The following is a 248177-nucleotide window of genomic DNA, read 5'->3' on the forward strand; positions in this document are numbered from 1 at the left end:
GTAACACATCTTGGGCATGTAATGTGAAATCAAGTAGGATCAAAGGAGATCAGAGGATGAAAGGAAGAATTGCTGAGATATTTTTATAATTTTTTGTCTAAATTCTCACAATGTACTAAGGATAACTGGTAAAGTAATGTCCTACCTTGTCCTTTGATTGTAAGTCTTGTTGCTCCATTCAAGCTGCCATAATTTGGCGAAATCTGGAAGACCTTGACTTGTCCATCTGCAAAGAAAGTCAAAGATATGGGACAAAGTTTAGTATGTTAACAACAATGTCAACATGTTTTACGTGTTTTGTGTGGGAGTTTTTTCAGTTTTTTTGTCTCAGTTGAAAATAATTCTACATTTTATTTGTTTTCTCTTTTTCTGGCAATTGGTTTATGGATGAATTGTGTTTGTACCTAAAAGTTGTTGGAAATAGTCAACGCATTTTATGCTAATTGTAGTCATTAAGGATTTAAGGTTTATAAGGTTCTTGAACAGGTGTAAGGCAAATGCATATAACATTGGGGGTTGCACAGAACTATCTGCTAAATACAATGATGTATGTAAGGAGAGCATATTACAGATATAAAAGGATGTTGGTTCCCATGCTCTGACAGCATTGGCCATATTATGGCCTGATGAAGACACCTGATTGGTGTCGAAACGCGTAGCCTTTAATTGTCCAAACTGCTATTTGTAACCAATAAACACAACACTCCAACCTCAAGAATATTACCTCGTTGTGCGGTATCCTTACAGTAGCGCTCCGTACTATTGTCCCGGTTTTTATTATTATTTTTTACTCATATTATAGATCTAGTTCTGTACTGCTATTAGTCAAAATGCATAAAAAAATATTGAACCATTTAGCTAACAGGATGAATTAATAGCTATAAATCTGTCATATTGCTGGATTATTATTGAGATAGAGCCTGGGACCACTGCAGCATCCTCTGCTACTTTGGTGGGCTAGTGCAACACTTGGAATGAACCTTAAAATGGGTAAGCCAGTGCTGCGTTAACCTTCCAATACATATTCAATAGCAGTCAATTAGATTTTTCGTCACTAGCTATATTTTCCAATGATCTGACATACATGCACTCTTGGACAATGTGTGTATTTATTTCAATAGAGACAGGTGATAAGCGACTGCCAGGCAAAGCTAATGCTGCTTATCTCCCGCCATCTATTCGAAACAGATCCTGGGGTAGGGGAGATGCACTGAGAAATTTTTTTTTAAAAAAATTTGATAATTTTTGCAAAATGGAATTATCTGTGTTTTCCCAAAAAATCCTGTTATGTAAGATAAATGTATTTTATATTTGTATATAACTACTTACATGTCATGTGAATGGAGACACACAGAAGAAGAATCACCGCCGGAGACATGGTGTCACACTCGGTGTCTGGCTCCAGCCGTAGCTACAGATATAACAGATGGAAACATGGCAGTGTTACTTACACATTTACTTTGCATTTACATTTACATTTAATTTGATGACGTACCCTTAGAATAGAATTAGAGATGAGATAATTAAAGATCAGACACCCAGGCCTCTGGCCGGTCAGTAGGGTTGAGCCGATCTTGACTTTTCAGGATCGATTTTGAAATCTGATTTCCGATCATTTTTCATTCGAACCCGATCTCGATCCCAATTCCGATCCCAATGCAAGTCAATGGGATTTTTTTTACTAATCTTAGATCAGATTTTAAAAACAATCCTATTCACTATAAAGCATGGAATCTAACAATTGAACGCTTTAATTGTTAGACTCCACGATGTGTAGTGATTTTTTTTTTTTAATCAGTAAGTAGCGAGAGGATTTTTTTAAAATCCTCTGGCTACTTAGTCCCCCCTGGTGTAAGTACCTGCAGAGATGGCTGGTCCGGCACTCAGTGTTCTCGTTCTTCTAAGCCTCACTGCTCCCTGCCTCCCAGGTTAGGAGAGTGTGGGCTGGTTAGGAGAGTGTGGGTGGGTACTGGGAGGGGAGATGTCACGTCTCCCCACCCTGTACCCGCCCACACGCTCCTAAGTCACAAGCCCCGCCTTCTTCCTAGCTCTTTAACACTAACCTGGGAGGCGGGGGCAGCGAGGCAAAGAAGAACGAGAACACCGGGCACCAGACCAGCCATCTCTGCAGGTAAGTAACTACTAGAGGTGTTAGCTAGTCTCCCATTAGAATAAATGGACACTTCCATTCATTCCTATGGAACCACAGCGCACCTTCACACTGAGTATACACTCCACTCAGAATGAGCGGAGCGTATACTCAGTATAAAGGCTAACATTGTTAGCTTTTCCCACAATGCTTGGCCTGTAGCAAAGCATTGTGGGAAATAATCACTGATCTCGATCCCACCTAAAAAGATCGTGCTCGGATTTCTGATCGCGATCGTGAAATTTTCTGAATCGCCGATCGGAATCCGATCTTTTCCAAACATGATCGCTCAACCCTACCGGTCAGCCATTTGAAGAGGCAGTATTGTTCAGGTGAGCACTGTCACCTCTACGGTACTTTTCAGACACAGGGTTGCACATTTATATAGCGGCTGTGCTTCACACCATGATGATTGATGAATGTGGCATCACATGTTATGTAATCCACATCCCACGATACATGAGATTCCCAGGTGTTTGGACCCTCACGGATCTTCAATTGTTGACTTATCAGTTTACAAGTCCTGGAAAAACCCCTTAAACATTGAGATGTGACAGCAGTCATCCCCATTATATAACATCTCACTATCCTATAATAAGTATATTATTAATACTTGTATTTCCAATATCTACAATGTAAATGTACAGAAGATTAAATGAATTAGGTTCCTGGTAACAATACAATTTTAGGTTAAGCCCCCACTTTGCGGAAACAGCTTTTTTTTTGTTGCAGATTTTTTTGCGGTTTTTTGAGCCAAAATGGCTACAAAAGGAATGGGAAATATATAGGAAGCTATTATACTTCTTCCTTCTATGCAATCCACTCCTGCTTTGGCTCAAAAAACCGCAACAAAATCTGCAACAAAAAAGCAGCATTTCCGCCACATGGGGCTTTTTAGGCTAACTTGGTTTCTTGGACAGCCCATATTTTTTTCTTACAAAATAGAAAACCATAATAATTTATGAAGATTACTAGCAAGTCTGTGCATAGGTGAGAAAAAAAAACATAAGAACACATTTTCCACATTTACAAAATTACGGTACGTACAATCACAACAACCTGTACAAGTTCCTTCAGCCCTACAGACAATCCTGCTCCGGAGTATAATGCAACTCACTAAGGGTAAGGCTGCACAGGACGGGCTCACTGCAGGATGTGCGTAGCAAAAATCTCATAGCGGACACAGCTGCCAGTCTTGATAACCCCTGTGCAAGCAGAAAATATACCGCACCTAATTTATAACAAGGCCATGTCTCCTTTTCGGAGTATGGTAAGGGAAGTGTAGAAACATCACTTGCAACAATTTAATTTTTTTTTTTAAAGTTGTAAAACTGAGGTTTGGAACTTTTTACACCAGAGAAATTGACCGGGTACTTAATAAAAGTGTCCTTAGTATATTAGAAAGTTCTAGAACTTTTCATTTGTAAAAGAAATTACATTTATCTATATATTGCATTCATCTATCTGTATCTATCCATCTATAATATTATGTAATAATTTGCATTACATTTACATTATGTATATTGTCTTAGCTGTCACTTCATGTTCTTATCCACTTACCTGGATGCTATGTCAGTGAGCAGACTTTGATGTTTTTGGAGATGACAGGTGTACGTCTTGCTCTGCAGACAGACTGGTTTATTCTTTTACCTCTCTGTATTTATATTGCATATCTTTGTGTCAACTGTGTTCAACATCTTCACATTACTTGAGGAATTTGTCATTGTCATAGTGTGACGTATTTTTGTCAGAACAACTTACAGTTAGGCTAAAGCCCCACTGGGCGTAAACGCAGTTTAAATGCCATTGATAAATTAAAGATCCCGAACTCTAATCGACACTACAAGATCCCAGGTAACTTCACCTGCAGCACACCTAATGTAGTGTATTTGATATTGTGTACTAAGTGTCCTGGGGGCCTGTATGTAGGTGAGACAGGACAGTCACTTAGGATGAGGATGAACTCACACAGACATACGATTAGAGAGCAAAGAATGGACCTCCCGGTGCCAAAACACTTCTGCAATGAAAATCATAATATGACCCAGGATATGAAGATCCTGGTACTGAGAGGGAATTTTATAAACAAAAAAGATCGCCGCTTATGGGAGATTAAACTTATGATGACCTTCAACACTCTCCAAAGGGGGTTAAATCAGGCACAGGGTTTTATGACCTTTTACAACCACTAGACAACACATCACTGATCAAAGAAGCCATAAACCCAGAGAACTTTCCTGTGAACTGATATATATATGTTTTTTTTAAACTGTTTATTTACATGTTCTGTTTTCCATCTATTTTGCATCTAACACTCCACTCCTCTGTATATATATATATATATATATATATATATATATATATATATATATATATATATGCCTACCTTCAGAAATTGTGTTATACCATCCCGATGAAGAGACCTCTATAGAGTCCCGAAAGCTCGATATGTCATCAAAAAAATTTTTAATTTAGCCAGGGGTAGGCAACGTTCGATCAAATTATACTTACCAAGTCCACGAGTGAGGGTCGGGCTGGATCCTCCAAGCAGTCTTCTCCGTGCAGCGTCCCCGCAGTGTCTTCCGGCTCTTCATTCACTCTGCCAGTCATCGGGCCTGGGCAGAGCCGACTGCGCATGCCTGCACCACAAGCGGACATGCGCAGTCAGCTCTGCCCAGACCCGATGCCTGGCAGAGTGAATGAAGAGCCGGAAGACGCCGCAGGGAAGCTGCACGGAGAAGACTTCTAAAGGTAGGACAAGAACCAGCGTTGATTGGCCGACTGTATAGCATTCGGCCAATCAATGCTGGTTCTGCATTGAACTTTTCCATTCGAATAGCGAGTGGTACTCGATCGAGTACGAGTATTTCGAATACCGTAGTATTCGATCGAATACCTACTCGATCGAGTACTACTCACTCACTAGTTACTCTACATAAAAGTCTAACAGGACATAACAAATGGAGGATGAGCTTTAGAACCTGAGGGGAACAAAAAGCCCCCTCTGCCCGATAAGAGGTTCTATAAATTATGTGCAATAATTAAGGGGCCATGTTTTGCATTGTGGCATAGGCTACTGTTTTTTAGGGCTGCTATACAGATATACAGCATAGTAGCCTTAATAAGAGTGGGCATCGGGGCCCACCCATCCCCACACTGTGCCCAACAGTGCCCCAACTCTAACCCCCACTGTGCCCAAGGAGATGTAGAGAGCAGTATTAACTGTTGGCTCCCTGGATCTCTTTTACTGCAATCAGCAATTCCATTTACACTATGTGATCAAAAGTATCCGGACACCTGGCTGAAAATGACTTACAAGTTCATGGCGCCCTCCATCAGTAATGCTGGTAATGCTGGCCCACCCTTAGCCTTGATGACAGCTTCCACTCTCGCAGGCATACGTTCAGTCAGGTGCTGGAAGGTTTCTTGGGGAATGGCAGCCCATTCTTCACGGAGTGCTGCACTGAGGAGAGGTATCCATGTAGGTCGGTGAGGCATCCATGTAGGTCGGTGAGGCCTGGCACCAAGTCAGCGTTCCAAAACATCCCAAAGGTGTTCTATAGGATTCAAGTCAGGACTCTGTGCAGGCCAGTCCATTACAGAGATGTTATTGTCATGTAACCACTCCGCCACAGGCCGTGCAGTATGAACAGGTGCTCCATCGTGTTGAAAGATGCAATCGCCATCCCTGAATTGCTCTTCAACAGTGGGAAGCAAGAAGGTGTTTAAAACATCTATGTAGGCCTGTGCTGTGATAGTGCCACGCAAAACAACAAGGGGTGCAAGCCCCCTCCATTACCGATGGAGGGCGCCACAAACTTGTAAGTCATTTTCAGCCAGGTGTCTGGATACTTTTGATTACAGTAGTGTAAGTGGTAGAATCACTGATTGCCCAAAAAGAAGTTACTCACAGTCTTCATATGACTGTGTTAGGACTATAGATGGTCAAATCGGTTTGTAACTAACTGGATTCAATTTGAATATTCCAAATTGTTTGTTTTTTTTATTCAAACCGAACAAATGGCGATTCGATTCAGATGAATAAAAATGGCCATGCTACGAGAAAATGGCCACCGCCAAGTGTTTGACCAGGAAATAAGATAAGATAAGATAAGATAATCCTTTAATAGTCCCACCTTGGGGAAATTTCAGCGTGTTACAGCAGCATAGTAATACAGATACAGGATAATACAGAGTAATATGTTACAGACGTAGACACAGATAAGCTGAGAAGAGAAGATATACTAGGAGTCCATGGCAGCTAAGGAAAAACAGAAGAGAAAGAGGAAGACCTCATGGTCATCCTCATAATCATTAGTTCTCTGTGCGGAGAGCTCTTCGTTTGGTCTGATGTAGATTATACAGCCTGGTCGCGGTTGGAAGGAAGGACCTGCGATAGCGCTCCTTCTCACACTTGGGGTGAAGCAGACGGTCGCTTACAGTGCTGCCAAGTCCCATCAGGGTCCCATACATGGGGTGGGATTTGTTCTCCCGCATGGAGGTCACCACAGACAGTATCCTTCTGTCACCCACCACCTGTACTGGGTCCAAGGGGCTCCCCAGGACAGAGCTGGCCCTCCTGATCAGCCTGTCAAGTCTATTTCTGTCCCTGGTTGATATACTGCTTCCCCAGCAGGCCACACCGAAAAAGATGGCTGAGGCAACCACAGAGTTGAAGAAGGCCCTAAGAAGTGTCCCCCGGACTCCGAAGGCCCTCAGCCTCCTGAGCAGGTAGAGTCTGCTGTGGCCCTTTCTGTGCAGCGCCTCCAGGTGATCAGCCCAGTCTAGTTTATTATTGAGGAGCACGCCCAGGTACTTATAGGTCCTGACTATCTCAATACATGTTCCTTGGATCTCCACCGGGGTCGGAGCACCTCTCCGTTTACTAAAGTCCACCACCATCTCCTTGGTCTTCCCAGCATTAATCCTGAGCTGGTTCTGCTGGCACCATTCAACAAAATCCCGGTTTAAGTCTCTGTATTCCCTATCATCGCCATCAGTGATAAGGCCGACTATAGCAGAGTCATCGGAGTACTTCTGTAAGTAACAGCTGGATGAGTTGTGCCTGAAGTCAGCAGTGTACAGTGTGAAGAGGAATGGGGCAAGAACTGTACCTTGAGGTGCCCCCGTACTACAGATCACAGTGTCAGACACACAGTCCTGGGCTCTCACATACTGAGGGCGGTTTGTCAGGTAGTCTAGGATCCAGTTGGACAGGTGATGGTCCACACCACCAAGGTTCAGCTTCTCCCTCAGTAGCCCTGGCTGAATGGTGTTGAACGCACTGGAGAAATCAAAGAACATTATTCTCACAGTGTTCCCGGGTTTCTCCAGGTGAGAGAGAGCTCTATGAAGAAGGTGGATGATGGCATCATCTACCCCAATGCCTGGCCGGTAGGCAAACTGGAGGGGGTCCAGAGCGAAGCTCACTAGGGGGCGTAGGTGTGTCAGGACCAGTCTCTCTAGGACCTTCATCAGGTGGGATGTCAGTGCTACAGGTCGGTAGTCATTGTAGCCCATCGGATTGGGTTTCTTTGGGACTGGTACCACGCAAGATGTTTTCCACAGTTGAGGTACCACCCCCAGCTTCAGGCTCATATTGTACATGTGCGTTATAATACCACACAGCTGGTCACTGCACATTTTAAGAACTCTTGCGCTTATACCATCTGGTCCCCCCGCTTTGTTCGCTCTAATGTTCTTCATTTCCTTACACACCTGAGACTCCTGCAGGATCAGATAGTCAGATTGCAGTTGACCGCAGGTCGGTGGGGGTTGGGTCTTGGTGTGTGAGGGGAGGGTGGTTGGCTGACATGCTGGTGGAGGGAGCATTTGCTTGGAGTCGAATCTATTGAAGAATAGATTAAGCTCGTTAAGCCACTTCCTGCCACTTACTGTTCGGTGCCCTGTCTTTTCCTTGTGTCCTGAAATTGCCTTAAGGCTGTCCCACACCTCAGAGATTCTACCCTCCCCCATCTGTAGCTCCATCTTCCGTCTGTAGTTGGCTTTCCCTTCTCTGATCAACTGTCTCAGCTGTTTCTGAACCGCCCCCAGGCCATCTTTGTCCCCAGACCTAAAAATTCTCTTTTTTTGCTTGAGGAGAGTTTTAATCTCAGAGTTAATCCATGGTTTGTTATTGGAGAAACACCTCACCTTCCTAGTTGGTACCGTGCTGTCCACACAGAAATTAATGTAGTCTGTTATGCAGTGTGTGAGTCCCTCAATGTCCTCTGGAAATGAGTCTTGAAACACTTCCCATAAAGTTATATCAAAGCAGTCCCTTAGAGACTCGACAATGCCTCACACACTGTCTGTGATGTTTTAGCAACATCTGATAGCCTCTCAGTCAGATAGTGATAGGTGCACCTTACAGTGCTGATGTCATATCGAGTATAAAAAGCTTGTGAATTTGTTTTCAGCCTTCTGTTGCTGTCAATGGTGGACATACAAAAAGTGATCCATCTCACTGAATCATAGGCTATAGCACAACTCTATAAAAATAATAAGAATTCCAGCAATAGTTGGAATAGAAGGAAAACTTAGAGTAAGAGTAAGATTAGTAGAGATGAGCGAACGGCGTTCGATCAAATTGGTATTCGATCAAATATCAGGCCGTTCGAAGTGTTCGATTCCAATCAAACACCACGTGGTAAAACTCACTAAAAATTCGATTCCCCTCCCACCTTCCCTGGCGTGTTTTTTGCACCAATAACTGCGCAGGGGAGGTGGGACAGGAAATACAACAAGGTAGTCAGTGAAAAATAATTGGATAAAAGGAATTGGCAGCCGGAAACAGATAACCTCCAATTTAGACGAATGGTGGATTTACCATTCGACTAATTTGGGACTGTGAACTATATGAATGTGAGACAGGGACAGATGTACAGGCAGGGTTAGCTAGAGATTACCTTTATTTAGGGGGGAATGTCACTCACCCAGCTCTTTGGGGCTCTATCTTGTTGGGATCCCTGTCAGCTTGCGATATGCACGAGCTGACTTTTTCCCATAGGGATGCATTGACCAGCATTGATTGGCCGAATGCCCGTACAGTGGCCAATCAATGCTGGTCAATGCATTCCTATGGCTCGGAACTACTAAAGGAATAGCTGAGCTGAGCGTGTTAGTACTACTAAGGAATAGCCAGCTGAGTGTGCAGTGTGGGAGATTGTCCTATTCACTACACAGCATGTACCCCACGCTGTGTAGTGATTAACCCCCTCCCCCCGGTGTCCGCTTACCTGCAGCTCTTTGCTCTTGGTCCACTTCGGTCCATGGTCCCGGTTTAGAGCACCATGCCCTCGGGGAGACTCCCACACTCTCCTAAGACCCTCCTTCTCTATAATACTAGTCAGGAGAGAAGCGGGGCTTAGGAGAGTGTGGCCGGGGAGCAGGGGTAAACCTGCCCCTCTCGCCGCCCGAAGCGAACGACAGAAAGCCGCCCCGGGAGGGACGGGGCTTAGCGGAGGGGCGGGGCTTAACGAAGGGGCGGGGCTTAGTACCGTTCACAGGCAGAGAGCAGGCCTGCTCTCTGCTTGAGTGTGAGGGGAGGCTGCCGGAGCAGCGCTTCTTCAGCGGCCTCCGCAATCCACCGCTCCATGCTAAGCCAGTCCAGGACAGCTTGTCCTGGACTGGGTAAGGTAAGAAAAAATGCCGCCCTCCCTGAGGCCCTGCCATAGCGCCGCCTGAAGTGCTCGCTTCAGGTCGCCTCATAGGAGGTGCGGCGCTGGCGGGGAGTCTCCCCGCCCAGTACCGAATGTCGTAGAATGGCTAATCAACGCTGATCAATGCATTCCTATAGGAAAACGTCCGCTCCGGTATATCGCAAGCTGACAGGGGATCCCGACATAATAAAGGTACTTGATGCCCCCAGACATACTTCCCCTGCTGTCCCAGTTGCTTTCCAGGGTGTTGGCGTCATTTCCTGTGGGTGTCTTAGTGGACTTGGTGACTCTCCTGAGTCGAATGGTGGGATCCCCTGTAGCAAAGCATTTTCTCCCATAGACTATAATGGGATTCGATATTCGTTCGAATAGTTGAATATTGAGATGCTATTCATAACGAATATCGAATCTCTAACATTTTACTGTTCGCTCATCTCTAAAGATTAATACTAGAAATCATGACGAGGTATATTTGACTCCGTTCACCCACCACTCATTCCCAGAATAAACACACAACTACTAGATGGATTTAATTGGCCACAGCAGTCATTTTAATAATATGAAATACAAAACAAGCAATAAATACAATTAGAGATGAGCGAGTACTGTTCGAAATTTGTTTGCGAAATTGCAAAGAAAAATGCTGCAGAAAAAAACACGATGGGTTTCCACCGAGGTCTTTTCGGTAGCTTTTTCTGCTGCGGCTCTCTACATGGGGCCTTAGCCTAAAGGGGTTCTCGGGTTATCCTTAGTATATGGCATCAATATTAGACTCTCCGGTACAGTTTATAAGGCAAGCAAGCAGTATGGCTCGCGATATGTAAACATTACTGTGATGTCTCAGTACAGGCGATCTGATCTAATATTGATGACCTTTTCTAAAGAAACCATATAACACATTGAATTTGTGCAGCAGGTTTTTTAATTTTTTTATTTTTTGTAGCACATCCATCGAATATCATCCACTTTAGTTGCCACTTATATTTCTGTGAGCTAACCATTGGCACGTCCACAGCAGCTAACATGCTATATGTACAGTATGTCCTGAAAGTTCCCAGGCTTCTAATAGTGAGTTAGAGGGAACTTTTATTGGTTGTATTTCTACATTAGATCTCGAATTCTGTAAACATATTAGATAGATAAGTTACTTAGTTTTCTTGAATGTGAGGATGAGGAAATTAAATAAGAAAAGTTCTCTAGATGCCATTCCAATTTGTGATTGTCTGGTATTTTCCCTGCTACAGATTTCTATTTCGGGTGTAAAGAAGAACATTCACCCCTTAAGGACACGGCCTAAAACCACCTTAAGGACTTGGCCTCATTTTTAAAATCTGACGTGTCACTTTCTGACGTGTCATATGAGAATTTTTTTTGTTCTTTTTTCTTGTACTTTTGGGTCAGAGATAAATTTTGTCGATATGTTTTGTGTTTACCGTATTTTACGGACTATAAGGCGCACTGGACTATAAGCCGCATTGCCCATGAGCGCCTTATAGTCCGTCTCGGTTCATATATAAGGCGCACCGGACTATAAGCCGCAGTCCGGTGCGCATTATATGTTGTTGAAAGAGGCGGCAGGCAGACTTTGCCAGCGGCCGCTTAACCCCCCGCGTGCCAGCCGCTTCTATTGGAAGCGCTCGGCAGGCGAGGAGGGGCTCTATCAGCAAAATCATGCTGATAGAGCCCAACCGTAAACGTTAGATTAAACTCGCATGCCGGCTCCCATAGAAATGAATAGGAAGTGTCCGGCAGCCCTGCTGTAACGCCGGCGTGTACGGCTGTGATACACGCTGGCGTTCCATAGTGTGAATGCACCCTTACGGTGCCTTTTATGTATGTATGGAAGCGGCACGCAGTCTTTGCCGCCGCTTCCATCCATATATAAGCCGCACCGGACTATAAGCCGCACTTACGATTTCTGAGGAAATCGTAGGTTTTTATGTGCGCCTTATAGTCCGGAAAATACGGTAATTGTAAAAAAATAGGAAAATTTGGGAAAAATTCAGCTTTTATATGACATCTTCCATATACATAAACCTACTACCCAAATTACTTCATACATATAATTTACCATATCCCTGCTTTATTTTGGCATCAAACTTTAATCACCCTTCATTCTTTTCAGATTCTATAAGTAGAGGATGAGCGAATGGAAGCTGATAAAGGGGAAATCGATCTGAATTTCAGGAAATATTTGATTCGCATCAAATCTGGATTTCCGAATCACATTTTTTTAATAAAATGGCTTCTGCACATGTTAAGACAAGGGGCAAGGAACTCTTGGAATGCAGGATCACCCACAATGTCATGTGTGTAGCCAGTCAGCAGTCAGCCAGCCTTGTGATGTCACAGTCCTATGAATACCCCTTTTCTTGGTGTTTATTAGCGGGGAGAAATAAGTGGCTATTTCACCATTGTGTGTTGTAAGGTGGAAATTACAGTCATTTTTGCTGTGCATTTGTGGCAAAAGAAAAGGATTATTATGCATGACATGGTATCGCCCAGTCCTTCTTCCAGTTCGCCAGTAGCTCTATCTGCTCCATCCGCAGCAGCCTGAGCCTAAAGTAGACTCGCTGATAAGCAGCTTTCTTCACCAGCATAGTGAAGAAACTACTCACCAGTAGCTAGACACAGAGCAGAACCTGAAGCAGCAGGTGGTGACATACTTGGAGTGCACTCTACCACCCGTCATCCAAGATCTGCTGACCTACTGGGCAGCCAAACTAGATTTGGGGCTGCAACTGACTGAGTTTGCCCTGGAAAAGCTGTCCTGCCTGACCAATAGTGAGGTAGTGTTTAGTTCAGCAGGGGCCATAGTTACTCCAAGGAAAACTCACTTGTCCACCCAAACTGTGGAGAGATGAAACTTTGTGAAGATGAATCAGGCATGGATGAGCCAGGATTTTCACCCACCAAAGCCTGATGTATCAGATTAAACCATCCATGTTGCCTCACCCAAACCTTGACATAAGAGACCAGTTTCTTCTGGCTATCTGCCTCAGCTACAATTCTGATGCTGCAACACTCCTTATGCCACACATCTGATGCCATTTGCTCCTTCTTACAGCCACCATCGTCAGCGGCTACTGTTTGTGCCACCCACTTCCCCACTCTGTCACTGGGTTACTCTGTGGCCTCCTCATGCTGCTGCCACCTACACATTATGTCACTTTGCCACTCTCTGGCCTCCTTATGTTGCTGCTACCTCAACACTATGTCACTTCTCATGCTGATCTCACTCTCCTCAGTCCATGACTAGGACACTTTTTTCTTTTTGGCTTGGTTGACATCATCATTTGACTCTTCTTCTGATGTGTCAGAAGGAAGAAAAAATATATTGGACTGTGTACAGCCTCTCCACTCTTAGGGAGCCTTCACACGGAGTTACGCTCCGCTCATTCTGAATGTAAAACTCGTTCAGAGTGAGCGGTGTAAAAAACAGATCTTATTGACTTCTATGGGTGCCAGCATACACGTGTATCACATTGAAAACAATAGGGAAAAAAGCCCCCCATTGATTTCAATGGGGAGCGCACGTATGCCGGCACCCATTCAAGTCAATGGGATCTGGTTTTTACACCGCTCACTCTGAACGAGTTTACGTTCAGAATGAGCAGAGCATAACTCTGTGTGAAGGCTCCCTTACTCCAGACTCTTGGACCTTGATTTCCAAATGAAAACACCTTTCACCACTGAGCAACAGTCCATAAGTTTTTGATGATATTCTAATTTATTGAGATGCGCTAGTAAATGTATTTGGGTGGTATGACTGTCTGAAATAGTATTTCACATTTTTTCAAAATTGGTAAGTTAAAGTTAATGCTACATAATGTGACACTACAGTATTTTGAAAAATGTGAATGTGCTCTTAGACTAAGGCGGAGGCCCCACGTTGCGGAAACACAGCTTTTTTTGTTGCAGATTTTGCTGCAGTTTTTTGAGCCAAAGCCAGGAGTGGATTGAGCAGAAGGTAGACGTATAAGAACTTCCTCTATGGTTCCCATTCCTTTTATAGCCATTCTTGACTTTGTCTCAAAAAGCTGCAAGAAAATCTGCAACAAAAAAAATCTGTGTTTTCGCAACATGGGGCCTCAGCCTCCAGGCATTTTTTGGCCGTGTCTTTAGGTGTTTAACCACTTCAGTACTGGGATGTCCTCCCTGGTTCAGAATCTGACACATTGTTGTTACATGCAGTTTTGAGGGCTATAACATTGTTTTCCATTTTTTTCCATCTTTTTGGTGATATATAGGGCTTTATTTTATATTGTTTTTATTTTTCCATGTTTATTTGTTTACTTTAATGTGCAAGATAATGTAAAAATAAATGAGGAGAAATGTCTTGTGTTTACCTTTTACTTTTTTTAATAGCACATACACTATGTGATCAAAAGTATCCAGACACCTGGCTGGAAATGACTTACAAGTTTGTGGCGCCCTCCATCGGTAATGGAGGGGGCTTGCACCCCTTGTTGTTTAGCGTGGCACTATCACAGCAGAGGCCAACAATGATGTATTAAACACCTTCTTGCTTCCCACTGTTGAAGAGCAATTCAGGGATGGTGATTGCATCTTTCAACACAATGGAGCACCTGTTCATACTGCACGGCCTGTGGCGGAGTGGTTACATGACAATAACATCTCTGTAATGGACTGGCCTGCACAGAGTCCTGACTTGAATCCTATAGAACACCTTTGGGATGTTTTGGAACGCTGACTTGGTGCCAGGCCTCACCGACCTACATGGATGCCTCACCGACCTACATGGATGCCTCACCGACCTACATGGATACCTCTCCTCAGTGCAGCACTTCGTGAAGAATGGGCTGCCATTCCCCAAGAAACCTTCCAGCACCTGATTAAATGTATGCCTGCGAGAGTGGAAGCTGTCATCAAGGCTAAGGGTGGGCCAACACCATATTGTATCCAGCATTACTAATGGAGGGCGCCACCAACACCACATAGTGTAGGTCCTCATCTTGTGTCACAAAATATTCATTAAACAGTGATAAAAAAAAAAAATATATATATCAGGTGAACCCTAAAATGGTACCAATAAAAATCACATCTCGTACTGTAAAAATAAACCCTCAACCAGCTCTGTCAACAGAAAAATAAAAAATGTATGCCTCTCTATGCTTTATGGCTAAGGGCAAAAAAAATGTAATTGTTAAAAAGCAAGGCCAAGTTTGATGTTTTTTCTTCTTTTTTTTAAATCCCACCATGATTTAATAAAATTTAGTCAATAAGATATAGGAACCCCAACATGGTGTCATTAAAAAGTACATTTTATCCCCCAAAAATAAAGCTCTTATATGACTATATTGCCAAAAATGTAAATATATATATATATCTTCTACAATACAATGACAAAAAAATAATAAACAAAAATTGCTGCATCTTTAGGAGAAAACTGGCTGCGGCAGGAAGGGAAATGGATAAGCTGTGTGAGCCTCAAGTAATTTATCCCGAGGTACAGTGAGCATTTTTACCCCTCGAGTGTTGCGTTCATTTATTTTCTAGAAATTAATGTACCATCAGCTGTGCAAAGTGAAAATGACAAATTTTCCATAAATAAGTCATTTTGGTGCACAGTTTTTTGTCAGGGATGAACACTCCAAAAGCTGTTGTACCAAGGATAACCCAAACAGTTTTTGGAGTGTGTGTCTACTGTCACAATCTGGGAGCAACATATCAGGCACTGAAATGGTGGACAACTGGAAAAATTGGAATTTTGACTTTTTATTAAGCATTTATGTTTGGAAATTAAAATAATGCAATACTCAAGGGTTAAACATGCTTTCTAAGCCCCTTGAGTGGAGTAGTTTCTAAAATAGGAGGTCCATATTTTTATTTTGTCTCAGACCCTCTGCAATTGCCGCCAATGCAGTATAAGTGACAAAATTAGGCCACATTCCTGCATGGTGCTTCTTCATTTCTGAACCCTGCTGTTTTTCTACGCAAAAGATTAGGGCCACATGTAGGGTGTTTACTAGGGTTGAGCCGATCTTGAGATTTCAGGATCGTTTTTAAAATCAGATTTCTGATCATTTTCCATTTGAACCTGATCCCAATCCCAATTCCGATCCCAATGCAAGTCAATGGGATTTTTTTAATAATCGAAGATTTCAAAAAACGATCTTATTCACTACACAGTATAGAGTCTAAAAATTGAACGCTTTAATTGTTAGACTCCACGCTGTGTAGTGATTTTAAAATATCCTCTGGCTACTTAGTACCCCCCTGGAGTCCACTTACCTGCACAGGGCAGGGAGATGTGAGAGCGAGAACAGGGAGATCAGCCCAGCGGCAGCGCTTCCGTGCAAGTAAGTGTTATGCCTGGTTCACATATGCTGATGTGTTCCGTCCATAAGAGTCCATGTGAGGACCCCTATGGACGGAACAGAAGTGCAACTGCAAGCACTGTGCAGTTCAAGCACACAGACCCCATTATAGTCTATGGGGCCCGTGCGCTTGAACTACACAGCGCTTGCAGTTGCGCTTGTGTTCCGTTCGTAGGGGTCCTCACGTGGACTCTTATGGACAAAACACATCAGCATATGTGAACCAAGCCTTAAGCTACTAGAGATTTTAGCTAGTCTCCCATTAGAATGAATGGACGCAGCCGGTGTGCAGGGGGTTAAGTGACCAGACGCCGACACAGGCTGTGTGCCGGCTGCATCCATTCATTCCTATGGGACCTAGCTAACATTGTTAGCTTTTCCCACAATGCTTGGCAAGTAGCAAAGCATTGCGGGAAATAACCTCCGACCTCGATCCCGCCTAAAAAGATCGGGATCGGAATTCCGATCGCGATAGTGAAATTTACTCGATCGCTGATCGGAATTCGATCTTTTCCGTTCCCAATCACTCAAACCTAGTGTTTACAAAACCAGGAAAAAGAGCATAAAAACTGGAGAGATGACTTCACAGTGCCATGAGATGGGTGTAACATATTGCCCCTGAAATGGCCTATTTGGGAAAATGTCAATTTTTATTTTACACCATCTGCTGCATATTTCATTTGCAAAGCATCTCTGCTCCCGAGCGGACGCCATGTTTAAGGGGGGAAGGGGTTAAATACTGCCACTATAACCTGCGGCCCTATGTCACACTGCAGATCCATTACATAGTTCTCTGCTGCATCTGACAACCTGAATTCTGCTACATCGTCATCGCTTGTTTCAGTCTTCCCGTGTATGGTATTCTCTATTACCCTATCAATATTTTATTTATTACTCTACAACTAATTAGGTAAGACAGACAATAACTCTTTTTATGCTCAGAAATTTATTGCTACAATATTTCCAAAATTGTACAGAATTATTTTAATTCCCAATTACAGATGAGAGAAGCGGTTTAGATCAAACAGGATTCAACCTAAATTTTGCAAAAGTTTTGTGTTTGTTGAACATGAAACTTTTGGGATTTGTCACCCCTGAAACGAAAGTGGAGTTATTATACTTTGGGTTCCTTCAGACTCCAGAGTATAATAGGTAGAGACCCAGGGGAGGTGTGAAAATAACAAAGATTCATCCTCACCTTCCCTCACCGCTTCTAGGCCTCCTCGCAGCACCTGGCACATTTGGTCCTCTTCTGGTCGTCACAAGGTCATAATCCAGGGTCACTCCTGAGGCCTGTGAGTCGCAGTGGTCACATGTGGTTTGCCGAGCGTCATGAGGTCATGCAGCACCCCCAGATGGAGGAGGCCAGAAGAAGACAGAAAGAGAGCCGAACGCCACAAGGAGGACCAGAAGAGGTGAGGGAAGGTGAGTATAAATGATTCTTATTTTTTACACCTCCCCTGGGCCTCCACCTATTAGACTCTGAGGTTTGAAGAGACTCCAGAGTATAATAATTTCACTTCCGGTTCTATCAGAACAAGTTCGGACCGAAACCAACCAAAGGGCCAACTCATTCGAATCCAAGACAAAATGAGACTTTGTAGGATTGGGACTAGAGATGGGAGAACTTCCACAGTGTTAAACATTATAATCTATAACTTTATGGCCACTTTTGCTTTCACTTTTTAATTGGAGAGAATTTACATGGATTATATTACAGCAGACAGAAAATATTACAGGGTTAGAGATAAAGTATCCAAGATGCCTCCATGGATCATAAAACCCAGTCTTCAGGAATTGTCCTTATCTGTGGAAATAGAAAGATGCAGATTAATGTTACAGACACTGCTCTCTGGGCGCTGCACCACCACCATATACAAGGACCAGGTATAAGGGAAGGATCGATGATATAGGAGACCTGTATACACAGCAGTCCTCTCATATGTTTCCATATTACATATACACTATCTTTAGTGTACCACATGAAGAATACAGGTTGTCACATGCAGTAGTCTGTATTCTGCTGATGGATTCTCAGGGTAATGGGGAGAATGTTATTTCCATACTGGTGATCTTCTCTATTACCAAGTCTCCATTGCTCCAGTGATTTCCATTATAGACGGATATGTAAGGTCTAAATCAGATTCATCCTTGGCTTAAAAAAATGCATATATTTATGGGGATTTCACAAGACTGGTGATAAGTGATGGATAGAGATGTGACTTCCACCAAGTGATGTCCCGTGTCCTCCATTGCTCCCCCATGTTCTCCATTCACTGTGTCCTGGACTATTAGAGACAGCCAAGTACACGGCTCACTATCTATATCCATCAGTTCCATAGACTCTGAATGGAGCTTCACAGCCATTACTCTTTTCAAACAAGACACAGGATCCCCATTTATATGATCAGTCTCAGTGACCAGACTCAAAATGCAGTGTGAACAGAACCTTAGCCTTATGTATAATAATTTAGTAACTTATTCTTCTTATGCAGTATACTATGGAAGTCCAGTAAAGTTCGATGACATATAGGGTGTTTTTTTTTTTTTTTTTACATTTTCTTGTATATAAAAAAAACATGCAAAAAACAAAAATAAGTTTCTCTTTTCATGTTTTTTTTTTTATAGTACAAAGTGCTACAATTTTTTTAATATATTTTTTTCCCCTCTATGTTACGGTAATTTTGATGTGCTGTGTCACTTGGGGTGGGGCTAGAACCTGTGATGTACGTGTGGTTCTTATTTTTCATATATTATTTCACTTCATTTTTTTTTTCCCTTTTTTATTTTTAATTTGTTTTCTGCCTTTTTTCTTTTTTTTTTAAATTATACAACCTTGTATAAGTCAGGTCATTCTATCACTCAGCACCAGCCTTGTGGTGTTCCTAAGAACTGAGCATTACATGGAAGAGTTGCTGTTGTGTTACTTGTTTTATTCCAAGTAGATTAGATCATTCATACTGTTTTCTGAGTCCTCTATCCTGCATTCACCATCACAGACACTGCAACCACCATCAGGGTTAGGGAAACTTACTACAGGGAATACTACAGGGAAGAGTGCTGGACAAACCATCTATAGTCACTGGAGCTCCTCTGTAACTGACTACCACTCCCAATGTCCTTGCTTTTTCGCACTGGGTTGCTGCACAACTTTTTTGGTTTTATTTGCTCAAAATTTTGCATCTCTGTAAATTTTTACACGGCTCACTCCACTTTTGAAAAATGGGTGGGAAAATGAGCATGAATGGCCTATCCGGATAATGTACAGCAGATTTATCAAATGTCACTTTTTAAAATGTCAAAAGAAAATGTTGCAGCCTTAGTCCAATAATGGATTGACATCGTAAGTGGAGTAACTTGTCAGGACAGAAATGTTAGACTTACATTTATCAAGCATCGTACAAAACTTTACAAAATTTGTTTACAAATTATCGTTAAAAAACCCCAGTAACACTACTATAAACATTCTCCTAATGGTCGTCATATATACTGATAATTACATGTATAATTTCATACCAGTCCTTACACCATGTCCAGTAATAGATTCACAGTTATCAAGGTGATGGCCAACGTCAACAATGTCTGGAATGGACTGTATATGGCCACAGCAGCGTCTCCATCATCATTACCACCAGTAGTTGTATTGGTAGTGTTTGTTGTTGATGCTGTTTTTGGTGTGCTTGCTGTTGTTGTTTTGGTTGTTGTTGCTGTTTTTGTGGTTGTTGTTGCTGTTGTGGTTGTTACATTTTGGGCATCAAATGACCTTGTCTGTGCATAGACATTATTTAGCACAAACTCAAGCTTGTATCCCTTTCCTGTAATAATAGTAACAAAATTAAGTTTTACTTTTTTTATTTTAATGTTACAGTTATTGTCCGAAAAAGTAATAGAGATAGTCAAAAGTCAGGAGCCAACCAATGGCCTTTTACACACATCAAAACATGAAAAGATGAAGGGCCCACAGCTCCATTGTTTACCGGTCAGTGAGGGTCTTGGCTCATAGGTAGGCTCATAGGTAGGTTCAAGCTACATAGTTTCCATTAAAATAGCAGGGGCTCTTGGGATATTTTATGGCCTAAAATAGGTCATCAATATCTGATCATGGGAGCTGAGATCCTGGCCCCTGCAAAGATCAACTGTTTGCAATTTCAGCTGGGCTCTGTAATATGCAGTGTATGGAACTAGAAGCAGAAATATATTGTATAGTAATCATTCAGTGTTACTACAGCTTTGCTTCAATTTAAAGAGGTATTCCCATGAACATAATCATATCTATATTTGTAGATAATGAAAACCTAAACATTTTTGCATATATAAGGAGTTAAAAATTCTGCAGCGTTTTAAAGATTTCCTCTAACCATCTTAGTGGTGAGAGCCTGTTGTCTTGATCGGTTGCCAACAGATATGACCAAAAACGCAGAAACTTTCTGTGGTCTGTGACTTGTCAAAAACCCAGCCATGACTTTCTTATTGTAGCTGGGTTATCGGGCAGAGACACTACATGTAGGAGAAGATATCCTGGCCACAATAGGAAACCATAGCTGATTCTCTGACCTTACAAAGGCCCTGCATTCATGGTCGTATCCATTAGCAATCAAGACAACAAAACTGTTACTGCAAGCTATTTAGAGAAAATCTTTAAAACTCTGCAAAATGTTTAATTACTTATATTTGTAAAAATGTTTAACTTTAATGTTAGTGGGATACCCCTTTAAGTGGAGATGTAAAAGTGCAGCTTGGCCCCTAAGCAATGTATGGAGTCATCTTCTTCTGCTCCTTGCACTGTATAGTACCAAGCCCAACAGCAGTCCTGATCAGCTGATGGGGTGTCAGCCCCCCAGAATCAGATATTGATGACTTTTCCTACTGACAGGTCATCAAAAAAAAATCCAAGAAAACCTCTTTCAAGGGGTCATGTCATGAACAATATTTATCCAAATATTACTATCCCCAAAAAATATCCATATTAATTTACAAATGTTTTCTAAATTACCATTTGATAATGTGTTAGATGTGTTTAAAGGGGTTGTTCCATCTCAAGGATCCTATCTATACTGGTAACTTATGTAAATTGAAGACTTTTCCTAAATATATTGCTTTAGAAATTCTGCTTTGTTTGCCTGCTATGTGACCTTATTTCTCCCATTGTTTACACAGCGTTGTATAACCACGGACCTAGGAGACAGGACAAGTGATATCACTGCCAGCAGGACAATCCGTTCAGCTAATTGCAGTTTGCTGATAAAGCTGAGTCTGATATCTCTCTATTGGGGGGGGGGGAGGACAAATAGAGGAAGCAGCAGACACTGCAGGTAAAGCTGAAACAAGGAGAAGGGAAAGCCTCTTTAAGGGTGCACATGTCCATTTTAACGCCACTGACTGTTTTACTGTATGATAAAAAATTCCACTCATTGACAATGATCAGGATCACTGAGGAGCTAGATTATTGTAAAGTCCAAAATCCAGACCTAAATATACATATATTATATATTCTCATATATATATATACTAGCTTTTACCCGCGACTTCGTCTGCGGTGATTTGAGAATTGGGCGAACACAGACGTGTGAAACTGTAAAAGTGCTTTAAAAAGTTTGGTGGAATAGCAAATGTGATGTGTTATATTGTGTATGTAGTAATACAGACAATGTGATGTGTTATATTGTGTATGTAGTAATACAGACAATGTGATGTGTTATATTGTGTATGTAGTAATACAGACAATGTGATATGTTATATTGTGTATGTAGTAATACAGACAATGTGATATGTTATATTGTGTATGTAGTAATACAGACAATGTGATGTGTTATATTGTGTATGTAGTAATACAGACAATGTGATGTGTTATATTGTGTATGTAGTAATACAGACAATGTGATGTGTTATATTGTGTATGTAGTAATACAGACAATGTGATGTGTTATATTGTGTATGTAGTAATACAGACAATGTGATGTGTTATATTGTGTATGTAGTAATACAAACAATGTGATGTGTTATATTGTGTATGTAGTGATACAGACAGTGTGATGTGTTATATTGTGTATGTAGTAATACAGACCATGTGATGTGTTATATTGTGTATGTAGTAATTCAGACAATGTGATGTGTTATATTGTGTATGTAGTAATACAGACAATGTGATGTGTTATATTGTGTATGTAGTAATACAGACAATGTGATGTGTTATATTGTGTATGTAGTAATACAGACCATGTGATGTGTTATATTGTGTATGTAGTAATACAGACAATGTGATGTGTTATATTGTGTATGTAGTGATACAGACAATGTAATGTGTTATATTGTGTATGTAGTGATACAGACAATGTAATGTGTTATATTGTGTATGTAGTAATTCAGACAATGTGATGTGTTATATTGTGTATGTAGTAATACAGACCATGTGATTTGTTATATTGTGTATGTAGTAATACAGACCATGTGATGTGTTATATTGTGTATGTAGTAATACAGACAATGTGATGTTGTATATTGTGTATGTAGTGATACAGACAATGTGATGTGTTATATTGTGTATGTAGTGATACAGACAATGTGATCTGTTATATTGTGTATGTAGTGATACAGACAATGTGATCTGTTATATTATGTATGTAGTGATACAGACAATGTGATCTGTTATATTATGTATGTAGTGATACAGACAATGTGATCTGTTATATAGTGGAAAGCTATATGTAAATGTCAGTGAGTAGAGTGAGGGCTACTCCTGAGGTGACAGTAAGGAGTGTGCAGGCAGGTTGAGGCAGGAAATGCCAGGCAGTGTGTGTGAGTCTATAGCTGGGGCTAGGAGTCCTGCTTTTGTGAGTCTCCTGCTAGGAAGCCATGTTGTTTAGTGGCACCAAGTAGCCTATGACTCAATCCTAAGGGAAAACTATGTTTGTGGAAAATTGCATGCAAATCTGTCCAGGCGTTTTAGCGTGATTGAGGAACAAACATCCAAACTCACAAACATCCAAACATCCAAACACACAATGGGGTTTACCTGGTACTTTGAGAACAAGATTGGTGTAGTTGGCCCAACAGCTCTCAAATAAGATGGTCACATTTCCACCCAGTCCATTGCTGACGATGGCGTTGTTGGAGTTTTTCAAGGTGGCCGTCAGTGTCAGTGAGCTTGTGCTTACAGAGACACAGTTTCCCTAGAAATAGAGAGATAATACTCTAAAATAGCACATAAGAGAACACTCTGGATATGGTGACTATGACTGTTGGTACATCTCACAATGCTTTTTCCAGAAATAGCATTACCCCTGTCCATGGCTGTGTGTGGTATTGAAGCTTAGTCTCATTAAGGTGAAGAGAGCTGGAAAAAGATGGTGGATGCCTTGATTTATCAACTCGAAAAACTGTATGATGAGTGGTTTAGGCCGTGTACACATCCCATATAGAACCTACTACAGTGTCCCACAAAGATTCTTCTTGTGGTAAAATGTCTAATTGTTGCGCTAACATTTTCCATGCTTCATACTGTTTATGGTGTTTATTGCACCAGTTTGCGATATCTAAAGGGTGGGCTGGGTTAGCTGGAAACTTAGCAACCCTCAGCCAACTTGAGTCTGTTACTGTAGCTGAGTTGTAAGTTATTTGCAGTGTAGTGCAGATGTATTTCAGAGAGTTCCTTCAGTTATCTAGTTAGTGGTAGAGTAAGGCAGGCTGTCCCACACCATCAACCCCATGGCTCACAAAAAGCAACCCCGATTGTGTCGGAGATCAGAATATCCGGTGGAGTGTCTGTCAGAAATCCTGCTTCTCCTGCATCTCATCCTCACCCAACCTCAATGGGATCCTGAAATTCCAACATTCAGGGGAAGCACAAAAGAGGAAACCTTTACAATCACACAAGTGGGACTCCCCCCCAACACTTTCCTATAAGAAGATTTAGTGCCAAAACCATGACAAAAGAGGGAGAGAATAGCTGCCATATTGGGCCTCCTCCCTCCCATTATCTCCATACTGCATCCATGAATATCCAAACTTGAAGGGAAAAAAACATGTCGGAAAAAAAAAGTGAAAAAAATGAGTACTTGATTCAAGATGAACCTAAAAGCTGAGCTGCAATAGTCCAGTATGGCCACAACTGATTGGCTTCAGACCCCTAAAAAATCTATTTTTGACATATTTCAACGATAGGCCAATAATATCCACTGTTAGACAACCCCTGTACAGTCAGTTCTAACAAGGAAAGTATCAGTGTCCATAGAAACCAATATATTTACTGCTTTAAATTTTTAAATGTGTATATAAGGAATGATGAGTGATCACTGCAGGGGTCATGTGCCCCTGTATGGAGTAGATCCAAGGATCAAGTTGAATTACAATGAGTGGATTCATGATTACATACATGCACACTACTTACATTGGAGTCTAGAGCCATTACACATGGCTGCTGGTAAAGTCTCTCTCCAGGAACTCCAGCCACTGGTTCTTGGACGACTCTGAGTGTAGATACAGCAGCCAAATAGTTTACGGTAGGTGACTGGGGTTTGTTTTCAGACTCAGCTGCCACCTGTAAAACATCACATTACTAGGTCACTGTGACCTGGGTTGGTTCTGTGGTGGTATGGCTCCTAATTTCTTCAGTCTATACTGCAATTCCATTACCTAGGGTCAGCTCCAGGTCTATGTTGGCCCTTGGATGACCCAATCTCAGTGGGTTAACGCAAGGTCACATTAAATGATATCCACATTCACACACTATACACATATCACACACACCATTCACACACTGGACCCATATTAAATGTATCACTCACACTAGACACATATTCCATTATACTATTATAGCAGTCTCCTAAGATTTATGTGATGTTATACATAATGACACCTTTGTGGGTGGCAATGATCTGGAAACAGAATAGGAGTGTGGGAGAAATCACCTGACTCCAGGCAGGATCACTAGGAGGTGGAACCGGGTCAGAAATGGACAATGATGACACTGTGATGTTCAACTCGGAGCTGAGACTTCCATTAATAGCGGAAGATGCCAAGGTCTTACTAATAGACTGGAAATCTGTGTATGACAGGTCACCTAAAGAACAAGATCAATTAGCAGAAGATTATTACTGGGAATCCACAATAGCCTAAAATAAACTCCAGGAACACAAAGAGGAAGAACATGAGAAGAGCCTGGATAGCTTTGTGGCTCTTGTGTTGTAAACTGGAAGGAATCTGGAAAATGAAAAACGTAAATTTATAATTTTACAAAAAAAAAAATCTTGAATTTTGGAAACATTAAATGAAAAAAAAAAAAAAAAATCCATGAATTTCCCTTGACAATCTTCTCTCCTGTGACACCATATTTTTTCTCTGATTTTCATATGAAACAAAATAAATAATTCTACAGTATGGAGAACAGCTATACAGCTACACCCCATAATTCTCCTATACCTGGAAGGCCACTGTCTCCTGCAGCAGCTCTCTCCCATTGCTCTAAGGAAGGATAAATCACTCCCCTTTGCTAAGACTTCTGGCAGATGGGCTCTCACAATATGATTAAAATGTGTGCTAAAAACCTCACAGTCATGACAGAAACAAGATATGCCCTCTTTAAATTCTAGGCTTTTATGGATCAGGACATAATTAAAAAACAATTGGTCCTTAGATGGTAAATGAAGCCTCAGATGAACAACACAACAGATTCCACCATCTCATTTGTTTAACAAACATGGAAAAGCCATGTGTGAAAAATAAAGCCCATCCCATGAACAATAACTCGTAGAACCTTTAGCAGCATTATAAGTCTCATACGTTGTTCTGAAGGAACTTTGACTAACTCTTGCTTCATTTCATTGAAGTTTGTAGGCATTCATCTACGTACACTTCTCTTAAGGTCCCACCACAGCTGGAAGACTTACTGATGTGCTCGGGATCATTGTCATGTTGCATGATCTAGTTTCACTCAAGCTTTAGCTGTTGGATGGATGACCTCACATTTAGAGAGTATAGAGTATTTTGGTATACAGAGGAGTTCATGGTGGACTCAATGACTGCAAAGTGCCCAGGTTCTCTGGCAGTAAAACAAGGCCAAATCAAAACTCCTTCACCATTATGCTTGACAGTTGGTATGATGTGTTTTCGCTAATATGTTGTGTTTGGTTTTCATCAAATGTGACTCTGCACATTATGGCCAAGCATCTCCATTGGAGCTGGTCCCTTGGATTTGAGAAGCTCTGAAGAATTGATAAGAGAAGAGGGACATGGTCTTAAGTGTGGTACCAGAAGGGAAGGAGCTAAGCTGCTCATGAGCCAAGTAGGCCTCAGAATTGAGACTGAGCTACAGTAATGCAAATGGAGACTCCAAAGACAAGCAAATAAGCAGAAAAGAATACCTGTCAGCAGCCAGGATGGATACAACACAGGCCCTGCACTAAACCCCCGACACTGTGGAAAGTGCTAGAGATGGCCAAATTTCCCAAGAATAATTTAAGGTTTAGGTGACTTGGGTCCCTGATTCATTTTGGGTCCAAGAAGTTTGGTTAGAACCGGAAGTGAAATTATTATTAGAATATAATAAGTGGAGGTCCAGGGAAGGTGTAAAAATTTTAAAAAATATATTTTTTTTATATTTATACTCACCTCTTTGAGGCCTCCTTGCAACATCTGATGCTCTCTCGCACAGCTGAGGCCTGTGATTGGTCCGCAGTGGTGACCTAGGCACACCAAGCGTCATGACATCAGAGCAGTCACAGGCCTCAGCAGCGACCATGGGCACAAAAATGGCTACAAAAGGAATGGGAATGATAATGGAAGTTCTTATACTTTTACTTTCTGCTCAATCCATTTTTGGCTTTGGCTCAAATAACCGCATCAAAATCTGCAACAAAAGAAGCTGCTTTTCCACAACGGGTGTACTTAATTTTTCACACACTGCTTCTGCATTTCGGTCAAGCTGTTGTTGAATAAATAATAACAGCGTGTAATTAGTCATGTTAGTTGTTGTTCATCTGAAATTGCATTTACCTAAAATGTTACCGGCTGGACAACCCCTTTACAGATTGTTCTCAGTAGTTTTATCTCATTCCAAAGCTAATAGTTTCCTACTTACCTGTAGAGTTAGTAGTAGAGTTCAGTTGTTGAGTTGGTGGATCGGAAATTTCCACGGATACACTGATCCCTCCTGCCGCTCTCTTTCTGCGTCTGGAACCCTCCGCAATTATGTTTGTAATACGAATTTTGCTCGCTGGGACATTCAAGAAAAGTGCGAGGTTCCTGATAAGATTGTCCCCGTAAAACTGGTCCACAGTCATCGCCGGCAGATTAAAGGAGACAACAATGAGAGGAGACGTGTGTATTTCTACAGGAGTGGATCCTCTGACCAGGACGTACAGCAGATTATAGTCCTTGTCAAAGAAGTTTTCTCCCAGAACTGTAGAGCTGAGCTGAGGCATGTATTGTCCTGTCAGAAGAAGAGACAACAGTCACACAACCTACCAATAATGTAAGAGATAATGAATGTAATTGGCAATAACAGGTTTAATTTCATAGCTGACAATAATCTCAAGGAATTATCCAGAGATACTTCTAGTACCGGTCTGTACTTTACAACAGTGATCAATGATCAGACTCCTCACACCTCAAGGCAGCACAGCCGTTGATTAAGAATGACATACTACTAGAGATGAGCGAACAGTGTTCTATCGAACACATGTTCGATCGGATATCAGGCTGTTCGATGTGTTCGATTCGAATCGAACATCACGTGGCAAACTCCAAAAAAAATTGATTCCCCTCCCACCTTCCCTGGCGCTTTTTTTGCACCAATAACAGCGCAGGGGAGGTGGGACAGGAACTACGACACCCGAGGCATCGGAAAAAATCGGAACAAGTCATTGGCTGCCGAAATCAGGTGACCTCCATTTTAGACGAATAGTGGATTTCAAATCCGGGTCATATGAGAATGTGAACTTTGTGACTAAGAGACAGGGATAGCTGTACAGGCAGGGATAGCTAGGGATAACCTTTATTTAGGTAGGAATGTTATTAAAAATAACTTTTTGGGGCTGTATCGGGTGTGTAATTGTGATTTTTGTGACATAAACTTTTTCCAATAGGAATGCATTGGACAGCGCTGATTGGCCAGAGTACGGAACTCGACCAATCAGCGCTGGCTCTGCTGGAGGAGGCGGAGTCTAAGATCGCTCCACACCAGTCTCCATTCAGGTCCGACCTTAGACTCCGCCTCCTCCGGCAGAGCCAGCGCTGATTGGCCGAAGGCTGGCCAATGCATTCCTATGCGAATGCAGAGACTTAGCAGTGCTGAGCCAGTTCTGCTCAACTACACATCTGATGCACACTCGGCTCTACTACATCAGATGTAGCAATCTGATGTAGCAGAGCCGAGGGTGCACTAGAACCCCTGTGCAAACTCAGCTCACGCTAATAGAATGCATTGGCCAGCGCTGATTGGCCAGAGTACGGAATTCGACCAATCAGCACTGGCTCTGCTGGAGGAGGCGGAGTCTAAGATCGCTCCACACCAGTCTCCATTCAGGTCCGACCTTAGACTCCGCCTCCTCCAGCAGAGCCAGCGCTGATTGGCCGAAGGCTGGCCAATGCATTCCTATGCGAATGCAGAGACTTAGCAGTGCTGAGCCAGTTCTGCTCAACTACACATCTGATGTAGCAGAGCCCAGTGTGCATCAGATGTGTAGTTGAGCAGAACTGGCTCAGCACTGCTAAGTCTCTGCATTCGCATAGGAATGCATTGGCCAGCCTTCGGCCAATCAGCGCTGGCTCTGCCGGAGGAGGCGGAGTCTAAGGTCGGACCTGAATGGAGACTGGTGTGGAGCGATCTTAGACTCCGCCTCCTCCAGCAGAGCCAGCGCTGATTGGTCGAATTCCGTACTCTGGCCAATCAGCGCTGGCCAATGCATTTCTATGGGGAAAAGTTAGCTTGCGAAAATCGCAAGCTGACAGGGATTTCCATGAAATAAAGTGACTTTTATGCCCCCAGACATGCTTCCCCTGCTGTCCCAGTGTCATTCCAGAGGTGTTGGCATCATTTCCTGGGGTGTCATAGTGGACTTGGTGACCCTCCAGACACGGATTTGGGTTTCCCCCTTAACGAGTATATGTTCCCTATAGACTATAATGGGGTTCGAAACCCGTTCGAACACACGAACAGTGAGCGGCTGTTCGAATCGAATTTCGAACCTCGAACCTTTTAGTGTTCGCTCATCTCTACATACTACATATTGGCCCCATAGTGTCACCTTCCATATCTAAGCTTGTTCTCCATGAAATGGACATGTCTTCATCCAGACCAGGTTTGGTCAAACATGCAAGTGTTTTAAATAGGTAGAAGGAAATAAGCAGTTGCCATGCACCTCTCAGGGGGGTAGTGTGGTGATTCCAATACACATTAGATGGTCAGTCATAATTGGTAGCTTTAGCCAAAGTTGACCAAATGTGTGCCCACCTTTAGAAGAAGAACATGGTAGGACTATCTGGACTCTATCTGTAAACTGATCCATTTGTATTTTGCCATTGTATTGAACATTGTACAGGCAGATCCTCTCCAAAATCAGATAGATATTAACAAAAAATACACTTTTCCATTTAGATGTGGCGATGGAGTGTCCAACAACTTACCCTGATAAGTAGGGGCATTCAGTGTATAGTCCGATTCCTGCCACTGTATATTTGTAGGGTTTATATACACCTTATTAACATAGACATCCAGTCGCTGAGGATTTGAGAAGTAGATCCCCACAAGGACAGACTACAAGAAAGGAAATGTAATGACGTCAGTGGTGTGATGTTATGGAACAGAATGAACATTTCAGCCAGGTCAAAAATGTTAGAATAGTTAAAACTGACATCATAGGCCCTTCTATGTGAGTCCGTCATACAGCATTGCCTGATAACATGCTGCCGTATAAAGTCAGAGGCAGGTATATTATCAGCCCACAGCAGGTAAAACCTAGATCTGTACTATGGTTGTGCGTGAAGCCTCATTAAGACAACCCTATTCTAGATCCATTTTAGAACATAAGGATGTCATAGTAGGGAGTCTCCTGCTGGCATCCCACTTTGCAAGGCGTTTATGGTATACCCGATGCTTCCACATACACGTCACCTTTATTGTCTTTTCTTTTGACATGGAATGAGGTAGTTGGTGAACGGTAGTCAGGCCTTCAGCCTTGGGAGCGCTGCTCTTGCTACTCAAGTAGGATGGGTGATGTCATAGCAGTCAATCAACTTCTATTGCATGGGGTGGCATAGGCAGTATAGTAAGGGTCTAAGTGTGAAGAGTGGTGATTCTGGGGAAATGAAGGCCCGCCCCCAGTGTACTAACTGCTTAATTTGCATAAGACTTCAAAGTTTTTTTTTATCTCATAATCTAGAAAAGTGACAGACATAAAAGAGGTATGATGTTTATTAGTATAATGTGTTCTGTAACATGGTGGCAACAATTCAATTTCCTCAGCTTGTCTCTGAAATACATTAAAACATGATACATTGCTAATCCCCCAAGTCACCATCTGGGTATTGGAATATCTCACCTTGGTGTTGTCTGTGTTGAGCATTTTCAGTCGCAGATTCTGGGGGCTCGTGCTGGTAAAATAAACATCAAACGACTTGTTTGTAGCCACTATAGAGTGAAACAAGGAGACCCTCCTCTGACACGTGTATCCAGAACACCAGCCATGGTCTTGGGGCCCTACAATTTAAATATAAGACTGTATGGTGAAACCTTTAGAATAAATCCATGGAAATATGTGTATGGAAATATGCCGTCACAGTTACCATTGATAAGATCCACATATCCGTCCTCCAGCACAGCCACGGGTGACAGGCGTCTCGTCTCAGTGTCGGCATCAAGACTCTCAATGACAAGCATCTCGTAGTTCAGGCCAAAGCATTTGTAGCTCTCCCAGGCCGGCATGTAGACACATGTGTTATCCCGAATAATCCCTGAGAGATGCAAACACGAAAATACAGAAATGTGTTTGTAAATGTGGAGGTTACTATAGAGGTCTGTCTACAAATTCCATAGCGCCTCAAACAGGACAATCTGTGAAACTGTGGTCTCGAGGTCTGCTCTCGGGAACAGATGGTTCTGACAATAGAGCTGGCCAAGTAGGTGTAGCTCTTTCAATTCATTTAAACAGGATTTCCTAAACAGCCAAGTAAGACTAGGTTCACGCTTGTGCCGCGCACCTGAGCAATGGAAAGCCAAAATGCTACAGCAGTTACACACAGACACAAGTGGACCCCATTGACTATTTTCATTCTGAAATGGGTGCAGAGAAAAGTCCTCCATGCAGGACTTTTGTTTCTGACAATATGAGGCGGTTTCTGTGGCGAAGTCTCTAATAGACTCTCCTCCACGGATGTGAATCCAGCCTTAGGGTGCATGCACACTGAGTAACGCCGGGCGTGTATGAGAGCCGTACACGCCGGCATTACAGCAGACTGCCGAACACTTCCCATTCACTTCAATGGGAGCGCTCGTAACAGCGGTGTTTACGAGCGCTCCCATTGAAGTGAATGGGAAGTGCTCGGCAGCCCTGCTGTAACGCCGGCGTGTACGGCTCTCATACACGCCCGGCGTTACGTAGTGTGCATGCACCCTTAGTGTGCTTCTCTGTTTTCAAAACTCCCACAGAAGTGAATGAAGAGTGCCATGCTTACACAGCCATTTTTTGAACTCATTGCAGCCAGTTTCTCTCCTCTGCTTTCCTGATGTCTCAGAGATGGACACATATAATATTTATGGCATATTCAGTGGATACCATAAATGTCCAAGACGGGAAAGGACCTTAAAGGGATTCTATCATAAAATTGTATTTTTTCTGCCTACCACGTCGGAATAGCCTTAAGAAAGGCTATTCTTCTCCTACCTTTAGATGTATTTTCCGGGTCGCTGTTCGGTATGCAAATGAGTTCTCTCACAGCACTGGGGGTTGTCCACAGCGCTCAACAGCACTAGGGGCGTCCCCAATGCTGCGAGAGAACTCTCCAGCACCGCCTCCATCTTGGTCTGGAATGGCCTCTCTTTCTTTGGGATTTATACCAAACGGCGGAACGGAGAAGACATTTAAAGGTAGTAGAAGAATGGCCTTTCTTAAGGCTTTTCTGACATGGTAGGCAGAAAAAATACAATTTTAATGATAGAATCCCTTTAACTTTGTGTCTATGCTGGGAAGAACAAAGCCCCAACATAAAGATATATTAAATTGTGTGTTATATTATATGTATTCTATTGGCTTGAAGGTTCTCCGCCCTGAGTTTTATTTTATTTCTTTGATCAAACGTCATAGCAAAAAATGTTATAATAATACCAATAGTGATAACACATAGGTCTTGCCGGAGTCACAAGAATTATGAATGGATGGAAAAGAGATCAATGAGCATTTACCATAAATGAATAAGTGCTGCAAATCTTAAAGCGTATGGTAACTAAACTTTTATGATTAAATTTACAAATCTATAGAGCAGAAAAAAAAAAGTTGTAACATATTTTATTAAATAAAAAGTCTGCCTTGTCCTATTATTTCCCTTCCTCTTTGCCTGTACTGATCACTGTTTCTGAATACAATGGTCAAATCCAGTCTCTCTTACACTCTGTTTGTCCTTTCTCTTCCTAGCCCTTCCCTTCTCCATAGACTTCAATTATTTGTGCTATAAACTGTGTATAGACTAAATCAGGGCATTCAGAAACAACAATCAGTGCAGGGTAAGGGGAAGAATAAAAAGTATGTTTCTTTTATAAAATATATTCCCAAGTTCACTATGATCACCTGAACTATTCACTTATGATACAGTGGGGCAAAAAGTATTTAGTCAGTCACCAATAGTGCAAGTTCCACCACTTAAAAAGATGAGAGGCGTCTGTAATTTACATCATGGGTAGACCTCAACTATGAGAGACAAAATGAGAAAACAAATCCAGAAAATCACATTGTCTGAATTTGTAAGAATTTATTTGCAAATTATGGTGGAAAATAAGTATTTGGTCAGTAACAAACAATCAAGATTTCTGGCTCTCACAGACCTGTAACTTCTTCTTTAAGAGTCTCCTCTTTCCTCCACTCATTACCTGTAGTAATGGCACCTGTTTAAACTTGTTATCAGTATAAAAAAAGACACCTGTGCACACCCTCAAACAGTCAGACTCCAAACTCCACTATGGTGAAGACCAAAGAGCTGTCAAAGGACACCAGAAACAAAGTTGTAGCCCTGCACCAGGCTGGGAAGACTGAATCTGCAATAGGCAACCAGCTTGGATTGAAGAAATCAACCGTGGGAGCAATAATTAGAAAATGGAAGACATACAAGACCACTGATAATCTCCCTCGCTCTGGGGCTCCACGCAAAATCTCACCCCGTGGGGTCAAAATGATCACAAGAACGGTGAGCAAAAATCCCAGAACCACGCAGGGGGACCTAGTGAATGAACTGCAGAGAGCTGGGACCAATGTTACAAAGCCTACCATCGGTAACACACTACGCCGCCAGGGACTCAGATCCTGCAGTGCCAGACGTGTCCCACTGCTTAAGCCAGTACATGTCCGGGCCCGTCTGAAGTTTGCTAGAGAGCATTTGGATGATCCAGAAGAGTATTGGGAGAATGTCCTATGGTCTAATGAAACCAAACTGGAACTGTTTGGTAGAAACACAACTTTACGTGTTTGGAGGAAAAAGAATACTGAGTTGCATCCATCAAACACCATACCTACTGTAAAGCATGGGGGCAGCAACATCACACTTTGGGGCTGCTTCTCTGCAAAGGGGCCAGGACGACTGATCCGGGTACATGAAAGAATGAATGGGGCCATGTATCGTGAGATTTTAAGTGCAAACCTCCTTCCATCAGCAAGGGCATTGAAGATGAAACGTGGCTGGGTCTTTCAACATGACAATGATCCAAAGCACACCGCCAGAGCAACGAAGGAGTGGCTTTGTAAGAAGCATTTCAAGGTCCTGGAGTGGCCTAGCCAGTCTCCAGATCTCAACCCTATAGAAAACCTTTGGAGGGAGTTGAAAGTCCGTGTTGCCAAGCGACAGCCCCAAAACATCACTGCTCTAGAGGAGATCTGCATGGAGGAATGGGCCAACATACCAACAACAGTGTGTGCCAACCTTGTGAAGACTTACAGAAAACGTTTGACCTCTGTCATTGCCAACAAAGGATATATAACAAAGTATTGAGATGAAATTTTGTTACTGACCAAATACTTATTTTCCACCATAATTTGCAAATAAATGCTTACAAAATTCAGACAATGTGATTTTCTGGATTTGTTTTCTCATTTTGTCTCTCATAGTTGAGGTCTACCTATGATGTAAATTACAGACGCCTCTCATCTTTTTAAGTGGTGGAACTTGCACTATTGGTGACTGACTAAATACTTTTTTGCCCCACTGTATTTTACAAAAAAGTTATATTGTACAGCTTACCTAGTCTAAGGCCAGTCACAGACGACCTGCTGCAACCGGCCTGTCTTGATTTAAAAGCATGGGCTGCACACGGGAATATCCCTGCATGCCACCCGTGCACAGGCCGCACTTCCACGGTTCTTTTCATTAAATGAATGAGCCGCAAAATTTCACAGGAATAGGACATGTCCTACCTGATAAAATACACGGAGAGCACACAGACTCACAGCACAGTCGTCTGCAACCGGCCTTACATTGCAAAAGAACAGTGGTTTTTGTTGCAGACTTTGCTCCCATTTTTTAGCCAAAGTTAAGAATGGCTTAGAAAGGTATGGAAAATATAAAGGAAGCACTTAGAAAACACATGTTAAATCTACTCTTGACTTTGGGTTAAAAAAAACTGCAGCAAAATCTGCAACAAAAAATGCTATGTTTCCACAATGTGGGGCCTTAGACTTAGGGTATTTACCTTGGTTTGGCGCCACCTGTGACACAGGGATTCGACTTCCATTCAGGGCAGTCAGCATGACTTTTGGAATCCTGTAGTCCCCAAGCCCGTATCTTGTGTCTCCATTCCACTGGTATTCTGATTGTGGTATTACAGCTCCGATGTTACCCAGGAAAGAACCATCAAGATCTTTCAGCAATGTCTTCCTCTTAGCATCACAGGTCATATCTACACAGTCAGATGGGTTGGCCATTCTGTGAAAACAAGTAAAAAATATGTTAAATGTCACATCTGCACTATTACACCTTTTGTAATGTACCACTTGTGCTATTCCATGTTACCTAGCATTCACTTGATTTTATCTTTAGGACCCTTACAGGAACTGCTAAGTATACCGCCAATGGGGTGGAGCGAAACCCTTCTATTTGAACCATGGTATGTGGCCTTGTTGCAATTCTCTTGTGACAGTAACCATTAGATACTGTATTATTGGTATTTGTCTGCATATTCATTGCACTTTGTTTATTTTATATTATACTAGCAGGAGGACGCGGCTTCGCCCGGGTATATTTCATTTTTTGCTTCTGTAGTGGTCCCATAAGAGTTACCTAGTTTTATGCTGGTGTATTTTGTATGTTTTTTGTGTGTGGGTTCATGTGATCATGTGTATCTTAATTTGGATATCAGTGAAAAACTTGCGATTGGTTGTTATGGATACCTGGAGTAAAGCTGTGTGAATGTGACCTTGTGTAACAGTGTCATCTACAGCATCCATCCCCTTTAAAGCTGACATATAGGAGTGAAGAAAAATGGCTGGGTTGCTATGGAAACCTGGAGTAAAGCTCTGATATGTGATACTGTGTGCTAAGCCGCGTATCTAATCCTCCGACGTGTAATACTGTGTGCTGAGCTGCATATCTACTCATTCGGCATGTGCTGAGCTGCGTATCTAATCCTCCGATGTGTGATACTGTGTGCTGAGCTGTATTTCTAATCCTCTGGTACGTGGATCTCAGTTTTGATATCAGTATTGTACATCAGTGTTGGATACACCTGGAGTAATGCTGTGTACACGTGTAGTGACCGTGTGTATGGCAGTTGGAATACGAGTGAAAGACTTGGAGGTTTGCATTGGCTAATGCAGGTCATTGTTTTGAGAATACTGTATCTCAGGAACGGTGCATCCGAGAGAATTGAGGCCTGGTTTAAAACCTTCCTGGACACCTTATGTAACTGCCTGCCAAATTTGGTGAAGATCAGTCCAGATGTTTGGTCACACATAAAGAACAGACAGAAACTCATATATATATATATATATATATATATATATATATATATATATATATATATATAATTATCTCTATATTATCTCCCACTCATGTGATCTACCATGAACTGTGCCATGTTTACAAATGTATTTTTCCACTGTGTGTTTTCGGCTGTAATAAAAGGTTTTATAATGTATTGGTCACACAGTGCTGTTGTCTTTGCCCTGCTTATGGTTATTTGGGCACCTGTATTTGGTGAGAAGGAGGTAAGGATACACATTTAGTCCAATGTATCATTGCAAACACCGTGCAGTGACTTACGTTACATCTGGTCGGTGGATAAAGACTTTGTCATCCTCAGAACTGTCTGAAGTAGTTATTCTGGAGACTTTCACTGGATGCTGCAAATCTTCATTTCCAGGGTTCGTCATGAACATCACATTGGATTGTCCAGAACACACAGACTTGTATCTCACAAATGTTGTATCTGAAAACAAACATGACCGATGTGTTATTGAAACCATTTAACAAAATACAAGTAGTATTATGAAAAGATTATAAAAATACTTTACCTTCCACAGTCATGAGGCCACTGATGGCGTTATAGTTCGTTATTCCTGCCATTGGGTAACTAGGTGCTCCATTATGGTCAGAGGCAAAGGTGGGCCAGCAAATACCACTTCTACCTCCTGTATAAGAATGGGCGGCACAAAGACAGAAGTCACTGACATGTGAATGAGGCTAAGGATCCATGATATACTTTGGTCACTCATAAGACGCTGCGACTTGGAAACAACCTCAAAGTTTCCCTAAGAAAACAGCAGCAGGGACTTACAACAATCTCAGTTATTACAACTCTACTAAAGTTCTTGCAATTGTTGACTTAAGTCATGATATTGATGAAACTGTGCCAATAAACGTGAAAATTGATATGCTTACTTATCCTGGATGTTTTCTGTAAATTTAATGAAATTGAATGAATTGATGGAAATGCTCTTGATATTTTGTTCTAGGATTACCTGTCGGGGGTCGGGCACTGCGGTGTGGAGCAGAAAGCCTGACATTGGGATCACTGTCTGTCAAGACATCGCTGCAGTCAAAGTATGGACTAGAGCCCACCAGCAAGGATTTCTAAAAAACATGATAAATGTATAAATTAATTTTATATTTTTATAAATTATTTTTATATGAACCTTACTAAAAGCGTCTTTGGTGCCCATAACAACTAATCAAGGTGCAGCTTTCATGTCAGGAAATGCTATCAGTGCATCCCTGAAGGAAGCCATAGGAAACATTAGACCTGATGTACAGAAATGTGCAAAAGTTTAGACAAATGTGGGAGAAAAAAGTGTTTGTCAATTAAAAAAATTAAGAGTATGAGCAAAAGATAAATGTAAATCCCTTCAATATTTGGTGTGACCTTTGCCCTTTGCCTTCCATCAGTTCTTCTCAATACTTGCAGACAGTTTTTGGCAGAATTCGTCAGGGAGGTTGTTCCCACCATCTTGAAGAACCAAGCCGAGCTATTCAGCAGATGTACAGTGTTGGCCAAAAGTATTGGCCCCCCTGCAATTCTGTCAGATAATACTCAGTTTCTTCCAGAAAATGATTACAAGCACAAACTCTTTGGTAATATTTTCATTTATTTTACTTGCAATGAAAAAAACACAAAAGAGAATGAAAAAAAAGTCAAATCATTGATCATTTTACACAAAACTCCAAAAATGGACCGGACAAAAGTATTGGCCCCCTCAGCCTAATACTTGGTAGCACAACCTTTAGACACAATAACTGCGCACAACCGCGTCCGGTAACCAGCAATGAGTTTCTTACAAGGCTCTGCTGGAATTTTAGACCATTCTTCTTTGGCAAATTGCTCCAGGTCCCCCCTGAGATGTGAAGGGGGCCTTCTCCAAACTGGGTCATTGCCCTGCTGGAAGACCCATGACCTCTGAGGGAGACCCAGCTTTCTCACACTGGGCCCTACATTATGCTGCAAAATTTGTTGGTCGTCTTCAGACTTCATAATGCCATGCACACGGTCAAGCAGTCCAGTGCCAGAGGCAGCAAAGCAACCCCAAAACATCAGGGAACCTCCGCCATGTCTGACTGTAGGGACCGTGTTCTTTTCTTTGAAGGCCTCTTTTTTTCCTGTAAACTCTATGTTGATGCCTTTTCCTACTTTTGTCTCATCTGACCTGAGAACATTCCTCCAAAATGTTTTTGGCTTTCTCAGGTAAATTTTGGCAAACTCCAACCTGGCTTTTTTATGTCTCTGGGTAAGAAGTGGGGTCTTCCTGGGTCTCCTACCATACAGTTCCTTCTCATTCAGACGCTGACACTGGATAGTACGGGGTGACACTGTTGTACCCTCGGACTGCAGGGCAGCTTGAACTTGTTTGGATGTTAGTCGAGGTTCTTTATCCACCATCCGCACAATCTTGCATTGAAATCTCTCGTCAATTTTTCTTTTCCATCCACATCTAGGGAGGTTAGCCACAGGGCCATGGGCTTTAAACTTCTTGATGACACTGCACATGGTAGACACAGGAAGATTCAGGTTTTTGGAGATGGACTTGAAGCCTTGAGATTGCTCATGCTTCCTCACAATTTTGCTTCTCAAGTCCTCAGACAGTTCTTTGGTCTTCTTTCTTTTCTCCATGCTCAATGTGGTCACACAAGGACACAGGACAGAGGTTGAGTCAACTTTAATCCATTTCAACTGGCTGCAAGTGTGATTTAGTTATTGCCACCACCTGTTAGGTGCCTCAGGTAAGTAACAGGTGCTGTTAATTACACAAATTAGAGAAGCATCACATGATTTTTCAAACAGTGCCAATACTTTTGTCCACCTCCTTTTTTATGTTTGGTGTGGAATTATATCCAATTTGGCTTTTTGACAATTCTTTTTGTGGTTTTCCATTGAAGAAAAATTAAATTAAGATAATACCAAATAATTTGTGCTTGCAATCATTTTCTGGAAGAAACTGAGTATTATCTGACAGAATTGCAGGGGTGCCAATACGTTTGGCCAATACTGTAGGTTTGCTCTAATCCATCTGTCTCTTCATGTTATCCAAGACAGACAGGATGATGATGAGATCAGGGATATATCTGTGGGGGCCATGTCATCACTTCCAGGACTCCCCCTCCAAAGGGCTAAGGTCATACCAAGTATTAATGGGATTTTAATTTCACTTTTCTTCATTCACATACATTAACACTAGGGTTGAGTCGATCTTGATATTTCAGGATCGATTTTAAAATCCGATTTCCAATCATTTTCCAGCTGATCCCAACCGCGATCATGAAATTTCCTCAATCGCCGATCGGGATCCGATCTTTTCTGATCCCAATCTTGAGATTTCAAAATCCGATTTCCAATCATTTTCCTGCTGATCCCAATCACGGTCGTGAAATTCGTTCGATTGCCGATCGGGATCCGATCCCGATTGCTCAACCCTAATTAATAGAGATGAGCGAACACTAAAATGTTCGAGGTTCGAAATTGGATTCGAACAGCCGCTCACTGTTCGAGTGTTCGAATGGGTTTCGAACCCCATTATAGTCTATGGGGAACATAAACTCGTTAAGGGGGAAACCCAAATTCGTGTCTGGAGGGTCACCAAGTCCACTATGACACCCCAGGAAATGATACCAACACCCTGGAATGACACTGGGACAGCAGGGGAAGCATGTCTGGGGGCATAAAAGTCACTTTATTTCATGGAAATCCCTGTCAGTTTGCGATTTTCGCAAGCTAACTTTTCCCCATAGAAATGCATTGGCCAGTGCTGATTGGCCAGAGTACGGAACTCGACCAATCAGCGCTGGCTCTGCTGGAGGAGGCGGAGTCTAAGATCGCTCCACACCAGTCTCCATTCAGGTCCGACCTTAGACTCCGCCTCCTCCGGCAGAGCCAGCGCTGATTGGCCGAAGGCTGGCCAATGCATTCCTATGCGAATGCAGACTTAGCAGTGCTGAGTCAGTTTTGCTCAACTACACATCTGATGCACACTCGGCACTGCTACATCAGATGTAGCAATCTGATGTAGCAGAGCCGAGGGTGCACTAGAACCCCTGTGCAAACTCAGTTCACGCTAATAGAATGCATTGGCCAGCGCTGATTGGCCAATGCATTCTATTAGCCCGATGAAGTAGAGCTGAATGTGTGTGCTAAGCACACACATTCAGCACTGCTTCATCACGCCAATACAATGCATTAGCCAGTGCTGATTGGCCAGAGTACGGAATTCGGCCAATCAGCGCTGGCTCTGCTGGAGGAGGCGGAGTCTAAGGTCGGACCTGAATGGAGACTGGTGTGGAGCGATCTTAGACTCCGCCTCCTCCAGCAGAGCCAGCGCTGATTGGCCGAATTCCGTACTCTGGCCAATCAGCGCTGGCCAATGCATTCTATTAGCTTGATGAAGCAGAGTGTGCACAAGGGTTCAAGCGCACCCTCGGCTCTGATGTAGCAGAGCCGAGGGTGCACAAGGGTTCAAGTGCACCCTCGGCTCTCCTACATCAGAGCCGAGGGTGTGCTTGAACCCTTGTGCAGCCTCAGCTCTGCTACATCAGAGCCGAGGGTGCGCTTGAACCCTTGTGCACACTCTGCTTCATCAAGCTAATAGAATGCATTGGCCAGCACTGATTGGCCAGAGTACGGAATTCGGCCAATCAGCGCTGGCCAATGCATCCCTATGGGAAAAAGTTTATCTCACAAAAATCACAATTACACACCCGATAGAGCCCCAAAAAGTTATTTTTAATAACATTCCCCCCTAAATAAAGGTTATCCCTAGCTATCCCTGCCTGTACAGCTATCCCTGTCTCATAGTCACAAAGTTCACATTCTCATATGACCCGGATTTGAAATCCACTATTCGTCTAAAATGGAGGTCACCTGATTTCGGCAGCCAATGACTTTTTCCAATTTTTTTCAATGCCCCCGGTGTCGTAGTTCCTGTCCCACCTCCCCTGCGCTGTTATTGGTGCAAAAAAGGCGCCAGGGAAGGTGGGAGGGGAATCGAATTTTGGCGCACTTTACCACGCGGTGTTCGATTCGATTCGAACATGGCGAACACCCTGATATCCGATCGAACATGTGTTCGATAGAACACTGTTCGCTCATCTCTACTAATTAACACTTCTATTTCTGAAAGCACTCTTACTTTGCAGAGCTTTTTTTTTTCACATCTGCCTAAACCTTTTGCACTTTATACAATTAGATTGTCCTATTGACATATGTTTAGGAATGTGTACCAGGTTACCTTTTTTCTACAGTACTGAAAGTGTAAAGCATGCTTATTTAAAGGCAGGGGATGGAGAGAAAAAACTGCCAGTTGAATGAACGTTTGTGAACATAAATTCATAAAATAATTCACCTTAAATTCATAAAATAGCCTAGAATAATATTGCCAGGTTAGGGGCTCCTATGCCCCAGAAGTATATGGACTTGCTGGTGGTTTAGGGGCACCAGCCCTCGTGATAGATTCCCATTAAATATATATATATATTTATTATGTATATGTATTATGTCCCATTCCAGAGCTAAGACTTTTGTCATCTAATTCTTTGCCCATGCGATGAATTTGCAGTTCTGTCCATTTAATTGGGATATATCAAGAAATAGTTCAGCATAAAATTTTAGGACTAAGTCTAAAATTGATGTTTCCAGGGTGGAACTTTACTTTAAACCACCTCCACCAATTCTAGTTCTTAGCATTGATTAATACCTGGCATTTCACTGATTCTTGTGCAGTTGGAATTTTTTTCTCTAGCCCCCACCATTCCTGAGAAATCAGTGCTGTTATTTTTAGCATTCAATGTCAAATAAACACTCTAATATCAGGTGGGCGGTCTCAAGCATAAACAATCAGGCACCACCCACCTGATGGTAGAGAGTTGACATATTAGGTGCTGAAACTAACAGCATAGATTGTTCAGGAATGGTGGGGGCTAAGGAAAATTCCAACTGTGCTGAAATCAGTGGAATGGCATTTATCGATGCAACAAACTGGAGGTCGTGAAGTTGCATGACTAGGTTTATATAACATTTTAGCCATGTAATAGAGTAGGATCAGCTGAGTAGATTGATATTTTTTTTTGTTGGGGGAGGGGGGTGTAAAGATTCAGTATTCATTTAGTGTAAGCCCCTGCTGTTTCCCTTTTTAGGAGTCTTTTGTGTAGTCCTATCCAGTAGATTACAGTAGGAGTTATGAGCAGACAGATTCCCATATACTCTTATATATGTATATACTTACTGAGATCTGGGCTGTTTTATTAGATATCAGGTGAGAGACTGATGCTGGGGTATATATGATGGTGAGTATTCCCATTCCATTGTCTGCCAGAACTACTTCAGAGATCTGCACTGAGGATACAGCCTGCAAAGATAAAGACACAAGAGAAGTCACAATCTGTAGGAAGACATTAAGGACTCTCCAGAAAATGAAGAGGAATTTCTCTGCCTCAGATCCCTCTCCTTTTTGCAGCTCTCCGGCTCCCCATGGTATAAAGTAGAGATTTGGCTTCACACTGCATCCATAGTACAAAGAAACCAGAAAAATATTAAATGCAGTAGTGAAGAGCAGTGACACATCAAAGAGGGCCCGGACAACGCTATAGAACTACTATAAGCCCCTATTTGAGACACATGTAGGCATCTTCATACATTACCTGGACATAGATACTATAATCCCAGCATTTCCATACTTTAAATCTCCTTATACGAGTACAATCGCGTAGCCCGTCTCCATTCATATAGATACCATATAACCCTCCATAGGCTTCATTGTTTAACCACTGCTGACTGGGCCCGGTGACATCTGTAAGACAATTGTATTGTGTCTTTATATGTGCTGCAGTGACATCTAGTGTGATAAAGTAACTGTTCCTTGTACAGTGATGTATAAGGTAGGTAGATTCTATTTGCTTCAAATTTTGAAAAAACAGATAAGTTTAAATCTTGCAGCCAGTTTTTCATAGTAGTATCTGTAATATACTATAACCCGGGCCAGTTAATGTAGGCCCTTGGGTGGTAGAATCATTGGATGTCCTAATAACTTAGCTTCATTTATCTCTCCTGCATACCAATAATGGTGCCCGTGTTTTGGTCATAATTTGAATGTTACATTTGAGAGGATGAAAATTTTTTCTCTTTTGCTTTTACCATCCCACATTCATAGCTGTAACTTTTTTTTGTGTTATCTATAAATAGTTGTTAGCTTTCATTGTAATCCTATTTGTGATGATGATGAGATGGCTACTGAAAAAGATCTTAAGAAATCAAGAAGTGTCAGACTATCATTAAGACAACCACACACAAGAGATGGCTGTTGGCTGAACACTTATTGGTTCACATCTACATTATTATTAGAGATGAACGAACACTAAAATGTCCGAGGTTCGAAATCCGATTCGAACAGTCGCACACTGTTTGACTGTTCGAACGGATTTCGAACCCCATTATAGTCTATGGGGGGAAATGCTGGTTTCAGGGGTATGCAACATTCGATACAATTATACTTACCAAGTCCACGAGTGACGGTCGGGCTGGATTCTCCTTGAAGTCTTCTCCTGGCGCAGCGCCCCCGCGGCGTCTTCCGGCTGGAATTCACTCTGCTTAGGCATCGGGGCCTAGGCAGAGCCGACTGCGCATACGCGGTCGGCTCTGCCTGGCCCGACGCCTGAGCAGAGCCGACTGCGCATGCAAGGGCATGCCCGCGCATGCGCAGTTGACTCTGCCTAGGCCAGATGCCTAGGCAGAGTGAATTCCAGCCGGAAGACGCCGTGGGGACACTGCACAGAGAAGACTTCTAAAGGTAAGAGAAGAACCAGCGTTGATTGGCAGAATGTATAGCATTCTGCCAATCAATGCTGGTTCTGCATCGAACCTTAAACTTCGAACAACTAGTAGTGTTCGATCGAGTACGAGTATTTCGAATACCGTAGTATTCGATCGAACACCTACTCGATCAAACACTACTCGCTCATCTCTAATTATTATCTAAAATATGTTTCAGGGGTGTTTCTTTGCTAAGGGCACAGGAAACCTCACCACATCAATGGGAGAATGGATGGAGCCATGTACCAACCTCCTTCCCTCCACCAGGACATTAAAATGGGCCATGGCTGGGCCTTCCAGCAGGACAATGACCCAAAACATACAGCCAAGGCAACAAAGGAGTGGCTCAAAAAGACACCCATTAAGGTCATGGAGTGGTCTAGCCAGTCTCCAGACCTTAATCACATAATAAACTTATGGAAGGAGCTGAAGCTCCGAGTTGCCAAGCGACAGCCTTAAAATCTTACTGATTTAGAGATGATCTGCAAAGAGAAGAGGACCAAAATTCCTCCTGACACGTGCGCAAACCTCATCATCAACTACAAGAAACCTCTGACTGCTGTGCGCCCCAACAAGGGTTTTGCTACCAAGTACTAAGTCTTGTTTGCCAGAGGGATCAAATACTTATTTCTCTATGCAAAATGTAAATACATTTATAAAATGTGATTTTCTGGATTTTAGTTTTGATTTTCTATCTCTCACTGTTAAAATTAATCTCCCCTTAGAATTATAGACTGTTCATGTCTCTGTCAGTGGGAAAACCTACAAAATCAGCAAGAGATCAAATAACTGTACAGTCAGTATTAATGACATGTTCTAGGACAAGCGATCGATTTCAATAGAATTGTGAACCCAACCCCCATTCGCTCGATTCTGTAACACCTTAAAACTTACATCTTATGTGAAAATAAAATAACAATATACAGTAGGATCCATACTAGTGATTTAGTTTCTATATCTCTTTGTTATTTCATTGTCCTATTACTCACTTTGGCAAGATTCTCCATTAATGCGATATCCGGCTCTTTCAAATCCAGCAACCACATTATTCTGCAGCACAATGTCAGCGCCATTACTGATCTACAAAAAAACAATAAGACTTTAGCTGAGTTATTACCTGTATTTTATTATAGAAATAGTTTATATGGCAGAGGCTCCATATCTCCATGTTACCCTATGGGGAGAAAAAGTTGTGTAACAAACCCCAAACATCCAATATGATTAGAATTTTTGCAATCAGCACAGGTTTCCTACTGCTAGAACCTGCTACTAGAGGGGCCATATAGCATAATACATTATGTTAATACTACCCTTCTAGTGGTGGTGGTAGGAAGCCAAAAAAGCTGTCTTTAAGATTTATATCTATGATGGGATTTTTAAAGCCCCGCTTCAGAAAAATTAAGCCCCTGAAATAATACAGAATCAACAATGGAATTTTGGACACAACACAAAATGATGGAAAAAAAAAATAGAGATTCCCTTTAAATTCATCTGTAGAGGGCAGATTTATAGCCAGTTCCTGTAGTAAAATGAGTAGCTAACCTCTATTCCAGCGTGCCATAGGGTACTGGTTACATCTTGGCGACCTTGGTACGTTCCAGGCCAAACGGCAAGGGCAACAAGATTTCGCCTCACATTTACACGTTCTCCCCAAACTCTGATTCCTAGAAAATAAGACAGAATTTACACATTACAGAATTAAAAAGAACACAAAACATTCAGAACATCACAGGCATAATAACATTGCATTAGAAAGTCTCTTCAGTAGTTGCTGGAGGGCAGTTGAATGGTTGCGACAACTTGGGACATTATTGTCAGTGTTGTTAGAAGCAGGAACCACCAGAGCCAATCATGATAAAGATAACCCCTGTAACTCTTTACACAAATAACATTATTTTTAATAGTTTCATCATCCCATTCCAAGAGCCAAAATGTTGGGGTGAATGTAATGTACTGAATTTTTTTTTTTTTTTTTTTTTTGGGGGGGGGGGCATGAAAGAAAAAAAGCAATCCCATCAATGTATTCATATGGTCTTCACTGTGCAATATACAGTATATGAGTGTAGTATCATGTCAAGACTAGAGATGAGCGAGTAGTGCTCGATCGAGTAGGAATTCGATCGAATACTACGGTATTCAAAGTACTTGTACTTGATCGAGTACCACTCGCTGTTCGAATGTAAAAGTTCGATGCAGAACCAGCATTGATTGGCCGAATACTATACAGTCGGCTAATCAACGCTGGTTCTTCTCCTACCTTTAGAAGTCTTCTACGTGCAGCTTCCCCGCGGCGTCTTCCGGCTCTTCATTCACTCTGCCAGGCATCGGGGCTGGGCAGAGCCGACTGTGCATGCCCACTTGTAGTGCGGGCATGCGCAGTCGGCTCTGCCCAGGCCCGATGCCTGGCAGAGTGAATGAAGACCCAGAAGATGCCGCAGGGACGCTGCATGGAGAAGACTTCTCGGAAAATCCAGCCCGACCCTCACTCGTGGACTTGGTAATTATAATTTGATCGAACGTTGCCTACCCCTGAAACGAGCATTTTCCCCCCATAGACTATAATAGGGTTCGATATTCGATTCGAGTAGTCGAATATTGAGGGGCTACTCAAAACAAATATCGAACCTCGAATATTTTACTGTTCGCTCATCTCTAGTCAAGACCAATATTTATTTATATATTTTTATGTTTTACTACTTTTGCACTTAATATAACAAATTTTTGGTGTCACGACATGAACTTTATGAAGGAGATGTTATAGTTTTCATTAGTACCATTTAGAGAGTTATAAGGTTTTTTTTTATTACAGAGGAACAAAATAACAATTTTAGGTCGTTTTACAATGCTCATTGTACAAAATAAACAACGTGCTAATTTTAATATAAGGATTCAGATTTTTACTTTGAATTTTTATGTAAATTTTCAAAAACTTTTTTATTAGGAACTTGAGCATGCAGTCCTTTGTTAATAGCAAGAACATTTCATAATTTATATTCATAGGAGAGGCTTTAACAAACCAACATCTCTTTAAAAAGCCACCTTTTTACAGTCATCCTATATTCATGCACATACATCCACAAAGGCTGCTATGGGACCTGGTGAGAGATAGGGCATAGTCAAGACAAGTCCCACCTCCTTTGAACATGGTTGTTGAGATCCTATAACGGAATGTTTTTTCTACAGGTACTCCATTTTTGACAAAAAAGGGAGGAGGTAATCAGCACAAAAGTCAAGAAATGGAGGGAATAACAAGCAAGCACCAGGTTCTTCTTTTCTATTTGGCATTACCTAGTACCGTACTGGGTCCCCATTTGGATCACATGGCTGCTATAGGGTTACTTTTTGAGTATGTCAATCCTGTGCATTCGGCTTACCTTCTCCTACTGTGAAGAAAATAACGTTGTCATCAATGTCGAGTCCATTCGTGAAAAACACACCAATAGCCGGGGAGAATCCATTGTGGAAGGCGCAGCCCTTAACATAGGATTCATTTGATAATACCTTTAAATAACCACATGTATATTTGTTAATCACTTTTGTGGATCCAGATGTATTTTTAGAAACAGTATTTTTTTTCTGTTCCACATTCCTCTTGGCGAATTACAGCAGGAAGTGACTGTGAACACCGAAATATTCCTCCCAAAGAATACACAGATTAGGAAATTTATGCTCTATTCCTGAGCTATGATGGAAATGACATCTAGAATAATAATCTATTTAACCACAAAAGGAATAAAGAAATTTTTGAACATATACCTCTCTAAGATTGAGGAAAGCCAATGAATACCGCGGGTCTGTGGGGTCTCTGTAACCTTCCTGCCCGGAGTGGTAAAATTCCACGTTTTTAATTCTTGCATTACCTTTAAAAACACAATCATTCAATGGTTAGTAATGGCCCCTTCATATGTATCCAGTTCTCTAATCTCTTTTCTATTTCAAAAAGGGGAACTGATCCCAAAACCATGGGGTCAGTATTGTGTATGGTGGCACCGGTCATGGTGCAGGATGACTGCCTGAGCGATATAGAGAGAAATGGTCCATTATTATAGAAATAATTGGTAAATTCTACATTACCTCGATATTCAGAATTGTTGACTGAAAATGTGCTGACGAGAACTCTGGCTCCAAATGACTCGCTGTACCAACCAGGATAGTCCTGACCAATGATCTTAATGTTCCTACTAAGTAAAGCCACGTCAGCGGCCAGGGTGTAAGTCAGGGTTGTGTTTGGTACTTGATAGGTGTAAGCTAGAAGAAAATTAGAATTAAAAAAAAAAAACCTCATCAAATATAAATAAAAAGAATAAAATATTATTAAAATCAGAAAATGAAATATACTACTATTTTTTATCTATTTATTGTATTTTCTGTACACTATTCAGCCGCTGTTCAGACCGTGCTTGTGGTTTGACCGAGGTGCAGTGTGACATAGCTTGGCTTTCTCTAGCCATTGTTACTCAGGTTGTATGCATGCTGTGTAGATATATGACTTGCACTGTGAAATGTGTTGATTGGTACTTGAGCTGGTGTAGGTCAATGTGCGCTTGTTGCTTTGGGAAATTTCTGGAAGACAGACCGCATGTTGACTCTTACGAGGCAGAACTGAATTGCACCCAGGAGAAGTTACTGTCTGCACTGCCATCAAGTGTTTCCTGGGATATCCATGGTGGGTAGAGGACATGCTATCTAAGGGCTCGTTGCATCACTGGGAGGAAACCAAGCAGCAGTTAAGAGATGAGCACCTTGCTGTTCATGTGTGAAATCATACGACTTTGTCAACTTGACAAGGCAGGTACCTGATGCAGTAGCTGGTTTACAGAACTGGGAAACCAACTGGACTTTCCTAAAGGGGTTGTGCAGGACTTTGAAAACATGGATGCTTTTTAATGGGATGGAGATGTGGCATTGCCATGTGACCAACGGACATGATGTCACTTCCTGAGAAGAAGAAATCCAGAGGTCACATTGCTCAGGCCAGTAGAAGTGTGATGTCACCCTTCTGTATGTGTGTCTTGATCCCTCTGCCCAAGAGCAGCCCTGGAAGGGAGTGGTGTGCCTGGGCAGATGTTCTTGGAAGGCTAGCCTCACAAACAGTACATCAGCCTCTGTGGACTGTGGCACTGGACATGGCAAGATGAGCAGCATAATGCACATCATTCTACTGGAGCATGTGGACAGGCTCAGGCTGCAGTGTGCAGCAGTTACATGATCAACTATTGTGATGGTACCTACATTATCTATATACACAGCGCCTTGTGAAAGTATTCGGGCCCCTTGAACTTCTCAACCTTTTGCCACATTTCAGGCTTCAAACATAAAGATATCAAATTTAAATTTTTGGGGAACTTTTTTTTTAACTTTTAATACTTTTTATATATATTTTTTTTTTTTGCATTTATTAGACCCCCTAGGGGTGTTGAACCCCAGGGGGTCTGATCACTAATGCAATGCATTACAATGCTAATGCATTGCAAAAAATCATCCTTTCTTTTGCAGGCTGCATAGACCAGCCTGCAAAAGAGAGGATTTGCAGACAAGCCTGGGAGCCTTGTACAGGCTCCCAGCTGTCATGGCAACGGGATGTCAGCCCTGGAGCATGCTCCAGGAGTCGGCGATAACGGGCAAAATGGCGGCGCCCATGCTCCGCCGGGAAAATAGCGCCTCCGGCGCCTTTGACTGCAGCTCCCGGGCGGTCGCCATAGTTACAGACCTGACATGCGCCGTACTATTACGGCGCATGTCAGGAAGGGGTTAACAAATAAAAAACTGAAAAACAGGGCGTGCAAAATTATTCGGCCTCCTTGCGTCAATACTTTGTAGCGCCACCTTTTGCTGCGATTACAAGTCGCTCGGGGTTTGTCTCTATCAGTTTTGCACATCAAGAGACTGAAATTCTCGCCCATTCTTCCTTGCAGAACAGCTGGAGCTCAGTGAGGTTGGATGGAGACGTTTGTGAACAGCAGCATCAGCTCTTTCCACAGATTCTCGATTGGATTCAGGTCTGCACTGTGACTTGGCCATTCTAACACCTGGATACATTTATTTGTGAAACATTCCATTGTAGATTTTGCTTTATGTTTTGGATCATTGTCTTGTTGGAAGATAAATCTGCGTCCCAGTCTCAGGTCTTTTGCAGACTCCAACAGGTTTTCTTCCAGAATGGTCCTGTATTTGGCTCCATCCATCTTCCCATCAATTTTAACCATCTTCCCTGTCCCTGCTGGGGAAAAGCAGGGCCAAACCATAATGCTGCCGCCACCATGTGTGACAGTGGGGATCAGGGTGTGTTCAGGGTGATGAGCTGTGTTACTTTTACACCAAACATATCATTTTGCATTGTGGCCAAAAAGTTGGCTTTTGGTTTCATCTGAGCAGAGCACCTTCTTCCACATGTTTGGTGTCTCCCAGGTGGCTTGTGGCAAACTTTAAACTAGTCTTTTTTATGGATATCTTTGAGAAATGGCTTTCTTCTTGCCACTCTTCCATAAAGGCCAGATTTGTGCAGTGTACGACTGATTGTTGTCCTATGGACAGACTCTCCCACCTCAGTTGTAGATCTCTGCAGTTCATCCAGAGTGATCCCGGGCCTCTTGGCTACATCTCTGATCGGTCTTCTCCTTGTTTGAGATGAAAGTTTAGAGGAACGGCCAGGTCTTGGTAGATTTGCAGTGGTCTGATACTCCTTCCATTTCAATATAATTGCTTGCACTGGGCTCCTTGGGATCTTTAAGGCTTGGGAAATCTTTTTTTTTTATCCAAATCCAGCTTTAAACTTCTCCTCAACAGTATCTCGGACCTGCCTGGTGTGTTCCTTGGTCTTCATGATGCTCTCTGCGCTTTATACAGAACCCTGAGCTGATCACAGAGCAGGTGCATTTATACAGAGACTTGGATACATCCCGGTGGATTCTATTTATCATCATTTAGGACAACATTGGATCAGTCAGAGATCTGAACTGAACCGAGTGATTTTTCTGCACTGAAAGTAAAGGGGATGAATAATTTTGCACTCCGCAGTTTTCAGTTTTTTATTTGTTAAAGTTTCAAATATCCAATAAATTTTGTTCCACTTCAAAATTGTGTCCCACTTGTTGTTGATTCTTCCCCCCAAAATTAAAATTTGATATCTTTATATTTGAAGCCTGAAATGTGGCAAAAGGTTGAAAAGTTCAAGGGGGCCGAATACTTTCACAAGGCACTGTAGATGATACCTGTTATTATGTAACCCTGCCTGTACTGATAATGAGGTAACTGCTGAGAAGTGATCTTTACAAAACAGGAAGTGTGAGCCTATTATAAACCTTAGTGGATAGAGGGAAAACTGGAACATTTTGGGAGTTTTTTTTAAATAAACATAATGATATAAAGAAAATTTAAAAAAAAATCACCAAAAATGCAAGTCCTGAACAACCCTGTTTACACCTGCAAAAAGGTATGAACTTTTCCACAGGGAGTCTTCAGGTATCTATCCCTGGAGTAGCCTTCATTACCAATGACTCAAGTAGACCCCGTGATGGCACAATGTGGTATGCAGAATTTGTGGTCACAGGTTCAGACAGACAGAGTTAGGTCACAAGAGTCAGGTATAGGCTAGCACAGATACTAGACATAAATACATGGTCAAATAAACATGATGAGCAGAAACAAATATGTTAGAGGACAATGGGAATCAGATGGACCTTATCCCTCAGGCACAGGAAGCTAAGAGAAGGGTCCTTATGGTAGAATGCAGTAAAGTGCATTGTCCCTTTACAAATTCAGAGACAACATTTGTGACTGAGACAAAGTATCCAGGGAAAAAATGGTGGGGAGGAAAAGGCCAGAAATTGTGGTCATGAGCCTGGCAGAGAGGAGCAGTATGCTGGGCATGGCAGCCCTGAGGGGAAGGGATGGTGAAAAGATTAGGATGCCTGTCAGAGAATAGTCCATTCCATCATCATTCAGAATTAGTGAGTTTAGCAACAGTTTGACTTTAGCCTAAACTGTTCTCCCTATGACTGATTTCTGGTATTGATATCTAGTTAGATCAAATTTTAGTAAGGAATAGTCTAAACAGGCCACAGATGTCTGGAGATGAGTAATTAGTCCAGGAATTATTAGGAGTAGGGAAGGAATTTTCTACCTAATAAATGGCAATAGGAAAAAATATAAAGATATGAGGTTTCACCTTCCTCTGGATAAACACTGTAGGATTATAGATTGGACTTAATGGACTATGTAACTGCAAGTATGGCACTGGAGGACCACTGGTATTATTCAAGAACAACACTTGTCCATTTATTTTAAAGGTGGTTGCCCAAGAATAGCGATAGGTTTTCGATTGGTGGGGGTCTGACTTCTCACTCCATTTGCGCTCCAGTCTCAATGGAAAATGGTCAGACAGTTTCAGTGGGACCAATGGGGATAGGTAAATGATAAACTTAGCTATCTCTGGATCTTACTAAAATTAATTGGGCAGAGGTGCTTTGCCTGCCCACTGTTACATTCAGAGTAGGGTACTCTGGATCAATGGGGTACTGTGGAAAGAGGGTAAGTTGATGTAATAGGCAGACCTATTTAATGAGCAGACAATACAATGCACTAGAGCACGGATAGGCAACCTTTTTAGTTCGGTGTGCCGATTTAAATAAAAACTATCAAAGATGGGGTGCTTGGAGTGCCGAGCAATAATTGTAAGGCTGACAACACTTACACTAAAGTCATATAGCACAAACCATAACAGTGCTGTCACACTGTGCTCCCACCTATATGTGTTTAACACTATTTGCCTGGATACACCTATACGTTTCCATTACAAGCAATATAAGTACATGTGCAACTCACAATTAATGGTAAATGTATGCGGCTGGGAGCAGAGTAAGGCAACACCTGTAGGTTGGTAAATTAATAACTCCATATTCCTGATATTAATAGAAATAGTAACACTAGCATATACCTGTTGTTGTTTTTTTTACTTTCACATTTCTGGCAGGAGCTTTCTTCCTCCCCGGGAGCCTTTGAAGGAACACAACACTCTAGCAGGCAGGGTCCTTGTGCTGTACAGTGATGAGCTCCTACTCCTGTGCTTCCTTCACCCCTATCATTTGTGGGCTGAGAGGGCGGAAAGAGAAGAGGGAGTGTCCTATACCAGTGCAGAGCAACTAAAGGAACGCTCCCTCTTCATTTTGTACTTGCAGGTCCCCAATAGTCAGTGTGCTGGCTGCCGTGCTAGAGGAATATTTTGCCAACCCCTGCCCTACAGGTAATAGCTGACTTTGATGAATCTCACTACAGATAACCTAAGTGTAAGTAACCTACTAGTTTTTTTTGGCTATCTATAAATTATAAAATTGTGATTCAAATTGTAAAGTATGTCACTTACCGGAGTGGTTGTAGCTGAGAGAAGCATTTAATGTGAGGGTTCTCTGGTCAGAAGAAACATTAACAATACTTCTGGTTTCAGTCTGCCAAGCACTATAACTGGTAGTCGTGATCAGAATGTCTTCTCCTACCTTGTAAAGGAAAATGTGAAATTTAAGCTATTAAAATTGTGTATACGAGTCCTTCAAATGGAAACCCATACACCAAGTATTTCACAAGTTCAAGTCTAAATGGACATGTCCTCCGGAACTACTTGATGAGCAAGAAGGCTGCTGCAACCCCAGTTATTATATTCAGAACTTGAATAACGCTTTACATTTTTCTTGTGCTCCAGCTTTTCTGTTCCAAGTGGCCCAAGAATAATGAAACTTACCTTCCAGTCTACTGGATCTGTGAGGGTGATGGATCGGGATCCTGCTAATACTGTGTTTGCCAGTTTTGTCCTATACACAGAGCGAGGAAGTCCATGTAGATCTAGCTGACCGAACACTCCTACACAGAAAAGGTGAGTGAATATTTAAATATATAACATTCATGTTGCCTTCAAAGGCCGCAATATTACATACAGTGTTGGCCAAAAGTATTGGCACCCCTGCACTTCTGTCAGATAATACTCATTTTCTTCCAGAAAATGATTGCAATCACAAATTCTTTGGTATTATTATCTTCATTTAATTTGTCTTTAATGGAAAACCACAAAAAGAATTGTCAAAAAGCCAAATTGGATATAATTCCACAGCAAACATAAAAGGGAGTGGACAATAGTATTGGCACTGTTTGAAAAATCATGTGATGCTTCTCTAATTTGTGTAATTAACAGCACCTGTTACTTACCTGAGGCACCTAACAGGTGGCGGCAATAACTAAATCATACTTGCAGCCAGTTGAAATGGATTAAAGTTGACTCAACCTCTGTCCTGTGTCCTTGTGTGTACCACATTGAGCATTGAGAAAAGAAAGAACACCAAAGAACTGTCTGAGGACTTGAGAAGCAAAATTGTGAGGAAGCATGAGCAATCTCAGGGCTGCAAGTCCATCTCCAAAGACCTGAATGTTCCTGTGTCTACCGTGCGCAGTGTCATCAAGAAGTTTAAAGCCCATGGCACTGTGGCTAACCTCCCTAGATGTGGACGGAAAAGAAAAATTGACGAGAGATTTCAATGCCAGATTGTGCAGATGGTGGATAAAGAACCTCGACTAGCATCCAAACAAGTTCAAGCTGCCCTGCAGTCCGAGGGTACAACAGTGTAACCCCGTACTATCCATCAGTGTCTGAGTGAAAAGGGACTGTATGGTAGGAGGCCCAGGAAGACCCCACTTCTTACCCAGAGACATAAAAAGCCAGGCTGGAGTTTGCTAAAACTTACCTGAGAAAGCCAAAAACGTTTTGGAAGAATGTTCTCTGGTCAGATGAGATAAAAGTAGAGCTTTTTGGGAAAAGGCATCAACATAGAGTTTACAGGGAAAAAAAAGAAGCCTTCAAAGAAAAGAACACGGTCCCTACAGTCAAACATGGTGGAGGTTCCCTGATGTTTTGGGGTTGCTTTGCTGCCTCTGGCACTGGACTGTTTGACCGTGTGCATGGCAATATGAAGTCTGAAGACTACCAACACATTGTGCAGCATAATGTAGGGCCCAGTGTGAGAAAGCTGGGTCTCCCTCAGAGGTCATGGGTCTTCCAGCAGGACAATGACCCAAAACACACTTCAAAGAGCACTAGAAAATGGTGGTGAGAGAGAGCACTAAAGTGGCAGCAATGAGTCCAGACCTGAATCCCATAGAATACCTGTGGAGAGATCTCAATGGCAGTTTGGAGAAGGCCCCCTTCACATCTCAGGGGGGACCTGGAGCAGTTTGTCAGAGAAGAATGGTCTAAGATTCCAGCAGAGCCTTGTAAGAAACTCATTGCTGGTTACCGGAAGCGGTTGTGCGCAGTTTTTTTGTCTAAAGGTTGTGCTACCAAGTATTAGGCTGAGGGGGCCAATACTTCTGTCCGGCCCATTTTTGGAGTTTTGTGTAAAATGATCAATGATTTGACTTTTTTCCATTCTCTTTTGTGTTTTTTCATTGCAAGCAAAATAAATGAAAATATTAATACCAAAGAGTTTGTGCTTGCAATCATTTTCTGGAAGAAACTGAGTATTATCTGACAAAATTGCAGGGGTGCCAATACTTTTGGCCAACACTGTATCTAAACTTACCTAAAACCTTTGAGCCTTGGTTTGGTCCATTTGGCAATGGAAACTCTGGGGTTGAATGATTTCCTCTTAGTATAATATGTAACTCTCCTTGGAATGGGTCATCCTTTGTTCCTCCTATCAATCTTCCACCCTACCCAAAACCAATTAATAGAAAGTAGGTATATCATAGATATTTTCCAAAAATAAAATTTTGACAAGATATGAATGTATTGTGTTCCTCACCTGGATGGAAATGTATGTAGCATTGAGTACAGTTCTTCTGTAGGTGGGCGCACCCAGGGTTGTGGAGTTGTTGGTGAGATTTCTCAGCTCCAGGACACCATAGATGATAAGTTTATGCAGAGAAGGGATTTCTACATCAGCTACAACCCACTTGCCTGGGATGATACAACAGGAAACTTGTTCATTTACCACTTACCCACAACAAACATTCCGTATTATCTTGACTAGATATTTTAAGTATCCACTGTAGTATCACTCAACCATTGAAGTCTATTGGAGACTGGTCAAGGGTTTTCCAAAAGACCAGAACAGTCCATTGTATAATAGAGATTGAGTAATTTCACCATGATTGACAATGCTGTTTGACAAATTTGGTAATATATAGTTGGGCAAGAAATATAGAATGCTTTACCATCCCCTATACAAAGTTTCACTGAGGAAAAAACAAAAGCTAGGAGTTTGGGAATTTGGGTTTTTTCCAAGACTATGATACTGGAGTCCTATCCTTAGGATATTTAGAAGTTGTAGATCCAGCTCACCAAAGCATATATAAATGTTGTATATTACCGTGGTCCTAGGAAGCCCGGAAACTGATGGGACTTTAACCAGTGGATAATGAAGACTTTTAAATGGTGTAAAATCCAGCTTCAAACCAGGTATCACGTCAGAAGATTTCTTAAAACATAACTTTTATTTTCGGGTCAAAAAAATAAAAATGTTACAAAGTAACATGGAGTAGACAAAAAAGTCAAAGCATTATGAAAGGCTACGCGTTTCTGGACAAAGCGTGTCCCTTCTTCATGGCCTACTACTACAAGTTAAAAGGTACGTATAAATAGAAACACCTAAATTGACCACTCCTCTCTTTCTGTTAACCCTTTCTATTCCAAATACACAAATGTGTATATATAAATTACAAACATATGAAAATAACATACAATATAATAAACAAATCCATACAACACAATGTAATGTAACTGCAGTGCTATAATGATCTGAAAAAACACTTACTCAAGCAAATATATGCAAAACATTATTACCCAAATCAAATTTAATTCTAATTTTAAATTTACCCAACATCTATAACAAATCCAACTTAAAATCAAAATACCAATATCCGTTGTTTTTCAAGCATTAAAGTGCTCTGACGACTTCCCATATCTTCAATAATCCATTCCGCCTAGAACACATAGTCAGGAAACCATGATAACCCACCACCTGACGTATACCAGGAAGGGCGAAATAACACATGACAAGTCACATGAACGGTCATATGACTGGTCATGTGATCGGATCTAAACACAAAACCAATGCTTACTATAGCACAATAAAGCCTCAGCAACCAATAAAAAAATAATAATAGTGTTCAAACGATACGGAACAACATAACCACCATAGAAAATCCATTAACATCTATAAAGGTTACATAAACATAACTGTTAAAATTTATTGGTTGCTGAGGCTTTATTGTGCTATAGTAAGCATTGGTTTTGTGTTTAGATCCGATCACATGACCAGTCATATGACCGTTCATGTGACTTGTCATGTGTTATTTCGCCCTTCCTGGTATACGTCAGGTGGTGGGTTATCATGGTTTCCTGACTATGTGTTCTAGGCGGAATGGATTATTGAAGATATGGGAAGTCGTCAGAGCACTTTAATGCTTGAAAAACAACGGATATTGGTATTTTGATTTTAAGTTGGATTTGTTATAGATGTTGGGTAAATTTAAAATTAGAATTAAATTTGATTTGGGTAATTGTTAGTAAGTAAGTGTTTTTTCAGATCATTATAGCACTGCAGTTACATTACATTGTGTTGTATGGATTTGTTTATTATATTGTATGTTATTTTCATATGTTTGTAATTTATATATACGCATTTGTGTATTTGGAATAGAAAGGGTTAAGAGAAAGAGAGGAGTGGTCAATTTAGGTGTTTCTATTTATACGTACCTTTTAACTTGTAGTAGTAGGCCATGAAGAAGGGACACGCTTTGTCCAGAAACGCGTAGCCTTTCATAATGCTTTGACTTTTTTGTCTACTCCATGTTACTTCGTAACATTTTTATTTTTTTGACCCGAAAATAAAAGTTATGTTTTAAGAAATCTTCTGACGTGATACCTGGTTTGAAGCTGGATTTTACACCATTTAAAAGTCTTCACTATCCTTAGGATAGATCAGCATTATCAAATTGGTGGGATTCCAAAATCTGACACTGATCAGCTGTTGGAACAAAACTAATACTATAGACTGCCTCATTACCTATCTAGCACAGGACCATACATTATATACAGGCTGCGTTTGTTATTGCAACTCAGCTCCATTCACTCGAATGGGACTTAGCTGTAAGCATGCCATATGACTGATGAACAGGACATCACTGGCCTACGAATCGGAAACAGGCATAGAGAAATGGTGAATCTCCCGCAGAGTTACCTGCTGGGATGACAACACTGGATCCTTCTTTCGGTACTGTGTTATTGTTCTCTGATGACGATTCCCAGAAGGAACGATTGGACCAAGAGCTGGAAAGACAAGATGAATATTACCTAGATTAAAGGGGTTGTCCCGTCACAAGGATCCTATCTATAATGCTTGTAAATGTGAATGTAAGACTTTTCCTAAATACATTGCTTCAGTAAAACTGCTTTGTTTGGCCACTATCTCACTTTATTCATTTTTTTTGTGGCCACAGCCCTGACCTAGCTGCTCCTGAGTCAAGTGATGTGTCTGCCTGCTCTCAGGGGGAGGGAGGAGGGGCTAAGTACACGGGAGCGAGCCTGGAGGGGGGGGGGTAGTTTACCCTTTGGGGGACAGGTGAAGCCAGCAACATCGCTATGCTTCTGCCCTGCATGAAGACAGCAGCGGCAGAAGCGATGCTGTTCCGCTCCGGGGTCACATATGCAAAGCCAAGCGGCGAGATGCCGCCGGCCCTGCGTGCAAGCTCATACACCAGTCTAGCCTTCACAATGCTAACACAGACCCGCAGGGTGTCGGGTCTGTATTTGCATTGTGGAGGGTAGACTGGTCTATGAGCGCGCATGCAGGGCCGGCGGCATCTCGCCGCTTGGCTTTGCATATGTAACCCCGCCCACCAATGACGAGACAAAGCCGGAAGACAGAAGATTTTAGAGGAACGAAGACGGGTAAGTATGCGACGTGGGACAACCCCTTTAAATAAATATTATCAAAGAATACCTTATGCTTATAAATTACATAATTAATAGAGATGAGCGAACAGTGTTCTATCGAACTCATGTTCGATCGGATATTAGGCTGTTCGGCATGTTCGAATCGAATCGAACACCGCGTGGTAAAGTGCGCCATTACTCGATTCCCCTCCCACCTTCCCTGGCGCCTTTTTTGCTCCAATAACAGCGCAGGGTAGGTGGGACAGGAACTACGACACCGGTGACGTTGAGAAAAGTAGGCAAAACCCATTGGCTGCCGAAAACATGTGACCTCTAATTTAAAAGAACAGCGCCGCCCAGGTTCGCGTCATTCTGAGCTTGCAATTCACCGAGGACGGAGGTTTCCGTCCAGTTAGCTAGGGCTTAGATTCTGGGTAGGCAGGGACAGGCTAGGATAGGAAGGAGAAGACAACCAACAGCTCTTATAAGAGCTAAATTCCAGGGAGAAGCTTGTCAGTGTAACGTGGCACTGACGGGCTCAATCGCCGCAACCCAGCTTTCCCAGGATCCTGAATGGAATACACTGTCAGTGTATTCCCGTATACCCGATATATACCCCCGATACCCGTTCCAACGGTGTGCCCCCCCACCTTCACCCCAGAAATACCCTGCAAGTCCCCTAGCAATAGGATTGGGGCTATATACACCCACTATTTTTGCTACTGCCATATAGTGCCATTGTCTCACTGGGAATTCAAAGAATATATTGGGCTTACATATAACTTCAATTCCAGGGAGAAGCTTGTCAGTGTAACGTGGCACTGACGGGCTCAATCGCCGCAACCCAGCTTTCCCAGGATCCTGAATGGAACACACTGACAGTGTATTCCCGTATACCCCATATATACACCCCAAATCCCCGTTCCAACGGTGTGCCCCCCCACCTTCACCTCAGAAATACCCTGCAAGTCCCCTAGCAATAGAATTGGGGCTATATACACCCACAATTTTTGCTACTGGTATATAGTGCCATTGTCTGACTGGGAATTCAAAGAATATATTGGGGTGACGTGCACCCACAATTTTTGCTACTGCTATACAGTGCCATTGTCTGACTGGGAATTCAAAGAATATATGGGGGTTACGTGCACCCACAATTTTTAATACTGGTATACAGTGCCATTGTCTCACTGGGAATTCAAAGAATATATTGGGGTTATGTGCACCCACAATTTTTACTACTGGTATATAGTGCCATTGTCTGACTGGGAATTCAAAGAATATATGGGGGTTATGTGCACCCACAATTTTTAATACTGGTATACAGTGCCATTGTCTGACTGGGAATTCAAAGAATATATTGGGGTTACGTGCACCCACAATTTTTACTACTGGTATACAGTGCCATTGTCTGACTGGGAATTCAAAGAATATATTGGGGTTATGTGCACCCACAATTTTTAATACTGGTATACAGTGCCATTGTCTGACTGGGAATTCAAAGAATATATGGGGGTTACGTGCACCCACAATTTTTGCTACTGCTATACAGTTCCATTGTCTCACTGGGAATTCAAAGAATATATGGGGGTTATGTGCACCCACAATTTTTAATACTGGTATACAGTGCCATTGTCTGACTGGGAATTCAAAGAATATATTGGGGTTATGTGCACCCACAATTTTTACTACTGGTATACAGTGCCATTGTCTGACTGGGAATTCAAAGAATATATGGGGGTTACGTGCACCCACAATTTTTAATACTGCTATACAGTTCCATTGTCTCACTGGGAATTCAAAGAATATATGGGGGTTATGTGCACCCACAATTTTTAATACTGGTATACAGTGCCATTGTCTGACTGGGAATTCAAAGAATATATGGGGGTTATGTGCACCCACAATTTTTAATACTGGTATACAGTGCCATTGTCTCACTGGGAATTCAAAGAATATATTGGGGTTATGTGCACCCACAATTTTTACTACTGGTATATAGTGCCATTGTCTGACTGGGAATTCAAAGAATATATGGGGGTTACGTGCACCCACAATTTTTAATACTGGTATACAGTGCCATTGTCTGACTGGGAATTCAAAGAATATATGGGGGTTACGTGCACCCACAATTTTTGCTACTGCTATACAGTTCCATTGTCTCACTGGGAATTCAAAGAATATATGGGGGTTATGTGCACCCACAATTTTTAATACTGGTATACAGTGCCATTGTCTGACTGGGAATTCAAAGAATATATGGGGGTTATGTGCACCCACAATTTTTAATACTGGTATACAGTGCCATTGTCTGACTGGGAATTCAAAGAATATATTGGGGTTATGTGCACCCACAATTTTTACTACTGGTATACAGTGCCATTGTCTGACTGGGAATTCAAAGAATATATGGGGGTTATGTGCACCCACAATTTTTAATACTGGTATACAGTGCCATTGTCTGACTGGGAATTCAAAGAATATATTGGGGTTATGTGCACCCACAATTTTTACTACTGGTATACAGTGCCATTGTCTGACTGGGAATTCAAAGAATATATGGGGGTTATGTGCACCCACAATTTTTAATACTGGTATATAGTGCCATTGTCTGACTGGGAATTCAAAGAATATATGGGGGCTACGTGCACCCACAATTTTTGCTACTGCTATACAGTTCCATTGTCTCACTGGGAATTCAAAGAATATATGGGGGTTATGTGCACCCACAATTTTTAATACTGGTATACAGTGCCATTGTCTGACTGGGAATTCAAAGAATATATGGGGGTTATGTGCACCCACAATTTTTACTACTGGTATACAGTGCCATTGTCTGACTGGGAATTCAAAGAATATATTGGGGTGACGTGCACCCACAATTTTTGCTACTGCTATACAGTGCCATTGTCTGACTGGGAATTCAAAGAATATATGGGGGTTATGTGCACCCACAATTTTTAATACTGGTATACAGTTCCATTGTCTCACTGGGAATTCAAAGAATATATGGGGGTTATGTGCACCCACAATTTTTAATACTGGTATATAGTGCCATTGTCTGACTGGGAATTCAAAGAATATATGGGGGTTACGTGCACCCACAATTTTTAATACTGCTATACAGTTCCATTGTCTCACTGGGAATTCAAAGAATATATGGGGGTTATGTGCACCCACAATTTTTAATACTGGTATATAGTGCCATTGTCTGACTGGGAATTCAAAGAATATATGGGGGCTACGTGCACCCACAATTTTTGCTACTGCTATACAGTTCCATTGTCTCACTGGGAATTCAAAGAATATATGGGGGTTATGTGCACCCACAATTTTTAATACTGGTATACAGTGCCATTATCTGACTGGGAATTCAAAGAATATATTGGGGTTATGTGCACCCACAATTTTTACTACTGGTATACAGTGCCATTGTCTGACTGGGAATTCAAAGAATATATGGGGGTTATGTGCACCCACAATTTTTAATACTGGTATACAGTGCCATTGTCTCACTGGGAATTCCACAAATAATTTGGGGATTCATTCACCCTACATCTCAGGCTCTTGCCATATTCACCCAGGTTGTCAGTGCTGCACCAGCTCGTTCCCAGACAGCTCGGCCCGAAAAACACGTTACCTATATAGAGGATTTGGACAATGAAGACAACATGTTCTAAATCTAATGTCTGCACCTTCTCCAGAATTAAAATAAAGGCAGCGTTTAACTTTCAAATAGCACTGCACAAAGGAAGAGCTTATCAGCTTGTCTCATGACATGCTACTGAAAAGTTTCATTTGTGTATCTTAATGTAAATATAGTTGTATAAGCTTTTTGGGTTTTAGGCACTGCCAAGTTATTTATTACCACCCGCTCCCTTATAATGATGATGACGCCAAAGTCACTGTGGGTGTTCAGAGCTCACAGCTTTGGGTGACATTTGTCTTGCTCTCTGTCGGTACCAGCTGTCTTTTTGGATACCGTAAAGTTATGTTGACTTTATTAACAGCTATAGAAGCTTTAGCCAGGTTGTGACGGTGTGTAACCCTAACAACACTAAGTGGGATACACATTAATAGTCAGTCTATGTACGCTAAACGTATCACTGAAGTAATTTTTTTTCCCTCTCCCCTAATATAAGAAAGGAACAGACATTAGACCTAGACCGGGGTTCGAGGCTTGAAAAAATCCAGTATTATTTGTTCTTCATGATGTGAAATATGTGTTGAAAAGCAACCCAAGATGAAGTCAGCCATGTGTGCCAGTGTGTTACTTGGCATGCCTTTGCTGGCCCCAACTGTAAGGGTCACTCTCCATTTCCTCCATTTTCCACTCCCCTTCACACCATTTGTGGTGAAGCAATGGGATGCACTGAAGTGCACCCTCTAGCCTCGTGTGGGATAGGGACATCAGATGCCACTCCAACCCCCTCGTCTTCCTCCGCCAGCCAACGGTGCGAAGATGAGAGGAGTGTGCTCTGAATGTTTTCTGCCTAGCAGAGGCTAGTTCTCACTTACGAAAATGGCCCCACTTTGACCTGTATATCAGGCACAATGGTGTAGGTTTCAAAGAAACATGGCACCAACAAGTTGGAAAACGTGGGCCATGCGTGGACCGTGTTTGAGTCTGGCAAGCTCCAGATCTGCTACCAGGTTCCAGCCATTATCACAGGCGCAAAAATGCCAGGCCCCAGGTGTAGCAGGGAAAAAAAATGCCATCTCAGCCAGGATGGCATCCCTGACCTCGGAGGCACTGTGCTGTCTGTCCCCCAAGCTGATCAGTTTCAGCACGGCCTACTGACATCTCCCCATGCCAGTGTTACAGTGTTTTCTGCTAGTAGCTGGGGTGGAGGTTGCAGCTTCGTAGGGTTTCAGTCTACTCCTGCCATGAATTTTGGCCTGGGAGAGGAGATAGGCCACCCCAGTTTGCACCCGGGGAACAGACTCCACCACATTCACCCTGCCTGTCATTAAAGATAAGCACTGCAGCATCCCTGACCACAGGCGCTTGTCCATGTGTCGGTGGTCAAGTGGACCTTGCAGCAAAGCGCAGAGCTCTGGGCCCGACTGATGTTATGGGACACATGCAGGCGCAAGGCAGAGACAGCACACCAAGAGAAGTAGTAACGGCTAGGCCCAGCATAGGGAGGTGCCCCAGCTGCCATCTGCTGACGGAAGGCCTGGGTCTCCAGAAGCATAAACAAACACCAACATCTCCAGGGCCAGCAGTTTATCGATGAGGCTGTTACAGGCTTGGGCATGGGGGTGGGTTGTATTGTACTTCTGCCTGCAATGAAAAGCTTGGGAAATGTGGAGTGGCTGGGAAGAGGCGCATGATGGTGCAGGCCAAAAGGGCGCATGAGGGTGAACTCCCCAATGTGTCAGAGATAGGTGTGTAGGTGTCCTTGCATCATATACTTGCACCATATTTGGCTTTGGAAGTTAATTTTGTGCCAAAAAGTGGTTAAGACAGCGATCCCTCAGCTACTCCCGTTACACTGTCTATTGAAGTTACCATCTGTGGAAGTGGACCACCATTTCTAAGATCCCAAAGGAAGCAGGCAAGAGATGTGCAGTTCAGAAAAAAAGATGAGAAAATAAGTTTAGGCTGTAGAGCACAGAGGGATCGGAGAGGACAGAGCTGGTGTCGGCCAGGTATTCCCACAACATGCGCCTATACTTGTCCCTCCTGGTGACACTAGGCCCCTGAGTGGCAGTAATTTGTCCAGGGGGGCCATTAACGTGTTCCAGACCTAGGAATAAGTCTTCCAACAGGGTAGAGTTTTGCATGCCTTTGCTTCTACCCACTGTTTTTGCTGCTTAGCTTCCCTCCACATGTACTCTGCTTTCACCCCTAAACATCACCCCAGTTTATGCCTTTGCTTCTACCCAGGTTTTTTGTTGATTTAGCTTCCCTCTACATCTACACTGCTTTAGCCCCTAGACATCACCCCTGTCCATGTGGGGTCGGTGGCCTCGTCATCCACCAACTCCTCTTCCAATTGCGCACTGCCCCCTTACTGCAAACCGCACATGACCACAGCTTGCCTTGATGGCAACTGTGTCTCATGATCCCCACTTAGGTCCAGACAAGTCGGTGGCGGGTCCAAAACCCCAAAATTGGAAGGAAATGGCAGATGCTGCAGTATTTCTAACACCTGTTCCTGGTGCTCGGGCCTGGTCTGTGTTGTACCCTGCACCCTGCTTAACGCATCTGCCATATCCGAAGTTGTGCTGAGCGCATGCTAATGTTTCGTGTCCAGTGCAATGGATGGGATGGGATTTCACATAAGTCTGCCACCCATGGCCACTCATGGTTGAGCAACTGAGGGAGTTGACTTTGACGAACCCGAGGGTTTTGGAGTTGGAACTACATCAAAGGTCTGTGCTGCTCACACACTCTGCTCAACACATGATATGTTTAGTGCCAGCAGTGTGGAGACGTCGCACAACAGCCGTTGTTCCAGCAGGTACAGGCGTTGTAGGAGTGCATAGAGGCTAGCAGCGGCAACTATACACTTTAAAAACTATCCGCACAAGCGCCACACTTTCACCAGTAGCTCAGGAACATTGGGGTACCTTTTTCAAAAGATTAGCAGCAATGAGTTAAAAACGTGGCCCAGGCATGGAATATGTTGCAGGCTGCCAAGCTACAGAGCCAATCCCAGGTTACGGCCATTATCACACATGACAACATGCCTGGGCCCAGGTGCAGTGGCAAAAACCACATTGCCGTCTCATCGAGGATGGCATGACTCACTTTGTAGGCAGTGTGCTGTCTGGCCCCCAAGCTGATGAGCTTCAGCACGGCCCGCTGACGTCTCCCCACACCAGTGTTGCAGCGTTTCCAGCTCGTAGCTGGGGTCAATTTAACAGCGGAGGAGGGTGGTGTTTCAGCCCTCCTCCCAGGAATGTTGTGTGGGGAGACAAGTCAGGCCACCACATTTTGCGACCCGGTCCACGCCTCAACTACATTCAACCACTGTGCCCAAATTGAAAGGTAGCGTCCCTGTCCGCATGCACTTGTCCATTCGTAACTGGTCACATGGAACTTTAGGGCTAAGCGCTGAATTTAGGGACCGCCTCATGTTTGGGGGAAAGTGCTGGTGTGGACGGCACAGTGCGGTGGCGCAGTAGACACTCTGCCCAAAAAGGGCAGAGTGTCCCCCAGCCGGGATTCCAACATCTCCTGGGCCAGATTTCTTGAGATGAGGCCGTTGAAGCCTTGGGCATGTGGGTGGGTTGCGCTGTACTTTAGCATGAAATGAAAGGCTTGGGAGATGGGGAGTTGCTGGGAAGAGGCGCATGATGGCGCGGGCAAAAGGAGAAATGGCAGGAAAAGGTGAGGATAAGGGTGAACTCCCCAAAGTGTCAGAGGCAGATGTGGAGGTGTCCTGGCTCCTGGTCTGGACTGCAGCGCCAGCCCTGTCAACAGTGGAAGAGGCAGTGGCCGCCAGGCCAAACGACGATTATCCTGCGCTTGCTCTCACCCACTGAGCCCAGGGCTTGCCTTCCAAATGATGGCACCCGCAAGAGGTGGTGAGATTCCTCTCCGCAGATCTCCAAACCATCTTGGACTTGCAAATTGCACTAAATTTGTCATGTAACTGACATGTATATGATGAGTCTATCCATTGTCTGTTCATTTTGGTGAAAGTCAGCCTGTCAGCTGACAGACAGCTGTGCTTGTCAGTGATGATGTCACCGGCTGCTTGTACCCCCAGTTTTTGCTGCTTAGCTTGCCTCCACATCCACACTGCTTTTGCCCCTACACATTACCCCTATCCATGCCTGTGCCTCTAGCCATAAGTCTGCCACCCATGGAAACTCATGGTGCAGAAAGTGAGGGAGCTGACTCTGAGGAACCCTTGGGTTTTGTAGCTGGTACTCCATCAAAGGTCTCTGCTGCTCACACACCCTGCTGAACATACGGTATCTAGGGTTAGAGCGTGTGGTGACCTCGCACAACAGTAGGTGCTTCAGGCAGATGTAGGCCTTGCTGGAGTGTATTGCGGCTAGTTCCAGGTACTGTAGACTTGGGAAAGTGGGTGTCCAAGTGCCGCACTTTCACCCTTAGCTCAGCTAATTTGGGGTATGTTTTTAAAAATCATTGCACCACTACATTGAACATTTGGGCCAGGCATGGAACGTGTTGGAGGCTGGCAAGCTCCAGAGCCCTCCAACAAGCTAAAAAACCTGGCCCCAGGGGCAGCGGGGATAAACAAATTGCCATCTCATCCAGGATGGCATCCCTGACCTCAGAGGCAGTGTGCTGTCCGTCTCCCAAGCTGATGAGCTTCAGCCCAGCCTGCTGACGTCTCCCCACACCAGTGTTGCAGCGTTTTCAGCTCGTAGCTGGGGTAAATCTAACAGCGGAGGAGGAGGAGGGTGGTGTTTCAGCCCTCCTCCCAGGAATGTTTTGTGGGGAAACAAGTCAGGAAAATTCTTGAAACGGGAGAGTTTTGCATCTTTGCCCTTGCTGCCTATGGACATCCCTTTGCCTCTAGCCACCATTTTCCCTGCTTTGCTTGCCTCCACATCCACACTGCTTTTGCCCCTAGACATCACCCCAGTCCATGCCTTAGCTTGTACCCCCAGTTTTTCCTGCTTAGCTTGCCTCCACATCCACACTGCTTTTGCCCCTAGACATCACCCCAGTCCATGCCTTAGCTTGTACCCCCAGTTTTTCCTGCTTAGCTTGCCTCCACATCCACACTGCTTTTGCCCCTAGACATCACCCCAGTCCATGCCTTAGCTTGTATCCCCAGTTTTTCCTGCTTAGCTTGCCTCCACATCCACACTGCTTTTGCCCCTAGACATCACCCCAGTCCATGCCTTAGCTTGTACCCCCAGTTTTTCCTGCTTAGCTTGCCTCCACATCCACACTGCTTTTGCCCCTAGACATCATCCCTATCCATGCCTCTTCCCCTAGCCATAACTCTGCCACCCCTGGAAACTCATGGTGCAGAAACTTTGGTTGCTGACTTTGAGGAACCCTTGGGTTTTGTAGATGGAACTCCATCAAAGGTCTGTGCAGCTCACACACCCTGCTCAAGATATGGTATTGTAGGGTTTCAGCGTGTGTGAATGACGGACAACAGCCTGTGTTTGGACAGATGTAGGCCTTGCTAGAGTGTTTTTAGGCTAGCAGCGACTCCTGTGCACTTGCAAAAGTGGGCGCACAAGCGCCGCATTTTCAACAGTAGCTTCGGTACATTTGGGTATGTTTTTAAAAAACTTTGCACCACTAGGTTAGACGTGGGCCAAACATGGAACGTGTTGGAGGCTGGCAAGCTCCAGAGCCGCTACCAGGTTCCAGCCATTATCACAGGCGTAAAAATGCCAGGCCCCAGGTGTAGCAGGGAAAAAAAAATGCCATCTCAGCCAGGATGGCATCCCTGACCTCGGAGGCACTGTGCTGTCTGTCCCCCAAGCTGATGAGCTTCAGCACCGCCTGCTGACGTCTCCCCACACCAGTGTTTTAGCGTTTGCCGCTAGTAGCTGTGGTGGAGGTTGCAGCGTTGTAGGGTTTCAGTCTACTCCTGCCATGAATTTTGGCCTGGGAGAGGAGATAGGCCACCCCAGTTTGCACCCGGGGAACAGACTCCACCACATTCACCCTGCCTGTCATTAAAGATAAGCACTGCAGCATCCCTGACCACAGGCGCTTGTCCAAGTGTCGGTGGTCAAGTGGACCTTGCAGCAAAGCGCGGAACTAAGGGCCCACCTGATGTTGAGTGACACGTGCTGGTGCAAGGCGGGGACGCCACACCGGGAGAAGTTGAGACGGCTAGGGACGGCATAGTGAGGTGCCACAGTTGCCATCAGGTCCGGGAAGGCGGGAGTTTCAACAAGCCGGAACGCCAACCTCTCCTGGGCCAGCAGTTTAGCGATGTTGGCGTTCTAGGCTTGCGTGGGTGGGTGGTTAGCGGTGTATTTCTGCCGGCGCTCCAATGTCTGAGAGATGGTCGGTTGTTGTAAAGAAGCGCCTGATGGTGCCTTTGATGGTGCAGGAGAAGGAGATAAGACAGAAACAGGGGAGGATGAGGGAGAAGTCAACAAAGTGGCGGAGGCAGATGAAGTGATGTCCTGGCTCGTCCTCTGGAGTGCATCGCCAGCACTGTGAGCAGAGGCAGTGGCATGAACGGCGGGCGACGTTTGTCCTGCCGTTGCTGCCTGCCACTGATTCCATTGCTTGGATTCCAAATGACGGTGCATTGAAGTGGTGGACAGGTTGCTCTTCTCAGGGCCCCTACTCGATTTCAAGAGGCAAATTGTGTAGACGACACTATATCTGTCCTCGGCGCATTCCTTGAAAAAACTCTACACCTTCAAGAAACGTGCCCTCGATGGGGGAGTTTTTCTGGGCTGGGTACAAAAGGGAACATCTTCGGACATTCCGGGTCTGGCCTGGCTTCGGCAAAGCAGCTGACCTCTGCCTCTGGACATGTCTCTGCCTCTAGCTACCCTTTTTGGTGCTGCACCTGCCTCAACATCCACACTACTTTCCCAGCTTGACATCTGCCTTGTCCAGGTGGGGTCGGTGTCCTCGTCGTCCACCACCTCCTCTTCCAACTCCTGTCTCGCCTCCTCCTCCTGCACAATGCGCATGTCAACTGGCTGCCCTGACAGCAACTGCGTCTCATCGTCGTCGATGAGGGTGGGTTGCTGGTCATCCGCCACCAAATCGACCGGAGATGGAATGGAGGAGACTCTAGTGTTTGAGCATCTGGACACAGATACTCGTCTGTTAGGTCCGTGGAATCGCGAAATGGAGGGGCAGGTTGCGGTACAGTCAAAGGAAGGGAGAACAGCTCTGGGGAGCAGGGACAGTTGGGGTTATTGTTCTGGGAAGATTGGGAATTTTGGGTGGAAGGAGGACAAGACTGTTGGGTAAGAGGAGGTAGAGGCTGACTGGCTGGTGGACAATGTGCTTTAAGCGTTATCCGACAGCCATTGCAAGACCTGTTCCTGGTTCTCGGGCCTACTAATCTTTGTACCATTCAGCCTAGTTAATGTGGAACTTTTGTGCAAAGCGCAGAACTTAGGGCCCGCCTGATGTTAAGGGACACACGCTGGTACAAGGCTCAACTCACCCTAAGTGCCAAAAACACTGCTGGTGCAAGGCTCTACTCATGCCAAGGGCCTCAATCTCTGCTGGTAGCTCAGCTTAAGGTCATGTAACTTTGTTTGGAAGGGCTCATGTTAAGGGCTAGAAAAGTGAATTTTGGAAGGTCTTACCACATCACACACACACACACACACACTCAAAATGACAGTTAAGGGTGAGGGCTTTTGGAATTCCCATTGCCTATTCCATTTGTGGTTGTCATGGGGAACGTGATTTAAAGGGGTGGTTGTTACTGTTTGTTGAGCTTAAATTGGGGTTTGTGTCCATCCATTTGGGGAGTAAAGAAGGTTTCCAGGTATTTTCCCACTTTGATAGAGGTTTTTTTGAATGTGGAAAGTGTGTAGTTGTTAGGCAGTGATGTTGGGGTAATAGAGGGTCTTTGGTGTGTTAGATGCCCCCAGGCATGCTTCCCCTGCTGTCCCAGTGTCATTCCAGAGGTGTTGGCATCATTTCCTGGGGTGTCATAGTGGACTTGGTGACCCTCCAGACACGGATTTGGGTTTCCCCCTTAACGAGTATCTGTTCCCCATAGACTATAATGGGGTTCGAAACCCGTTCGAACACACGAACATTGAGCGGCTGTTCGAATCGAATTTCGAACCTCGAACATTTTAGTGTTCGCTCATCTCTAATAATTAACTCTTGAAAATGTTCTACTTGACCAAAGAAAGAAAACCATCCTTTCAGTAAGACTATCTGGTGCCTTAACTCTTTTTCCTTGACATGCTGGAGTGCCCTAGTCAACTGCATGGGCAGGACCCTCTGCAACTTAAAAACTTGTGGAAGCGCAACTTTTTTGGCTGATGCGGAAACTCAAGAGGAAAAAAAAAAACACAGCTTTTTACTGCCCCAGAATCACCATCTCATCCGCATATTGGATGAGGAAAAGCTTCATTTTTGAAAATCAGAGCAAGATAATTTTAGTCACAAAGTTGCAAGTGTTTTCCCCATAGATTTAACATGACCAGAAAAAGCTCTGAGGGAAACTCGAGTGAAAAATGCCGCAGAAGAAAAATACAACTTGTTTTTTTACTGCAACTTTTTTTTTAGCTCTGTTTTTCTACATGGGGCTGTGGGAAATCGCTCAGGTAGATGCTCGGTAGTGGTGCAGGAAACAGGGACACAGACACTGGGCTGCACACAAATTCAGGCTTTATTCACTTGTAGTGCATTCACTGCCGTTTCAAAGGCACAAAATAACCAAAAACGAAAACCTTCTCAGCTGAGAACTCACTTAAACATAAGGAACTTTCCCTGACTATACAGGAGACTGGCTACCAGTCTCCCACCTTGGCAACAACAACGGGTGGCACAATACCTGCTCTGTAGATTTAGTCTGGACAGGTCAGCTCTGTCAGTGTGGTGCCACACACCTAGTCCTCACATACCAACTATTATCAGGCCTTGATTAGTCAGCTGACCTCCCTGGTGTGGGTCTTTACCATACACCCTTTAGGTGCCTGGCTGGAATATACCAGTTTTTCCCAGACCACACCCTTCACTCTCTCACAGGGGCCTTAGTCTGAAAGGGAATATTTATAATATATGGAAAGGTTTGAGTAGGTTGTCAAATTTTAGAAAGGTGCATAATTATTGCCCCAAAGGGTTAAAATGATCAAGAGACTAGTTGGAAAGGTAATCCTGTTAAAAATATTAATATGAAGAGGAATCCTGAACAGGGCCTAATGGTGTTATTACTCAGCAGCACTTTACTTGTGTTAATGAACAGCTATTTTTTTTTTTTATATAGAGCAATGAAAATTACAAAACACTAAGCAAAAATGTTTAGTTGAATAAAAAAAAAAAAAAAAAACCCACATGTGTAAGGCTGAGGCCCCACTTTACAGAAACAACTTTTTTTGTTGCAGATTTTGTTGCGGTTTTTTGAGTCAAAGCCAGGACTAGATTGAGCAGAAGTTAGAAGTATAAAGACTTCTTATATATTTCCGATTCCATTTGTAGCCATTCTTGGCTTTGGCTCAAAAAACCGCAACAAAATCTGCAACAAAAAAAGTTGCATTTCTGTAATGTGGGGCTTTAGTCTTAAAGGGGTTTTCCCACAAAACAAGTTATCCCCTATCCTATAGGTTGCAGATCAGTGTGGCTCTGTGCTGCTCCATTCAGTTAATTTGGAATACTAGAGATAGCCAGGCACTGCACAAAAGTCCCTCATTCTCCTGATCAGTGGGGGTCTGAATGGGGGGACCCCCAATGATCTGCAATTTATACTTTATCTTATGGATAGAGAATAACTTGATTTGTGGGAAAATCCCTTTAAGGCTAAGGCCCCATGGGCCGTATCGTCAGCACTAAAGCGCTGCGGGAAGACATTGCGGTTCTTTCCGCAGCACTTTTAAGAGAAAATTCGCAGAGTTTTCCTCTGCAGACTTTCTCTTAACATAATATCTACGGGAAAGCTGCTGGCGTTTCCATAAATATAATTGACATGCTGCGATTTGCAAAGCCATTTTCTGCGATTTGCAAAGCCGCAATGGCTTTGCAAATCGCAGCATGTCCGCACTGCGATCTTTTCCGCAAAGTGGGGATGGGATTCGCATGAATCCCATCCACTTTGCCTGCACTGTAAAATGCCACGATTTTTCCCGCAGTGCAAATCTCAGCGTTTCCGGTCCGTGAGGCCCGGCCTTAGGCTGAGGCCCCATGTTAGCTTAGCTTTTTTTGTTGCAGATTTTGTAGTTTTTTTGACCCAAAGCCAAGAATGGCTACAAAAGGAATGGGAGATATATAGGAAGTTCTTATACTTCTCCCTTCTGCTCAATCCACTCCTGGCATTGGCTCAAAAAACCGCAACAAAAAAGCTGCGTTTCCGCAACTTGGAGCCTCAGCCTTAGACAAGTAAATACATAGATGTGTACTAACACTTTTATTAAAAAGTACTGTGTGAACTCATAAGCTAGATTCACAAAAATGATAGATTAAACACCCATGAAAATAGACATTTTCAGGGATTTATCATAGATTTCAGTAGACAGCACAGTACACTCCAGCAATCTTCAGTCAGGATGATGCCCCCTAAGGGTGTGGCCACAATTCTCCATGTCTATTCTTGTGAAATGGTCACAACATTTGCTAGTCACTCCCATTTTTCAGATGTAACCTACACATAAAGTGCCCAAGTCTCATGTGACATTACTGAAGCTGGGAGACTTAGGGTAAGTTCAGATGGGGTTTTTTGGACCGGAACCTGAGGCAGAGGCTGCCTCAGGTTCCGGTCCAAAAGCCAGTGCACTGCATCGGCATCCAGCCGCGCACTATGCTCTGGATTAGGCCAATGAATGGGCCTAGTCTGAAGGAGGGAGTGTCTGCAGGTCGAATCACGAGGCAAAACTGCCTGAAGAATAAGCATCTCGCTTCTTTTTTTCTTCCGGCTCCCGGAAAAAACTCCCGAGCGGCTTCCATTGATTTCAATGGAAGCTATCTTTTTGGTCAGGATTTTGAGGCGGCTACAGCCTCAAAATCCTGACCAAAAATCTCCGTGTTAACTTACCTTTACCCCCTTTCACATCTGCGTTGGTATTACATCCAGGTGAGTCCCCACAAACTGAATACCAAATGCAATTGCAAGCACTGTAATGGGGTCCGTGTGCTTGCCGCCAGATCTCCGTACAGAACATGCATGATTTGTGCGCGCAGCGCGCAGCAAGCACACAGACCCCATTATAGACTATGAGGTCTGTGTGCTTTTACTGCACAGTGCTTGCAATTGTGTTTGGTATTCCGTTTGGGGTGTTCCCCATTCGGGTCCCTCATCCCTACTGTGGGAGATGCCAGCTTGTGCCTGTAGTCATGTTCCATTCCTTTCCTGAGTGCTATCCAGAGAGGGCATCCTTCTTGAAGAAAACTTTAATCTATAATAGGATGTGGCTTCTTCTGTGCCTTATCCAAAAGCTATGTGCCAAAATTTATGTTACAATTTTATAGCCAATCATGTTATGTTTATTATACTAATCACACCTTCCCTTTGTTTATGCGATGTATGACCACACCTACAATGTACAATTTTCCTCTATTAAAACTCTGGATCCACTTAATATACTATGACAATGTGTGTGGTGTCTTGATTCTCTGAACTAGCTCATATAACAAATCTATTAAAAGGTGATCAAAGCAAAAGCAGTTCCCCAATATGGTATAACTAAAAAGTACACCTGACGCTGCATAAAAAAAATGTTCTATACATCCCTGTACATGGAAGTCTAAAAAAGTTACGGGTGTTAGAATATGGCAACTTATAGAAAAACAAAAACATTAACACAGTTTTGGATTTTTGTTAAGGGGTTAAAATGTAACTAAAACCATATAAATGTGGTATCCTTGGAATCACACCGAAACATAGAATACAGGTGACATGTCATTTTGTCATTTTGGTGAACACCATGAAAAACGAATCCTGTAAGAAAATCAAACAAATGCACTTTTTCTTCAAATCCACCCCATTCAGTTTTTTTTCCAGCTTCCCAGTACATTGTACAGAATAATTCATGGCGGCATCATGAAGAAAAATTTGTCCCGCAAACATTAAGACCTCATATGGCTCTGAGAGCGGATACAAAGTGAGAATAACAAATGATGATCTACAAATTACCATCCAGTATCACTTACTCATAAGCTGCTTCGGGGTTTGAGCTCGGTTGGGGTGGGGGAGGGGGTGGAATACAGTTCTTAAAATAGCATTGGTAGACTGACAGGTATACATAGATGTTTGACATGGTTGTGTCCAGTATCCCAGCCACGGAACGTCTTCCAGACACTAGGAGTAGAAAGAGAACTCTATAAATACATATAGGCTAAATGCTTAGAATGTCTGCTTTCACCTTTGCTTTTCTACATTTTGATTTAGCGTAGTAATGATCAACCCTAGGTGTTATGGCTTATGTCCTGTTCACATCTGGTTTTGTATTCCGTCCGGGGAGAGTCCGCATGGAGACCCCCCGAACCGAATACAAACGCAATTGCAAGCGGTCACTATAGACTATAATGGGGTCCGTGTGCGTGATGCGCACTGCCCGCACAAATCATGTCCGCATATGCATACTTACAGGATTTTTTTATATAATTTTTTTTTTCACCTTTGAGGCTATTCTAGATAGGTCCAACTCACATATATAGACAACAAACTCCAATTGTTCCAGGAAACACTGCTGTGCATGGATCCTGACCCCCTTGGCTCGGGGCAATGTTGTAATGAGAAAAGTGGCAAAGACCGGGTCCAGCAATCAAGGAGGACTCCAATAAAAATTAAAACTTAACTTTTAATGTTGATACATGAACAAACAAGGTTATCTGCAAACAACCGTGATCAAAAAACAGTCCATGGGTTAAAAAGACGCGTTTAGGAATCTTTACATTCATTAATGAATTCCTTAATTAATTCCCTAATTGATTACGGAACGGAAAGGTTCCAAAACGCGTCAGTCTGACCCATGGACTGGTTTTTGATCATGGTTATTTGCACATAACCTTGTTTTTTTATGTATCAACATTAAAAGTTAAGTTTTATTTTTTATTGGAGTCCTCCTTGATTGCTGGACCCGGTCTTTGCCACTTTTCTTTTTACAACTGTACATTTAGCCAGTGAAATCTCTGAAAATAGTAGAGGTATAAGTATACCCTAGTGTCATACAAAATCCTCACCCTCATTTTCTCTTTGTTACACACAAGCCTGTATACGCAGGTGTATAGTGGTTTCAGCTGCTATGGGGTCCTGGACCCTGAAAGGCCCCAAAGATCCTTCTGCCACTTAAAATGTAAGACTATTCTGAATGGCACAGAGTAGTGTGGGAATCGCTCAGGTAGATGCTCGGTAGCAGTGCAGGAAACAGGGACACAGAGACTGGGTTGCACACAAGTTCAGGCTTTATTCACTTGCAGTGTATTAACTGCCTTTGTACAGGCAAAAAACAAAAGCCTTCTCGCTGAGAACTAACTAAACATAAGGAAACTGTTCCCTGACTATACAGGAGACTGGCTACCAAATTCCCGCCTTGGCAACAGCAACAGGTGGCACAATCCCTACTTTACAGGTTTGGTCTGGACAGGTCAGCTCTGTCTGTGTGGTGCCACACTCCTAGTCCTTACACACAGACTATTATCAGGCCTTGATTACCCAGCTGACCTCCCTGGTGTGGGTCTTTACCATACACCCTTTAGCCGCCTGGCTGGAATATACCTGTCCTCCCACACCACACCCTTCACTCTATCACAGTAGGTAGGGGCCCCATAACAGATTTTGCATTGGAATCTCAAGCTATGCCTCTGTGTACATTTACACAGTGAGAAGTAGGGGACAGCTCTCAACAGAGCAGCAAAGGACAGAATAAAAAAAATACAGGATTTCACAGAAAGGAGCCAAAAATTATTAATAATGTATATTGCAACGTGTATTACTGTCACAAATACTGCCAGAAAATCAAAAGTTGTTCAAAAGTTTAGTTACGCTTTAAGTAAATAATATGGATCTAATAAGACCAATCCAAAATGAATACAAAGTAAAAAACAATATAATATTAGAACTACAATATAATAATAGAAGACAATACTAATAAACAAATCACTCGATTCCTCTGTTCTATAGTCAATGATTACTTGAGTAATAGTGAGTACTAGGATCACACACATGTACCTACCTAGATAGGTCAGGGTGGTTGTGTTATTGTTGAAGTACCAGTCTCCATTGCTATTATTGCTCCAGCTCACTGGCGTTGTGGACGCATTACGGGTATCAATTATTTGGAACTTGTCTGGACTCTGGGTAAAGTTGTGGGATATCAGCACATAGTCCTCACTCTATATAGAATACAATCATATGGTAAAGTTATTGGAAATCTTAGAAGTATAGAAATCTGACAGCAAACACCAGTTATCTGGTCACACAGTTCGGGGTTGATGTTTTGGCTTTACCTTAAATCCATAAAATGTAGCCGAATAGGAAATGTTTGTGATGAAATCAACGCCATAGAAATACCAGTTGAAGGAATCTGCATTAGGTAACAAGGCCATCCATCCATTTGGGTGTGTCAGGCGTTGTACCAGGTAAGGTACATGGCTGGCGCCTAAAAATAAAAGTTACCTTGTGTTTAGAGAAGATATCTCACAACTCACAAAGATCACCGGGTGCTTCGCTTCCTGTAACCGTCGGGGCCACTGATTGGGACACAGGACTTTTAACAATGAAGGGACCACATGAATTTTTTTTTGTTTTACACCTACCCTGGCCTGCTCTTTAATTTGTCCAATCCCTTGACAACCCCTTTGAGGACAAAACTGTCTGCAACCTTAAAGGATTAAGCATTTGGAACAGTAAATCCATAATATCATGAACATACCAAAGGAATTTGAGATGATGACATCCTGTCCAAGTAGAGAAGATTGAGTTGGGTTATTGAAGGCCAATCTGTGGAAGCTGACGGAGGCGTTACAGACGGATCCAGGGAAGCCGGCGCTAAAGTCACTGCTTTGGCTGCACTGGGACGGATCAAGGAGAGCACTTTTTGGTACTACCTTCCCTCCTACTTTTCCTATATTAAAACAAAAACAATTTTGTTACTTGCAAATTATTACTAAGTTACTATAAATCAAAATAGTAATAAAGTAACATCTTCATATCTGACTGTTATGCCGCCGGTTGTGTAACAGAAGGTAAGTATAAATGTTTTACATTTTTTTCACCTCCCCTGGCCCTCTAACTACTATACTCTGGGATCTGAAGAGATAGAAGAGGTGTAATATTTACAGCAATGCATGTCACGGTGGTCAGTTTAATTTGTCTGAGATTAATTCCAATTTTTACGGCTTCATTAAAAATCAAATATTTTTGAACATTAAGGTTGAATACAGTTCATTACGAACAGCTTTGCCCATGTTTTATGAAGGCCACTTAATAAAGCGTATTACTAAAATGAGTTTCTCCCAGTGCTGCGAGAGAACTCATTTGCATACCGAAGAAAACCGGGATTTCTAACAAACAGCGGCACGAAGAAGACATCTAAAGGCAGGAGAAGAATAGCCTTTCTTGAGGCTACCCCTACATGTTCTCGAGAAAATAAAGTGTTGATTTAATGATAGAATCCCTTTAAAGCTTTAGTCATTTCTAAGATTATATATATATATATATATATATATATATATATATATATATACCCCCCATCGCTGATCCTGCCCATGGCCACTCTGCTTTGGCTCCAGCCTGTTACTGCAATTTTACGTTCTGGTGCTGAATGTTCAACATCCGAAAAAATGTGAAATTCAAAGGCAGCTACGGGAAGAAGCCAGGATGGGTAAGTGAATATTGGCTGATGCCTGCTTTGAGTAATCCAATAGGTAACAGCTACGGCTGCTATGGTGGTAGTTCTGCTATTGCCCACTATGATGTACTAAATTCCTTTCACACAACAGTGTCTAGTCTGGAATTATGGCGTACACTCACACTACATTTTCCAGTACTAAGTTATACACTTGGAAGTTTCAAAATAATAGAGGTACATTACACTGAATGAAGATTCCTCTAGATCCATAATTGTCCACCATCAATTTTGTACGGAGGCTGCCAGAACCCCCCAGACATGCCAACCTTTCATTCCATACTATTCAATACTACTCTATATAAAGTAACTTGAGGCAATGGCTGCCAGGTGAGAGTTGTTCATCTATGGACCAAAGTTAGACTGAATCTTTTTGCTACAATACTAGGCTCCCCTGCTCTATAACTTGCTGCCTGCAAATAAGACTGCATTTATACAGTGACATATTTCGGATGGATGACTTATTCATGTATTTACCTGTTAGGGTCCCATCTGTATCCATAAGAACAACTTCATGTTCCCATCTAAATCCCGCCTTGTTGGGTGAATTAAAGAATTGTATTCCATTAAATCTTGCACTCCAGCCTCCACATCTGTAAGTACATAACCCAGTAATGCTTGTAACACCGATTGCTGCGCAGTTTGGGCGATTGAAGTTCATGAACTTTACAGATGAGACAGTGAGTCCTTCATCAAATGGCAGGGTGATGCCTCTAGCGGTGCAGAAAGCTGGACCAAGTCCTAGCTCATCCAGATGTCCTACAATGATAGCATTCTTGAGGACTGCCCCGTAGGTTTCTCCCCATCCATTCACGAAATTTGGATTGATTCTTTTAGTTTCTATGCCAGAATCATCATTATTGACCATGGTGAAGTTGTGGAACTGGAGAGCACCACCATTGACCCATTCTGCTCCTTTCTGACAATTCCAGGTGGTCAAAGATCTGAAAATAGCTGGGGATGGTCCATAATAGCTACAAGAGACACTGGGATTTTGTATAACCATAGGGAAGTAATTTTTAAAAATCCAAAGGCCAAACCATCCCTGAGAGTGAACAGTGTTATTGTAGAACTCTCCAAGTGGCATGAACTTCTGGCAAATGTTAGGATCATAAGAAGCTCCATCTGGTTTATCGTGCAACCTATACCAAAAGCCAAAGTGTGTGCCACCAGCAGCGGCATTGTGCCTTATTGTGTTATTTGGATTGGTAACCCAAAATGCTGCTGGGGTAACATCCTCATTTTGCAAGCTGGTACTTTGCTGAACAAATACGGCCAAGTTATACTGAAGTATATTTCCATGCTCAATGCCATCTTCAATGAAGAACGCTCCACCCATGATATCATAGATGACGTTATGTTCTACAAGTAGGTTGTGAGTGTTGTGGATGGTCACTGCTCTGTTGTAGGTCTGATGAATACTACAACCTCGTACATAGGATGTGTACATGACATCACCCATTAAATGCCAATGTATTGGGTACCGGCCTAACCGGAAAGCTTGTCCTGCATGGAAAACCTACAAAAGAAATATGCAGTAAATAGTTTTTAATCATACAAATATTAGTAATCTGGATGTTGTGTGACTCAAATATAACTTATTATTACATATTAATCACATTTATCACATTATCACAAAAAAAAAAAAATCAATAATAGGAGCACCTAAAATTGCCCATTCACAGATTTGGTCACCAAGAACAAGAGCACCTGTAGGGCAAAGTCTTGTACTAGAACTTGTCAATCAAGGAAAGAAAACAGAAACAACCAGAGTTGGGTCTCCTCTCTCAGAAGGCTCACAATGGCCACATAAGCTACCACGGTACGTACATTCTTGGGCACAGGCTCGGATTGGCACACCAGGATACTGATGAATGCCCTGATCAGCCCCGTGCATTTTTAATAGTCAGTTACTGGCCTATAAATGGGAAAAATGGCCACGACCTCCTCCATTTCCTCTTTAGCCTCCAGCAGCCCCCCAGAGCCCCACATTATGTCATCATGCCATGTGAAGGGGAAGCAAGAATGGGGATCGGTAAGTGATTGCAGCTGGTTCTCCTTGCTTATGCGGGGAGAATTGGCGCTCCAACTCGTTCTGCTACTGATATAGTAGGATTTCACAGTCTTGTAGGCCGCAGGCATCATGGCATAAGAGATAAGTATTGGTTCTTATCTGTCAGCTCCCCGATTCCGCTTGTCTCTGTTCCGGGTGCACTGTATTGATATCACGTGCAGTCTGAGACAGAATCGGACCAGGGAGCAGACAGTTAAGTAATAAGCTTATTTCATTGAATAAACCAATGAAGGGGCTAAGGTATACATAGGTCCTTGCACTGGTCTCCATATACAATGGACCCTTCACTGACCCCGCCCATTCAGTGGTACTTTCATTGTTCCCCCCATACAGTGGCCCCTTCATTGGTCCCCCCCTCCCCACTGTATAGGGATGAGGCCACTGTATGAGAGAAGTGATGGTGTCATATTGTGTGAAGGCAGAAGTGAGGGTCAATATCATGTGGTGGGACATTAAAGTGTGTGGGGCATTAGGGGTTTTCCATGAATTGGAACGATCCCTGTGGCAGCCAGACAGGTGTAAAATAAGAAAAAAACAAAAAAGGATACTCTCCTGTCCCCACCGCCCCATTGCCCACAGCTAGCGTCCGATCAGTCTCATGCTGGCATATTGATGGAATTCCTGCACCTCATGTCACCACTGAGACCAATCAGTGGCCTCAGGAGTTACTGGAGAGGGACCAGTGACATTAAAAGCAAAATAGCTTAGCTAGGGGAACAGGAGAGGAGCTAGTAGTGGGGGGATAGCTAAGCTAGGGAGACTGGGGAGGGTGGGAGTGACTAGTAATGGGCGGGATGGCTTAACTAGGGAGACAAGTTGAGGGAGTGGAATGGAGTGAGAGAGGTGGGAGGGCTGAGTGAGAGGGAACTAGTGTGGAAGGTACACAGGAAGCTTCCCAGCAGGAAGTTACACCTTGTAAACAAATGCAGAGGCGCTGGCAGCTCCCTGAGAAACCCAGATACTGCTAATGGTATATGGGTGCACTTATTAACCCATTACTAGCACTAACAGACCTTTCTAAAAAAAAAAAAAAAAAATGAAAAAAAGATTTTCTTCCTGGAAAATTTATAGGAAATTGTTGGTATCTTTCGACTTCTTGTGCTCAATAATCAGCTTGTCCAATACATTCCATAGGCTTTGTTTTTTTTGTGGTAATCTCATGCTTTTTTCTACCAATTTCCTGAAACTTTGGGAAACTGTTGTATTTTAACACAGTTTTGAAGATGAAGCCACTGCAACAGGTCAGCCCAATCTATTGCTGTATAGGACCGGTGGATTATTTTGAGGCAACTTTTAATAATTATCTGATTTCTATGTTGAGATGGAATTGGCTCTAGGTTAATATCTACTGTTTTACTAGTCAGATCAATGGCAATGTGTTAAAAAAAAATAATCCCCATTTGCCTCAATATCCACATATTGACAATACACATATAATTGCCAATATTCAAGAGAGGTAGAGTAGGATGAAGTCATTGATGTAGATGGTTATTAGAAGATAAAGGATCTCCTGGAAGTATAGAAGTATGCCCATTACAGGAGTGCCCACCATTTTTAGCTTTACACACGTACCTCCACATATTCTATTCTTCCAATGGACAGAAGCTGATCGGGTTGTGGAGCATGGAACATAATACATCCTCCAAACTGGTTGCTTCCTATTGTCTCGCCAAATCTTCCTTGGAAACATGTCTGTGTGGCAAATTCACCTAAAGTAACAACAAGATGAATATTGAAAAAGAGTAACAATGTGTGAAAAGTCTTCAGCGATTCCCTATGCACAAAGTGCGGAGGAGGACTGATGCAGTTACTTGTCCCTCAGGTTCTATATGGCGGCAGAACACCCACTGTTGACATGAGATGAGCTGCCCACCAGTGAAAATTTTGATTCACAGCCAACGACAAGCATTTGCTCATTTGTTGGATAATTGATGCTCAGTTTATGCAGGGCAATGATCAGGAGTGAGCGATTGTACAAAAGGTCATTTGCCTGACCACTGGCCCATGCAAAAGGGTCTAAAGCAGACATCACTCAGTCCACAGTAAATCAGTTAGTGGAAAAACTAAGTAACTGAAGTCATTAAGATTTTTCAGTATTATAAACTCCAATACTTAGATACACTGCTCATAACATGGTCTGAGTAAGCGATTGTTCAAAGGTTTCAGTTTTCTGGTATACAGCGCATGACAAAAGTTGCAATTTTTTGCGGAAGTCATTGTTATGAATAAAAATACATTAAATTTTCATATTTTAATTATCCTCCATGCTCGCTACTTTTGTAAAAGGTGGTTAGAATGGGCTGGGGGTCAAGGTAGGCCCCACAGATATACTATAACTTGGTGGAAGGGTCCATTCACACAGAGGAAAATGGTGAGGAATTTGGTGTGGAATTTCAGCGCTGAAAAAAAAGCCTACCATTGACTTCATTGGGTTCTGCTAGATTTTTTTTCCCGCTAGCAAAACCCAATGAAGTCAATGTCGAAGAGGACCAGAAATTATGGAGGATCACCGCGCTCAGCCAAACGTCAAAATAGGTAATCTTTATTTATGTTGGAGGAGACACTACGTGTTTTGGGCACACTGTCCTTCTTCAAGCGTATAGGCATTTGGTAGGTGAAGGAGGGAAGGTAAATAGCTTCTCCAAGCGAAACGCGTAGTGTCTCTTCAAACATAAAGATTACCTATTTTGACATTTGGCTGAGCATGGTGATCCTCCATAATTTCTGTTCCTCTTCGGTATTCACCGACACCAAGGGTGGCACGGATCCTGCAGCCTCAACACCTGGGGAAGAGCCCCCCATTAAGTGGTTCACAGGCCTATTGAATGATTGTATTCACAACCACCGAAAGTGAGGAGCTTTCATACCTTATCCTTTATTTTACCAGATGGTATTTCATCATATGCAGCTCGGTGCTGTTATTTGTTTTTACTTCCATTGAAGTCAATGGTTTTTTTTTTTCAGGGCTGAAATTCCACACCTAATTCCTCACCATTTTCCTCCGTGTGAATGGACCTGAAAACTGACGCAAGAGATAACTGTCGTAGATTGCAGCTGGAGCATTGGATCTCCTGGGATGACCAATTAATAATTCTAATACCAGTGGAGACATAGATTAAAATGGGCACAAACACCACAAGTGTTAGGGATAGTTCACACAGTTGCAAAGAGGCTGATTTTGACAGCTGATTTCGCTTCAAAATCCGCCCCTTTACAACAGTGGTCTCTGTAGAATGCTAGCTTTTTTTTTCTGCTAGCAGAAAAAAAGAAGAGACATGACTTTTCTTCCGGCGTTTTCCGCCTGGAGAAAGCAATAGAAGTGAATGGGAGGTGAAAAACCGCGCGGAAAAAACCACAACGTGTTTTTTTCAGCCCATTCACTTTTACGGGAGGGGAAAACAGCCTGGCATTTTTTGAAGCAGTTTTTACATAAAAACGCTCCAAAAAAAGCTAGAAAAAGCACAGCACAGTCCAAAAAAAGCTTCCTAATTAGGTAGCATTTTTTTCCAGTGCCAAAATAAGCCACACATAATTTACGTGTGAACTAAGCCTTAATACATCAGCCCCCTTGAATTTTTTGGGTTGGTTTTTTGAAATTTGCAACTTTTTTCATTAAAAAAAGGTTTCCAGTCAAGAACTCATTTGTAAAGATATATTTCAAAAGAAAAAGAGGAAAAGTGTTAAAAAAAAAATTGCTATTCTCAAAAACATTTGAGTTCATGGGATAGAAGGAGATAATCATCAAATGTGCTCCAAAAACACACACCATCAGTTAAAAGAAAATTTATAGCCACGTGTTCAGAACTTGTATATTGTAATAAAACAAGTCATTACATTACCAGTGTCAAATCCCTCCGGGCAGGCGGGTATGGTGTCGCTCCATTCCACATTGGTTGACCCTCTGACAACGATGTTTCTTGTAAGGAGACCAACTTCTGCTCTGGCTTCAAAAACAGTGCCATCGGGTAGGGTGACCGAAATCCCCAAATGCTTGTACAGTAATGGCTCTGTTAGGGTGACGTTTGTACCATCCGTCGATACAGACTGAATAGTTCTCTTCTCATTCTGACTTTGGCTGTGTCTGTCAGAGCATAATAAAATTTAGGTTAAATTATGTAGAGAGAAGATGTAGAGATTGGCAGGAAATAATTTTTCTTTTACATCAATTTTAAGCGTTTTCTATAATTCAGAGATCCTTTTCAGTGTGTGCTGTTTCTTCTACCCAAGGGCCTCATGTAGGTATGAGAACTAAGGTGTTTCATGCCTACATGGCTGCAGTAAAGCAAAGAACAGCTGAACTGCAGTTCATACTTTAGTCAAGATGGCCGAACCCATAATCATTTACATAATATATTGATTCTATATTTTTCAGGGGATACACTTTAACATACACATGTAATATACAGTCTGTCTGGAAAGTAAGTACACAAAATGAAAGGGTGGACTTTATATATAAAGCGTTTTTTTTATTAATGAACATGAACCGCATCCAGGCTATGTTCATCGCGGTGAGGGCCATACCAGGAGTCTGTGAAGGGGTGCGTCAATCAAAGTAACAGTGATTAAACTAATTTCCCATTAAAGCGCTTTCCCTTCTTCGTTTCTCCTTTCACATGACGCAGAGAGGGATAGGAAAACGACATCTCGGTATACCTGCAGCACCACAACGGTGCATTTCCGGTCACATGTTCATTAATAAAAAGAAACACTTCCTATACTGGCTAAAGTCCACCCTTTCATTTTGTGTACTTACTTTCCGGACACCCTGTAGGTAAGATACACATATAAGCATAAGGAACAGTTTTCCTTGAAAGTAAATGATAACCTAAATATAAGTCCTTGAGAAGTAATGTACACTCCAGGTGTACACAATAAGCATCTCCATAGGGTTACATTTACCAAAAGTGTCACGTGCAAAAGTATTCAGCCCCCCTACATCAATACTTTGTAGAGTCTCCTTTCGCTGCAATTCCAGCTCTACCAGATTTGTGCATCTAGAGACTGAGATTTTTGCCCATTCTTCTTTGCAAAATACACTCAGTGGCCAAAAGTCACGGGAATGTGTGACATGATGCGGCCTTTGGCGCTAGTGTCGTCAGGATATCTGAGTAGTCTGATGCAGACAGGTGTCTCAAGAACAGGTATCTCGCAAGTTAAGTGACTTTGACGCATGGGGCATTGCATTTTGGAGATCACCTAGGTATTTGGGTTTCCGAGGTCAACGGTGTCTCGGGTGGACCTGCAATATCGCAAAGACAACGTCGGCAGCCTCGTAAACCAGTGTACAGGTCGACCATGAATGTTTGATGAACAGACATTACGTCACATCCGCAGAGTCGCACGGGGCTCTACACAGTCTACTGTGGGTCAAATCACCACCAATTTGAATGTGAGGCTCCAGGACCCCATTTCCACCAGGATTGTATGCCAAGAACTCCACCGCATAGACTTCAACAGTCGATGCCCAACCCGTGTCCCTTTGCTGATGAGGCAACACAAAGCTCGAAGACTGGCATGGGCCCGCGGCCATCATCATTAGACCATGGAACAGTGACAGCATGTGGCATGGTCTGATGAATCACGGTTCCAGTTGTACAAAACTGTAGGGCATGTGAGAGTGTGGTGTATGCCCTCTGAAGCCATGGATCCTGCATGCCAAAAGGGATGTATCCACGTGGCAAGTGGCTCCCTCATGGTCTGGTCCGTGTTCACATGGTCACAATTGGGTCCCATTGTCCAGGTGCAGGGATCAATGACTGGTGCTTGATACGTGCAACTTATGGCAGACTATCTGCACCCCTTTATGGTGTTGGAGTTCCCTGATGGGGATGCTGTGTACCAATAGGACAATGCAACATGTCATCACTCATTGGTTGCATGGGACTGGCTTAATGAACACACCAGTGACCTCACAACCCTCAACTGGTCTGCCCGCTCGCCAGACCTCAACCCCATAGAGCATTTATGGGATGCTGTGGTTACCAGAGTCCGCTCCAAGGACCCAACGCCAACTACGAAGGACAAATTGTAGGCTGCAGTGTAGACTGCATGGATCTTTATCCCTCCAGAACAGTATATATGTTGGTTTGAAAAGATGATCATCTTGTGATACATCAATCTTTTTTATTTTCAATGGCACCATTTTTGGGTACTTAAAACTCATTACACTAGTCTTAATAAAGGGCAAAGATTTTCTGTGTAACTCCTGTATAACATGGCGAGAGTAATAATACATATGTTGGGCTGGGGTAGCCCTGCTCTCTGTACCGCTCCACTCACATTTGAGGGCTGTGGCGAGTGAAAACCGGGGTGCACACAAAAAAGGGCCTTGAGCCAAATTTGTACCACAATATTGCCCATCTAGAGAGTTTGGTAAATTCCACCATTGATTCTGAGATATGTACCTGCCACCTGTTGATGCGATCACAATTTCATCTCCGGGTTTCCAGGTCACACTTTTCTGCAGAATTATAGTTGAGCTTCCGGACTGCGCTGTCTGAGCAAGTCTGGTCCATGTCACAGGAACAGGGATGCCTAAACAAAAAACATATCCATTCCCAAAACCCTATAGCAAACCACTTTAAAGTATACATATAAAAATAATCTACATAAGAAGTTAAAAGGGTATTCCCACAAATATAATTATTTTTAAATTAATAGGATGACCCCTACTCATAAGATTGTTGGACAGTGCCACCAAAATCAGATAAGCCAACTTTATTCTAATGTGTATGGGGGGAATTCTCTGTATTGAGGCTTAGGTTGTCCTACATTGGACTATTTGTACAGTATCTGGTATAAGGATGTTTTTCCCCAGAATATGAATGTATGTTATTCTACATATATTCACCATGAAGATCCAGGGTTCCATGTCTCACAGCTAATGTCTTCGCCCCATATAATGGTAACTCCGGGGAACGTAAATGTCCATGTAAGGTGATTATTGCTTTGTGCTGGAATGGGGCTTTTTTGGTTCCTATCTAAATATAGACAAAAAATTGATCACACATGAAATTCCACCCCCAAATCAACGGCACATCCAGCCCAGATTCTGCCTTCCATTGTTGTCGATACAAGGCAGAAATTGCAGGACACCACAAAAAGAAGTGTCCTGCTCAATCTTGCAATGGGGCCCATGGCTGGAGACTCCCAGCTGATTATTCCCATCAGTGGTGTAACTAGGAATGGCGGGGCCCCATGGCGAACTTTTGACATGCCCCCCCCCCCTCAAGAGTGGTATGTGGGCATGCAGGCTATATGTGAACAAGAGGGTGATGTGGGGTGCAGGGTATGTATGAACAAGAAGGGGGTATTGGTGTGCAAGTAAGAGAGTGATATGGAGCGGGAACCCCTCATTCCACCACAATCTTGCTCACACACAGCCTGCACACCCATGTACCCCTCTTCCTCACAGCCTATATCCCATTCCCCCATTGTACACTGACCTGTACAATCTGGGCAGCTCCACCCACAAAAGACACTGAGTCTATGTTAGTAGATTAAAGGACTTTTGATGACGTACGACGACGTCACGTCCCAGGTCCTTCAATCTACTAGTATAGATGCCGGCACAGGGCTTAGGACAGCAGGCAGGAGATAGAAGTTTCTACTGCCCGCTGTCACTATGCAAGTGCCGGGAGGTAGCAGGGGCCCGGACAGCAGGCTGCTTGGGTGCAGTAGTGAAGCTAGCAATTGCTGGCTTCACTTACTGTCAAAAGATGGACTGTGAAGAGGAAGCTCCTCTCCATCTTCAGGAAGCCCCCGGTGCTGCAGTCAATTGGGTCCGTTACCTGCTGGAGTTACTCCAGCAGGTAACGGCCTATTAAAAAAAAATCTGCAGTGGTAACAGCTGTCATCGGGCCCCCTAGTGTCCCGGGCCCTGTGGCAGCTGCTATCACGGTAGTTACGCCCTTGATGCCCATTCATCTGGGTTTAATCAGCCATATAAAGCTGAATTCTGCTGCTGGGAGTCGGCAGGCACAAAATGAAGAGGCTCCTAATAGTATTCAAAAATGGCTGATTTTGAGGTGGATTCCAGGTCAAAATCAGCTACAAATTTCACCTGATATCTGCTTGAAATTAATTTCAATTAACAGCAGAGGCTGATTTTTTAAGCTAGTGGAAAAAAATAAGGGTCTTGTATGATCTTTAGGCAGATTCTGCCTGATAAATCCAATTGAAGTCAATGAGTGGTGGAAAAATAGCCAGTGCAGAATTTGCAAGTTCTGTGGTGGAGTGAAAAAAATTCAGCTTCAAATTTCTGAAGATAAATTTTTCAGCTAATAAAAATTCAGCTGTGTAAACATACCCTAATAATTCCATTGAAAATCACATTATCGGCCAATAGTTTCCATAGCCCAGTGAATATCAGGGTGTGAGTACCTGAAGAGCGCCTCCATCTGTAATGAGGATGTTCTCCGCCTGCAGCTCTATATCTGCCTCATCAAAAACCAGAGTTCCCCCTGTTGTAAAGAAGAAAGACTTGTGTATAATACTAATCCCATTTCAAATCTACTTGTAACATGTAAATGCTTAATAAATATTTAATTATTGCCATACAGTATATGCTATATAGTCCCATTACCTTGTATCAGCAGCATCTTCAGTACCGGTGTACTGACATCCAGCAATATTGTTTGCCCCTGTGTAATGACCGCCATTGACCCCTCATCTGGTGGAGATTCTCCTCCCCAGGTATACTTAGAAGACCAGACATCAATGTAGAAAAAGTCTGCGTTGTCCTAAAAAGAATAGGAAGAAAAAAAAACAATAAGCAATACTAGAAACAATACAATCACGCGTCCACTTGAAACTAGGTGGGTACCTCTGCTATCAGGATCTAATGTTTATAACATACGGTGAAGAGCCCAACACCACTTGTTTTTTCTGGGCACTGGTCAGCTGCACTTCTCAATTTTCACATAGAAAAAGGGATTCACCAGGCTACAGTTTTTGGGCTTATAAAACCGATTTTGAAGATTGTTCCGCCACCTGAGATTGCTTATTACATGTCGTCATGGACCTTGCTATACTCCCTCTCTTCTGTGTGCTCAAAGCACCGGCAGATATTTTAGTAAAGTAGAACTGAGATTTTCACATTCTATTTCTACTTTTGCTATCGTGTTTCTTACCATTTTAGCGTTGCCTTGGCCGTCAATGTAGACTGTGACTTTGGCGCTTTGTGAAGGAGAATGAGCGCTGGTTATACAGACAATTTGTGTGGTATTTGCTGACTGGACGGCACATACAGACTGTGCTATGGTGACAATGATGGCGGAGATGTTAGCGCTACAGAGAAGGAAAAAAAAAGGTGAAAATGAAATCATGACTGTCATATGTGAATGAGGGCTATTCAAATGACCAATATTTTGATGGTATGTTGTAACGGATTCCTCCATACACTCATAAAGTGGACATTTTTCACAGCTGTTTTGCCCCAAAGTCGTGTGAATGTCAGATCGAGGGTCCACAGGATCTGTCTCACTGCTGACTTAATGTAACACAATGTAACCACATTATATAGAACATAGAGAAGTTACAGTATTACATATCTATCAAGTCAGATACATACAATATCAGATTAATTGTATTTCAGATATTACCTAAAGAGGAGTCCTGTCTCTATGTGATACACATGTCCAAACATGGCATAGATGTAATAGAGAATGACAATTTTTTTTTTACACAAAATCATTCATCTTATTGATCTAGATATTACAGATTATTAATAGATAGATAGATAGATAATAGACAGATAGATAGATAGATAGATAGATAGATAGATATTATAGATTATTAATAAATAGACAGACAGATAGATATTACAGATTATTAATGTCTCACTGATCTGTATGTATGTATTTCTAGCTGTTCATCTATAGAATACTTTCTGTTACTGATCGCTCTATATTTCTGTATACTATTAATGTTACTGAGCAGTTGCAGAACATTCCTTTAAATTTCTTTACCATAGACGTCATTGGTCATGTTATGAGCTGAACATACATACACATCCAGGAAGATCCTATCCCTCCCCTATACAGTATGTATTATAAAAACTCTATGTGCTATTGTGTTAGTTGGCTTCATTTGGAATACAACAATGCCCAGCAACCTTTGGATGTCATCACATAATGGGTGTATATCAGCGCATGATATATATTGGGGGTCTCCATCCTGTGAACTATTGCATTTGTAACCACAGCTAAGTATTATCTCTTTTCATTTATAAAACATTTTTTATTTTATTATATTCTGGTGTGATTAAAGTCATTCTTTGACCATCTTTGTGTTATCCTGTTATAAATATCTATTTGCCTAGAACATAATGTAGGGTAATTAAATAGACAATCTCTTTCATTATATACATCTGACTTGAAAAGAGGGAAATAAATTCTAACACCAACGCCAGTCTCTAATGGTAAATCAAGCCTAAACATCAGTAACAAAACCAGCACTACTGTTATACGTAAAGCTGGCCATACACTTCAGATAGAAGTCAGAGAATGTTTTCTAGACCAGTCATGCACATGCATGTTCCCTATGGCCGAATGTGCATGAATTCTAAATGGCTAGATTGGCGTAAATGGAAATATCTCCCAGGTACAAAATGTAGAAATCCAGCTGGCCTATCTTTCCTTGTGATATTGGAGGTGGGAGTTCCCCATGCACATTCCATAAATGGACAAAGACGTGTAGATTCAGCCAACATCTAATATGTCTAATATGCATGATCAGGTTAATCTGTACTTATAGCACATACCTGAACTGGGATCCGGTGATGGTGAGTCTGGTTCCTCCAGCTGTTCCTCCTCTCTTAGGGGTGACATCAGATATAACAGGAGTGAATGCGGACATGTATGTGAAGGAGTTATTGATCTGTACGACGTTATTTCCATTCATCACCATGACATTACAGCTCTGGGAGGAGGTATTAGTATCTGATGGAAGATGACAAATAAATTATTAGGACGGGTAAATCTGGTATATACACTATGTTAAAAAGAAAACAACAAGCAATAATTAGAACCTAGATACAAGAGCATAGAACACAACCATTGCAGAAAAGGAAGCTAACAGGAGGACAACAGGAGGAGAAGAGGGAGAGAAGGAGTTAAGTTAGAGACTACAGAAAGTGCAATATGTATCCCAAAAGGATTGGAAGGCAACCTGTTGTGTTGTTAAGCATGGCAGTGAGGAAATCTAGGCTCAGAATATCTTTGATACAAGCCATAAAGGGCAGGGACAATGAGGGGGTTGTACACTTTTACAATGGAGGCCAATAAGTAACTTTTCAGCAATACAGAGATACAGAAACAGTTTAGAGGTCTTACTGCTAAGGTGTCGAGGCAAATTAAGTAATTAAGTGGAGGGATCAAGCGGGATACCTTGGACAAAGAGCTCCTGAGTCATCGCCCTAACCTCTGACCAATGGAGTGGAATCAAGGAGCAGCTCCAGAATATGTGAAACAACGTACCTTCCTCTGTGAGGCATCTCCAACATTTCCTAGGAATACTAGGATTGAGGGTATGCAGTAAGACGGGGTAAGATACCAGAACATAAGTCACTTATACTGCGTCTCCCAAATTGTTATGCATGTGAAGGTCTCGGGCATGCGGGACCATATGATCTGCAATTGCATTAGGAGAACTGCCTACCCAAAAATTCAGTCCATTTAACCATGTATTTTTGGACAAGGGGTGCACTTCTCTCCAGAGAAGAAAAATATGGTAAATTTCTGAAATGAGACTCTTGGTAGAGGTACCAGCATGGCAAATCTTCTCAAAAAGAGTGGGGATGTATACCCACGAGGCCACAAACAGAGTAGTCATAAAGTGGGTTATATGTCTACAGTGGGATCACTTGGAAGAAGGCAAGTGCAGACTGGATGTGAAGTAGTCAATGGGACTGAGCTCCAGGATTGATGAGTCAATCAGGTCAGCAATGTGAAACAGACACATTCTGCTCCAGGGGTGTGCCATATCAGGGTCTAGTCCTCTTAGCAGGAGAGGGTTATAGAGAAGAGAGACCATAGAGGAGTGGCGGGCGGCAAGTGGGAAAACCTTGTAGCAAGTAATCCAGATAGTCCTAGTGAAGCGAGTAGGTCCCAAAAGAGAAGTGGGGGGCGGGATAGGGGGGTTGGTCGGGCCAACAAGAATGCATTAGGATGGACAGGAGCCAGCCAGGGCTTGTCTATCTTCACCCACTTAGTATAAGCCCAGCCTGACACCCAAAACGGAACATAGCTTCTCTCCTCTATCATATAACACAGTATATCACAGAGCTCAGCTTCTCTCCTCTATCATATAACCCTATATATCACAGAGCTCAGCTTCTCTCCTCTATCATATAACCCTATATATCACAGAGCTCAGCTTCTCTCCTCTATCATATAACCTATATATCACAGAGCTCAGCTTCTCTCCTCTATAATATAACCCCATATATCACATAGTTCAGCTTCTCTCTCTATCATATAAGCCTATATATCACTGAGCTCAGCTTCTCTCCTATATCATATAAGCCTATATATTACAGAGCTCAGCTTCTCTCCTATATCATATAACCTGTAGGCAAGCGGAGGGAAAGGTGGTGGAGGGAAGGTATATCCCATTGAGATGGCTCCTCTCCATTAGGTAAGGGATCAGTGCAGTTCCGGGTGTTGGGTGTAGTCATAGACCCAGGTTCCAAGCTCTGGCCCTGAGTTTTGGTACAACTACATTTGGAGCCTTAACCCTGTGAAGATAGTAGGGTGTGTCTCTGACTTTCATTGCTGCTGCTGCTGCTATTGAGAGCTGAGGACCCAAACCCTGGGTAGCTGTGGAGAACCAGAAGGGCCAGCCTGCTAAGTTTGTGGACTGCACTGCCTTGTGGCTTAAGTAAGCCTGTTGTTTTTCCTTTTGCTGAAGAAAGCTGTTTATGTTTGAACTTTGAATTGCACGTAATAAACCCAGCATCAGTGTGAACCTGAAGACCAAGCTTCATGTGTGTTTTACTTGCCTGACAACCAGCCCCAAGCATCCGCATTTACAAACCCTATATATCACAGAGCTCAGCTTCTCTCCTCTATCATATAACCCTATATATCACAGAGCTCAGCTTCTCTCCTCTATAATATAAGCCTATATATCACAGAGCTCAGCTACTCTCCTCTATAATATAACCCTATAGACCTCGGTCATATTAACATATACATCACAAAGCTCAGATCCTCTTTCTGTATATTGGTAGTGTAATGTTGATATGTTTCGTCAAACCACCCCCACCACACCCCTTTTCTTTGAAGTGTGACAGGTACCACGCCCCTTAGCTCCCAAAACACTTTTCGTCAATCCGCCCCACTACACCCCGTTACACCCCCTTTCCTTTGTGCGGTGACAGGTCTCCCTGTCCACCTCCAACCCACCAATGCTCCTATCTGCCCTTTACAGGCATGTCTGGGCAAGTGCCCTCGCACCCCTCCCTTCACAGGTACCTCTGTCCGCATTCCAAAGGTTGAAGAATGCGATGTCCTCAAGAATGCAGCGTCAATTTGATCCAGCTCTGATAATGTGTTTATTTTCCCATGCCAAATCCATGGACAAGTCCCCTCTCAACTGCCTCCCTTCACAAACAATTCTGTCAAGAATGTGATGTGGTCTCGGCTGTGTCATGATATGCTGCTATATTATAGATCTGTGTACGGGGAGTGTATAGTGTATATAGTCAGATGGAGGTGTCGAGATTAAAATGATCATGATACCTCTCTCATATCACTTATTAGACTCATGCAGTAACCTAGGCCGCTAAAGACATGCCCTGGCAGGTGTGGCACTATATTACATATGTGTGTAAGGGAATGTATTTTCAGGGCATGTCTTATGAGGCTGTAGATGCTAAAACCCAACTAGAAAGTTGTAAGTTAATGGTTGTATAACCACCTAGCGAGTTATTAGCTAACGGCTGTATGCGGATTAAACACAGACAAAAATGCAATGTTTTAAAAAGTTTATTCAACAAATCGTTATAGCGCATATGAGTTACATTATATAATAATATGCACATGATAGATAAAGAGTAGAGATGAGCGAGTAGTACTCGATTGAGTAGGTATTCGATCGAATACTACGGTATTCGAAATACTCGTACTCGATCGAGTACCACTCGCTATTTGAATGGAAAAGTTCGATGCCGAACCAGCATTGATTGGCCGAATGCTATACAGTTGGCCAATCAACGCTGGTTCTTCTCCTACCTTTAGAAGTCTTCTCCGTGCAGCTTCCCCGCGGCGTCTTCCGGCTCTGAATTCACTCTGTCAGGCATCGGGCCTGGGCAGAGCCAACTGCCTGACAAATCTAAAACCTTCTTATAAGCGACACCCCGGGCTAAATGGTATAAAAAGAACTAGGTGTACGCGCCACAAACAGAGGTTTTAAATGATTGTAATTGTCTATTTTGATAGATGTATCTTTTACAATTCCTCTTTATAAACTGAATAAAGCTCCGAGGGTACATCTCAAAAGTCGGTGAAAATCAAAAAATATAGTGGCATTATGATACAATATAATTAGCACCCAGTGTGAACCATCCAACCATGAATCATCTGTATTAATAATGTATGCGGTAGGGCGCTGTAGCACAGGTTCATCTGGGAGAAAGTCATACGGAAATACAGCGGCAAATATACGGTTCATATACGGGTCAGATTTAGCGAGAATTGTAAGTTGTAGTCTATTCATTTCTGAAAATGGCAGGGAATGTTTCAATCAAAAATCGCACATGATCTCTCTTCGGTTTTTAATCTCCACAATATTTGTATGCAAAGAGTATACTATCATATTCACTGTGTGGGGTGTTGGCACTGCAAAGTGCACCTCTGCTCTAATATTCCCAGTTTTAATGAGTGAAAAATGTTCACCTGGTTCTTGATCCAGTGCCAAATCAAATGCAAAAAATGATTAGCCGTTTATAAATTCATCTCTGTCTATGGCTAAACCACTATCACTTCTCTGCTTGCCTGAAATATGGTTGAAACAGCTTTGCGGGAATCTGCTGACCGTTCAGGTAAAGCGACGCTTGATTCACATTGTAGTGGTGGAAGCATAGTGGATTGCGGCTATATGATCCGCTACAGGCTTCATTCTCAACAAAGCCTTTTATCACGGTTTTAGGCACCTGTCCCAGAAACAGATTTTCCTGGTTCGTAAGACGTATTCCGGCAGGAATACTATAGAATTTGAGACAGGCTCTATCAATGGCGTATTTCGCTGTGGCTGATAGATGGGCCTGGCTTTGTCCGATTCTGACAGCTGGTGATACTTGTACCTTTTTTTACATACAGGGCCGCTTGTAAGATTTGTACCTTAAATTGTTCAGCATCTGCAGACATCAGGCAAAAGGAGTCCTTATTTCTGGTTAGTTTAATTTTCAGAACCAGGCCATTCAGTATGAGTTTCAGTTGATTAAATAAATCACCCAAAATAGGACCCAAAAGCTGTACAGGTCTAGATCGCGCTGTATACCGAGCTCGTTTAGCAAACACCAGATTATTAGCGTCAAAGGCCCTTTCATGATGGTGATCGGCCGTGTCTTTATAGAACAGGCCCGAGGTGAATTGCGATGACAGCACTTGCGAGCTGTAATTTAAAATAGTCTCTATGTACGCTCTATAGCTGTACAAATTATCTGAGTATGAAATAAATCTAATGCTGAGCGTCATATGCGTCTGGCTGAAAAGCGTGGCTATTGGATAAGTAATCAAACCAACATTAGCTTGAAGGAATTAGCCGTATTGTTCGCCTTCACAATATGACAGCTGATATATTAGAGTGTGTTGTTCAGGTCGTAATAATATTCCCCGTTGCCTGAAATGAAGAACTCCAACAGGGCATTGTGAGCAGAGAGCCGCTATGGATTGTACCTCTTCAAAGAGCGATTTTTCTATGCTTGTCTCCGTTGGGGGTAAATCAAAAATATCTAGTTCCAATTTGATGCACTCCACAGAACTGTTGTGTATAAAAGCTATATTATTTCACTAAAAGATGTCATCTCCAGTGGGTCTATCAACTCTCTGGCAGCGACGTCTTTTACGGCTCGTTTTTATTCTTGAACACCGGCAGAAACGAGGTGCTGTGTTTTCTTTTAGCGTTTTTTTTTCACAACATATACTAGGCCCGAGCCACTCTGTTCTTTCAGCTCCTGGTTTAATTTATCCATCACAGCCGATGATATACTTGTACCGGCGTCTTTAGCGATGTTTCTGGCAGGCCTCATTTGAAAAAACCGCCTGAAAAGACCGTGAAACAGACCAGCTAGACCGGCCCCATACATATACTCATTGCCCTTGAAACCTTCTAACCTATTTCCAGCCTGATTAATGTAGTAGCGGGCATGCACGCCAGGATCGCCGTACACCCACTGGGACAGCATTTTGGCGTGTCCCCCCTTGCACGGTCTGAATTGTGATCACACAATGGTTTTACCGTACCTGAATTTAACAGTGCAGGATTGATCCGTCACAATGGCTATTGAAATGGTATCGAAATTATGTTTGGATACTGGGATATAGTCGGGTCTCATATATTTTAGGGTGACAACTTCATTGTTTTGTCCGGTAATTTCAACTGTTTTTAAAATTTGGACGTATGAATCTCCAACGAGCAAGTGCTGAACAATGTCTAAATAAACAAATAGAGTATAAAAAGCTGAATGTATGTCTGCGTACGAACCGCAACGCTCGGCCTCGTTGTTTTTAATATCGCCCTCAACATAATTGTGCAGGCCTAAAACAGGCACTAGCTTTTCAAGAGACATAAAAATGTATATAAAAGTATACACACACCTTTTTATGGGGTTGTATTTCAATTCAAACGGCTCGTTCAAATTGTTGAAGTTTTCAATGACATCATTAATAGCTTTTACAACCTTGGCGACTGATTAATAAAAACTGCCTCTGATGCGGTATTCAGTCAACACAGTCCCTTTTTACCAAGGAAGAATGTGCCTTCTAGCGATCCAATGGTGTAGCAACTATATGGGTACTGAATTTCGGTCATAGCGACCTCATAAGGACCCGCTAAATCAGTCTTTCTCAAAGTGGGCGATAACGCCCCCTTGTGGGCGCTGGAGGCCTATAGGGGGACAGTAAAGGGCACAGAGAAGATTGGGGGGCGTTGAAGCGGTTTAGGGGGGCGATGGCTAATTCAAAGGGGTGGTATCATAACAATGATTCTATCTATACTGTTTGTTAATGTGGATTTAAGACTTTTCCTAAATACACTGCTTCAGAAAAACTGCTTTGTTTGTCCACTATCTTACTTTATTCACTTCATTATGGACACTAGCACCTGGCCCCCTGCTCATTGCTGAGGGAGCCACATGACGTAGCTCCCTGCTGTGTGTGTGTGTGTGTGGGGGGGGGGGGGGCTGAGTGTACGGAGCCAGCCTGTGTCTGCACCACACATACATATCACATACACATCACCTAGCTCCCTGCTGTGAGATAGAGGGGGGCAACGTTGTGGCAAGGTTGCTAACTAAAAAGAGAAATCGGTTACAGATTACCGAACGCGGTGACTTACGGCTGTTTTTGAGTAAATTCGAGCCTGATATTAACAAACTTGTTAAAAATCATCAAATTCATCCTTCACATTAGATTAGTTTTAAAATTAAAATTGAAATGTTTGTTTTAATAACATGAATAAAAGTTTTCCTAATATTACAAAATGGTGTTTTACATTACCCTCATCAGAAAGTCTTATTTTCACATGACACACATAATTTAATTATTAACATAATGACTGCGATTGTGATTCTTAAGATGTAGTAAAGTAAAAAAAATTTGGGGGGGCGCTAGAAAATAATTAATTCTCGAAGTGGGCGGTAGACAAAATAAGTTTGAGAACCTCTGCGCTAAATGAACCACTTTGTATTTTCAGGGTAAATTTTGGAGGAACCGTTACAAGGCAGCGTAATAAAAAGGAACCAGATTCCATGATTTATATAGAGGTCAGCTGATTTTCATTCATCCGAAAATTGAAAGACGTAGGGTATCCTAGCCACTTTATGAAAAAATGAGTTTCATCCCTCACACGTCTCTTTCTTAGCATCTTTTGTATTCTGTAGACGCTAACAGTATTGGCCGGTACCTTCTGCAATTTGTCTTTGTAAAACGAACCCTCTATTGGGTCATTTGCTAAATCAACAAGTTTACACATAGGTTTTTGAAATCTTGTCAACAATAATCTCCGTATAAGCCTGTTCATACCCTTTAGCGAAAGAAAGTTCATACTGCGTTATGCGAACATTGTCACCTATTTTTAACATCTGTCTATTCGGTTTAAGAGTCGCGATTTGCCATTTGCCATATTCTTAATGAATTGTCTTTTGTTACGTCCACAGGCCTGCAGCAAATTTTACTGTATGTGTGATTATAGCTGTATAAAAAATTATTTAATTTGTTTATATATCGGTACGTATTGCGGCTATTTAAAAACCTCCACATTTTTGTTTTTAAACGTTCTGTTAAATTGTTCCACTAAAGAGGCTTTGACACTGTTTGTAGTAAAAAAAAAAAATAGTGGATATTGCGCTCTTGACAAAGCCATTTCATAGATTTGTTTAGAAATTCACGACCCGTCTGTCTTTAACGTCGGCATGTTGTATTGATTATGAGATCTTAGATTAACCATAACTGTTATATATGCATGTGTACTAACAATGTTTTATACACAGTTTAGAGTATAAAGTAGTGTTATAATCTATTGATAAGGTTAATTGCTTGCCGTTCCCGATCATTTTTATTTGGGATCGGTACCCGATCGCGATCTTGAAATTTACTCGATCGGGATCCGATCTTTTCCGATCCCGATCGCTCAACCCTAATTGTATCCTTTCATTATTTATATTTTGAGAGACTAACCACTAATATTTCAAAGTTAACTGTAGTTTTATCATGCCTTATATCTCTTTATATATTTTGTAATCGCAACTTATAAAAATTTATTGAAACGTCTTTATTTTCATGCACATTATCTATGTATATATGAGTAGATGAGTGATGCACTCACGTCTCCCTGCCCTGTACCTGCCAACACTCTCCTAAGCCACAACAAGCCCCGCCTACTCCCAGCATCAGTAACACTAGCCTGGGAGGCGGGGGCACATACGGTGCTCTGCAGACATGCGAAGTAGAAAGAAGAGGAGCGAGAGCAGTGTGGAGCATCAGGGGCAGCGCTTCTGTGCAGGTAAATGGACAGCAGAGGGGACTTAAGTAGCTGGGGGATTTTTTAAGCACTACAAAGCGTGGAGTCTAAAAATTCAAGCGTTCAATTTTTAGATTCCATGCTGTGTAGTGAATAGGATCGTTTTTAAAATCCGATCTTCGATTATTTAAAAAATCCCATTGATTTGCATTAGGATCGGAATTGGGATCGGGTTCAAATGGAAAATGATCGGAAATCGTTTTTTAAAAACGATCCTGAAATCTCAAGATCAGCTCAACCCTAATCATGACGGTCATTACTACGGTATCAAAAATATGAAGAGGTTTATTGGTGAGGCCTACTTCTGTGAATATTGTAGTTCAGTGTTTCACCACAAAAACAACCACTCGTGTCAATATTTCTGCAGGGCTTGTCAAAGAGGCAGTTGTGGCGAGGGTGTTGGCTAGCAACTGCGATGTCCCACTTGCGTGTTTTGTCGCTCAGACGCATTTTTAGACCGACACGTTCTGTTAGCCAGAGATAAGCCGGAGTTTTGTAGGCTTAAAACATTTTGTGATTGTTGTTGTTTTGTGTACAATAGAGAGGAGGAGCACAAATATGGCAGTTTGCGTTGTAGTACTTGCGGTGCCCCCATGTATAAATTCGATTATCTTTGCTATATGCAGCCTTACAAAGAAAAGAAAGAGACGGATCAATATGTTTTTTATGACTTTGAATGCATGCTGGAGATGGGGAGGCACGACTAAAATACATTTATGCCACAATATTGTACAGTGCTAATTCCTGTGAGTTTGAGGGCAAAACATGTACAAAGAAGTTTGTTAGCTTCTTTACCAGCAGTAAATTTGCAGGGTATACTTTGATTACCCATAATGCGGGTAGGTACGACAGGTACTTTGTTAGGGAGCTGATTACGGAAAAGGTACGAGTAAAATTGATTACTCAAGGCGGGCGACTCTTGTGTGTTACACTACCAGACTACTGAGACTGATCATCAACAATTGCCAAATACAGCCGCTGATAAAAAGCAATTCAATTCATAAAATTGTAACGCATGTGAACCCCTGTTTTAAAAAAAATGATGATTTTTTGTTAAGTAGGATGATGCAGAGTGGAAGCGTTATGGCGTGGAATGATAAAGGTGAATTTGGAGGAGGGTGGGGAGACCTGTCACTGCACAAAGGAAAGGGGGCGTAATGAGGTGTGGTGGGGTGGGTTGATGAAAAGTGTTTTGGGTACTAAGGGGCGTGGTACCTGTCACAGTACAAAGAAAAGGGGCGTGGTGGAGGCGGCTTGACGAAACATATCGACGTTACACTACTTATATTCAGTTTTGTTATTTTAGCCAAAATTGTGTGTTACCAGAGATCTCCATTAAATGAAAGTTCTGCAGTACCTGGGTAGACATAGTTAGTATTATATACTTTGTGAATATTGATGTCTTAGTGTATTCTACTTTACTTCCTTTATTTGTGACCATCATTCTAATATATGTAAGTCCTATCTGCCCACAATACAGTCCCACTACTAACCTTGATGACTACATTTGATACATTTCTGTAAATGTTTAACTCTGAAGCATATTGTTACACATTATTATTTTAGATGATCTTATATTAAATACTCCATTATAAAGAATTAATTGATCCTATTATAGATAGGACACTTACTGTTCATCATGGGTGTTGCACAATACAGGTAATTTTCACTTGATCTCTCTTGATCCACTTTACATTCAGCATTGCACACAAAGACCCTGGATAGTTGATTATCAAATCCAGATCCAGCGATTGTGAGAACTGATCCACCTGCAAAACTGCCTGTATTGGGTCAAACAGAAATGATGGTTGGAGTAACATTTTAACCAGGAAAATTGAATATGTTCACATGTACTAAATTTATACATTGTATTGTGGCAAATCTGGAATGAATTTCTGGCCAAATCTGCATGTGTTACATGGAAAATTGTCACAGCTTTGGCTGCTGATTTACCATAGAATTAACCCTATGCACAACAAATAATGAAATCGAAAGTAAAAATCCAAAGCATCATTTTGAGATCTACAGTACAAGTCTATTCCCACTTCAGATTTTTTTCTAAAACAGCTTTATAAGATTTGTTAAAGAGGATTTAGAGCCTCCACCCCTTTTCATACTGATGTCCTATACACAGGATAAGTCATCAGTATCTGATGTTGAAATATTGTACCTGCTACATAGTCACATTCTGTTAATTTGATGTGTGTTGCTTATCACTGGTACTTATAGGCGTATTCCTAAGGTCTTTAAGACCGGGACCCCCAACTTTGTGAAATCACAGCATTTTACAGTATCTGCAAAGTGAAGGGGATTCTGGCTAATCCCATACATGCACTGCAGAAAAAAAAATTGCAGTGGAAAACCTGCATGTGCAATGAAAAATGCTGCAGGAAAAAATGCAATGCGTTTCTGCCACACTCTTTTTCACAGCATGGGGCCAAACTAGTTGATTTTGACCCTTTATAAATCAGGTGCACAAGACCTATGTCTACCTCTGTATACAATAAAATACATATATACATACAGAATTATCAAATAGGACCGCTATCAGGACTAAATACTGCACCATCAACCACTGATCGCTATAATAGGACTAAATACTGTCACGACACCCACTGACCGCTATACCAGGACTAAATACTGTCACGTCAACCGCTGACTGCTATACCAGGACTAAATACTGTCACCCACTGACTGCTATACCAGGACTAAATATTGTCACCCGCTGACCACTAAACCAGGACTAAATATTGTCACATCACCCACTGACAGCTATACCAGGACTAAATACTGTCACGTCACCCACTGATCGCTATAACAGGACTAAATATTGTCACATCACCCACTGACTGCTATACCAGGACTAAATACTGTCACGTCACCCACTGACCGCTATACCAGGACTAAACACTGTCACATCACCCGCTGACCGCTATACCAGGACTAAATACTGTCACATCAGTCACTGTCACATCAGTGCTATAGATGCTGCTGTGGAGAAGGACGTTCCTGACAGACTGTCAGGAACGCCCTTCAGACGATGAAGAGCTACAGTACCGGTACCGATAGCTCTTCACCCGGGGCACAGATTGTGAAAGTCGACATTGCGCTGAATTCTGTGCACTGTCGGCTTTCCAGCAGTATACAGAACTGCCTGTGCTCAAACCCATGAAAGGTCCTCTTTAATAGTGAAAAAATGCATCAAAAGCTCAATGAAAAACGCTGTGGAAAAAAAAAAGTCCTTTTGCTGCTTTTTTTCTCTAGTATTTTTTAGCTGTGTTTCTGTGTTGGGCCTAATCCTTAAAGGGGTTAGTCCAGGAATTACAGGTTTCTGTGAGGTTTACAGGGAAGATGAAAGGTAAAATCTACACTCACCTGTCCCTATCCCACCCCTAGCTGGTCCAGCGGTGCCCCCGAGCTTATTTCCAGCGGCAGTCCTCGCCACATATAACCACTGAGGTTATTCAGCAACCTCAGCAGCCTAAGGAAAGGAACCAGGATGTCCCTGACATATCTCCTTAGTTATGTGCAGCAATGTCATCCGCCAGGCCCCCAGGCTCTCCAGACTGGACAGTTGTGGGAGACACTGGAGCATCGGGGATAAGTGAGTATGGGTTTTCTTTTTCTTATTTTTCATCCTCCCCAACCTCCTTGCAGTACTGAATCTCTTTTATGGGGCAGACTTCCTCTATCACACCACAATGCGCTGGATGACTCACTTCTTGTAGGGGGAGGAGAGTGTCAGGGCTGCTGCTAAATGCAAACTATAGAAGTTTCAGCACACCTTGAATCTGCTTTTATCTACTCTGAAGTATTAGTTCTAATAGTAGGCAAGTATGGGGCTACTATGTGTGTGAGGGCCCTGTCAAATTGCCCAGTTTGCCCCTCTAATGCCAGCCCTGCCTGCTGAGTTCCTTCAAAAACTGTCCGCAAGTAACGAGAAGAACTGATGGAAAGCAGAGGGCAAAGGTCACACCAAATATTGATGGGATTTACATTTCTCTTTTCTTCATTCATTTAATAGACAAAAATAAAATATTAACACTTCTATTTCTGCTCCCCCCCTCTTCTCCACACACGCACCTGCCTAAAACCTTTGCATAGTACTGTATCTGTAGTAGTGGTCATACTAGAGGTCGCCAGCTTTGGCAGAAGTAGACTCGCCTTGAGTTGGAGAGACCCCGGTCATTGTAAGTTCATAGGTGAATCTTACACTGGATCTTGCAAATCCCTTATTATTTTTAAATGAAACAGGGAACGTGCCGCCCCAGTGATCTCCGACAGTGCAGTTCAGCTGGCTATCAGACGCCGCTGTGATAGAGCATGTGGCATTACCAATGGTTACGGTCATTTTTGAGGCATCCAAACCAAAACCTGAACCGGTCAGTGTGATTTTGGTTCCTGATGGTCCTGAGAAACAACACAAAGAACAAGATTTAATTAAAATCGCATATTTAAATGAGTTATCCTGCTTCTATGATTGATGGCCTATCCTTAGATCACCAGGGCCAGGACTGCACGGCTATTGTTTACATTACGCAAGCTGCGCTGCTCAATGATAGTACAAATTGCTGTCCCATTGAAATCCATGTGGCAGTACCCAGACTCACTGCTATAGTTTGTACGATGAGTGAGCAGCGCGACTAGTGTTATGCAAGCAATAGCCCTGCTGTCTCTGTACTAGTGATCTGCAGGATTCCCAGCTGTCACATTTAATATTAATGACTTATCTTAAGGACAGGCCATCAATATTAGAAACAGGATAACTTGTCTGAAATCGGATGGCATAGCCGACTGCGCATGCGTGCCATTTAAAGCCAGAAGAAGCCATCGGAAGAATACGTCGCAGAGAGGGCGTGCCGGAAAAAGACAGAGGCCAGAGCCGACTTCACATGCAGGTGGCCATAGAGCTACAGGAGCCTACTGTGCATGCTCACATAAGCGACCACAAAAAAATGGCTGCCCACATTTGAAGTCGGCTCTGCCCGAGGCCCGCTGGCCGAGCCAACTTGCGCATGTGTTGAATTTTGACCCCCCATGCGCCGGAAGAAGATGTGTGAAGAGGCCCTTGCTGAAGAAAATGGAGGCAGCGCTGGAAAGAGTTCTCTCGCAGCATTGGGGACGCCCCCAGTGCTGTGTGAGCGCTGAGGACTGCCCCCAGTGCTGCAAGAGAACTAATTTGCATACCGACAAATAGCGGGATTTCCAGGGAACGGCAGAGAAGACATCAAAAGGTACAAGAAGAATACCCTTTCTTATGGCTATTCTGACGTGTTAGTGAGAAAAAAAATGAGTTTGAATGATAGGATCCCTTTAAGGTGTGGTTCATACCACCAAACCACCCGAAAATGAATCTGAAGACGTTCACCCATTTGTAAGTGTTAGTTTCTGTTCAGGTGTGTTGGGTTTCTTACACAAGCTGATGCTAGAGGCTATTTTATTTAATACACTCATACCCCTCTAGATGTCTAGACCTACAGTGATTTACCTCTAGGTATTTAGGCATATATCAATGCAAGTAACCTAACATTTTTTTCCTGGAGAATTTAAATATTTTTTTTTAAAGTCTTACCTTTGTTTGGAAGAATTGAAGTTAATTTTGGGGTGTCGGCTTCGGAGTAGACAAAGCTGAGTGATGGGTAAGAAGAAGAAGGTATATAGATGGTCACACTTGTAGTTTGAGCAATGGTGCTGGGAGGAGTAATGCACTGGAGACTGCCCGAAGTAACTGCAGTAACTGGACATGGCACCCCGCCTACTTGCACTGTGGTGTAGACAGGATGAAATCCATTCCCTTGTATGAGTAGAAGAGTTCCACCTAAAACACTTCCAGAAGGTGTCAAGATGGCGGCTACAGCAGGACTGGTCAGGGTGAAATACCCCTGAGCCAAGCCTTTACTTAGTACAGTAACTGTGACCGGATAGTTCCCGGCAGGAATGGGGTCTATGTTACATGTTATATATGTGTCATTGACATTTACTACATATAACTTTCTGCCACCGACATAAACAACTACACCATTAACGTCTGCCCCAAAGCCAAGACCACTGATGTAGATGGTGGTGGAAGTGTTTCCAACCTGAGCTGGGTAAACATTGGATACTTGTGGTGTAAGTGCACTGGAATAGGTAAAGCTGCAGGATCCAACGCACCGGGCCGAGATTCCCTTCACTGTGACCCCAAAATTAACTGTATGTGAATAACTGGATAGAGTGTCACATACAATATCTGTGTAATTCACAGATACAATGTTACATCCTAACCCCGTCACTGCATCTATGTTTATGAACCCGGACCCGTGTATAGTAATTCTGGTCGATCCTGTAGTTGACCCAGTGACTGGAGAGACATAGTCAATGTGGGGTATTAGGGCAAATCTCCTGTACGTCTCATTTCTTACAGAGTTTATAGCATTGCCCAGGTTGTTTACTGTAAGTGACACCATTTCTGCAACTCCAATATCCATTGAGTTCTGGGGATCCAGGCGACATGTAAGCGAATTCTTGTCAGCAGAAGACACAACACAGGGATACCTGCCCACTGAGACCTGAGATAAAAAGGAAAACAGGATTTTGGAAGTAGAACCATAACTAACTGGCTTTATTGAATTTCATACTATGGGAAAGATGCATCAATACTGGTACAAAGGAACAAAAGAGGTCTCAGTGTCTCAGGGGGTCCCATGTCCTTGATAAGAATGGAGCAGTGTATTGCCCACGCTTGCATCTAGTCTGTTTGTAGTACCCCAGTGCTACGTACTGCATTTGCTTAAGGCTGAGTCAGGAATGTATTCATGTTGTAGCACAGGGTACTGTTATATGTATATGTAATATGTTGTTATTAGAGATGAGCGAGTACTGTTCGGATCAGCCGATCCGAATAGCACGCTTGCATAGAAATGAATGGACGTAGCCGGCACGCGGGGGGTTAAGCAGAAGTACCAGGTGCATCCATTCATTTCTATGGACTGTGCTGTTCGGATCGGCTGATCCGAACAGTACTCGCTCATCTCTAGTTGTTATGTCTTTAAGAAGTATTACATCAGCCATTGCATCTGTGCCAGCACTGGTAAGGTTAATGCCGCTATGTTAAGAACACTTAGCCCTCACTGGACAAGAGGGGTGGGGACACTTGGGTGTAGTTTTTAGGCTCACTGAGGGTATGTTCAAACGGAGGAAAAGGTCACGGAAACCTTTTCCGCCCTGTGAACTTTCTGCACGGCTAACTGCGACGGTATGCTGATGCAGCATCGGCATTCCGTCGCAGCATCCTGCTCCTGATTAGGCCTAAATGAATGGGCCTAAATGGGAGCGTGTCTGAAGCCACGGACGCAGCGGCTGATTCATGTTGCTTCTTTTTCCGTTAATAGGTAACAGAAAAAAAAAACGAGCGGCTCCCATTGAAGTCAACGGGAGCCATTTTTGCAGGCGGATTTTGAGGCGGACTAGTAGTCTTTAGACTTGCTACCCCACAGCTTGAGTGTAGTCTAAGGAGAGGGATAGTTGCCATGCTGTTGGGCACTGCTGGACCAATGGGACCTTAACACGGAGTTTAGAGTGGAATACCACAAATCTCAGGAGTCCAAGCACAGTCAGTTAAAGGAGCGGGAGGTTTTAGACTGCTACAGAGCACAAGGCCACATTCAAACCTACATAAGGAGGTATATCTATTGCTATTCCAAGGTACATTATACTCCTATATATGAGTGGAACTCTTATATCCTTCACTATCTTCCCGTGCACCTCCATAATATGGGAGAGAGTTATCTGTTTGAACTGTGAACCTGATGTCCGCTGTTTGGAAGCTTGATGCATCAAGTGAAGTCTGCCATTATACGTTCACCATCCATCTTGCCTCTGTGTGTGTTTCTGTAGCCAGAGCTGGTTTTAGACAAAGTGTGGCTATGGGTAGGGTTGAGCCAATCTTGAGATTTCAGGATTGTTTTTAAAATTTGATTTTCGATCATTTTCCAGCCGATCCTGATAGTGAAATTTGCTCGATCACCGATCAGGATCCAATCTCTCCCGATCCAGATTACTCAACCCTACTTTATGTTTATGGAGTAGGATTGAGCCGATCTTGAAATTTCAGAATCGTTTTTAAAATCCAATTTTCGATCATCTTCCAGCCAATCCCGATCATGAAATTTGCTCGATCGCCGATCAGGATCAGATCTTTCCCAATCACTCAACCCTAGCCCTGGGCAAAACTAAAAGTGGGGCCACCATTGGATTTTTGTTAATGGGTTAAAATGTAAATAAAAACATATAAATTTGGTATCCTCGCAATCGGTATCCTCGAAACCTAACCAAAACATAGAATACAGGTGACATTTCATTTTGGCAGAATCTCCCTCAAAATCTGCGCCAAATTCCATGTGTGACCACATTAAAGTATTGGGCGCAATTTATCACTTTACATATTACAAAGAACAGAGTATAGTTATAACTAGAGATGAGTGAATATACTCAATCGAATACCTGCGCCGCATAGGTCCCGGCACCAGTGAAGGTGGGAGGGGCAGTAAAAATTCAATGCCCCGGAAGTGTTTTTGCACCGGGAGTGATGCGGCGCAGGTATTCGATCAAGTATATTCGCTCATCTCTAGTTATGACCACTTACTCCACCTTTATACATTATTTCTTTACTATGAGGTGTCATTTGTCACAGTCATACTCATTATACTAGTGTGATAAAGCTGACTGATAAGGTTTTATACCTGGTTGGCACAAGTGAGGTTACTGAAGCCGGTTCCCATGATGGTTATTGAATCATAGATCGTTCCAAAGTTTGGTGTAATGTTGGTAATAACGGGAGAATAACACTTGGAGAAACCAAACTGTATAGACGTGTTACTGGCAGAGGGGATGATGAACCGAGGGCATGCCGGGTCTGGTGTGACGCAGGCGCTTTGCGGTCTGGTGGGAGACGGAGCTGTGGAAACATCAAGACAACCAGTCTATGATAATAAATTCTCTTATTTGATAGCATATTTAGTAGGTTAGTAAAGTGATTAATATCAAATGCTGTACTGGAAACCGCAGGGACCATAGAAGAGACAAAATGACTTAATGACCTGTGAAGTTTTGTTAACTATCCCTTTCCATTTTCATATAGTGGGATATGACAACCCAGGAGTGTGCTCCCCCGAGAGAATCCATGGCAGCTAAGGCCACAGGTTGAAAAAAAAATGTTTTTTTTTTTAGACTTTGGTCTCAGTTTGAAGAGGTTTTCTCATGACCATAACCGTATTTAAATTTGTAGACAATTAAAAGTTAAACATTTTTGCAAATATAAATAATTTTTAAAAATTTGTTTTTTTTTGTTTTTTTCTAACCATCTTAGTGGTGACATCTTTTGTGTTGATCGGTTACCAATGGATATGTCCATAAATACAGGAACTTTCTATGGTCAGAAAAACAGCCATGATGGGGGCAATATGGTGGCTCAGTGGTTAGCACTACAGCCTTGCAGCACTGGAGTCCTGGGCTTGAATCAACAACATCTGCAAGGAGTTTGTATGTTCTCCCCGTGTTTGCGTGGATTTCCTCCCATACTCTAAAGACATACTGATAGGGAAAAAGGTACATTGTGATCCCTATATAGTTCTCACAATCTACAGGTTACGAGGCAGGGACACTACAGGTATGAGAAGATAACCCGAACATGACAAAAGATTGTTGCAACTAAGATGCCTAGTAAAAATGTTTAACTGTAAATTGTGTACACTTATCTCTAAATATGTTCATGAGAAAACTACTTTGTTCCCACACAGAACATGACGATGTATTCTCAGGGTATGCCAATATTTTCTGTTCAGTGAGGGACTCTGCAATTCAGGAGGCCACAGGAAACTGTGCTGGGGAAAGCTTAGAAGCTAAAGCTAGCCTGTGTCACCTTTAATCTCACGATGAGCCATATCCTTCATAGCATCCTATGACCATAATACAATCTCATTTCAGTGGCCATAATCCATCCACAACCCATGGTGATCTATATTTGGTAGAAGATAAGATAAGATAATCCTTTAATAGTCCCACAGTGGGGAAATTTCAGTAGAAGTGCAGGTAAGTAGGTACTGTAATTTAAAGGGATTGCCCAGACCCAAATGCATATTTCATACAGATAACCTATCAACAGGATAGGCTGATAGTATGTGATCTTTGAAGATCTGACATCTGATCCATGTACAGATTGGCTGAACCAGTTTCTAGGTGCCAGAAGTTGGTTCAGTGGATAAGAAGCAGAAGTGTCTTTGCTCCTTTTCAAGAACCATCGCTATAGAGGGGTTTGTGCCTATTACACCCCTGTGCACCCCGAGGTAGCTGGACTATGGGTTTTAAAATGTACCATGATTTTGGCATGTTTTATCAGAAATGTATATGACAAATTACCCTCAAGAAAACCTGAAATCCACATTGGACCATTGGCCATATCTATAATAACCAATCAGAACTGAGTAAAGTTTATTTGCAGGGCGTATAAAAGAAAAAAAAAGTCTTGACTGTCCTTGCCACTAAGTAATGGCAGAATTCTGCAGAATTCTAGAGATTCTATATTATGTTTACTTACCAGAAGTATAGGTGGCCTCCATTCCTCCAAGAAACATGCGGACTGGGCTGCTCTGGTCACTGATAGGAATTACGCGGACCACTCCTTGCATAACTATTGTCCATCCACTAACAACATAGCCGCTGCTGTAGTAATAATCCCCAGGAGATGTGAACTGATAGGAAAAGACACCTTAGGAAAGAAAACATTAATATTATTAATAAACTATTACAAAGCATACTAATGTCAGTGAGCTGTCTTGTAAGGCATTGAAAAATATGTGCCCTCCTATCTTAAAACTATAACCTTAGAGGGTCCACATAGAGGGTTAGTGGTTAGCACTGCAGCCTTGCAGCGCTGGAGTCCTGGTGTTCAAGTCCCGCCAAGGGCAAAAAAAAAATCTGCAAGGAGTTTATAAGTTCTCCCCGTATTTGCATGGATTTCCATCCCATATTCCAAAGACATACCGACAGGGGAAAAAAAGTACACTTTGTGAGCTCCGTGTGGGGCATTTAAGAAAAAAAAAAAAACAACTAAAACCTTAAGCTTTCAAAGAAGTACAGGTATACTGGAATATATGACAGTAGGTAAGTGAACCCAATGTCCCATTACCATCATCTCATTATGGCCTATTAGATTAAATGTAAGGGAGTGAGTAAGGGGCAACACAGTGGCTCAGTGGTTAGCACTGCAGCCTTGCAGCGCTGAAGTCCTGGGTTTGAAACCCGCCAGGAACGACATCTGCAAGGAGTTTGTATGTTCCCCCTGTGTTTGCATGGATTTCCTCCCATTCTACAAAGACATACTGATAGGAAAAAAAATATATATATACATTGTGATCCCTATATGGGGCTCACAATCTATATTTAAAAAAATTAATGTAAGGGAGTGGGTAAAATTTCATAGATCACAATTATTGGTGGATATGGGGTGAACAATGATCCCCCACCATTGATTTAGTAAACCTCAACCTCACAAGCTATTAAAATACTGATACAGTGGGTACAGACCTGAGGGTACACTATTTCCACTGTTGAAGGAAATTCCATCATAGGTGAAGTTTCCAGGATCTGATACTGAGAATACTCTGTATCCAATACCCGTGATGAGCGGCTGAGAGTTCCATCGCCAAACTACAGTGTCTCCGGTAGATATCACCAGGCGTGATGGAGACCAGGCGTAACCAGTGCCGTACACTAAAGAAAATATACAATTATTAAATAATGCACACTGTATAATATTACATCAATGTATCAATTGTCAGCAAAAATGAGATAGAAGAATAACATTTTCCATAAAGAGAGTGTGTCACCACAACCCAGCATATTAACCTAAACCTGTAGATAGATAAGTTAGAGGCACTTGAATCAAATCAGGTTTTCACTGGGAAATCAGTGCAAAGGTTGCCAAGATATCGATACCTTTTTGTCAATATACAAATGAGCTGTTTGGAGCAACCAGGGCAGTCCCATTGCTCCAATGAGGAAATCAGCAACACTCTTGTTGCTCCAAAGAACTCATCTGCATGCTGGGTAAAAATGACAATATCTTGACCACAGAAACAGCAATTCGCAAGGGGAAAACACAGTTAGATTCAGGTGCCCATAATCTATCTATCTGGGTTAGTATGCTGGGATCTAATGCCAGACACTGGAGCATTTGCCTATAACAATCAATCAGACTCTAATAACGGGCCCAGAAAAGCAGCAACCTTTTTGGTAGCCTTGGGCAACTTCTCCACGTCTTGTGCCATTATTCATAAAACGCAGATGCATTGTTTTCCTAATTACATCCTGGAAAACAAATTTGCATATTCCCCAGAGTCCCCCAGTGGGGCAAAAATGGGTTGTAATTCTCCATATGCCTGCAATGGCACTCTCCATAAGGAGTTTTCTTAGTCCCTGACCCTGGTCTATAGTCTCTCACCCAGTCAAACCAGTTTCCCTACGCTGTGCTGAGGAGATCGAAACAGCTCTGTCCACAGCTGAGAAGTCTGTTCCTTTTGGAATGGAAATACTAGTCTGGCAATAATCCGACATCATGGTATTAGGCTTTCTGAAAAAGCAATGCCTGATGTTTAAGGGGGCTGTCCTAGAGGCAGCGAGCAGAGGTATTGTTTTCCTAATTACATCCTGGAAAACAGATTTGCATTTTCTTCATAAAACTCACTTACGGTGTGAGCTATGCTAGTGGTACAGAGTACTCTGTACCAAGTACTGATACAGAGTTTAGTAGTCAGCTGCAGACTAAAATGAATACATGAAGCAGCCTGGAAAATACACCTGTAAAAATCTGTGTGTAGCTGTGGCACAAAAGCACAAGTAGCATTGGCCATGCGGTAAATTTGTAGGGTTGTAGTGAATGTACTGGAAAAACACTATGGGGAAAAAAGTTTCCAATCATCACAAAAAATGTCAGGCTCAATGCATGGCTTGCAATTTTTTCCTTCACAAAATGTTTAGGTTGTGTTGCGGTAATCTGGTGCTATTATCATTATACACAGGTGATGGCTGAATAGTGATGTGCGCAAGAATTACATTGTAACCACAGGTCATAGTCCTCTATAGTAAGAATATAACATTGAAGTATATACTGTATATTGAGCATACTTTGTGGTTGAAGCTGGCAGGATATTGTACTCACCTGAATCTTTTCCTTCATTTGTTACCGTATATACTGTGCCAGATCTTTGAATCACACAGATCATCTCATTGGCTGAACTGACCGAGACGTTGCATGGTAGGGAGCCTAGAATATAATATACATATATAATGTTGCATCTATAAAAGAGAAACTTTCATTTGACAGCAACATCATAGAATAAGAAGTTCTGCTAAAGTGGATCACAGTAGGGTTGATAAGCTGGGGAATTCATCAAATCTACACAGTTTTTTAGTGTGGATGGATTTAATTTTGGTGCATCTTTGCCACGTTGCCCTTTCTTGCACCAAAAATGCATCAAATCACACACTCTGCACCTAGGTCAACATTTTTTATGAAAGTGGGTAGAGCATGACGGGTTTGGTCTGACATATTTATTATATCTCATACCAGAAAACTGTCGTTTGGTGTATAGCAAATCTATGCCAATTCCTAACTGATGTAGACTTCTACTTTAAGTGCAAGAGCTTCTTAGTAGTTCTGATGCACCTTTCCCAGTCGGGGCCTTTGTTAAGAGTGACACAGGATACACCAGCCTTAATAAATTTCTGTGATACTTTCTAAGTTTACTAAGTATACCGTACAAACGTAAACTGAACCAGTGTTCAAGACACAGGAACTCTTAAAAAAATGAGGTGTAGAGCCCATACACCAGGTTTTTGGTGCAAATTATGTTGAGTTGGAGGGAATTGTTCAACCCATCTACAGCAGATGGGGCCTAATGTGGCGTATCTTTGGTGCACTGCCCTTTCCTGCACCAAAGATGCCCCGCATCCTCTGATCTGAACCTCGCTCACCACTTTCTGTGAATGTGACGTAGCGGGGTGAGTCGGGAATGCCTTGGCCCGATATATTTATTATAGCTCACGCTAGAATACTTGCATGAGTTATGACTGTGTTGGTCTCCATTACAGACCATTTCCCCCCCATTTTCATTAGTTTATTTGCCCCAGTGTGTATTACCCAGATTTTTCAGCAAGCAATATCATTAATACTTTACCTATTTGTACTTGATTTTTACTTGGGTCAAGACTAAATCCGGCTCCTGTCAGTGTGACTCGGGAACCTCCATACAGGGATCCATATTGTGGGGAGATGCTGTTCACTTTCAGAATATATTCAACTGAGGCTTCACTACCCATGCTGCAACAAAACAACGGCAAAGTGTCATATATTGCGGTAAAAATAATTCAGTTGTTGGATTTTAACCTGCCCAATTGTTAAACTCAGAGGAATCAGTTGCAGCAGTCAGTGCATCTGGGAGCAGCTTTAACCCCTTCCCGCCGATGGCACTTTTTGACTTCCTGACCAAGCTCGATTTTTCAAAACTGACATGTGTCACTTTATGTGGCAATAACTTTGGAACGCTTTAACTTACCAAAGTGATTTTGAGATTGTTTTTTCGTAACACATTGTACTTCATGTTAGTGGTAAATTTTGGTTGATATGTTTTGTGTTTAGTTATGAAAAAATAGGAAATTTGGTGGAAATTTTTAAAAATATGCATTTTATAAAGTTTAAAATGATGTGCATTGCATACAGATAGTCAGACCACCAAAATTATATCCTAAATCTCATGTCCCAGATCTCTGCTTTATGTCGGCATCAAACTTTAGTCAGCCTTTTATTTTTTATGGACATTATAAGATTTACAAGTGAAACAACAATATTCCAAATTTTCAAGAAATTTCCAAAACCCATTTTTTAAGGGCCTAATCCAGTTATGAAGGGGTTTTGAAAGACCCTTGTATTAAAGCCCCCCATAAATCACCCCATTTTCAAAACTGCACCCCTCAAATAAGCCAAAACAACATATACCTAGTAATTTAACCTTATAAGTGCTTAACAGGAATTAATACAAATTGGAGGTAAAATTTGCAAATTTGATTTTATTTTACTAATATTTTCGTTTAGCCCTAGAATTTGCACATTCACAAGGGGTTAAAGAAGAAAACTCCCCCCACAATTTGTTATGCAAGTTCTCCGGACTACCACAGTACCCCACTTGTGGGTGTAAACTAATATATGGATGCACAGCGAGACACAGGAGGGAAGGCGTGCCAAGGAGCTTTTAGAGGGCAGATCTGGCTGTGATCAGTTTCAGGAACCATGTCGCATTTACAAAGTCCTTGAGGTGTCAAAACAGTGGAAACCTCTAGAAAGTGACCCCGTTTTGAAAACCGCACCCCTCAAAGAATTTATCAAGTGATGTAGTAGCATTAGTAACCCCGATGTGAATGTGTAAGCTGTGCGGAGTTGATTGGGGACACCAAATCCCAATCTATTTTCCCACTAGCTCCTATGACACGGACGGGGAAGAGGGGCATTCTGGGGGACCAGCGCTGGTGTATTATCTCTCATAAGCTCTAAATATGTGGGGTCCTCTGAAAACACTCGCACAGATTATACATTGCCTTCTAGTCGCAGCCACTTACGTTCTAATGATTTGGCGACTTTTGCGGTTTTTGTCTTCAAATTGTACAAGCTAGATTTTTATTTTTATTTTCTGGCAATGTGGCCATATGAGGGCTTGGTGTTTGCGGTATTAGATGTACTTCTCAATGCCACCATTTTGGGGCCTGTAACTTATTGACTACATTTTATTAACTCTTTCTGGGTGGGATGTAAAAGGAAACATCAATTCTGGCATTGCTTTTTAGCATTTATTTTGTTTCCTGTGCAGAGTACAGCATAAGTAACAGGTAAATTTTTTCTGCGGGTCCGTACGGTTACAGCGATACCTCATTTATATGATTTTTTAATGCGTTGCTATTTCTACAGAATAAAATTAAATTTAGGGAAAAAAAATCTATTTTTGCATTGCCATCTTCTGAAAGGCATATCATTTTTATTTTTCGGTAGACAGAGCTGGTTGAGGGCTTATTTTTTGCAGGATGACCTCTGCTTTTTATTGGTACCATTTTGGTTTTCATTTGACCATTTGATTACTTTTTATTGAACATTTTGTAAGGGAAAGGTGGTGAATAATCATTTTGTGCGTTTTTCTACGTTTTTTTATTATGACGTTCACCGTTTGGGTTAAATAATGTTTTAATTTAATTGTTCAGGTTATTACGGACTCGGTGATACCAAATATGTAATGTTTTTTTTCTATTTTTCTTTATTTTACATAATAAAACATTGTATAAAAAATGGGAAAAAGGGATTTTTGGGGCTTTATTTATTTCTAATTTATTATAAACTTATTTAAACTTTTTTATTTTTACCACTTTTTTTTTTCTGTCCCCATGGGGGATTGAAGCAGTGATCGGCTAATCAGCCAGGTAAGTGAAGGGGACGGCATGGGGCAGACCCGGGGTCACTGATCAGACCCCGGGCTGCCCCCTACGAACACCGCCCCCCCCCCCCAAAACCGGCACCGTTACGTTACAATCCCCAGAGATGCCGGCAGCCGGCATCGCAAGGGTTAACACCTGCGATTGGACCCGGTTCCAACCGCGATTGTTACAGAGCATAGTCAGCCATGTATTACAGCTGACACCCGCAGCGCATGGTGCGCACACAGGTTCTGTGTGCGCACCATGCAGCCGCCGTACTAGTACGGCGGTTTGCGGGAAGTCCTTCCCGGCAGCGCCGTACTATTACGGCGGATGTCGGGAAGGGGTTAATAGCTAACTAATAAAAATTTTGCCTGCAACGTAGATGGGAAGTCTTTGCTGTAAGAGCAGGGAAGCTATGGAAGTGACTACCACAGCATGTGGTGATGTTGGGTTCATTGTGCAAGTTCGGGGAGGGCCTGGATGTCTTTCTTGAACAGAAAAATGTTATAGGTTTTAGATATTGGTAAGCACAAGTTGATCCAGGATTTTATATTGATTGCCAAATTGGACATGGGGCAATTGGCATCAGCCTCATGTTTTTGTTTTTTTTTTTGGGGGGGGGTTTGCCTTTCTCTAGATCACTGTAGGGTTATTGTTTAGACTTGATGGACCTGTGTCTTTATTCAGCCTCATCTACTAAGTAACTATGTGACATTGATAAGCCACTGGTATCTGGATGGGACAGAGGTCTACGGCAGTATCTTTCTCCTTCTCCTCATGCTGAAATTCATAATTGTTGTGCACTCTTCAATACTGTAAAAGCGGTCATTTTCTTGTGGCCCGTGGGCATGCGCAGTCGGCTTTGCCCTAGGCTTGAGGCCTAGAAGTTTGAAGCCAGCGCCAAAAGAAGACGCAAAGAGAGGCCGTTCCTGAAGAAGGTGGAGGTGGGGCTGAAGAGTTCTCTCGCAGCATTGGGGATGCCCACAGTGCTGTTTGAGCGCTGGGGCCCGCCCCCAGTGCTGCGAGATAACTCATTTGCATACTGACAGAAAGCGGGATTTATACCGAACGGCGGTGCAGAGAAGACACCTAAAGGTAGGAGAAGAATAGCTTTTCTTAAGGCTATTACGACGTGGTACCCAGAAAAAAAATTGCATTTTAATGATAGAATCCCTTTAAACAATAAAGATGGTTTGTCTAAGGATGACAAGAGTGGATCCTGAGATCATAGCCTAAGTCTGGTGCACTGCTCTACAATCTTAATAAATTGGCCCCACAGACTAGTACAGTGTCAAGCAACAAAAATATAAATACCTGGTAATAGCAAATCCCCAGTTTTGGACTTGTACGATGACATTGTACTTCCCTGGAGGAAGTGCGGGCAGAAGACATGTTATACTGGTTGGAGTCCATTCCAGAACCTTGCATGGTTTATTCCCAAGTAATACAGCATTGCCCACTGACTGACTTTGGAAGTTGTTCCCTGAAATGGTCAGGGTTGTATTACCCAAAACACTGCTGACACTTGGGCTGATTCCACTGATGGTTGGAGCCAGGTAAGAGGTCAAATTGAAGGCATTCTTCAAGGTTCCATTGAGTCCATTTGTGAAAACAAAAACATCTGTGAAGCCTTCTGGTCCCTGAAAAAAACAACATTATTCATGTACTGTATATGGCCACATTTTAACATTTTTGTGTCAGCGACAAGACTTTTACCTTCTATGATTCTGTTGAACAGTATTTATTTTAGTCCCAAAAAAAAATATATAGTGATTCAGCATCCAGTCTAGTGTAGACTTAAAAATTTTTTCTACTTTAATAAAGCCATTTAAAATTCCACAATCACCAGAAACCAGTAAAAAATAGCAAAAAGACACAGCACTTACATATATAGACGATACTTGGGTTACATGGAACAATGGATACACGAAAAAAACTTTAGCCGCCTACGCGCTTCCTCATGAGGAAGGGGCTCTGACCCTGAAACGCGTAGGCGGCTAAAGTTTTTTTCCGTGTATCCATTGTTCCATGTAACCCAAGTATCGTCTATATATGTAAGTGCTGTGTCTTTTTGCTATTTTTTACTGGTTTCTGGTGATTGTGGAATTTTAAATGGCTTTATTAAAGTATGAAAATTTTTTAAGTCTACACTAGACTGGATGCTGAATCACTATATATTTTTTTTGGGACTGTCTAACAATACCTGTACCGGCAGGGTTTAGTTTTTCGTGCATCAGTGCTAGTATATTACACAATGGGATCACACAAAACACCAAGGCTGTGATATACAATTTTTTCAGTATTTATTTTACCCTAGGGTCCTATGGTAACTTAATGGGATTGTTTTATCTGAAAAAATCCTTTATAATTTATTAGGGCAAATAGAGCTCATAGGGGAGGTTTCCCATGTAGGACCTCCATTTAAGAACCAGAATGAAGTACCAATAACAAGGACTGCCCAGGAAATGATCATTCTAATGCAACTGCTTGTCTAGAATTTCTGTAAATGAAAGCTTTGTATGGAACACATTCAACACATAATAATAATAATAATAATAATAATAATAATAATAATAATAATAATAATAGTAGTAATAATAATACATTTTATTTATTCAGCACCAACATATTCGGCAGCGCTGTACAATTTTGTAGAGTTCAACTACAGACAAAAAGATACATTACAAAGAAGTAGTCATTTCACACAATGGGACTGAGGGCCCTGCGCGCAAGAGCTTACAATTTATGAGGTAGAGGGGGTGACAAGAGTTAGCAAGGGCGGCATCGGAAGTTGCATTGCTTACACAGTGGTCAGACAATTTCGTAATAGAGGTTACTGTCATTATACAAGCATAAAACCTGTATGAGCCATCACCAGTCGTGTACTTTAATATGCAGATTGTGCCTGGACATATACAATTAGCCTGAAACGGCATCATATTACATGGGGTAATGTGGGAGTGGGAACAGAGGAAGGTTAATTTTAGGCATTATATTAGGAAGGGTTTACATTAGGAATTGTGATCAGCCTGTCTGAAAAGATGTGTCTTTATTTTGTGCTTGAAGCTGTAGAAATTGGGAGTTAATCTGATTGTCCGGGGTAGAGCATTCTAGAGAAGTGGTACAACTCGGAAGAAGTCTTGTATACGAGCGTGGGAGGTTCTGATAATAGAGGAAGTAAGTCTTAGATCATTGAGTGAGCGGAGAGCACTGGTTGGGCTGTAGGCAGAGATGAGGGAGGAAATGTAGGGAGGTGCAGCATTATGGATGAGGGTGATAAGTTTATATTGTATGCTGTAATGAATAGGCAGCCAATGTAGTGACTGACACAGACCAGAGGCATCGCTGTAACGTCTAGACTGATAGATGAGCCTGGCCGCTGCATTCAGAATTGATTAAAAAGGGGAGAGTTTATTAAGGGGAAGACCGATTAGTAAGGAGTTACAGTAGTCAAGGCGAGAGTGAATCAGAGCAACAATAAGTGTCTTTAATGTATCTCTGGTAAGGAAATGGCGTATTCTGGAGATGTTTTTGAGGTGAAGATGACACGAGCGTGCGAGTGATTGGATATCACCACCACGAGGCAGCAGGCATGCTGTCTAGGAGTTATAGTAAGGCCTGAGACTGCAATGGATATATCAGGGACAGATCTATTATATGGTGGAAACAGTAGTAGTTCAGTCTTGGAGAGATTTAGTTTCAGATAGAGCAAAGACATGATATTTGAGACAGCAGAGAGACAGTTGCTGGTGTTCTGTATGAGTACAAGGGTGATGTCATGGGAAGATGTGTATAATTGGGTGTCATCAGCATAAAGATGGTACCAGAAGCCAAATCTGGTGATGGTTTGTCCAATGGGGGCTGTGTAGAGAGAGAAGAGCAGTGGGCCTAGGACCGAGCCCTGAGGATCCCCAACAACAAGGGAAAGAGGGGAAGAAACAGAGCCCGCATATAATACACTGAAAGTGCAGTCTGAGAGATAAGAGGAGAACCAGGAGAGCGCAGTGTCCTTGATGCCGAATGAGCGGAGCATAGTAAAGAGGAGTCGATGGTCAATAGTGTCAAATTCTGCTGAGAGATCCAGAAGAATAAGAAGAGAGAAGTCACCATTGGATTTAGACATCAGGAGATCACTGTAGACTTTTCTGAGGGCCGTTTCAGTAGAGTGCAAAGCGCGGAAATCAGATTGTAACGGGTCTAGCAGAGAGTTAGCAGAGAGATAGCGGATTAAATGAGAATAGACCATGCGTTTCAAGCTTTTAGAGGTGAAGGGGAGGATAGAGATCGGGTTGATAGTTAGCAGCACAGGACGAGTCCAAGGAGGATTTTTTTCAATAGCAGGGTTATGACAGCATGTTTGAAAGAGGATGGGAAGATTCCAGAAGAGAGAGAGAGGTTAAATATTTTAGTAAGGTAAGTAGTGACAGCAGGCGACAGAGATTGGAGAAGGCGTGAGGGGAAGGGGTCACTACTGCAGGTTGTAGGGCGAGATGAAGAAAGTAGCTGAGAAACTTCTCCTGCAGCAGGTTCAAAAGATGATAATAGACAGTCTGAAGTGCAGTTGGTGAGGGGAAAAAAAAAGTACATTGTGAGCCCTATGGGGCTCACAATCTACATTAAAAAAAAAATTAAAAAAGGAAATAAGTGGCCAAGTCATCATCAATAAGGTCTGTGAATGGCGTCTGTACCTTGGGTGTGAGTAAGGAGTGAAAAGTTTCAAAAGGCCTTTTAGAGTTACTAGAGAGAGAGAGAGGAGATGAGAGCAGTGAAATAGTCTTGTTTGGCGAGGTAAAGGGCAGAGCTATATGTTTTAAGCATAAATTTGAAGTGGAGGAAATCTGCAGGTGAACGTGATTTTCTCCAGAGACGTTCGGCACACCTAGAGCACCACTGAAGAAAACGTGTCTGTGACGTGTGCCAGAGTTGCTGCCTCCTACGTTGAAATTTACACGTGGAGGGGGGAGCCACCTCATCCAATGCATTTTTAAGGGTTTCATTATAGTGACTGGTGACCAGATTGGGACAGGAGATTGAGGAGATGTGGACAGAGGGGACTGTAGAATATCTGAGAGGTGCTGGGTGTTAATAGCATGTAAATTCCTATATGTATGATGGGTAGGGGTATCTTGTGAAGGGGAGAGGGCACTGATGGTGATAGACAGAAGATTATGATCAGAGAGTGGCAGAGAATAGTTAGTGAACTTAGAAACTGTGAGGAGTCGATGAAAGGCAAGATCAATTGTGTTTCCATCTACATGTGTGGCGGAAGAAGAACATTGTGAAAGACCAAGAGAAGTAGTTATGGAGAGAAACTGTGAGGCAGCAGGGGAGACAGGGGTGTAAATAGGGATGTTAAAGTCACCCATGATGAGGGCAGCAGGAATTTCGTAGGATAAAAAGTGGGAAAGTCATGAAGTGAAGTGGTCCGGAAATTAGTAGGGTGAGCCAGGTGGACGGTAGATCACGGCCACATGTAAGGAGAGTGGGTGGAAAAGTCTGATAGCATGGACTTCAAATGAAGAGAATGTGAGTGAGGGTACCGGTGGAATGGCCTGAAAAATGCACTGTGGCGACAGAAGTAAGCCTACCCCACCACCCTGCCTGTTGTCAGGCCTAGAAGTATATGAAAATTGTAGGCCACCATGAGACAGAGCAGCAGGGGAGGCCGTATCTGCCTGCTGGATCCAAGTTTCAGTAAGGGCGAGCACGTTGAGAGTTTTTCTAAGGAATAAGTCATTAATATATTCTAGTTTGTTACACACTGATATGGTGTTTAAGAGAGAGCAGTCAAAAGAGACAGGGGAAAGATGTGGAGAAGGAACATGGTGAATATTGATGAGGTTTGTAGGCCTTCTATGTGTGCAGGAAGAGGAAAAGTTAGTGAAAGAAGAAGGGCCGGGGTTTGGAGAAATGTCCCCAGCAGCTAGGAGGAGCAAAATAGACAGAGACAGAAGGTGGTTCAGTAATTTTTGTGGACACTTATGTTTGGTTTCACTGCTAAAAGAAGTAAAGGGATTAGGGTGGTTAACATTTGTGGCATATTTCAGTATATGGAAGCTTCATGTATGTCAAGAGTGGAAATCCTTAACGCTGTTCTGCCTATAGGGTGACATCCAGATGGAAATTGAATGTTGATGTGGCAACATATGTGCTTTCTCCCTTCACTTCTATGGTAGATACTGAATCGGGCTGCATTAACATTTTCATCTGAAATCGGCATATGAAAAAGTCCTGCATGGATGACTTTTTCATCCACCAGTTTAGGTTTGAATTGTAATGGGGTCAGTCAGTTTCCGCAATTGTAGTGGTCTGCTTTCCTCTTGTTATGGTCCTCTTATGGACCAGACCAACTGGCGCAAGTGTGAAAACATCAAACGTTAGTATCTGGCATAAGTGGATTGCATACTTGTCAACTGGAAGTATGTGTAACACTCCATGGAAATTTTCAAACAAGGCCGTACTCGATTTTGGGTATGGTCACACCCCCTCTATTGAATTGTCATGCCCCGAGGAGTTGCCACCCCTCTTTCTTGTGCCATGAGCATGAAATATGCTTGCCATGCCCCTTTTACAGATGTGACCGGCACATAAAATGACAGGACTTGCCAGTTCTTCCAGGAGTCCCTTTTTTCAGGAGCTTCTCAGACATTCTAAATATGGTAAATTCTAATTTGGCAAGGAGCATCAAAAATTGCTATATACACTTTAAGTAATTAGTTTATAACATCATACATGTAGTGGTCTGCTTGCCTCTTGTTATGGTCCTTTGATGGACCAGACTGATACCAGCCTGATGAAGGGATCATTTTAGTTATCCCGAAAGATCGCAATATGTCATCACTTCTCCCAAAACATTTTTATATCATACATGACATGAACTTACCGCAGAGGTCAGGCATTCAATCACAGTAATATTAACAAAGACCACGGCACATCCACTGCCACCAAGTTTTACCTCTGAGTCCCCACTAAACCCAGAGCCATAAATTGTTACCGATGTGCCTCCTAGAAAGGAAGGATATTTCCAATGTTAATGCTCAGAAGAAGAATCATTTCTAAAGAGAGGGGTATCTGATAGTGAAAAACAAACTGGAGTCTCCCTCCTTGCCACTACCTCCTGGAAGTGAAAGACTGATTGCTTTTTTTTCCATCCCATACACCAGGGGTCTCAAACTCGCGGCCCGCGGGCCGCATGCGGCCCCTCGAACAATTTTGTGCGGCCCGCACAAGCCTAGGGACGCCGGATCCGCGTTGAATACATTGCGAGATGATTATATCCACTAGCGGCTAGTGGATATAATCATCTTGCAATGTATTCAACGCGGATCCAGCGTCCCTAGCGTGACTAGCCGCTACGTTCCGGCTAGTGAACATATAGGCGCGATGTGATGACGTCACATCATCACATCGCGCCTACAGGTCTACTAGTGAAACTGCAGAGCGCGGCGGGGGAACGTTGGATGGTGAGTATAAGTGGGTTTTTTTTGTGTGTTAAAGAGGACCTTTCACCATTTTGCCCACAGGCAGTTCTATATACTGCCGGAAAGCTGACAGTGCGCTGAGTTCAGCACACTGTCGGCTTTCCCGATGTGGGCCCAGTGTGAAGAGCTTACGGTCCCGGTACCATAGCTCTTCTATGGTCAGAAGGGCGTTTCTGACAGTTAGCCAGAGACGTCCTTCTTCACAGCACAGCCAATCGCGCTGTGCTGTGAGAGCTGGGAGGAACAGCGCGATTGGCTGTGCTGTGAAGAAGGACGTCTCTGACTGAGTGGCAGAAACTCCCTTCTGACCATAGAAGAGCTACGGTACCGGACCGTAAGCTCTTCACACCGGGCCCAGATTGGGAAAGCCGACAGTGTGCTGAACTCAGCGCACTGTCAGCTTTCCGGCAGTATATAGAACTGCCTGTGGGCAAAATGGTGAAAGGTCCTTTTTAAACATTGAGGTGGAATGAAGGGGCTCATGACACTGGGGGCAGACGAAGGGAGGGGAGAGAACGGCATGACACTGGGGCAGAGATGGAGGGACATGAATCTGGGGGAAGAGATGGGGGACATGAATCTGGGGGCAGAGATGGGAGTACATGAATCTGGGGAGAGAGATGGAGAGGACATGAATCTGGGGGCAGAGATGGAGAGGACATGAATCTGGGGGTAGAGATGGGGGGACATGAAACTGGGGGCAGAGATGGGGGACATGAAACTGGGGGCAGAGATGGGGGGACATGAAACTGGGGGCAGAGATGGGGGGACATGAAACTGGGGGCAGAGATGGGGGGACATGAAACTGGGGGCAGAGATGCGGGGACATGAATCTGGGGGCAGAGATGGAGGGACATGAATCTGGGGGCAGATGAAAGGTGTATATGTAACTGGGGGAAAGATGGAGGGGGGGCATATAGTTTACGGGTGACTGTAGGAGGATTATACAGTGTGGGGGCACATGAAAAATGAATGGGCGGAGTCAACATAAAAGTGGGTGGAGCTAAATTTGCCGCGGTGCGGCCCGCCGACTGGCTGGGATCTTGCTCTGCAGCCCACATGCTGAGTTGAGTTTGAGACCCCTGCCATACACAATGACAACTTACTGCGTTGATGCACGAGTCGCCCACATTGACAGCCATATACCTCTAGTTAATACAGGGAGTTTCTAAATTTGTTACTCTCCTCATGTTAGATCAGGGCAAATAACCAGGGGTTATCTAAATTAGGGAGCAAAGGATCTACATAAGTACCTGCGCGGCTTCCGGATGAAGGTGTGATTGAAGTGATTGTGATCTGATAAGTAAAAGTCAAGTTTCCACCAAAGGATGCTGCAAATCCCAGGCCTGCGATGTACACACTGATCGGGTACGTTCCAGCACTTGCTTTCTGAACCTGACATCGGATCTCATTGTCTACATATAAAATACACACAAATATAAGCAATACTGAACAAAACAATATATATGATACGTAGCATTCTGTACACATGTATCATTGATGGCATTGTCTCAACACACACAACTTATAATTAAGAACAAGCCGCAAATGGAAACATTCAGTATTACAGGCCGTTCATTAGTATAAAGGGGTGAGCATCCAATACACGACTGGAGCTGCTCTTATTTAAGGGAGTCCGTCAGAAGGGAATTCACGATGAAGCCCTTGGGAAAACAGCAATTTCCAAGTTTTCTGTTTTCATTTTTATCTCTTCCAAAAGATATTATGTTTTAATTTTTGCCATTCATGGGAACATATGAGGGTTTACTTTTTGCAAGGCAAATTGTTCTTCATAAGGGAACAATTTAATATTTTGTATAATGTACTGGGAAACCTGAAAAAAAAAAGTCAGAATGGGGTGGAATTGGGGAAAAAAACCAAAAAACATTTGCACCATTTTCTTACAGGTTTCATTTTTACAGTTTTCACTGTCTAGTAAAAATGAGACATTGTCTATGTTACAGGTCAATACGATGATGGTGAGAGCAAATTTATATATATTTTTTCATGTTTACAATTTTCACTTTTACAAAAATGGTGTTCCCATATTTTAACATTTGTAACTTTTTTTATACACTGCCTGGCCAAAAAAAAAGTCACGAGTGTTAGTATTTAGTTGGGCCACCATGAGCACGAATAACAGCACGCATCCGTCTCGGCATGGAGTCTATAATGTTCTGTAGTGTAGACTCGGGGATTTTGATCCAATTCTCGAGTATCAGGGAGCCCAGGTTACGCAGATTCGTTGGGGGTGGTGAGTGACAGCGCAGGTTCCTTTCCAGCACATTCCAGTGTTTCGTGTGCTTCTCGTCGCACCCGAACACGACCATCACTCTGGAACAATGTGAAACATGATTCATCTGACCACATGACCTTTCTCCACTGCTCTAGGGTCCAATCCTTGTGGTCTCTTGCAAATGACAGGCGCCGACGTCTGTTGGTCTCTGTCACCAATGGCTTTCGTGTGGCGACACAACTGTTGAGACCCATTCCTTTGAGTTCCCGTCGCATTGTTCACTCCAACTCCACGGAGCGACACATTTCGAACATCTGTGTGAGCTCAAAGGTGGTTTTCCGGCGGTTATTCTTCACCAGTCGCTTTAGGGACCAAAGACCTCGAGTTTCGAGTATAGTCTTACGCCCACACTTTCCACGGTTGGAGGGGGGTTCTCCACCATCTCGCCATGCTCGTATGATACGCTGAACAGTTCTCTGTCCGATACCAGTTACTTTGGCTATCTCCTTGGTCGATTTGTTGGCCTGATGCAATCCAATGACTTGCCCCTTCTTGAAGGCACTATCATCTCTTCCTCTGGTAGCTCTTCTGTTGGTAGACATCGCTTCACACCTTCAATTATGATCTGCACTTGACAGGCTACAACTCAATTATATATATTCAAGAATATATGCAAATTCATGTCATGAACAGTTCATAATTATATCAGGGGTGGAACGGAACCTTGTTGCACAAGGCGACTTTTTTTTTGGCCAGGCAGTGTACTTCTGTGTACAGAGCTGTATAAGGAGTCTTTTTATGCAGGATAATATAGAATTTTCTTGATACTATTTTGGAGATCGATTTGACGTTTTGATTACTTTTATTCCTTTTTGTGAGGCAAAGAGATAAAAACTGTATGTCAAAATATTTTTATATTTTAATAATTTGGGAATTTTTGTGTCTTTACTTTTATGTGTATTCTAGGGGAAGGGAGGGTGATTTCAATTTTTAGTATTTTTTTTTATTTTTAAAAATGTCACTCTTCATTCAATTTCACTCTTTGTTTTAGCTTGAACCTGTGCACATTAAATCAGTTATACCATAGACTACAATACTATGGCAAGTACAGTGTAACCCTGACTGGGGGTACCCCTATATAATGTACAAACTGGGCATATGAACTTGCCATGAGACAGTTCCTTTAATGTTACATAGTTAAATAGTTGCATGAGGTTAGATAAAGACATCACTCCATCAAGTACAACCTATAACCCTACAGTGATCCAGGGAAAGGCAAAAAAAAAACCATGAGGTGTGATTACGTTTTTTGGTGAAGTTTAACTTACAAGTGAGGGCAAGAATGGTGCAAGAGTAGTTTCCAATGGTCACATAGGTTGTGTCATTGCCGGTGCTGTTAGAAAATCCAGTCCCGTTTATTACCAATATCTTATTATCTCCACTGACACCTGAAAAACAAATTGTTATTAATATAATGCTGTTGGCTATTGTAATGCACTTAAAGGGGAACTCCAATTTTGAACACCACAAACTTTTTTTTAAAAAATTATTATTCTGATGATTGTATTAGCCCTCATTACCTGTACTGATAGAATAGATAGCTGGTGTCTGTACAGGATCCCAGCTGTAGTCACAGTTTCCAGAACACTTTGAAGGAATCCCGTTTATGTAGACTTCCACCTATAATGTATAAATTAGTGTTTATTTATTAGAATAGAATAGCTACCCCCTTTGACCCCTGTAAGATGGTAGGGGTGGTCACTTTCACAATGTTTGCGGTTTGACAGAGGTACTGCTTTGGTGCAGTGTAACATGGCTTGGCTTACTCTAGCTATCATTGCATAGGCCGTTATATATTATCTTATGTTTGCATATGATTTGCACTTTGCAATGTAATGATTAGTATGTATCACTTGGAAATAAAATTTTGCAATGGCGCTGGACTGGCAGAATTGAGTTTGTGAATTGAGTTTGAGTTCAATATACTGAACTCATGGGTTGCCCAGGTTTTCCATGGTGGAAAGGATAGTGAGATGGAGCTCTCCCAACTGGCAGAAGAGGAGCGAGTTGCTGCTCAGGGGCTGCATGTACGACCTGGTCAGCTTGTGGTGAGGAAACACCTTGGCACTACTAAGTTGGTAGTGAGTTCCTGGAACCATGGCATTAGCCAGACCCAGCTCAGTGGTGACATAGGTTCTAGGAAGCAGGTGTTACATCCCTGTGACAGGAGAAGAGTAGAATCTGTTGCCAGGAGTCCTGAAAAAAACACTCTCTGGTGTTTTCTTCAATTGTTGCTTGCTATCTACACCGGTCAACTAGTAGAAATCCTACAGTAAAGGCCTTGTTGTCTACAGTGTGTGTCTCCCTTCCTCCACCATTGACAAGCTCTGGGAAGGTGACCTGTGAGGGCAGCTGATCTATAAGGGCTGCTAAAGCAAGTGTGATGGTAACCGCTAGACATTTCAACCATATTGTGCAGTGTCCTACTGATGCAGAAAGTGAGATCATGGTAAGCACTGGTAAGAAACCCAAAAAGTAATTAAAATAAAAAAGTATTGAGTTGTCTTATCTCTATTTAGCTACATCTGTTTAGGGGAAAAGTACCATAACCACGGGTTTGTCACCTGAATGTAGCATAACCAGTAGATACAGATTGTCTACTGCCTTGAGTTGGCCACGCACATCAGATTTTACCTATAGGGCCAGCTTTAGATTTAAAGGGGTCGGCCACTTTCAGACCAATATTGACAAACAAATGTACAATAAAAAGATATACAATTTTGCAATATACTTTCTGTATCAATTCCTCACTGTTTTTCTAGAATTCGACTTGCTGTCATTCATTCTGTTACTTCTAGAGGATAAGACTCTGACCATGGTCATGTGATTTCCGGTCCATGGTCATGGCATTTATGGTCCATGGTCATGTGATTTACGGTCCATGGTCATGTGATGAGCACACAGGTGCCGCTCGTTATAGTCACAGCCCAGTAATCAGACATCTGCCTGGTAATCAGCTGTGCACCTGTGTCCTCATCACATGACCATGGACTGTATATCACATGACCATGGACTGTATATCACATGACCATGGACTGTATATCACATGATCATGGACTGTATATCACATGGCCATGGTCAGAGTTTCATCCTCTAGAAGTAACAAAATGAATGACAACAAGCCAAAATCTAGAAAACCGTGAGGAATTTATACAGAAAGTATATTGCAAAATTGTATATCTTTCTATTGTACATTTGTTTGTCAATATTGGTCTGAAAGTGACCGACCCCTTTAACCCCTTAACGCTAAATAAAAGCATAATAAAGTCATTATTATGGGGGATTTCAACTACCCTGATATCAACTGGGAGGCAGAAACCTGCAGATCCAACAAAGGGAACAGGTTCTTGTCAGTAATAAAAGACAATTACCTATCGCAACTAGTGCAGGACCCAACAAGAGGCCAGGCACTTTTAGACCTAATTTTAAAAATGAACCTGACACATTATCAAAAGTGGAGGTTGGGGGACATCTGGGTAATAGTGACCATAACATAATAAGTTTTCTTGTACACATTAAGAAGACGTTCATTAGAGGGGGTACAAAAACACTAAACTTCAGGAAGGCAAATTTTAACCAGCTGAGAGAGGAGCTTAGCAGCATAAACTGGGACAATGTCCTCAATGTGACGGGAACACAAACTAAATGGGACATCTTCAAAAATATACTAAATAAGACCACTAGAAAACACATACCCTATGGCAATAAGCGGGCCAGAAATCATAGAAAACCAATATGGCTAACTAAAACAGTACAGAATGCAATGAGGGATAAAAAGGAAGCATTTAAAGTACTAAAACAAGAAAGTAGCGACACAGCATTAAAAAACTATAAGGAGAAAAATAAATTGTGCAAAAAACAAATAAAGGAGGCGAAGATTGAGGCTGAGAGAAAAATTGCCGAGGAAAGTAAAAGTAATCCAAAATTATTCTTCAATTACATAAATAATAAGAGAATAAAAACTGACAATGTGGGCACTCTCAAAAATAATCTGGGTGTAATGGTGGAGGAGGATGAGGAAAAAGCACAAGTATTAAATGCCTTCTTCTCTACAGTGTTTACACAAGAAAATCCATTGGCCAACAACATGATTAGGGGTAATGTAAACTCTCAATTAAATGTCACCTGCTTAACACAGGAAGAAGTGCAGCGCCGCCTGCAAAACACTAAAATAGAGAAATCGCCCGGTCCAGATGGTATACACCCCCGAGTTCTGAGGGAATTAAGCATGGTCATAGATAGACCCTTGTATCTAATATTTAAGGATTCAGTAATGACTCGGTCTGTACCAGAGGATTGGCGAATAGCAAATGTGGTGCCAATTTTCAAAAAGGGGTGTAAAAGGGAACCTGGAAACTATAGGCCAGTAAGTTTAACTTCTGTGGTGGGAAAGATATTTGAGGGCTTTCTAAGAGATGCTATCCTGGAGTATCTCAATGTAAATAATCTTATATCACCAAATCAGCATGGGTTTATGAGGAATCGGTCCTGTCAGACTAATCTGATCAGCTTCTATGAGGAGGTAAGTTCAAGACTGGACATGGGTAATGCAGTAGACGTGGTGTACCTGGACTTTTCAAAGGCTTTTGATACTGTTCCACATAAACGGTTGGTATGCAAAATGAGAATGTTGGGACTGGGGGAAAACATATGCATTTGGGTTAAAAACTGGCTCACTGATAGGAAACAGAGGGTACTTGTTAATGGTAAATATTCAGACTGGGCCACAGTCACCAGTGGGGTGCCACAAGGGTCAGTATTAGGTCCTCTCTTGTTTAATATCTTTATTAATGACCTGGTAGAGGGTTTACAAAGCAGGGTGTCTATATTTGCAGATGATACTAAACTTTGTAGGGTAATCAATAATGAGGAGGATAGTAGAATATTACAAGGGGATCTAAGGAAACTGGAAGCATGGGCGGAGACTTGGCAAATGAAGTTTAATGTTGACAAATGTAAAGTAATGCACTTTGGGCGACGTAATAAAATGTATGACTATGTACTAAATAGTAAATTACTGGGTAAGACTGTCAATGAAAAAGACTTAGGGATTTTGGTGGACAGCAAGCTTACCTTTAATGACCAGTGCCAGGCGGCTGCTGCCAAGGCAAATAAAGTTATGGGATGCATCAAAAGAGGTCTAGATTCTCATGACAAGGACATAGTTATGCCTCTATACAAATCGCTGGTACGGCCACACTTAGAATATTGTGCGCAATTTTGGGCCCCGATATACAAGAAAGACATAAGTGAACTTGAAAAAGTGCAAAGACGGGCAACCAAAATGATTAGGGGAATGGGTGGACTGGAGTACAACGATAGATTAACAAACTTGGGGTTATTCAGTTTAGAGAAAAGACGTCTACGGGGAGATCTAATAACAATGTACAAATACATGAAGGGACAATACAAAGAACTTTCTAAGGATATTTTTACTCCTAGGCCAGTGACAGTGACAAGAGGACATCCTCTACGTCTGGAGGAGAGAAGGTTTCACCAGAAACATAGAAGGGGATTCTTCACAGTAAGAACAGAGAGACTATGGAACTCTCTGCCCCAGGAAGTGGTGATGGCGGATTCACTGAACAAGTTCAAAGTGGGCCTCGATGCCTTTCTTGAAGAGAAAAATATAATGGGTTATGGTCTCTAGATTTTAAGGACACGTTGATCCAGGGTTTTATACTGACTGCCAGATTTGGAGTCGGGAAGGAATTTTTTCCCCTGAAATAGGGCAATTGGCAGGAGCCTCATGGGGTTTTTTGCCTTCCCCTGGATCAACACTGTAGGGGATTGTAGGGTTATAGGTTGGACTTGATGGACTCATGTCTTTATCCAACCTCATCTACTATGTAACTATGTAAATCACGTACCTGTATGTCAGGGAATGTGGTTAGTTCCCGCATTCCCACGTACCTGTACGTGATGGAGATTGCACGGGCTCAGAAGCAGAGCCCGTGCGATCTCCATGGGAGGCCGGCTGTATTTGACAGCCAGGCTTCCCCTGTAGCAGCAGGGACGGTGATTGCACCGACCCCCCGCTGTTTAACCCTTAAGGTGCCATGATCCATAGTGATCATGGCACCCTAGGGGTTTGGCCGGCTATAAAGCATGCTGCCGGCTGCATAAGGAGTCTGTGTGCTGTAATTTACAGCTACACACTGCTCCTTAATCCCTACCCCCATTGGAGCTCGCTCCAATGGGGGGAGGGTTAACCCCTTGGATGCCAGGACAAGAGGAAGCTAGTCTATGCATCTGCATAGCTAGCTTCCTCTATAGACTTGCAATACACGTGAATTGCAAGTCTATTGTTAGTATAGAACCAGCGATCCTCTCTGATCGCTGGTTCTAGTGTGCTTGCAGCACAAATAAAAAAATGTAAAAAAGGTTTTTTTAAAAAAAATAAAGTGTGTAAAACAAACAAAAAAACAAACATAGTTACATTTCTTGTAAATCTGGAAAATCGCTGTTACACTTGTAAGCCTTGTAACGTCCAAAATAAATTAAAATACAATCAAAAGATGATGCCGATATAACAGAGATATGGGAGATAATATTTATTCCTGTATTTGGGTGGTATAACTATCTGCATGAAAAGCAGAGAATTTCACATTTTGAAAATTGCAATTTTTTTCCAAATTTCCATCAAATTTCCTATTTTTTTTAATAAGTAAATACAAAAATATTGATTAGTGTTTACCACTAACATGAAGTATAATGTGTTACGAGAAAACAGTCTCAAAATCACTTGTGTAAGTTAAAGCGTCTCAAAGTTATTGCCATTTAAAGTGACACATGTCAATTTTGAAAAAACAGGCCTGGTCCTTAACGTACTTTTGGGCTGTGTCCTTAAGGGGTTAATCTATTAGGTAGATATTGTGCCTCTCTAGACATCCTCCTCTTATTCTCACAGTACTGTGATATCTCATTTACATATACATACTAAACAAATAAGATGGAACTGTATTAATCTCCATATTGGTCATCATCCAGTTTTACCACAAACGAAGGATTCTATTTTACTGGCCATGCTATCATTGTATTAGGAACTGCAAATAATATAGAAAATGTAATAAAAAAATATTGTCATTCAGGCACAAGAAGTAGAAAAATTAAATGCAAAATACATTAAAAGTTTCCAAATCTTTGATTGCACAAACAATAATGAGTGTTCACACCATCCACATGATGTGAATGTATATCTGATAATTCAGGTTCTTAAAACCCTGTTCTGTTAGGCGAGGTGGGTTCACCAGATTTTATCTTTCACCCATTCAGTATCAATATTTCACCCATCAACATCTTTATAAGTATTAGTGATGAAGTAAGTAATGTAAAGTTATACCTGTGGCTTTTTGTTGGGTGTTCTCACCAAATCTCCCAGCAAGTGCTGACGAAACAGGCCGCCATTAGTTACTTTTACTACAGTCACTGCAGCATTTACACCGGTTACCTTGGAACGGATTATCTGAATAAAACACATGGCTTACACTTAGATACAGACATTTTATGCCATCCGATCAATATATAAGGACAGTTACTTGAAATAAATGAGTATTTCTGTGATGTTTATAAAAGAAAACTTTTTTCACACAAACTTCACTCTGTCTGTAAGGGAGCGTTCACACTACCGTCGGTGTCCGACAGCAAGTGTCCGCTGCTAATGTCCATGAAAAATCTTGTGCGATTAGCAGCGGACACTAGCTGTGTCCGTACATTTTTCATTGATTTAAATGGACATCGGGTGCGTTCTTTTACTGTCCGTGGGTGTCCTTAACTGTCCGTTCCCAAAGATGTCCGACTTTTCAAGCGGACAGCAAAAACCTACATGTCAGGTTTTGCTGTCCGCTTGAAAAGTCGGACATCTTTGGGAACGGACAGTTAAGGACACATATAATAGCAATCTACTGATTTGATACAAACATAAAAACAGCACAGTGAGTCTCTTGTTATTTAGGGACTGCGATAGTTAATTTGAGTATGCTCAGAACTAAAAATAGGCATCTAGTTTGTATACTTTGATTGGCCACTTCAAATGAGATTGAGCCATGTGTGATCACAAGCTCCAGCTTCAGCGGAGTTTCCAACATATTAGGGCTAGACTTCTTGCCCTTCGCTTCTTACTGAAAAAAAGAAGCCTAAGTCACTCCCTCCCATTGAAAACAATGGGAAGCAAGCAGGAATGTTTTGGGAGCAGATTTTGAAGCAGAAAACTCAGACACTTCTATTTTCCTCAGATCAAATTCAACTCCAACTCCTGTGCCAACTTCAACTCTAACAGCCATGACCAATCAGAAGCAATAAAGATCTTCTAATTCATTAAAAATTTGGTGAATGATTTCCTATATAAATAAATATGTATTAACTTTATAACTAATTATACAATAGTAAATACAAATTATAGAATATAATTTCAAATATTTAATCTTTTTATTTTGAAGCCTGAGTCAGTAACTTTTTTTTCCATCTCTACCCAAAATAGGTCCTGACCAGAGATAAGTGTACTACACTATGTTTTATGGATAGGTTCCTAGGAGCCCTGACAGTGTCCTACACTATGTTTTACAGATAGGTTACTAGTAGAGATGAGTGAGTAGTATTCGATTGAGTAGGTATGTGATCAAATACTACGGTATTTGAAATATTCGTACTCGATCGAGTACCACTCGCTGTTCGAATGTAAAAGTTCGATGCAGAACCAGTATTGATTGGTCGAATGCTATACCGTCGGCCAATCAACGCTGGTTCTTCTCCTACCTTTAGAAGTCTTCTCCGTGCAGCTTCCCTGCGGCGTCTTCCGGCTCTTCATTCACTCTGCCAGGCATCGGGCCTGGACAGAGCCGACTGCGCATGTCCGCTTGTATTCGAGTAGTCGAATATTGAGGGGCTACTCAAAACGAATATCGAACCTCGAACATTTTACTGTTCGCTCATCTCTAGTTCCTAGGAGTCCTGACAGTGTTCTACACTATGTTTTATAGATAGGTTCCTAGGAGCCCTGACAGTATTCTACACTATGTTTTATAGATAGGTTCCTAGGAGCCCTGACAGTATTCTACACTATGTTTTATAGATAGGTTCCTAGGAGTCCTGACAGTGTTCTACACTATGTTTTATGGATAGGTTCCTAGGAGCCCTGACAGTATTCAACACTATGTTTCATAGTGTAATATAGCTGTGTGTAGTAGGCAAGGGTATATATATATATATAAAATAATATATATATATATATATATATATATATATATATATATATATATATATACATGCCCTAACAGAGTAAAGATACCACCAGGCCACTCTGCCCTGGAGAGAGTCAATACATGACTGAGGCTCGGGAAACAATCATTTTTCCTAGGTGAGGAAAAGTCCAGCTGTGACTATACAGTAGATATACATATAGTTTTATTCAGTGAGACTGATGCAATGTGCAACATGGTAGCTCCACTTCTATTACATTTACTAAGCCCGTCTCTGATACATCTTCAAGTTAAAACAATAAATATTGCAGATATCACTATATACTTAGACTTCTGATCAAGGAGATTTTCAAGCGTTTTTATATTGTAGGGTAAGCTCCGAATATGAATAGATGAAAAACCTATTTACCTGTAACAGCGGCTGGTATCCTCTAGCTGTTAAGAACTTTATTTGCCAATAGTATCCTCTGCAGCTTCCATATTTGTAAATGGAGACTTGTCCTACCTCCGGTATGGTCTGTAACGCATATTTCAGATCAGACTCAGAGCTGTCTACACTAAAGTCTGTAGAACAAACAAAGAAAAGCATTGGTATTACCAGTTGTCATCGCTGGCCTTAAGGTGTGTAACCTGTGTCACCACAAGAGGTGTGTCAATTACCCCTACTAAATAAAGACATCACCCATGCCTTGGCACCTAATGCTTTGTACCAACATAAAGTGTGTTGGCAAAATTTCAGTATTGTATGGTGGTGTTGCATGACAACGGTAAACAATTGCACTGTACCACATGTTGCTGCATATAGGGGTAAGGTCACTATATAGCATTGTTATTAAGATACTTCTATCTGGGCACCATATTGTATGATCATTATAATTAAAGGGGTTGTCCAGAATAAACTGATAATTAACTCCTAAACTAAACTCCCTCCCCTACCTAACTTCTAATTTACTTCCATTAAAAAATGCATACCGTATTTTTCGGACTATAAGACGCACCGGACCATAAGACGCACGGTTTTAGAGGAGGAAAATAGGGAAAAAAAAAATTTTAAGGAAAAAAAATTGGTGAAGTATTTAATAACCTAATAATATAGTATTTCACCAATGTAAATAGAACCGGGGGCTTTCGGACACAGGGATACCAAATGTGTATGTGTTTCACAGTAATGTTTTTGTTTTATATGTATTCTAGGGATATGGGGGTGATTTGAACATACAGTCCTATGAAAAAGTTTGGGCACCCCTATTAATCTTAATCATTTTTAGTTCTAAATATTTTGGTGTTTGCAGCAGCCATTTCAGTTTGATATATCTAATAACTGATGGACACAGTAATATTTCAGGATTGAAATGAGGTTTATTGTACTAACAGAAAATGCGCAATATGCATTAAACCAAAATTTGACGGTGCAAAAATATGGGCACCTCAACAGAAAAGTGACATTAATATTTAGTAGATCCTCCTTTTGCAAAGATAACAGCCTCTAGTCGCTTCCTGTAGCTTTTAATCAGTTCCTGGATCCTGGATAAAGGTATTTTGGACAAACAATTCAAGTTCAGTTAAGTTAGATGGTCGCCGAGCATGGACAGCCCGCTTCAAATCATCCCACAGATGTTCAATGATATTCAGGTCTGGGGACTGGGATGGCCATTCCAGAACATTGTAATTGTTCCTCTGCATGAATGCCTGAGGATTTGGAGCGGTGTTTTGGATCATTGTCTTGCTGAAATATCCATCCCCGGCGTAACTTCAACTTCGTCACTGATTCTTGAACATTATTCTCAAGAATCTGCTGATACTGAGTGGAATCCATGCGACCCTCAACTTTAACAAGATTCCCGATGCCGGCATTGGCCACACAGCCCCAAAGCATGATGGAACCTCCACCAAATTTTACAGTGGGTAGCATGTGTTTTTCTTGGAATGCTGTTTCTTTTTGGACGCCATGCATAACGCCTTTTTTTATAACCAAACAACTCAATTTTTGTTTCCAAAATGAAGCTGCCTTGTCCAAATGTGCTTTTTCATACCTCAGGCAACTCTATTTGTGGCGTACGTGCAGAAACGGCTTCTTTCTCATCACTCTCCCATACAGCTTCTATTTGTGCAAAGTGCGCTGTATAGTTGACCGATGCACAGTGACACCATCTGCAGCAAGATGATGCTGCAGCTCTTTGGAGGTGGTCTGTGGATTGTCCTTGACTGTTCTCACCATTCTTCTTCTCTGCCTTTCTGATATTTTTCTTGGCCTGCCACTTCTGGGCTTAACAAGAACTGTCCCTGTGGTCTTCCATTTCCTTACTATGTTCCTCACAGTGGAAACTGACAGGTTAAATCTCTGAGACAACTTTTTGTATCCTTCCCCTGAACAACTATGTTGAACAATCTTTGTTTTCAGATCATTTGAGAGTTGTTTTGAGTAGCCCATGATGCCACTCTTCAGAGGAGATTCAAATAGGAGATCAACTTGCAATTGGCCACCTTAAATACCTTTTCTTATGATTGGATACATCTGGCTATGAAGTTCAAAGCTCACTGAGGTTACAAAACCAATTTTGTGCTTCAGTAAGTCAGTAAAAAGTAGTTAGGGGAATTCAAATCAATAAAATGATAAGGGTGCCCATACTTTTGCACCGGTCAAATTTTGGTTTAATGCATATTGCACATTTTCTGTTAGTACAATAAACCTCATTTCAATCCTGAAATATTACTGTGTCCATCAGTTATTAGATATATCAAACTGAAATGGCTGTTGCAAACACCAAAATATTTAGAACAAAAAATGATTAAGATTAATAGGGGTGCCCAAACTTTTTCATAGGACTCTATCTATCTATCTATCTATCTATCTATCTATCTATCTATCTAATCTATCTGTCTGTCTGTCTATCTATCTAATCCATGGATGGAAAGAGACACCCTGCAGTGAAGCTATGCAAGAAGAGAAAAAGGGGCGGGCCAGACGGGTGAAGGAGGTGTGGTTTTCTAAGCAAACTTGAAAACATGCCTCTTTCACCCGTCTGGCTCGTCCCTCCTTCACTGCCTCTCAGCTCTTGCTCCTGCAATGAAGCCACACAGGCAGGGAAGTAGGGGCGGGCCAGACGGGTGAAGGAGGCGTGGTTTCAAGCTTGCCGAGAAAACCACGCCTCCTCCTCCCGTTTGGCCCGCCCCTCCTTCCCTGTATGTGTCGCGTGTTTGCAGCAGCCAGATCTGAGAGGCAGTGAAGGAGGGGCGGGCCAGACGGGAGAAGGAGGCGTGGTTTTCTCGGCAAGCTTGAAACCACGCTTCCTTCACCTGTCTGGCCCGCCCCTACTTCCCTGCCTCTCAGATCTCGCTCCTGCAAACACGCGACACAGACAGGGAAGGAGGGGCAGAGCAGGCAGGCACTGTGCTGCTCTCCTTTTGATTCTCATAGACAGGACACAGACGCTGCACACGCTGCATTCGGACTATAAGACGCACACACATTTTCCTCCCATATTGGGAGGAAAAAAAGTGCGTCTTATAGTCCGAAAAATACGGTAATCACCGATATCCCTGGAGCGCTCATGTGACCGTTCCAAGGACACTTTCTGATAATCCGGTGATGTTCCATTTCACCGCTTCTGAAATGGAACGTCACAATCACTGTTCCCCCTCCCTTATCCCCAGCAATACTTACCAAGCCTTCCTGTGTCCAGGTTCAGCTCCTCCCCTTCTTATCGTCTTCTATCAGTGGGTGGAATAGGTTAGCCAGGGAGACAGGGGGAGGGGCTAGTAATGAGCAGGATCGATAGACTTAGTGAGATGTTGACGGTGGGACGGGCTAGTAATGGGAGGGATCGCTAGTCAGTGACAGTGGGAGGGGCTAGTTTTATCAAGACAGTGAGGGTGGGAGGGGTTAGGTTAGCGAGACGGAGGTTGTAACGAAGTGAGAGGGGAGGGGAGGCTGAGTGAGAGGGAATTAGTACACAGGAACTGCACAGCAGGAAGGTAATAGCTTGAAAACAAACACAGAGGATGCAGCTGCAACCAGAGAAACCCAGAAATCACTCCAAACACTGCTAAAGGTATATGGGTGTACTTATTAGCCCATCACTAGCACTAACAGACCTTTATAGAAAAAAAAAAAAACTGTATGCCCAGAAAACCCCTTTAAGCACTACATATTATAGTTATTATAGTGTGCCACATCATGGAGGGGGCGCCTGTTAGGACCCGGTCTTCACTATCTCAGCCTGTCAGGTTTGGGGGGTGGAGTTTCGGAACGGCATTCTGCACATGAACTGTCCAATGCGCCGTAGGGGAATGTTCACACTGGGCATGCGGTATCAGTGGTTGCACTGTGGCATGGATCGTGCTATGAGCTGCACGGCTAACCATTGCTAGTGTGTCTTGGCTTCGGGAGAGGTTAAGTTTCTCTGCTGTGCTAGGACTCTATTCAGGTGGTTCTGATATCCAATTGGCCTTCTTTATACTCCTGCTTTTTGCTATTTATACTCTGCCTTGCATTTTGTCAGTTGCCGGTCTTAAGCTTCAGTTCCTGTGTCCCAGACATGGTCTGTCTGTCTGAAGCCTGCAATTCCATCTGCATCTGAGTCCTGGCCCGTTCAGCTTCTATAGCTGCCTGTTCACATTATCTGGATCTTTTGTTAAGCATTGAGTTCCTTATCCAAACATAGTTGTTTCGGGTGCAGTGAGCCCTAGATTATTTTTATGTTTGGAGGTTTGGATTTTTGTAGGGTTTTTTGTGTGTGATACTAAGTTCTGTTTTTGCTCTCCCTTTGCTTAGTGTCAGTATTTCTGTGTTTCACATTTATTTTCTGTTCTATAGTTTGTTCCTCATATTCACCGTTAGTCCAGTCTGGGCATCTGTGGGGCTTTTCTGTATCTTCCCTCTCCTCATAAATGTGAAACTAGTCAAGGGTTTCTGTTTCACTGGTAGGTGAGTTATTTCCCCAGCTGTGTCCGCACCCACTCAGGCAAGTTAGTAAGGCCCATGGCTACTTCTAGTGTGCAAGGCAGGGTATAGGAGTATCATACACAAGCTACCGTACATACTCCCCCCCCCCGCCCACTTTACTAGCTTTGGCAATGCCAAATACCTATTCGGACGTGCCAATAAAGCGTTTTTGACTTGACTTGACTTAACTACTCGAGTATAAGCCGACCCGAATATAAGCCGAGTTTTTACCACAAAAAACTGTGAAAACTTATTGACTCGAGTATAAGCCGAGGGGGGGAAATGCAGCAGCTACTGGAAAATTTCAAAAATTAAAATGGTCTGAGTTTTTGGGTGCAGTAGGTGCTGGGAAAGGGGAGGAGGTGTTTTGGTTGTCTCTCTGCCCCTTCCCTGAGCTTGAGGATTGAGGTTTTTTCTTCCCCCACTTGGAATTCGGTCTGGCTGACTATAGGGGATCTGCAGTGCTCCTATTAACCCCTTCCTGACAGAACAGGAGCACTGCAGATCCCCTATATTCAGTAGACCGGGCACTGTCAGACACGGGGATACCTAATGTGTATGTGTGTCACAGTCATTTTCTACTTTTATATGTATTCTAGGGAAAGGAGGGATTTAGAGCTTTTACTTATTTTTATTTTTTTTTAACTTTTTTTTTTTTTGCACTATTTTATGGGAGATTCTATACATTAATATTGTGGCTGGTCATAGCTGATTCTGCATCGAACATTAAAGGGACTCCGCCTCTTCTGGCTTCTCTTGCTCTTGTAGTTCTATACAGGAGCATAGAGATGCCACCCCAAAATGGCCGCCGGCTCCTGTATTGAACTGCAAGAGTGGCTACCCAAAAATGGCTGTCGGTCATTTTTGGATAGCCGCTCTTGCAGTTCAATACAGGAGCTGGCCGGCAGCCATTTTGGGGTAGCCTCTCTATGCTCTTGTATAGAACTACAAGAGCAAGAGAAGCCAGAAGAGGCGGAGTTGCTGCAGAAGAAGGAGGCGGCGTAGAAAAGAGCTCTGGGCAGCAATGGGGACACGCTCATCAGTGTTTCAGCGCTGGGGCCCGCCCTCATTGCTGCAGAGAGCTCATTTGCATACCGGTTAAAACCGGTATTTCTACGGAACGGCGCGGCGGAGACCACGTTTAAAGGTAGGAGACAAATAGCCTTTCTTAAGGCTATTCCGATGTGGTAATTAGAAAAAAAGGTAGTTTAATGGTAGAATTCCTTTAAACTTCGAACAGCTAGTAATGTTCGATCGAGTACGAGTATTTCGAATACCGTAGTATTCGATCGAACACCTACTCGATCGAACACTACTCGCTCATCTCTACTTATTATATGGCAAGTGCCTCGTCATCCTCACATAGTGATTAAAAATCAATGTTTTATGGCCATTTAAGTGTTCCCTTGCTCTTTCGATGCATTCTAAGAACTTGTATGTATTTTTTGGTAACTTTTTATAGAATTTTGAAAATGATCTTCGAAAGAAAAAAAAATCCAATTGACTTGCATTAGGATCGGAAATGGGATCGGGATTGGGTTAGAATGGAAAATGATCGGAAATCGGATTTTAAAATCGATCCTGAAATCTCAAGATCGGCTCAATCCCAATAACCAATCCAATTGAATTGGGTGGGGTTGCTGGGAGTCCACGTGATCTAATAAGGATAGGTCATGAATATCTTTAACCCAGAATAAAGCTTGTTTTATGAAGACAATCCAGTTTTGGCGTAGTAAAACATGTGGATTTTATCTGTCCTGTATAATTATGTTGGACTGCCTGTGGTTTCTCCTGTCAGAAAGGATAATGGGTTAGAGGCACATACAGCATATTTTTCAATGTTTCACACACGAAAACTGTTCTTGATAAATTTATACATCTCTCATTATAGACATAGAAAATTATATCCAACTGAGATATAACCGTACCGCTTAAGTTTCGTCCATAAGCTTGAATACTGAATGTTCCTCCAATGGGAGGGGACGCTGGCTGGGTTCGAATTATCTGGATCAATGCATTTTGTGTCCAGGATGATGTGGTATAGATCGCTGAGTCTGAGCTGTTCAGAGTTTTCTATAAAAATATATGATAAATACAAGATAGTAAGTACTGGTAGTATATTATTGGCTTATATAATGGATATAGATCTTTTCTTGCTGGCAGCAGAGGCATAGCTATAAGGGATGCAGTAATAGCATTCACTTCCGTATCCAGGACCCTGAGTTCGGCGTATGATTGTACACAAACCATTGTTCATTCCACACATAAAATAAAGGTGGTCACAATCAAAATTGGCTGTGTTGGATTTTTTGATCCGTCTGCGGTTTGGCACTTTTGAATTTTTTTTTTTTTTACTGCTACGGGCATTTTTGGGCACAGGGATACCTAATTTGTAGGTGTTTCACAGTATTTGGGGGCATTCACACAGAGTAACGCCGGGTGTGTATTACAGCCGTACACGCCGGCGTTTCGGCAGACTGCCGAACACTTCCCATTCACTTCAATGGGAGCGCTCGTAAACGCCGCGTGTACGGCTGTAATACATGCCCGGCGTTACTCCGTGTGAATGCTCCCTTTAAGTACTTTTACATGTGTTCTAGGGAAAGGGAGGTGATTCGAATTTTTAATACTTTTTTTTTTTTTCTTCCTTTTTTACTAGGGGACTTGAACCCCAGGGGTCTGATCACTAGTGCAATGCATTACAATGCTAAAGACACCCCCGGAGCCATCAGCAAAGGGGGACATGACTTTGGGATGGGGGAACCAATAACTCCTGCAGTTTCTTCTTTGTGCAGTAGTTGAGTAGATTTATACAGACTGGGTCAGCTTTAAGAATATATCGGTGTATATTCAGCTTTAGTGTATATACAGCTGTAGGAGTATATATCTGTGTATGTTCTGCTGTAGGAGTGTATATCTGTATGTTCTGTGTAGGAGTATATATCTGTAGTAGGAGTATATATCTGTGTATGTTCTGCTTTAGTGTATGGTGCTTAGTGTGTTACTGTAGGGAGGGAGGAGTTAGGAATAGATGTCACTTCCTGTCTCACCCATCTTCATCCTCTTTCTCATCACAAGACCTGGATGAAGCATTTCCCGCCCTCCCGCCCTCTTTGCATCACTATGTTATACTTGTTTTTTATTTTTATTTTTATTTAATTTTTTTTTTCACATTTTCCTATCTAATGTATTATTGTATCATTGCTTTGTTACTGTAATTGTGTATTTGGCTCTATATATTCAATTATGAGATGACTGATGAGTTATTGTTGGGCATTATCCTTCTAGGCCCAAGGGAAGGGCCATCCTCCAGCCATGGTTCCCTAGAAGTTTCCTCCACAGGGGTTTTTTCCTCTCCTGAGTGCTGTAGGATGACTCTTTGTGAGTCGGGGGTTTGCCATTATTTAGTCAGTCGTGTGTAATAAAGTATTACGTGTCACATGGTCCAATGATAAACTGTCACAGCTTTACTTTTGCGGTTGAGGAGTCAGGTGGAAGTTGCAGGCAAGTTATTGTAGACTTATTTTAACTAATAGAGGAGTTTAAACCTCATGGTGGTGAACAGGCTGAGCTTTAGAAATGGCCAGCCTGAAGGATGTCGTAATAGTAACGTCATCCAGAGGCGGGCACAGTGGTTAAGCACAGGGTCGTTGGTGCCCTTAAAGTGTACTGGCTCTGCTAGAATTGCAAGCCGGAGCGTGCTGCCCCCCTTTATTTATTTATTGCTGTCTGGCCGGGTGCTGTATGTCAGACAGCTGGGGATCTCACAGTATTTGTGAATCCCAATGGTCTAGCACTTCACCTGACTCCTTCTGTCATTATTTTACTTATGTGAGTTTAATAAAGCTGTGGCCATTTTTACAACCAAAATAAAGTGTTTTGTGCATTTATTCCAAAGTCATTATTTACCGTAGTTTGGGTGGTTTTAGGTAGGAGTGAGGGACATCCCATATCCAAAGTCATGCATTGCAAAAAAATTGTCATTTCTTTTGCAGGCTGCATAGAGTAGCCTGCAAAAGAAAAGCATTGCAGACAGGCCAGGGAGCCTTTACTAGTACGGCGGATGTCGGGAAGGGGTTAACATTTGCACGTTGTCCCATACTGGAGCACTAGGGGAAATGATTGCAGGCTAGTATATTTAAATATGTTTGTATTGTATGCATTATACTTTACCAAAGTGAGTAGGCTAACTTATTATGGTCATGTGGGGGACTTAAGTAGACCCCCCCCATCACAATGGGGCGCAAACACAAAGAATCTTTAGATAACACCATCATTATTGAACAACAGTGAACAGTGCAGAGCATGATGTCAGCTCATGTTCATTGGAATAGTAGCATGATCATGTGACCAATAGACATGATGTCACTTCTTGAGAAGAGGAAGAGGCACTGTTTACGACAAAAAAAAGTAACAAAAGTTTCTAATCCTGGCTAACCTCTTTAGCAGAAATTGGAGCCCTGGAGTCATTCTATGGAAACCAAGTCTTAGTATTCACATTTTTAGATTTCACATATACTTTAAAAGGTCCTGTTTAATTTTCGGTAGTTTTTATACATTACTTGCTATATACCCCATCACCTACCTCTGCAAATCCAGCAGCAAAAAGTGGGAAATTATATCCACAGTTATATGGGGTTATATAAATGGTATACTGGTTTTCAGATGCGGTAACAGATTGGGTCACGCTGACATCTTGTACGAAGAGTCCAATGTCTGATAAAGCCGGTCTCCTCCTATTAACTGCAATAGAAAAATTAGCAGACAAAGGTCATAACCGGAGAGTAAAACAATAATCCCATGTATCCAGGTCTAAAATATTAGATTGGCAGTTTATACAGATCAGAACTTTGAAGCAGTAGCTATTCTCTTTTGAGTGCTGTTTCCACTTCGCAGGCCATTTGACATCATCAGTCACAAGGTTTTTATGCAGCTCAGTCCCATGTGAGTGAATTGGGCTGAGCTGCATTACTAAATGCAGCCTCTTTACAATGGTCTTGTACTTGGTAAGTAGAGCAGAGACCCCAGCACTTGTTTGAATACTGTGGTTGTCTCAGCCAGTTGCTCGAAGGAGATTACAAATGGCAGACCCCACCAATTATAGGTGTTAAGGACATCAATGGATTCTTATGATAGAGTATGTTGCAGAGTTCCGAATTAATTAATTTGCAGGCCTGCAGAAAATCACACACATACACAACTGGTGGTGTACTTAGTGAATTCTCATTTAATGGTGCAAAAAGGTATTTTTAAATACAATACAGACAAAAGTAGGTTGGACTATTCTAATACCGTGATTGGTTATAGAGTTTTAACATAAACCAGGCACATGACTATTGGCTAAAGGCCTAATGTAACTTGCATCTCATTATAACTTTCCAAACTAGGATGGACTTTGTCCTTAAACAAAGAAAGTTTCAAAATACTTATGCATGAACTAACATCTCACACTATGTCTATATGTATATACTATGGAAAAAGAGATAAGATACCACTCCAACCTTGAAGATAACGAACAATAGTCTACATAAACTCTAAATAACCTCCATATACCATACAAGAGAGTATGGTATATGAGTAAGAGAGATAACATATATACAAATAACCAGTAATCACAACAGAAAAGATGAGGCCCTTGGGATAGAGAGATAAGGATTTGTCCACATCGCACTCCTCATCACCCAAAAGGGGCATTTTGAAATTTAAGCAGACATACTCATATACTTTATATGAGAAAAGGTATCAAAATGGCTTACAAAATACAAAGATGGAGGACTTAACTCTAACATTTCCCCCTTTTTGAGATGGTTGAATACAGAAATTAACATGTAAGTACTTGATCACAATATACATATTTTTTTCTCCTATCAGTATGTCTTTGTAGAATGGGAAGAAATCCACGCAAACACAGGGAGAACATACAAACTCCTTGCAGATGTTGTTCCTGACAGGATTCGAACCCAGGACTTCAAGGCTGCAGTGCTAACCAATGAGCCACCCCACCAATTTGATTTTGATGACCTAACCCCTCGCAACCTGCTGATGTTTCCTTAGTAATTTGACAACATCTTAAGCAATGCTTCAGCAATGCCCACAGTAGGGGAAACGTAGTACTGAAAAAATAGCCATTCGTGGTAATGCCTGTTTTTAGACAGAGGCCTGAGCATGGAAACCCCTCTATGACATATATATTCAATAAAGGGACAAATGTTTTTGCACATGACTTCTTCAGTCACTTACCATTTAGGTTATTTGTAGTCACGGTCTGTCCAATGTACAAAGCGTCTATATAATAATATTGGCTTGTCGATAGGTAGATATACCCCACATTGAAATTTCGTCCAGAATACTGGGTTTCAACAAGTTGTAACAAATCTATGCAGGTATATGTCCAACTGTGAAATAAGAGATGCTAGATCATATACGAGATCATCACTATATACCATAATATACAGTGAAGGAAATAATTATTTGATTGCTGATTTTGTAAATTTTCCCACTGACAAAGACATGAACAGTCTATAATTTTAAGGGAAGGTTAATTTTAACAGTGAGAGATAGAATATCAAAAATAAAATCCAGAAAATCACATTTTTTAAATTTATTTGCATTTTGCAGAGAGAAATAAGTATTTGATCCCTCTGGCAAACAAGACTTAGTACTTGGTGGCCAAACCCTTGTTGGTGCTCAGAGCAGTCAGACATTTTTTGTAGGTGATGATGAAGTTTGCGCACATGTCAGGAGGAATTTTGGTCTGCTCCTCTTTGCAGATCATCTCTAAACAGGGCCGGCGTCAGCGCACAGCATAGTCGGGCAAGTGCTGGGGCCCACATAGCCTCTGGGGGCCCCCGGCACTTGCCCGCCCCAGCACTTGCCTGTCCCGATTTCAGCTCATCAGCATCCGTTGAATACATAAGCGATTAAAGCAGGAGCTGTCACAGCTCAGCTCCTGCTTTAAAGCTGTGGCCCGGCGTGCGTGTGTAGGCCCGATGACGTCATCACATTGCGCCTACACACGCAAGCCGTGCCGCAGCTTTAAAGCAGGAGCTGAGCTCACAGCTCCTGCTTTAATCGCTATGTGAATGGAACTATGGGAAGAATATGCAAATCTGCCTTCCATGATGTAATTAGGAAGACAGTTGCTGCCTCATTGTTGCAAACCAATAGAGGGCGCTCACTGGAATGTGCAAGCCTGTCTTAAGACAGGATTCCAGTGAAATAACCCAATAATGGCTGCTCCCTTTAGCCTCATGCCCGACCTTCCAAGAGGCCTTTGTTTAGCAATGACGCTGGGATTAATACCAGGTATAGTCTCTCAATCGAGGACAGCTGTTTCGATCTGGTTGGATCTCATCAGCCCGACGTAAAGAGGACTATAACCTGGTAGAGGTGAGAGGCTTAGACAGGGTTCAGGGGATATTGTCACTCCTTAGGGAGAGACCACCGTATAGGTGTGTGGAGAACCCTGTCTAAGCCTCTCACCTCTACCAGGTTATAGTCCTCTCTACATCGGGCTGATGAGATCCAACCAGATCGAAACAGCTGTCCTCGATTGAGAGACTATTACCTGGTATTAATCCCAGCGTCATTGCTAAACAAAGGCCTCTTGGAAGGTCGGGCATGAGGCTAAAGGGAGCAGCCATTATTGGGTTATGTCACTGGAATCCTGTCTTAAGACAGGCTTGCACATTTCAGTGAGCGCCCTCTATTGGTTTGCAACAATGAGGCAGCAACTGTCTTCCTAATTACATCATGGAAGGCGGATTTGCATATTCTTCCCATAGTTCCTTGCAAAGTGGAGTGCTAAAGGCTTAACAAGTCTCCACACACCTATACGGTGGTCTCTCCCTAAGGAGTGACAATATCCCCTGAACCCTGTCTAAGCCTCTCACCTCTACCAGGTTATAGTCCTCTCTACATCGGGCTGATGAGATCCAACCAGAGCGAAACAGCTGTCCTCGATTGAGAGACTATACCTGGTATTAATCCCAGCGTCATTGCTAAACAAAGGCCTCTTGGAAGGTCGGGCATGAGGCTAAAGGGAGCAGCCATTATTGGGTTATGTCACTGGAATCCTGTCTTAAGACAGGCTTGCACATTCCAGTGAGCGCCCTCTATTGGTTTGCAACAATGAGGCAGCAACTGTCTTCCTAATTACATCATGGAAGGCGGATTTGCATATTCTTCCCATAGTTCCTTGCAAAGTGGAGTGCTAAAGGCTTAACAAGTCTCCACACACCTATACGGTGGTCTCTCCCTAAGGAGTGACAATATCCCCTGAACTATGTGAATGGAGTGAGAGAACGGAGAGAGGAGCGTCGGGGGAACGATGGAAGGTGAGTGTAAGTGTTTGTTTTGTATTAAATATTAAGGTGGAACATAATGAAGGGGGCCCATGAAACTAGGGGGCAAATGAAGGGGAGGGGGGGAACGGCATGACACTGGGGAAGATGAAGGGGGTGGGGAGAGAACGGCATGAAACTGGGGACAGAGATGGAGGGGGCCCAATGAAACTGGGGGGCAAATGGAGGGGTGGAATGGCATGACACTGGGGAAGATGAAGGGGGTGGGGAGAGAACAGCATGACACTGGGGACAGAGATGGAGGGGGCCGAATGAAACTGGGGGGCGAATGAAGGGGAGGGGGGGAATGGCATGACATTGGGGAAGATGAAGGGGGTGGGGAGAGAACGGCATGAAACTGGGGACAGAGAAGGAGGGGGCCCAATGAAACTGGGGGGGCAAATGAAGGGAAGGGGGGAACGGCTTGACACTGGGGCAGATGGGGGGTGGAACAGCATGACACTGGGGCAGAGACGGGGGACATGAAACTGTGAGCAGATGAAGGGGGAGAACGTGATGAAACTGGGGATAGAGATGGAGGGGGGACATGAAACTGGGGGCAGAGGAAGGGTGTATATGAAACTGGGGAAGAGATGGAGGGGGAGCATATAATTTACGGGTGACTATAGGAGGATTATACTGTGTGGGAGCACATGATAAATAAATGAGAATGGGCGGAGTCAACATAAAAGTGGGTGGAGCCAAATTTGCTGCAGCGCGCAAAGCGCGCCGCACATTTTGCCCCTTTCTACTCTTTCAAAATTGGGAGGTATGGCGTTGGTGACGCCACACTCCTGCGTGACGTCACTCTCTTCATCTGCGACGCACAGTGTCTCAACTCCCCCACCTCCTTTACAAGGGGGCCCACTGAGGCTCTGTCGCCCAAGGGCCCATAAAAACCTGGAGCCGGCCCTGTCTCTAAATCATTAAGATTTTGAGGCTGTCGCTTGGCAACTCGGAGCTTCAGCTCCCTCCATAAGTTTTCTATGGGATTAAGGTCTGCAGACTGGCTAGGCCAATCCATGACCTTAATGGGCTTCTTTTTGAACCACTCCTTTGTTGCCTTGGCTGTATGTTTTCGGACATTGTTCTGCTGGAAGACCCAGCCATGATACAATTTAAATGTCTTGGCTGGACCATTGTACTAAACAAACCCTCTTACCTCTTGTGTTTCCTCATAGATTGTAAGCTCCTGTGAGCAGAGCCCTCACTCCTATTGTTTGATACATTCATTCTTTGTCATACTGTCTGTTCATGTCCCCTGATAAGTAAAGTGCTATGGAATATGAGCTATATAAATAATATTATTATTATTAGGATGACATTCTTAAGAAAAATCAATTGTTATTGCTTCAAAGTAAGGTTGTAACTTGGATTAGCATCAAACCTAATATTAGGGGACTCTCTTTTCCTACGTTATAGCGATTGCAGCATCTATGTAAACGATAATGCCATCAGTATGGGCCCGATAAATATAATGTTCTTCTTTTTAACTTCTAAAATAAACCAAAGTTGAAGAGAATCATACATACCTGTTCCCCTGAGCAAAATCGTAGTTGAAAAAACCGTATGCGTCTCTGACGGTTCCTAGATTGCTGCTGTCTTCATATTGAAAATATAGAGTCATTCCAGTATTAGGATATCCTTTATAGGCAAAGCAAAGCTGAAACACGGAAACACCATCACATGTACAAAAGCCAGAGCATATCTGTACACATACAGTATATTGTAGAAACAATGGGACAGAATTAATTAAAAGTTACAAAAAAAAACCCATTTTTAAACTCATCGTTGTTGATGTATTTTTAGTAGTGCTGATTTTTATTTCTCCTCTTCAGTATCAGTAACACATTTTTCTTTGAGGTCTCAGATGAGTGCAAAATGCCACGAGGATGCCCAGAAATTATAATGCAAAGTGAGTATAACTTTTTGTTATTTTTTTTATTTCTCCCTTGGCCTCCACCCATTATACTCTGGGGTCTGAAGAGACCCTATAGTACAATAATTCTACTTCAGGTTTGTGAAGAATTTATTCAACCTGAAATTAATCTTTAGGTCGAACTGTCCGAACCTAAAACACAAAGAATCTTTAGAGCAGTGGTTCTCAACCTTTCTAATGCTGTGACCCCGCAATACAGTTCCTCATGTTGCGGTGACCCCATTCAGTTTGGAATGTGTGTCCATAACGGCGTGCGTTCCAGCTGAATAGCGCTGCTGCAGACAGTAGCGCGGCTTCTCAGTGGCTAAAGCCATCGGAAATATGTATTTTCTGATGGCTTTAGGCATACCTCCCAACTTTTGAAGATTAAAAAGAGGGACAAAACATGCGGCGCGCACAGCGTGCCGTGGTGAATTTAGCTCCACCCACTTTTATGTTGACTCCGCCCAATCTCATTCATTTTTCATGTGCTCCCACACTGTATAATCCTCCTACAGTCACCCGTACATTATATGTCCCCACGCCATCTCTCCCCCAGTTTCATATAACCCCTTCATCTGCCCCCAGTTTCATGTTCCCCCATCTCTTCCCCAGTTTCATGTCCCTCCATCTCTGCCCCCAGTGTCATGCCGTCCCCCCCCTTCATCAGCCCACAGTTTCATGTCCCTCCATCTCTGTCCCCAATGTCATGCCGTCCCCCCCTTCATTAGCCCACAGTTTCATGTCCCTCCATCTCAGTCGCCAGTGTCATGCCGTCCCCCCTTCATCTGCCCCTTCATTATGTTCCACCTTAATGTTTAAAACAAAAAAAAACATGTATACTCACCTTCCCACGCTCCCCCGCCGCTCTCTCCACAGTCTCGCTTACTCATATAGTTGTAGGCGCGATGTGATGTCATCACATCGCGGCTACACAAGCAGAAGTCGCAGAGCAGCGTTAAAGCAGGAGCTGGCTGTGACAGCTCCTGCTTTAATCGCCTGTGTGTTCAACTCATCGGCGTCCTCCGGGCGCCGATAAGTTGAAACCGGGACATACCTCCCACCGACCGGGACGGTTGGGAGTTATGCTTTAGGCGACCCCTGTGTTTTGGTCGTTCGACCCCTGCTGGGGTCGTGACCCACAGGTTGAGAACCGCTGCCTTAGAGGATTGCCCTTCTCTAGATATGACTTTGGAAAACAAACCAGGGTCAGTTCCAATTGTTCCTTCCAAGCACTCAATGCTGCCAGATGATTGTCCCTGGTCACGAGGTGAAGAACGAAATTTTGCTGCAATTCGTTTCCAATCCCTTGTTAGAATTCACCGACCGGAACTCCATGAAATCCATTCACTCATGGCAGCTTATTTGTAGTCTGTCTGTAGCATAACAACCATTTCTTTTGCTTTTTTTTTTCTCCGAAAGGAAATATAATTTCAGAGCCGCATGTTGTGCGCATGAGTCAGCCATCACATAATAGGAGAAAGATTGAACGAATTGTTGAAAAAAAAAAAATCACTGAAGCCAAATACAACTTTGCCTAACAAAGTTGGCTAGCATACTGGGTGTCACCTCTTATTAATACCAGATGAAAAAATTATAAAAAAAAAAAAAAATTATGCTCACTTGTAGAGATGAGCGAGTACTGTTCGGATCAGCCGATCCGAACAGCACACTCGCATAGAAATGAATGGACATAGCCAGCACGCGGGGGGTTAAGCGGCCGGCCGATGTCAAAGCGGAAGTACCAGGTGCATCCATTCATTTCTATGGAGCGTGCTGTTCGGATTGGCTGATCTGAACAGTACTCGCTCATCTCTACTCACTTTCCATAACCCCTTCTGAGCCTCCTTGCAGCATCCAGTGCTCTTTTATGTTTTCTTAGGTCTTGGTGACCCTGGAAGCCTGACCCTGCAAGGAGGAAGTCATAGAGCGCTGGATGCCGTGAGGAGGCGTAGGAGAGGTAACCGAAGGTGAATACAAATCTTTCTCTGCTTTTGCCACCTCCCCTGGGCCTCCAGCTATTATACTCTGGGATCTGAAGAGACCCCAGAGTATATTCATTTCCCTTTGTTTCGTTCTGTGTTCAGAAAAGGAATCTTCTGGGGTTCGCCCGTTGTTATTTATGATACACAGTCTTCCACGGTCAGAAGGATAAGATTGACTATTTCAAGGCAAAAATATCAGTTGGTCAGAAACATATCATTTAGGAGGTATATAGGAGGTGAGGCTTTGGCACAAAAGGGCCATGACTACTGTGTGGGTGCAGTGACAGGGGATGGGAATGATAGGTTGTGACCAAGTCTTCATGGCAGTCTAGACTCAGATAGAGAAGGGAAGTAAGTAAATGGTGCTAAAATAAATGGATGGGGCATAGGACAAATTGTGCTGGGTGGCCCGACCCAAGCTCTTGCATCAGAGCCTGTGAGCCTTTAGTTATGCCCCTGATGTTGCTACATTACTCAGTAAAACAATGTTTGCTCTTTTTTTCCAAGTTGTATCTTGCATTTCTGTTTCCCTGTTTCTGTTTTCTGGTCTCCTGCAGTCATAGCCCATCTGTGCTAATGAACAATGGGTTTTATGTTCTGGCTAGTCTAGCACCAATGACTCATCCACAGTCTCTCCAATCATTTAATTTTCCCAAACTAATGTGGAAGGGTCACATTGATCCAAGGTCACATGTCTAATTTCCATGGAGGGAAACTCCAAATGAAAGTACAGGTGTCTATAATAAAGTGGCCATACAATGTATATTGAAAGAACTGGATTTCGGCCATTTGTGGTTACAGAGCATTAGGCAAATGCAGCAGGACTTGATATACACATAGAGACAGCTTGACTGACTACCAAAACCTAAACAGAGTTTCTAAACACCAAAATAATATTTATGCACATTATATCAACCCAAATAAATAGAAAAGAAATCAGGAATACACAGCCGTACCTTGCTATGTAAAGTTAATGAGATATAACCATACGATGACTGAGTTACCACATTCTGAAAACCATAATAGAATAGATAATAAGGATTCTTTATGGAATATCGTCCACAAAATGCTTCAGTTTCATCTGTCCGAAAGCCCCAGCAATACTGTTGAGAGAATAAACCGTTATGAGGGTGGGGTTAATAACAATTAGAACAAATTCAAATTCAAATTCAAATTCAAATTCAAATTCAAAAAACTCACAAATTCAAAGCGAACTTTTGGTAAATACATAGTACAGGTGAATATAAGCATACCTCCCAACTTTTAAAGAACAGAAGGAGGGACAGAATGTGTGGGACGCTATGTGCGCCATGACAAATTTAGCCCCACCCACTTCTACACTGACTCCACCCATTCTAATCCATTTTTCCATGTGTCCCACATAGTATAATGCTCCTACAGTCACCCATACATTATATGCCCCCACATTATTAAATTCCCCTCCAACTGCCCCACTGTATTAAGTCCCTCTCCTCTTGCCCCAGTTCAAAATGGAAGAAACTAGAGGGGGAAATTAAACTGTGACAGCTGGAGATGGACATTAAACAGTGAGGGTGGTTGGAGGGGGACAATAAATTAATAGTAGCTGGAATGGAACAATAAATTGGGGGCAACTAGAGGGGACATTAAGATTGTGCAGCTGGAAAGGGACATTGAACCGTAGGGGTAGCTAGAGGGAGACCTTAAACTGGGGGCAACTAGAGGCGGACAGGTCCCCTTCCAGCTACTCCCATGGTTTAATGTCCTCCTCCAGTGAGTCCCATTCTTTAATGTCCCTCTTAAACCCACCCAGTTTAATTTCCCCCATCATCTGCCCCCAATTTAATGTTACCCTAGATTCATGTGCCCAATTCATAATGTTCCCCCTAAATTTTCCCTCTAAGTTTAACATAAAAAACACTGATACTCGCCCTTCCTCGCTCCCCTGCAGCTCTGTCTGCATTCTCAGTCACGGAGTGTTCTGGGAACTGTAAGTGCGATGTGAGTGACGTCATCACATTGTACCTACAGCTCTGGGTATCGGAGCACAGCAGTGAAGCAGGAGTTGTCTGCCATCCTCTGGATACAGATGAGTTGAAACCGGGACATACCTCCCGCTGACCAGGACGACGGGACATAACCTGGAATCCGGGAATGTCCCGCAGAATCCGGGACAGTTGGGAGGTATGTGTAAGTAACTATGTAACATATCTTATTTAAGAAATATGTTCTTCTTCATATATCAGGCTGAGTTACTTTTTACAAAGAAGTCATCAAAGATATGACAGAGTTAAGATTGTTATTTGGCATTTTTATATCATGGGGTGTTGAAGAGAATACTTATTGCAACCAAAAATTTTTTTTTACTATCTCAATACATCTAAAATGAAAACTTAGTTGCTTTTTTTTTCTAACATACTGTTGGTAGGATAGCAGGGGACAAATGTAGGGGATAGATGAAGGAGAGTATGACAGTAGGATTAGACTATATCTATCTACATAGGCGATACAAAATAAACAGGAATGGTTAATAAATAGAGATGAGCGAGTAGTACTAATAATATAAGTATATTAGTATAGTATAGTATTATACTATATATAATATAGTATAATAAGGTTCGATATTCGATTCGAGTAGTCGAATATTGAGGGGCTACTCGAAACGAATATCGAACCTCGAACATTTTACTGTTCGCTCATCTCTATTAATAAACAATATCTAAAAAGTTACTTCATTTTTCATTTTAGATACATGGGGACGATAAATACAGACTCCTCTCTACTACCTCTTTTTCATGTAAAAGAGAAATGTTTTACTATGTAATATTCTTTAATACCTCATTTGTTTCATAGTTCCTGAAAAACGTGACGGATGAACTTTCCATCTGTTTAGCTATTTCATCCGGACATTGTGCACTTAGGATATCTAGCACAGCATTTCTCACCTAGAAGAAGCAGATTGTAACTGTTGAGTATTCAATTCTTGCACCACAAATGCTTATATTGTTGGTTTTCACCCTAAACCCATCACATTCTTAACCCCTTGAGGACCAGGACAATTTTAGATTTGATACAATCGGAATGGTTTGTTATTAGAGATGAGCGAACAGTGTTCTATCGAACTCATGTTCGATCGGATATTAGGCTGTTCGGCATGTTCGAATCGAATCGAACACCGCGTGGTAAAGTGCGCCATTACTCGATTCCCCTCCCACCTTCCCTGGCGCCTTTTTTGCTCCAATAACAGCGCAGGGTAGGTGGGACAGGAACTACGACACCGGTGACGTTGAAAAAAGTAGGCAAAACCCATTGGCTGCCGAATACATGTGACCTCTAATTTAAAAGAACAGCGCCGCCCAGGTTCGCGTCATTCTGAGCTTGCAATTCACCGAGGACGGAGGTTTCCGTCCAGCTAGCTAGGGCTTAGATTCTGGGTAGGCAGGGACAGGCTAGGATAGGAAGGAGAAGACAACCAACAGCTCTTGTAAGAGCTAAATTCCAGGGAGAAGCTTGTCAGTGTAACGTGGCACTGACGGGCTCAATCGCCGCAACCCAGCTTTCCCAGGATCCTGAATGGAATACACTGTCAGTGTATTCCCGTATACCCAATATATACCCCGATACCCGTTCCAACGGTGTGCCCCCCCACCTTCACCCCAGAAATACCCTGCAAGTCCCCTAGCAATAGAATTGGGGCTATATACACCCACAATTTTTACTACTGGTATACAGTGCCATTGTCTGACTGGGAATTCAAAGAATATATTGGGAATACAAATACCCTCATTTCTTGCTACTGCCATATAGTGCCAGTGTCTGACTGGGAATTCAAAGAATATATTGGGGTTACGTGCACCCACAATTTTTACTACTGGTATACAGTGCCATTGTCTGACTGGGAATTCAAAGAATATATTGGGAATACAAATACCCTCATTTCTTGCTACTGCCATATAGTGCCAGTTTCTGACTGGTAATTCAAAGAATATATTGGGGTTACGTGCACCCACAATTTTTACTACTGGTATACAGTGCCATTGTCTGACTGGGAATTCAAAGAATATATTGGGGTTACAAATACCCTCATTTCTTGCTACTGCCATATAGTGCCAGTGTCTGACTGGGAATTCAAAGAATATATTGGGGTTACGTGCACCCACAATTTTTACTACTGGTATACAGTGCCATTGTCTGACTGGGAATTCAAAGAATATATTGGGAATACAAATACCCTCATTTCTTGCTACTGCCATATAGTGCCAGTGTCTGACTGGGAATTCAAAGAATATATTGGGGTTACGTGCACCCACAATTTTTACTACTGGTATACAGTGCCATTGTCTGACTGGGAATTCAAAGAATATATTGGGGTTATAAATACCCTCATTTCTTGCTACTGCCATATAGTGCCAGTTTCTGACTGGTAATTCAAAGAATATATTGGGGTTACGTGCACCCACAATTTCTACTACTGGTATACAGTGCCATTGTCTGACTGGGAATTCAAAGAGTATATTGGGAATACAAATACCCTCATTTCTTGCTACTGCCATATAGTGCCAGTTTCTGACTGGTAATTCAAAGAATATATTGGGGTTACGTGCACCCACAATTTTTACTACTGGTATACAGTGCCATTGTCTGACTGGGAATTCAAAGAATATATTGGGGTTATAAATACCCTCATTTCTTGCTACTGCCATATAGTGCCAGTTTCTGACTGGTAATTCAAAGAATATATTGGGGTTACGTGCACCCACAATTTTTACTACTGGTATACAGTGCCATTGTCTGACTGGGAATTCAAAGAGTATATTGGGAATACAAATACCCTCATTTCTTGCTACTGCCATATAGTGCCAGTTTCTGACTGGGAATTCAAAGAATATATTGGGGTTACGTGCACCCACAATTTTTACTACTGGTATACAGTGCCATTGTCTGACTGGGAATTCAAAGAATATATTGGGGTTATAAATACCCTCATTTCTTGCTACTGCCATATAGTGCCAGTTTCTGACTGGTAATTCAAAGAATATATTGGGGTTACGTGCACCCACAATTTTTACTACTGGTATACAGTGCCATTGTCTGACTGGGAATTCAAAGAATATATTGGGGTTATAAATACCCTCATTTCTTGCTACTGCCATATAGTGCCAGTTTCTGACTGGTAATTCAAAGAATATATTGGGGTTACGTGCACCCACAATTTTTACTACTGGTATACAGTGCCATTGTCTGACTGGGAATTCAAAGAATATATTGGGGTTATAAATACCCTCATTTCTTGCTACTGCCATATAGTGCCAGTTTCTGACTGGGAATTCAAAGAATATATTGGGGTTACGTGCACCCACAATTTTTACTACTGGTATACAGTGCCATTGTCTGACTGGGAATTCAAAGAATATATTGGGGTTATAAATACCCTCATTTCTTGCTACTGCCATATAGTGCCAGTTTCTGACTGGTAATTCAAAGAATATATTGGGGTTACGTGCACCCACAATTTTTACTACTGGTATACAGTGCCATTGTCTGACTGGGAATTCAAAGAGTATATTGGGAATACAAATACCCTCATTTCTTGCTACTGCCATATAGTGCCAGTTTCTGACTGGGAATTCAAAGAATATATTGGGGTTACGTGCACCCACAATTTTTACTACTGGTATACAGTGCCATTGTCTGACTGGGAATTCAAAGAATATATTGGGGTTATAAATACCCTCATTTCTTGCTACTGCCATATAGTGCCAGTTTCTGACTGGTAATTCAAAGAATATATTGGGGTTACGTGCACCCACAATTTTTACTACTGGTATACAGTGCCATTGTCTGACTGGGAATTCAAAGAGTATATTGGGAATACAAATACCCTCATTTCTTGCTACTGCCATATAGTGCCAGTTTCTGACTGGGAATTCAAAGAATATATTGGGGTTACGTGCACCCACAATTTTTACTACTGGTATACAGTGCCATTGTCTGACTGGGAATTCAAAGAATATATTGGGGTTATAAATACCCTCATTTCTTGCTACTGCCATATAGTGCCAGTTTCTGACTGGTAATTCAAAGAATATATTGGGGTTACGTGCACCCACAATTTTTACTACTGGTATACAGTGCCATTGTCTGACTGGGAATTCAAAGAGTATATTGGGAATACAAATACCCTCATTTCTTGCTACTGCCATATAGTGCCAGTTTCTGACTGGGAATTCAAAGAATATATTGGGGTTACGTGCACCCACAATTTTTACTACTGGTATACAGTGCCATTGTCTGACTGGGAATTCAAAGAATATATTGGGGTTATAAATACCCTCATTTCTTGCTACTGCCATATAGTGCCAGTTTCTGACTGGTAATTCAAAGAATATATTGGGGTTACGTGCACCCACAATTTTTACTACTGGTATACAGTGCCATTGTCTGACTGGGAATTCAAAGAGTATATTGGGAATACAAATACCCTCATTTCTTGCTACTGCCATATAGTGCCAGTTTCTGACTGGGAATTCAAAGAATATATTGGGGTTACGTGCACCCACAATTTTTACTACTGGTATACAGTGCCATTGTCTGACTGGGAATTCAAAGAATATATTGGGGTTATAAATACCCTCATTTCTTGCTACTGCCATATAGTGCCAGTTTCTGACTGGTAATTCAAAGAATATATTGGGGTTACGTGCACCCACAATTTTTACTACTGGTATACAGTGCCATTGTCTGACTGGGAATTCAAAGAGTATATTGGGAATACAAATACCCTCATTTCTTGCTACTGCCATATAGTGCCAGTTTCTGACTGGGAATTCAAAGAATATATTGGGGTTACGTGCACCCACAATTTTTACTACTGGTATACAGTGCCATTGTCTGACTGGGAATTCAAAGAATATATTGGGGTTATAAATACCCTCATTTCTTGCTACTGCCATATAGTGCCAGTTTCTGACTGGTAATTCAAAGAATATATTGGGGTTACGTGCACCCACAATTTTTACTACTGGTATACAGTGCCATTGTCTGACTGGGAATTCAAAGAGTATATTGGGAATACAAATACCCTCATTTCTTGCTACTGCCATATAGTGCCAGTTTCTGACTGGGAATTCAAAGAATATATTGGGGTTACGTGCACCCACAATTTTTACTACTGGTATACAGTGCCATTGTCTGACTGGGAATTCAAAGAATATATTGGGGTTATAAATACCCTCATTTCTTGCTACTGCCATATAGTGCCAGTTTCTGACTAGTAATTCAAAGAATATATTGGGGTTACGTGCACCCACAATTTTTACTACTGGTATACAGTGCCATTGTCTGACTGGGAATTCAAAGAGTATATTGGGAATACAAATACCCTCATTTCTTGCTACTGCCATATAGTGCCAGTTTCTGACTGGGAATTCAAAGAATATATTGGGGTTACGTGCACCCACAATTTTTACTACTGGTATACAGTGCCATTGTCTGACTGGGAATTTAAAGAGTATATTGGGAATACAAATACCCTCATTTCTTGCTACTGCCATATAGTGCCAGTGTCTGACTGGGAATTCAAAGAATATATTGGGGTTACGTGCACCCACAATTTTTACTACTGGTATACAGTGCCAATTTCTAACTAGGAATTCAAAATGCGCAAGGCTCCCGGAAAGGGACGTGGACGAGGCCGTGGGCGAGGTCGGGGGAATGGTTCTGGGGAGCAAGGTAGCAGTGAAGCCACAGGGCGTCCCGTGCCTACTCCTGTGGGGCAGCAAGCATTGCGCCACTCCACAGTGCCAGGGTTGCTTGCCACATTAACTAAACTGCAGGGTACAAACCTTAGTAGGCCCGAGAACCAGGAACAGGTCTTGCAATGGCTGTCAGAGAACGCTTACAGCACATTGTCCAGCAGCCAGTCAGACTCTGCCTCCTCTCCTCCTATTACCCAACAGTCTTGTCTTCCTTCCTCCCAAAATTCCGAAGCTTTACAGAACAATAACCCAAACTGTCCCTGCTCCCCAGAGCTGTTCTCCGCTCCTTTCATTGTCCCTCAACCTGCCTCTCCACGTCACGATTCCACGAACCTAACAGAGGAGCATCTGTGTCCAGATGCTCAAACACTAGAGTCTCCTCCATCTCCGTTCGATTTGGTGGTGGATGACCAGCAACCCACCCTCATCGACGATGATGTGACGCAGTTGCCGTCAGGGCATCCAGTTGACCGGCGCATTGTGCGGGAGGAGGAGATGAGACAGGAGTTGGAAGAGGAAGTGGTGGATGATGAGGACACTGACCCGACCTGGACAGGGGGGATGTCAAGCGGGGAAAGTAGTGTGGATGTTGAGGCAGGTGCAGCACCAAAAAGGGTAGCTAGAGGCAGAGGCAGAGGTCAGCAGCTTAGGCGAAGCCAGGCCACACCCGGAATCTCCCAAGATGTTCCAGTTCGTACCCAGCCCCGAAAAACTCCCACCTCGAGGGCACGTTTCTCGAAGGTGTGGAGTTTTTTCAAGGAATGCGCCGAGGACAGATATAGTGTTGTCTGCACAATTTGCCTCTCGAAATTGATTAGGGGCTCTGAGAAGAGCAACCTGTCCACCACTTCAATGCGCCGTCATTTGGAATCCAAGCACTGGAATCAGTGGCAGGCAGCAACGGCAGGACAAAGGCCGCCTGCCGTTCACGCCACTGCCACTGCCTCTGCCACTGCCTCTGCCTCTGCCACTGCCACTGCTGACTGTGCTGGCGATGCACTCCAGAGGACGAGCCAGGACACCACTTCATCTGCCTCCGCCACTTTGTTGACTTCTACCTCATCCTCCCCTGGTCCTGTCTTATCTCCTTCTCCTGCACCATCAAAGGCACCATCAGGCGTTTCTTTACAACAACCCACCATCTCTCAGACATTGGAGCGGCGGCAGAAATACACTGCTAACCACCCACACGCGCAAGCCTTGAACGCCAACATCGCTAAACTGCTGGCCCAGGAGATGTTGGCGTTCCGGCTTGTTGAAACTCCCGCCTTCCTGGACCTGATGGCAACTGCGGCACCTCGCTATGCCGTCCCTAGCCGTCACTACTTCTCCCGGTGTGCCGTCCCCGCCTTGCACCAGCACGTGTCACTCAACATCAGGCGGGCCCTTAGTTCCGCGCTTTGCACAAAGGTCCACTTGACCACCGACGCGTGGACAAGTGCATGCGGACAGGGACGCTACATTTCACTGACGGCACACTGGGTGAATGTAGTTGAGGCTGGGACTGCTTCCCAAACTGGCCCGGTGTACCTCGTCTCCCCGCCTAACATTCCTGGCAGGGACACGAGAAGAACACCCCCCTCCTCCTCCTCCTCTACCGCCTCCTCCTCCGCCACCGCCTCCTCCTCCGCCACCGCCTCCTCCTCCGCTGTTAGATTGACCCCAGCTACGAGTTGGAAACGTTGCAGCACTGGCGTTGGTAGACGTCAGCAGGCTGTGCTGAAGCTGATCAGCTTGGGGGACAGACAGCACACTGCCTCCGAGGTGAGGGATGCCCTCCTCGATGAGACGGCAATATGGTTTGAGCCGCTGCACCTGGGCCCAGGCATGGTCGTTTGTGATAACGGCCGGAACCTGGTAGCAGCTCTGGAGCTTGCCGGACTCCAACATGTTCCATGCCTGGCCCACGTCTTCAACCTAGTGGTGCAACGTTTCCTAAAGAGCTACCCCAATGTTCCAGAGCTACTGGTGAAAGTGCGGCGCATGTGCGCCCACTTTCGCAAGTCGACAGTAGCCGCTGCTAGCTTAAAATCTCTCCAGCAACGCCTGCATGTGCCACAACACCGGCTTTTGTGCGACGTCCCCACACGCTGGAACTCAACGTTTCAGATGTTGAATAGAGTGGTTGAGCAGCAGAGACCTTTGATGGAATACCAGCTACAAAACCCTAGGGTGCCACAAAGTCAGCTGCCTCAGTTTCACATCCATGAGTGGCCATGGATGAGAGACCTTTGTGACATCCTACGGGTCTTTGAGGAGTCCACAAGGAGGGTGAGCTCTGAGGATGCGATGGTGAGCCTTACAATCCCGCTCTTGTGTGTTCTGAGAGAATCCCTGATTGACATCAGGGATAACTCAGATCACACAGAGGAGTTAGGGATAGCATCCGATCCGTCACAGCTGGAGAGTAGGTCCACACATCTGTCCGCTTCACTGCGTTTAATGGAGGAGGAGGAGGAGGAGGAGGAGGAAGAAGAGTTGTCCGATGATGTGATGGTGATACAGGAGGCTTCCGGGCAACTTCGAATCGTCCCATTGTTGCAGCGCGGATGGGTAGACATGGAGGATGAGGAGGAAATGGAGATTGAACTTTCCGGTGGGGCCAGAGGAGTCATGCCAACTAACACTGTGGCAGACATGGCTGAGTTCATGTTGGGGTGCTTTACAACCGACAAGCGTATTGTCAAAATCATGGAGGACAACCAGTACTGGATCTTTGCTATCCTTGACCCCCGGTATAAAAACAACATCTCGTCTTTTATTCCGGTAGAGGGGAGGGCCAATCGCATCAATGCTTGCCACAGGCAATTGGTGCAGAATATGATGGAGATGTTTCCAGCATGTGACGTTGGCGGCAGGGAGGGCAGTTCCTCCAGTAGGCAACCAAGTTCTCACCGGTCCACACAAACGAGGGGCACACTGTCTAAGGTCTGGGACACCTTGATGGCACCCCCTCGCCAAAGTGCCGCCACGGAGGGTCCTAGTGTCACCAGGCGTGAGAAGTATAGGCGCATGTTGCGGGAATACCTTTCCGACCACAGCCCTGTCCTCTCCGACCCCTCTGCGCCCTACACGTATTGGGTGTCGAAGTTGGACCTGTGGCTTGAACTTGCCCTATATGCCTTGGAGGTGCTGTCCTGTCCTGCCGCCAGCGTCCTATCTGAGAGGGTGTTCAGTGCAGCCGGTGGCATCATCACTGACAAGCGCACCCGTCTGTCAGCTGAGAGTGCCGACCGGCTCACTTTGATAAAAATGAACCACCACTGGATAGAGCCTTCATTTTTGTGCCCACCTGTGTAAAGCACCCCAACATGAAACTCCATGTCTGTACTCAACCTCTCCAATTCCTCCGCATCCTCATACTCATCCACCATAAGCGTTGCACAATTCTGCTAATACTAGGCTCCCTCCAACATGATTTCCCCCAACTCTGCTGGTTAGAGGCTCCCTCCACCCTGATTTCCACCAACTCTGCTGGTTAGAGGCTCCCTCCACCCTGCTTTCCCACAACTCTGCTGGTTAGAGGCTCCTTCCACCATGAATTTGCCAAAACTGGGCTGTTTAGAGGCTCCCTCCACCATGAATTGGTCCAAACTGGGCTGGTTAGAGGCTCCCTCCACCATTAATTGGTCCAAACTGGGCTGGTTAGAGGCTCCCTCCACCATGAATTTGCCCAAACTGGGCTGTTTAGAGGCTCCCTCCACCATGAATTTGCCCAAACTGGGCTGTTTAGAGGCTCCCTCCACCATGAATTGGTCCAAACTGGGTTTTTTAGAGGCTCCCTCCACCATGAATTGGTCCAAACTGGGCTGGTTAGAGGCTCCCTCCACCATGAATTGATCCAAACTGGGGTGGTTAGAGGCTCCCTCCACCATTAATTGGTCCAAACTGGGCTGGTTAGAGGCTCCCTCCACCATTAATTGGTCCAAACTGGGCTGGTTAGAGGCTCCCTCCACCATTAATTGGTCCAAACTGGGCTGGTTAGAGGCTCCCTCCACCATGAATTTGCCCAAACTGGGCTGTTTAGAGGCTCCCTCCACCATGAATTTGCCCAAACTGGGCTGGTTAGAGGCTCCCTCCACCATGAATTGGTCCAAACTGGGGTTTTTAGAGGCTCCCTCCACCATGAATTGGTCCAAACTTGGCTGTTTAGAGGCTCCCTCCACCATTAATTGGTCCAAACTGGGCTGGTTAGAGGCTCCCTCCACCATGAATTGGTCCAAACTGGGTTTTTTAGAGGCTCCCTCCACCATGAATTTGCCCAAACTGGGCTGTTTAGAGGCTCCCTCCACCATGAATTGGTCCAAACTGGGCTGGTTAGAGGCTCCCTCCACCATGAATTTCCCAAAACTTGGCTGTTTAGAGGCTCCCTCCACCATTAATTGGTCCAAACTGGGCTGGTTAGAGGCTCCCTCCACCATGAATTGGTCCAAACTGGGGTTTTTAGAGGCTCCCTCCACCATGAATTGGTCCAAACTTGGCTGTTTAGAGGCTCCCTCCACCATGAATTGGTCCAAACTGGGGTGGTTAGAGGCTCCCTCCACCATTAATTGGTCCAAACTGGGCTGGTTAGAGGCTCCCTCCACCATTAATTGGTCCAAACTGGGCTGGTTAGAGGCTCCCTCCACCATGAATTTGCCCAAACTGGGCTGTTTAGAGGCTCCCTCCACCGTGAATTTGCCCAAACTGGGCTGGTTAGAGGCTCCCTCCACCATGAATTGGTCCAAACGGGTTTTTAGAGGCTCCCTTCACCATGAATTGGTCCAAACTTGGCTGTTTAGAGGCTCCCTCCACCATGAATTGGTCCAAACTGGGGTGGTTAGAGGCTCCCTCCACCATGAATTGGTCCAAACTGGGGTGGTTAGAGGCTCCCTCCACCATTAATTGGTCCAAACTGGGCTGGTTAGAGGCTCCCTCCACCATGAATTGGTCCAAACTGGGCTGGTTAGAGGCTCCCTCCACCATTAATTGGTCCAAACTGGGCTGGTTAGAGGCTCCCTCCACCATGAATTTGCCCAAACTGGGGTTTTTAGAGGCTCCCTCCACCATGAATTGGTCCAAACTTGGCTGTTTAGAGGCTCCCTCCACCATTAATTGGTCCAAACTGGGCTGGTTAGAGGCTCCCTCCACCATGAATTGGTCCAAACTGGGTTTTTTAGAGGCTCCCTCCACCATGAATTTGCCCAAACTGGGCTGTTTAGAGGCTCCCTCCACCATGAATTGGTCCAAACTGGGTTTTTTAGAGGCTCCCTCCACCATGAATTGGTCCAAACTGGGCTGGTTAGAGGCTCCCTCCACCATGAATTGGTCCAAACTGGGGTGGTTAGAGGCTCCCTCCACCATTAATTGGTCCAAACTGGGCTGGTTAGAGGCTCCCTCCACCATGAATTGGTCCAAACTGGGCTGGTTAGAGGCTCCCTCCACCATTAATTGGTCCAAACTGGGCTGGTTAGAGGCTCCCTCCACCATGAATTTGCCCAAACTGGGCTGTTTAGAGGCTCCCTCCACCATGAATTTGCCCAAACTGGGCTGGTTAGAGGCTCCCTCCACCATGAATTGGTCCAAACTGGGGTTTTTAGAGGCTCCCTCCACCATGAATTGGTCCAAACTTGGCTGTTTAGAGGCTCCCTCCACCATTAATTGGTCCAAACTGGGCTGGTTAGAGGCTCCCTCCACCATGAATTGGTCCAAACTGGGTTTTTTAGAGGCTCCATCCACCATGAATTTGCCCAAACTGGGCTGTTTAGAGGCTCCCTCCACCATGAATTGGTCCAAACTGGGGTGGTTAGAGGCTCCCTCCACCATTAATTGGTCCAAACTGGGCTGGTTAGAGGCTCCCTCCACCATTAATTGGTCCAAACTGGGCTGGTTAGAGGCTCCCTCCACCATGAATTGGTCCAAACTGGGGTTTTTAGAGGCTCCCTCCACCATGAATTGGTCCAAACTTGGCTGTTTAGAGGCTCCCTCCACCATTAATTGGTCCAAACTGGGCTGGTTAGAGGCTCCCTCCACCATGAATTGGTCCAAACTGGGTTTTTTAGAGGCTCCCTCCACCATGAATTTGCCCAAACTGGGCTGTTTAGAGGCTCCCTCCACCATGAATTGGTCCAAACTGGGGTGGTTAGAGGCTCCCTCCACCATTAATTGGTCCAAACTGGGCTGGTTAGAGGCTCCCTCCACCATTAATTGGTCCAAACTGGGCTGGTTAGAGGCTCCCTCCACCATGAATTGGTCCAAACTGGGGTTTTTAGAGGCTCCCTCCACCATGAATTGGTCCAAACTTGGCTGTTTAGAGGCTCCCTCCACCATTAATTGGTCCAAACTGGGCTGGTTAGAGGCTCCCTCCACCATGAATTGGTCCAAACTGGGTTTTTTAGAGGCTCCCTCCACCATGAATTTGCCCAAACTGGGCTGTTTAGAGGCTCCCTCCACCATGAATTGGTCCAAACTGGGTTTTTTAGAGGCTCCCTCCACCATGAATTGGTCCAAACTGGGCTGGTTAGAGGCTCCCTCCACCATGAATTGGTCCAAACTGGGGTGGTTAGAGGCTCCCTCCACCATTAATTGGTCCAAACTGGGCTGGTTAGAGGCTCCCTCCACCATTAATTGGTCCAAACTGGGCTGGTTAGAGGCTCCCTCCACCATTAATTGGTCCAAACTGGGCTGGTTAGAGGCTCCCTCCACCATGAATTTGCCCAAACTGGGCTGTTTAGAGGCTCCCTCCACCATGAATTTGCCCAAACTGGGCTGGTTAGAGGCTCCCTCCACCATGAATTGGTCCAAACTGGGGTTTTTAGAGGCTCCCTCCACCATGAATTGGTCCAAACTTGGCTGTTTAGAGGCTCCCTCCACCATTAATTGGTCCAAACTGGGCTGGTTAGAGGCTCCCTCCACCATGAATTGGTCCAAACTGGGTTTTTTAGAGGCTCCCTCCACCATGAATTTGCCCAAACTGGGCTGTTTAGAGGCTCCCTCCACCATGAATTGGTCCAAACTGGGGTGGTTAGAGGCTCCCTCCACCATTAATTGGTCCAAACTGGGCTGGTTAGAGGCTCCCTCCACCATTAATTGGTCCAAACTGGGCTGGTTAGAGGCTCCCTCCACCATGAATTTGCCCAAACTGGGCTGGTTAGAGGCTCCCTCCACCATGAATTGGTCCAAACTGGGTTTTTTAGAGGCTCCCTCCACCATGAATTTGCCCAAACTGGGCTAGTTAGAGGCTCCCTCCACCATGAATTGGTCCAAACTGGGGTTTTTAGAGGCTCCCTCCACCATGAATTTGCCCAAACTGGGCTGTTTAGAGGCTCCCTCCACCATGAATTGGTCCAAACTGGGTTTTTTAGAGGCTCCCTCCACCATGAATTGGTCCAAACTGGGCTGGTTAGAGGCTCCCTCCACCATGAATTGGTCCAAACTGGGGTGGTTAGAGGCTCCCTCCACCATTAATTGGTCCAAACTGGGCTGGTTAGAGGCTCCCTCCACCATTAATTGGTCCAAACTGGGCTGGTTAGAGGCTCCCTCCACCATGAATTTGCCCAAACTGGGCTGTTTAGAGGCTCCCTCCACCATGAATTTGCCCAAACTGGGCTGGTTAGAGGCTCCCTCCACCATGAATTGGTCCAAACTGGGGTTTTTAGAGGCTCCCTCCACCATGAATTGGTCCAAACTTGGCTGTTTAGAGGCTCCCTCCACCATTAATTGGTCCAAACTGGGCTGGTTAGAGGCTCCCTCCACCATGAATTGGTCCAAACTGGGTTTTTTAGAGGCTCCCTCCACCATGAATTTGCCCAAACTGGGCTGTTTAGAGGCTCCCTCCACCATGAATTGGTCCAAACTGGGGTGGTTAGAGGCTCCCTCCACCATTAATTGGTCCAAACTGGGCTGGTTAGAGGCTCCCTCCACCATGAATTGGTCCAAACTGGGCTGGTTAGAGGCTCCCTCCACCATGAATTTGCCCAAACTGGGCTGGTTAGAGGCTCCCTCCACCATGAATTGGTCCAAACTGGGTTTTTTAGAGGCTCCCTCCACCATGAATTTGCCCAAACTGGGCTGGTTAGAGGCTCCCTCCACCATGAATTGGTCCAAACTGGGGTTTTTAGAGGCTCCCTCCACCATGAATTTGCCCAAACTCTGCTGGTTAGAGGCTCAATCCACCCTGATTTTCAAAACAAATGTTGGTGCCAACCTCAACTTACTACAAGGGCCAAATTCACTGCTGGTGACAAGCTCTCCTTACTGCAAGTGCCAAATACACATGTTTCAAGGTGTTTTCCTACTGTCAGAGAGGTGGTATTGAGTGTGTAAAGTGTGTAGTTGTTAGGCTGTGATGTTGGGGTAATAGAGGGTCTTTGGTGTGTTAGATGCCCCCAGACATGCTTCCCCTGCTGTCCCAGTGTCATTCCAGAGGTGTTGGCATCATTTCCTGGGGTGTCATAGTGGACTTGGTGACCCTCCAGACACGGATTTGGGTTTCCCCCTTAACGAGTATCTGTTCCCCATAGACTATAATGGGGTTCGAAACCCGTTCGAACACACGAACATTGAGCGGCTGTTCGAATCGAATTTCGAACCTCGAACATTTTAGTGTTCGCTCATCTCTATTTGTTATGTTTCCTCTTTGCATTTTTGTCTAAGGCTTTATATTTTATAGGACGAGTTTTACACTACTAGTGTCAGGCACATAATTGTTAGTGTTATAAAATGTTTGTTTCACTGCACACTGTATGACCTCCTAAGGCTGTTGCTACTACCACATTATATTGCCTTGCTACTCTGTGGCCTATTACGGCTGACACCTCCCCCCTCTTCCACTGCGTCACTGTATGGCCTGCTAAGGCTGCTGCAACCTCCACACTCTGCTACTGGGTCACTGTATGGCCTCCTCACTCTGCTGCCGCCTCCCCACCCTGCCACTGGGTCACTGAATGGCTTCCTAAGGATTCTGCAACCTCCACACTCTGCCACTGGGTAACCGTATGGCCTCCTAAGGTTGCTTCAACTTCCACTCTCTGATAATAGGTTACTGTATGGCCTCCTTAAGCAGATTCCACTTTCCCCCTCTTCCACTGGGTCACTGTATGGCCTCCTAAGACTGCTTCTGCCTCCTCACTCTTCCACTGGGTCATTGTATGGCCTCCACAAGCTGTTGCAACCTCCACACACTGCCACAAGGTCACTGTATGGCCTTCCTATTGCTGCTGCCGCTTCTTCACTCTGCCACTAGGTCACTGTATGGCCTCCCAAGGCTGCTGCAATCTCCCCACTCTGCCATTGGGTCACCGTATGGTCTCCTAAGGCTGCTGCCACCTCATTACTTTGCGACTGGGTCACTGTATGGCCCCCTTATGCTGCTGTCACCTCTTCAGTCTGTCACTGGGTACTGTATAGCCTCCTAAGGCTGCTGCTACCTACACATTATATCATATTGCCACTCTGTGGCCTCCTCATGCTGCTGCTACCTCAACACTGTCACCATGTTACTATAACGCCCTCTCCACTCTGTCAGGGAGGCTCTACTTGTATAAGCATTTACTAAAACAAGTTCTGTAGACGTCTTTGTAGGCGTCAACAGACAAGTGTGTCAAAGGAGTGCGCTTTTTCACACTACAGTAAGATCTTGAGCCTTTGTATGGTTGTTTATACCTGGCTCTAACGGGCCTAGTCCGGAGGAGGGTGTGTCTTCAAGCCGAATCGCGAGGCAAAATGGCCTGAAGAATGAGCACCTTGCTTCTTTTACCAGGAGTCAGCACAAGCCGGCTCCCGGAAAAAGCTCCTAAGCAGCTCCCATTGATTTCAATGGGAGCTGTCTTTTTGGTCAGGATTTTGAGGCTGATACAGCCTCAAAATGCTTACCAAAAATGTCCGAGTGAACTTACTCTAAGGCTGGTGGCCCATGTTGCAAATAGGCTGCATTTTACATTACTCTGGCTTATCCCATGCAAACATTGCATAAAAATATCTGTAGTTAGGAATGCTGCAATTTCAAAAATGCTTGCATTTTTGCAAATCGCAGCATGTTATTTATAAACTCATAAAGTCAAGAAAATTCAGCGGACTTTCTGTGAAAAATGCAACGGAAAAAAACAATGCATTAATTAGTTAATTTTAACTATGGAATTGCAAATGTTTTCAGTATCTATTGAATAGGGAAAGGAAAGTAGTAGAAAAAAAAGTAGCAAAAACTCAATCAAAAACTTGTTTTCGCTGCGTTATTTCTGAGGTGTTTTTTAGTTGAGATTCACTACATGTGGCTTTAGCCTAAATATGGTCATGTTTGTGGAGCCCCTTAAGGCCGGGTTCACACAATGGGAGTGTATACGGCCCCCAAAAGCTCCCGCGCTGTCTACGTACCACAATACGTGCCATAATACATCGTCTGAACCCGGCCTTAGGTTGATAGTTTCTGGTAATATAAGGTCTCCTTCTAAGGGTAAGTTCGCATGGAGAAAAATTGATTCTGTGTGTGAAAATACCGCTCGGCTGGCCACGACGGAAAGCCAATGCAGTGCTCTGGCATCCCATCGCGGCATTCCGCTCCGGATTAGGCCTGAATGAATGGGCCTAATCGAAAGGGAACCTTGTGGTGCGGACGCCACGGTTGAGTCAGCCGCAGAATCTCTTTTTTTCCGCTACGAGCTATTGGAAAAATCTGCGCCAAAAAACCTCTCCTGCGACTGGATGTCAGTGCAGTGCACACGGAATTTTCCGGCATCCAATCGCGGCATACAGCTCTGGATTAGGCCCAAATGAATAGGGCTAGTCAGGAGAGATTGTCACAACGTGGACACCGTGGTGAATTCTGCCACAGAATTCGCCTGAAGAAAGGGCAGGTCGCTTCTTGAATTCAATGGGAGGCTGGTTTTTTGAGCCGGATTTTGATGCGGATACTGCGTCAAAATCCGTTCCAAAAAACCCTGTGTGAATCCAGCCTTAAACTGTACCAAGAGGTACTATAAGGGATGCAGATGCAGTAATCGTGCCCACTGGTGCAGCTATAGGGGTGCAAATGCAGTAGTCACATCTGGGTGGATACACTGTACAGTGACCAGTGGTGAAGTCCATGGACTGTGTCCAGTCTCTACTGTTATGTAACTGACCTCTAGAGGAGACGCGTTTGTTGCCAGAGGAGAGGAGTAAACGTTACCCCACACTATAGTGAAGGTCTTCATGTCCGAAACACCTTTAGTTGTCTCTTCAATATCCACTGTAATGTTACTTTCACCCAGAATTTTGTAGGAAAGAAGCGGGAAATCACCTAAAATAATCCCCAATAATATTTTATATAGAACATAGGGTAATAGGGATGACATCATAAAGTTATACATACAGTCCAAAATGTATGGCAGCATGAAGGTTTTCACACTTGTCAGTGGAGAATAAAGCAACATGGCCAGAACCAGAATTTTATAATTTAAAGGGGTTGTCCAAGAATTGACATTGATGGTCTATCTTTAGGATGGATCACCAAGATAACACCATTGGGGTCTGACTCCTGTCAACAATTGGCTGCTATAACCACAGCTGATGTGCAAAGTAAACAAAGTCAGACACAGACAGCTCTGTATACTGTGTAGTGGCCATGTCAGGGACTGTCTCTCAGCTCTTATTCAAATGAAGAGAAGCTGAACCACAATAGCTTGGCGTGACCACTAAACAGTGTACAGACCTATCTGCTGCTTCTTCTAAACATTGCACAGATCTGGCTGGTGTCAGGTGTTGGACCCTTCTGTTCTTCAGGTCTGCTTGGGGACCCGAAAAACAGAAACCCAATACAGAAACCTTACAAAGTGGTTACTCATGGAACCCATAAGCTATAATGGGGTCCACTGGGTTACCATACGTAACACCCTCTGCAAAGCCATTTTGTGGTGAAACATGTGTCAGAGCGCATTTGCTTGTGGTAAGGTGTTACTATAAAATTCTGATACTTTATACCTTTTGGGTCAATATATTTCTCATTTCCCCATGTAGCTGTATGTTTTTTCATTGTACCTTTATATTTGGCATATTTATTGCAGATACATTTTAGTTGTCATGTATTTTACACTATTGCATGCAATCTTTATTCAATACTGGGTTACTTATGGTTAAATATGTTGACACATTGTTACTATGCGCTTATTTTAGTTACATTCCTTACACATACAATGTATAATCTTTGTGGATACTGTATATTTGTCCTGTCTATCTATCTATCTATCTATCTATCTATCTATCTATCTGTGATTTTTTATAAAATTATTCTTGAAATAAAATATTTATTTTGATCATAAATACTGTTGTGGAATTTTGCCATTTGGCAGTGTCGTTTAACTTGATGGAATTCCATTTTTTTCTCTGATATAGTTATTGGCTCAATTTTTCCATTAATATCCCATAGAGTGTCTCCTGCTCACTGACAAATACATACATCTGATGGGCTATTGGCTTAAAATAAGTTAATGGGATTATAAGTAATTTTTACCTAATTCCTAATTTTTCTTGTATTTGATCATTATTGTCATCTTTACTCACCTCTTTGTGAACTGAACGTTACATTATAGACATTTACTGTATCAGAAGATTCCTGTTGTACATAGACTGTATCCGGCCGCATAGACCAAAGATTGTTTAATGCTGCTTGAATAGTAAGAGCCGTCGCATCAGCTGATAGAGGATCTACACAGGGAAAGAGGGAAAATACTTAATTTGCAGGTCTGAAAAAAGATAGATAGATAGGAGATAGATAGATAGATAGATAGATAGATAGATAGATAGATAGATAGGAGATAGATAGATAGATAGATAGATAGATAGATAGATAGATAGATAGATAGGAGATAGATAGATAGATAGATAGATAGATAGATAGATAGAGGGTTGAAACAACACCATACTTCCTGTTACTGACAATTTAACCTGTATAGACAGAACACTGATGCTATAGATGTATGCATATGAGAGATAGATAGATAGATAGATAGATAGATAGATAGATAGATAGATAGATAGATATGAGATAGAAAAATAGATATTCTAGACATAGATTCTGTTTCTCATATCTGATACTGTATATAATATTTTATATAATATGTTACCTGTCTCTTCGTTGCCATAGATCAGTGTGTAGTACATGGGGGGACATGGAGAAATACAGTATTTGGTAACAGTAATTGTCTGCACTTCATTTACTGCTTGTTGGGTCGTGTTCCAGTTCTGTAGAGTTATAACCTAAGGGGAAGAAAATAATGAAACTTCAGTCTTATATAATGATACACAGACAAGAGGAGGATATACAGAATATAATACACCACTTACCTGCTGTTCTGGGATGGCATCACTCCGTGACTGTATGGTCTGTATTTCTTGTACTGCATCAGCTGTTTGCTGCTCTGTATATGGACTTTTCTGTTTGTAGACTCCGATATCAATTGCTGCTGATCCATATACATTCTGGATATACGCCTCAAGGTAACATCTGGAAATGGAAAGAAAAGTAACTTTCCAGATCATCATATTTCAGTTCCATGAGTAATTTACTATACATGGTAGAGTCTCTATAGATGTCTGGTATAATCTCCTGTGTGTCTTAACGATGACCTGCTGTATATGAAAGTTGGTGATTGCTGGGCTTTGCGCAGTGGCGATGTTTATATACTGACCATGCCAAATTAGGAATCGGGTCTCCCCAAGGGTCAAGAACTCCTTGAAGATAGTGCTAATAGCTGCTGGTGCTCGCAGACACATGATAGATTCAGGTCCCAATCATGTTGCCGCCATATCAGGGAAAGTTTGTTGAAATAACAAACTTTCATTGACATTAGCTGCCAGCCCACCCATGGGTGGAGTCAGCAGCTTACACCCTGCTCCATTACCTCCAGTCGAAGCACAGCTCTAACAGGGTTTAACCCCTTGGGTGCTGTGGTCAAACATGATTACGGCATCCAAGGGGTTCTGCCATGCTACATGTCCCCATGACGAGATCAGCTAATGACTCTGGGCTGCTAGTAGCCCCCAGTACCTGCTTGATCCTGCTTAGAAGTTAGGAAGTCAGCCTATGTGTCTGCATTGGCTGACCTCCTCTATAGACTACATGTGTATTGCAGTCTATAGTGCTGAACCAGTGATCAGAGCATTGCTGCTTCAGGTCCCCTGTAAATTAATAAAGTAAGGAAAAAAATGTTTTTCGCCATCTTGTCTTAAAAAAAATGTTAGAAAAAGTGAGCAAACAGTCATATCTACCCCAAAACAGTATCAATAAAAAGCACAGGTTATCCTGAAAAAAATAAGCCCTCAACTAACACTTAACAAAAAAAAAAAAAAAAATCTCCTACACATCTCAGAAGACAGTGATGCAAAAATAATTGCTTTCTTTCCTCAATGTTTTTTTTTTTGTTCTACAAAACTAGCAATGCATAAAAAATAATAAATGAGGTATCGCCATAATCGTACCGACCCGCATAATAATGGTAACATGTTACTTTTGCTGTATGCTGCACAGAAAAAAATTTAAAAGTAAAATAACTATACCAGAATTGATGTAGGGATTTTATCCACCAAGACAGAGTTAAGTCAACAAATTATAGGTACCTAATAAGGCTGTCATAAAAAAATACATCTCATCCCACAAACAACAAGCCCTCATATGGCCACATCGCCAGAAAAATAAAAAAAGTAATAATTTTTTTTTTTTTTTTTAAAAAAAGCTTGTACAATGTGAAGACAACCCCCCACCCCCCCCACCCCCCCCCCCCCAAAAAAAAAAAAATCAAATAAATAAAAAATCACCAAATCATTACAACACAACTGGCTGTGGCAGGAAGGGAATGTATAACCTATGTGAGGGTATCTCAGGGGGCACTCCAATTTTAGAGCTTGCAAGTGAAAATAAACCAGAAGTGACCCCCAAATAACCCCTTCAATCATAAGAGCTACTGGAAAAATAATAGGCAATTTGTCATTTCAAAATGTGGTCACTCCCTAGGGAATTCCACTTTTCTGGCATCTTAGAGGCTTTGCAAACATGACATGGCGTCCAGATACCAAACATCTAAGGAAGCATTCACATGGAGTAAAGCCGGGCGTGTATCACAGCCGTACACAACGGCGCTACGGCAGGCTGCCAAACACTTCCCATTCACTTCAATGGGAGCACTTGTAACGTCGCCGTTACGAGCGCTCCCATTGAAGTGAATGGGAAGTGTTTGGCAGCCTGCCGTAGTGCCGGCGTGTACGGCTGTGATACACGCCCGGCGTTACTCCGTGTGAATGCTCCCTTAATCTGCTCTTCAAAAGCGACATAGTGCTCCTTCTCTTCTGCGCCCTGCTGCGTGCGCAAACTGCAGTTTATGCCACATGTATGACACTGGTGTAACCCAGATAATGTACTTAATATCATATGTGGGTATAAACTGCTGTTTCAGCACAGCCAGGCACAGAAGGAAAGGAGCGCAGGTTAAGGGAGCCTTCACACGATGTAACGCTGCAATCATTCTCATCGTAAAAACACGTTCAGAATGAGCGCGTAAAAAGCAGCTCCCATGCTCCATCCAATCAATAGGAGGCTTTTTTCCCTATGCTTTCAATGTATTACGCGCATAATACTTTTTATGGCAATAACTTTAAAGGTCTGTTCTTTCCGCACAGTTAGCCACAACGGGATGCCGATGCACTGACGATATACGCGCGCTACCCATTGAAATCAATCGGAGGCTTTTTTACCTATTGATTTCAATTGGTAGCGCGCGTATATCTGCACCCATTGAAATCAATGGGCTCTGTTTTGAAGCGCCGTGCTCGGACACGTGTATACGTGTCTAAATGAGCGGCGCGCTTCGCCATGTGAAGGCACCCTTAGACTTGTAAGCTTTACAATGTCCAAAATACAATAAAGGACAATTAAAAGATTAAGCCAATATAAATCAGAGATATGGGAGATATTTATTAATGTATTTGTGTGATATGCCTATCTGTTTGAAAAGCAGAGCATCTCATATTTTGAAAATTGCAATTTTTTCAAAATTCCATTCAAATTTCCTTTTTTTTTTTTTTTTTTTTTAAAAAAAACAACGGATTTATTCAGAAACCACTGAGGCAATCTACTTACTAAAGGTAAGTGTGGAATAGACTTTCTAAAGCCTATACAAGGATGTGGTTAGTTAAAAATGACTTTTCCCAATGATAGAGCCCCTTTAATAAATAATTTAAAAAAAAAACATTAATGTTTTAGGGCTCACCCCAAGGTCCAAAAACTAAAACTCTGCTGGTTAGAGGCTCAACTCACCCCAAGGTTTTCAAAACATTGCTGGTACAAGGATCAACTCAACCCAAGGGCCAAAAATATTGCTGGTGCAAAGCTCTACTCATGCCAAGGGCCAAAAACTAAAACACTGCTGGTGCAAGGCTCTACTCACCCCAAGGGCCAAAAACATTGCTGGTGCAAGGCTCTACTCACCCCAAGGGCCAAAAACATTGCTGGTGCAAGGCTCTACTCACCCCAAGGGCCAAAAACTAAAACACTGCTGGTTCAAGGCTCAACTCACCCCAAGGACCAAAAACATTGCTGGTACAAGGCCCAACTCACCCCAAGGACCAAAAACATTGCTGGTGCAAGGCTCAACTCACCCCAAGGACCAAAAACATTGCTGGTACAAGGCCCAACTCACCCCAAGGACCAAAAATATTGCTGGTGCAAGGCTCAACTCACCCCAAGGACCAAAAATATTGCTGGTGCAAGGCTCAACTCACCCTAAGGGCCAGAAACACTGCTGGTATAAGGCTCTATTCACCCCAAGGGCCAAAAACTAAAACACTGCTGGTGCAAGGCTCTACTCATCCCAAGGGCCAAAAACACTGCTGGTGCAAGGCTCTACTCACCCCAAGGTCCAATAACTAAAACATTGCTGGTACAAGGCTGTACTCACCCCAAGGGCCAAAAACACTGCTGTTTAAAGGCTCAACTCACCTTAAGGGCCAACAAATCTCTGCTGATTAAAGGCTCAACTCACCTAAAGGGCAAAAAACTCTGCTGGTGCAAGATGCAACTCACTTAAAAGGCCTAACACTCTGCTGGTGTAAGGCTCAAGTCACCTCAAGGGCCTCAATTTTTGCTGGTAGCTCATCTTAAGGGACTCTAACTTAATCTGGAAGGGCTCACGTTAAGGGCCAGAAAAGTGAATTTTTGAAGGTCTTACCACATCACACACACATACACAATGACAGTTAAGAGAGGGGCTGTTGGATTTCCCATTGGCTGTCATGGGCATCGTGATTTAAAGGGGTGCATGCTAATGTTTCTTTAGCTTTAAATTTGTGTTTCTGTCCATACTATTGTGGAGGAAAGAAGGTTTCCAAGTATTTTTCCACTTTCCATAGAGGTTCTATTGAGTGTGGAAAGTGTGTAGTTGATGGTCTGTGATAGTGGGGTAATACTGTGACTTGGGCATGTTAGATGCCCCCAGACATGCTTCCCCTGCTGTCCCAGTTGCATTGCAGAGGTGTTGGCATCATTTCCTGGGGTGTGATAGTGGACTTGGTGACTCTCCTTAGTCGAATTGTGGTTTCCCCTGAAACGTGCATTTTTTCCCCATAGACTATAACTGGATTCAATATTCGGTCAAATAGTTGAATATTGAGGGGCTACTTGAAACGAATATTGAATATTTCACTACTTGCTCATCTCTATTCCTTTCGAAGAGAAAAGACCAAAGCAAAGTCTTAAGGAAAGAGGAGAGCTGTCAAGTCCTATTTAAGTGGTAACTAATCAAAAAAACAAAAAAAACCTATATTTCACATAAAAGTGAATAACATTTACAAACACATGCAATTGTCTCGGTAAGTACAACAAAGTCTATGATGTCTGGTGTTAATATAGGGTGCTGGATTAAGATACATTTATTAAAAGGTACAAGCCTCTGAGCCAGAATGCACAGCACGGGTCATCTCAGATGTCAGCAAATATGGAAAATTTGGAGAAAAATATCGCTTTGCAATATAATCATATAAGGTGACTTACAGCTGTCCCTCCTGGAGGTAAAAGGTCTTTGACTCCTGATACGAATACCAGTAGTACGAACTTGCCCAATAGCCATAGGCAATATTCACCTATTATAAAGAAACAGAAGAATATCATAGAAAACAAATGACAAGTCAGGCTCTGTTCACACCTCTGTTTTCTTTGGTGTTTGTTAAATATTATTAGATTAAAATATTCATGGCATGTAAAGGATATTTCTATTCAGCTGACAATACACTTCCAATCTTAGAAGACACAGGTGTGTCAATGGTATACTTACTGTAGCAAAAGAATAAATATGCACCACAATAAGTGCAACGTGCCCAAAATAATCAATAAACAAAAAATAGATAGGTAGGTAAACTATCAAGGGACGTTTAAAACCAAAAACTTTATAAATATATCCTAAAAGTGTATCTGTTATAAAAGATGCCTAGAAAACACACAAAAGGGGATCCTAAATTGTCAGTAATCCCTAGATCTCTATACTAGCAGAATAGGGAAATGATAGTCTGGTGACGCCTCCCAACATGGGTACAACCTGACTATACAGGGTCAAGATGGATGTGACTCACCAGATTAGTTGTCCTGTTAATTAGGTTACTATACTTGTCAACCCTAGTATGTGTTATTCCACATGACCCTACTGTATCATCTCATTAATTGAGAGGCTAACCTGTAATAATAACGAAGGTAAGAGACCTAACTGATAGCATATACAGATTGCTTGCTGCAGTCTCCTACTCCCCCAGGAATAATTGACCTGCTAGAACAGTGGTTCTTAACTGGGGTTCGATTGAACCCTAGGCCCTATGCACGGTTCATTTTGTGTACCAGTAAAAAAAAAACCATATACCTATGTCTTGAATTTGGAAATCACTAAAGAAGGGTTCAGTGAATGTGCATATGAAACTGGTGGGTTCGGTACCTCAAACAATATATCGCATCCCATTATAGTCTATGGGAAAAACATGGTTCAAGACCAGACACATTTTTGGGGGTTTTGTATCTACGGTTTTGAGGGCTGTAATATTTTTATCATTTGCATTATTCAACTAATTTCTGCATCTTTTTTTGGTGACAAATAGGGCTTTATTTTTTTTGCTGTTTTTATTTTTGCATGTCTTTTAATTTTTCCTTTTTTGCCACAACGTGAGGCCCTGACCTTAAAATAGATTTTCCTCTCCGTTACAGTAATTTGTATTTTGTATGTTGTCATCGGAAATGGGGCTATAACCCTTAATAAGAGCATTTTATTGAAGAATTATTTTATTGTTTTAAGTATGTAATTTACATTTTTTTCACTTTTCTATTCATTTTTTTTCTTTTATTTTATTTTTTACATTGTGTCCCCATAAGGTCATAACAAATCTTTGGGGACATCTGATCACTATTTCTTTTGTGGGGGAGTCTGATTTCTCCTGTAACAGGCAGGTACATTTAGCCCCAGTTACAGGAGGAATACAGCCTCCTGCCCATAACTATAGAGCTGAAATGGGTCCTGTAGGATCCAGCAGCTCTTACAGACAGACTTCATCCATCACCAATTTAATGTCCACCCTTCATTCATCCCTAGTTTAATGTCCCCCTTCATCTGTATCCAGTTTAATTGCCCCCTACATTTGCCCTCATTTTAATGTCCCCCTTTATCTGCCCCCATTTTAATTGCCCTCTTCATCTTCCACCAGACCAATGTCCTCTGCGGACACAGATGAGCTGAAAATGGAACACAGGATCCACAATCCAAGACGGTTGGGAGGTATGGTAACTAGAGATGAGCGAGTAGTATTCGATCAAGTAGGTATTCGATCGGATACTACGGTATTCGAAATACTCGCACTCGGTCGAATACCACGTGGTAAACGCAGTAAAAATTTGATTCCCCTCTCACCTTCCCATGTGCTTTTTTTTTTTACACCAATAACTATGCAGGGGAGGTGGGACAGGAACTAGGACAATGTAGGCATTGAAAATTGTCATTGTGGACTTGGTGACTCCAATTGTTCGAATTTTGGTTTTTCTGAAACGAGCATGTTTTTCCCATAGACTATAATGGGATGCGATATTCGATCAAATAGTCAAATATTGAGGTTCTACTTGAATCGAATTTTGAATATTTCACCACTCGCTCATCTCTAATGGTAATCTGTCTCAGGCACTCCTTCATGTGTAGGAGCAGGGAAGTGGCCACTTGTGATTTATGTGATGCATATCAGGCTTCTGCTCATAGAATACCTAGTCTATGCAGCTGTGTCTCACTTAACCCTTCAGTACTACCATGGTGTCTATCATACACTTTCCAATTTTGTTTAATTTAATAATTTAGTTTAATTTAATAATCCTGCAGAGTCATATGGTATTAGCTTAATTTCAGATGGGGTTTTTTGGACCGAAACCTGAGGCGGAGGCCGCCTCAGTGTCCGGTCCAAAAGCCGGGTATCCGTGACTGAGCCGCACACTCCGCTCCGGATTAGGCCCAATGAATGGGCCTAGTCCGGAGGAGGGTATGTTTTCAGGCTGAATCGCGAGGCAAAACAACCTGAAGAATGAGCACCTCGCTTCAGAACAAGGCGGCTCCCGGAAAATACTCTTGAGCAACTTCCATTGATTTCAATGGGAGCTGTCTTTTTGTTCAGGATTTTGAGGCGGCTACGACCTCAAAATTCTGACCAAAATACTCCTGACCAAAATACTCCTGACCAAAACTTACCCATAAAGAAAATTCAAAATCTACAAATCCTGGAGCAACTTTATTAAGATTGACGTATCATCTGCACCTGGGCCCTCTCCAAACCCTGCACTGCCCATATTTGCAGAATATGGCTGGTAAGATGAAGATCAGGTTTCTGGCTAATTTTTCTGATGCGCCAAATTAGGGGCCGTTCACACAGCTCCTCTTCATTTTCCAGCTGTCAGCTCCCTGCGGCGGAATGTCCATTCAGCCCAGTGGAATTCCATTGCGACTTTCCGCCAGCAGGGAGTCTCGAACAGGACAGTTATTTTTTTCAGCGTCCTGCTGTGATCTCTGCCTCCCTTTAAAAACAATAGGGGGCAGAATCTGGTCGAAATCTGTTGCTGATTTGGGGGCGCCAAATACCTATAGGTTGGACTTAATGGACTGATGAATTCATCCAACCTTATCTACTACCGTATGTAACTATATCTTTTAATTGATACCACAGACCATATACTGCCATGTGCTGTAAATTAATCCAATTACCTTTCTTGTAGGGTCACCGGACTCATTGAAGTACAGATCATAATTACCATATCCCTTGATATAGAACTTGTAATAATCTGTTTCTGGAGGCACAAAGAAAGCAGAAAGCCGAGCGACAAAGGCATTGGGCTCTGAAGGCCAAGATACAGATCCACCATCATACCAAGAAGACCCAGCATAGCCTGTGGAGTTCTCATTCAAGTTTAGAGCATAGTCCGGATACATACTAATGTTCCACCGCTCCATCTTTAGTCCTCGGTTTCCTGAAAGTGAAGTATAAGATTACTTACAGTTGTTATTGTAGCTAAGAAAACTCATTTCCATATACCGTATTACAAAATTCTGTGCATTAAGGGAGGGGGCCCTCTGTTCTCGGGCAGTGGAGAGCAGTATCACCTCTCAGTCTGTCTTCTCTGACATTATCCCTTTCACTGCCAATCACGTAGCTCTACGTCCTCCCAGAGCGTCACTTGCCTAGCCGAGGACGTAGCTGCTACGTCCTTACTTCTAATGCCCATATCTCAGGACTCGTTTGGTCTATGAAGATAATTTTAGATTCATTTTAAAGATGATAATCTCATCTTTAAAATGATACCAAGTTCTTCACGTTAACCTTTACTGTGCCAAAGCGATTCACTGTTGAAAACGCTATTGGGGATTTAGATCTAATTGAAGATCTCAATTCCCGACAGCGTTTTTAACAGCAATTCGCTAAAAGTCTGAAAGGGTTATTATGAAGATCTTGGTGTCATTTTAAAGATGAGATTCTCATCTTTAGAATGTATCTAAAATTATCTTCATATGCCAAATGAGTCCTGAGAAACAGGACTTTAAAGTGTCCCCCCCCTCCTGTCTCGGGAAGCATTAGTTAAACAGGAAGGCGGGAGGAGTAGCAGCTGCAGCGTGCACAGAGACACAGACAGAGAAGCATTGGGGTTTAGCGACCCACATTATGGCCTCCTCAGACTACATAGTTGTTATAATTGTTATACTCCCCTTTGTTCACCTCACCTGAGCATACTCTGCAGGCCTCTGGCTGACATCACCTGCTCCAGGGTCACTGCTGAGCCTTGTAAGTGAGCCTCAACAGTCACAATGACGTCATGACTTTGTTCACTAACATCAGTGACGGAGTCACAGGATGACCTGTCCATCTTTAGTTGTGCAATGGTAGTCAACAACACCAAAAAGAAAACAATTGCGGTGAAATTCACCATGTAACCCTAGCCTTATGGTTTCTTCTGTCAGGTGGGCAGTCCCTGGCTGTTTGCTCTAGCCCAAGACCACCGTCCCGTTCATTATAGAATAAAATATAAAGTTACCACTCTCATCCACAAGGCTCTCCATAATGCTGCACCTCCCTACATTTCCTCCCTCACCTCTGTCTACCGCCCAACCCGTGCTCTCCGCTCACTCAATGACCTAACACTTACATCCTCTATTATCAGAACCTCCCATGCTCGTATACAAGACTTCTCCCGAGCTGCACCACTTCTCTGGAATGCTCTACCCCGGACAATCAGATTAACTCCCAATTTCTAGTTTCAAATGCAAACTAAAGACGCATCTTTTCAGACAAGCCTATCACAAATTGTAACGTAAACCCTTAACCCTCCTCTGTCCCCGCTCCCACATTTCCCCACATGATATGATGTCATCTCATGCTAACTTTATAGGTCCAAGCTCCATCCACATGTTAAAGGACACGACTGTTGACGGCTCATAAAGTCTTATGTTTGTGTAATGACAGTCACCTCTATTATAAAAGTGTCTGACCTCTGCATAAGCAATGCCGCCCCTGTTACCTCTTGTGTCACCCCCTCTACCTCATAGATTGTAAGCTCTTGCGAGCAGGGCCCTCAGTCCCATTGTGTGAAGTGACTTTCTTTGTAATGTATCTTTCTGTCTGTATTCAAACCCTACAAATTGTACAGCACTGCGGAATATGTTGGCACTATATAAATAAAATGTATTATTATTATTATTATTATTATTGAAAACATAAGTGTGCTGAATCTATCAGAAATGATTCCTCAGAGATGATAGGGACTTTAGAAAAAAATTCCAACTGCACCGGAATCAGCGGAACAGTATTGAAAAATGCAAAGACTTTTCGAAAGTGGAGGTGAATTATTGGCCATAAAATGACTGAATGGTAAATCAGTAAATGCATAAAATAATATGTTATATATACCTGGGAATAGAGAGGGCAGAACAGGCGGCCGTGACGGAGTCTTACAAGTTATTGTTGTATCTGTTAATTCAAGAACTTGGCATTCCTGACCTGTAATACAATGTAATTAAACAAGAGAATAAGTAATATCCATTCAACCTAACAATGGTTGAGATATAGTTTTGTTTCTACAGCTCCTATGCAAACCTATTGGTCTCCATAGTTACAGACTACAATCAACTTTGTGTGGTCAGATCCTACAGTGATACCCTCAGTGTCCCAGGGGACACATGAAATGTATATAACTGCAGAAGCAACCTGCACAGAGTGTATTTGCAGACACACTGGTCTGCCTGGGTGCTATATACACAAAAGATCAAGACAATCTTTAAAGTTTCTTTGTTCTTTAGATCCATTACGACACTGAAATGGAATTGGATGAGGGGTGGGTGGAAAAATCCTTTCAATTATTTTTTACTTTCACTTACTCATCAGTTCTATAAAGTATACTTCATTTATTGCTACCTGAAGTACCCTTGAATCTAGTAAAGCTAGTACAGTTTTATTAAGACACAATAGTCACTCACCTCCTATACGGACTCTAGCGGGAGCGTCTGTTTGATCAAAGTACCGTCCAGATATTGTGATTATTGTACCGCCTACTATACTTCCAGCAGAGGGAAAAATCCCAGTAATCTCTAGAAAAGGAACAGCATGCAAGACATGAATATAATGGCATCATCTGTGCTCCCATATTGTTGTTATTATTGTGGTCTAAGTTACCCAAAGTAAGCTAAAAGAATATCCATTTGGTAGATTTTGTGTGGTACATGTTAGCATACATTTTTTTGCACAATATAGATGTTAGGGAATAGCCAGATGATAATTCCCCAGAAGCTGCTGGTGAACCCTGGAGGAAGGGGCACAAGGGACAGTGAGCCCTAAGCTGAAGCCCCCCGCTTTCCCTTCCTATTGCCAGACCCTATCCTAGGTAATAGGCGACAACCACGAGGACAGTCCCTCCCTGAATACGTGAAACACAAAACGCAGACAAGACGAACAACAACAAAGGGAGGTCAGGTAGCCAGGGTTCGGTAACAGGAGAGCGATGCAGTGCCAAATCAGAGTCCAAAGGAATAATCAGTAGGGAAGCCAGAGGTCAAGGATTAGAATACAAGTAAATACACAGCAAGAGATACCAGAAAGCAAGAGGCAATAACCGACACCAGTGTGACTGTGAGCCAAGACTAAATAGGGGAGGAAGAACCCGCCCTGAACCTGATAGGAAGGAAAGCTGTCAATCACAGGCAAGACAAAATCAAACCACTGAATGGACAGAGACAACATTGGCAGAAGACGGGTGTGGTGCAAATGCAATCACAGAACTAGAGCTGAGTTCACACAGTGCGACTAAAAACTTTAAGCAGATTATCAAACTGCACATGCCTCCTGCGCCGTGTGAGATTTTGAGCGCCGTATACGCTCTCATTGATTTCAATGGGAGTTAGTCTCGTATACGTCGCGTTATTTTGCGGCCGTGATTTTGCAAAATCACGGCCGCAAAATAACGCGGCATATACGAGACTAACTCCCATTGAAATCAATGGGAACGTATACGGCGCTCAAAATCTCACACGGCGTATACGTGCCAGGTCACACGGCACATTACTCCGTGTGAATGCACCCTTAAGGCTGCTAGAGCAGATGATTTGTGCGGGGTTCTGGTGTCACACCCCAACAGATTCCATACTGATGACCTATCCAGTAAATAGTCATTTGTTTACAGCATGGTAATAGTAATAGTAATCTGTTTACAGCATGGTAGTGGTTCTCGTGAATAGGAGCAATGAATCAGAATAAAAATTTGATTTCGGCCCATACACCCCCTTTAACTGCTTAACACCTTTATGATTACTTATGCTAGAAAACTGGTGAAAGTTAAACCTGGAATCTACTCCAGATCCTTGCAACATGAATTGCTGCAGCTGCCATTTTTGGACCACCAGGCAACTTTCTTGAAAAGGCGGGTGATGAGAATGCTGGAGGCGGGGCCAGATTTATTATAAGAAGCTGGTGTAAATGGTGCCTTAAATTTAAACCAGCTACTAGCTGACATAGATTTCACACATAGCTTGGCAGAGGATGTGCGTCATCTATGAAGTGACACGCACCTCTTCATAAATAAGGGCACAGGGCATATGAAACTGGTTTTCAAAATACCAGTCTTCATAAATCTCACCCTATGAGTTCTGTGCATCCAACAGAGATTTTTTTTTTGCTGTATTTGATTCATGTAACAAAAAAGCCAAGCATGAACAGTGCTTACACCCACGTTCACACAGCCAGCATTTAGTCAGTAATTTACATCAGTATTTGTAAGCAAAAACCTGAAGTGGAACATTCACAGAAAAATTATAATGGATCTCCTCCATATGTCAGTGTATACAGCAGTAGGAAGAAGTCTAAGAGCTTTCCTTTATATTTTCTATTCCTTTTCAAGCCACACTCGATTTTGGCTAGAAAAAAAAAAAAAAAAAACCACAGCAAAATCGGCAACAAAAAAAAGATACGTTTCCGCAACGTCGGGTGTTAGCCTGAAGTTGGTAAAATAGTGATGGTTAACTCCCGGCTCCACATTAACCAGTCTTGAGTGTGGTGGACCTCCTACTTTGAGGAGGGTTTTTAAACTATTCCCTGCCTGCCACGTATCTATACGTCCTCCCAGGGTTTATGATTTTGGATTCATCTTAAAGATGAGAGTCTCATCTTTAAAATGATACCAAGATCTTAATGATAACCTTTACAGATCCTGAGCGTTTTTAACAGCGATTTGCTCTGAATCTGTAAAGGTTATCATGAAGATCTTGGTATCATTTTAAAATGAATCCAAAATCATCTACATAAACCTAACCAATCCTGGAATGTAGGGCTCCTACTCTGCCTCCTACCATAGCTCTTAAAATGCTACCTGAGGAAGAGGGGGGGAGCAGCCCTGAATACTGCACAGAGATGATAAATCATCATTGTCTGTGCATAACCTGTATGTGATTCTGGGGGAAGAAGGGTAGCATGGACTTCTGTCCATGTTATCTCCTCTTCTATCAATCAGAGAGCATAATATACCTTTGCCCTCTAATTGTCACATAGAGGGATAAAGTAATACTCCTCTGATCCTTATTAGAGCGGTATTTTTATATAATACCTCTCTGAACATAACCAGGAAGTTCATTGGAGCTGTCACCCAGACGTTTACCATTGTCCAGGTCGCAGTGCCAAAATCGTTGCACCAAACACTTACCCATCACATACACAAAGTCATCAAGAGTTTACATTTCACCCTGTCCATATCTGATCTCTATAGAGTAATATCCATTACATGCTAAAATAATAGTAATAATGACTAGCACTGGAGATGATCATATAAGTTACTAACATTTATATAGGGGGATAGAAAATTATATTTTTATATAAACTTCTATTTAACTTTCATGCACAAAATTGGCTCATTTCTGTGATTTTGGCATTTCTTTAACACCCGCCCCTGTAAATATATACATGTGTGGTATGTATGAACCCCTTATATATTGCACTTTTTTGGAAAGTACATTTTGTTTGCAGGCAGGGATTGCTTAAGCCAGCACTTTAGTGGCAAATTAGAATTTTTGTGCAATTTATACTTGTAATTTCTGGTTGCTGTAAAGTTGCATGAAGGTGTTCATGTATATGAATAATAAGCTGTGTTTTTAGATATTGTATGATATTGCCCTAGAATTGCTCAGGGAACTCCCACCTAGCTAGTCTTAAGTTGGTGCAAGTCTGTGCAGACATTAGTTGGCAGAGTGCTGCCTTAGGGAGCCTTCACACGGAGTAAACGTGCATGTATTTTTGCAAAATACACGTTTAAAAATAAGAGTCCCATTGACTTCAATGATATTTTTTACACGTGTAAAAATAAGCCTGTAAAAATACGCCTATAAAATGTCATTGAAGTCAATGGGAGTCTTATTTTTACACGTGTATTTTTACACATGTATTTTGCAAAAATACATGCACGTTCACTCCGTGTGAAGGCTCCCTTAGGGCTCGTTCACACAGAGTAAACGCGCCACGCATTGTGGCGCGTTTACGGCGCGTGTACGCCGCGTTTTTTTACGGTGCGCGATTACGGCGCATTAACGCCGCATCAACGCGGCGTTAACACAGCGTAATCGTGCACCGTAAAAAAACGCGGCGTACACGCGCCGTAAACGCGCCACAATGCGCGGCGCATTTACTCCGTGTGAACGAGCCCTTAGTTAGGCAGGCTGCTACTTGTGGTACTCCACAGCAGGTGCTGTCTAGTGGTGAAGTAACCACTAAAACTTTATAATTTATTTTAGGCGGCTGCTTGGTCCTGCTGTGGCAGTTTCTCTGAGAAGTAGAAGCAGTCAGTTGGTGGAATAGCCCGGCAGTGAAGTTAACTGTCGGGCCTTCTTCACACCAGTGTGCCTTGCAGTTCAGAGCACAGTGGGCTCCGCAGGATATTTGTTTATTTTAGTTTTTTTAATATATCCTGCCGACTATAACACCTCTGCACATGTTAAACTCTTATTTTTAGGAGGTTTGGTGCATATAATTTTTTGTTTTTTTTTCCCCCTCTATTAGCAACTAATATACCGTATATACTCAAGTATAAGCCGACCCGAGTATAATATAATTTTACCACAAAAAACTGGGCAAACTTATTGACTCGAGTATAAGCCGAGGGGGGAAATGTAGCAGCTACTGGAAAATTTCAAAAATGTTAATGTTTTTTGGGTGCAGTAGATGCTGGGAAACGGGAATGGGAGGGGGTGTTTTGGTTGTCTGTCTGCCCCTTCCCTGAGCTTGAGGACTGTTTTTTTTTTTCCCCAAGTGGAATATAGGGGATCTGCAGTGCTCCTATTAACCCCTTCCCGACGGAACAGGAGCACTGCAGACCGGGCACTGTCAGACACAGGATACCTAATGTGTTTGTGTTTCACAGTCATTTTCTACTTTTATATGTATTCTGGGGAAAGGAGGGATTTACAACTTTTATCTTATTTTATTTTTTTATTACATTTTTTTAAAGCTTCATTGTTTTTTTCACTATTATATGGGAGATTCTATACACTACTATTGTGGCTGGTCATAGACACATAGACAACCCCCCCCCCCCCCCCCCCCCCCCCGTTCCCCCAAAGGAAATTTTTTTTTTTTCTTTGCCTGACTCGAGTATAAGCCGAGGGGGGCTTTTTCAGCACAAAAACTGTGCTTAAAAATTCAGCTTATACTCGAGTATATACACATGTATTTGCTTTTTTTTTTTTTTTTTTTTATAAAACATTCACTTTTAATGAAAGTTGCATGAAGTTGCCTGTTTATATACAGTACCAAGTGGCATTCTGACAAAGCTGCAAGAAAATATATAGGAATGGGGGGGGGGGGGGGTTTAGCATGATTTTTAATGTTGCAATTTAGGTTTTTGTCCATCTCAAAACAGTGAAAATTGCTCTGGCTACAGGAGGTGCAAAATGTCCGGTGACCCTTGGCAGTGAAAATATTAAGCTACCCCCTGACATGCCTGAATGCTGGGACTGTTTCTGATTTTTTTACTGTCCCGGCAATCTTGGAACAGTTGTCAAGTACATGAAAGTGACCTAATGTATATATAAATCCGTATTTGTTACCTGCGTACGTCTGGTACATGGCAATTTTATTCAGGGAAGACACAAAATACGTGGCCAAGTCTGGTAAACTCCTGGAACAGAAGAAGCAGCCATAGTTATATTACATTACTTAGTATGGCGGAGCTTGAATGAGGACAAAATGGCGTCTGAACCCAGCGGTGTAAATGTACCGTACATACAGGATGAAGCAGACAACTGAGCAGTTACCCATAGCAAACAATCAGGCCGCAGCGTTTGTTTTCCGGAAGGAAAGAAAGAAGACTGCTCCATTTTTCCTCAGCACTTTTTGCTAAGGAACTTCATGAGGGACTTTTAGCCAATAAAAATGGAGAAATTGCCATTTAGGTGAAAAGTAGTAAAGTCATAGTGAGGGGCCTGATGAGGGACACGTCTAACACCTCATTTATCAAAACTGTCTTTGTTGCCCATGGCATCCATTTATTTTTTAAGCGGTAATACATGGCGGTTATTACCGCAGCACTTTGGACAGACAGTTTGCAGAGGTTTCCTCTGCTGACTTTCTGCTTCCATTACACCTATAAGAAAACCGCCAGCATTTCCGTAGGTATAATTGACATGCTGCGGTTTTCGAAGCCGCAACGGTTTTGGAAATCGGCACATGTTTGCAACACGTAATTTACCGCATTGAATCCCATCCACTTTGCTGTGACTGTAAAATGCCACTGCAGTGTTTATGGCACATGAGGCTCTGACATAAATCTGCCCCAGGGTGCCACATTTGTGTGCAAATCTGTCAGCTTCCATTTGGCTAGTCTTGTCCATTGCCATGTCCATATTTGCTATGAATGGGCCTCAGGCTATAGAGAAGGAGCCCCACACGACGAGGGGAGGATCAGGAACGGAAGGGGTTAACGCTGAGCGGGAAAATGCAGGGTCAGTCTGGTCAGTAGCAGCAGCGTCCCACCCGCCCCTTTTGTTGGTGGGTTACAGGTGGTGCGTTGCGGGGGTGTTTATGGGTGAAAGGCCTATGTGTTGCTTTGTAGGATCTCACCTCAGGTATGATGATCCGGTCATGGAGTTTTTTGGTTTCGCCATGGTCCCTTGTGGGGGTTCAGACTCCAGGTCTTGGAGGTTGAACAGTTACTCGAGGTGGGGTTTATGCCTGTGTAATGGTCGGGGGGAGCCTCTCGCCCTTTCAGGGAGTTATTGCCTTTTATTAAGGTTGGACGTTTGTGGGTGGAACTGTGATACCTGTTTACTACTTGGTTGTTCTTTAAATAAATCGGCCTGACCGGCCAGTTTTAAGTCCAGCAAGTGTCCTAGTCTTTATTTAAGGGGTCAGAAGGATTGGGGGGGGGGGGTATCTAATTGGGGTTTACAAGGTAGGAAGGACCTATATTCCTCCTCCCCGTGTCATGTGATGTTAGTTTAAGGCCCCATTTAGCTAACCACAGCTAAAAGCTGCTGAGGAAAAAACTCTGCAAAAACACATTGCATTTTTTTTTCTACTACAATTATATTATTGTATGTACTTACCGTCCATAATTACTGTCCAGGATAAAACTGATATTGAGATGTCCTATGGGAAAATAACCAAATGAAATTAAGAAGACCCATATTTGGTAAACTATCATATCGCTAGAAGTTTTCTCATTCCTTATGCCACCGATTATTTTTATCCCAAGTACAGAGAGGCTGTTTATAGCTGTTTTAGGCCGGGGCACCAAGGTCCAGAAACGCTGCAATTTGCCCAGAGCGGAAATGCCACAGGAAAAATTGCAGCATTATACAGTAACTGCAAAGTGGATGGGATTCATGTGAATCTCATTCCCACTATGTGGTAAAAACCCCAGCGCAGACATGCCGCGATCTCCAAAACCATCACAGCTTCGGAAATCGCAGTATGTCAATTATATCTATGGAAACTGTATCAGAAATTCCGGAGGAAATTTCCACAAACTTTCTGTTTAAAGTGCTGTGGGAAGAACCGCGATGCATTGCTGCCGCAGTTTTTCCCACAGCGCTAAAGTGCTGCGTATCATCCCGTGGGGCCTTAGCTTTAAAGTGCAGGGTATTTAACAAAAAATAATGCCTTTTTCTTATGTTTTTATTCAATGTGCAGAATCAGTGGCGTAACTAGGAATGGCGGGGCCCCGTGGCGAACTTTTGACATGCCCCCCCCAGACCGACCTCGACCGACCCCCTCCTCCGCACTCTATTATGTCCCTTAGTAAGCCCTGCACACAGTATTATGTCCATTAGTGGCCCCTGCACACAGTATTATGTCCCATAGTGGCCCCTTAACACAGTATTATCCCCCATAGTGGCCCCTGCACACAGTATTATACCCAATAGCGGCCCCTGCACACAGTATTATGTCCCCATAATGGCCCCTGCACACAGTATTATGTCCCATAGTGGCCCCTGCACACAGTATTATGTCCCTTAGTGGCCCCTGCACACAGTATTATGTCCCTTAGTGGCCCCTGCACACAGTATTATGTCCCTTAGTGGCCCCTGCACACAGTATTATACCCAATAGTGGCCCCTGAAGACAGTATTATGTCCCCATAGTGGCCCCTGCACACAGTATTATGTCCCTTAGTGGCCCCTGCACACAGTATTATGTCCCTTAGTGGCCCCTGCACACAGTATTATACCCAATAGTGGCCCCTGCACACAGTATTATGTCCCCATAGTGGCCCCTGCACACAGTATTATGTCCAGGATCAGCAAGTAAATAGGGCCCGTAACGGCCAATTAAAAAAAAAAAAAAAAACATGCAGCGGTAGCGGCTGTCACCAGGCCCCCTAATGGCCCGGGCCCTGTGGCAGCTGCCTCCGCTGCCTCTATGGTAGTTACGCCCCTGTGCAGAATCATTCTCTTCTCAGGGGGTACATGCCATGGCTGTATGCCCCCCCACACACACAAAGTTGAACACCAACATATGACCGCGAGCACTGTGGAGCCCATATATCACATGTTGGCACTTCGGGCTATATCACATGTGCGGTACTGAAAGGTGAAAGACATTATATTACATGTAGGGGCATTGATGGATGCATTACACAACTGAGACTCCAAATGAAGCCTTATTTTGTTAACATTTATAAGTGATCACAACTTTGGGGGTTCTCTGTTGGGACTTTTTCTCACTAGGCGGTACTTCATTTGGAAAGGTTGATATTTAATGGTTGGACTGTAACGTGGTCTCCCAAAATGGTGCCCCATGTGGCATAAATACTGCAGTTTGCCCGCAGCATTTTGTTTTCTGTACTATACATGTGCAGTACAAAAAAAAAAAAAACTGTGTTAACCCAATGAGGAAAGTGATTGTGTCCTGACAAAAAACAGACTGCGCCGGAATCTACATGAGAATGTCCACCTTACCGACATATGTCCCTGTATTGTAACAGATCATGGAGCCTGTGTCACTGTATGTACTGTCCAGCCGCAACCCGTACCTAAGAATGGAGATTAGATTAGATTACTGCACAGTTTGTAATATATAAATTGAATGCAAAATATTTTTAAAGAGGACCTTTCACCACCTCCTCAGTAGATGCCGCATCACTATTTCCAGCACAGTTAGAATTTTTTCTCTAGCCCTTCCAGTTCCTGAGCAACCACTTCTATCTGTTTCAGCACTGAATATGCTATTAAGGCTTTCTGCTGTCAGGTGGGCTGGCGTAGACAGACAGAGACTGGACCCTGACAGTAATGAACTTAGTTCCAGTACCCAATTTGCTAATTATCAGAAATGATTGCTCAGGAACAGAAAAGGCTAGAAAAAGAATTCCAACTGTACTGGAATCAGTGGAGAGGAGCCTGCTTGGCTGCATCTCCGGAGTAGTTGAGCTGAGCGCACAGCCCGATGTAGCAGTGCTGGCCGATGTAGCAGTGTCCGATGTAGCAGTCCGATGCAGCAGAGCTGGATCTGTTACACACTCAGCTCTGCTGCATCGGATTGCTACATCGGGCACTGCTACATCGGTAGAGCTGAGTGTGTAGCAGGTTCAGCTCTGCTTCATCTCGGCATAGGAATGCATTGACCAGCGTTGATTGGCCGAATGCCGTACTAACCCTGCCTGTAGATCCGTCCCTGTCTCACAGTCACATAGTTCACAGTCCCAAATTAGTCGAATGTTAAATCCACCATTCATGTGTATTGGAGGTCACCTGATTTAGCCAGCCAATTCCTTTTTCCGATTTTTTTTCAATGCCTCCGTTTTCGTAGTTACTGTCCCACCTCCCCTGCGCAGTTATTGGTGCAAAAAACGCGCCAGGAAAAGGTGGGAGGGGATACAAATTTTTTCTGCGTTTGCCTGGTGGTATTCGATTGTAATCGAATACCTCGAACGGCCTGATATTCGATCAAATATGTATTTGATCAAACGGTGTTCGCTCATCTCTAGTGTCTATACACTGAAAACATCATGCAATAAATTACTGACAATAAGTGGAAAAATAGAAAAAAAAATTTGATTTTGGATTGAAAATTTTTATAGCAATTGTTTCTTACAAGAAATGTTGTTACCCTTCACTTACGGAGTATCAGAGTTAGGTACAAGCAGGTTACACGGCATTCCTCCAGCGTAAACCCTTTGAAATGTGACATAAATCAGAGTTAGAAATCCAGTAAAGTAAAAAAAAAAAAAATTAAAAAAAAAAACGTCAGGCATTTCTACTTTTGTTTTCTCATGCTTTCTGTGAATTTCTTTAAACAGGGTTTTCTCATTTCTCTTGTCTATATCTTACCTCCATTTTCTGGTTTCAGTATTATAGATAGCACATGGTAAGTAGCGGGGCCAGCATCAGCACCCGGCAAACCCGGGCAAGTACCGGGACCCCAAGCTGACTGCGTTTTTTCTTTCAACCTGCTTCATAACCTCCCGTTGGAGCTCAGCTCTGATGGGAGGTTTTAACCCCTTTAATGCCGCGGTCAAACATGACCACAACATCCAAGGGGTTCTGCCCTGTTGCTAGTACAATCCCCCATGAGATTGGGGGTTGCCGGTATCTGTAATCTGCAGCCCGGGGTCTGACCAGTGAGCCCTGGCTGCCTGGAGCCGACCATTACCTGTTTGATCCTGCTGGGACCTCAGGAAGTCAGCATATGTGTCTGCATAAGCTGATTTCCTCTATAGACTTCAAGACATGTCCAGTCTTTGTCTTGCAGCCTATAGTACTGATCAGTACATCGCTGGTACAAGTGTCCTAAAGGGACACATGGAAAAATTTTAAAAGGTGAAAAAAAAAAGCATATCAAAAAATTATTAGTTATAAAGCCCCCAAAATTCCCTTTTTCTCTAGAAAATTACCGTATTTTTCGGACTATAAGACGCACTTTTTCTCCCCCAAATTTGGGGGGAAAAGAAGGGTGCATCTTATAGGCCGAATGTGGCGCCTGGCATCCGCTGTAATAGAGAGGCGGAAGCCGGCAAGTGATAGACGCCATTACAGGTGCCGGGGCCTGCGACATCGCTGCCCTGCCCTACATGAAGCCAGCAGCGGGAGGAGTGATGCTGCTATTCCGCTCCTCCGTCCCCCCGCCGCTGGCTTCATGCAGGGCAGGGCAACGATGTCTCAGGCCCCGGCGTCTATCCCTCCCCGGCATCCGCCTCTCTAGTACAGCGGATGCCGGGTCAGTATCCATGGCCCCTTCTCCCCCGGGGCCGGTCCCCACCAGCCCCGTACCTGTAAAGTTGCAGGCCGGCTCCTGCGTGGTGATATCGCAGGAGCCGACCTGTTCGGGTGACAGCCGGGAGCCTAATGAGGCTCCCCGGTCTGTCACTGCTGTATTAGTATTGCGGCTGGTCTCTATGACCAGCCGTAATATTAATAGACAGAATGTCCCATAGACGGCAATACAGTTGTATTGCTGTCTATGGGACTTGCGATCAAGTGACCGCAGGTTCAAGCCCCGGGGGGGGGAATAAAATAGTAAAAAAAAAAAAAAAAAGCTTTAAAAATATATAATAAAAATATGAAATAAATAAAAGTTCTAAATCACCTCCTGTCCCTAGAATTTATATATAAAAGTAGAAAATCATATATCATAAACCACCGGGTTTTTTTTTTCAATACAAGGTGATCTAAGCAATAGATACAGTTAGGGCCAGAAATATTTGGACAGTGACACAATTTTCGCGAGTTGGGCTCTGCATGCCACCACATTGGTTTTGAAATGAAACCTCTACAACAGAATTCAAGTGCAGATTGTAACGTTTAATTTGAAGGGTTGAACAAAAATATCTGATAGAAAATGTAGGAATTGTACACATTTCTTTACAAACACTCCACATTTTAGGAGCTCAAAAGTAATTGGACAAATAAACATAACTAGAGATGAGCGAACAGTGTTCTATCGAACTCATGTTCGATCGGATATTAGGCTGTTCGGCATGTTCGAATCGAATCGAACACCGCGTGGTAAAGTGCGCCATTACTTGATTCCCCTCCCACCTTCCCTGGCGCCTTTTTTGCTCCAATAACAGCGCAGGGTAGGTGGGACAGGAACTACGACACCGGTGACGTTGAAAAAAGTAGGCAAAACCCATTGGCTGCCGAAAACATGTGACCTCTAATTTAAAAGAACAGCGCCGCCCAGCTTCGCGTCATTCTGAGCTTGCAATTCACCGAGGACGGAGGTTTCCGTCCAGTTAGCTAGGGGTTAGATTCTGGGTAGGCAGGGACAGGCTAGGATAGGAAGGAGAAGACAACCAACAGCTCTTATAAGAGCTAAATTCCAGGGAGAAGCTTGTCAGTGTAACGTGGCACTGACGGGCTCAATCGCCGCAACCCAGCTTTCCCAGGATCCTGAATGGAATACACTGTCAGTGTATTCCCGTATACCCGATATATACCCCCGATACCCGTTCCAACGGTGTGCCCCCCCACCTTCACCCCAGAAATACCCTGCAAGTCCCCTAGCAATAGAATTGGGGCTATATACACCCACTATTTTTGCTACTGCCATATAGTGCCATTGTCTCACTGGGAATTCAAAGAATATATTGGGCTTACATATAACTTCAATTCCAGGGAGAAGCTTGTCAGTGTAACGTGGCACTGACGGGCTCAATCGCCGCAACCCAGCTTTCCCAGGATCCTGAATGGAACACACTGACAGTGTATTCCCGTATACCCCATATATACACCCCAAATCCCCGTTCCAACGGTGTGCCCCCCCACCTTCACCTCAGAAATACCCTGCAAGTCCCCTAGCAATAGAATTGGGGCTATATACACCCACAATTTTTGCTACTGGTATACAGTGCCATTGTCTGACTGGGAATTCAAAGAATATATGGGGGTTATGTGCACCCACAATTTTTAATACTGGTATATAGTGCCATTGTCTGACTGGGAATTCAAAGAATATATGGGGGTTACGTGCACCCACAATTTTTAATACTGGTATACAGTGCCATTGTTTGACTGGGAATTCAAAGAATATATGGGGGTTACGTGCACCCACAATTTTTAATACTGCTATACAGTTCCTTTGTCTCACTGGGAATTCAAAGAATATATGGGGGTTATGTGCACCCACAATTTTTAATACTGGTATACAGTGCCATTGTCTGACTGGGAATTCAAAGAATATATGGGGGTTACGTGCACCCACAATTTTTAATACTGCTATACAGTTCCTTTGTCTCACTGGGAATTCAAAGAATATATGGGGGTTATGTGCACCCACAATTTTTAATACTGGTATACAGTGCCATTGTCTGACTGGGAATTCAAAGAATATATGGGGGTTATGTGCACCCACAATTTTTAATACTGGTATACAGTGCCATTGTCTGACTGGGAATTCAAAGAATATATGGGGGTTACGTGCACCCACAATTTTTAATACTGGTATACAGTGCCATTGTCTGACTGGGAATTCAAAGAATATATGGGGGTTATGTGCACCCACAATTTTTAATACTGGTATACAGTGCCATTGTTTGACTGGGAATTCAAAGAATATATGGGGGTTACGTGCACCCACAATTTTTAATACTGCTATACAGTGCCATTGTCTGACTGGGAATTCAAAGAATATATGGGGGTTATGTGCACCCACAATTTTTAATACTGGTATACAGTGCCATTGTTTGACTGGGAATTCAAAGAATATATGGGGGTTACGTGCACCCACAATTTTTAATACTGGTATACAGTGCCATTGTCTGACTGGGAATTCAAAGAATATATGGGGGTTATGTGCACCCACAATTTTTAATACTGGTATACAGTGCCATTGTCTGACTGGGAATTCAAAGAATATATGGGGGTTATGTGCACCCACAATTTTTAATACTGGTATATAGTGCCATTGTTTGACTGGGAATTCAAAGAATATATGGGGGTTACGTGCACCCACAATTTTTAATACTGGTATACAGTGCCATTGTCTGACTGGGAATTCAAAGAATATATGGGGGTTATGTGCACCCACAATTTTTAATACTGGTATACAGTGCCATTGTTTGACTGGGAATTCAAAGAATATATGGGGGTTACGTGCACCCACAATTTTTAATACTGCTATACAGTGCCATTGTCTGACTGGGAATTCAAAGAATATATGGGGGTTATGTGCACCCACAATTTTTAATACTGGTATACAGTGCCATTGTTTGACTGGGAATTCAAAGAATATATGGGGGTTACGTGCACCCACAATTTTTAATACTGCTATACAGTTCCTTTGTCTCACTGGGAATTCAAAGAATATATGGGGGTTATGTGCACCCACAATTTTTAATACTGGTATACAGTGCCATTGTTTGACTGGGAATTCAAAGAATATATGGGGGTTACGTGCACCCACAATTTTTAATACTGCTATACAGTTCCTTTGTCTCACTGGGAATTCAAAGAATATATGGGGGTTATGTGCACCCACAATTTTTAATACTGGTATACAGTGCCATTGTTTGACTGGGAATTCAAAGAATATATGGGGGTTACGTGCACCCACAATTTTTAATACTGCTATACAGTTCCTTTGTCTCACTGGGAATTCAAAGAATATATGGGGGTTATGTGCACCCACAATTTTTAATACTGGTATACAGTGCCATTGTCTGACTGGGAATTCAAAGAATATATGGGAGTTATGTGCACCCACAATTTTTAATACTGGTATACAGTGCCATTGTCTCACTGGGAATTCCACAAATAATTTGGGGATTCATTCACCCTACATCTCAGGCTCTTGCCATATTCACCCAGGTTGTCAGTGCTGCACCAGCTCGTTCCCAGACAGCTCGGCCCGAAAAACGCGTTACCTATATAGAGGATTTGGACAATGAAGACAACATGTTCTAAATCTAATGTCTGCACCTTCTCCAGAATTAAAATAAAGGCAGCGTTTAACTTTCAAATAGCACTGCACAAAGGAAGAGCTTATCAGCTTGTCTCATGACATGCTACTGAAAAGTTTCATTTGTGTATCTTAATGTAAATATAGTTGTATAAGCTTTTTGGGTTTTAGGCACTGCCAAGTTATTTATTACCACCCACTCCCTTATAATGATGATGACGCCAAAGTCACTGTGGGTGTTCAGAGCTCACAGCTTTGGGTGACATTTGTCTTGCTCTCTGTCGGTACCAGCTGTCTTTTTGGATACCGTAAAGTTATGTTGACTTTATTAACAGCTATAGAAGCTTTAGCCAGGTTGTGACGGTGTGTAACCCTAACAACACTAAGTGGGATACACATTAATAGTCAGTCTATGTACGCTAAACGTATCACTGAAGTAATTTTTTTTCCCTCTCCCCTAATATAAGAAAGGAACAGACATTAGACCTAGACCGGGGTTCGAGGCTTGAAAAAATCCAGTATTATTTGTTCTTCATGATGTGAAATATGTGTTGAAAAGCAACCCAAGATGAAGTCAGCCATGTGTGCCAGTGTGTTACTTGGCATGCCTTTGCTGGCCCCAACTGTAAGGGTCACTCTCCATTTCCTCCATTTTCCACTCCCCTTCACACCATTTGTGGTGAAGCAATGGGATGCACTGAAGTGCACCCTCTAGCCTCGTGTGGGATAGGGACATCAGATGCCACTCCAACCCCCTCGTCTTCCTCCGCCAGCCAACGGTGCGAAGATGAGAGGAGTGTGCTCTGAATGTTTTCTGCCTAGCAGAGGCTAGTTCTCACTTACGAAAATGGCCCCACTTTGACCTGTATATCAGGCACAATGGTGTAGGTTTCAAAGAAACATGGCACCAACAAGTTGGAAAACGTGGGCCATGCGTGGACCGTGTTTGAGTCTGGCAAGCTCCAGATCTGCTACCAGGTTCCAGCCATTATCACAGGCGCAAAAATGCCAGGCCCCAGGTGTAGCAGGGAAAAAAAAATGCCATCTCAGCCAGGATGGCATCCCTGACCTCGGAGGCACTGTGCTGTCTGTCCCCCAAGCTGATGAGCTTCAGCACCGCCTGCTGACGTCTCCCCACACCAGTGTTTTAGCGTTTGCCGCTAGTAGCTGTGGTGGAGGTTGCAGCGTCGTAGGGTTTCAGTCTACTCCTGCCATGAATTTTGGCCTGGGAGAGGAGATAGGCCACCCCAGTTTGCACCCGGGGAACAGACTCCACCACATTCACCCTGCCTGTCATTAAAGATAAGCACTGCAGCATCCCTGACCACAGGCGCTTGTCCAAGTGTCGGTGGTCAAGTGGACCTTGCAGCAAAGCGCGGAACTAAGGGCCCACCTGATGTTGAGTGACACGTGCTGGTGCAAGGCGGGGACGCCACACCGGGAGAAGTTGAGACGGCTAGGGACAGCATAGTGAGGTGCCACAGTTGCCATCAGGTCCGGGAAGGCGGGAGTTTCAACAAGCCGGAACGCCAACCTCTCCTGGGCCAGCAGTTTAGCGATGTTGGCGTTCTAGGCTTGCGTGGGTGGGTGGTTAGCGGTGTATTTCTGCCGGCGCTCCAATGTCTGAGAGATGGTGGGTTGTTGTAAAGAAGCGCCTGATGGTGCCTTTGATGGTGCAGGAGAAGGAGATAAGACAGAAACAGGGGAGGATGAGGGAGAAGTCAACAAAGTGGCGGAGGCAGATGAAGTGATGTCCTGGCTCGTCCTCTGGAGTGCATCGCCAGCACTGTGAGCAGAGGCAGTGGCATGAACGGCGGGCGACGTTTGTCCTGCCGTTGCTGCCTGCCACTGATTCCATTGCTTGGATTCCAAATGACGGTGCATTGAAGTGGTGGACAGGTTGCTCTTCTCAGGGCCCCTACTCGATTTCGAGAGGCAAATTGTGTAGACGACACTATATCTGTCCTCGGCGCATTCCTTGAAAAAACTCTACACCTTCAAGAAACGTGCCCTCGATGGGGGAGTTTTTCTGGGCTGGGTACAAAAGGGAACATCTTCGGACATTCCGGGTCTGGCCTGGCTTCGGCAAAGCAGCTGACCTCTGCCTCTGGACATGTCTCTGCCTCTAGCTACCCTTTTTGGTGCTGCACCTGCCTCAACATCCACACTACTTTCCCAGCTTGACATCTGCCTTGTCCAGGTGGGGTCGGTGTCCTCGTCGTCCACCACCTCCTCTTCCAACTCCTGTCTCGCCTCCTCCTCCTGCACAATGCGCATGTCAACTGGCTGCCCTGACAGCAACTGCGTCTCATCGTCGTCGATGAGGGTGGGTTGCTGGTCATCCGCCACCAAATCGACCGGAGATGGAATGGAGGAGACTCTAGTGTTTGAGCATCTGGACACAGATACTCGTCTGTTAGGTCCGTGGAATCGCGAAATGGAGGGGCAGGTTGCGGTACAGTCAAAGGAAGGGAGAACAGCTCTGGGGAGCAGGGACAGTTGGGGTTATTGTTCTGAGAAGATTGGGAATTTTGGGTGGAAGGAGGACAAGACTGTTGGGTAAGAGGAGGTAGAGGCTGACTGGCTGGTGGACAATGTGCTTTAAGCGTTATCCGACAGCCATTGCAAGACCTGTTCCTGGTTCTCGGGCCTACTAATCTTTGTACCATTCAGCCTAGTTAATGTGGAACTTTTGTGCAAAGCGCAGAACTTAGGGCCCGCCTGATGTTAAGGGACACACGCTGGTACAAGGCTCAACTCACCCTAAGTGCCAAAAACACTGCTGGTGCAAGGCTCTACTCATGCCAAGGGCCTCAATCTCTGCTGGTAGCTCAGCTTAAGGTCATGTAACTTTGTTTGGAAGGGCTCATGTTAAGGGCTAGAAAAGTGAATTTTGGAAGGTCTTACCACATCACACACACACACACACACACACACACACACACACACACACACACACACACTCACTCAAAATGACAGTTAAGGGTGAGGGCTTTTGGAATTCCCATTGCCTATTCCATTTGTGGTTGTCATGGGGAACGTGATTTAAAGGGGTGGTTGTTACTGTTTGTTGAGCTTAAATTGGGGTTTGTGTCCATCCATTTGGGGAGTAAAGAAGGTTTCCAGGTATTTTCCCACTTTGATAGAGGTTTTTTTGAATGTGGAAAGTGTGTAGTTGTTAGGCAGTGATGTTGGGGTAATAGAGGGTCTTTGGTGTGTTAGATGCCCCCAGGCATGCTTCCCCTGCTGTCCCAGTGTCATTCCAGAGGTGTTGGCATCATTTCCTGGGGTGTCATAGTGGACTTGGTGACCCTCCAGACACGGATTTGGGTTTCCCCCTTAACGAGTATCTGTTCCCCATAGACTATAATGGGGTTCGAAACCCGTTCGAACACACGAACATTGAGCGGCTGTTCGAATCGAATTTCGAACCTCGAACATTTTAGTGTTCGCTCATCTCTAAACATAACCCAAACAAAATATTTTTATTTTCAATATTTTGTTGCGAATCTTTTGGAGGCAATCACTGCCTTAAGTCTGGAACCCATGGACATCACCAAACGCTGGGTTTCCTCCTTCTTAATGCTTTGCCAGGCCTTTACAGCCGCAGCCTTCAGGTCTTGCTTGTTTGTGGGTCTTTCCGCCTTAAGTCTGGATTTGAGCAAGTGAAATGCATGCTCAATTGGGTTAAGATCTGGTGATTGACTTGGCCATTGCAGAATGTTCCACTTTTTTGCACTCATGAACTCCTGGGTAGCTTTGGCTGTAAGCTTGGGGTCATTGTCCATCTGTACTATGAAGCGCCGTCCAATCAACTTGGCAGCATTTGGCTGAATCTGGGCTGAAAGTATATCCCGGTACACTTCAGAATTCATCCGGCTACTCTTGTCTGCTGTTATGTCATCAATAAACACAAGTGACCCAGTTCCATTGAAAGCCATGCATGCCCATGCCATCACGTTGCCTCCACCATGTTTTACAGAGGATGTGGTGTGCCTTGGATCATGTGCCGTTCCCTTTCTTCTCCAAACTTTTTTCTTCCCATAATTCTGGTACAGGTTGATCTTTGTCTCATCTGTCCATAGAATACTTTTCCAGAACTGAGCTGGCTTCTTGAGGTGTTTTTCAGCAAATTTAACTCTGGCCTGTCTATTTTTGGAATTGATGAATGGTTTGCATCTAGATGTGAACCCTTTGTATTTACTTTCATGGAGTCTTCTCTTTACTGTTGACTTACAGACAGATACACCTACTTCACTGAGAGTGTTCTGGACTTCAGTTGATGTTGTGAACGGGTTCTTCTTGACCAAAGAAAGTATGCGGCGATCATCCACCACTGTTGTCATCCGTGGACGCCCAGGCCTTTTTGAGTTCCCAAGCTCACCAGTCAATTCCTTTTTTCTTAGAATGTACCGGACTGTTGATTTTGCTACTCCAAGCATGTCTGCTATCTCTCTGATGGATTTTTTCTTTTTTTTCAGCCTCAGGATGTTCTACTTCACCTCAATTGAGAGTTTCTTTGACCGCATGTTGTCTGGTCACAGCAACAGCTTCCAAATGCAAAACCACACACCTGGAATCAACCCCAGACCTTTTAACTACTTCATTGATTACAGGTTTACGAGGGAGACGCCTTCAGAGTTAATTGCAGCCCTTAGAGTCCATTGTCCAATTACTTTTGGTCCCTTGAAAAAGAGGAGGCTATGCATTACAGAGCTATGATTCCTAAACCCTTTCTCCAATTTGGATGTGGAAACTCTCATATTGCAGCTGGGAGTGTGCACTTTCAGCCCATATTATATATATAATTGTATTTCTGAACATGTTTTAGTAAACAGCTAAAATAACAAAACTTGTGTTACTGTCCAAATATTTCTGGCCCTAACTGTATTTCCCAAAATGGTATAACTAAAAAGTACTTCTGGCCCCGCAAAAAAAAAAACACTCTATGCGTCCCCGTACAGCTGCAGGGTCACCTGTCAATGTGGCCTTGCAGCTGTTGCAAAACTACAACTCCCATATATTAAATATTTTACCAGTTTTTGCTTCAAAATTTTTTTTCCCTATTTTCCTCCTCTAAAACCTAGGTGCGTCTTATAGTCCAGTGCGTCTTATAGTCCGAAAAATACGGTAGTTATATAAAAAACCTAAAAAAATATAAACTGTATTTAATGTACGCGGTGAACGTCTGAAAAAAAAAAACAAAACAAAAAAAACCCGGAAAAATATAGTCAAAAGTAATGATTTTTTTTGCCTTCTCACCTTACAAAATATGTTATGAAAAGTGATCAAAAAGTCTTGTGCACCCCACAACAGTACCAATAAAAAGCACAGGTTGTCCTGCAAAAAATAAGCCTTCAACCAACTCTCAGAAGATGGCAGAATAAAGGTAGCATGGATACTTATCCTGTATGAGGAAACATTTAAAAAGTAAAACGCAATGCCAGAATTGATTTTTTTTTTTTTTTTTTAATCCAGCAAGAAAGAGTTAATAAAATGTATTCAATAAGTTGTAGGCACCCAAAAATGGTATCATTGCGAAATCTATCTGCGGGGCTGGGGTGATATATTGGGTTTTACTGACAGACTCCCCTTAATGAATATTGTTTTTGTAGAATTTGTGAAATCAGAACATTATCTAAATGACTTACCTGAGAATTCGGACATTTCTTCCATTGGAACTTAAAGCCGTATTACTGCCATAGACATCAGTATATATTGTGCCAGTGATTTTGATCAGAGAACCTTAAACATAAAAGAAGATGTGCAGACATAGTGGAACTACTGAATCATTTACGTAGTAATGTCATTGCTTCACTGGGAGGAGCAAAATCATTCATTACGAGCCAGGTTTGTTAGAAATTATCCAAAAATTTCAGCTACAACCAAACCCAAAATTCTTGGGGTTTGCCACTCACGAATCATTATTACACTTTGCGGTCACGGAAGGTGCGAAAAAAAAAAAAAAAACACTCATACTCACCTTTCCTCATCTCTGCTGCATTGTCCAGTCTTCCATCTAGGGTATCCACAGTGTCTTCCAGCCTCCTCTGTGAAGTCAGTGGCCCCAGGTAACCATTGAAGCCTGTGATGGTGTGGACACCATCTGCACAGGCCTGACATCTGCTATATAACACCCCTGTCCCTCTAAATCCCATCCCTTGATGGATAAGTCATAAAAAGTGTAATACCGTCCAGCTGCAACATTATTAAATGTGGTTATAAAGTTTGTATGCCAGTTTTGGTTACAAATTCTGAATTCTGGCACATTTTCATTACTAAACATGGTATGCAGGGGCATATCTACCGGGGTAGCAGCAGTAGCAGCTGCCACAGGGCCTGGGACGTAAGGAGTCCGTAGACAGCTGCTAGTAGTATGTTTTTTTGTTTTTTTTTCTTAATAGTCCATTGCCGGCTGGAGTTGCTCCAGCCGGTAATGGGCCCTATTTACTTACCAATCCTGGCAGTGGCGGGGATCAGTAAGTGATGCCACGGGCCCCACAAACACTATTATTATACTCGGGAGTCTTTTTAGTCCCCCAAGTATAATGATCGGAGGCCCGGGAGACATAAGGGAAGATAAAAACACTGTTGCTTACCTCTCCAGGCTCCAGACAGGCTTCAGGCCTACTTCTGTGACGTCCCTGACGTCTCATGACCGGGGCATGCGTCCTGGGTCATGTGACGTCCCGGACGTCATTGAAGATGGCCGATACGATCGAGGAGTGCAGTGGAACCGGGGATAGGTAAGCAACAGTGTTTTTTTATGTTGGTATCCATGTTCATGGATGTTCACAGTGGGGCCTAATACTGTGTTAAGGGGCCACTATGGGGCATAATACTGTGTGCATGGGCCACTATGGGGCATAATACTGTGTGCAGGGACCACTATGGGGCATAATACTGTGTGCAGGGACCACTATGGGGCATAATACTGTGTGCAGGGACCACTATGGGGCATAATACTGTGTGCAGGGGCCACTATGGGGCATAATACTGTGTGTAGGGGCCACTATGGGGCATAATACTGTGTGCAGGGGCCACTATGGGACATAATGCTGAGTGTATGGGCCACTATGGGGCATAATACTGTGTGCATGGGCCACTGTGGGGTGTAATAGTATGTGCAGGAGCCACTATGGGGCATAATACTGTGTGCAGGGGCCACTATGGGGCATAATACTGTATACTGGGGCCACTATGGGACATAATACTATGTGCAGGGGCCACTATGGGGTGTAATAGTATGTGCAGGAGCCACTATGGGGCATAATACTGTGTGCAGGGACCACTATGGGGCATAATACTGTATACTGGGGCCACTATGGGGCATAATACTGTGTGCAGGGGCCACTATGGGGTGTAATAGTATGTGCAGGAGCCACTATCCACTATAGAGCGTAATAGTGTGTGCAGGGGCCACTATGGAGCGTAACAGTATGTGCAGGGGCCACTATGGGGCGTAATAGTGTATATAGGGGCCACTATGGGGCATAATACTGTGTGCATGGGCCACTATGGGGCATAATACTGTGTGCAGGGACCACTATGGGGCATAATACTGTGTGCAGGGACCACTATGGGGTATAATACTGTGTGCAGGGACCACTATGGGGCATAATACTGTGTGCAGGGGCCACTATGGGGCATAATACTGTGTGCAGGGGCCATTATGGGGCATAATACTGTGTGCAGGGGCCACTATGGGGTATAATACTGTGTGCAGGGGCCACTATGGGACATAATGCTGAGTGTATGGGCCACTATGGGGCATAATACTGTGTGCAGGGGCCACTATGGGACATAATGCTGAGTGTATGGGCCACTATGGGGCATAATACTGTGTGCATGGGCCACTGTGGGGTGTAATAGTATGTGCAGGAGCCACTATGGGGCATAATACTGTATACTGGGGCCACTATGGGGCATAATACTGTGTGCATGGGCCACTATGGGGTGTAATAGTATGTGCAGGAGCCACTATCCACTATAGAGCGTAATAGTGTGTGCAGGGGCCACTATGGAGCGTAACAGTATGTGCAGGGGCCACTATGGGGCATAATAGTGTATATAGGGACCACTATGGGGCATAATACTATGTGCAAGGGCCACTATGAGGCATAATAGAGTGTGCAGGAATGCGGGAGGGAGGGGGGGAGGTTGGGGTCTTTGGCATCATTTGGGGGGGGGGGGGACCATGTCAAAAGTTCACCACGGGGCCCTGCCATTCCTAGTTGCGCCCCTTATGGCATGTTTAGTTTATTGTTGGGAGACCGCTCTTAAAAAATTAAAAAAAATCACCCAAAGGATCAGCCCCTATAAATGAGTTATCCCATGAAAAAGCATTTATTACCTATTCACAAGCTAGGCGACAAATTTATGATCACGGGGGGGGGGCTTTACCGCAGAGCCCTGACTGATCACTAAAATAGGGGTCCCAAGCCCACTTTAAAGAGGAAGGATCTTGGATGGATCAATGGTCACGCACACTGTTATTGTAGTCAGTCTCAGACTATTGAATATAGCCCAGCCCAGTACGGACGCTACAGTACTTCATGACACTTAGGCTCGATTTATACAGTTTTGTTGAAGGTCTTAACAAATATGAATTTATCCGATACCAGGAGTCGGTTTTAAACGGTATAAGATGCAAACTGAAATATCAAAATAAAACAATTTTAAAGCCATAAATACCTGGAGTCCCAGAAACTGGTCCTATACTGTTAATCACTGGGGTGTAGTACGTTCTCACCTGCAAAATCATGTAATGTAAAAATAAATGTAGCACTGCCTAATCCAGTACACAGATATGTTTTTCCTTAAACAAAATAAACCTTGCTGTACAAAATATCTGATTTGTTTTAAGTACCGTACTGAATAATCCCCTATTCTATAACTGACACTACATACTGTATATCATCTTAAAGAGAAACTTTCACTACCTAAAACAATTCCAGATCTTTGTATCATTTAATAGTTGCTTCATCACTAGTTCCAGCATCGTTTGAATTTTTCTCTTGCCCCCATCATTCCTGAGCAATCAATGCTGTCAGTTTTGGTCTCTGATTTATTATTTAGGCTCTGTACTGTCAGGAGGGCGGGGTCAGGCAGGAGCAGTCCAGGGGTGTGATTTGGAGATCTGTTACTGGCTGCTTCTGTTTGGTGCTCTGATTCATGCACCCCCCCTTCTGACACCACCCACCTGATATTACAGAGCTTTTCCACTGTTTCAGCAGCCTGCCTGTTGTCTCTTGTCACTTCCTGTAACTCAACCCCCTCCCTCTTGTTGAATGGTACACTGATGTATCACAATACTTATGCAGATCAGATGATATGCAGATGCCTGTAGAGAATGGACTCAGTGTTATCTGTGTGTTTACCTAGAGAGATAACAGACTGGACTTTATTAGCAAACTGCAATTAGCTGAACATATTGTCCTGCCCACACTGAGTGAGGGACATCACTTGTCTTATCTCACAGGTCCATGGTTATAGCAATGCTGTGTATACAATGGGAGAAATAGGTTCACGTAACAGGCAAACAAAGCAGCATTTCTAAAGCAATATATTTAGGAAAAGCCTTCAATTTACATAAGCTTCCAGTATAGATAGGATCCTAGAGATTTGACAACCCCTTTAAATAGCACATCAGGCACCAAAACTAACTGTTACTCTAGAATGTAAGTGCCCATTTTTCTTGTGGTCGCGGGCATGCGCAGTCTTCTCTGCCCGAGGCCTAGAAGGTTGAAAACCAGCTCCGGCAGAAGACGCACAGAGAGGCAGATTCCTGAAGAAGATGGAGGCGTCGCTGGAGAGTTCTCTTGCAGCAATGGGGACGCCCCCAGTGCTGTTTGAGCATGCTGTTTCCTGCATACACGCGCTCCCCATTGAAATCAATGGGAGACTTTTTTACCTATTGATTTCAATGTGATTCGCGCGTATGCCGGCACCCATAGAAATTAATGGGATCTGTTTTAACGCCGTTCATTCTGAACGAGTTTACCTACAGAATGAGCGGAGCGTAAACTCCGTGTGAAGGCTTCCTAAAAGGAAAATGCAGCTATTCCACCCCCTTTTCTTTACGTAATGTGTGGAAGAGATTAACCAGACTCTCAATCACTTTGCTGGTTCTGTGAAATGCAGTGGTTTTTCTGCTGCTTTTCTGTAACAGCACAAAAACTGTGCATTTCCACAATGCGGGGCCTTAGGCTGAGGCCCCACGTTGCAGAAACGCAGCTTTTTTTTGTTGCAATTTTTTTTTTTTTTAATGTAGATTGTGAGTCCCATATAGGGATCAAAATATAAATTTTTTCCCTATCAGTATGTCTTTGTAGAATGGAAGAAAATCCACGCAAACACAGGGAGAACATACAAACTCCTTGCAGATGTTGTTCCTGGCGGGATTCGAACCCAGAACTGCAAGACTGCAGTGCTAACCACTGAGCCACAGTGTTGCCCCTTGTTGCAATTTTTTGAGCTAAAGCCAGGAGTGGATTAGGCAGAAGGTAGATGTATAAGAACTTCTTATATATTTCCCATTCCTTAGATATCCATTCTTGGCTTTGGCTGAAAAAAAAACCATAACAAAATCTGCAACAAAAAAGCTGTGTTTCCGCAACATGGGGCTTCAGCCTTAGTCTAAGGCCCCATGTTGCCATAAACGAAGCTTTTTTTGTTGCAGATTTTGTTGCTTTTTTTGAGCCAAAGCCAAGAAGGGCTATCTAAGGAATGGGAAATATATAGAAAGCTCTTATGTTTCTAACTTCTACTTAATCTATTCCTGGGTTGGCTCAAAAAAACTGCAACAAAAAAACATGTTTCCGCAACATGGGGCCTTAACCTGAAGGAGTTAAAAACTCATTAGAATTTAGGTCAAATGCTCAGTCATTAATCAGCAAGCTTCCGGCACTCCATCTCTTGTGAAACTACAACTCCCTGCATGTTCCATTCACTTACAAGAACAGCAGAGCAAGGATGAATGGTGGGAGTTGTAGTTTTACAACAGCTGGAGTGCCGAAAGTTGTCTACCCCTGTATATCATGTAGAAGAAAATGTTAGTAACAAATTGATTTTCATACCTGGAAAGTACAAGTCCAGTAGTATCCATAACAGGTTACGCTGGAGGTCTCAGAAATGTCGTCAACACTCACTCTCACTAAGTAATTGTCTTCCGGCATGGGTCTGTAACATAGGAAAATAATACTTTATATTTATGGAGGGTTTTTTTAGAACCATAGCTTCATATAAAAACACATCACATAAAGGCACTCCTGAGAAAATGACAAATGCAAAACCTGTTTTTCTGTATTACTTTCACACCTAGGATATGATAGCTTGAATTTACAGGCCCAAAACATGAGGCTGCACTACTGCTGGGTTATAACGACAATGGGTACTGTCAGGTGTAATGATGTCATTTAAATACACATATATATTTATGCACAGTGATATGTAAGTTACAAGTATAAGATGTAAAAACTTTTTTTTTTTTCACATTTTTAAATGCATTACAAGTTTGCTTTTTCAATGTCTTCTGGTATGATGCCCTGTTCACATCTGCTTTTGTGTGCTGTAAAAGCACACGGACCCCATAGACTATAATGGGGTCAGTGTGCTTGCTGCACACTGCCCGCACGAATCATGTGGACATGGGGTCCATGTGCTTTTACCATACCTCCTAACTTTTGAAGAACTGAAAGAGGGACAAAATGTGCGTCGCCGCGGCAAATTTAGCCCCACCCACTTTTGTGTTGACTCCGCCCATTATCATTAATTTTTCATATGCCTGCACACAGTATAATCCTCCTACAGTCACCCGTAAATTATATGTCCCCCTCTATCTCTCCCCTAGTTTCATATACACCCTTCATCTGCCCCCATTTCATGTCCCCTCCATCTCTGCCCCCAGATTCATGTCCCCCATCTCTGCCCCCAGTTTCATGTCCCCCCTCCATCTCTGCCCCCAGATTTATGTCCTCTCCATCTCTGCCCCCAGATTATTGTCCCCCCATCTCTGTCCCCAGATTCATGTCCCCCCATCTCTTCCCCCAGATTCATGCCCCCCATCTCTACCCCTAGATTCATGTCCCCTCCATCTCTTCCCCCAGATTCATGTCCCCTTTCTCTGCCCCCAGATTAATGTCCCCCACTCTCTGCCCCCAGATTCATGTCCTCTCCATCATTGCCCCCAGATTCATGTCCCTCCATCTCTACCCCCAGATTCATGTCACCCATCTCTGCCCCCAGATTCATGTCCCCCCATCTCTGCCCCCAGATTCATGTCCCCCATCTCTGCCCCCAGATTCATATCCCCCCATCTCTGCCCCCAGATTCATGTCCCCACATCTCTACCCCCAGATTCATGTCACCCATCTCTGCCCCCAGATTCATGTCCCCCCATCTCTGCCCCCAGATTCATGTCCCCATCTCTGCCCCCAGATTCATGTCCCCCATCTCTGCCCCCAGATTCCTGTCCCCCCATCTCTGCCCCCAGATTCATGTCCTCTCCATCTCTGCCCCCAGATTCATGTCCCTCCATCTCTGCCCCCAGATTCATGTCCCCACATCTCTGCCCCCAGTGTCATGCCATCCTCTCCTGCATCTGCCTCCAGTTTCACGTTCCACCTCCACATTATACTTACCTTCTCCTCGTTCCCCCACTGCTCTCTGCGCGCCTCTCTCTCACTGGCGCACAGTTGTAGACGCGATGTGACGTCATCACATCGCATCTACAAGCCAGTAGCCGGCAGCAGCGGCGAAGCAAGGAGCTGACACTGGTCAGCTCCTTGCTTCAGCCGCGTATGTGTTCAACTCGGGAAATCGGGACATATCTCCCTCCAACCGGGACCGCGGGACATGTCACCGGAATTGTGAATGTCCCGCGGAAATCGGGATGGTTGGGAGGTATGCTTTTACTGCACAGTGCTTGCGATTGCGTTTGTATTCCATTCGGGGGGTCTCCATGCGGACTTCCCACGGACGGAATACAAAAACAGATGTGAACCAATCCTGACATGCCAGAACATAACACATTGAGGAAATGAAGTATTGAATCCACACTAATTTTCTGGCATACAAATAGCACAATAGCATGTGCCCTTTTGCACTAAATATTGAGCTTTTTTCTATAATTTATCTGACTCTCATACCAATTTGGGAAAAAGTGGGCAAAATGTCGACTGACAAATTCTATTATAATTTGCAGGGTTAGGCTGAGGCCCCACTTTGCAGAAACGCAGCTTTTTTTGCTGCAGATTTTGCTGCAGTTTTTTGAGCAAAAGCCAAGAATGGCTACAAAAGGAGTAGGAGATATCTTAGGAAGCTCTTATACTTCTAATCAATCTAGTCTTGGCTTTGGCTCAAAAAAAGCAGCAAAATCTGCAACAAAAAAAAGCTGCATTTCCGCAACGTGTGGCCTCAGCCTAAAGGTAGCAGCACACGACCATGTGTTAGCCAGATTTATCAGCTTGAACTAGTATAACAGTATAGTTATCTATGATGTTAGGAGTCCCTGCCTCCCAGCAACATACTGTCCCGTATCAATTACAGTATGAGACAGCGTGCTTGTACACATGACGTCTGTCTGCCCCTTCCCTGAGCTTGAGGTCTGGGTTTTCGATCTGGCAGACTCCCTTTAGAACTGGCATACTACACACCAGTCTTAATACATCAGATGATTGATTGGTTGGAGCTATGGGGGTCTAGCAGCTGCTCATCTCAATATTCCTACGGTTACAAAAATGTTCCGCAACAGCCAGTAATTGGCTAAGCAGCCATCTCATCTCTTGTGGGGATGAAAGGGTCTATAAAGTAAAGGCCAGTGGGGGAAACATTAGATTGGGAACAGGGTGCGTGAAGATCACTTCTTTGACTTTTCAATCCATTCTGAGTGGAGTTGAGCCGATCTTCCGATTTCCGATTATTTTCCAGCCGATCCCGATCGTGAAATTTGCTCGATCACTGATCGGAATCCAATCTTTTCCAATCCTGATCACTCAACCCTGGTCAATGCTTCTCTATGGGAAAAGTCACTTTTAGGGTTGAGCTGATCTTGAGATTTCAAAATCCGATTTCCGATCATTTTCCAGCCAATCCGAATCACGATCGTGAAATTTTCTCAATTGCCGATCGGGATACGATCTTTTCCAATCCCGATCGCTGAACCCTAATTCAGAGCATTTTGCCATGTATCTGCATAACCTGGCCAATGTAGAATGTCCTGGCACCCCCTAGCACCCAGTTGCATAAGGGGGAAGTTATCGTAGTTAGGATGCTAGTTTTCTGGTACACATTTCTAAATAATTTTGGCACATCCTATGTTAATGCAACAAGAGGCATAGCTATACAGGGTGCAGAGGCTGTGGGGACCCAAAGGATCCTCTATACCATAATAATATGGCAGTATTATACATAGCACATGGTAAGTGAGGGCCTTCTTATAGATTTTGCATCAGAGTCCAAGAGTATCATATTACACCTCTGAATACAAACAGTTGTTAACACTGGCCTATTACATGCCAGTGTATATTGTGTAACTGGTCCTATTGTCTTCTAGTAAAGATCACACAGCAACCACATGTACGACCCCAGCAAATGTACTTTACAATCAATGGATATCAGAATTGCCAGTGGGTATAATACTGCTAAAACAGGACTAAAGAGATCCAGATGCCACCCCCATCCTACATACACTTCTTTCAAGGCACAGGTCCAAACAATTTTGGGTGCTGTCAATAAGTAATGGAAGTAAAGGTTCCGTTCACCAAGAATTAGATGAAGAGGCCGAGTACCTGGTGACGCAGATGATCTGTGTAGCGTGGCTGGAATCTTTCTCTACATCACATGGGAATGAACGGGTCGATGAAACCAGCTGGACTCTATTGCCCAGATTGGTATTTCCATCTCCATAGTTGAACTGGTTGGCATCTGCAAAACCTAAAGAGAAAAAATAAGCAGAGAGTCAAGAGAGGCAACTGTACAAGTTATATCAATATATTGTATGACATAAAAACAATATACAGGTATAGCACGTAAAGACTGAAAATATGAAATTAGATCAAAGGCCCTCTTGTCATAGAGATGCTCCCTTGGCTTTCATAAGAAATCTTTCATGTGTAACTCACATTTCATTTACATTTTTTTGGTATTGTGTACTTCGGGTAGTACATAGAGATGAAGCATTTACAAAATGGGGATGGTCTCTTCAAATGGCTTTAACTTTGGTTTTATTCCACCTAGAAAAACTGTGTACGGACTTTCCTTAGTAACAGCTCAGTTAGAGGGTTTCTAAGGACTATGTTACAGCCTGTTTTATAACAAAAAGTAATTTAAATAGGATAAAAAAGTATTTACATCAATAGTAGAGATGAGCGAACAGTAAAATGTTCAAGATTCGATATTCGTTTCGAGTAGCCCCTCAATATTCGACTACACGAATCGAATATCGAACCCTATTATAGTCTATGGGGGGAAATGCTCGTTTCAGGGGTAGGAAACGTTCGATCAAATTATACTTACCAAGTCCACGAGTGAGGGTCGGGCTGGATCCTCTGTGCAGTCTGATCCTTGCGGTGTCCCCGCGGCATCTTCCGGCTCTGAATTCACTGTGCCAGGCATCGCACTACAAGCGGACATGCGCAGTCGGCTCTGCCCAGGCCCGATGCCTGGCAGAGTGAATGAAGAACCGGAAGACGCCGCGGGGAAGCTGCACGGAGAAGACTTCTAAAGGTAGGAGAAGAACCAGCGTTGATTGGCCGACTGTATAGCATTCGGCCAATCAATGCTGGTTCTGCATCGAAATTTTCCATTCGAATAGCGAGTGGTATTCGATCGAGTACGAGTATTTCGAATACCATAGTATTTGATCGAATACCTACTCGATCGAGTACTACTCGCTCATCTCTAATCAATAGCGAAAAAAAGTGGTAGTTACACTTCAAGTGAAATTGTGGAACTCAACCTGCCCAACGTCTAACAGCAGAAGTTGGGGAGAAGTTGAGAAGTACCCATAAAGATGTCTTACAGAGAACCTGCCACCTACATTGGCACTTGATGGATCCTTTTCACAGCTTTACTCTTTGCATCAGCTTACACCTGATGATGATGTCCAAACTTAAAGGGGCTTTGCAGGCAAAGAAAAAATTTTTAAACGGTCTTTTCTTTTCTTTTAAATCTTATTTTATTGAAATTTTTATATATTTTACATCTCTTATGAACGGTACAAGATAAGTAGTAACAATTCAAACAAATTAGTTACAAGAAATTACGTACAAAACCATGTAAGGTAAAGATGGAATAAGACCTCTAAGTCGTTTTCATGTAGATATGAGAAAACAATAAAGACAATATACAGCCTAGTTGCGTCCATGTCTGCTTCATTACGTGAAGAATCGGAAAACTAGCAATAAAGTCAAGATGTGTCCAACAATGAGCACACACCAAACATAAACTGGGGGGAAGAGAGATGGGGGGGGAAGAGAGAGGAAAGTAAAGAAAAGGGTTTAGGATGACAGAATGGGGATATATCAAGACAGCGTAAGTATATCCAACAAAATCATAGCGAAAGGGATTTCCACCAGGGTGCCCAAATTTTGAGATATTTGTCATGGGATCTCTCTTTCCAACTGATTAGTTCTTCAAATCTAGCGATTTGATGCATTTTTTCGAGCCACAAAGCTACAGGTGGAATGTCAGATTTCAACCAATAGAGCGGTATCAATTGTTTAGCTCCTTCTACAAGATGAGTCAAAAGATTTTCTTTCAATTTAACACCTGGTGATAATGGCTTCGACAAGAGAACAAATTCTGGAGTCAGCACATAATTCGACTTCAAAATGCGATCTGGGATCTGGGACTGAATATCTTTCCAGTAAACCTGTATGAGGTCACACGTCCACCAGATATGTAGCATGGATCCTGTTTGTTTTTTACATCTCCAGCATAAATCAGTGTCAGAAAGTTTCCTATGGCGAAGCCATTCTGGTGTTTTATACCAACGAGAAAGAACTTTAAAATGTAGTTCTTGCTGCCTTACGCATGTAGAAAAACCATTGGAGTTTCTGAGGATCAAAGCTGTATCTTCCTCTGTCAATTTAACATTTAATTCTTTCTCCCAAGAGGAGATATAGAGAGGTTTGGAAGGGGAGCTAGAATTGTAGAGAATGGACTTACACTTCGAGATAGAACGTTTCATGGGATCATCAGAGTTTAATATAGTTTCAAATGGTGTTAGCGCCCTCTTAGAGGAAGTGTCCAACGTGAGTTTCTGAATAATCATTTGGAAGTGCGCATAATGTAAAAAATTCAAACATTTTGGCGTCAATAAAGATGGTAGCTTATGAAAAGAAAGTGGTTTTCCATTTTCTGTCAAATCTCGAAGCGCAAGTCCCTCCAACAGATTCCAGAAATCCATATTGTGTGTGCCATGTGGCAAAACTATATAAGGTATTACAATAGCTGGTGTTAAGGGGGAGGGGGGATTAAACGGTCTTTTAGTGCTGTCAATGGGTTAATAAGTCCACTCAAATACCTTTAGCAGTGTTTTGAGTGATTTCTGGCTTTCTCTAGGAGCTTCTGGTGTCCTCTGGATTTGTTTACATTGATAGCTTCCTGCTGTCTTAGCCGTCAACTACCAGAATGCATTGCAGTTCACTTCCGCTCCCACTAGCTAGCCCACTACTAGCCCTGCCTACCTAGTTATCTAACTATCTCAGTCCTCCAATCCCCATCCCAAACCAAATATACTTACCTGTCCTGGATATGAGGTTCTGCTGTCCTTTCCTCTGTCCACACCGGGGATCCTGCGCAATAGAACGCCAGCAGAAGCCACGCATGCACTTCTGGCAGCGTTCTATTGCACAGGCTCTCTTGTAGAGGAAGCGATGGCTGGCAGAAGCACAGAAAGTGAGCATTGGTGAGTATGAGGGGGGGGGGGGGGGAGAGTAGTGCTGGCGACCTCCTGACTCTGGAAACTCCAAAACAGAACATAATCCAGAAATCAGAAAATGTGCCTGGGGAAGTCACATCACCGCCCCAAGCATATGGGTGAATATACTTTTTTTTTTTTCAATGGGAGTAGATTAGAAGTTAGGCTGCGGGGAAGGGGTTTAGCTTGTGGGAAATTTTAAATTTATCCCAAACAGTCCCTTTAAGCTATTCAAGATAGGCCATGGATACCTGATTCTGGGGGCCCCCAGATTAATCAGCTGTACGGAGTCGCATCCAGCACCTATACTATACACTATACAGGGCTGGAAGCAGCAGCCGGGAGCCGTCACTGCAGTTCAGCCCTCATCAAAGTCAGTAGGAGCTATACAGCGGATGGAGTTTTGTGTTTCCGGCCCTGAATAGTGTAAAATACAGCTGATTGGTAGGAGGGGGCAGCTCTACGGATAACCCATGAAGAGCTGAAGCCTGGACAACCCCGATAAGACACTTTCTGAAATATAACGCATATTTGTTATGTAATGTGAGGCTAAATAGGATCAAAAGAAATGAGAGGAGGAAACGAGGATTTTTTTTATATTTTTTTTTATCTAAATTTCCCCAATGTGCTAAAGATAACTGGTATAGCACTGTATACTTACCATATCCTGTGATTGTAAGTCTAGTTGCCCCGTTCCGGCTGCCATAATTTGGTGAAATCTGTTGTATCATGACTTGTCCGTCTGCAAAGAAAGTCAGTAAAATGGGAAAAGGGATTTGTATGTTAATAACCAGGTCAATGTATTTTATGTGCTGTTTTGTTTCTTTCTTTCATTCTCTCTAATCCGAAAAGAATTTTACATTTTATGCGTTTACTCTTTTCCTGGCAATTGTTCTACAGAGGAAATATATCTACACTGAAAATTAGGGTTGAGCCGATCTCGAGATTTCAGGATCGTTTTTAAAATTCGGTTTTCGATCATTTTCCAGCCGATCGCGATTGTGAAATTTTCTCGATCGCCGATCGGGATCCGATCTTTCCCCATCTCGATCGCTCAACCCTAATGTAGATTTTCCCACAATGATTGGCCAGTAGCCAGGCATTGTGGGAACTAACATGAGACTACGATCCCACCTAAAAAGATCGGGATCGTAATTCCGATCGCGATCGTGAAATTTGCTCGATTGCCGATTGGCATCCGATCTTTTCCAATCCATATTGCTCAACCCTACTGAAAACTCCTTGGAAATGGTCAGCACATTTTTTGTATATCATAGTCATTAAGGATGTACTGTAAGAAAATCTTCCTGAAAGTGTGAGGCAAATGCATATAATATTGGGGACTGCACAGATCTATCTGCTAAATATGATGATGGATGTAAGGACAGTATATTACAGAAATAAGTCAGTACTGCTATAAAATATTGTACCATTTGGCTAACAGGATGAAAAAATCGTTATCAATCTGTCATATTCATAAGGGCAGAGTGCCCCTCACCTCTATGGCTCCATTGTTACTTTCAGGTTGGTGTGTATACCTATGTACTATACATATAATAGAACTATTCTTATGGTCATATCCAGGGCTGTCTCTGTCAGGGCGATTTGGGACACTAAACCACCCACAGGTCCTTATGGACTGGGAGTCTAGTGCCCTAAATTTCCCTGTCATAAAACCATCCGTGCCCACAATAAAAATAAAAAAAGCTTTATACTCACCCTGTGGCTATCCTCCCTGTGCTGGTTCTTCACTGAAGCCAGAGGAGTACATAGTTTTCTGTGGGATCTGACACTTGGATCACACACAGATCATCTGTTCCGATGGTCTCCAAGAGATGTAAGTTGCAGTAGAGGATGAGGAGCATGTGCAGGAAGCTCTTATTCAAGTAATAGGAACCATGTTGCAATTCCCCAGAACCACCACTATAAAGTGCAAAGGTTTGCAGGTCTGCTCCTATTACTTGAAAGCTGTCAGAATAGTAATCTGTATTGGGTTCAAGTGTTGGATCCCTACAGATTACATAATGGTGACCTGAGGATGGGTCATCGGTATGAAGACTCTGGGGCTGTAAAACCACTATAATAGTGTATTGTTACACACTGCTTTTCTGAATGCTGCAGAACTTAAACCGACTGTCCAGTCAGCGGCTACAAAAATCGAAGTCAGTACAACTAGGGAAAGAGTACCTACAGTTTATTTTCATCAGATCTTGCTTTTTGATTGATTTTTCTAATCTATTAGATCAGAGTTGTAATCTTTGACCACAGTTTAGCTACAGTGACTACACGGAGACTGAGGTAGTCTAAGACACACCTCCTGACTCATCATTGGTTCAGCATTTTGTTCTGTCCTCCCACAGCAACTCTGCCTCTTCTGATTGGTTGTTAGTAGAGATGAGCGAACAGTAAAATGTCCAAGGTTTGATATTCGTTTCGAGAAGCCCCTCAATATTGGACTACTCGAATCGAATATCGAACCCTATTATAGTCTATGGGGGGAAAATGCTCGTTTCAGGGGTAGGCAATGTTCGATCAAATTATACTTACCAAGTCCACGAGTGAGGGTCGGGCTGGATCCTCCGAGAAGTCTTCTCCTTGCAGCGTCCCCGCGGCATCTTCCGACTCTGAATTCACTCTGCCAGGCATCGGGCCTGGGCAGAGCCGACTGCGCATGCCCGCACTACAAGCGGGCATGCGCAGTCGGCTCTGCCCAGGCCTGATGCCTGGCAGAGTGAATTCAGAGCCGGAAGACGCCGCGGGGAAGCTGCATGGAGAAGACTTCTAAAGGTAGGAGAAGAACCAGCGTTGATTGGCCGACTGTATAGCATTCGGCCAATCAATGCTGGTTCTGCATCAAACTTTTCCATTCGAACACCTACTCGATCGAGTACTACTCGCTCATCTCTAGTTGTTAGTCTATCATAGGCTCAACAAAAAGTCCGTGTATGGAGAATGGATTTCTATTACTAACAAAGGTAGAATGATCATAAAGTGCAGACTACTAAAGCACCGATAGTGATAGTTTTCACATAAATTACAGAAATTAACAGTGTCAGACTGAGGTTTTTGGACCTGTCAGATAAAATTATTCTGAGGGTCCATCCTTGGAAATAGACCATAGTACTGTTCAAATTTGGGTATCTTATGATGGACTATTAGTGACTTAGAGCCTGGGTTCTCTGCAACCTCCTCTAGTACTTTGGTGGGCCAGTCCAACACTGGGAATGAACCATAAAAATGGGGGAGTCAGGGTTGCTCTAAGCTTCTGATGCACGTACAATAGCTGTGCGTCTGATCCTTGATCACTAGCTATATTCTTCTATGACAACATAAGTCCACTCTTACGTAAAGTGCAAAAATGTGATAAGTGACTGCCAGACAAATCTGATGCTGCTTATCATGAACAGTTTTACAAAATGGAGTCATCAGTGTTTTCAAAAAAAATCCTGTTATGTAAGATAAATACATTGTAATTTATGTATAACAACTTACATGTAATGTGAATGGAGACACAGAGAAGAAGAATCACCACCGGAGACATGGTGTCACACTCGGTGTCTGGCTCCAGCCGTAGCTACAGATATAACAGATGGAAACATGGCAGTGTTACTTACACATTAGGATTCAAAGGCTGGATACATACTCAGCAATAATGTTAAGGGTGAAGTCACATGCAAAAATTTGTTGCAATTGTTCAATTCATCTGAATTAGGCTTGCAGAAATCCATGTGTTTGCTGCCTTAACAACCCAATTCAGATGAGAACGTGATATTAAAGTGGTTGTCCAGGAATTCGGGTAGGAGAAACAACAACAAAAAAAAATCATACTCGCTGTGCCCAGTTCTCTGGTGTCTGCTGTCCAGTCCAAAATGCATCATACTTTTGCCGGTGGAAATTCTGTGCCGCACGTGACTGCTCAGGCAAATGGCCTCAAGAACCACAGGAAAGGAACCGGTGACATATGGGACACCAGAGCACCAGGGACAGGTGATTATTAGAGATGAGCGAGTAGCTAAATACTCGATATTCGATATTCATTTCCAGTAGCCCCTCAATATTTGACTACTCAAATCGAATATCAAATCCTATTATACTCTATGGGGGTAAAATGCTCGTTTCAGGGGTAGGCAACATTCGATCAAATTGAACTTACCAAGTCCATGAGTGAGGGTCGGGCTTGGTTCTCCGAGAAGTCTTCTCCACGCAGCGTTCCTGCAGCGTCTTCCAGCTCTGAATTCACTCTGCCAGGCATCGGGCCTGGGCAGAGCTGACTACGCATGCCCGCACTACAAGAAAATGGCCACTTACAGTCAAAGCGGCCATTTTCTTGTAGCGCGGGCATGCACAGTCGGCTTTGCCCAGGCCGATGCCTGGCAGAGTGAATGAAGAGCCGGAAGATGCCGCGGGGAAACTGCACGGAGAAGACTTCTAAAGGTAGGAGAAGAACCAGCACTGATTGGCTGACTGTATAACAATCGGCCAATCAATGCTGGTTCTGCATCGAACTTTTCCATTCGAATAGCGAGTGGTACTTGATTGAGTATGAGTATTTCTAATACCGTAGTATTCGATCGAATACCTACTCGATCGAATACTACTCACTCACATCTCTAGTGATTATGATTTTTTTTTAATGTTTTATATTTCCCGGCCTCCTCTCAGAATTGTGAAATTCTGGGACGACCTCTTTAGGTTGCAGATATTTCTGCTACAAATCTTCTGTGTATGTGAATATACCTTCAATAATACAAGTATGTAAGCAGCCATGTACTGTATAAATCTGGCATCTACAGTCCCTGTCAAATGTTCTGTCGCTTATCCATGTTGTGGAATCAAAAGCTTATAACCTGATTTTAAATTCATCTATTGGTTTAAGAAATGACTCACATGAAAGCTGAAACCCTCCCAAATGTGTTTTTTATTAAGAAAATCAATTGGCTTCAATGACGAAATATTGATCATTTAATGAACACAGAAAGGTCAGATTTTGGCAAGACAAAAGTTTTGTCGCCTTGTCATGTGATGCCCCCAATCCTAGTGTACAGCCTCACCGGTGCTCACTAATTGATCAGTTAATTAGTGGGTGTGTATAAGAAGAACTCCAGCACCCCAGACCTTCACTAGAACTGCAACTTCACCTCTGACAGCATGCCAAAACTCAACTCTGAGACCAAAGCCTTGATTTTATCAAGAGGCTGAAGACCAGATCCACTGCAGAGGTGGCCAAACCTTTAATGCATCTCAGCGTTAAGTACAAAGAATTAAAAAAAAGATTTGACCAGACTGGAGATGTTTTTGACAAGCCCAGGTCCGGCAGACCCCACATGACAATGGCTCGGGAGGAACGTTTGTTGGTTAGAAAATCAAAACCAGCCCCTCTTCCACTGCAGCAGAGCTCCAACAGGCCTGTTCACCTCAAGTCCCTGTGTCAACTAGAACAGTTTGAAGGATTCTGCCTCAAAATGGCCTCCATGGTCAAATCAGTGCCCAGAAGCCATCACTAAACCAAAGGCAATTAAAGGCCCACAGCCTGCTAAACGGATGGACACTGGAAAAGTGGCAGAAGGTGGATTTCTCAGATGAAGCTTCAGTTGAATTATACCACTGCCATTGCAAATACTGCAGGAGACCTACTGGAGCCCATATGGATCCAAGATTCCACCACCAAACTTACCGATTTTCTGGGTGTAAGATCATCGTCTAGAGTTACATTCAGTATGGGGGTATGCAACACATTTGCAATGTGGTAGGCAATATCAATAGCCTAAAATATCAAGAAGTATTAGCTTCCTCTTACATTCCCAATCATAAAAGGGATCACATTTTGCCACAGGCTGGTGCTCCATCTCATACATCCATCTCTACATTAAAGTTCCTCAAGACAAAGAATATGAAGGTGCTCCAGCACTGGCCAGCCCAGTCACCAGACATGAACATCATTGACCATGTCTGGGGTAGGATGAAAGTGGAAGCTTGGCAGACAACTCTCGGAGACATGTAAGACTGCATTCTCTGCTATTCCTGATGACTTCATTAATAAATTGTATGAATCATTGTCGAAACGCATGGATGCTGTCCTTCAAGCTCATGGAAGTCCCACAAAATATTAAATATGGCTCTAATGGCACCACAACTTCATTCACCAATGTTAGGAAACATATCTTTGTATTTGAACTGAATTATTGGTTTGATTTTCACATTACTTTATGTGGGCGACAAAACTTTTGTCTTGCCAAAATCTGACCTTTCTGATCAATATTTCAGCGGTGAAGCCAATTTATTTTCTCAACAAAAAAAAACATTTGGGAGGGTTTCAGCTTTCATATGAGTCATTTCTAACAGCAATGGATGAATCTAAAGTCAGGTTATAAGCTTTTGATTCCACAACATGGAAAAGCGACAGAACATTTGTCAAGGACTGTACATACATATACAGTACTGGGGAAAAGGCAAAAAATGCTGCAAAGTATGAATGCTTTCAGAAATAGAAGGGTTTATAGTTTATTTTTGCCGGTTTACAAAATTAAGTAAATGAAGAAAAGAGAAATGTAAATCCCATCAATTTTCGGTGTGACCTTTGCCCTTTGCCTTCCATCAGTTCTTCTCGGTACTTGCAGACAGATTTTGGCAGAACTCAGCAGGGAGGTTGTTCCTGCCGCCATCTTGGAGAACTAAGCACAGATCTTCTGTGGATGTAGGCTTGCTCCAATCCTTCTGTCTCTAAGTCATCCCAGACAGACCGGATGATGGTGAGATCAGGACTATATCTGTGGGGGCCGGATCATCACATCCAGGACTCCTCCTCCAAAGGGCAACGGTCACTCCAAATATTGATGGGAGTTAATTTTCTCTTTTCTTTCATTCACTTCGTTTTAATTGACAAAAATATACTATTAACCCTTCTATTTCTGAAACCATTCTTTGCAGGTTTTTCCTCCCTGCTTAAAACTTTGGTAAAGTACTATATACTGTATATACATGTCGGCTGCATCTGTCTGATTGACTAAACAAGTTCTTTGTACACTCTAGTCTATTCAGCAGTACAGAGGAGCAGTGAAGTCTCAACTCACATGCAACTTCCAGGATATGAGTTATACTGTAGATAGATTCAGGTAACAAGTATCATTGATAAATTACTATACAGTAAAACTACAGACAAGGATGGACTTTTTACTTGATGACCTTAGGATAGATCTGCAAATAAAGATCAAACCCTGAGGCCCCTTGAAGGCATTGTTTGGGTGAGCACTGTCGCCTTTCTGGTACTTACAAGACACATGGTTATACATTTGTATAGTGGCCGCGTTTCAATGGAACTGAGCTGTGCCTGCAGCATTACTTCCGTCACTCATGTTGGGACGAGCTGGCAAAGCTGGAAGATACTCTGACTCCAGCGGATTGCCCCGCTCGATTGCTGTGATCAATAGCAATCACAGGATTCAGGAGGTCCGGGGGCAAGACTGACCCTCCATCACCCCTCAAACCCTCGTTGCTCCTCTCAGAGTTCAGAGGAATGGCAATGGCAGCTAGGAGGCCGTACAATGGCCACCTGACTGTGTATACACTGTTCCCATAGGAATTAATGTGGGATTTTAGATTCCGGCTTCAAGTCCCCTTGTGGGACATACACAATAATAAACAAGCAAACAATAAAAGTAAAAAATAACAAAAAAAAAACCCTTTATATTTAAAAAATACATAACATAAACAAAGTCCCCACTATCCAAAAATAGCACAGTTTATAAAAAAAATAAAAATAAAAAAAATAAATATATATATATATATATATATATATATATATATATATATATATTCTACACTGCAATGAACAATGGGAAGAGTATGCAAATCTGTCTTCCATGATGTAATTAGGAAGTCAGGTGCCGCAGTGTTGCAAACCAATAGAGGGCACTCACTGGAATGTGCAAGCCTGTCTTTCCTGATGTAATTAGGAAGACAGAATCTCAGTGAAAATAGCCCAGTAAAGGCTGCTCCCTATTGTACTATTTTCACTGAGATTCTGTCTTCCTAATTACATCAGGGAAGACAGGCTTGCACATTCCAGTGAGCGCCCTCTATTAGTTTGCAACATTGAGGCACCTGACTTCCTAATTACATCATGGAAGACAGATTTGCATATTCTTCCCATAGTCCCTTGCAAAGTGGAGTGCTAAAGGCTTAATAAATCTTCACACACCTATATGGTGGTCTTTCCCCAAGGAGTGACGATACCCCCCTTGCAATGAACAAGTTAATGTATTTTGGTCACATTGCTTTTCCCAAAAAATAACAATAAAAACGGATTAAAATGTCATACATACCAAACCTTGGTACCTTGTGACCATTTTTAATGCAGAGTAAACAAAATACTGTACTATAAATTAGGATTGTGTGTTGCTTGACATGGACCCCAAGAAAAGATGTAAGAAAAGATGTATTATCTAAGGGAAAGGCTGCTTGGGACAGACCCACAGCAGGATGTGCGCAGGAAAATTCCACAGTAGACCCACCTGCCAGTCTTGATAACCCCTGTGCCAGGTAAAATGTGCCAACAATTTGGCAATTTTTTAAAAGCTGCAAACCTGAGGCAAGGCGTTTCATAAAATGGCACATTAGAAAGTTGTAGCACTCTTCATTTGTAAAGAATTACACTTATCTATATATTGCATTTGTGGTCTATAAGCATGCAGTCTGGATCCAGGACGATGCATTTTAATTGCAAAGATACGTTGTAGCAAACATTCTGATCTATATATTTATCTAATCTCTCTGTAATGAACTGTCTGTATCTAAGTATCTGCAATATTCCCTAATAATTCACATTATATATATACTGTACATGTCTATGCATATTGTCTTTGTTGTCTCTTCATGTTCTTATCTCCTTACCTGGCTGTGATGCTATATCAGTGACCAGACTTTGATGTTTTTGGAGATGACAGGTGTACGTCTTGCTCTGCAGACAGACTGGTTTATTCTCTTACCTCTCTGTATTTATATTGCATATTTTTGTGTCAACTGTGTCCAACATCTTCACATTACTTGAGGAATTTGTCATTGTCATAGTGTGACTGTCATCTATGTGTTCATATTCTCGTAAGAATTTACAGTTAGCTTGAGGCCCCCACTTTCGAGAAACATTGTACCTTTTTTTTTTTTTTTTTTGGTGTTTTTTTGAGCCAAAGCCAAGAATGACTACATAAAGAATGTGAATTATATAGGAAGATCTTATACTTCTCTCTTCTTCGCCACAAAAAACTGCAACAAAAAAAGCTGTATTTCAGCAACTTGTGGTCTTGATCTTAAAGGGGTAAGTTATCCCCTATCCATGGTATCAGGTACTATTGTCCCCCATTCTGAATGGAGCAGCAGTTGGGCCGCACATGCACTGCTCCATTCATTTCAATGGGAACGCCAGAGATAGCCAAGCACTGCACTACTAGACAAGGCACACTTAAGAAGGACATCCTTTACCAAGGTTTTGGCCTCCAGGTTTAATCTCTGTCTTCCTTCTCTGATACATAAGGATTAGAGATGAGCGAATAGTATTCGACAAATAGTTTTGAATACTTCCACTCCCATAGGAATGCATGTAAGCGGCCGAACACCAAGGGGTTAAGCGTCGGCCGGCGGTGCCGGCCACTAACACGCATTCCTATGGGAGCGAAGCATTCGAATCTACTATTCTCTCAACACTAATAAGGATCAAGTAGGTTTTGTGCCTTGTTATCAAGGTGATGATAATACCTGGAGTACGATCGATCTGATCAACATCACCTCTAGATCTGTCTCAGAGCTTTTGGTGTACAGTTTGGAAGCAGTTAAGGCCTTTGATCATCTCGGGTGGCCCTTTCTGTTTGCAACGCTGTAGACCTTTGGTCTCTATGGTCCTTTTTTGATGGCAATTATGGACCTCTAGATGGCCCTGACCCAGGATGTCTGCTGTGCCTGTGGTAAGTGTTTTCATCTTTCTTCACTTCGTTAATTTTAGGGCCATGGTTTTTGAGGTCCTTTTTTGTTTCACGGACATCGTTGACTATATAGAACTTCAAACTAAGTTTAGTCTCCCATTCTCCAATGAATTCTCGTACATCTGGATTAGCCATCTCATTTTTTGCGGCCCCCAGGACCCTATGCCTACCCTTTTAGAAAAGCTATGAAAATTTGAATCCTCCATGGCAGGCCTTATTTCAGATATTTATCATGTTTTGTCTGATCCTACTATGGAAAAGTTTCCCCGAAACACATATATGCAGAGGTGGGAAACTTATTTGGGTGAACCCCTGTTGGACCTATCCTGGACCATCATTTGGAGACGAGCAGCTAAGAGTTCTCAATGTATCACTTCAATATGTTTCTCCATTGGTACCACACCCTGGCCTTGCTCCACTCCTTTAATCCTACCATACCAGATGTTTGCTGTAGGTGTGGTGCTTATGGGGCCAACATATTTCATCTATTTTGGTTATGTCCTATAATCCAGCCATTTTGGCACCGAGTTCACGCCTTGATAGAGCGGGTACTGGGTCTTTACCTCCCACTCCTTCGCCACACATCTTCTCCACACTCCTCCCCTGCACATATCTTCTAAATTTTTCCACAGAAAAAAAACAGGAAAAAACAATCTGATTGTTATTGTATATTTTTACTTCTATACGGTGCCTTATGACCTAGCATTGGAGATAGCCCTACAAGTAGGACTTTTCTCTCCGCATTTTCCAGGCGGAAACCGGGAAGAGCTCATTAAAGTCTCTGGGGTCCTTGGGTTTCTGTAGGTAACCGCTTTATAAGAGGATCAGGTTTCTGTTTTTCGGGACCCAAGCAAACCTGAGCTCTGTCTTCTTCCGGCACGCGGGGGGTCAAAATTTAATGCATGTGCAAGTCGTCTCTGGCAGCGGGCCTCGGGCAGAGCTGACATCACATGCAGGCAGCCATTTTTTTGTGGCTGCTTACCCAAACATGTGCAGTACACTCCTGTAGTTCTATGGCCGCCCGCATGTGAAGTCAGCTCTGCCCGAGGCCCGCTGGCAGAGCTGACTTGTACATGCGTTAAATTTTGACCCCCCGCATTCCAGAAGAAGATGCATGTAGAGGCAGTTGCTGAAGAAGATGGAGGCTGCAATGGAGAGTTCTCTTGCAGCATTGGGGACGCCCCCAGTGCTGTTTGAGCACTGGGGCCCACCCCCAGTGCTGTGAGAGAACTCATTTGCATGTACGTTCTAAAAGTATGGAATGGTGGCCCAAATAAAGGTGAAGAAGCCTCAACAACAATATTGTTATAAGGAGCATCAACAGTTCAAGTTTGCAAAAAAGTACAAAAATTGTACAGTAGAAGATTGGAAAGGAGTGATTTGGAGGGATGACACAAAAGTCAATAGACTGGGCTCTGATGGGTGTAAATGGGTCTGGAAGAAACATCAGAAAAGGGGGCTAATGGATAGAGAAATTGAAGGAACTACCAAGTTTGCTTGAGGAAGCCTGATGATATGGGGTTGTTTTTACAGAGAAAGTCATTGGATACTTGACCAGGATTGATGGTGGTCTCAGTGCTGAGCTATATGTGAGTATCCTACAAGACGAGTTACTTCACACACACTCGAGTATGATGGGCATGTACAGGATGACAAAGTGTTCCAGCCAGGCAACAACCTGAAGCCTAAGTCGAGATTACTGAAGAAATGGTTTGATGACAATGAAGTAGAGGTGATAGATTGGCCTCCACAGTCCCCAGACTTCAACCCAATCAAACACTTGTGTGTAGAGTTGAAGAAAAAGTGTGTTCATACCCAAGTAAGTCAACTAGTATACACCAACATTGGGAACGTGTAGACAAGCCCTGCCATTAGATTTTGGTCAAGACATGTATGAATCTAATTGAGAGCATGCTTAGAAGTGTTGAAAGGCAAAGGTGGAATTACAAAATACTAACAAAATATTACAAATTTAAATTTAGATTTTTTTAGGGGCAAAACAGTAACAATGCAGTCATATGCTAAATAGTTGCAAGTCACATTTATGTATGAGATAGCGAAGATGATTGTCTATAAAATGATGATAGTATCATATAGGGCCTGAGAGTCAAAAGTTCAAAATAGTGTTACCCTTTTGCTTGTTAATTCCTCCTTCTTGTGGCCCCCCACATAGTATTAATACCCCTCTTGTGGTCCACATATATAAATGTTCCCCTTATGGCACCCACACAGTAAAATGCAACAAGAAAAATAATACCTCGTTCTGTTCCCTAGGAGTTTTTTTCTGGTCTCTCTGGTAACATGTAGTGATATCACTAATACATTTAGTAATATATCTAGTGAGATGTAGTGTTATCACTATACCACAACTGCTTGTGTCAAAGAAACCAGGACAGAATGGGAAAGCGGGGATCCAAGGGGTCCCTACTTCACCATAGTACTCAACTCTATCTAGAGGAAAGCGGGACAGCACTCAAAATCCAGGACTGTCCCACTGAGTCTGGGAAGGTTGTGAGATATGATTAATGCTTGACTTTCAAGATGCCTTGACTTGGGATATGATACAGAACAGAAATTCCTTCCCAAAAGGAAGACACAGCAATAAAAAGTGTAATATTTAAAAAATAAATACCATTAATGTTTGTTCACAGTATGATGGGATTATTCTACATGTTGTACATAACAGTCTGGAAGTCCCTAAACCGTATAGGGAAAGGGACAGGGACTGTTGGGCCGGCATCTTAAGGGTTAAAAGGAAGTGTACATTCAAAAGTGATGACATGTTCGGTCACATGTATGGAGGTGGAGCTATTTGAATAAAACTGGGGACACGTGTGTAGGGCTCCACCGCTGCCAGTACTGAAGCATGCTGAGAGGAGCTCCCACCCACCCTTGCCCTCACGGTTTGTTTGTTTTGGGATAGGTCTGTTTTTTGGTTTTTGTCTTTGTTTTGTTCTTTTGTTTTTCAGTGTCACAGCAGGCGGAAGGTCCATGCCCCTTGGGAGGAAGTTTCGGGCCTCAACTGCCCGTGGGGCATCATTACAGGGCAAAGGTCAAGAAGGAAGAGGCAGGGCATGGGAATGGTCTATTTCCTGTTCACTGTTTATATTTACGGTTATGTAATCTGGTTTAATAAATGCTGTGGCCAACCTCAGCGTCAACCATAAAAGCAGTTGTGGTGTGATCTTTAACTCTTAATAAAGGTGGGGTCATCACAGGTTTTAAGCTAAATGGGTTGGAAGTCCCAACAGTCTACCAGGACATCACAGTGTGAAACAAAAGGAGGATGAGTTCTAGAACCTGAGGGGAACAAAAAGTCCCTATCACTGCCCTATATAAGGTTCTATAAATTATGTGCAATAATAGAGCTGCTATACAGATATGAAGCACAGAAAGTCCTAACAAATGTGGGCATTTGTGCCCAGCTGTGCCCCAGCCATAGTTCCCCTCACTGTGCCTGAGGAGTTGCGATTAGCAGTATTAAAGGGATTCTACCATTAAAGCAACTTTTTTTCTAATTACCACATCGGAATAGCCTTAAGAAAGGCTATTCGTCTCCTACCTTTAGATGTGGTCTCTGTCGCGCCGTTCCTTAGAAATACCATTACTTACCGGTATGCTAATGAGGTCTCGGCTGCAATGGGGGCATCCTTCTTCTTCATCTGCCTCCTCCCCTTGTCTGTCGTCTTCTTTCTTCATCATGTCTGATGCCTGCGCGGCCGGCGGCCATATTTCCAAGGCTGCAATTGCGCGCATGCGCAGTATGCTCCTCACATCTTCGCCGAACAGAGTATACTGCGCATGCTCAGTAAGGTCCGTACAGCCCTCCGACGCCTGGATGAGTTCACTCGCACGTCGGAGGGCTGTACGGACACTATCTGTGATGTTGTAGTAATATCTGACAGCCTCTCAGTTCATAAACAGTGATAGGTGGACCTTACAGTTCTGATGTCACATGGAGTATTAAAAGCTTGTCAATTTATTATCAGGCTTCAGTTGCTGTATATGGTGGGCATGCAAAACGATCTGTGATCTATCTCACCAAATCAAAGACTATAGCACAGTACTATAAAAGTAATAGGAATTACAGCAATAGTTAGAGAGCTAGGAGAACTTAGAGAATCAAGCAATTACACAGGGCAAACTTTTTACTGACAAGACAATCCTGTTAGTGTTTTGGGGAAGAGTTAATTGTTGTTAAACTGCTGTCCATGTTATTCCCTATCCTATCAATCAGAGCGCGTACTATAGTTTTGTTCTCTGATTGTCACATAGAGGTATAATGTAATACCCCCTGAGCCTTACTAGGAGGGTTTTCTTATGTAATACCCCTCTGAACATAACCAGGAAGGTTATTGGCGCTGTGACCCAGACATTTACCATCGTCCACGTCGCAGCGCCAAAAGAGTTGCACCAAACACTTACACATCACAGACACAAAGTCATCAATAAAGTTTACACTTTTTCACTGCCCCTGTCCTGTCCATACCTGATCTTTATGGAGTAAAATACACCGACCGCCTCTCTAGTGATATCTGTTACACGCTGAAATAATAGCAATAACGATTAGAGATGAGCGAGTAGTATTCGATTGAATACCTCCCTGCCATAGGTATTCGTGTAAGCGGCCAAACACCAAGGGGTTAAATGCATCAAATATTCGATGTGCTTAACCTCTTAGTATTCGGCTGTTTACACGAATGCCTATGGCGGGGAAGTATTCAATCGAATACTACTCGCTCATCTCTATTAACGATTATTACTAGAGATGAACGTATAAGTTCCATCAGTCAAATAGCATATTTTCACCCATTTAATGTCATAATATAAAATCCCAATCCAATAAAGGATTAAGGTTTTAAGAAAATACTTTGTCTGGGTGAGTGCCCCCCGTTTTTCTATTTTACCTTAAAAAATTTGTTTAGTAAATTCTCTTGAAAATTCCTGTTAGACTGTCAGCTTTATAACGTCCAAAAAAATTAACTGAATGTTTAAAATTTGATATCAACATACAGCAGAGATCTGGTAAATTGTGCTTATTGACTATTTGGAGTGGTGTGACTCTCTATATGAAAAGAGGTTATTTTCAAACTCTGAAAATTGTATATTTTTCTGAATTATCACTAAATTTCCTATTTTTTTTATAGATAAACATAAAACATATTGACCCAAATTTACAACAAACACGAAGTACAATGTGTCACAAAAAAACATATTCAAAATCAACTGGAAAAGTTAAAGTGTTCCAAAGTTATTACCACAAAAAGTGACAAAGTCACATTTGAAAAATGGGGCTGTGTCATAAAGTCCAAAACTGGCTGCGACGCCAATGGGTTAAAAAAAAGAGGTGCTTTTCATATCCGAACCTCATGCACTTTGCTGCTACTATACAATGTGGTGGGTTAGACACCGGCACATCCACAACAGCTAATACATTATTTGTATGGTCACTGTGACAAGGAAGTAAAATGAGAATTTACTGTAAGTTCTCAAGTGCCATTCCAGTTTGCAATTGTCTAGTATTTCGCCTGCTACAGATTTTTATTTCGGGCGTATAGAAGGGCGTTCATCCCTTAAGGACACAAATCTGACGTATCACTTTATATGGCGATAACTTTAACCGCTTAAGGACCGAGCCAATTTTTGTCTTTGTGTATCTGTTTTTATCTCCCCACCTTCTAAGAGCCATATTTTGTTTTTCGGTCCAGAGAGACACATTACAGAACACAAACGCAATTGCAAGCTCTGTGCTATAAAAGCACATGGACCCCATTGACTAGATGGTGAACTACTTTCCTGTCCGCAAGATCCCTGCAGAGATCTGGCAGTAAGCACATGGACCCCATTATAGTCTAAGGGGTCTGTGTGCTTTTACTGCACCAGCACTTGCACTTGTGTTTGGTATTCCATTCAGGGGGGTCCTCATGCGGACTCCCCTGGATGGAATCCAAACGTTGATGTGAACGAGGGCTTACTCTGTCTCCAGAATGGGTACTTCTCTTGTGTCCAAGAAACGATAGACATCACTTCAAGTCAAATTTAGTCACCCATCTTGTCGAGGTAGCCAAGGCTGTAATCCCATTGTTCTGGCTGCAAACCATTACACCTCCCACACAAGCTCATTGGTGCTCCTTCCCTGCTGCGTCATTCTCTGTATTATGGTAGTCGGAAGAACTTGCATAACCAATTGCGTGATGCATTTGTTCCTTTTAAACCCTTGTGAGTGTGTAAATTCTAGGGCTAAATGAAAATATTAGTAAATTTTCTCCCCCTTTTGTCTTAATTCCTGGTTAAACACTCATAGGGTTAAGAAACTTTGTATACAGTGTTGGTCAAAAGTATTGGCCCCCCTGCAATTCTGTCAGATAATACTCGTGTTCTTCCACAAAATGATTGCAAGCACAAACTGTTTGGTAATATCTTCATTTATTTTGCTTGCAATGAAAAAACACAAAAAAAGAATTAAAAAAAGTCACATCATTGATCATTTTACACAAAAAAACTCCAAAAATGGGCCGGACAAAAGTATTGGCCCCCTCAGCCTGATACTTGGTAGCACAACCTTTAGACACAATAACTGCGCACAACCGCTTCCGGTAACCAGCAATGAGTTTCTTACAAGGCTCTGCTGGAATCTTAGACCATTCTTCTTTGGCAAACTGCTCCAGGTCCCCCCTGAGATGTGAAGGGGGCCTTCTCCAAACTACCACCAAGAGATCTCTCCTCCCCCACAGGTGTTCTATGGGATTCAGGGCTGGACTCATTGCTGCCACTTTACAATTCTCCAGGGCTTTCTCTCACCACCATTTTCTAGTGCTGACCTGAAGTGTGTTTTGGGTCATTGTCCTGCTGTAAGACCCCTGACCTCTGAGGGAGACCCAGCTTTCTCACACTGGGCCCTACATTATGCTGCAAAATTTGTTAAAATTTCATAATGCCATGCACACGGTCAAGCAGTCCAGTGCCAAAGGCAGCAAAGCAACCCCAAAACATCAGGGAACCTCCACCATGTGTGACTGTAGGGACCGTGTTCTTTTCTTTGAAGGCCTCTTTTTTTCCCTGTAAACTCTATGTTGATGCCTTTTCCTACTTTTGTCTCATCTGACCAGAGAACATTCTTCCAAAACGTTTTTGGCTTTCTCAGGTAAGTTTTGGCAAACGCCAGCCTGGCTTTTTATGTCTCTGGGTAAGAAGTGGGGTCTTCCTGGGTCTCCTACCATACAGTCCCTTCTCATTCAGACGCCGACGGATAGTACGGGGTGACACTGTTGTACCCTCGGACTGCAGGGCAGCTTGGACTTGTTTGGATGTTAGTTGAGGTTCTTTATCCACCATCCGCACAATCTTGCTGTAAGGACCGGAGTCAGGGTCAGGCAGTGCAAAGTGACACAGCTGGGAAAGCAACACTGTGCAACTAATGAGAAAAGGGGTCGTGGGCCCTGTGGCTATAACTATGCTGTAGATCTGAGATGAGGCAGTCCAATGCACTTCCTAATTGAAGTGCGCCTGCCACGACTCCTACTCTACTGTCCAGGCGGCTAGGGTCAGGGAAGAGGAGGCCCTGAAAGTGCTAGGGACTGGAGTCACGAGGGCCACACCTAAGCAGAAAGCACAGTGTAACATGCAATGCATAACAAAAGACAAAACAGCATGGAACAAGGGAGGACCACAAGTCCCAGCAAAAACACAGTAGAGAAAGCGAGGTCAGACGAGCCAGAGGTCAAGCCAGGAGATAAGAGTAAAGTACCGAATCAGAGGACAAGGACTAGTCAAAATACAAGCCAAGTATACAATAACCAAAACACAGACTGAAAGACTCTCAGACAGGATAACTGACAGAGCAGGAGACCAGGAAAACACAAAGTGAATGGCTGGCAAGGATCCATGCCTGGGTGGGGTTTAAATAGCAGCAGAGAAAACCACCCACAATACCTGTGATGACTAATGGCATGGAGAACTGAGAGCAAGGAAAAGATTAACCCTTAATCACCTAAGCACAAACAATAGAACTCTTAATACGTCTCCTGGAGAGGCGCCGCGCAGCAAGGAGACCGCGGCGACTCCGTATCCTGACACTTGCGTTGAAATCTTTAGTCAATTTCTCTTTTCCGTCCACATCTAGGTAGGTTATCCACAGTGCCATGGGCTTTAAACTTCTTGCTGACACTGCGCATGGTAGACACAGGAATATTGAGGGCTTTGGTGATGGACTTGTAGCCTTGAGATTGCTCATGCTTCCTCTCAATTTTGCTTCTCAAGTCCTCAGACAGTTCTTTGGTCTTCTTTCTTTTCTCCATGCTCAATGTGGTCACACAAGGACAAAGGACAGAGGTTGAGTCAACTTTAATCCATTTCAACTGCCTGCAAGTGTGATTTAGTTATCGCCACCACCTGTTAGGTGCCTCAGGTAAGTAACAGGTGCTGTTAATTACACAAATTAGAGAAGCATCACACGATTTTTCAAACAGTGACAATACTTTAGTCCACCCCCTTTTTATGTTTGTTGTGGAATTATATCCAAATTGGCTTTTTGACAATTATTTTTGTGGTTTTCCATTGAAGACAATTTAAATGAAGATAATAATACCAAAGAATTTGTGATTGCAATCATTTTGTGGAAGAAAATGAGTATTATCTGACAGAATTGCAGGGGTGCCAATACTTTTGGCCAACACTGTAAAACTCCCTGTACTTCACCAGTGGGTCGTTTCCAGCCTCATTCAATCCTTTCCTGTCCGTGGGGGTCTATATCTATAGACTTTATTGTCGAATTGCCTGCCTCTAAAGGGAAAAATGCCATCTTAGATGTGGTTGATTGACTGACAAAAGCAGCTCACTTTAATACATGTACTGGTTTCCCTTCTGCCAAAGAGATCATCGAAGATGTATTTCGTCTCCACGGAGTACCAGATGAAATTGTCTCTGATCGCGGAGTACAATTTTAGAAAAAAAACTGCAAAACACTTGACTTTGATGTTAATTTGTCACCTGCATTTCACCCCTAATCAAATGGTCAGACAAATCAAACTTTGTAGCAGTGTCTCCGAAGCTACATTTGCCACATGCAAGATGACTGGGTCGATTTGTTTCCAGTGGCAGAATTCTCCTACTATAATTCTCAGAATGCTTCCACCAAACAAACACCATTCTTTGCTAATTTGTGTTATCATCCGAATATCCTTCCTAATGTTCCCAGAGACATTCCCATTAGTGCAGTCAATGACAAAATGCAATCTCTCCAACAGAATCTGAAAATGTTAAGGGACACATTGAAGTTGGAGAAAGATATAAGGGAACAGCAGATAAATCCCGCAGCCCTTCTCCAACTCTCAAGGTAGGAGATGAGGTTTGGCTTTCTACAAAGAGTTTGAAACTTCACCTACCTTCAGCAAAACTAGGTCAAAAATTCATTGGGCCCTTCAAGGTTACTAGACAAGTAAATGCAGTAGCCTTTTGCCTAAAAATTCTCAAGACAATGAGGGTACATCCTGTGTTCCATGTATCACTTCTGAAACTTGTTATTCCAAATCCATTTCCGGAACATAACTTTCCTCCTCCCTATCCAATTGTAGTGGATGGACAAGAACATTAAACTGTTGAATACTGGACTCTAGGATTTTCAGAAATCGTCTACAATACCTAATAAAATGGCAGGGGTATGGCCCGGAGGACAATTCATGGGAACCTGTAACCAATATCAATGCTCTCCGACTGCTTAAGGAATTTCATCAAAGATATCCAGAAAAACTGTGCCAAACATTGTCTGGAGGTTGATGCTGAAGGAGGGAGTAATGGCTGAATCCTGTTGTCAGAATTCTGTATTTTGCTAATCTACCACTAGTGGCCGCTATTTCTCTCACTCTGAAATATTATTGCACTTCTACTCCTCACCACTGGAAGTTTGCTGTGTTCATCTTAGGAATTGCCTAAACAAAGATGACCGATCTGTACCAGCGTTTTCTGTTTGGGCCTATTTATACTCATGAGGCAGTACAGCCTTTGCTCGAGTATCGTGATTTGTTCCAGTCTCCTACTCTTCAGAACTGTCTTTCCCAGACAGTTTCTACTCCATTGTATTATTCCCCATTGCGATCTACACTTCTAGCGCACCTTGGACTACTACTCTTCTGTACCAATCTGCTCCTGGCTTATTCCATCTGGCCACCAGATTCCAGCTGTGTATAACAGTATCATGACACCTTGTTTCATGGGTGTAAGGTGAAGCGTTGCCATGAGGCTTTGCAATGAATGAGTCTGGAGCATAACTTGAAGGGGTGCAAAGGGTGCAGTCACATTGAATCCCAGGAGCCTTAGGTGGTCCATAAGCACTGCCATCAGTATTGAGATTGTAGCTTCCATCTGGCCCATAAGCCAAGGAGACCCACAGATTACCCTAACCACACTAAGGGTGATTAAACTCCTTAGCAGCCATAGCCATCACTATCAAGAATTTGCTGTACGGATGAGGTAGGGGGCCCCGGACAAAAGATTGCACTGGGGCCCACAAGACTTTAGTTACGTCACTGAGCCCAGACCTCTAATAGTGAGTTAGAGTTAAATTTTAAAGGTTGCAAACATATTATACTAGTTATACGAGTTCCATAGTTTTCTTCACTGTGACAAGGAAGGAAAATAAGAATTTACTGTAAGTTCTCTAATTCCATTTTAATTTGCAATTGTCTAGTATTTCGCCTGCTACAGATTTCTATTTCGGGCGTATAAAAGGGAGTTCACCCGTTAAGAACACAAATCTGACGTGTGACTTTATTTGGTGATAACTTTAGCCCCTTAAGGACTGGGCCAATTTTCGTTTTTTGTGTATCTGTTGTTTCCACCCCACCTTCTAAGAGCCTTTTTTTTTCAGTCCAGAGAGTCACATTACGGCTTATTGTGTACGAGACAAATTGTACTTTGTAATGGAACCATTCAATATCCTGTACAATGTATTGGGAAGCTGAAAATAAATCAGAATGAGGTGGAAATAGAAATTAAAAAAAAAAACACATTTGCACCAATTTCATATATGTTAGGGAATTGCTTAGATGACAATTCCCCAGTAGCTGCTGGAGAACCCTAGAGGAAGGGGCACAAGTGACAGTGAGCCCTAAGCTGAAGCCCCCACTGTACCTTCCTCTTGCCAGGCTCTATCCTATGTAATAGGCGGCAACTTGGAGACGATCCCTTCCTATATACGTGAAACACAAAACGCAGACGAGACAAACAACAACAAAGGGAGGTCAGCAAGACGAGGGTTCGGTAAGAGTCGGGCAATGCAGTGCCAAATCGAAGTCCAAAAGAATAGTCAATAGGAAAAGCCAGAAGTCAGGATTAGGAATACAAGTAACATAACAGCAAGAGAAAGCCAGCAAGCACGAGGCAATAACAGGCACCAGTGTGAATGTGAGCCAAGACTAAATAGGGGAGGAGGGACCCGTCCTGGACCTGACAGGAAGGCAGGCTGTCAATCACAGGGCAAGACCAAATTTAACTACTTCATGGAAAGAGGCAACAAGGGCAGAAGACGGGTGTGGTGCAAATTCAATTACAGAGCTAGAGCCGTGACGCATGCGAGCTGAGGGTGGTGCAGTGACCTGAACAGGCAGAGATGTTACAATATGGGTTTAATTTCTACGGCGTTCACTATGTGGTAAAAATGACATGTTACCTGTATTCTTGGAGTCAGTACGATCATGGCGATGCTAAATTTATATAGTATTTTTAATGTTTTGATACCTTTTAATTCGAAACTTTACAAAAAAATTTGTGTCGCCATTTTTATATATACCATTTTGGGGAAGATCTGATGGTTTCATAATTTTTTTTTTTTTAAGTATTGAAAAAAATGGGCTATAAGGGATAAATATTTTTGTAAGATTTTAATAGTTTCGACATTTTGGAGCACCAGAGACCTAAAGTGTTTTTGTTCACGTTTGTTAATTTATTTAAACTTTTTTTTTTTTTTAATAGAACAAATACATTCATATCTATTACACGCTGCCTATGGCAGTGTGTAATAGAACTATGGCTATGGCAAGAATGGGATCCTTCAACAGGCATACAGGTTCGTCATTCATCGTTAAGGGGTTAATGCACTTTAATTTAAGTGATTCTGAGAACATTTTTCGTGACATCTTGTACTTTGTTTCAGTGATAAATTTTGATCAATATGTTCTGTGTTTATTTATGGAAAAAAAAGGAAATTTGGTGAAAATTTGGGAAAAATGCAGTTTTCAAGCTTTCAAATGACAAGCCTTTCATATAGCTAGACATACTACTAAAATTACTTCATAAATATAATTTACTATATCCCTGCTTTTTGTTGGCACAAAGTTTAACCACTAGAGATGAGCGAACACTGTTCATTCGAATAGATATTCGATCGAATATCAGGCCGTTCGAGGTATTCGATTCCAATCGAATACCACGCTGCCTACGCAGTAAAAATTCGTATCCCCTCCCACCTTCTCTGGCGCGTTTTTTGTACCAATAACTGTGCAGGGGAGGTGGGACAGGAACTACAACAACGGAGGCATCGAAAAAAAAACTAAAAAGCCAATTGGCTGCCGAAAACATGTGACCTCCCATGAATAAGAACGGCCGCCGCCATATTTGTCAGATTTGAGGTGAGAGATAGGGAGAGAAACATATCTGCTGAGGGCTAGATAGGCATTAGCTTCTAGTAGGCAGGGAAAAGCCGAAGTAAAACAACAGCTCTTCTCAGAGCTATATACTGCAGGGAGAGGAGTGGAGCTTTCGAAAGACGGTGGAAAACAGGGATACAGAGCTATTAGTTCCAGCTATATAGGTGCAAACCAGATTTTCCAGGGGTGTCCCCCCACAAAATAGCAGGAATACACAGCAGTTACTTTTTTCTATATAGGTGCAAACCAGCTTTTACAGGGGAGCCCCCCCCACAAAATAGAAGGATTACACAGCAGTTACTTTTTGCTATATAGGTACAAACCAGCTTTCCTCGGTGTATAGACCATAAAAAGGGCATTAGTATACATTAAAAAATGTGTAAGACTAGCACAAGGGGACGAGGACGAGGATGGGGAGCATGGAAATGCAGATATGGAGCAAGGTTGCACTCAACCAACAGCATCTACTGCGCCTACTCTCTGCGGCAGCAAGCATTGCGCTTCCCCACAGTCCCCGGCTTGATGGCCACATTAAGTAGGCTGCAGGGTACAACCCTAACCAGGCCTGAGCACCAGGAAGAGGTGTTAAAATGGCTGGTGGACAATGCTTCCAGCACACTCTCTACCAGCTAGTCAGCCTCTACCTCAACTCCTCCTCCTAACCAACAGACTGCTCCTCCTTCCTCACAACATGCCCAATCTTCCCAGCAAAGTAATCCCACCTTTCCCACCTCCCAGGAGCTGTTTTAGGGTTCATTCACTGTCCCTCTGTCTGTCCCACCATGTCCTGAATCACCGGAAGTAACAGATGAGTTGCTGTGTCCTGATGCCCAAACACTGGAACATCCGCTATCTCCTGTTGTTGTTGTTGACCAGCAATCGGCCCTCAGTGATGATGATGACGAGACACAGTTGCCATCAGGGCAACTTGCGGTGTGCAAGAGGAGGAGGAGCCGTCAGAGGAATTGGAAGAGGAGGTGGTGTACGACGAGGACACTGACCCGACCTGGACAGGGGGGATGTCAAGCGGGGAGAGTAGTGTAGATGTGGAGGGAAGTGCAGCACCAAAGAGGGTGGCTAGAGGCAGAGGCATGTCCAGAGGCAGAGGACAGCTGCTTCACCGAAGCCAGGCCACAGCCAGCTGGACCGAATTTTTTTTTTTTTTTTTAATAGCACATAGGATTTAATAGAAGTCTGGGTGGGGTGCAGAACATTTTAACTGTGTGCGCACCAGGCCTAGCAGTTGTCAACCATTACATAGGTCTGAATCTGTCCTCTAAGGGTAAGTTCACACAGGGTTTTTTGGTTCGAAACCTGAGGCGGAGGCAGTCTCAGGTTCTGAACCAAAATACAGATAGCTGTGACTGGATGCCGGTGCAGTGCACCGGTATCCAGTTGCGCGCTCTGCTCCAGATTAGGCCCAAATGAATGGGCCTAGTCGGGAGGGAGTGTCTTCAGGCGGATGTTGCAAGGGGACTCCGCCTGAAAGAATGAGCATCTCGCTTCTTTTTCTGTGAACCGGAACAAACGGCTTCCAGAAAAAAAGAACTGACTGGCTCCCATTGATTTCAGTGGGAGCCGTCTTTTTGGTCAGGATTTTGAAACGGATTCAGCCTGAAAATCTTGACCAAATGTGAACTTACCCTAACACCCATGGTCCCCTGGGGCTGCTGGGGCTGTGATTCAGCAGCCTGGGGTCTGATCAGTGACCCCAGATCTGCCCCGCCGTATACATAATGGAGGCTGTCCACCTATGCATCTGCATAGACCGACAGCTCCCTATACACTGTAATACATATGTATTGCAATGTATACTATTGAAATAGTGGACAGGGACAAAAAAAAAAATGCAAAAGAGTTAAAAAGAGTTTAAATACAATTTTCCCATATAAAATGTTTCATTTTGTAAAAAAAAAAAAACTACATAAATATACAGTAATAAAATAAATAACTAGACAATAGCAGAAAATAATATTTAGTCATCTTACCTCACAAATCCCTAAAGTGTTACCAACCAGCTCTATCAAACATAAAAAATTAAAATGTGATTTCTCAGAAAATGGTAATGCAAAAACAATAGATTTTTTCTGCAAAACTAGTAATGCATAAGAAAACTACATGTATTAGGTATCGCTGTAATCATATCAACCCCTAGAACAGGGGTGGGCAATTAATTTGAAGAAATGAGAAGTACACATGAGAAGTAGTAACGGTTGTAGAGGGCCATGTGCACTGCGGCAAATTTAGCTCCACCCACTTCTCCGCTGAATCCGCCCATTCTCAATCATTTTTCCATGTGACCCCACAAAGTATAATCCTCCTACAGTCACCCTAACATTATACACCCCCACATTATAACGTTTCCCTCAAAATGTCCCACAGTATTAAGTCCCTCTCCTGGTGCCCCAGTATAAACTAGCGGGAACATTAAACTGGGGGCAACTAGAGGCAGACATGTCCCCCTCCAGCTACCCCCCATGGTTTAATATCTTCCTCCAGCTACCCCAGTTTAATGTCACCCTCCATCTGCCCCCTATTTTAATGTCCCCCCTCCATGTGCATTCAGTTTAACTGCCCCCCTACATCTGCCCCTAGTTCCCCCCTCTTGCTCACACATGCTGTCTCTTCTCTCTTTATCATCCAGCAGCCTCTATTGCCGGCAGCTTGCAGAAAGCACATAGTCCCGTGTGGCTCCGCCCACTAGCAAGTCATAGCCTATCCTGGTGATAGGGTATGATGACATCATCACAGGTCCTTGAACAAACTTCCACTAGCTATGTGGGCCAGATAGAAGCAGTCAGAGAGCCGGATGTGGCCCGCGGGTCGGACATTGCCCAGGTCTGCCCTAGAATAAAGGTAACAATTTACTTATACTGTATGGTGAATGGCAAAAAATTGAAATGTTAGAAAGTAAGGCCAGATTTGATTCTTTTCATTTTAAATCCTTCTCTAATTATAGTGTAAAAAATTTCCACCAAACTTTTTTTTTTTTTCACAATTAAACACAAAACATATCAACCAAAATTTACCACTAAGTTGAAGTACAATGTGTCACGAAAAAACAATCTCAAAATCACAGAAGGCAGAAAGAAGCCCGTTACAGCTGATCGGTGCCGGGGACAGCTGTAACGGGCTTCTGGGGATAGGCCATAAAACACAATATCCTGGACAACTCCTTTATGGAGCAAAGAGGGACAGAGGGATGTGGGTCAAAAGCAGGGACTGTCTTAAAGCTCTTCATAAACGGCATGTCACAGCAGTCATGTGCCATTTGTGAAGAGGTCACGGCTGAGGCCTGTCATTGGCTGCAGCAGTTACCTAACACAAACAGGACATCAATGGAGACATCAGCCGGGGGACTTGTATACAGAAGAATAACTCATAACAGAGGACATGGGAGAAGGACAGTAAGTAATGTTTTTTTAATGTTTATGGCCCTCTCAGATGTGCTCTTAAATAATACCGCTTTAACCTGCAGTCCTATGTAACACTGCAGAGTCATTCTAATAGTATGTGAGCTGCTCCAAAGGACTGTCTACTATATCTGACAACTTGAATTCTGCTACATCGTCATTGCTTGTTTCAGTCTTCCCGTGTATGGCATTCTCTATTATCCTAGCAATACTTTGTTTATTACTAGAGATGAGCGAACACTAAAATGTTCGAGGTTTGAAATCTGATTCGAGTAGCCCCTCAATGTTAGACTACTCAAATCGAATATCGAACCCTATTATAGTCTATGGGGGGAAAATGCTCGTTTCAGGGGTAGGCAACGTTCGATCAAATTATACTTACCAAGTCCACGAGTGAGGGTTGGGCTGGATCCTCCAAGAAGTCTTCTCTGTGCAGCGTCCCCGCGGCATCTTCCGGCTCTGAAGCGGACATGCGCAGTCGGCTCTGCCCAGGCCCGATGTCTGGCAAAGTGAATTCAGAGCCGGAAGACGCCGCGGGGAAGCTGCACGGAGAAGACTTCTAAAGGAAGGAGAAGAACCAGTGTTGATTGGCCGACTGTTTAGCATTCGGCCAATCAATGCTGGTTCTGCATCGAACTTTTCCATTCGAATAGCGAGTGGTACTCGATCGATTATGAGTATTTCGAATACCGTAGTATTCGATCGAATACCTACTCGCTCATCTCTATTTATTACCCTACAACTAATAAGGTAATCCATCATTTCTAGAGACAGACAATAATAACTCTCTTTATGCTTAGAAATTTATTGCAACAATATTTCCAAAATCGTACAGAATGATTTTAATTCCCAATTAGAGATGAGTGAAGCAGTTCGGATCAAATAGGATTCAACCTAAATTTTCCAAAAGTTTTGTGTTTGTTGAACATGAAACTTTTGGGATTTGTCACCCATGAAACAGAAGTGGAATTATTATACTTTGGGTTCCTTCAGACCTCAGAGTATAATCGGTCACTCCCTCTCCCCTTCTAGGCCTCCTCATAGCACCTGGCCCTTTTGTTCCTCTTCTGGCCATCACAAGGTCATAATACAGGGTCACTCCTGAGGCCTGTAAGTCGCAGTGGTCACATGTGGTTTGCCGAGCGTCATGAGGTCATGCAGCACCCCCAGATGGAGGAGGCCATGAGAGGACAGAAAGAGAGCCGAACGCCACCAGGAGGACCAGAAGAAGTGAGGGAAGGTGAGTATAAATGATTCTTATTTTTTACACCTCCCCTGGGCCTCCACCTATTATACTCTGAGGTTTGAAGAGACTCCAGAGTATAATAATTTCACTTCCGGTTCTATCTGAACAAGTTCGGATTGAAACCAATCAAAGGGCCAGCTCATTTGAATCCAAGACAAAATCCAAGACAAAATGAGTCTTCGGAGGTTCTCCCATCTCTAGTCCCAATCCTACACAGTGTTATACATTATAATCTATAACTTTATGGCCACTTTTGATTTCACTTTTTTAATTAGAGAGAATTTACATGGATTATATTACAGCACAGAGAAAATATTACAGGGTTAGAGATAAAGTATCCAAGATGCCTCCATGGACCATAAAACCCAGTCTTCAGGAATTGTCCTTATCTGTGGAAATAGAAAGATGCAGATTAATGTTACAGACACTGCTCTCTGGACGCTGCACCACCACCATATACAAGGACCAGGTATAAGGGAAGGATCGATGATATAGGAGACCTGTATACACAGCAGTCCTCTCATATGTTTCCATATTACATATACACTATCTTTAGTGTACCACATGAAGAATACAGGTTGTCACATGCAGTAGTCTGTATTCTGCTGATGGATTCTCAGGGTATTGGGGAGAATGTTATTTCCATACTGGTGACTTTCTCTATTACCAAGTCTCCATTGCTCCAGTGATTTCCATCATAGACATTTCTGAGGTTATTGATGGATCATTGGCTTAAAAAAGGGCAAATGCATATACAGTCCTATGAAAAAGTTTGGGCACCCCTATTAATCTTAATCATTTTTAGTTCTAAATATTTTGGTGTTTGCAGCAGCCATTTCAGTTTGATATATCTAATAACTGATGGACACAGTAATATTTCAGGATTGAAATGAGGTTTATTGTACTAACAGAAAATGCGCAATATGCATTAAACCAAAATTTGACCGGTGCAAAAATATGGGCACCTCAACAGAAAAGTGACATTAATATTTAGTAGATCCTCCTTTTGCAAAGATAACAGCCTCTAGTCGCTTCCTGTAGCTTTTAATCAGTTCCTGGATCCTGGATGAAGGTATTTTGGACCATTTCTTTCTACAAAACAATTCAAGTTCAGTTAAGTTTGATGGTCGCCGAACATGGGCAGCCCGCTCTCAAATGATCTGAAAACAAAGATTGTTCAACATAGTTGTTCAGGGGAAGGATACAAAACGTTGTCTCAGAGATTTAACCTGTCAGTTTCCACTGTGAGGAACATAGTAAGGAAATGGAAGACCACAGGGACAGTTCGTGTTAAGCCCAGAAGTGGCAGGCCAAGAAAAATATCAGAAAGGCAGAGAAGAAGAATGGTGAGAAGAGTCAAGGACAATCCACAGACCACCTCCAAAGAGCTGCAGCATCATCTTGCTGCAGATGGTGTCACTGTGCATCAGTCAGCAATACAGCGCACTTTGCACAAGGAGAAGCTGTATGGGAGAGTGATGAGAAAGAAGCTGTTTCTGCACGTACGCCACAAATAGAGTTGCCTGAGGTATGTAAAAGCACATTTGGACAAGCCAGCTTCATTTTGGAAACAAAGATTGAGTTGTTTGGTTATAAAAAAAAAAGGCGTTATGCATGGCGTCCAAAAAGAAACAGCATTCCAAGAAAAACACATGCTACCCACTGTAAAATTTGGTGGAGGTTCCATCATGCTTTGGGGCTGTGTGGCCAATGCCGGCACCGGGAATCTTGTTAAAGTTGAGGGTTGCATGGATTCCACTCAGTATCAGCAGATTCTTGAGAATAATGTTCAAGAATCAGTGACGAAGTTGAAGTTACGCCGGGGATGGATATTTCAGCAAGACAATGATCCAAAACACTGCTCCAAATCCTCAGGCATTCATGCAGAGGAACAATTACAATGTTCTGGAATGGCCATCCCAGTCCCCAGACCTGAATATCATTGAACATCTGTGGGATGATTTGAAGCGGGCTGTCCATGCTCGGCGACCATCTAACTTAACTGAACTTGAATTGTTTGTCCAAAATACCTTTATCCAGGATCCAGGAACTGATTAAAAGCTACAGGAAGCGACTAGAGGCTGTTATCTTTGCAAAAGGAGGATCTACTAAATATTAATGTCACTTTTCTGTTGAGGTGCCCATACTTTTGCACCGGTCAAATTTTGGTTTAATGCATATTGCACATTTTCTGTTAGTACAATAAACCTCATTTCAATCCTGAAATATTACTGTGTCCATCAGTTATTAGATATATCAAACTGAAATGGCTGCTGCAAACACCAAAATATTTAGAACTAAAAATGATTAAGATTAATAGGGGTGCCCAAACTTTTTCATAGGACTGTATTTAAGGGGCTTTCACAAAACAATACATCATCATCTATACAAAAAACTGGTGATAAGTGATGGCTAGAGATGTGACTCCCACCAAGTGATGTCCCGTGTCCTCCATTGCTCCCCCATGTCCTCTATTCATTCTGCCCTGGATTATTGGAGACAGCCAAGTACTCTGCTCACTATCTATATCCATCAGTTCCATAGGCATTGAATGGAGCAACTACACAGCCATCATTCTTTTTAAACAAGACACAGGATCTCTATCCACACGTTCAGTGGGACTCTCGGTGACCACACACAGTGCAATGCAAATACAGCCTTAGGCTTCTGTATAGAAATTTATTTTACTTATGTAATATACTTATGCCATTCAGTATTCCAGTAAAGCTGGGTGTCCCTGTTACATCTTTATTGACTGCCATATTTTTCTTACCAACTCATCTTTCCTTGGAACATCTGTACTAGCTAAATCCTTTTTAACTACTTCTGTATTGGGCCAATTTCTCTGGTTCAGGACTGGTAAATGCGAGTTTGAGGGCTATAACATTTTTTGTTCAGGTTATTCATATCATTTTTGCATCTTTTTTATGACACATTGGGCTTGCCTTATAGTATTATTTATTCTTATTCTTATTCTTATGGTAGAGTTGGAAGGGACCTCAAGGGCCATCGGGTCCAACCCCCTGCGAGTGCAGGTTTTCCTAAATCATCCCAGCTATATGTTTATCCAGATTCCGCTTGAAGATTTCCATTGATGGAGCGCCCACCACCTCCCGTGGCAGCCTATTCCACTCTCTCACTACCCTCACTGTCAGAAAGTTTTTCCTAATGTCTAATCTGTATCTCTTTCCCTTTAGTTTCATCCCATTGCTTCTTGTACTTCCTTGTGCTAATGAGAATAGGGTAGATCCCTCTGCACTGTGACTACCTTTCAGATATTTGTAGACTGCTATTAAATCTCCCATCAGCCTTCTCTTCTGCAAACTAAACAATCCCAGTTCTTTTAGCCGCTCCTCATAGGACATGGTTTGCAGACTTTCCACCATTTTGGTTGCTCTTCTCTGGACTTGCTCCAATATATCGATGTCTTTCTTGAATTGAGGCGCCCAGAACTGTACACAGTATTCCAGGTGTGGTCTGACCAGGGAAGAGTACAGCGGAATAATGACCTCTCTTGATCTAGATTCAATGCTTGTCTTAATACATCCCAGAATTTTATTAGCCTTTTTTGCAGCAGCACCGCACTGTTGGCTCATGTTGAATTTGTGATCTACTATTATGCCCAAGTCCTTTTCCCCTATGCTATCACTTAGTTCTATTCCTCCCATACTATATTTGTTTTTTACATTTCTGTTACCCAGATGTAGAACTTTGCATTTGTCCCTGTTAAATACCATTTCGTTGGCCTCAGCCCATTGTTCCAGTGTGTCTAAGTCCTTTTGAATACACTCTCTCTCCTCTCTAGTGTTGGCTATTCCTCCTATCTTCGTATCATCTGCAAATTTTATGAGTTCCCCAATAATTCCATCGTCCAGATCATTTATAAAGATATTAAAAAGTACTGGGCCCAGAACAGAGCCCTGCGGCACCCCGCTTTTGACTTTCTTCCAGTTCGATGTGTAGCCATTTAGTATTACTTGTTGTGCCCGATCATTAAGCCAGTTGTGAATCCACCTAACTGATTTTTTGTCAAAGCCATACTTAATCATTTTTTCAATAAGAAGGTTATGTGATACTTTATCAAATGCCTTACTGAAGTCAAGATATACTATGTCCACGGCATTCCCTTGGTCCAACCATTCAGTGATTTTGTTGTAGAAGGAAATCAGGTTAGTCTGACAAGATTTATTGGTCATAAAGCCGTGCTGGCTCTGGTTAATTAATGCCTTCCCTTCCAGGTACCGAAGTAAATGTTCCTTGACAATTTGCTCAAAGATTTTTCCTGCTATCGAGGTCAGACTTACCGGCCTGTAATTTCCTGGATCGTCCCTTTTCCCCTTTTTGTAGATGGGGACAACATTTGCCCTTTTCCAATCTAAAGGGACCACTCCTGTTTCCCATGACTTACTGAAGATT

At 43.0% G+C, this 248177-nt stretch overlaps 2 protein-coding genes across 2 annotated transcripts in view; both read right to left on the reverse strand.

Moving 5' to 3' along the window:
- The window catches only part of LOC142200097 (fibrocystin-L-like), a 169166-nt gene extending 167788 nt beyond the window's left edge, over positions 1-1378 (reverse strand). The window contains exons 1-2 of the mRNA XM_075270161.1: positions 1330-1378; positions 146-226 (exon numbers count right to left, since the gene is read on the reverse strand). Coding sequence (XP_075126262.1) covers positions 146-226; positions 1330-1378 — 130 coding nt within the window. The remainder of the gene's footprint in view (positions 1-145; positions 227-1329) is intronic.
- Positions 1379-17870: 16492 nt separating this feature from the next.
- Positions 17871-225472, reverse strand: LOC142200096 (fibrocystin-L-like). Its single transcript, XM_075270160.1, has 78 exons — positions 225380-225472; positions 219983-220064; positions 217152-217232; positions 213357-213501; positions 209646-209748; positions 207262-207319; positions 204219-204312; positions 193791-193844; positions 192633-192706; positions 190779-190821; positions 189282-189352; positions 184179-184289; positions 183613-183702; positions 181419-181681; positions 178199-178287; positions 173503-173662; positions 173283-173415; positions 172720-172863; positions 171303-171460; positions 155290-155394; positions 153427-153585; positions 150100-150230; positions 146466-146620; positions 144811-144968; positions 142154-142298; positions 135690-135844; positions 133426-133548; positions 127604-127703; positions 127352-127471; positions 125041-125202; positions 123190-123311; positions 117621-117946; positions 114026-114168; positions 113008-113112; positions 111375-111560; positions 110386-110556; positions 108533-108747; positions 105385-106360; positions 103973-104222; positions 101444-101589; positions 91333-91510; positions 89702-89858; positions 89155-89311; positions 88953-89032; positions 87421-87550; positions 86975-87104; positions 84410-84651; positions 82143-82279; positions 78974-80015; positions 77522-77713; positions 77097-77248; positions 76823-76982; positions 74799-74946; positions 58350-58438; positions 55911-56065; positions 55689-55818; positions 53861-53979; positions 53489-53618; positions 48202-48375; positions 47884-47987; positions 47502-47628; positions 45670-45791; positions 45117-45207; positions 42960-43108; positions 42545-42667; positions 37301-37412; positions 36854-36970; positions 36603-36768; positions 35035-35267; positions 30930-31097; positions 30686-30843; positions 29772-29901; positions 27226-27576; positions 25058-25209; positions 24538-24687; positions 23164-23320; positions 19668-19966; positions 17871-17958 (listed from the first exon to the last, which is right to left on the reverse strand). The coding sequence occupies exons 2-77, from the start codon at positions 220029-220031 to the stop codon at positions 19674-19676; spliced, it is 12678 nt and encodes a 4225-aa protein (XP_075126261.1). The 5' UTR covers positions 220032-220064; positions 225380-225472; the 3' UTR covers positions 17871-17958; positions 19668-19673.
- Positions 225473-248177: the final 22705 nt, after the last annotated feature.

Source organism: Leptodactylus fuscus, chromosome 4 (genome assembly GCF_031893055.1).
Source record: "Leptodactylus fuscus isolate aLepFus1 chromosome 4, aLepFus1.hap2, whole genome shotgun sequence".
Taxonomy (NCBI): Eukaryota; Metazoa; Chordata; class Amphibia; order Anura; family Leptodactylidae; genus Leptodactylus; species Leptodactylus fuscus.

Coding starts and splice junctions, on each gene's coding strand:
- LOC142200096 (XM_075270160.1), bottom strand. CDS start 220,031: ATGTCTCCGGTGGTGATTCTTCTTCTCTGTGTCTCCATTCACATTACA. Junction 125,203..127,351: donor CACCATTCTTGCCCTCACTT/GTAAGTTAAACT, acceptor TTTTATATGTAG/ACAATGAGATCCGATGTCAG. Junction 27,577..29,771: donor GAATGCCCCTACTTATCAGG/GTAAGTTGTTGG, acceptor TTCTTCTGACAG/GACAATACATGCCTCAGCTC.